A 275,662-nucleotide genomic window follows, 5' to 3' on the forward strand; every position below is an offset into this window, starting at 1 on the left:
CTATTTCAGACCTTTACCCCAGAAAGGCAGCTACCCAGCCCTTTCTGCCCTTTCAGTGAATTACTATGCCTCCAACCTCAAAGAAATAGAAGCTATCAGAAATTCTCTCAATTTGGGCCAGGCATGGTCGCTCAGGCCTGTAATCTCAGCAGTTTGGGAGGCCAAGGTGGGTGGATCACCTGAGGTCAGGAGTTCGAGATCAGGCTGTCCAACATGGTGAAACCTCGTCTCTACTAAAAATACAGCTACTTGGGAGGCTGAGGCAGGAGAATTGCCTGAACCCAGGAGGCAGAGCTTTCAGTGAGCCAAGATCACACCACTGCACTCCAGCCTGGGCAACACAGCAAGACTCTGTCTCAAAAAATAATAAAAAAAAAAAAAAAAGAAGAAGAAAGAAAGAAATTCTCTCAGCTTGCTCACTGTGGCAGAGACTGGATGCCAAATACCCATTCTCGTAAAAGAACCTGGTTTGATAAAATCAGACCACCTGGAATAAGGACTATTTCCCAGACACTCTTGCTGCTAGATGTGACCATGGATCTAACTTCTGGCAGTGAAAGTGTTGTGCAGAACTTTTAGGAAGGCATCTTTAAAAGGAGAGGCCATAGAAATCTCCCTCCACCCGCCCCCCTCTCTTTTCACCAGGTTAGAACAAGGAAAAGAAGGCTGGGCACAGTGGCTCATGTTTGTAATCCCAACACTTTGGGAGGCTGAAGCTGGTGGTTGCTTGAGCCCAGGAGTTTGAGACCAGCCTGGGCAATATGGTAAAACCTCATTTCTACTAAAAACACAAAAATTAGCTGGACGTGGTGGCGGGCACCTGTAATCCCAGCTACTCTGGAGGCTGAGGCACAAGAATTGCTTGAATCTGGGAGGCAGAGGTTGCAGTGAGTTATCGTGCCGCTTCACTCCAGCCTGGGCGACAGAGCTAGACTCAGTATCAAAAAAAAAATAAAAAACAAACAAAACACACACCAAAAACACACACACCCAAGGTGTAGAGAACATAAGCAGCCAACTACTAACCAGAGCAAACTTTAGACTGACAAGGACAGCAGAATTGAACCGATGAAGTGTGGGATGACTTTGTGGAGCTGCCATACCAGAAGTGGACATACATTATATGTCTAAGGTATGGATGTTTTGAGTTTTATGTGCAGCTGAGCTTAACCTAAATTAATACTCTTACCCTCCAACTTACAAACTTCTTTGCCTCACATCTGCCTTTTGGTTTTTGCCTCATGTCCCAATGAATGTGTATCTTCCTTTGTCTAAATCCAGTTCTTCCACTTGAACTTAAAGTTTTGAGTTGTTTTGCTTTTTAATCCCATTTTATGTTATATATTTGGATAGGCAATGCATTCACATGATGCAAAATCAAATGATATAAAGGGCTATATAGTGAGAAGTATTTCTACGATTCTTGTCACCCTACAAATCCAGTTTACCATTCCCAGAGGCAATCGAGGATACCAAATTCAGGGCCGGGCATGGTGGCTCACGCCACTAATCCCAGCACTTTGGTAGGCCCAGGCAGGTGGATCACCTAAGGTCAGGAGTTTGAGACCAGTCTGGCCAACATGGTGAAACCCCGTCTCTACTAAAAAATATAAAAATTAGCCAGGTGTGGTGGCGGACACTTGTAATCCCAGATACTCGGGAGGCTGAGGCGGGAGAATCACTTGAACCCAGGAGGCGGAGGTTGCAATGAGCCAAGATCACGCCATTGCACTCCAGCCTGGGCAACAAAGTGAGACTCTGTCTGAAAAAAAAAAAAAAAAAAAAACCAAAAGATACCAAATTCACTCATTACCTTTCAGATGTATTATTTTAGTATACACTCGACTGAAAGAAATGGTGGCCGAACATAAAAAAGAATGAGTTAATGTCCTTTGTAGGGACATGGATGAAGCTGGAAACCATCATTCTTAGTAAACTAACACAGGAACAGAAAACCAAACACCACATGTTCTCACTCACAAGTGGGAGTTGAACAATGAGAACATAGGGGCACAGGGAGGGGAACATCACACACCAGGGCCTGTCAGGGGGTGGGGGCTAGAGGAGGGATAGCATTAGAAGAAATACCTAATGTAGATGACAGGTTGATGGGTGCAGCAAATCACCATGGTACATGTATACCTATGTAACAAACCTGCACATTCTGCACATGTATCCCAGAACTTAAGTATAATTTTTAAAAAAAGGAAGAAAAAAAAAAAAAGAAATGGTAGCTGAAAAAAATCTTGCATTAACGAAAACCATTGCTCCACAGATTCAAGAAGCTCAATGAACCCCAAGCACAAGAAAAATAAAATGACACCAGACACATCATAATTAAATTGCTTAATATCGGCGATAGAAAACCCTTAAAAGTGAATATTGGTTCAAATATCACAGACTCTCAAACTCATACCAAATTTTAGTAGATTTTATTGAGTAATCTTCCCTCCCCTCCCCTCTCTTCCTCTCTCCTCACTTCTCCTGTCCTTTTGGAGTCTCTGTCTCCTAGGCTGGAGTGCAGTGGTGATCTCGGCTCACTGCAACCTCCACCTCCCAGATTCAAGTGATTCTCCTGCCTCAGCCTCCTGAGTAGCAGTGACTACAGGCATGCACCACCACACCTGCTAATTTTTGTATTTTTAGTAGACACAGGGTTTCACCAATGTGGCCAGCCTGATTTCAGACTCCTGACCTCAAGTGATCTGCCTACCTCAGCCTCCCAAAGTGCTGGGATTACAGGCGTGAGCCACCGTGACCAGCCTTACCTACATATTTGATTCATGATTCAGCCAAAGATTTGGGCCTTTCTCAGGCAAGATGTCATAAAAATGGAATACTTATCTAGTGCCATTCCTCTCTTCCAAGGATCAGCTCCCTTCCAGAATTTGCCTGGTCTTGTTCCATTCCAGTATCTTTAGGTAGTTGGGTTTTTACCCCCAGACTTTATCGTTGTTAGCTGTGATACAGTAAATCCATTAGGATCTGATTGGTTGTATTAGAAGCAGAATCTGGAATTATCTTTTAAGGTCATTTTGGTGACAGGTTGGATAATAAACTTAAGGTACCAGAATAAAGTAAAGACTCACGTTAGAAAATTATTACATTAATTCAGGCTGATGAGGACCTTAACCAAATTAGTTAACAACAAGAATAAAGATGATGAATTAGAGAAAAACCTAAGAGGTAAAATAACTGAATTTTATGGTTGAGTCCACAGGAGATGGTCAAAATACAAAATGACTTTGTTAAGTCATTCTGCAAATCAGATTATACACTAATACAAATTATATGCTGTATTACTTAAGGTATAGACTCAGCAGCAGTAACAAATGGATATATATTAGATATATAGATATAACTTTTCTCCCCCTCTCTCTCACATTCTGCAGTTGATCAGTTCAGACTGGAAAGATGACCCTGCTTCACACAATCTCTCAGGTAACCAGAATGTAATCATTTGGTTGGTTGATTCACCATCACTAGAGTGTTTCTCTTTTTTTTTTTTTGAGATGGAGTCTCGCTGTGTTGCCCAGGATGGAGTGCAGTAGCTCAATCTTGGCTCATTGCAACCTCCACCTCCCAGGTTCAAGTGATTCTCCTGCCTCAGCTTCTTGAGTAGCTGGGACTACAGGCGTGCGCCACTACGCCCAGCTAATTTTTGTATTTTTAGTAGAGACAGGTTTCACCACATTGGTTGGCCAGCATGGTCTCGATCTCTTGACCTCGTGATCCGCCCGCCTCGGCCTCCCAAAGTGCTGGAATTACAGGAGTGACCCACTGTGTCCAGCCACTAGAGTGTTTTTCTAATGTTCACGGTCAATATAAAATCACCACTTTGTACGTGTTCCATCCTGTGGGAAGAGGTAAAGAGCAAGTGGTGGGCAAACAATGTCAACTTTAATTATATGTATAATTTGCACATACCACGTCTGCTAATGTCCCAGTGACCAAAATCTAGTCATGTGCCCAAAACTAATTACAAGGAAATAGGAGAAACATGGACTCTACTGGGGTAGTCAAAACTTAGAAAGGGATATTGGCGGGGCCGGGCGCGGTGGCTCAAGCCTGTAATCCCAGCACTTTGGGAGGCCGAGACGGGCGGATCACGAGGTCAGGAGATTGAGACCATCCTGGCTAATACGGTGAAACCCTGTCTCTACTTAAAAATACAAAAAACTAGCCGGGCGACGAGGCGGGCGCCTGTAGTCCCAGCTACTCGGGAGGCTGAGGCAGGAGAATGGCGTAAACCCGGGAGGCGGAGCTTGCAGTGAGCTGAGATCTGGCCACTGCACTCCAGCCTGGGTGGCAGAGCAAGACTCCGTCTCAAAACAAAAACAAAAACAAAAACAAAAAAAAAAAAAAAACAAAGGGATATTGGCTCTATTAGTAAAAGGAAAAATGGGAGAGTGGATACTGGGGAGCAAGAGTGGCCTCTGTCATTTGTCAACCCCTCTGTGAGCTAGGTATTCATGAGAATCTTTTTTTTTCTCCTGCAGAACAAATTTAACCCTTCCTCAAGGGAAACAACCCAAAGTTCTATTCATAGCCTAAATCCAACAAAATGTTCAGAATCTCTGGGTAGCTCTGTTACTGAAAGAAAGGAGGAAAAACTGGACAATAACTGTTTGGCGACCTCCCTCTACTCTTCACATACACAAGCAGATGTGAGTGTGTGTGTGTGTGTGTGTGTGTGTGTGTGTAGCAAAGTATAGTCACAATTTTAAGTATACCAAATGTGGGCCCACAATGTAGTACAATAAACCATAGGAATAATGCAATTTGTGTCATCTGTACAATAGACTTATGTAGAACAAATACAAACTTACAAGGGAGTGCAAACAAGAGGATAAAAGAAAATATAATGATGGTAATGCTTAAAAAGAGGATGAAAAACAGTACTTGTTTTTCATCCATATAAAGCTGATATAAGATATAATATCAACATATATATTTTGACACAGTGGTTCAGGTCTGTAATCCCAATACTTTGAGAGGCAGAGGCGGGAGGATCGCTTGTGTACAGGAGTTTAAGATCAGACTGGGCAACTTAGCAAGATTTATAGATTTATAGAGATGGGCAACCCATCTCTATAAATATAAAAATAAAAAATTAGCCACGTATAGTGGCACACTCCTGTAGTCCTAGCTACTTGGGAGAAAAAGGCAGGAGGACAGCTTAAGCCCAGGTGTAAGTTAAAGAGAGCTTTGATCATGACACTGCACTCCAGCCTGGGTGACAGAGCAAGACCATCTCTAAGAAATAAAACAAACAAAAAGGATTATAAAGGAAAACAGATTAACCAACAATTTTACATCTTAAAAATTATATACCATAATCAAATGGTACTAAATGTAAAATTTAATCATTAAATTCTAAACCTGTAATCTAATGGAGGCCCTTAACAGGAAATACTGTACTTATATTGGACAAAATGAAAACATTAAAATGAAAACATGACATTTACATGATATTCAGTTTGCCTTAACCTAAGTACTATCATTAGTTATTTTAATTCCAAAGCATCAAAATTTTAATAACTTTCTCAGAGAATAAAAATATTTACATAAATTTTTGAATTAAAAAACAACATTGTTAAGTACTGTAAAAATTAGCTTTCCACACATATTGAAAGATTTGAATTTTTTTTATTATCCCAGCAAACATTACACTAGAGAAAATGATTGGGAAAATACAAATAAGTTCATTAAAAACACAGGCTGATTATTCGTATCTATTACATTCAGAATTATGCAAAACAATTAGTTATATTGCAAAGCTGTAATTCCTTTTCTAACAAAGCATGATTTTATAAAACTTTAGTGTTGCCACTGATTCAATTTTAATACAAAATACTTATATACACAATACAATATAAAAGTAAACTGTGTAGTGCCTTCCACAAAAGGATATATTAAGGCGCTTTACAAATATACCAATATTTTGACCCAAATTACTTTTTGCTTTAGATTAAAATGAACAGGCTAAATGTTCCACTTTAAATACCAAAGGAATTTTTGTTTATTAAATTTTTTGATCTAAAATACCTTGGGTAACAGCAGCAGCAATGTCTACAAATCCTCCCACTGTATTCTCTAATTTCTAACATATTAAGTCAGAATAAAACAATTCCACTCACAGTTTTGCACTTTGCAACAGCAGAAGGTAATAACTTTTTAAAAAAGTCAATCTCAAAGTGACTTTTTAGTCATACATTCTATAGTTTCTATTACAAATAAGAAGGTAGAAAAGATACAGCAGTAGGGCCTGCCTTATGATGTCACTGGACAATACATAACAGTATCTACAATTACATAATTATAGAACACATCTTATAAATACTATTGATATGCATAAAAAGGGTAAGTACAATAAAGACAGCAAGTTTTTATGAGAAAATTATTTTAAAAGAAAACATACAGAACCAACATTTTCACTCCATTTCAATGGAAAGTATCTACATTTTTAACATTGTTTTTCTCATCTTTTTGGTCAGGAAGCACCAGATTCTATACTGGAGGAAGTAGATGTAGTTTTGGAATAAGATAGCTGATAAGTATATCCAAACTGTTAAAATTGCTGATACCAAAGGCATGTATACTGCTTCAGATAAATGCAAAAGGCTTATAGTATCAGAGGAAATTTTAAAAGAATACATATTTGCGCCAGGCGCGGTGGCTCACGTCTGTAATCCCAGCACTTTGGGAGGCTGAGGTGGGCATGTAACTGGAGCCCAGGAGTTCCAGACCAACCTGGGCAACATGGCAAAACCTCATCTCTACTAAAGATACAAAAATTAGCTGGGCTTGGTGGCGTATGCCCAGCTACTTGGGAGGCTGAGGTGCGAGGACTGCGTGAGCCCCAAATGTCGAGGATGCAGTGAGCTGTGAAGCGCCATTGCACTCCAGCCTGGGTGACAGAGTGAGACCCTGTCTCAAAACAAAAAACAAAAAAAGAATACAAAATTTGTAGTGTCTGTTACATTTCAGCAATAGGGGGAATACAGATTTTGCGGGAAGGGAAGGGGGAGGAGACAGCACCTTAGATTTCCTACAACATAAATGTAACAAAGTTATTTTCTACTGTATTGCACCTTAGTCCAAAAGTAAAACAACTAAATGAAAATTTAAATAAATCAGATTGAAAAAGCCCAAAGAGCAAGAGGAATATCTTATAAATGTGAGTACTCACCTAAAAATTCTTGAACTACTTTGTTTTGCATAGGATTTTATGGGACTAACCAAATGTTCCATGAACCATGAGGTGAAGACTGCCATTTCATGAGAGTACATTTTCTTACAACTCCAATTAGAAATCCTTCAGAAATATTTCTGTATCAAGCTTGTAATGAGTCCAACATTTCCGTCCCCTCCAAATGATACATTTAAAACAACTTAATGTACCAGCAAGAGAGGCATTCATAAGGTCACCTTACATCACATGGTACAGACCTTTTCCATCACAAATTATCAGTTTATATAAGATGTGCTGAGTAGTGATTGGTAAGTTAAAAACAAAGTTCTTAGTTTAATATATCAATTTTCTCATGGGACAGAGGTCCATAACCTAGAGCCTGTGATAGGTTTCAATATGTCCAAAATCCCTTGAAATTGCATGCAACATTGTATGTGTTGATTTTTTTTTTTTTTTCTGGGAAGAGTCCACAGCTTCCTTCAGATTCTCAAAAGAACCACTAACCCCAAAAGACCCATGATAACATAGTAGTAGGTTTTCAAGCTGAGTTCTGAAGGGACCACCTGTAGAAAGGTAGGAAGTGTGGGCTAATACGTGTTCTTTGCCCTGACTCTCCAATTCAACTGCAACAGCTCTGCCTTTAATTTTACTACATATATGGTTTCAATTAGCTTTTATGTGAAGAAAGCTAAAAGTATGAAAATCATTAAAATTATGCCTCCAATCCCCAAATAGTAACTTTTGATAAAAACAATCCCTTATCAGTGGAGCTTAAGAAAAGGAAATAAAATACAAATTTTACTATGGTCAAAATAGAGCCTTTTTCCCCTTCCTAAAAGATAAGCTCATGTAATTTGGTATGAAACCTTAATCTTCCTTAGAACCTAAGCATTATACATAATAGGCATGTTGAACACATTATTTAACCTTAAATAAATTAGAAGGACTTGAATTTTCTACTAAGACCACTCTGTAAATTTTTCTAATTATTAATGGCCATCTTAAGAGTTAATTTTTTCACCAATTAATCTGCCCTTAGGTAAAATATTGCCAGATAGCCAGATTTTCCTTTGCCAATAACAATCTGTATATGCAGCACTGTTCTGAAAGAGGAAACAGGTAACATTGATGATATAATCAAAATAGTTACCATACAGGAAAAGTATATGAAAATGAAAATAATTCTTTGCTTAGGATGGTGAAAAAATTTTTAGCTTTCAGTACTAAAAATTTTTATTTATGGCAGCTTTGTTCCCTTTTAAAATTGGAAGCAGCATCAAAAATAACAATATGGAAAAAAAGCTAGTAGTGCTTTGGCTTCTTTTAAAGCCAGTAATTCTTGAGAAATAAATGCAAGAAGATTAAATATTCCATGGGGGCAGGGAGATAAATGCATTATTTTTCCTTCTGACAAACATATTAATATTTTTTCAACCCTGTATTCCTTAGTTTCAGGATGTGAATTATACAGATTAAGATTAGCCTAGGAACACTCACCAACACGATGGCTTAATTTCTCTAGCTTATTTTGTACCAAAAACAAGGTTATGAGGGGAAAAAAGAGCTCTGTAAATACGGGGTATGTTTCATATTTGGTTAAAGCAAGATAAAACTAAAACTGTCTTTCAAAAAAATTTCAAAAACTCTTGTCTTTTAAAATTATTTAGCATATATACTAATAGATACCAGATTTCTCCTTTTAAACAAAGCACTACTTATTTTAAGTACTTTAAGTACCAAGAACTGACTGTAATATTCAGTTCATAATTTACTTTCCTTATAACAATTTTTTTCTAAATACTGATTTAAACGGCTGGAATAAATTAACATTTTAAAAGGATTTTCCATAATTTAGGAAAATACAACATTGTACACAGAGCACACATATATAGCTCTGTCATATTTGCATAATTTTACTCTCAGAACCTCAAAACACCTCGCATTTCAGGCCCTTTTGCAAATTCTCATTACATTTATTTACTAGTGTGTTAAACATATACTAGATCGCGATTTTTAATCTCTGAGCCTGTGTTTTGATCATCTTCATCCGACTGCTGCTCTGAGCCTTGTGAATTAATGTATTCATATTCAATAGGCTTCGGATAATTATATGGGTAGCCATTGTCATCAAAAAACCTTCGGAAGGTAAATTCATAGAATGCATGTTCAGGATGCTTCCCATTTTTATACCATCCATTGAGAGTGTCATTTACATTTTCTTCCTCGTTATCATCACTCCATAACTTATCAGGATCAACAGGATCAAAATTTGATGTATCTGTTGGGTGTGTGATTTTAGGAATGTATGAAGCAGATTGCTGTCTCAGGTCACTGGAGAAATCAATTGTTTTAAAAAATGGATGAGCTTTTATTTCATCAGCACCATTCTTGCCTAAGCGATCTTCGGGTCCTCGGCAAAGTTTAATAATAAGATCAGAAGCTTCAGGACTGAGTTTAGCTTGTGGTGGAATGTGAAGAGATGTTTGCCAGTTGATAACCTTTAAAGATTTTTTAAAATTAGGGGGAAGAGCTAAATTAGAAAAATAAAATTTCCTTCAAGTTTTATACCAAAAGTCTCACTGGGCTATTTTTGTATTTTAAATAAATTACATGACATTTTGCTGGAAAATAATTTTTTCTCCTATCCCATCCTCTCCAGGCAACTTCTACTCACATTATAAGACTCAGTGTCAGTTTTAATCTCCCCTAATAAACCTTTTTGCCTACGGTAGAAATGACTACTTCTACTCTGCCTCCCCTGTACCATATATTTATTTCTATCATATTTCTCATACCTTGTGGTACCTATTTATGTTTACGTCCTACTGAAATATAAAATTCCATTAAGGCTAGGGATCATGTTTTAGTGGTCTTTGTATCTCCTAGTGCTCAGTAAATTGCCTGGCACATACTTAATACATGTTTGATAAAACTTTTTCTGGTGCCAAGCGTGGTGGCTTTTGCCTGTAATTCCAGCACCCTGGGAGGCAGAGGTGAGAGGACTGCTTGAAGCTGGGAAGGTTCAAGACAAACCTGGGCAACAAAGCGAGACCCCTTCTCTACCAAAAAACCTTTAAAACTTAGCCAGGTATGGTGGCATGCATCTGTAGTCCTAGCTACTCAGGAGGTTGAAGCAGAAGGATTCCTGGAGCCCAGGAGTTTGAGGCTGCAGTGAGCCATGACTGCACCACTGCACTCCAGCCTGTGTGACACAGTGAGACACTGTCTCAAAAAAAAAAAAAAAAAAAAGCTCTGGTTATGAATAAAATGAAATGAGGAAGAAAGGAATGCCAAGTGAAGTCAGACTACCTAGTCTCTCCCGCTGAACTCTTGGAGGCAGGGGAATTGGTATACAACTCCAAGTACAATATTAAATGGATTTGGGGCAAACTCTGTTAAGTGGTAGAATTGTCATTTAACAAAGTTAAGATACCTTCAACTTGGGCAGGCGCTGTGGCTCATACCTGTAATCCTAGCACTTTGGGAGGCCAAGGTAGGTGAATTGCTTGAGCCCAGAAGTTCAAGACCAGCCTGGGCAACACGGTGAAACCCCATCTCTACAAAAAATACAAAAGTTACCCAGGTTGGTGGTGTACATCTGTGGTCCCAGCTACTTGAGAGGCTGAGGTGGGAGGATCACCTGAGCCCAGGGAAGCCGAGGCCGCAGTGAGCCGTGATTGTGCCACTGCACTCCAGCCTGGGCGACAGAGCAAGACCCTGTCTCAAAAGTGGAAAAAAAAATCTTCAACTTGTTGCATGGTAGGTAGTCAATAAATATGTATTAAAAAGCTGAATAAATGAACACTATAATCTTCCTTATTCATAGAGGAGCTAGTCAGCTACTACAGAGGGAAGAAAATATACTCCCTCTTCTATTATTTGTTCATTTTAAAGTCTTACCCCAGATTAGAAAATTGAGATGCTTCAATAATATAATATTTTAAAAACCTTTTTGGAAAAAAAAAAGATACAGTTAATAATAGTTATTTATGCTTCCAGGTCCATCACTTATTTCAAACAGGAGAAATAAAAAAAAAATACAATGAGATGAACAATTTTTTTTTTTTTTTAAACAGAGTCTCACTCTGTCGCCCAGGATGGAGTGCAGTGGCGTGATCTCGGCTCGCTGCAACCTCTGCCTCCTGGGTTCAAGTGGTTCTCCTGCCTCAGCCTCCTGAGTAGCTGGGATTACAGGTGCCTGCCACCTCGCACAGCTAATTTTTTTTTTTTTTTTTGAGATGGAGTCTCACTCTGTTGCCCAGGCTAGAGTATAGTGGCGCGATCTCGGCTCACTGCAAGCTCTGCCTCCCGGGTTCATACCATTCTCCTGCCTCAGCCTCCTGAGTAGCTGGGACTACAGGCGCCCGCCACCACGCCCGGCTAATTTTTTGTATTTTTTTTAGTAGAGACGGGGTTTCACCGTGTTAGCCAGGATGGTCTCGATCTCCCGACCTTGTGATCTGCCCGCCTCGGCCTCCCAAAGTGCTAGGACTACCAGCATGAGCCACTGCGCCCGGCATTTTTTTGTATTTTTAGTAGAGACAGGGTTTCACCATGTTGGCCAGGCTGGTTTCGAACTCCTGACCGCAAGTGATCGATCCACCTTGGCCTCCCAAAGTGCTAGAATTACAGGCGTGAGCCACTGTGCCTGGCCAAGTTCGACATTTTTTATTTTAATGTGTATTTAGGATTTTTTAGTTTAAGGGCAAAAAAAAAAAAAAAAAAAAAGACTAAGCACAGCAAAATATTCAGATAATTCAAAGATGGATGAATAAAATTATATAAATTGAAGCACAGAGAGAAAACATGTAGAAGAAAGAATAAAGCATAAGAGAAATGGAGGACAATATCAAAGGAATAGCATATGTATAATCATTAGAGTCTCAAAGGGTGAGAAGGAAGCAAAATAAATCTTTGAAGAGATGACAGAGAATTTCCCCAAATCGATGAAAGTCATTAATGTACATTTCAAGAAACTGAGTGAATCTCAACCAAGAAAAATACAAAGAAAACTACACATAGGCACACCGTGGTCAAACCAAAGAAAACCAAAGTTAAGGAGAAAAAAATCCTAAAAGCAACCAGAGAGGTCCCAGTTTTGAGGAGGTACTACGTATACTCTCCCGTCTCCCTCCCACAGAAGGCAGCTATAAAACCTGATCAGGATGCACGAAGCAGCTACTTCAAGACTCTGAAAAGTAAATAATAACAGGTAGATTTGGGGAGAAGATGTAAATTTGAAGTACCAATAAACCTGGTGACCATTTAAAAAAAATATTCTGTAAGAGACAGGATTCTCACTATGTTGTCCACGCTGGTCTTGAACTCCTAGCCTCAAGCAATCCTCCCACCTCAGCCTCCCGAGTAACTGGGGCTACAGGCCTGTGCCAGCATACCCAGATCCATTTTTTTCACTCTAGTTGTCTGTAGTCTGGACTCAAGGTAGCCCAAAACTTGGAAGGAGCTGAGCACAGAGAGCTAGAGGAGAAGTCCCTGTAGTTCAGGCTCAGGGAGTAGAAAAGGAGTTTCCTGGTAGCAATGCAGGTGACAATAAGAGCCAATATGCCCCTAAAACTGACAGATGAACCCTCCTCTCCAATTGGAAATAAAATAACAAAGCATGAGCTGGGCTCGGTGGTTCACGCCTGTAATCCCAACACTTTGGGAGGCCGAGGTGGGTGGATCACTTGGGGTCAGGAGTGCAAGATCAGCTTGGCCAAAACGGTGAAGCCCTGTCTCTATTAAAATACAAAAATTAGTGGGGTGTGGTGGTGCATAGCTGTAATCCCAGCTACTCGGGAGGCTGAGGCAGGAGAATCACTTGAACCCAGGAAGCAGAGGTTGCCATGAGCCAAGATTGTGCCACTGCACTCCAGCCTGGGTGACAGAGTGAGACTCCATCTCATAAATATATAAATAAATAAAATGATAATAAAGCATAGGGTCCCAATAAGATGGGTTGAATCTCTGTTGCTTGTTTTCTCTCTGTATCCTTTTGCCACCTTGTCCTGGATTCAGGTGCAGTTATGAGATATTGGTACAGTTGGGTAAGTAAAGCCTCACTTTCTGGTCAGAGAACTAAAATAGGGAGCCCCAGGGAACAGGAAGGTACTGGGGACATCACAGAGAGGGAGGAGATTGGGCAAGTGACCCCATTAAGTTGCTTATGAACTGCTGGGCTCCCCCTCCAAACTGTATCTACGTGAATCGAATCCTAAGAAGCATAACAAAGACTTTGAGAACTGAACTAAGGAAAAGACCATAGCCTACAAAGAGATCTGCCTAGAAAGGAAAAAAGGCTTTGAAACTGACATTGAAATCAAAAAAGACTGGTTGGAACTTGTGGCCTGAACCCAACCAGGTTTAATGCTTGTCAAAACAAGGTCAAAATTATCCACAAGATCCAGAGTCTCGGCTGGGCCCTGTGGCTCACGCCTGTAATCCCAGCACTTTGGGAGGCCAAGGTAGGCAGATCACCTGAGGTCAGGAGTTCGAGACCAGCCTGGTCAACATAGTGAAACCCTGTCTCTACTAAAAATACAAAAATTAGTCGGGCGTGGTACCACGTGCCTATAGTCCTAGCTACCTGAGAGGCTGAGGCAGGACAATCGCTTGAACCTAGGTGGTGTAGTGAGCCGAGATCGCACCACTGTACTCACTCCAGCCTGGGTGACAGAGCAAGACTCCGTCTCAAAAAAAAAAAAAAAAAAAAAAAAAAAAAAAAAAAAAAAAAAAAAAAAAAATCCAGAGTCTCATAATGTGTGTTATTTAAAATGTCCAGGATACAATCCAAAATTACTTAGTATAAACAAAAACACACACAAAAAAACAAAAAAACCGGAAAATTTCAACTAACATAGAAAAAGTCAGTCAGTATTGATATGACATAGATGCTAGAATTTTCTGACAAAAACTTGAAAGTAACCATTATAAAAATGCTCCAGGTCAGGCGCGGTGGCTCACGCCTGTAATCCCAGCACTCTGGGAGGCTGAGGCGGGCAGATCACGAGGTCAGGAGATCGAGACCATCCTGGCTAACACGGTGAAACCCTGTCTCTACCAAAAATAAAAAATTAACCAGGTGTGGCGTCTCTACTAAAAATAAAGAAAATTAGCCGGGTGTGGTGGCGGGCGCCTGTAGTCCCAGCTACTCGGGAGGCTGAGGCAGGAGAATGGCGTGAACCTGGGAGGCAGAGGTTGCAGTGAGCCAAGATTGCACTACTGCACTCCAGCCTGGGCGACAGAGCGAGACTCTGTCTCAAAAAAAAAAAAAAAAAAAAAAAAAAAAAAAAGCTCCAAATAAGGATCAACACTTATGAAATGAAAGATAGGTCTCAAGCAAAGAAATTGAAGATATAAAGTATCAAAAAGAAATTTTATAACGGAAAAATAACCAAAATAAAATACTCAGTGGATAGTCTCAATAGCAGAGTGAAGACGTCAGAGGAAAAAAATCAGTGAACTTGAAGATAGGTTGATACTGGCCGTGCACAGTGGTGTCACTCCTGTAATCCCAGCACTTTGGGAGGCCGAGGCAGGTGGATTACTTGAAGCCAGAAGTTGGAGACCAGCCTGGCCAACATGGTGAGAACCCTGTCTTACCAAAAATACAGAAAATCAGCTGGGTGTCGTGGTGCGCCTATAGTCCCAGTGACTCGGGAGGCTGAGGTGGAAGGATCGCTTGAACAAGGAGCTTGAGATGGAGCTTGCAGTGAGCTGAGATCATGCCACTGCACTCCAGCCTGGGCAACAAAACAACATTGTGTCTCAAAAAAAAAAAAAAAAAAAAGAGGTTGTTACTAATTACGCAATTCAATCAACTGCTCATTCTGAAAAGCAGAAAAAACAAAACCTTAAAATGTAAGTAGAATTTCAGGAATCTGTGGGACCACACCAAAAGGTCTAACATTCCTGTGATTAACATCACAAAAGAAAATGTGTGGTACAGATAAATATTTGAAGACATGATGGCTGAACACACCCCAAATTTGATCAAAGACATAAACCTACAGATTTGAGATGCTTGGTGAATATCAAACAGAATAAACCCTGAGAAATCCACACCCAGACATATCATAATTACAATACAGAAGAAAAATTATTGAAAGCAGCTACAGAAACATAATGCATTATTTGAGGGATCTGAATAATTGCAGATATCTTATCAAATTATGAATGACAGAAGGAAGTAGACATTTGAAAGTGCTGTAAGAACTAAAACCCAGAATTTTGTATCAAGTGATAATATATATATTTTTTGAGATGGAGTCTTGCTCTATCACCCAGGCTGGAGTGCAGCGGTGCGATCTTGTCTCCCTGCAACCTCTGACTCCTGGGTTCAAGCAATTCTCCTGCCTCAGCTTCCCAAGTAGCTGGGATTACAGGTGTACGCCACCAGCCCAGCTAATTTTTGTATTTTAGTAGAGACGGGGTTTCAACATGTTGGCCAGGCTGGTCTCAAACTCCTGACCTCAGGTGATCCACCCGCCTTGGCCTCCCGAAGTGCTGGGATTACAGGCATAAGCCACTGTGCTCAGCCTCAAGTGATAATATTCTAAGGAAGGCAAAATAAAGACATTCTCATATGGAGAGAAATTAAGACACTCTGTTATCAAGACACTTGCTCTAAAGTATCTGCTTAAGGAAGTTGTTCAGATGGAAGATATATGATATAGAAGGAATCTTGAAACAGCAGGAAAGCAGGAAGAGCAAGGAAAACACTAAATATCCAGGTAAACATAAATGACTATTCTTCTCATCTTTTTTTTAATTATTATTATTATTTTTTAGAGACAGGGTCTCATTCTGTTGCTCAGGCTGCAGTGTAGCAGTATGATTATAGCTCACGGTAGCCTCAAACTCCTGGGCTCAAGTGATCCTCCTGTCTGGAGTAGCTGGGACCACAGGCACGTGCCACCATCCACCATGCACAGCTATTTTTTTTTTTTTTTTTTGGTAGAGACATGGTCTATGATTTGTTACTCACGCTGATCTTGAACTCCTGGCTTCAAGCAATCCTCTTGCGTCAGCCTCCCAAAGTGCTGGGATTGCAGGCATGAGCCACTGCATTCAGCCTCTCACCTTGAGTTATTTAAAGAACTTGATGGTTGAAAGCAAAATTGTTACATTGTTGGATGAAGCAGGTTGTGAGACAGGGTCACACTTTGTTGCCCAGGCTGGTGTGCCCAGGCTGGTGTGCTTATTAGCTCTTACTGCAGCCTCGACCTCCTGGACTTAAGGGATCCTCCCACTTACCGGTGCCCCTGCCCCAAGTAGCTGGGACTGTAGGCATGTACTACCACATACCAGCATGCGAGGTTAATTAAAAAAATTTTTTGTAGAGACAGGGTCTTACTATATTGCCCAGACTGATCTCAAACTCCTGTGTTCCAGTGATCTTCCTGCTGTGGCCTTCCAAAGCACTGGGATTACAGGTATGAGCCACCACATCTGGCTGGATGAGGTTTTATTTATTTATTTATTTGTTTGTTTGTTTATTTATTTATTTATTGAGGCGGAGTCTCCCTCTGTCGCCCAGGCTGGAGTGCAGTGGCGCCATCTCGGCTCACTTCAAGCTCTGCCTCCCGGGTTCATGCCATTCTCCTGCCTCAGTCTCACGAGTAGCTGGGACTACAGGCGCCCGCCACCACACCCGGCTAATTTTTTTTATTTTTAGTAGAGATGGGGTTTCACCCTGTTAGTCAGGATGGTCTCGATCTCCTAACCTCATGACCCACCTGCCTCCTCCCAAAGTGCTGGGATTACAGGGTGAACCACCGTGCTGGCTGGATGAGGTTTTAAGCGTATGTAGATGTAATGTATAAAATAACTACAAGCCAGGTGTAGGCTCATGCTTGTAATCCCAACATTTTGGGAGGCTGATGTGGGAGGATTACTTGAGCCCAAAAGTTCAAGACCAGCCTGGACAACATAGTGACTAGTCTTGATTACAAAATAATAATAAAATTAGCCAAAGGTGGTGGCATGTGCCTGTAATCCAGCCTACTTGGGAGGATGACACAGGAGAATCTTGAACCCGGGAGGCAGTGGTTGCAGTGAGCTGAAATCATGACCCTGCACTCCAGTGTGGGCAGCAGAGCAAGACCTTGTCTCAAAAAAAAAAAAAAAAAAAAGAAGAAGAAGAAAAATAAAATAACTACAATATAAATAATAGAGAATAAAGGGACCTATATGGCATATGGTTCTACATTGAACTTGAAGTGGTAAAGTATAAATTCTAGGTAGATAGTGAAAACTTAGGCTGGGCGCGGTGGCTCACGCCTGTAATCCCAACGCTTTGGGAGGCTGAGGTGGGTGGATTGCTTGAGGCAGGAGTTTGAGACCAGCCTGGCCAACATAGTGAAACCCTGTCTCTACTAAAAACACAAAAATTAGCCAGGTGTGGTGGAGGGCACCTGTAATCCCAGCTACTCAGGAGGCTGAGGCAGGAAAATCACTTGAACCTGGGAGACAGAGGTTGGAGTGAGATGAGGTTGCACCACTACACTCCAGCCTAGGCAACAGAGTGAAACTGCATCTCAAAAAAAAAAAGAAAAGGAAACAATATATATTTTGTAGTCACTAGAGCAATCACAAACAAAACTATATAAAGAGATAATAGTAAAAAACCACAGTAGAAAGAGATAGCACAGAAAATAGCAGAGTAGGAAGCATCAGGGGTCTACCCTTCCCTAAAATCAATCATTAAACTGGAACAAGACTATCAGAATAAACTATTTTGGAACTTTGGAACCTTACAGCAGCCAGGAGAGTGCTTCATGAAGGGAGAGGCTGCTAAAATTTGGTTCAGACAGCAGCGTGTGTGAGCCCACTACCATCTACCATTCCTCAGTCCTGTGGCAGTCAGGAAAACCACAGCTTGCCTTCCTGAAGCAGCTGTTTAGTGCCAAGGTGGGCAGTAAGAACTCTGCCCTCTAAAAATTTGAGGCTGTCCATCTTGGTTGGTGTTAGTGATTCCCTGAGGGAACAGCACAGATGCCTGTCTTTCTCTGATCTGCTCTGGCAGATTTAAAGAGACAGAGATCCATTTCTTCTTTTGACCTAGACATTTAAAGAAATATGTCAGGTCACTGGATTGGGTTACTTTTTGCCTTACTGTTGAGTTTTAAGGGTTCTTTATATATGGTAGATTAAAAAAACCTTTCGTAGCTATGTGATTTGTAAATATTTTCTCCCAGCCTGTAGCTTGTCTTTTCTCTTGACTATTATCTGTGGTAGAGGGAAAGTTCTTAGTTTTGATGAACTTTTTTCTTTTATGGGTCATGATTCTGGGGTCATTTCTAGGAACTCTTTACCTAACCCAGGCCCACAAAGATTTTCTCCTATGTTTTCTTCTAAAAGTACTATACCTTTAAGTTTTATCTATATATATGTGACTCAATTTGAGTTAATCTTTGTAAAGGTGTGAGGCTCAGTTTTTTTTTTTTTTTTTTTGAGACAGAGTCTTGCTCTGTCATCCCAGGCTGGAATGCAGTGGCACGATCTTGGCTCAATGCAAGCTCTGCCTCCTGGGTTCAAGTGATTCTCCTGCCTCAGCCTCCCAAGGACCTGGGATTACAGGCATGCACCAACCACACTTGGCTAATTTTTGTAGTTTTAGTAGAGACAGGGTTTCACCATGTTGACTAGGCTGGTCTCAAACCCCTAACCTCAGGTTATCCATCCGCCTCGGCCTCCCAAAGTGCTAGGATTATAGGTGTGAGCCACTGCACCTGGCCTGATGTTCATTTTTTTTGTATATGGCTGACCAGTTTTTTCAATACCATTTGTTGGTGATCTGTCTGCTGCAACCTTGCAAAGTGTTGGGATTACAGGTGTGAGCCACTGCACCCATTCCAGCACTTTGGGAGGCTGAGGTGGGTGGATCACTTGAGCCCAGGAGTTTGAGACTAGCCTGGGCAACATGGCAAAACCCTATATCTACAAAAAATACAAAAAAAAAAAAAAAAAAAAAAAAAAAAAAAAAAAAAAGCACCTGTGGTCCCATCTACCAGGAGGCTAAGATAGGTTGCTTGAGCCAGGAGACAGAGGTTGCATGAGACAACATCATGCCACTGCATTCCACCCTTGGTGAAATGTTTTGATCCTATCTCAAAATAAATAAAGTGCTGGGATTACAGACATGAGCCATCATGTCTGGCCCTCAAAGAATAATTAAGAATGATCAGGAGCCTGGGTGCAGTGGCTCATTGGGAGGCTGAGGCGGGTGGATCATAAGTTCAGGAGATTGAGACCATCCTGGCCAACATGGTGAAACCCCGTCTCTACTAAAAATACAAAAACTAGCTGGGTGTGATGGCACGTGCCTGTAATCCCAGCTACTCGGGAAGCTGAGGCATGAGAATCACTTGAACCCAGGAGGCAGAAGTTGCAGTGAGCTGAGATTACGCCACTGCACTCTAGCCTGATGATAGAGCAAGACTCTGTATTAAAAAAAAAAAAGAGGCCGGGCGCGGTGGCTCAAGCCTGTAATCCCAGCACTTTGGGAGGCCGAGACGGGCGGATCACGAGGTCAGGAGATCGAGACCATCCTGGCTAACACGGTGAAACCCCGTCTCTACTAAAAAATACAAAAAACTAGCCGGGCGAGGTGGCGGGCGCCTGTAGTCCCAGCTACCCGGGAGGCTGAGGCAGGAGAATGGCGTAAACCCGGGAGGCGGAGCTTGCAGTGAGCTGAGATCCGGCCACTGCACTCCAGCCCGGGAGATAGAGCGAGACTCCGTCTCAAAAAAAAAAAAAAAAAAAAAAAAAAAAAAAAAAAAAAAAAAAAAAAAAAAAAGAGAGAGAGAGAGAGAATGACCAGGAGTTAATTAAACTTCAGAAAGGAGGAAGGGTTATAGAAGAAAGAGATGGAAGTAGGGCATTCCAGACAGACGGAATGGTATGAACAGAGGGCAAATTCCAACTTTAACCCATGGACAAAGGAATCACCAAAGGGTATTAAATCAGACAGTGTATGGTCAAAATTGTGGGTAGCTTCTCATGTAAGTACCAGAGGTATTTTCAAATGGGGATATAAACATTTGTTTGTACTTTGCATAGAAGGAGACAAAGCCAGGAGGCAGTAGGTGACAAGGAGTGAACTAAAATAAATCTTCAAAATGGACTAAAGGCCTGTTTTGTTTTGTTTGAGAAGGAGTGTCACTCTTTCACCCAGGGTGGAGTGCAATGGTGAGATCTTGGCTCACTGCAATCTCTGCCATCAGAGTTCAAAGGATTCTCCTGCCTCAGCCTCCCAAGTAGCTGGGATTACAGGTGTAACCATACCCAGCTAATTTTTGTATTTTTAGTAGAGACAGGGTTTTGCCATGTTGGCCAGGCTGATCCCAAACTCCTGACCTCAGGTGATCCACCCGCCTACACCTCCCAAAGTGGTAGGATTACAGGCATGAGTCACCGTGCCTGGCCTAAAGACCTTTTTGAGAATGATATATGAGTATGGTGTATGAGTGAGGGGGGATACAAGATTATGGGGATATGGCATCATGGAGACTGGAGTTCACACATGCAATTTTAGTGAGTTCATATACCCTTACAAGTTCATTCTTTTCCTTCTATAAATTAAACATTTTTTTTTTGTAGAGATGGGGTCTCACATTGTTGTCAGGCTGATCTTGAACTCCTAGGTTCAAGCAATCCTCCTGCCTCAACCTCCCAAAGCACTGGCATTATGGGTATGAGCCACTGCACCCGGCCCAAGCTCATTCTTTAACTCCAGACTAAAATGCTCTAAGTACTAATAAATAAAGGTCAATGATGTAGCAACTTTGTGAGAATTCTTTTAATATAGATGCCATACCTTACCTTCATTTGTGTTTCTAATGGTGTTTGTGCCAAGAAAGGAGGTTGTCCCACCAACATTTCAAAAAGAATAACACCAACACTCCACCAATCACACAACTGTGTGTATCCTAAAATAAGATACCAAAGTTAGTTATTTACAAGCACTTTAAAAATGCTCAGAATACAATAAAAATTAACATTAAATCACCAATTTATATTGCAAAATTAATACTTTTATTATAAGCCTGAAAAATAAGGCGTATTCTAGTGTTGTTTTGGCTGGTCTAAAGGCCTACTGAGATTTTATATGAAAGAAGTGCTTTACCTGTTCGTAGCAATACTTCAGGTGCAATATAATTGGGAGTCCCAACCAAAGAATGTGCTAAACATCGCTGGTGCTGGCGTGCAGCTCTCCGCTCTAATGGCTTCAGTCTGTCTCCACATCGACAGCTTGAGGGATCCCCCCATTCATTACTGAAATCCATGCTATCTTGCCGTGGATGGTCACCTGCACAACAAAAGAATAAATAAATAAAATCAACAAGGACAACAGTAAACCTGAAGTCTATTTAATCTTCTGACATCATGGTTTACGGTTAACAACATTCTCCCTTGTGACAAAATAAGACACAATGTATGCCAAATCATGGATGGTGTTTATTACCAATTAGAGCCTGCTTTCTGAGATGTCAATAGGAATGATTTTACACTTGAAAAAAAAAAAAGCCTAAGATTTAGCAATTTATTCAATGTTAAATAACAACAATATGAGTCATGGGGAGATTAAGAGTTTGTTATTTAGCCCACTCCCTGGTACTACTCTGGACAAACTTTCAAACAAATTAGATCAGTGTTTCATTCAATAAATGACAGTGATAAGACAAAGCTCTGGTTACATTCTAGTAGGAAAAGAAACAAAACAAACAATTACACATATAAGGAACAGTGACATACCCTACACAGAGAATCAACACAGGGTGATGTGACAAATGTGACTGGATAGCTACATAAGACTGAATGGCTAGGAAAGACCAATTGAGAAGGTGACATCAGCTAAATCATAAAAAAACAAGAAGGACTCAACCATTTAAAAATCAGGTTTAGGTATTCTACACAGAAATAACAGCAACAGAGAGAAGGACAGTGCAGCTGATACAGGGGAGAACTGTAGGAAATGGGGCAAGAACTGTAAAAAATGCAGCAGGAACAAATACACATGGGTTTTGCAAGCAATAGAAATGGTCTGCCTTTTACTTCAAGTAAAGGGAAAAGATATTGGAGAGTTTGAAGCAAGAAGATAACAATATCTGATTTATGCTTAAAAAAAAGAGTTCTTTATGAGCCATGTGAAGTTTGAAAGGTCTATTTGAAATCCATGTGAAGACAGACAGGAAGCAGTTGGATAGAGAAATTATGAATTTCAGAGAAAGGCCATTTCTGGAGACAGAGATTTGGAAGTCATTAACATATAGATGGCATGAAGTCACCTAGAATATAAGAAATTAATATTTATTATACTTATATAATATAATATTTATCTGGGATGTTTGATTAAAATATGATTTCCCTTTGGGAGGCCGAGGCGGGTGGATAACGAGGTCAAGAGATTGAGACTATCCTGGCCAACATGGTGAAACCCCATCTCTACTAAAAATACAAAAATTAGCTGGGTGTGGTGGCGTGTGTCTGTAATTCCAGCTACTCAGGAGGCTGAGGCAGGAGAATCGCTTGAACCCAGGAGATGGAGGTTGCAGTAAGCCGAGATTGCGCCATGGCACTCCAGCCTGGCAACAGACCAAGACTCTGTCTCAAAACAAACAAACAAAAAAAACAACAAGAACAAAAAGATTTCTATGCCCCAGTGAAGACTTTTGATCAAAAGACGGGAATAAAGCCTAGGAATCATGTTTTTAAGAAGCTTTCCAGGTAATAATTCAGTCGAATCTGGGGAGACACTAAATTCCACTATGTCAAACATTAAAGTAGGTTCAATTGTCTCAGTTCTACCCATTTTAATGTCAATCTACTTGTCTTCACAGAAGCACAGGAGGCCAATACTTACCCAGAGAATTGTTGTGAGCATATTAGAATATATTGTTAAGCACCTAGTACATAGTATTTAACAAATGTTAGATTGACTTACACTTCCATTAGCACTTGGAGGGATCTTGGTGAGGCAGTGTGGTGTAGTAGAAATAACATGAGCCCTGAAATCAGACAAACCTGCGTTCAAAGCCTAGCCCTTACACTTGATTTCTGTCTGACCTTGGGCAAGTTACTTCATCTAACTAGGCCTCAGTTTCTTCATCCTGCCTCACAGTGACATTGTGAGGATAAAATAGGATCAAGGATCATAAAGTGTTTAGGGTTATATAAGTTGTGTAATAGTCACGTTATGGAATCCTAAATAGCAGTGAAAATAAATGTTACATGTAATAACATGGAGGAACCTCAAACAAGTCAACACAAAGAATATATATAGATTAAATTTAAATAAAGGTTAAAGAGTAGGCAAAATGAAATAATATATTATTTAGAGATATATACATTTGTAATAAAAGTATCAATAAAAGTAAAGAACCTATTATAAAGTTCTGAAATAATAATTATCTCTGTGGAGGAGAAAAGGGGAAGTGATTGTTTAGGGGCTTCTAAAGTACTGATAGTCTAGTTCTTTAACTGAATGATGGATATGAGGATTCGTTAAAAAATTATTTTTAAAATGGTATTTGGCCAGGCGCAGGGGCTCACACCTGTAATCTCAGCACTTTGGGAGGCTGAGGCAGGTGGATCACCTGAGGTCAGGAGTTTGAGATCAGCCTGGCCAACATGGTGAAACCCCATCTCTATTAAAAATACAAAAATTAACCGGGCATGGTGGCGGGTGCTTGTAATCCCAGCTACTCGGGAGGCTGAGGCAGGAGAATCACTTGAACCCAGGACGGGGAGGTTGCAGTGAGCCGAGATCGCGCCACTGCACTCCAGCTTGTGTGACAGAGCAATACACCATCAAAAAAAAAAAAAAAAAAAAGTTATTTGTCTGTCATATTTACAAATAAAATGTAAAAGGTGTGACTCAAAAAATGTTAATGATATTTAGAAAGAATCAAGTCTAGCACATTCTTTCATTTTATAAGTCTAAGTGCCTAAAGGATTCACCCAAGTTTATCCAACAGAATCAAGACCTGACCCACATCTTCTGGCTCTCATCCAGTGATGATATCATCTTATAATTACTACATCAATAAATTACATTAGTATGAACAAACTAAAATAAATTTGATGAGTTTACTTACCACTCTGATAGTACTTAGAATCGTGTGTCCATCTGAAGCCAGTGCAGAGGCCAAAGTCAGTCAATTTAATATGACCATCACGATCAATCAAAATATTATCAGGTTTAATATCTCTATGAATAAAACCCATTTTATGAACACTTTCAACTGCACAGGTTAGTTCTGCTATGTAGAATCGTGCCAGATTTTCTGGAAAGATGCCCATTCTAATTAATAGGCTCATCATATCACCCCCAGGAATGTAGTCCATTACAAAGTATAAATTGTCCTTATCTTGGAATGAATAATACAGACGAACTACCCATTCATTGTCAGCTTCAGCCAGGATATCTCTCTCAGCTTTAACATGAGCAACTTGATTTCGAAGAAGAACATCTTTCTTGCGAAGAGTTTTTGTTGCATACAAAGCCTTGGTATCTACTTTTCTTGCTAGGCAGACTTCACCAAATGCTCCTATTCCTAGTGTCTTTATCTTCACAAACATAGATTTGTCCATTTTAGCCCTTTTAAGACGGATGTAATTAGATTCTTTTTGGCAAAGCATCTTTCTCATTTGATCCTGGGCATCTTGAGATAATCCAACCTAGGCAAATAAACTAAATGTTAAATAAGAATTATCTTCTTCAATATTGAATATTAAGAAATAGCTTGGAAAAACTTCAGGCATATATTTAAAGGTTAAATACATAATTTTTAATAAAGCATGTTAGAAATCTAGAAAACATTTCAAAGGAAATTAATGATCAAAAGTGCAGCCTAAGGGGTAGTTAAAAGGATATTCAAAGTGAATACATATGCAAATTCAGCTGTGGAGCGCAAGAAGAGGGTACCAGATGAGTAAGCTTTCTACCCTTCTCTAATGCACTCCAAAAAAAAAAAAAAAAAAAGGTTCTTAATGTGCAACAAACACCTGTTAACATGCATCTTCATTTATCTCTCTGTTATATGCTTCTCTTGGTGGAATTCCTAGGCCTCAAATATTCTTCCTCCTATTTTGTCCTTCATGAAAAAAAAAAAAATTCTTCCACTCCAGGTTCATTTATTCTAAAAAATTAATGTACCAAAGAACAACAAAACAATACCTTTTCTAACCCACCAATCCTTTCCCCATTCTCAATAAATACATAATAGTCATTAATAATCTTTCCTTTTCTCTTTTTCAGGGCATTAGAGTAAAGGTGCGACTCACAGCCAACCACTAACACAAATTGCAAAGGGTTTCTCCTACTTTGAAAAGAACAACTGGTTGTTCACAAGATATCCTTTGGATATTTAGGAATACTTCAAAGAATAGTCAGTGTGACTCATGAATATATCAAAAAATAGATTAAAAACAAAAACTAACTTCTAAGTATTATAGATATGGAATGCCTGGATTTAAAAGGGAGAAACATTTTTGGCTAACTAATAAAGAATTAATTAAAGGGTTTAAATAGAAAAGAAATTCAATTGGAAAAGTGGGGTCTAATTCTAGAAATACAAGACTAAAATAGAGCAACCACATGCTTCTGTTAGGATTCATATTTGCATGCAAAATCTTTTAAGGGTGGCATGCCAGACTTAGTTCAGAACTGTTTCTCTTAAAATCTTACTTGCCTACACAGTAATGGAGACTACAGAAGTCAGCAAAGCTTCCAACACCATAAAAGTTTAAATCAGCTATTAGTGAAAGTGAAGAGGAAAAAGGAAAAATAAACTAAGAAAATACACATAGACAGACTTTAGTAAGAAATCCTAAGAACTAAAATATGAATAAGTCATAGAAATTATTATGGTATTTCTCATTTAATAAAATATAAAATGGAAACAACAATACTATAAAATCAGATTTGGAAAAATCATTTTATAAGAATGGTTCTCTCAAGTATATATAAAGGAGTTTAATCACAAGGTTAAGCCTCTTGGATTGTGAGTAACAGATGTAAGATTAGGAGTCAAATCTTTGAACTGTAAGCATATGATAAAAACAATAATAGCCGGGTGCGGTGGCTCACGCCTGTAATCCCAGCACTTTGGGAGGCAGACGTGGGTGGGTCATGGGGTCAAGACATCAAGAGCAGCCTGGCCAACATGGTGAAACCCCGCTTCTACTAAAAATAAAAAATTAGATCGGTGTGGTGATGGGCACCTGTAGTCCCAGCTACTGGGGAGGCTGAGGAAGGAGAACTGCTTGAACCTGGGAGGTGGAGGTTGCAGTGAGCCGAGATGGCGGCACTGCACTCCAGCCTGGCGACAGAGCAAGACTCCGTCTCAAAAAAAAAAAAAAAAAAAAAAGATGATGATCGTACTACCTTAATATCTAGTGAAGAGATCTATGTGAAATGACAACACAGATTAAAGTGTGTTTACTTATTAGTCTGATCTCCCTTTTAGTGCAGTTTGACTAAATAATTTCAGCACATTTTTCTCTAGTATATTATAAAAATGAAATGAGAAGGAAGAAATAACTGAAGGGAATTTCTTTTACACTTTCTAATAAGATCTATGTGATGAATAAACCCATAAACTCCAAATTTTCTTTTTCTTTTTTTGTTTTTTTTGAGACGGAGTCTCGCTCTGTCGCCCAGGCTGGAGTGCAGTGGCTGGATCTCAGCTCACTGCAAGCTCCGCCTCCCGGGTTCACGCCATTCTCCTGCCTCAGCCTCCCGAGTAGCTGGGACTACAGGCGCCCGCCACCTTGCCCGGCTAGTTTTTTGTATTTTTTAGTAGAGACGGGGTTTCACCGTGTTAGCCAAGATGGTCTCGATCTCCTGACCTCGTGATCCGCCCATCTCGGCCTCCCAAAGTGCTGGGATTACAGGCTTGAGCCACCGCGCCCGGCCTAAACTCCAAATTTTCTACAAGTAAAAGGAATTGTTTCATAAGTATATCAAGAGATGAGACCCACATATTTCTTTCTTTCTTTTTTTTTTTTTTTTTGAGACGGAGTCTCTCTCTGTCGCCCAGGCTGGAGTACAATGGTGCGATCTCGGCTCACTGCAACTGCCACCTCCCAGGTTCACGACATTCTCCTGACTCAGCCTCCCCAGTAGTTGGGACTACAGGCGCCTGCCACCACGCCCAGCTGATTTTTTTCGTACTTTTAGTAGAGACGAGGTTTCACCGTGTTAGGCAGGATGGTCTCAATCTCCTGACCTCATGATCTGCCCGCCTCGGCCTTCCAAAGTGCTGGGATTACAGGAGTGAGCCACCGCGCCCGGCTTGAGACCCACAAATTTCTAGTTTATGTTTAAATGTTGTAAGATAATGTATAAAACCTAGAAAACAACCCTTCCTCCAATTTTCATATAAAGGTATTATGTATACCTAAACTATATACTGCAAATTATATTTTTCTTAATTTACACAAGATTTTATTAGAGGAAATTCTGAGTAAATCTTGAAATACTAAAAAAAGATGCTACAATCAAAAGCACTTTAATATTTATTCACTTTTAAATTCTGTAACTGATAATATATTGTATTTAGCTATAAAAACAGAAAAATACTGGAGCACAATATTTTAAAATAAACACCAAGCAAATAGATTTTAAGTATAAAAATGGACATTTTAAAAGGTTTTACCCGCATCATTTCATTCTCTAATTGTTTTTTACGATGTAGACGCTGCTGATGAGATTTGAGTACATTTTCTACATGTTGCTCCATAAAGAATTTAAATGCTTGAGGAGAATAACTTTGAATACGAGATTCCCTTCGCTCTTCATCTTTCTTGTTTTTCCTAACAGTAATGGGTGAAGTTGTAATCTGTTTCTTTTCTTTATCCCCACTATCAACATTTTCATAACTCTTTTCACTCTCATCTTCCTTGGGCAAGCTTGGCTGATCCTCTTTGCTAGGCTTACTGATTGATTCATATGGAGGAACAGATGGGTTTTGGTGCAGCAGATGTTTTGGGTATGGTGGTGGTGGTCCCTGATAGTTTGGAGCTTCAGCAACAGGTGGCATCACAGTCACATTTGAAGCGGTTCCCTCAGGAAAAGGACTGGGTTGAACAGTTTGAATTGGCTGTGGTATCCAAGAAGGGTGTGTAGGTGCTAAAGCAGTCTGTAGCTCTGGTTTTAATACACGCATGCTTTTCACAGGCTGTTGAATAGGAGCTGGTGTAATTGCAGTGACTGTTGTAGCGGAAGGCTGAGAATTAGCAGAGTGACTTGCTCTATTTCCTAATGGGTTATTAAAAGAATTTGACCTCACTGGTATGTTAGGTTGCCATGTAGGGATTTCATGCCCACTGCTCGGGGATGACTGGGCTGGAGCAGAAGATGACTGAGGCCAATTTGTTTGCAGTCCAGGTACATTAATGTTATACAGTTCCATGTTATGACTATTTCTGTTTGGCACCATCATAGACTGAGGAATATTTCCATTTGTATATGACGAAGGAGCAGCAGATCCCCCTGTTTGTAAAGCAGAAGGGCTTTGTCCATTAGTTGCGGTCAGAGGATATGGAGGTGGTGGCTGCCGATTCACACTGCCAGCAGGGACAACATTTTGGTGTATCATGAAATCAGTTTGTCCAGTACCATTCTGCATTCCAGGTCTCCCTGATGGAAAGTTAAATTTGCTAGAACTCTGCATGATGATTGGTTGTCTGCCAACAGGAACAGAACTAATGCCTCTCTGTCCCTGATTAGAAGGATTCATGGGGGAAGTACTGAGAGGTGGTGGAGGATAGCCCTCTTGCCATGCCCCAGGTGGGACAGGAGAGATTCGGGAGATTACGTATTCCATGTTTCCAGAATAGCGTTTTGTTTGAGAGTTTGGTTCCCATGAAGGGGGAGGTGGAGTTGTACCTCTTGGAGGGGGAGTCTGGCCTCTTGGAGGTGGTGGAGGAGTAACACTCCTTACTTGAGGTGGAGGTGGGGGGTTCACTCTCTGTCCATTGCTGGGGTGAGCTTGAGCAAATGCTGTTATACCAGATCCAGACAAAGGTCTTCCTACATCTGTCTGTGAGTTGGGACTCTCAGAATGATAGGCCACACTTTCTCCTAGTGGTTGGCCATGCCTCTGAGGAACTAAGGATTCTTTAGAACCTTTCCAGCTCTGTTTGCGGTTAACTGATTGTTGCACATTTCCTATGGTTATAAGAGAGATAAAGAGGAAAAAAAATCATGTTTTCAACCTCTTATTTTTGAAAAGTTTGCAATTCTGATACTACAAATGATACTCAATTCTCTTTCAAGAATTATAAAAATATAAAAAAGTTCAAGTGATCTCTTGTACAAAATGGTGACTGTAGTTAATAACGTATTGTACTCCTGAAAACTGCTAAGAGAGTAGATTTTAAGTGTTCTCACTACAAAAAAATGATATGTGAGGTAATAATACATGTTATTTAGCTCAATTTAGCAGAAAAAGAAAAAAGAGTTATAAAAATAAAATTTCAGTAAGTGGTTTCCTTTCACCTTTTAAAATTTTATTTATTTTTGACCAGGCACGGTGGCTCACACCTGTAATCCCAGCACTTTGGGAGGCTGAGGTGGGTGGATTGCTTGAGCCCAGGAGTTTCAGACCAGCCTGGGCAACATGGTGAAGTCCCATCTCTACTGAAAACACAAAAATGAGCCAGGTGTGGTGGCACGTGCCTGTAGTCCCAGCTACCAGGGAGGCTGAGGTTGAAGGACTGCTTGAACCTGGGTGGTAGAGGTTGCAATGAGCCGAGATAATGCCACTGTACTCCAGCCTGGGAGATAGAGTGAGACCTTGTATCAAAAAAAAAAAAAAAAGTATTCTTGACTGATGGCTCAAAATTCACAAAGTACAATATCATACTTCTGTCCTTTAGCCGACCGATCTTTAATAAGGTACTTCAGGGATATACATAGACAAGTAGTACTATACATCCCATATGTACTACTACTATGCCTAGCTTTTTTCATTAAACAAAATGAAGATTCTGTATCAGTATAGAAAGTATTTCCTCACTTTAAAAAAATGTTACCATTGTTTTTCACCTTACGGATATACCCTAATTTATTTAATCAGTTCCTTCACTGATGGACATTTAGGTTATTCTCAGTATTTTGCTTTATACATTAAAAAAAAAATGCAGCAATGAAAAATTTTGAACAGGCCAAGTGTTGTGGCTCAGGCCTATAATCCCAGCACTTTGGGAGACTGAGGTAGGCGGATCACTTGAGGCCAGGAGTTTGAGACCAGCCTGGCCAACACGGCGAAACCCCATCTCTACTGAAAATACAAAAAAATTAGCCAGGCGTGGTAGTGTGCACCTACAGTCCCAGCCACTCGGGAGGCTGAGGCAGGAGAATTGCTTGAACCCAGGAGGCCAACGCAGCAGTGAACTGAGATTGTGCCACTGCACTCCAGCCTGGGTGACAGTGCAAGACTCCATCTCAAAAAAAAATAAATAAATTTTTTTTGAACAGGTATAGTTTCATATATATGCATGCATATTTGTAGATAAATTATTAGAGGTGGCATTATTAAGCCAAAGGGTGTATCTATTTGTAATATTCATAGCTAGTACTGATTTTAAATATATTTAAATATATATATATTTAAATATATATATATTTTTAAATTGAAACAGAGTCTCCCTTTGTCACCCAGGTTAGCGTGCAGTGGCACAGACTCACTGCAACCTCCACCTCCCGGGTTCAAGTGATTCTCCTTCCTCAGCCTCCCGAGCAGCTGGGACTACAGGCACACGCCAACACGTCCAGCTAATTTTTGTAATTTTAGTACAGATGGGGCTTCGCCATGTTGGCCAGACTGGTCTTAAACTCCCGACCTCAAGTGATCTGCCCACCTCAGCCTTCCGAAGTGCTGGGATTATAGGTGTGACCCACTGTGCCTGGCCTTTTAATATGGTTTTTAAAACAGAAAAAGGTAGTAGGCTATAATTAGCTGAACATTAAATAAGGTATAGATTTTACAGAAACTGTCTTTAATGGAATTTCCAATCAATAAAACAAGCAAAAAAAAAATAAACAATACCAAAAAAAAAAGAGAAGTATTTAAAATAGAATAGTCCAGCCACTTAGGAAAAATATACAAGATACATTGGTATAAAGACAATACACATATACATTCCAGAAGGACTAAAGGTTTAAATATTAAAGATGAAATCATGTAAGCACTAGAAAAAAAGAAAAGACCATTCAATAATATTGGGGTACCTCCAGCAAATGTCTTCCCAGGCATGACAAAAGTAGAGATCTAAATACAAACACTCATTACCATTAAAAAACAAAACAAGGCCGGGCGCAGTGGCGCAAGCCTGTAATCCCAGCACTTTGGGAGGCCGAGACAGGCGGATCACGAGGTCAGGAGATCGAGACCATTCTGGCTAACACGGTGAAACCCCGTCTCTACTAAAAAATACAAAAAACTAGCCGGGCGAGGTGGCGGGCGCCTGTAGTCCCAGCTACTCGGGAGGCTGAGGCAGGAGAATGGCGTAAACCCAGGAGGCGGAGCTTGCAGTGAGCTGAGATCCAGCCACTGCACTCCAGCCTGGGCGACAGAGCGAGACTCCATCTCCAAAAAAAACAAAAAACAAAAAACAAAAAAAAACAAAAAAGAATACTAACAAATTTGAAAGCTCAACATTATCCTGGGCAAAAATATATCTAACAACACATCTGAGAAAAAAACTGGTAAAATGTGGTGAATGTTCATAATGCTCAGTTTAACACTCCCTTTCATCTAGGCAGGGCAGCTTTTGGGGTCTATATTCTCAAAGGAGGAGCCAGACGAAAAGCAGGTAAGTAAATCATGTTTGGGGAACATATCATTCTGGATAAACCGGATAAGTCCTCTGGCCATTAGGCTCTTTCTCACTTTCCTCAGACGGCCAGCTGAAGTCAAATACACCATGTCACTCATTCAGCTTTTAGAGTATACAGTCACCCCTGTTGTTCTGCACCTCCTACAGAGCTCTCCATATTCTTCCACTTCCCAAACCTTTCCACTATGTGCTCTGAATCCACTTGGCTCCACAGCCAGCAAATGTGCCTTATCGGTAACCTCTCCTCCAAGCTTTCCTGCCACCTTCTTGAAGCTGGTTTTCTTCTGCTGATATTACTTTCCTTTCTGCCCTTTGAAATTAAGGTTTCTTTAAAAATAACCTGGCGAAAAGATGGGGTTCTAACATTTGTTCTTACAGGTTTGATATTATTCCTTTAAAAAAGCCAGCTCTTTTGAAGTTCATGCTATGTGGGAGGCCACACTCATTAATTCCTCTCACCTAATGAGCTCCTACCTATTTGCTCTGCTTCATTCAGCCACAGCTTCAGCATTCAGTCTACCCTAAGCCCCGCCTTCATCCTGTAACCTCAATATCCACGAGAATAAACCGTCTATTGCCCTCATATCTCAGCTTCTTGACGTCCCCTCTTCCACTCCACATCAAGTATCATTCTCATGACTGTATTTCAAATTTTGGTATCACTCATATCTGCTAGTTTCAGAATCACTTCTTTAAGGTTTATATGTTTATACTCCCAGACCACAACTTCTTCTCTTTTGTTTACTCCTACTGCAAAAGTTTTTAAACTTTATTAAGTAGCAACCTTACCAAGATCTCCAAGATTTTTTTTTTTTTTTTTTTTTGAGACAGAGTCTCGCTCTGTTGCCCAGACTGGAGTGCGTTGGCATGATCTCGACTCAATGAAACCTCTGCCTCCCGGGTTTAAGCGATTCTTCTGCCTCAGTCCCGTGTGGCTGGGATTATAGGCAGATGCCACCACACCCAGCTAATTTTTGTATTCAAAATTACAGAAATGGGGTTTCACCATGTTGGTCAGGCTGGTCTTGAACTCCTGACCTTAGGTGATCCACTCACCTTGGCATCCCAAAGTGTTGGGGTTACAGGCGTGAGCTACCGCATCCGGCCAACATCTCCAAGGTTAATCCCCCACTTTATCAGTCCTGCTTTTTCTTATTTTTATTCTTTTGAGACAGTCTTGAAATCACTCAAGCTGGAGAGCAGTGGCATGATCATGAATCACTGCAGCCTTGAACCCCTGGGCTCAAGCAATCCTCTCACCTCAGCCTTCCAAATAGTTGGGACTACAGGCATGTATCACCATGCCCAGCTAATTATCTTATTTATTTATTTTTGTAGAGATGGTGTCTAAGTTGCCCAGGCTGGTCTCAAACTCCTGGGCTCAAGTGATCCTCCTGCCTCAGCCTCCCAAAATGCTAGGATTACAGGCAGGAGATACTAAGCCTAGCCTATTTTTAAAACTTTTTGTAGAGACAGGGTCTCCCTAATATACCCAGACTGGTCTCAAACTCCTGGCTTCAAGCAATCCTCCCACCTTGGCCTCCAAAGTGCTGGGATTACAGGCGTGAGCCAGTGCACTTGGTCTTCCCCTTTCTTTATGACACATTTTATCCAACTTAAATCCATGGTCTATCACTTTGTTCTTCCCTCTCTTTTTCTCCGAGATCACCTCCTTTTTATTCGTTCATTAAATATTTGGGGGTTTGTTTGTTTGTTTGTTTTGACATGGAGTCTTCACTTTGTCACCTAGGCTGGAGTGCAATGGCGCAATCTCGGCTCACTGCAACCTCCACCTCCCAGGTTCAAGCGATTCTCCTGCCTTAGCCTCCCAAGTAGCTGGGATTACAGAAGCCCACTACCCCATCTGGCTAATTTTTTGTATTTTTAGTAGAGACGGGGTTTCACTATGTTGGCCAGGCTGGTCTTGAACTCCTGACTTCATGACCTGCCCACCTGGGCCTCCTAAAGTGCTGGGATTACAGGCATGAGCCACTGCACCCGGCCCATTCATTAAATATTTATAGAGCATCAACTATATGCCAGGCACTGCTCTAAGCATTCCAATGACATTGGTAAACAGAACATCCCTGGACCATGGGATCTACATTCTCAAAGGAGGAGCCAGACACAAAGCAGGTGAATAAATAAACGAGGTAACTTCAGGGAATGATAAATGCTCTGTGAATGAAACATAAATGGCATCAAATGATAGAGAGTAACGAGAGGATAGAAAGGGATAAGGGCTCCTCTGAGGGATAATATATGAGTCCAAACTGCACAGGCCAGGCGCGGTGGCTCACGCCTGTAATCCTAGCACTTTAGGAGGCTGAGGTGGGCGGATCACCCGATGTCAGGAGTTCAAGACCAGCCTGGCCAACATGGTGAAACCCCGTCTCTACTAAAAATACAAAAATTAGCTGGGTGTGGTGGCACATGCCTGTAATCCCAGCTACCCGGCAGGCTGAGACAGGAGAATCACTGGAACCCGGGAGGCAGAGGTTGCAGTGAGCCGAGATAGCGCCACGGCACTCCAGTCTGGGCTACAGAGCAAAACTTTGTCTCAAAAAAAAAAAAAAAAAAGACTGCATAAAGGTCCTGAAGTGGGAGCTTGGTATTTTCCAAGAACAAAATTAACCCAGTATGGCTGTAGAACAGTAAACGAGGAGGAAAAAGTAGTATTGGATGGGATCTAAGAGGTAGCCAGGTCATGGACAAGGAATTTGGAAGAATAAGAAGCCAATAAAGGCAGAGGAGGAGTATGCTCTGATTAAGGATTTGAATTAACCTTTCAGGCTGGGCACGGTGGCTCACGCCTCTCTCAAAGAAAAAAAATTACCCTTTTAGCAATATTATCGATCTTATTTTGTACTTGTTTAGTGAAACTCCAGTCAGGGATAATTCCAGCTATCTTTTTTTGTTGTTGCTTTTAACACTTACAAGAAAAAGTGATGCAATGGGCAAACTGATTCTACTATAATTTAGGATCAGCATCCTTGGATGGCCTCAGCACCACCAGGAAACTCTTTCTATAGTCTCCACTATTGCCAGTCCTCAGTCTCCTCAAATTGCCTGCCCCATTCCTCACTCATTACTCTAAGAAAATAACTAGGTTTTCTATTTCAGAGAAAACAGCAGGCATCAGAAAGGACTCCCTTAGCTTCCCTACCTAACCCAGGCCCATTTGTTGCTGTTAGAGAAAAATGCCTGTTCCTCTATCTAAGGCTAATATTCCCTCATGCTATGCTTTGGATCCTATTCCTCCTACTTGATCCTCAAGTATCTCTTGAATATTTAATTTCATCCTCTTAACTGGAGTCTTCCAATTATCTTTTAAACATGTTTAAGTCTTTACTTAAAAAAATAATAAGAAGACGACTCTCCTTCCACTCCCATATATAGAGCTCTACCTCAAAGTGTTATCTGGTCCACAAACTGACATAAGATATATCACAAACTGACATGAGATTAAGTATGGAAACGGAGAGTGAGGACTGAGAAATATTTATAGAAATTTGACAGAATAAACTTATTCTGTTAAATAAAATGATAAACTATTTAAACATATATATATATATTCCTTTTCTTTTCTTTTTTTTTTTTTGAGATGGAGTTTTGCTCTTGTTGCCCAGGCTGGAGTGCAATGGCTCACTGCAATCTCCGCCTCCCAAGTTTAACTGATTCTTCTGCCTCCGCCTCCCCAGTAGCTGCGATTACAGGCATGCGCCACCATGCCCAGCTAATTTTGTAGCTCATGCCCAGCTAATTTTGTATTTTTAGTAGGTTTTAGTAGAGACAGGGTTTCTCCACGTTGGTCAGGCTGGTCTCAAACTCCTCAGGTGATCCACCCGCCCCAGCCTCCCAAAGTGCTGGGATTACAGGTGTAAGCCACTGTGCCCAGCCTAAACTTATTACTATTATTATTATATTCTGAGACAGAATCTCGCTCTGTCACCCAGGCTGGAGCGCAGTGGCCGGATCTCAGCTCACTGCAAGCTCCGCCTCCTGGGTTCACGCCATTCTCCTGCCTCAGTCTCCCGAGCAGCTGGGACTACAGGCGTTCGCCACCATGTCTGGCTAATTTTTTGTATTTTTAGTAGAGACGGGGTTTCACCGTGTTAGCCAGGACGGTCTCAATCTCCTCACCTCGTGATCCGCCCGCCTCGGCTTCCCAAAGTGCTGGGATTACAGGCGTGAGCCACCGTGTCCAGCCCTAAACTTAACTTATATTTTTATGTCACTTAAAATTTTAACTTTCTTTTTTTTTTTTTGAGAAAGGGACTCACTCTATTGCCCAGGCTGGAGTGCAGTGGTGCTATCACAGCTCACTGCAGCCTTAACCTTCTGGGCACTAGCAATCCTCCCACCTCAGCCTCCTGAGTAGGTGGGACTACAGGCACATGCCACCATACCTGGATAATTTTTTGTAGAGCTGGGGTTTCACCACGATGCCCAGGCTGGTCTCAAACTCCTGAGCTCAAGCGATCCTCCCGCCTCAGCCTCCCAAAGTGCTGTGATTACAAGTGTGAGCCACCATGCCTGGCATTAAATTTTCATTTTCTAATAATTTATTGTACTTATAAAATTATGAATTGAATTCATGATGAATTGGAAATTTGAAAAGTCAAAGGTCTTCACCATAGATGGTTTGAGAAGCACTACTCTTGCTAATGTCCTCACTCTCTCCTCCAGAAATACTTCTTGAAGGTATACCTTGTTTTTCTTTTACTACTACATATCCTGTTTAGTCCTCAACCCACTCCAATCTGAATTATGCTCCCATGACATGACAAGTTACCTCATTTGCTGAACCCCCAATCCATATGCTGAAGTCATAACCACCAGTACTATAAGATGTGACTGTATTTGGTAATTAAGATTAAATTAGGTCACTAGGGTGCGTCCTAATGCAGTATGACCTGTATCCCTGTAAGAGAAAATTTGGACATGGAGACGGAGACTCAAGACACATGCACATGCAGAGGGACAAACATATGAGGACACAGCAAGGCAGCGGCCATCTGCAAGCCAAGGAGAGCAGCCTCAGAAGAAACTAGACCTGCCAGTAACTAATCGTGGACTTTTAGTCTCCAGCACTCAAATAAATCTTAATTGTTTAAGCCACCCAGTCTGTGTTATTTTGTTATGGCAGCCCTAGCAAACTAAAACACGTCACTAAAGTCAACAAGATTATTTTTTAGTTCTCATCTTGGTCAATATCTCTTTCTTAACAGTATTTGGCATTTTCACCATTCCCTCCCCTTCTTAAAACATTCTCTTTCTGTGGCTCCCAAAACACTGAAAACCTTACTGGTTTTCTTCCTTTTCACCTATTTCTTCTCTGTCCCCTTTGCAGGTTTACCCCTTCCTACTAGCTATTAAATAATAAGCTTGGTTGCAGGCCATATTATTATTTTGATCTATGTAACATCCCTTAGGTGACCTATTTCATATGCCCGGCTCATGCATACATACCCAGCTCCCTACTTGACATCTCCACTTGGAAAACTACAGCCAGATTTACGATCCTTCCCACCCAAATTCTATCCTCTCTTAACATTCCTTTTTTTTTTTTTTTTTTTTTTGAGACGGAGTCTCGCTGTGTCGCCCAGGCTGGAGTGCAGTGGCTGGATCTCAGCTCACTGCAAGCTCCGCCTCCCGGGTTTACGCCATTCTCCTGCCTCAGCCTCCCTAGTAGCTGGGACTACACGCGCCCGCCACCACGCCCGGCTAGTTTTTTGTATTTTTTTAGTAGAGACGGGGTTTCACCGTGTTAGCCAGGATGGTCTCGATCTTCTGACCTCATGATCCGCCCGTCTCGGCCTCCCAAAGTGCTGGGATTACAGGCTTGAGCCACCGCGCCCGGCCAACATTCCCTTTCTTAATGTCAGGTATTATCATCCATTTATTTTTCTAAGCCAAAAACCTAAGAGTTATCCCCTTCTATCATCACGCACCATATGTAATCTATTACCAAGTCCTTGTCAATTTTACCACTCCCATCCCTCTTAATTCATTCATTTTCTTCACTGCTATTGCCCAAGTCCAAATTAGCCTCACAAACTACTGTGTTTCCCATCACACCTGTCCTCATATCTATCCTCGCTCCTCTCGAACCCATTCTCATCCACTGCAGCCATCTTTCTGAAATACAAATCTAATAATGTTATTACCCTGCCTTAAACACTTCTACACCTTTCTGCTGCTCTTAGGATAAAATTAATAAACAGAGTCAGGCCCCTATGCAGAGTCAGTCCCCTATGGACTTTTCCAGTCACATGTCACAATCCTGTTTTCAGTGCTCCAAGCATTTTCATTTTTTTTTTGTAGCATCAAAATCTGCCAAAGCAGCCATGCATAGGGACACTCACTAATCCCATTCCCATTAACTCTGTACTTTTTCAGATATCAGCTTTATTACCAGTTTGTTAGGAAGGGCTTTTCTGATCTTCTTGATGCGGTTAAAAAAAAAAAAAAAAGAAAAAAATCCCACTATTATATAACTCCACAGTACCACGTAACTCTCCTCTCTTCATTCACACCATATATAGCTGTAATTCTACAGTTATCTGGGTGATTATTTGATCTCCCTTACTAGGTAAGGTCCACAAAAGGGCAAGAACTTACCCAATGCAGAGCAAAGAGCGTGAAACAGTGGATGATCAATAAAAATGTGTTGAATAGGAAGAATGACTATAGCCCTCTTATAAATCAATTCTTTTTCTTTTCTTTTTTTTTTTTGAGATGGAGTTTCGCTCTTTTTGCCCAGGCTGGAGTGCAGTGGTGCGATCTCAGCTCACTGCAACCTCTGCTTCCCAGATTCAAGCAATTCTCTTGCCTCAGCCTCTCGAGTAGCTGAGATTAGAGACATGTGCCACCACGCCCAGCTAATTTTGTATTTTTAGTAGGGTTTCTCCATGTTGGTCAGGTTGGTCTCTAACTCCTGACCTCAGGTGATCCGCCCGCCTTGGCCTCCCAAAGTGCTGGGATTACAGGCGTAAGCCACTGTGCCGGGTATCAATTTTTAAAAGACAAAGACAGGCCGGGTGCAGTGGCTCACACCTATAATCCCAGCACTTCGGGAGGCTGAGGTGGGCAGATAACAAGGTCAGGAGTTTGAGACCACCCTGACCAACATGGTGAAATCCCGTCTCTACTAAAAATACAAAAATCAGACAGGCATGGCGGTGTGCACCTGTAACCCTAGCTACTCTGGAGGCTGAGGCAGAAGAATTGCTTGAACCTGGGAGGCGGAGGTTGTAGTGAGCCAAGATCGCACCACTTCACTCCAGTCTGGGTGACAAGACTCTGTCTCAAAGAAAAAAAAAAAAAGACAAAATTAAAAGAGGTAAAATGGCAATTAAAAAATAACTAATAGGCCAGGAGTGGTGGCTCACACCTGTAATCCCAGCACTTCGGGAGGCCAAGGCAGGTAGATCACGAGGTCAGGAGTTCAAGACCAGCATGGCCAAGATGCTGAAACCCCATCTCTACTAAAAATACAAAAACTAGCTGGGCATGGTGGCAGGTGCCTGTAATCCCAGCTACTCGGGAGGCTGCAGCAGGAGAATCACTCAGACCCAGGGGGTGGAAGTTGCAGTGAGCCAAGATCGCGCCACTGCACTCTGGCCTGGGTGAGAGTGAGTCTCAAAAACAAATAAACACCAAAACAAACCAATAAACATATGCAGTGATCAAAGAAATGCAAATATAATATAAGACAGTGTTTCCATAACCATTAAACAGACAAAAATAATAATACCGAGGCTTTACAAACATAGGCATTTTCATAGGAAACTGATAGGGAGAATATAAATTGGTACTACTGGTTGGGCGCGGTGGCTCACGCCTGTAATCCCAGCACTTTGGGAGGCTAAGGCAGGCGGATCACGTGAGATCAGGAGTTTGTGACCAGCAAAGCCAACATGGAAACCCCGTCTCTACCAAAAATACAAAAAATTAGCCAGGTATGGTGGCAGGCACCTGTAATCATAGCTACTTGGGAGGCTGAGGCAGGAGAACTGCTTGAACTTGGGATGCAGAGGTTACAGTGAGCTCAGATCATGTCACTGTATTCCAGCCTGGGCAACAGAGTGAAACCCCATCTCAAAAAAATAAAAAATAAAATAATAAATTGGTACTACCTTTCTAGACAGCAATATCTATGAAAAGCCTTAACGTTTTTTAAGTTTTCTAAAACTTACTTTTAGGAAATCATTAGGTATACACAAAGATCTAGCTATAAGGATAATTACTACAGTGCTGTCTACAATGGCAAATAAAAAAGGAAACAAAGCTGATATCCAAAAATGGGAGATTAGTTAAATAAAGTATATGATACATCTTTTTTGTTTGTTCGTTTGTTTTGAGACAGGGTCTAGCTCTGTTCTCCAGGCTGGAGTGCAGTGGCAGGATCACCCGGGCTTAGGCAATCCTCCCGCATCAGTCTCTCAGAGTATTGAGATTATAGGTGTGAGCCACTGCAGTCAGCAAATAAGTCTATTTTAATGTAGCTATTAAAATTATTCTGTAGAAAACTTAATAACAAGTAAAATTGTACATGGTATATTAAGTGCAAAAAGTAGGTTTTAGTATGATCCCATTTTTTGCTTAAACAACAAGAATCAAAATACGCATAGATAAACCTATTCCAGTTTCCCATAGGAAAAAAGACTGGGAAACAAAATACTGCAAAATACTGTTATTAACAACAATATTTTTATTTGTTTTCTAAATATTCTATGTTGATCATATTTTACTCTCACAACATGAAAAAAATGTATAAAAAGAAAAAAGAGTAGTCTGAATGATAGGATTTGGAGGGAAAACAGATGTATTTCAGCTGCAGTATTACCAATCAAATAGATCTCAATCTAGACTGCTGCTTACCAGAATTATCTTTTAACTTTTAAATGTGAGGACCCCATCCTTAAATTCATTTTGGGATAACATTATAACATTATTTTAATTTGAGACTTTCATTTACTGGGATGCTTTTATAATTTCTAAGAAGAAAGATTTGATAGACTTCAGTATTTTTACACTACACAGTAAAAGAAGAGATGAGACAATAAAATATTTGATTAATCACCTGGTTTCATGCTGGCATTAATAGGTCTGGCAGCTGCTGCAGCCATCTGCTCTCGTCGAGCATCTTGGTAACTCATTTTACTAATGAATTCAATTGCTGCTTCTATACTTCTGTTGTTAGTTTTCTGAAGAGCTTGTATAACCATATCCTGATATGAAATTTAAAAAAAAAAGAAACAAAATTTCAATCTTATAATAATGCAAGGGAAAGAACACTATGAGTTCCACTAGAGAAATCCATAATTATGAAGAACAGGGCCCCAAACCATGGTATTAATGTTCTGTTTGTAGCTACTAAAAACCCCACACAAAATCTCAACTTAAACAGGCCAGACACAGTGGCTCAAGCCACTATGGGAGGCAGACTTGGGCAGATCACTTAAGACCAGAAGTTCGAGACCAGCCTGACCAACGTGGTGAAACGCAGTCTCTGCAAAAAAACACAAAAATTAGCCAGGCGTGCTGGCACATGCTTGTAATTCCAGCTACTCAGGAGGCTGAGACATGAGAATTGTTTGAGTTGTTTGAACCCGGGAGGTGGAGGTTGCAGTGAGCTGAGATGACCACTGTATTCCAGCCTGGGCAACAGAGCGAGATGCTGTCTTGAAAAGAAAAAAGAAAGAAAGAAAGAAAACAAAACCCTCTAATCTTCCAAATGTTTCTTTAGCATTTTCATCTTTAAGTAACATATTTCTATTTCCTCCTAGGATTAACGTCTTTCTTAAAAGTGTTCTTAAATTTTTATTTTTTCAATACACCATTGTTGGCTTGAATTAGGATTAACAACTTCTTTGGGTACAATCATAGCAACATGATTCTGATTATTTCTAATTCTTTTTTTTCTTTTCTGAGATGGAGTTTCGCTCTTGTTGCCCAAGCGGGAGTGCAATGGTGTGATCTTGGCTCACTACAACCTCCACCTCCCGGGCTCAAGCGATTCTCCTGTCTCAGCCTCCCGAGTAGCTGGGATTACAGGCGCACGCCACCGTGCCCGGTTTATTTTTTGTATTTTTAGTAGAGACAGTGTTTCACCATGTTGGCCAGGATGGTCTCAAACTCACCACGTTGGCCAGGCCAGGCTGGTCTGACCTCAGGTGATCTGCCCACCTCAGCCTCCCAAAGTACTGGGATTACAGGCGTGAGCCACCGCTCCCAGCCTTCTAATTCTTATATAAACAATCAGAAACTATCAGATTGTTAAAAAGGTAGTAATAAAAATATCAGAAACAACTCTTTTGGGCTTAGTGTGGTGGCTCACACCTGTAATCCCAGCACTTTGGGAGGCTGAGGGGGATAGATCACCTGAGGTCACGAGCTCCAGACCAGCCTGACCAACATGGTAAAACCCCGTCTCTACTAAAAATAGAAAATTGTCTGGGTGGTACATGTCTATAATCACAGCTATTTGGGAGGCTGAGGCAGGAGAACCCGGGAGGTGGAGGTTGCAGTGAGTACAAATCATGCCACTGCACTCTAGCCTGGGCAACAAGAGTAAAACTCCATCCAAAAACAAAAACAAACAAACAAACAAACAAAAAAACCCACTTTTTATATGAGTATTTTATTAAGCACACTGCCATTGTGTATAATAGTTCTGTCTCTTTTCCTCTTAGAGATTACGTTTTCAGAGAACTATATTACAGGAATGCAAATATAAGACAAAAGAAGATACTTAGACTATATATGATTATGTGACGAAGACTTCAGGAGGCCATATAGTAAGATGAAAAAAACTGGATTTGGAATCAGACAGATGTGGGTTTGAGTTCCAGCAGCTCTGTAAAGTAGAGTGACACCTGGCAAGTTATTTCACATTTCAGAGGCTCAGTTTCTTTGCCTGTAATAGGCTCACAGGGTTGATGTGTGGTTTAAATAAGAAAACACGTAAAGTACCAAGCACAGTGCCTGGAGCTAAAATGTTGGCTGCTCTCTTCCACTCCTTGTACTTTATGTTTCATGTAAACATAAATCACTCAGTATCATGCAGAAAGTATGCTGACATGCATTTTTCAAGAGGGAGGCAACTACTTACTTGTCCTAGAGGATTCAGCATTTCAAATGATATTTTTAAACAAGAAATGGCTTAGTAAGACTAACGGGTGAACAGGCTACTGACAGATGATCCTCCTATGTGAAATGATAAAAGAAGAATGTGAAACCAACCAAAGAAAGGATGTGGTAAGAACTTATTGACTACACAAAGTCATTTCTCCTTTTCTTGGAAAAAGTTACTGATTTTGTTGGAAGCAGCAAGGGTTGCCATACAAATTTTGCCATGCCTGCCTGATTTAGGTACTGGCCTTCCTTGACCCCATTTCCTAGGCAACAGATATGACACCTGTGCCACCAAGAAGTAAAATTCAAGACATTCAAAAGAGTCCTAGGCTCTGAAATCTTTAAGACGTTGAGCTAATCATAATTATATAAACTGAATCACTATCTTGCTAAAAGCATTATTATTTAGATTTTTGTTAAAACCAAATATGTGCAAATGTAAAATAATAGAAATCACCCAAGTTAAAATTCATCAGAGAATGTTCAATTTTAAAACTGGTTAAGTCAAGTGAACTCTATATGTATTTATGCTATTTTTTTTTTTTTTTTTTTTTTGAGACGGAGTCTTGCTCTGTCACCCAGGCTGGAGTGCAGTGGCCGGATCTCAGCTCACTGCAAGCTCCACCTCCCGGGTTTAAGCCATTCTCCTGCCTCAGCCTCCTGAGTAGCTGGGACTACAGGCTCCCGCCACCTCGCCCAGCTAGTTTTTTATATTTTTTTTAGTAGAGACGGGGTTTCACCGTGTTAGCCAGGATGGTCTTGATCTCCTGACCTTGTGATCCGCCCGTCTCGGCCTCCCAAAGTGCTGGGATTACAGGCTTGAGCCACCGCGCCCGGCCTTATTTATGCTATTATTACACAGCAGTAACACCTCTGTTGGTAAGAAAATTATCACCCACTACCCTTTTCCAATATTGTGGGAATCATTTTTCTTTCTCTTTTTTTTTTTCAGACGGAGCCTTGCTCTCGCCCAGGGTTGGAGTGCAATGACGTGATCTCAGGTCACTGCAATCTCCGCCTCCCGGGTTCAAGCTCCTGCTTCAGCCTCCAGAGAAGCTGCCATTTACAGGAGCCCACCACCATGCCTGGCTAATTTATATATTTTTAGCTAATATATAAAAGGTTTTGCCTTGTTGGCCAGGTTGGTCTCAAACTCCCGACCTCAAGTGATCTACCCACCTTGGCCTCCTGAAGTGCTGGGAGTACAGGTGTGAGCCACCGCGCCTGGCCCATATTCTTACTAAATGCACTAGAATTTCAGCCTTGTGATTTTGGTGATTACTATGCTAACCTTTATATTTTAGTATTTATTGCTATGTTTTAAAATATTTTTTACATCTATAAAAACATCAAGCGCCGGGCGCGGTGGCTCACGCCTGTAATCCCAGCACTTTGGGAGGCCGAGACAGGCGGATCACAAGGTCAGGAGATCGAGACCATGGTGAAACCCCGTCTCTACTAAAAATACAAAAAATTAGCCGGGCGCAGTGGCGGGCGCCTGTAGTCCCAGCTACTCGGGAGGCTGAGGCAGGAGAATGGCGTGAACCCGGGAGGCGGAGCTTGCAGTGAGCCGAGATCGCGCCACTGCACTCCAGCCTGGGCGACAGAGCGAGACTCCGTCTCAAAAAAAAAAAAAAAAAAAAAAAAAATCAAGCATTCATTAAGTGGAGGTGTTAGTGCCAGTGTGAAAAAAAGCACGCTCAAATCAGTAACTCTGGAATGGGAGTCTTTTTTTTTTTCCACTAGGGACAGGGTCTTGCTCTGTTGCCCAGGCTGCAGTGCAGTGGTGTAACCAACCATAACTCATTGCAGTCCCAATCTCCTGGGTTTGAGTGATCCTCCCACCTCAGCCTCCTAAGTAGTTGGGGACTACAAGCACATGCCAACACATCTGGTTGATTTTTAATTTTTAATTTTTTTGTAGAGACAGAGTCTCACTGTGTTGCCCAGGCTGGACTTGAACTCCTGGCCTCAGGCAATCCTCCTGGCTTTGGCATCCCAGAGCACCGGAATTACAAGTGTGAACCATCACACCCAGCCAGAAGTTTTTTTTTTTTTTTAAAGGCAGAGTCTTGCTGCGTCGCCCAGGCTGGAGTGCAATGGTGTGATCTCAGCTCACTGCAACCTCTGCCTCCCAGGTTCAAGTGATGATTCTCCTACCTCAGTCACCCAAGTAGCTGGAACCACAGGAATGCACCACCAGGCACAGCTAATTTTTTTTTGTATTTTTTGTAGACTTGGGGTTTCACCATGTTGACCAGGCTGGTCTCGAATGCCTGGCCTCAAGTGATCCACACGCCTTGGCCTCCCAAAGTGCTAGGATACAGGCGTGAGGCACCACGCCTGGCCGGAAGTCTTATGTGATAAGAAAATATGACCACATAATTATGCTTTTGTTTTTCATGCTTATAAGCAAAAATATACCCCAGTGATTGTATTATGTGCTCCAAGAATGCATCAATCCTATTTAACATTTATTCCTGTGAGAAAATCAATGTTGAAATATTTGAGCTTTTAATTGTACAGGGTCACCAGAAACATATTCTCAAAAAAAAGGCACTATCTTGAACTTGGCCTAGCTAATAAAAGGAGTAGGTTAGGGTTTCTGAAATGATAAAAAGAATGAAGTGAAAACTAGATAATAGGCCGGGCGCGGTGGCTCAAGCCTGTAATCCTGGCACTTTGGGAGGCCGAGACGGGCGGATCACGAGGTCGGGAGATCGAGATCATCCTGGCTAACATGGTGAAACCCCATCTCTACTAAAAAATACAAAAAACTAGCCGGGCGCGGTGGTTGGCGCCTGTAGTCCCAGCTACTCGGGAGGCTGAGGCAGGAGAATGGCATAAACCCGGGAGGCAGAGCTTGCAGTGAGCTGAGATCCGGCCACTGCACTCCAGTCTGGGGGCAGAGCGAGACTCCGTCTCAAAAAAAAAAAAAAGAAAGAAAACTAGATAATAATTTTGAAATACCAAGTTAGGATCTTGAACAAGATAAACTCTACAATATAATGGGATGCTACCAGAATGAGTGATTCAAGGAAGTAGAAGTAGACTGTCAGATTCTTTATATCACCATTGGTATAAACAACAACAAACTTCCGCAGTGTCTGGGAAGTGAGGAACACTTCTGCCCAGCTGCTTCACAGTGTGGGAAGTGAGGAGTCCTCCATCCGGCTGCCCCACTGTCTGGGAAGTGAGGAGCGCCTCTGCCCGGCCGATGTGCAACCCTCCAAGTGTGAAGGGACAGCCTTGTGTGTGATCTTTCTGCCCTCCCCACGTTTGCATTTTTGACATTCAAGTTTACTTTTTAATTAAAAAATAAAATAAATAAAAAATACCATACTTCATTATTTGGACAAATGAGCTATGATAAATGTCTAAATACTTTGAGTAAAGCAATCTTGTGACAATTTGAAATGTGTAATTACAATAAAGCTATCATTTGTGCAGTAGCATTTCAATGAAAAAAAGCACAAACATATATTTGTAATATAAACCAGTTATTGTTATTATTACCAATAATGAATAGAGCAATGACTAATGCCTTAGATTTCTTAAAACTGTCTTTATTAGAAAGAACTTTATTAGAAAGAACTTTTAATTACCTTAAAGGTATATAGCCCATGTCTGGTATGATTCACTATCCTGACTGATGGGTGGGGTGCACACACAGTAAGAGCTCCATAAATAAGTATTACTGGGTGACTTATCTGACATAACACATTACCACTCGGGGCTTTTATAGCTATGTGATTTCATAACTTCTCTTTGCTTAGCAATATGTAAAAGGAAAGAATAAGATCAATAATTATTCTTCGCCTTTTGGCTAATGGATTAGGAAGAAAGTGCTTGGGACAATCTCCACTCAAGCCATTTCTTTAATCCTCCAAATACTAACCAGAAAAACATTATCCCAGGTTCTTCCCTCCTCCTCCTCTCTCTATTTCCTGGTCCAAATCCAGTATTTTTAGAACACTTAAGTATAAAAATGATAGAAAATAATATTAATCAAAAAAGTAAATAGAATGTGCCAGAAATTTTTTTTTTTTCGGCTGGGTGTGGAGGCTCACGCCTGTAATCCCAGCACTTTGAAAGGCCAAGGCGGGCGGATCACGAGGTCAGGAGTTCGAGACCAGCCTGGCTAATATGGTGAAACCCCATCTCTACTAAAAATACAAAAATTAGCCGGGCGTGGTGGCGGGCACCTGTAGTCCCAGCTACCCAGGAGGCTGAGGCAGGAGAATCGCTTGAACCCGGGAGGCAGAGGTTGCAGCGAGCTGAGATCGCGCCACTGCATTCCAGCCTGAGCAAGGCTCTGTCTCAAAAAAAATAAAAAATAAAAATTTTTTTCCTTCTAGTGTAGTTGTAAATCTCTCTTTTCAAATCCTTTACTATAATGCATACTTAGGTTCTCATTTTTCAAATTAAACAGAGATATTTATGGAAATTCAGTCACCAAAAAAATACAAAAAAAAAAACAGTGAAAGAATTTTAAGGGTCGTTACCTTTATACAGTGAAGCTAAATATAATTTTCAGCTTCTTCTTTACACTTTTAAATTGTTAACAGAGAATAGGTAATATTTTTGCAATCAGAAAAAAATTACTGTAATTTTGAAAAATGTAATTAACTCTTTTTTTGAGATGGAGTTTCCCTCTTGTTGCCCAGGCTGGAGTGCAATGGCACGATCTCGGCTCACTGCAACCTCTGCCTCCTGGGTTCAAGAGATTATCCTGCCTCAGCTTCCCAAGTAGCTAGGATTACAAACATGCACAACCATGCCCAGCTAATTTTGTATTTTTAGTAGAGACAGAGTTTCACCATGTTGGTCAGGCTGGTCTGGAACTCCTGACCTCAGGTGATCCACCCACCTCCGCCTCCCAAAGGGGTGGGATTACAGGCGTGAGCCACCGCGCCAGGCCTAATTTGTGATTATTCACATTTAGTTACATTTTACATTGCCAATACGTATCTGAAATGACTCCTGACACCTAAAATATTCATGCTTACAAGGTATGTTATCATAAGAAGCAAATTTTATTAATAACCTAAATGAAAGGGTTAAATATATGGGTTATGAAAAAACTTCAAAATGAATTCCGAAGAGAAATATTAAAGACTTGGCATAGTTAGCTGGAAGTGAAATTTTGTTAGTTTTTTTGAATTTAAGATTTGGGCCTGAGAACACAACTGCTTACACAAACTCATAACTATAATTCTTTCTCCCTACTATAAAGTTAAATCTCATATCCTTGGAACTATCATTTCCCCAACAGCCACTTAGTTCACCAAGCTTGTTTTTCACACAAACAGACGTCCTTCCCCTACCCTCACCTGTGGCTTTCTTCAACTGCACTTCCATTCTGACTTCATGACCTGGCCTTTTAAATTCCAGAAACTCCAGAATTTAGTGATACATATCACAGAAGAAATTAAAGAAATAACAATTATTTTGTTATAGTAATTAATGGAATCATAAACATAACACTCTTTGCTGATAGAATACATAAATGTGTATACGCAGTTAAATTCTCCTAAAGGAAACATTTTGGCATGTTATCACCCAAAAAGTGTTATGTAGTATAAGGTAAGAAGAATTCTTTCTTTTGTCTTTAAACATTCTTACCTCATCAAATCCAGCAGCTTGCAAGTCTTGAAGCATCTGTGGATTAACTTCTGAAGTACTACGAGAAGAATTTGTTTCATTTGCAAACGGAAGCAGAGAGTTTCGAATTTCCTGCAAGGCTTTATGATGCGTCCCAAATTTGGGTGGATTTCTGACTTGTCGAGGATCTTCAGTTGACATTTTACTCATGTTATGTTCACCCTTAGCAGCATCAGATGGTTTAGATAAATTCCTAAGGGATTCCCGAATTTCTTGCAACATTTGCCGGCTACTGCCAGTATAGTTACTGGCAGGAAAGGTCTTAGGCCTCATTTGTCTATATCCTTCTGGCTTTTCACTCCTCTTCATGAAAACATCTATATACGTAGCCCACACGAAGGACTTCTTTATTTGATAGATCCAGAGCTTCTTCTGAGCAAAAGTGAAAATGATCCTTCAAGGAAGTCCCCAGAACTGTTAAAATTCTTTGCAATATAAATAATTAACTCTATAAAAGAAAGAAAGAAAGGAAAGCTATAAAGTGGTTAATAAAGCAGTACCATGTATTAGAGGAAAAGTCCATTGATACAGGGGTTAAGAGATTCAGGTTATAGTTCTGACTCCATTAAGGATTACTCCGGGTTCAGGACAAGCTACTTAATCTCTCCATGCCTACTTCCTAGCCTATAACCTAAATTTATCTCAAGTAGTAGCTATGACGATTTAAAAAAAAAAAAAAAAAGTTCTTTAGTAAGCATATAAAGCATATATACAAATACTAGGGATTATTAAGTGAACAATAAAACAGGTAACCTCTCATTAACAACTTTACCTAGTGGATCAAATTTTAAATTTTACAAATCAGACTTCAATATTTCTTTAGAAGGGTATTGCTGCTTTAATTGTTTTTTTTTGAGATGGAGTCTCACTCTGTCACCCAGAGTGCAGTGCAGTGGCGTGATCTTGGCTCACTGTAAATTCTGCCTCAGCCTCCCCAATAGCTGGGATTACAGGCACCCGTCACTACACCCAGCTAACTTCTTTTTTATTTTTAGTAGAGATGGGGTTTCGTGATGTTGGCCAGGCTGGTCTTGAATTCCTGACCTCACGATCTGCCCGCCTCGGCCTCCCAAAGTGCTGGGATTACAGGAGTGAGCCACCACACGCCCAGCCTTTTCTTTTTTTTTGAAACAGACTCTTGCCCTATCATCTAGGCTGGAGTGCAGGAGTGCAGTGGTACGACCTTGGCTCACTGCAACCTCTGCCTCTCAGGTTCAAGTGATTCTCATGCCTCAGCATCCCAAGTAGCTGTGATTACAGGTGTCTGCCACCAAGCCTAGCTAATTTTTGTATTGTTTAACAGAGATGGGGATTTCACTGTGTTGGCCAGCCTGGTCTTGAACTCCTAGCCTCAAGTGATTTGCCTGCCTTGGCCTCCCAAAGTGCTGGGATTACAGGCTTGAGCCACTGCACTCCTCTGCTTTAAAGCACTATTTCAGAAGGTCCCTTTATGCTTTAAGAACAGATGCCTGAGTTTATTTTCCAAGCTATGAACTGGGACTCTGATATGGTTTGAATCTGTGTCCCCACCAAATCTCATGTCGAACTTTAGTCCCCACTGCTGAAGGTGGGGTCTGGCGGGAGGTGGTTGGATCTTGTGGATGAATCTCATGAACGGCTTAGCTGGATTTACAGTACTCCTGTGAGTACTAGAAAAGCACAGCACTTGTAATGGAAAGCAACAACAAAAAATGAGATTGAAGTACTTGTTCAGGGGCCGGGCATGGTGGCCCAGGCCTATAATCACAGCACTTGGGAGGCCAAGGAGGTAGGACTGCTTGAGTGCAGGTGTTTGAGACCAGTCTGGGCAACATAGGGAGACCCTATCTATATTTAAAAAAACAAAAAAAAAATTACTTGTTCTGCTAATTAGTAGCAATGTGGACTTGGGCATTTAATTCTCTGAAACTGACTCCTGAGACATAAAGTGGTTATCAACATCTACCTTATAAATTGAACTAGGATTAAGAGGAACAATGCCGCACAAGTAAAGGAATATACACACAAGTATGTGAAGATGTAGGCTGTTCTTTGCAACATCATTTATAACAGCAAAAGTTGACACCAGTCTAGATGTTCATCAGTGGAGGACTGTTTAAGTAATTCATAGTACATTTATATAATATACATCTAAGTCAAAAAGAATGATGTAGTTCTTTTTTTTCACTCTTATTCCCCAGGCTGGAGTGCGATGGCGCCATCTTGGCTCACTGCAACCTCTGCCTCCCAGGTTCAAGCGATTCTCCTGCCTCAGCCTCCTGAATAGCTGGGATTACAGGCATGCGCCACCACGCCTGGCTAATTTTGTATTTTAAGTAGATACGGGATTTATCCATGTTGGTCATGCTGGTCTCAGACTCCCGACCTCAGGTGATTCGCCCACTTCAGCCTCCCGAAGTGCTGGGATTACAGGTGTGAGTCACTGTGGTCGGCAGAATGATGTAGTTCTATATAATACACAGACATAAACAGATACCCAAATGTAACCTAAGCAAAAAAAGAAAATTCACCATACTGTATATAAAACTAACCTATTTTCTGCTCTAAAATTAAATTACAATGTATTGCTGTGTAAATACACTAAAAAACACTTTAAATGGGTAAACTGAGGGTTGTTTTTTTTTTGAGACAGGGTCTCATTCTGTTGCCCAGGCTGGAGTACAGTGGTGTGATCACAGCTCACTGCAGCTTCAACCTCTTGTGCTCATGTGATCCTCCTGCCTAAGCCTCCCAAGTAGCCGGGAATGCAGGCACACGCCACCCTGCCCGGCTAATTTGTTAATTTTTTGTAAAACAAAGTCTCCCTATGTTGCTCAGGCTGGTCTTGAACTCCTGGATTCAAGTGTTCAGGTAAGCCTCCTGCCTCAGCCTGCCAAAGTGGTGGGGATTACAGGCATGAGCCACCACACCCAGCCTGAGTGAACTTTATAGTATATAAACTATATGTTAATAGAGCTGTTAAAAATATACCCATTTTTAATTTTTAAAAATTTATATTTATAGAAATTATATACAGCCTCAGTTTACCTTTACACATACACACATATATTTGCAGCAGGTCTGAGACAGGACAAAGCCCTGCAGCAGCCACTAGAGGTAGTTTCCTGATGACTTCACCTCATAAATCAGTACTCTCATGGCACAATTGCTAAATTAGCTATGAATCAATCAAACTCTATGACAAGCAGCTCATATTTCTCCACTTTGAAAAAAAAAGATGAACCTTTTCATTGTCTGAAAATTACACATATGCTATCTATAACACAGTAATACATGAATAATATAATTATTTTGTAAATGAAATTAGGATGGACATACCATGTGCTTTTTATGAAGGAAGCTGGTCCCTAAAACATTTTCTTTTCTAAGCTTTCCCAAAATATTAATTTAATAGCTTACTAACGAGTTTTTCTAAGCTTAACATTTAGCTCACCAGTCTAAAGTTTGCAGAATTCGCCTCTGGCCCTTTCTAAAAGTGAAGATACTTTCTATATTAGGTCTTCTGAAACCTACCATTTCTCAAGAATTGACACTGCTGCGGAATCTCACATGTCAGTTCTTTTAGTATCTGGGTTGCAATTCATTTATAGAATGTAGGTATTCTTTTAATATCTATTTTGAGTTTCAACTGTAAGTTAATCATCACTTTATTATTATTGTTATTTTACCATTTCCAAGATCATTCAGAGAGAGAGAGAGAGAGAGAGAGAGAGAGAGAAGAAACATAGTTTTGCTTCTGTCAAAATACTTGCTTCCATTTCCCTATAATGGGACCTGGTCACCAGTAGGTAGTGCAAAAATATTTGAATTATTTGAACTTACAAATGCAGGTAACTTGTCTCTTCTTTCTGCTGTTAAAAAAATATAGTATGCATCTTTTTTGAAAAATTCAAGTGTTTATGTTTATATAAATATATACAGTAGAAAAAAGTAGAAGTCCCTCATAATTCACCTTCCTCAAGAGTGAGAATCACTGTAGTGTGCTGAATAATGGCCTCTTAAAAGATTCCTGAGCCGGGCATAGTGGCTCATGTCTGTAATCCCAGCACTTTGGGAGGCCAAGGCAGGCGGATCACCTGAGGTCAGGAGTTCGAGACCAGCCTGACCAACATGGAGAAACCCCGTCTCTACTAAAAATACAAAATTAGCCAGGTGTGGTGGCACATGCCTGTAATCTCAGCTACTCGGGAGGCTGAGACAGGAGAATCGCTTGAACCTGGGAGGCGGAGGTTGTGGTGAGCCGAGATCGCGCCATTGCACTCCAGCCTGGGCAATAAGAGCGAAACTCCATCTCAAAAAAAAAAAAAAAAAAGATATTCCTGGCTTACACCTATAATCTCAACACTTTGGGAGGCCAAAGTGGGAGGATCACTTGAGTTCAAGAGTTCAAGACCAGCCTGGGTGGGCAACATGGCAAAATCCCATCTCCACAAATACTACAAAAAATGAGCCAAGTGTGGCAGTGTGCGTGGCTGTAGCCCCAGCTGCTCAGGAGACTGAGGTGGGAGGATCACTTGAGCCCAGGAGGTGGAGGCTGCAGTAAGCCATGACTGTACCACAGCACTCCAGCCTAGGAGACGGAGTGAGACCCTGTCTTTAAAAAAAAAAAAAGATATTCCCCCTCCTAATCTTCTCTGGAACTTGTAAATGTTATCTTATTTGGAAAAAGGGATGTTGCAGATGTGATTAAGGATTGTGAGATTAAGCGATTGTCATGGATTAACAGGGTAAGTCCCACATGCAATTACAAGTGTCCTTTTGAGAGAGAGAAGGAGGTCTGATTCACACAGAAAAAGGGAGGCAATGTGATGATGAAGTCAGAAGCCAAGGATGTAAGCAGCCAACAGAAGCTGGAAGTGGCAAGGGACAGCTTCTCTCCTAGAGCCTCTGGAGGAAAATTGGCCTTGCTAATGCCTTGATTTTAGACTTCTGGCCTCCAGAACTCTAAGAGGATAAATTTATGTTGTTTTAAGCCATCAGGTTTGCAGTGATTTGTTACATAAGACACAGGAAACTAATAATAATCACAATTAATACTGAATATTCTAACATATACTACTATTAACCAAAATGGGATCATAATACACAAAATTGGACATCTCATTTTTTTTTGAAGACAGAGTCTCGCTCTGTCACCCAGGCTAGAGTGCAGTGGGGCAATCTTGGCTCACTGCAACCTCTGCCTCTCTGGTTCAAGCAATTCTCCTGCCTCAGCCTCCTGAGTAGCTGGGATCACAGGCACACACCACCATGCCCGGCTAATTTTTGTATTTTTCGTAGAGATGGAGTTTCATCATGTAGGTCAGGCTGGTCCCGAACTCCTGACCTCGTGATCCGCCCGCCTCGGCCTCCCAAAGTGCTGGGATTACAGGTGTGAGCCACTGCGCCTGGCCGGACAGCTCATTCTTTTATGTCATCATGGGGAATTATGAGAAGACAATGGGGGCCTGGGGGTTTACGCCTGTAATCCCAACACTTTGGGAGGCCCAGGTGGAAGGATCACTTGAGGTAAGGAGTTCAAGATAAGAACTCCCCCCATAATATTTCATGAGATTCACATTCCATGCAGTATACTTTAGAAAACGCTGGACCAGAAAAATTCATTCTCTAGTCCTATACTCTGATGTAACTCCTAACACTGACTGCACAAAGGTCAGAGAAAGGACTGAGTTCTGGTATATGTGTGACAATGTGTTTTAGGTTTAAATAACTGAAAACTTACTTTAAGCATATTTCTATCATCTACATGTTGAAAATACCTGTGGATAAAATAAATAATGTCTGGAATTTATTTTAAAATAATTTGGTTGTGTGCTGAAGGGGTTGGGGATATAAATGAGACAAAAGTTGTCATTTGTTGAAAACTGTTGTAGCTGAGTAATGGGTATATGAGGGTTCACTGTACTAGTCTCTTTCTTCTTCTTACTTATTTTGTAGAGACAGGGGCTCACCATGTTGCCGAGGCTGGTCTTGAACTCCTGGCATCAAGCAATCCTACTGCCTTGACCTTTCTCTCTACTTTTTTGTATTCTTGAAGTTTTCCAAAATAGAGAGTTAAAAAAGAAAAAAAAAAGGAAAGGAAATGACTGGATCCCAGAATGGTTCTGCTACAAATTCTTATTTAAATATATGCAATAAAAACACACAGGATTTATTTTGAAGAAACTATTATTTCCATCAAACAATATCACTTCATTTATCAGGGGAAATAACAGAAGCATTATATTTGAATATTCATTTCAAGTTTAATTGTACGAGACCAGCCTGGTCAATATGGTGAAATCCCGTCTCTACTAAAAATACAAAAATTAGCCGGGCATGGTGGCAGGCACCTGTAGTCCCAGCTACTAGGAAGGCTGAGGCAGGAGATCGCTTAAACCACGGAGGCAGAGGTTGCCCGAGACTGCACCACTGCACTCCAGCCTGGGCGACAGAGTGAGACTCAGTCTCAAAAAAAAAAAAAATTTCAATTGTATGATAACCTACATCTTCTGATTTCAAAAACGCTGAAATGGAGGAACTGTGTATATCTTTAGCCAATTGCTTTTGGTAAATATATTGTGGCAGAGACTATATTCACATACAGTACTCAACTCCATTTCCCAGATTCTGCCAAAGCTGGATGAACAGACGTAACATATCTCAATTCTGGACTGAGGCAGTTAAAAGTCACTTTGCTTCAGTTTTCCTGCTTTAATGACAATGTAGGTTACACTTTGAGATGGTGGCTTGACAATATGGAAGGAAGGTGGGTCCCTAAGCCACTGGATAGAGAGCCCTACTGACTCCCACTGAACTCTGAGCAAGAGAAACATTTCTGTTGTATTAAGTCATTGATATTTGGGGATTTGTTACCATAAAACTGTCTAATAATATTGTGAAAATAGACAAAGACTGCCCAAATGGAAACAAGCAGAGGCTATTTAATCAGATCTTACTATACAGGTAGGGAGTCAGCCACTGTCAACTTTGCTTGGCAAAGATTCAAAGGCAAGCAGGGGAGTGGGAAATCTTTACGCTAAAAAAGGGGGTAAGACTTCAGGTATGCTGATTGTAGGTTGCTGACATGGGAAACTGGAGGTGGGCGAACTAGTGTAAACCAAAAATAAAATTCTAAGTCCCTCAACCTTCTGAATGAACCCCTCCTCTCAGCCAAGAGCATTTGAAAGTTAACCTGAAAAACTAGTTCCAGCCATGATGGAAAGTGGAGTTTGGCTATGCCTCATTATTCCCCCTTCCTTTTGGAATTCAGGCAAAGCTGACTAGCATTAACATTAAAACAAATCTTAAGACTGACAAAACAGACTCTCTGTAGCAGTAAGATACCCAATTCCAGCCTGACTCTAGCATAGTATCACATGACAGATGGCAGGCCCTGAAAGAAATCCAAGTATTTGACCCTAAATTATGTTTCTTTTGCCATATCTTCAAACAGTACTGCAAAGCTGTCTCTTGTGGGGAAAATCTACATTCTGAAGATAATTCCCTTCCTTTCTCAGGCCTTTTGCCTGATCCCAGAGAGAATCAACACTGATAAGAAACATTTACAATGTATTATCTCTGAAGCCTGCCACCTGGAGGCTTCCTTTACATAATGGGAACCTTGGTCTCCACAACCCCTTACCTTAACTCAGACATTCCTTCCTATTGATTCTATCTACATAATGGGAATGCTGGGCTCCACAACCCCTTATCCTTTTTTTTTTTTTTTTTTTTTCAGACGGAGTCTCACTCTGTTGCCCAGGCTGGAATGCAGTGGCTTGATCTTGGCTCACCACAATCTCCGCCTCCCAGGTTCAAGTGAGTCTCCTGCCTCAGCCTCCCGAGTAGCTGGGATCATAGGTGCACGCTACCATGCCTAGCTAATTTTTGTATCTTTAGTAGAGATGGGTTTCACTATGTTAGTCAGGCTGGTCTTGAACTCCTGACCACGTGATCCACCTGCCTTGGCCTCCCAAAGTGTTGGGATTACAGGCGTGAGCCACTGTGCCTGGCCACAACTGCTTATCTTAACCTAGATACTCCCTTCTATTGATTCTAGGTCTTTAGACAGTAACAACTCTTTCAACCAACTGCCAATCAGAAAATCTGTGAATCTACCTATGACCTGGAAGCCATCTGCTTCAAGTTGTCTTCCTTTCTGTACCTAACCAATGTACATCTTACATATACTGATTGATGTCTTACGTCTCCCTAAAATGTATAAAACCAAGATGTAGTCTGATCACCTCGGGCACATGTTCTCAGGAGCTCCTGAGGGCTGTGTCATGGGGCGATGGCCACTCATATTTGGCTTAGAATAGATCTCTTAAAATATTTTACAGAGTTTGACTCTTCGTCGACACTGGAAGTGGGGTATCTTATGTGGTTGGTTTGGGAAGCATATTTGGCTTTCTCTGAGTTGTCCCAAATTGGAAGTAGGCACAAAAATTAGGGAAGCTGGTAATTACTGACCAAGTCCTGACTGTTTGGGCCTACTGCTACATAGGTCATGGGTCAGAGTTCTAGTTTCATACATGATCTGGCCATTGTCCATCTGTATATTCAGTGTTTCATTATCCTAATACAGCAAACTGGTACCTGGAAGTGAGGTGCTGCTACAATAAAAACCTATGCAGTCCTACCTTAGTGATACTGCCTTAGTGGTCAGGCTGAGGGCTGAGAGGAAACAGATACCAGAGGCCGGAAAGATGGAGGATCATGTTTCATAGTGGCAAAATATCTGGTAAAGCTGTTGCCTATAATAACTTTTCATACAACTATAAGGTCAGTGAGCATACAAAGAGGCTACTGACCTTGTAGTCTTATAAAAGAGTTTGGTAAAGAGGATTTTGGAACTGAGTATTAGCTGCTATTAGATATTTGGCAAGTATTATAAGTAAATGATAAGTTCAAGAAGGAAGTAGCAGATTTGAAAGCAAAAACAGAAGAGAATAGAAAAAGTTCAGAAATTTAAAGCCTTGAAGGACTGGAAAAGGAGTTTGCACCTAGACCCCTACAGGCAGGATTAAAAGACTGAACACAGATGCCTACTGAAACCCGTTAGCTAACTAGTGCTTCTGTGGTTAAGACCATATTAAAGATGTAGCCTTCCCGTCAAACCTAATAGCCTCAAATAACCAAATGAGAGGCAGAATAGACGCTCTTAAATCTTTGGATGAGTTTACCAATATATGCGAACTTTGGTTGTGGTTACTGATACATAGAATTGATGGAAACCAAACAGATCAGAAGAGGCTTACTAACTTAAAGAAACTGTTTTGTTAAAAAAATATATTCGGCCGGGCGTGGTGGCTCAAGCCTGTAATCCCAGCACTTTGGGAGGCCGAGACGGGTGGATCACGAGGTCAGGAGATCGAGACCATCCTGGCTAACACGGTGAAACCCCGTCTCTACTAAAAAATACAAAAAAAAAACTAGCCGGGCAAGGTGGCAGGCGCCTGTGGTCCCAGCTACACGGGAGGCTGAGGCAGGAGAATGGCGTAAACCCGGGAGGCGGAGCTTGCAGTGAGCTGAGATCTGGCCACTGCACTCCAGCCTGGGCGACTGAGCGAGACTCCGTCTCAAAAAAAAAAAAAAAAAAAAAAAAAAAAAAAAATATATATATATATATATATATATATATATATTTTGACCGGGCACGGTGCCTCACATCTCTAATTCCAGCACTCTGGGAGGCCGAGGCGGGTGGATCACGAGGTCAGGAGTTCGAGACCAGCCTGGCCAATATGGTGAAACCTCGTCTCTACTAAAAAATACAAAAATTAGCTGGGCATGGTGATGTGTGCCTGTAGTTCCAGCTACTCAGGAGGCTGAGGCAGAAGAATCACTTGAAACTGGGAGGCGGAGGTTGCAGTGAGCCGAGATTGTGCCACTGCACTCCAGCCTGGGTGACAGGGTGACACTCCGTCTCAAAAAACAAAAAGAAATTTTTTTTTTCTTAAATCATCCTCAAGTTCATACTAAAAAACTCTTTTTGTCTGTTCAAAATTTAAAAGCTTTGGGCCCCCAACTTCTATGAGCAATAAGCTAGTTGAGAAAGATCTGTACGTTCCAAAGGGAAGGTATAACACACACTTCGCAGGTGGCCAAGGATGATAATTAAAACAATGGATGAGAGAGTTCCTTCCAAATAAATCAAGGTCCAATCTCCCCTACCTCCAGGGCTGGTTGCTTACACAGAATCTGACTAGGAGATTTCAGATTACAGATCAGCATTTGCTGCTTATCTTCCATGATTCTCTTTTTCTAGGAAGAGCGCTTACTGTGGCCCTTGTGTACTGCGGTGAGTGAGTGAGGGGAAGAGAAAAGGAAGGGAGATAGAAACAGACACAGTGAGTGACAGACAGACAGAGTGCGCACACACGCAGCACACAGGACACATTACTTCACCATATCTGGACCCGATTAAGAGATTACTGGGCATGTGGACCATAGGATCCAAGAATCTTGCCTCTATCACTAATCAGGGCCCAATTTGTTAGCAAAGGAATAACGTAACACCATGAACATCTTTCCACAGTAATAGGTGTCATTTATTTATTTATTTATTTAGAGACGGAGTTTCACTCTTGTCACCCAGGCTGGAGTGCAATGGTGTGATCTTGGCTCACCGCAACCTTCACCCCCCGGGTTCAAGCAATTCTCCTGCCTCAGCCTCCCAAGTAGCTGGGATTACAGGCATGTGCCACTATACCCAGTTAATTTTCTATTTTTAGTAGAGACAGAGTTTCTCCATGCTGGTCAGGCTGGTCTCGGACTCCTGACCTCAGGAGACCGCCCTTGTTGGCCTCCCAAAGTGCTGGGACTACAGGTGTGAGCCACTGCGCCCAGCCACATTTTATCTTTTATTCTCTCTTTTCTTTTTTAATAGAGATGAGGGTCTCACTATGTTGACGAGGCTGGTCTCAAACTCCTGGCCTCAAGCGATCCTCCCATCTCGGCATCCCAAAGTGCTGGGATTACAGGCGTGAGCCACCATGCCCAGCCAGTGTCATGTTTGTTTGATTCTAAGCATGCTTTTCTACATTTTAATATTTCTAAAATTTAGGGCCAGGTGCAGTGGCTCATGCCTGTAATCTCAAAACTTTTGGAGGCTGAAGTGGGCGGATCTCTTGAGCCCAGGTGTTTGAGACTAGCCTGGGCAACAAAGTGAGACCCTATCTCTAGAAAAAATAAAAAAAAATCAGCTAAGTATGTTGGTGTGCACCTGCAGTCCCAGCTACTGGAGAGACTGAGATGGGAGGATCAATTGAGGTGGGAGGATCAATAGAGCCCAGGAGGTCAAGGCTGTAGTGAGCCGTGATTTTGCCACTACACTCCAGCCTGGGCTGAAGTCAGAGCAAAACTCTGTCCCAGAAAAAAATAAATAAATAAATAAATAGAGTATATCTTAAGATCAACCCTTGGGCCCCCAACTTCTATGAGCAATAAGCTAGTTGAGAAAGATTTGTACCTTCCAAAGAGAGAATACTCACCCAACACACACTTCACAGGTGGCCAGGGATGATAATTAAAACAATGGCTGAGAGTTCCTTCCAAATAAATCAAGGTCCAATCTCCCCTCCAAAGCAGAGAAGTTCTAGAGTAGCAGTCATTGCACATGCCTAACTTAACCACAAAATAAAAGTAGAAATCTCTTTGTTACCTTAATTGTATTATTTTCTTTTTTTGTTTTCTTGAGACAGAGTCTCGCTCTGTTGCCCAGGCTGGAGTGCAATGGCACCATCTTGGCTCACTGCAACCTCCACCTCCCAGGTTCAAGCAATTCTCCTGCCTCAGCTTCCCAAGTAACTGGGATTACAGGCGTCCACCACCACACCCAGCTAATTTTTAGTACTTTTAGTAGAGATGGGGTTTCACCATGTTGCCCAGGCTGGTCTCAAACACCTGACCTCAGGTGATTCAACCGCCTTGGCCTCCCAAAGTACTGCAGTTACAGGCATGAGCCACCATACCCGGCCAATTGTAATATTTTCATTGGCAGCACCATATATGATGCTCAAAATGTTTTTTCTTTTTTTCTGTTTTGTTTTTGTTTGTTTTTTTTGAGAAGCAGTTTCTCTCTTGTTGCCCAGGTTGGAGTGCAATGGCACAATCTCAGTTCACTGCAACCTCTGCCTCCCGGGTTCAAGTGATTCTCCTGCCTTAGCCTCCCAAGTAGCTGGAATTACAGGCATGTGCCATCATGTGTGGCTAATTTTTGTATTTTTAGTAGAGACAGGGTTTCACCATGTTGGCCAGGGTAGTCTTGAACTCCTGATCTCAGGTGATCCACTTGCCTCAACCTCCCAAAGTGCTGGGATTATAGGCATGAGTCTCACTCTGTTGCCCAGGCTGGAGTGTAGTGCCATATTCTGGCTCACTGCAACCTCTACTTCCCAAGTTCAAGTGATTCTCATGCCTCAGCCTCCGGAGTAGCTGGGACTACAGGTACCCACCACCACACACAGCTAATTTTTGTATTTTTAGTAGAGACAGGGGTGCGCCATGTTGGCCAGGTTGGTCTTGAGCTCCTGACCTCATGTGATCCATCCATCTCAGTCTCCCAAAGTGCTGGGATTACAAACATGAGCTACCCGCCTGGCTATTACTACTTTTGTAAATGGAGATGGAGAGCTTGCTAGGTTGCCCAGGCTGGTCTCAAACTCCTGAATTCAAGTGTTCCTCCTGCCTCAGCTTCCCAAAATACTGGGATTACACCATGCCTGGCCCACAAAATGTTTTGAAAAGATTCCATTGTGATATAGTATTGTGCACTCAAACTGTCATTCAATAGACAATGCAATTAAAGGCATAATTATTAAATTCAAGCAAGATCACAGAATTTTCAAAGGTAAGACAGACTCAAAATCTGTCAAAACTTTTGCAGTTATCTTCAGAGGAAGCTGTTTAATTTCCAGCAATAAGTAATTCAATTAAGAAGAAGAAGAAAAAAAAAACTAAGCAAAAAGGAAAGCAAAATCCCAGTATTCTTCAATATACCTTAAAATTATACACACAATCATAAAGACAACATAGGTTAAGATAATTAACTAGCATTACGAAAAGCAGCCTGTTATCATGATGTTGCATTAACTACCCAAAGTAATTCAGAAGAATCCTAGATTCTGAATGTGAATAAGGCTGAGACTCAAACTTTATTGTGACGAAAATAGTAAACAATTGAACGAATAAATGTATGCTACTGATTATTAATAAAAGCTTTATGTTTACTTTCTTCCCGCTAAAAAATTGCTACTAAATAGACGGCTTATCTTAGAGTTAGTGGTATTTCAGAACTGAGAAAATATGATAGTTCAACCTCATTCCTTTAAATACCTTGATATTGAACTTCATCATGTATATGTACTATTTTTATTTTATTTATTTATTTATTTATTTTTGAGACGGAGCCTCGCTCTGTTGCAGGCTAGAGTGCAGTGGTGCTATCTTGGCTCACTGCAACCTCTGTCTCCCGGGTTCAAGTGATTCTCCTGCCTCAGCCTTATAAGTAGCTGGGACTACAGGCGTGCGCCACCACACCCAGATAATTTTTGTATTTTTAGTAGACATGGGGTTTCACCATGTTGGCCAGGCTGGTCTCGAACTCCTAGACCTCAGGTAATCCACCCACCTTGGCCTCCCAAAGAGCTGGTTACAGGCGTGAGCCACCACGTCTGGCCAGATGTACTATTATTTATAAATCCCTGACTGATGGACATTTAGGTTGTTCCTCATTTTTTTGCTAATGTAAAATAATACTGCAAACTGATAACTTCAATTATACTGGTAATGTTCTAGTTCTGAGGACAGGTGGTAAGTTCATGGATATTCATTTTATTATGCTTCATAGTTTAATAAAATGAACATATATATAATATATATAGCATATTCCTTGCACATAACAAAAATTGTGAACAAAAAAAAATTGCTGCAATAAAAATTCTTGTGCACACATTGCTGAGCATTTTCCTTAAAATAAATTCTCAGAAGTGGAATTGCTGGATCAAAGAGAATACATATTTAAAATTCTAATACTTATTGTCAGACTGCCTTCTAGAAAGTTATACTAATTTTATAATCCCCACAACAAGGTATGGTTAATACTGGCATTACTAAATCTTAATAATCTTTGCTGCTATGACATGTGAAAATTCAAATTATTACTAGGCAAAGAGAATTTTTAAAATAATTCTTCAAAGCAAAACTGCTTACCTTTTTAACCCACACTACAATGGGGCCAGATTCATCTTAATAAACAATTCTGATCATGTCACCTACCTACTCCATAACTTTCAACGACTTTTAACCTCATGGTTAAAGTAAGAGCTCTGGAATCAAACTGCCTTGGTATGACAAATCGCCTTTTTAAAAAAAGTTCAGACCCTCATCAAAAATACAAACATCAACAAACAAGTATCACTGATTAGTTTGTCCAACTTAGGGGGAAAAAAATGGTACCATTACATAAGATTTCAAAGTGTTAACTTGGGTTGAATTAAGTTTATCAGAAAAGTACCCTGGCTGGGTGCAGTAGTGCACCTGTAGTCCCAGCTACTTGAGAGGCTGTGGTGGGAGGATTGCTGGAGCCCAGGAGTTGGAATCCGGCACAGGCAAGATGGCGAGTTCCCATCTTTAAAGGAAACTGCATACTGATATTTTCTTCAGTTCACTTTCTAATAATTGTCGGATCAAAAGTGAAAGCAACACTGTATCTTCATGCTGAAAAATGATTGCTGTTTCTACTTGGCGAAAATGTTATTCAATGACTAAATAACTTTTGTGATGTATAACAATCTCCCATTAATATAAATACAACATATAAATAACTAAACAACCAGGGTTAGAACCGTTCCAAGACTATTTATACAGAACAAGGACTTGCAATAAAAACAAAACAAAAATAAAAACGACCTATACAATGAAAGCCAGATATTATACATTAAAAATGTAGTAGAAGTATTTTTTGGTGAGCAGCAAGGCATTTTTAATCAATATTTAGGCACAGAATGTGCCATTCCAAGCATGGACCATGATCTAGTTTCTTGCAGTAGCAGCCAACTGGACTAACACAGTGCTACTTCTTTTACTGTTCAATCAAATTCCTCCACTGCCTTAGGGAATCAACTACCCTACTTTACAGAGATAAGCTTTGTTTTCGTAGCAGAGAACATTCATTCCAATTATAATGTCCTAGCTTTTCTTCCTCATGGAGGAAATTTGATAAAAAATTTTAACCTTCAATAAATAATTCATAAAGGTCTGACAAGTTTCATGATCGCTAACATTCAAATCCATTTCCAAAACTGGAGTTATACAATATACTTCTGTGCATGAGATTATACTTATTGTTCACTAGATTTATGAATAACTTCTGGAGGGCGATACATGTTTTAAAAGTCGTATTAACATATAAGTTGGCAAACATTAAATTTTGTTCCCTTAGAAATTGACAGTCAGAACAGTGATAAATCAAGTCATCTGAGAGTCACTGTTCCCTTAATTGTCGTTCTTTCATTTGCTGTATTTATATACACACTGCTACTCCATAAAGACCTCTCCATCTTTCCCACCACTTCCAGCTAAGAACAGTAACCTAAAATCACACTGAACTAGACATAAGAGACTCCAAGGATTTCTCCAAGGTATACCCAGGATCACGGCCCTCTGGGATTCAAAGAACTGTAGCCCTTTTACTGCAATTTTCCTTCAGAACCACCTTTCCCATTCCTTCCCTCCTGGACACCGCCGACTCGCGTGTTGGGGGTGGGGTGGGAGATCCTCGGCGCAAGGCCGCCAGCAAGACAGGCTCTACCCAGCCAAACCTGCACCTCCGAGGCCGAAAAGCCCGGGGCTCTTCCTGCAGCACCGGGCGCGGCCAACCCTCGCTTCCCCAGGGCAGGGCTCAGCTCGGGTCAATGCAACCAGCCAAGTCAGGCCCGAGCGGGCCAGCTCTGCCCGCCAGTCCACAGCAACCTCTGGACCCTCGCCAGAGGGGATGGGCGTGGGCCCCGGCGGCCACCGCCCCGCCAACTCGAGCAAGGGAGGAGAGCACCCGCTACGCCGGCCCCGGACCTACCTGGAGGGGAGAGCAGAGCTCCTGGACAGCGGCCACGGGCCTGAGGGCGGACGCCGAGGCGGCCGGAGCCCGTCCCAGCAACCCCAAGTATCCCTGGTGGGGCAGAGCGGGGAGAGGAGCGGGCCGGCTGCCGCGGGCCAGCGCGACCCGTCGCGGGGGTCGCGAGGACCTGGCTCTCCCCTTAACACCACGACACCGCCGCCGCCGCCATTTTGCCTTCCACTCAGTGTCGCCGCCGCCGCACTCCGCTGCAGGTTTCCCGGATGTGGGCATTTCCCGGCGTCGCTTGCGCGGGGGCAGAGGACTGGGGGCTTCTGCCCGCCCGGCTGCTGCGAGGGAGTGCACAGCCAGCGGCCTTCGGGCCTCTTTGCGTCGCCCGCCGCTCTGATCGTTCGTGAGCGTCGCCCCACGTCGCTCCCGCCTGCCCATGCCCAGACGACTCGCCCGCGGCCGTGGGTTAAGGCTCTCTCCCGTTGATTCAATCCTTTTTCCCATTGATCTATTTCTCTGGACCGAGTAGGGATGCGCATATCACGGAGCTACGTTCTCACAAGGGAACAACTGTGAGTCGCTCTGGGAAACCTTGCTGTGGACTTCAGAATTCGAGATTTTTGGCGCTTTGAAATAAAATTTTATTCTTGCTTAGCGTTCTTTCCCTGAACAAGCCTGTGAGCTTCCAGCATCTGTATTTTCTGAATCAGGCAGATAAGAAATTCTTGAGCCAGGACCGATTGATTAGCAGTTTAGAGATCTTATCTGTCAACCGCATCCGTAGAAGGAGGTCGTTATTGCCGTAATTGGAGTAACGGTGACGGTGTGACAAGAGGTTTTACTTACGGTTAAGCTGAATGTAAAGTGTGGGACGGGATCGTTGGGTTTGATGTATAAGGTACCGTCTACCCTTTGTGAAGAGCGCCTTTGCCAGTTTTTCCTCTAGGAAATATACAGCTGGTGTTTTTAAGTACCTTCTTTCGTAATTTTTCTACTACAGACTATTAAAAAATTAAAGACATCTTTTTCTGACGTTAAAGTAGTAACTGGCTACTTACTGTATCCAGAAATCCAAATGTGAAAACCTGGTAAAATATTATGTTCCAGCCGGGCGCGGTGGCTCACGCCTGTAATCCCAGCACTTTGGGAGGCCAAGGCGGGCGGATCACGAGGTCAGGAGATCGAGACCATCCTGGCTAACACGGTGAAACCCCGTCTGTACTAAAAAAATCCAAAAAAAATGGCCGGGCAAGGTGGCATGCGCCTGAAGTCCCAACTACTTGGGAGGCTGAGGCAGGAGAATGGCGTGAACCCGGGAGGTGGAGCTTGCAGTGAGCCGAAATCGCGCCACTGCACTCCAACCTGGGCAACACAGCGAGACTCCGTCTCAAAAAAAAAAAAAAAAAAAAGATTATGTTCCAAGAATATTTGGTTGAAAGCCTATTTTCTACAAGCACAGAGTTTGTAGAAGGTAGACAATGTGACCCAAGGTGGGTCACTAAAGAGCTTACTTTCTTCAACGGAAGGGTGACCCATGAAAACGTTTTCAGCCCTAAAATTATATGAATTATAGGAATCTAATATGTCCACAGGTCTACTTGCCCTATCCAAAAGGATTCTGCATCTGGAAGAATAGACTGCTCCCATAATCCTGTCACCTCTGTCATCAACCAATGGTACTCAATGCTCTCTAAACCTAAAGGAAAGTATCTCCACAAACTCTCGTCTTTGGGGAAATTCCTAGATAATTCAGGGAGCTGAGTAAATTGCTCTGTGTAGGACTAGGAGGCTTACTCCTGTGAAGTAGGGCGAGAGATGAAAGAGCAGGGAAAGGAGAGGTGCAATGATCAGGAAGAGAACAAACCGACCAAATGAAAAGCAGCGGGGACTGTAGGTGCCGAGAGTGCTGATGGTTGGGGAAATACTTACTGTGGGTGCTGGATGTGTGTGTGGGAATGGCGATACCTGCCATCGCATTTGCAGGTTTTTATATTATTGTGATGGAAGATCTTGGTCCAGTTTCAGCCTACTCAACTCTTCAGTGCTTCATGGAAATGGGGCTTGTTTTTAGCAATAGATGTAGAGTCCGATTTCATGCTTGGGTGACCTTAGAAAGGAAGGAGGGGGCAGTGTACATGGAAGAAGTCTGGAGACCAGTGTGGCCCTGAGAACATAAACCCTACCAGAAATTCATGCAATCTTAGGGTAAGACATCAGACTATGTGCCACCCACTCTTAAGGAATAGGGAGTTGTGCTCCATCATCTTGACTCTGTCTCAAATAAATAAAAGTGGAGAATTCAAATACATTATTTGAAATTCTGCAGATTTATCCCTTCTCCTTCATTTATTTATTCAAACATTTATTGGCCGGGCGTGGTAGTTCACACCTATAATCCTAGCACTTTGGGAGACGGAGGTGGGCGGATCACTTAAGTCAGGAGCTCGAGACTAGCCTGGCCAACATGGTGAAACCTTGTCTCTACTAAAAATACAAAAAATCGGCCGTGGTGGGCGCATGCCTGTAGTCTAGCTACTTGGGAGGCTGAGGCAGGAGAATCGCTTGAACTCGGGAGGTGGAGGTTGCAGTGAGCTGAGATTGTACCACTGCACTCCAGTCTGGGTGACAAAGCAAGGGTCCATCTTACATAAAAATAGATAAACAAATAAAAGAAAAACCCTTTATGTCAGTATGGCCTCATGGATATTTATTTTATGCTTTGGGTATTTATTTTGTTGCTCAAGTTGTTTCAGTTTTGGCCACTGGAGCTCTTTCAGTTGGCTTGTCATATGTGTGTGTGTGTTTTAAAGAACTTTCTGCCCAGTTTGGTGGCTCACCCCTTTAATCGCAGCACTTCTGGAGGCTGAGACAGGAGAATCACTTGAGCCCAAGAGTTCGAGACCAGCCTGGGTAACATAGCAAGACCTCATCTCTATAAATCAGCCAGGTGTGGTGGTACACAACTGTAGTCCCAGCTACTTAGGAGGCTGAGGCAGAAGGATCGCCTGAGCCCAGGAGGCCAATGCTGCAGTGAGCCGAGATCTAGCCACTGCACTTCAGCCTGGGTGACAAAGCAAGACCTTACCTTTAAAAAAAAAAAAAAGAACTTTCATATTTTCAGGCAGCACAAGGTGCTCCAAAATCTCTTTTTTTTTTTTTAGATGGGGTCTCACTCTGTCACCCAAGTTGAAGTGCAGTGATATAATTATGGCTCACTGCAGCTTCAACCCCCACGACTCAGGTGATCCTCCTGCCTCAGCATCCGAGTAGCTTGGGATTACAGGCGCAGGCCACCACGACTGACTAATTTTTTTTTTTTCTTTGAGACCAAGTTTTGTTCTTGTTGCCCAGGCTGGAATGCAGCAGTGCCATCTCGGCTCACCGCAACCTCCGCCTGCTGGGTTCAAGCAATTCTCCTGCCTCAGTGTTACCGAGTAGCTGGGATTACAGGCATGCACCACCATGCCCAGCTAATTTTGTAGTTTTAGTAGAGAAGGGGTTTCTCCATGTTGGTCAGGCTGGTCTTGAACTCCCGACCTCAGATGATCTGCCCGCCTCAGCCTCCCAAAGTGCTGGGATTACAGGCGTGAGCCACCATGCCTGGCATGCCTAATTTTTGTATTTTTTTTAGAGACCACCTCTCCCTATGTCTCCCAGGCTGGCCTCGAACTCCTGAGCTCAAGTGATCCGCCCGCTTTGGCCTCCCAAAGTGCGGGATTACAAGCATGAGCCACCACACCCAGTTCTCCAAGTTATCTTGTATATTTCTTGCCCGGGTTCAGGGATCATCATTCCTCCAAGGCGCCTTGGTTCCTTTTATTGGAATATGGTATAAGAAACCAAATCTGGGTGCTAGATGTATGCCTTGCTACTGGTGTATCATGGATTCTAAGACCTCTCTGGCTAAGATTTTTAAAAGTTTATTCTACTCTATAGAGGGTAAAAACTCTTCTGATTTTTTTGCAGCTACATTTTAAAAAATATTTTAATTAAATTTAAATTTAATTTAGTTTTGAGTCATGCTGCCACCCAGGCTAGAATGCAATGGTTCACTCACTGCAACCTCCACCTCCCAAGCTCAAGCAATCCTCCTGGCTCAGCCTCCCAAAGTGCTGGGATTACAGGCATGAGCCACCTTGCCCGGCTGAACCTTATTTTAAATTAACATTATCTGATCAGCCAGCTTCCAGTCATTCTACTTCTCCTGCACCCCCTGGAGTTTTCTGCCCTTTTTGTACACATTGAATGTAGGGAAATGTTGGGAACTGGCTCAATGCTAAGATGACTGTGGCCCAGGACCTCGCTGTTAATTGTTTTACATTGCCGTTTAACATTAATGGTGGGTCAGAATGATACCAATAAGGGTTCAAATAAAATAGTTGCATATCATATATTGGGTCTCCCCAAGCTTCATATCTGTAAAACAAGAGCACGACTACTGTTCAGACCTTTATTTTTTTTTGAAACAGTTTCGCTGGTTTCCCAGACTGGAGTACAATAGAACGATCTCCGCTCATCGCAACCTCCGCCTCCCGGGTTCAAGCGATTCTCCTGCCTCAGCCTCCAGAGTAGCTGGGATTACAGGCATGCGCCAATATGCCTGGCTAATATTCTTTTTTTTTTTTTTTTAAGTAGAGATGGGGTTTCACCGTGTTGGTGTTGGTCAGGCTGGCCTGGAACTACCGACCTCTGGTGATCCGCCTGCCTCGGCCTCCCAAAGTGCTGGGATTACAGGTGTGAGCCACTGTGCCCGGCCCAATTTTTTCTTTCTTTTTTTTTTTTTTGAGATGGAGTCTTGCTCTGTTGCCAGGCTGGAGTGCAGTGGCACAATCTCAGCTCACTGCAACCTCTGCCTCCTGGGTTCAAGGGATTCTCCTGCCTCAGCCTCCCGAGTAGCTGGGACTACAGGCGCCTGTCACCACGCCAGGCTAATTTTTGTTTTTAGTAGAGACAGGGGTTTCACCATGTTGGTCTTCAACACCTGACCTCAGGTGATCCACCCCCCTCGGCCTCCCAAAGTGCTGGGATTACAGGCGTGAGGCACCACACCTGGCCAGACCTTCTGTTAGTCTGAGCTAGATACTATTGATACCATAAGCTTAACTAAAGGCTCGATATAAACTATATACTGTTGAATTTAGTATGCTTCTTGGACAAGAGTCTAGAGTGGATTATTAAAAGGATGTTTCCATAATACAATTAAATAGAAGTACTATTCACAAAGGACCAAGAATTTTTCAATTATGCCAAATTTTTGATAGTATAACTATAGCACATTTTCTCACAATAACCTTGTAAATAAGATAAATGGAATGAAATGTCAATAATGAGACTGTTTTATAAATATTTCAGTAACTGTAGCCAAATAGCAAAGATTCATGTTTCATTGATAATTGAGAAGACTCCAGCAGTGGGCCTAAGACTTTCATTTCATTTAACATCTTTCTGGCTGGGCATGGTGGCTCTTGTCTGTAATCCTAGCACTTTGGGAGGCCAAGGCAAGCAGATTGCTTTAGCCCAGGAGTTCAAGACCAGCCTGGGCAATATAGTGAAACCTCATCTCAATAAAAATTGCAAAAATTAGTCAGGCTTGATGGTACATGCTTGCAGTCTCAGATTGGGAGACTGAGGTGGGAGGATTGCTTGGGCCCAGGTCGAGGCTGCAGTGAGCCAGGGATCACACCACTGCACTCCAGCCTGGGTGACAGAGTGAAATCCTGTCTCAAACATCTTTCCTAATCAATGGGATGAAAGTGGAGAGAGCATGCTGGGCTAATTATGTAGAAAATAATAGCTTCTACAAAAGATTCAAAGAAAATTGTTATTCCTTTCCTATACTGAAATGAAATTTTTCTTAGAACAAGAAAAATAGGCCCATATTAAGGATTAAAAACCATTTGTATTAACTCCCAAATATAGGAAGTGTGGCTTAGGAGTATCACATGTGAACACTTCAGAAGCTGAGACAGCATTACAAAGGAATATCATTCCTATTAACAGGATGGCAAGCTTTCTGTCATAATCAGCAAGGCAGACAATATATGAAAAAGTGTTTATCTTAGAAGTCACACTTAAAAGAGGGCCTCTGGCCGAGCACAGTGGCTCATGCCTATAATCCCAGCACTTTGGGAGGCTGAGGAGGGTGGTTCACTTGAGGTCAGGAGTTCAAGACCAGCCTGGCCAACATGGTGAAACCCCGTCTCTACCCCATCTCTACTAAAAATACAAAAAATTAGCTGGGCGCACACCTGTAATCCCTGCTACTCGGGAGGCTGAGACAGGAGAATTGCTTGAACCTGGGAGGTGGAGGTTGCAGTGAGCTGAGATCATTCCATTGCGCTCCTGCCTGGGCGACAGAGCAAGACTTAAGTCTCAAAAAAAAAAAAAAAGGCCTTTGACAAAGAGGAGTAATTTTTAAAGGGAAAACAAGGTTGTGAAAACTAGGTCAATTAACAGTGACTCATTGCTTACTATGGTTCAGATACTGTTAAACATTGTTACACTAAGGGACCAGCAGGGGGAGACAGGCTTCTTAACACACTGCTTTGCGCACAATTTAAGTTCTGCACAGTGGGCCTTTGAAACAGAGTGCAATTTAGTCCGGATTGCTAGAGGCCAGTAAAAGCTGTCTGGAGAAAATGACAACTAGAAGGAGTCTTAAAGGATAAGAATGATTTAGCCAAAAATGGCAAGAAAGAGTGAGAAGGAAACCTTCACTGGAGAGACTATAATAATCAATTTTGAATATTTGAATATGTGATGAGAGGAATTTTGTGTGTGTGGCTCCTGAGATAAGACAGATGGAAGCAAATTTCAGTTCAGTATATGAAAATTCATTTATTTAGTGAAACCCTACATTAAAGTATCCCAACACAAAGCAGATTCGAATATAACATAATTGGTAATTGGCTCATCTCATAGGTTTACATCATCAGTGTGTTAATGTACAACAGGACTGTACCCTTTTATAGGATTGAGTGTTCTGGATCCCACTCACATGCTACAACTCTGCCATAAAGCTGTATCAATTAGAGTTGTTCAAATGTGAAGCTGCATTGGAAAATGGGAAACTTTATCACCATCTATATGTGTATTTTTTGAGATGGAGTTTTGCTCTTTTGCCCAGGCCAGAGTGAAGTGCACGATCTTGGGTCACTGCAACTTCTGCCTGCCGGGTTCAAGCAATTCTCCTGCCTCAGCCTCCCGAGTAGCTGGGATTATAGATGCCTGCCACCACACCGGGTTAATTTTTTTTCCCATTTTTAGTAGAGATGGGGTTTCGCCATGTTGGCCAGGCTGATCTCGAACTCCTGACCTCAGGTGCTCCACCCACCTCTGCCTCCCAAAGTGCTAGCATTACAGGTGTGAGCCACCGTGCCTGGCCACTATATGTTTTTAAGTATAGGTCTGATGATACTTTGTTGGGAATACCGTAGAAGGGATGATGAAATTTAGGCTGGAGATGATCACCAAGGTACTTTCTACCTCTAAGATCCTGCAACCCTTGAAAGACACTCTATTTGATGGTTACATAAATAAAGGCAGTGACAATGAACAAATTCATAAATTATGGTATTGTATGACATAAAGCTTAGTTTCATATTAAAATTGGCAGAACTTGTCAATTGGCATGAAATGTAATGCTGTTAAAATATACTTTCTCTTACGGTTACAAATACTCAGTGGCTCGCGCCTGTAATCCCAGCACTTTGGGAGGCCAAGGCAGGCGGATCATCTGAGGTCCAGAGTTCGAGACCAGCCTGACCAACATGGAGAAACCCCATCTCTACTAAAAATACAAAATTAGTTGGGCATGGTGGACAGGACAACATGATGTGGTCTTAATAGTGCAACTACAGGACAATATGTTGTCATTTAACATGTTCTTTCGTCTCCTGTAGTGTCTGTAAAGACAGGTAAATCAGGTTCACTTTTGTTGCTAGGAGATGGGGAAGGACAGCTAGGCTGAAAACAGTCCTTGAAATGATATTTAGGGTAACAGCAATTATCCAAATTACCTGGTTTACTTTTCAGTGCTGGGAAAAAACCTACCCTGAGCTGAATAAGTGTATGGTTTTTACTTACTCCTGAAATGCCACAAAATAAAAGACAAGTAGTTTCTTCTGGGCAAGAATATTTCATAGGTGGTGTTATTTGCTCCTTTTATATTACATCAGGAAGCACATAATATCTACTTGTCTACTTTTGTGATACTAAGATTGACAAGAGGCCAGGCACAGTGGTTCAGGTCTGTAATCCAAGCACTTTGGAAAACCAAGGCAGGAGGATTGCTTGAGGCTAGGAGTTCAAGACCAGCCTGGGCAATATAGTGAGACCCTATCTCTACAAAAAAGTTAAAAAAATTAGCTGGATGTGGTGGCACACACTTGTAGTCCCAGCTACTTAGGATGCTGAGGTGAGAGGATTGCTTGAGCTTGGGAGGCTGAGGCTGCAGTAAGCTGTGATCATGCCATTGCACTTCAGCCTGGGTCACAGAGCGAGACCCTGTCTCCCCTACCAACCCCCCACCAAAAAAAGTGTGTGTGTGTGTCTCATCCTTCAGAGATGTACAGTGAAGAATTATGATTGAAATGACATCTGGAATTTGCTTTACAGTGATCCAGAGCAGGGGTGGGGAATGAACAGCAGCAGAGGTAAGACTGGCTGTGTGTTGTTAATTGATGAAGCTGGGCAACGAGTACACAGGTTAATAAAACCATCCTTTTCATATGTTTGGAATTATCCATACTAAAAAGAAAAAAACTTCAGACACATTAAATAATTACATTCCAAATGCAATCATTACATGCAAAATACAAAACCACAAAATAAAAGGAATTACAGGTTAACATTTATATAAACCTAGGACAGGACAGCATGATGCCAGGGGACAGAAAGTATTAAGAAATAAATCAAATGATTTGGCTGGCACGGTGGCTCATGCCTGTAATCCCAGCACTTTGGGAGGCTGAGGTGGGTGGATCACCTGACGTAAGGAGTTCGAGACCAGGCTGGCTAACATAGTGAAACCCCCTCTCTACTAAAAATACAAAAAATTAGCCGGGTGTTGTGGCGCATGCCTGTAATCCCAGCTACTCAGGAGGCTGAGGCAGGAGAATCGCTTGAACCTGGGAGGTGGAGGTTGCAGTGAGTTGAGATCACTGCACTCCAGTCTGGTTACAGAGCGAGACTCCGTCTAAAAATAAAAAAAAATAAAAAACAAAAAACCACCAAGAATAAAAGCCAAGTTTTAAAAGAAATGCAAATTAAATCAAATAGGCATTATAGCACTAATCATAATAGTGAGAAGCTGGAAACATGAAATAATCAATAATAGGCAACCAATTGAAATAAATTATGGTACACACACCTATACCTTAGAATATTATGTAGCAGTTCAAAATGATAATAGAAAAAAATGTGTTTACTGCTAGGGAACGTGCATCCACAAAGATAGTATATATATTTCATTTTATTAAAAAATTATATACATTGATGGATAGAAACGGATATGAAAAGAATACTGTGTGCTTGAAATTCTAAGTACTTAGAATTTTCTTTTGACTTTGCTTTTTCTGTAATTATTTAGTAGTAACAAAAATTCTTTAAAAAATTAGTCCCAGCAATAATACTATAGACAGATCAAAAATCCAAAACCCCTGAAGTAAAGTGGCATTAAAAGAATTGCAAATAGGTAGGGCGCAGTGGCTCACGCCTGTAATCCCAGCACTTTTGGAGGCCAAGGCGGGCTGATTACCCATGGTCAGGAGTTCGAGACCAGCCCTGGCCAACATGGTGAAACCCTGTCTCTACTATTAATACAAAAATCAGCCAGAAGCGGTGGCTCACGCCTGTAATCCCAGCATTTTGGGAGGCTGAGGCAGGTGGATCACGAGGTCAGGAGTTCAAGACCAGCCTGGCCAACACAGTGAAACTCCATCTCTACTAAAAATACAAAAATTAGCTGGGCGTGGTGGCGAGCACCTGTAAGTAATTCTAGCTACTCAGGAGGCTGAGGCAGGAGAATCACTTGAAACCAGAAGGTGGACATTGCAGTGAGCCGAGAGTAGTGCCTCTGCACTCCAGCCTGGGCGAAAGAGCAAAACTTCATCTCAAAAAAAAGAAAAAAAAAAAAAAAATCATCAGGGTGTGGTGGCGCATGCCTGTAATCCCAGCTACTTGGAAGGCTGAGGCAGGAGAACTGCTTGAACCTAAGAGACGGAGGTTGCAGTGACCTGAAATCGTGCCATTTCACTCCAGCCTCGGCAACAAGAGCGAAACCCCGTCTCAAAAAATATATATATTTATAGGACAGAAAAGCAAAACCTTACCATAATTCCATAACTATGATTATTGGAATTACAAAGTAAATGAACACTTCAATTGTCTTATAGCAGTGATTTGTCATTAAGGTCTCAGCTCAATAATACATTTAAAATCTAACAAACTTTGGAAAGATAGTATCATTAAATTATCTTAAAACACTACATTAGGTTATTATTATCCCTGCAGACAAGGATAAAGATGGTTGGTAAGACTACAGGTGGCTAAAACAAAAGACTTAAAATTAAGGCAAAATTATTTACTCTGATCATATCATTTGATTAATCACACTTTTATCTATCAAATTTTAGTTTGGAAATCAGTTCGCTTATCAATATAGAATTCTACTTTATTGCACAATGTTCAGTTTGGCAACTTTCAGCTATGCTGTGAAGCTAAACAAAAGCTAAATTCCTTAGGAAAAATGTTGTATTTTTTCCTTTTCAACAAAAATAAAGTTGGGTCTAAGGAGCTGAAAGAGTTCTGCTCAAAAACCTATTCTGAAAAAGGAACTTGTCAAAACATTTTCACCTTAAAAAAATTTTAGCATGAGCACAGTGGCTCACACCTGTAATCCCAGCACTCTGGGAGGTTGAGGCGGGTGGATCATGATGAAGTCAAGAGATCGAGACCATCCTGGCCAACATGGTGAAACTCCGTCTCTATTAAAAATACAAAAATTAGCTGGGCGTGGTGATGCACCCCTGTAGTTCCAGCTACTCAGGAGGCTGAGGCAGGAGAATCGCTTGAACCTGGAAGGAGGCAGAGGTTGCAGTGAGCCGAAATTGCACCATTGCACTGCAGCAGAGCAAGACTCTGCCTCAAAAAAAAAAAAGAAAGAAAAAAAATCGAACACAGCTATACATCTTTGTCATTTTTGCTCTACTCAATTCTTTCTGAAAAAGTTTATTATTATTATTATTAAGGAAATAAAGTGTGGAAGGATCACAGGAAATACTTGCAATAAAAAGAATAATCGTTAACATTGGCAACTGCCACTAGGAAGGCATATACTCCACATACTACTGATAAAAACTGTAGGAACCTGTTGGTGGTTCCCATAACCACCACTGATGTGTTAATTCCCACAACATCAAAAATAAAGAACTAGTTCCATGAGCTGTCAATAATACTCTGAAGGTAACCTATTCATCAGCACCAGAATCCCACTGATTTTCTTCCACATGTTCACAATATTTTGCCATCAGTCATCTATCGGATCCTACAACTGTGTGGGAGTGTCAGGCTAACAAAAACCAAATCGGGGCATTGACATTAATGGTAGTTTACTGATGTTTCCCCTGCAAATCTTGCATTTTCTGATAATAAAATTTTGCACAGAAGTTGGATCTCAAAAGGCTAATTGTATATTCTATCTGAAATCTTATAATTACAGTACGTCTATGAAAAAAGATGTCTAGTAACATAAATTGCTTCTGCATCGGTTCCACAAACAAGACAAGGACCTAAAATATCCAAACTATTCACAGACAGAGACCTACTGGGAAGCAAGCTTGTGATTTCAATTCGGTCTTTTGCAGGATCAGTGCTGAGCCAGGAGCTAATGACAGACTGGTGAACGTTAGCTTGGTTACTAATGCTGTGAGACAAAAAAGTACTGCTTCTTCCTCCTGGGAGAAAAAAAGAAAAGGAAGAAATCTTTCAAGATGATTTTTATATTAGTAAACATCCAAACTTCTACTGATATTTAGAAAGGCGATGATATCAATGTGTTTAATTCTCAGAATAATAGGCTAATAATTCCATTATTATATATCACCACTTTTGACCAAAGGCTTATTCAGTGATATTAAATACTGAAATTTCCATGGTATACTCTGGATACCAAACTTGAAGTCTTCAGGCAAAGCAGATGATTTCAACTGACTCTCTTTCTGTTCATCTTTTAATGGAAAGTCTCAGAAACGTAGCAAAATGGCCAGCAGACAAGTTGAATAAAGAAAGACATTATTTCCAACTTACTTTCCTCTCAACTTGGTTTCATATCAAATAAGTACAAATTTAATTCACTCAACAAATGACTGAGTACCTACTATGCACCAGGCTCTGTGCTAAATGCTCTGTGCCAAGTCCTTATGTCTTGAAGCTTAAAGATTAGTACATTTAAAATCTTGCTGATCCTTTAAAATATGGCTGAACTTCCTTTTCTAAGAAAACTTTGAAGACAACCTCTACTTCACGTTTTTCTCTTTCCTCGAACCCTCAGCACTTGTATGTACCATTAATTTACTACCTTATAACAATTCTTATATCCTAATTGAACTTTCCATGCCTCTGTCCATGACTAAGAATGTCTTAAGAGCAGGACGCACATTTTATATCTGTTTTACTTTTTCACAGTGTTTAATACTGTGCCTTGCAATAGTAGACACAGAATAAAGTTTTATTTCCAGTCTAACCAAGGTTCCTTAAAAGTAAATTTGCAAGTTCAAGACTGTGCGGTTAGGGGAGGAAGGAAGTAAAAACCAAGTACATAATTAATCCTTAGATGAAACTGTTTGTTTCTCTGTAGATGAAGTTAGCATAGACATGCATGCATGCTCCACACATGCTCTTCACTCCAGAATTTTTCTGGAGAATTTTTAGAATTTTTTTCCCCTTAGTTTTTCTGTTTATCTTTTACTGCCCCTACATTTTACATTGTTCTTGCACACTGTAAAGATTAACACATTATTCAAGCCACTGTGATAAGACTCCTTCCTCATCTCCTTGTTTCTACTTTTCTCCCCCCTCTTCCATAAAGTCCTTATCATGGGCTACAAAGTCCCAGGGCTCCTCAGCCACCAGTCCTTATCTCCCACCACTCTACCCTGCTGGCTGAGCTGCAACCGTGGTATCCTTGCTGTACTCTGCCTGTCTCAGGTCCTCAGCATTTGCTGTTTCCTCTGCCTGGAATGCTTTCATGTCACTTACACCTTCACTTCTCTTAAGTCTCTGCTCAAATGTTCCTTCTGCCAAGTGGCTTCTTCTTACGACTCTCTAACTAGAGTAGCTCCCGTCACCCCTGTCTTTATTGTTTTTCCTCCTACTCTTATGTATTCTTCTTCATGGTAATTAGCAGTGTATTTGGCCACATTATTTTCCTTTTTCTTTTCTTTTTTTTGAGACAGTGTCTCACTCTGTTGCCCAGGCTGGAGTGCAGTGGCACGATCTTGGCTCATTGCAACGTCTAACTCCCAGATTCAAGCGATTCACCTGCCTCAGCCTCCCAAGTAGCTGGGACTACAGGCATCCACCACCACACCCAGCTAATTTTTGTATTTTTAGTAGAGACAGGGTTTCACCACGTTGGACCAGGCTGGTCTCGAACTCCTGGCCTCAGGTGATCTGCCCACCTTGGCCTCCCAAATTGCTGGGATTATAGGCGTTAGCCACTGGGCCCGGCCTCCTTTTTCTTTTCAGTCTCCTTTCTACTTTTCTGTGCTCTGCTATATACTGTAGGGGGTGAAGTCGGCAAACTCCACTTTCCAGGCTGCTTTGGCATCTGCCATCCAGATGGGCCTTGCCAATAGCAGGTATTCATGGTGGGTGACTGGAAGACAAGAGGGGAGAAGCAGCTCCTTCCTGCTCCAGATTTCTGGCAACAACACTGGTGGTAGTTCCAGCCTGGCTGAGGGAGTGCCTTTTCTGCTGATTCAGAACAAACTTTTACAGCATTTTCAACAATGCAGTAGCAGGGGTACTAACAATTATTATTTCTGGGTACTCCCTTTTTTTCCTATTTGTTCTCCCAACTCCCCTCCTATTACCTTTTGTTTTCCCAGCCCTTCTAACACATGTGAGACCAATTCCCTCTACATGGAAGGTAGTTTCTGACATTCTGATTGGACTCTTACTGATACATTATCTATTTTTCAACTGTCTACTAGAATATTTGCTCTATGCATGTTGACATTTCGTTCTGCTCATTGTTATATGCCCTAACACCTAGAAGAATGCCTACATGATAGGCATTCAGTAAATATTTCTGAGTGAATGAATAAGCAAAAGAACTATGGAACCACAGACAAACCCTCAAAAACAGGAAACTTGGAAAATGCAAAAACTGGTTTTTGGCTGACCATAACCTACCACTGACTATAATGAGGAAAAGCAGGCCTTTTTTTTTTTTTTTTTTTTTTTTTTGAGACGGAGTTTTACTCTTGCTATCCAGGCAGGAGTGCAATGGTACAATCTCGGCTCACTGCAACCTCCATCTCCCAGGTAAAAGTGATTCTCCTGCCTCAGCCTCCTGACTAGCTAGGATTACAGCTATGCGCCACCACACCCAGCTAATTTTGTATTTTTAGTAGAGACGAGGTTTCTCCATGTTGGTTAGGCTGGTCTCGAACTCCCGACCTCAGATGACTCACCCGCCTCGGCCTCCCAAAGTGTTGGAATTACAGGCGTGAGCCACCACACCCGGCCCAACTTGGGAAAAAACCAGTACCCTCAGTTACATCAAATATCAACTTTTTTCTTGCCATTCACATAAACTTGGCAATGCAATATAAAAGATTTGCCTGTGTCTATGCTATGGCATAAGGGTCTAGGTTAATGGCATTCACAAAGAAGAACCTTGGCTGTCTCAAGTGAGCCAGCTTACAGCATTTCTAGCCATCAGCCATACAGTAGTAAGTAACTTGACAGTCAGATTTCAAGCCCTGTGATACTCAAATTTACTCTGAGGCAAGAAAATAAAAATGTTTTGCCATTAAGTAAAAACTACAAGGATGTCTAATTTGGTATTTAAAAGTATAATAAGGCTGGGTACAGCAGCTCATGCTTATAACAGCAGCACCTTGGGAGGCCCAGGCAGGAGGATCGCTTGAGCTCAGGAGTTCAAGACACGCCTGGGCAGAATAGTGAGAGCTCGTCTGTACAAAAAAATTTTTTTTTAAATTAGCTGGTTGTGGTTGTAAGAACCTCTGCTCTCAGTTATTTGGGAGGCTGGGGCAGGAGGATTGCTTGAGTCCAGGAGGGCGAGGATGTAGCAAGCTGTGATCATGCCACTGCAGTCCAGCCTGCATGTCAGAGTGAGACCCTGTCTCAAACAAAACAAAACAAAACAAAATTAAAGTATGATAAAATTACACATAACAGGCTGGGCACAGTGGCTCACGCCTGTAATCCCAGCACTTTGGGGAGGCTGAGGTGGCAGATCACTTAAGGCCAGGAGTTCGAAACCACCCTGGCCAACACGGCAAAACCTCATCTCTACTAAAAATACAAAAAAATTAGCCAGGTGTGGTGGCACACACCTGTAATCCCAGCTACTAGGGAAGCTGAGGCACAAGAAAAGCTTGAACCCGAGAGGCAGAGGTTGCACTGAGCCAAGATTGCACCATTGCACTCCAGCCTGGATGACTAAGACTCTGTATCCAAAAAAAAGAAAAGAAAAAAAAAGAAAGAAAAAGGCCAAACATGCTGGCTCACTCCTGTAATCCCAGCACTTTGGGAGGTTGAGGCAGGTGGATCATTTGAGATCAGGAGTTCGAGACCAGCCTGGCCAACATGGTGAAACCCCATCTATACTAAAAATACAAAAAAAAATTAGCCAGGCATGGTGGTGCATGACTGTAGTCCCCACTCCTCTCGAGGCACAAGAATCACTTGAACCCCAGAGGCGGAGGTTGCAGTGAACTGAGATCGTGCCACTGCATTCCAGCCTGGGTGACAGAGTGAGACTCTGTCTTAAAAAAAAAAAAAAGAGAGATTACACGTAAGAGTATTCATTAAAAAATTTTACCTTGGTGAAAGAGTGACGACTTTTCAGGTACATCTGTGGAAGCATCCCAGTGCCAGAGGGATCCATCTTCAGAGCAGGTAAACAGATGATCTGGGTTGGATGGGTGAAAGTGAACTTCCCACACTAAGAGACAAGAATCAAGAAGCTCATTCCTGTGCAGATTCGCTGAACAAACAACATTAAACCCCCATCTCTAGGTACCATCTTCCATTATCCTCCATCGCATACCTTCAAGCCTCAAGTCTATCATAAAAATTAAAGGTTTCAGAATTAAAGAAAAGACATCACATAACTTTCCAATGGCTATAACATGTAGAAAGGAAAAAGAACACTTTGGGAGGCTAAGGCGGGTGGATCAGCTAAGGTCAAGACCAGCCTGGGCAACATGGTGAAATACCATCTGTACTAAAAATACAAAAGTTAGCTAGGCGTGGTGGTGCATGCTTGTAGTCCCAGCTACTTAGGAGGCTGAGACAGGAAAATCACTTGAACCTGGGAGGCGGAGGTTGCACGAGCTTGCACCACTGCACTCCAGCCTCGGTGACAAAGTGAGACTGAGAAAAAAAAAAAAAAGGAAAAAGAAGCCAAATAAATTTGTGTACTGGGCAAGGAAATAAATGAAAATAGTAGCTGGGCACGGTGGCTCATGCCTGTAACCCCAACACTTTGGGAGGCCAAGGTGGGTGGATCACCTGAGGTCTGGAGTTCGAGACCAGCTGACCAACATGGTGAAACCCCATCTCTACCAAAAATACAAAAAATTAGCCCGGTGTGGTAGCAGGTGCCTGTAATCCCAGCTACTTGGGAGGCTGAGGTAGGAGAATTGCTTAAACCCGGGAGGTGAGGTTGCAGTGAGCCGAGATTGCGCCATTGCACTCCAGCCTGGGCAAAAAGAGCAAAACTACATCTCAAAAAAAAAAAAAAAAAAAAGAAAAAGAAAAAAAGAAAAAAAAAGAATTGCTAAAACATTTAACCCTATTACTTTATGAAAAGCTTTTTTTAAAATTTTAAAAATAGAGACAGGGTTTTGCTATGTTATCTACCTTGGTCTTCTACTCCTGGCCTCAAGCAATCCTCCTGCCTCAGCCTCCCAAAGTGCTGGGATTACAGGTGTGTGCCCAGCTAGGAATGACTGTTTTTTATGGAAATTTTTTTTTAAATTGGTAAGCTGTCTTATTTTTCAATTCCTGTGTCATTAATATATGAAGATTATATTATTGGAAAAACTGAGAAAGACCCTAATAGAAACACAAAAATGAATTTCTAAGAGGCAATATCCAATATTGGTTAATGCCAAGATTCTGAATACTTCTGGCCTTTATCAGAGAAATAGCAACTGACTTCTAGCAAACCAAAATTTGGAAATGTTCCAAGAATTTGGATCCAGTTTCAGATGGAGGGCTTTTTATTTTTTATTTGTTGATTATTTATCAAGAGAAACTATTTCTTAGCCCACATATTTATGCATCATACTTTGGGAACATAGGTCAGTGACAAACTTCTACACAATTCAACCCAAAGAAATTCTCTCTCTTTTTGAAACAGGGTCTTGCTCTGGCATCCAGGCTGGAGTGCAGAATGGCATGGTCATGGCTCACTGCAGCCTTGACCTTCCAGGCTTAAGCAATCCGCCTATCTCAGCCTCCCCAGTAGCGAGGACTACAGGCATGCATACCTGGCTACTTTTTGTATTTTTAATAGAGACAGGGTTTCTCCATGTTGCCCAGGCTGGTCTCAAACTCCTGAGCTCAAGCAATCTGCTTGCCTAGGACTCCCAAAGTGCTAGAATTACAGACATGAACTACCATGCTCAGCCCCAAAGAAATTCTATATATTCCAAAATCACATTCAATTCTGAAAGATACCAGTCTTCTTCATTTCCTCAAAATCTTTTATGGCATCATAATTTCTATAGAAATCTAACAATAAAAAAAATTAGCTAGGTGTAGTGGCACATACCTGTAGTCCCAGCTACTCAGAAGGGCAAGGCAAGAGGATCACTTGACCCCAGGAGGTTAAGGCTTAAGTGAGGTACCATGACACTGCACTCCAGCCTGGGCAACATAGTGAGACCTTGTCTCTACAAAAAATAAAAAATTAGCCAGGTATAGTGGTGCATGCCTGTAGCCTCAGCTACTCAGGAGGCTGAGGTGGGAGGATTGATTGAGCCAGGGAGGCAAGGCTGAGGCTGCAGTGGGCTGTGATCACACCACTGCACTCAAACCTGGGTGACAGAGACCCTGTTTTAAAAATATATATATAGTGCCGGGCGCGGTGGCTCACGCCTGTAATCCCAGCACTTTGGGATGCCAAGGCAGGCGGATCACCTGAGGTAAGGAGTTTGAGACCAGCCTGGCCAACATGGTGAAACCCCATTTCTACTAAAAATACAAAAATTAGCCAGGCATGATGGCGCATGCCTTTAGTCCCAGCTACTAGGGAGGCTGAGGCAGAAGAATGGCTTGAACCCGGGAGGCAAAGGTTTCAGTGAGCCACGATCGTGCCACTGCACTCCAGCCTGGGCGACAGAGCAAGACTCTGTCTCAAAAACAAACAAACAAACAAACAAAAAACAGTATAATCCATTCTGGCATGACATCAAAGCCAGAGTGAGAAAATGAAAAATTTCTGTCCAGCTAAATCATCTCCACCAGAATCAAAAGAAAAAAAAAAAAAAAGCTTATAAATCTATCATTCATGTTAAAAAAATGATGCAACAATAAATTGAGGAGCACATTTATTAGCAAATATGACAAAGAGCCTGCATTTGCATGGGAAAAGGGCATTCTGGCACACTTCACTATGGCATATAAAATGGTATGATTTTTATTACCTTTCTTCGGGGAGCGGAGTCTCACTATATTGTCCAGGCTAGAGTGCAGAGGTGCAATCATAATGCACTGCAGCCTTGAATTCCCGGACTCAAGCAATCCTCCTACCTCAGCCTCCCAAGAAGCTGGTGCATGTCACCCACCTGCCTTAAACTAGTATTATTAACTTTTTAAAGAGGTTATGTTGCCTAAGCTGGCCTAAACTCTCGGGCTCAAGCAATCTTCCCACCTCATGCTCCTGAGTAGCTGGAACTACAGGCAAGTGCCAATGTGCCTGGCTTAAACTGGTATTATTTTTGTGTAGAAAAATCTGTCAGTGCATTATGCAAAAGGTCTGGCCTAGCAATTCTACTTCTAAAAAATTATCCTAAGAAAAAAAGTACATAAGGCTGGGCATGGGAATAATGGCTCATGCAATCCTAGCACTTTGGGAGAATTGTGTTAAGTCCAGGAGTTCGAGGCTGCAATGAGCTATGATCACACCACTACTGCACTCCGGCCTAGGCAAGAGACCCTATCTCAAAAAAAGTACATATAGATAAATATCTAAGGATTCCACTACAGTTTTGGATATAAGAATGAAACCTGTGGCTGCTGTGGTGGCTCACAACTCACACCTGTAAACTCAGCATTTCCTGAGGATCACTTGAGCCCAGGAGTTTGAGACCAGCCTGGGCAATAAAGTGAAACCCCATATCTACAAAAAAACAAACAACAACAAAAAATCAGCTAGGCGTGGTGGCATACACCTATAGTCCTATTTACTTGGGAGGCTAATGCAGGAGGATCACCTAAGCCCTGGAAGTCAAGGCTGTAGTGAGCCGTGACTGCACCACTGCACTCCAGCCTGGGCGAGAGCCAGACCCTGTCTTTTAAAAAGCCGGGCACGGTGGCTCATGCCTGTAATCCCAGCACTTTGGGAGGCTGAGGCGGGCAGATCACCTGAGGACGGGAGTTCAAGACCAGCCTGACCAACAATGGAGAAACCCAGTCTCTACTAAAAATATAAAATTAGCCGGGTGTGGTGGTGTATGCCTGTAATCCCAGCTACTTGGGAGGCTGAGGCAAGAGAATCGCTTGAACTAGGGAAGCGGAGGTTGTAGTGAGCCAAGATAGCGCCACTGCACTCCAGCCCGGGCAACAAGGGTGAAACTCCATCTCCAAAAAAAAAAAAAAAAAAAAAAAGTTAAAGAACATAAATGTCAAGTAAAAAGAAATTAGATAATTATTTAAATTTATACAATTCAGTCATTAAAAGCTACAATGTAAAATGATCCACATGCATCATTATGGAAAGGTGCTTATTATATGTCATATAACTCACCCAATACAAACTTTTTGTATCTCCACAATACTTACTTTCAGCTTCATGTGCCTTCAGCAGAGACACAGGCATAGTACCTTGTCTAACATCCCAAATACTCAACATTCCATCTTGGCCACCAGTAGCTACAACATGCTGTTGGTTGGGATGTCTATCAACGCAGTGGAGTGGCACTCGGTCACCAGTCCTTTTGTGGGAGATAACAATGACATCAAAATCAAATAAAGTATAATTTATCTTTGTGTAACACAGGAAACACGTTTTTTTTGGTTGTTGTTGTTGTCTGTTTTGAGACAAGGCCTCACTTACCCAGGCTGGAGTGCAGTGCTGCAATCATTGCTCACTGAAGACTCAAACTCCCTGGGCTCAGGTGATCCTCCCACCTCAGCCTCCTGAGTTGCTAGGAGTACATGTGTGTACCATCATGCCTGGTTAACTTTTTGTATTTTTGTAGAGATGGGGTTTCTCCTTGTTGCCCAGGTTGGTCTCAAACTCCCAGGCTCAAATGATCTAGCCACCTTAGCCTCCCAAAGTGCTGGGATGACTGGTAACTATACCCAGCCTGTTTTTTTGTTTTTTTAAGAGACAGGGTCTTGACCAGGCTTAGTGGTTCACGTCTATAATCCCAGCATTTTGGGAGGCCAAGGCAGGTGGATGACTTGAGGACAGGAGTTCAAGACCAACCAGGCCAACTGGCGAAACCCCATCTCTACTAAAAATACAAAAACTAGCCAGGCATGGTGGCACATGCCTGTAGTCCCAGCTACTTGGGAGGCTGAGGCATGAGAATTGCTTGAACCTGGTAGGCAGAAGTTGCAGTGAGCCAAGATCATGCCACTGCACTCCAGCCTGAGCAACAGAGTGAAACTCTGTCTCAAAAAATAAAAAAAATAAAAAAAAGACAGGGTCTTGTTTTGTCACCGAGGCTAGAGTGCAGTGGTGTTATCTACAGCTTGCTGCAATCTGGGCTCAAAAGAGCCTTTTGCCTCAGCCTCCCAAGTAGCTAGGACTACACGCACATGCTACGGTGCCTGGCTATTTTAAGAAATTTTTGTAGAGATGGAGTCTCACTGTGTTGCCCCACCTGGTCTCAAACTTCTCACTGCAGATAATCCTTCCAAAGTGTTGGGATTACAGGCGTGAGCCACCATGCTAAGTCAAGAAACATGTTTTATATGGTAACTAAGTGACAACTTAGTGGCTGGAGCTACTGGCTGAATCTTTTCTTTATTTGAGACGGAGTTTTGTTCTCGTTGCCCAGGCTGGAATGCAATGGCTTGATCTTGGTTCACTGCAAACTCTGCCTCCTGGGTTCAAATGATCCTCCTGCCTCAGCCTCCCGAGTAGCTGGGTCTACAGGCACATGCCACCATGCCTGGCTAGTTTTTGTTTTTTTAGTAGAGATGGGGTTTCACCATGTTGGCCAGGCTGGTATCGAACTCCTGACCTCAAGTGATCCACCTGCTTTGGCCTCCCAAAGTGCTGGGATTACAAGCATGAGCAACCATGCCCGGCCTGGCTGAATCTTAATGATACCAAAAAAATGAACTAAATTAGATATATTTCTAAATAGTACAATTTGGAAACAATTCAAGGCCACAATTATTTATTTTCACTTCAGTCTGGAGACATGGAATGAAAGATAATCCGATGGTAAGATGTACAAATCACATTTCCACTTATTGGATTATTTAAAAATTCATACATCAAGTATACTAAGTATGATTTATCATCTTATTTAATGCTTAGTTTATGTAACTATTTTTTCAGTGTGATACATTCTATTTTCTTATGAGAGAAGGCTGTACACCTAAAAAGGGGGATTTCTGCTCGGAAAAATTATCTGGAATTATATTTTCCCCCCAATCATTACATCTGGAGTATATTTTATCCATTAAACAATCACTGAAAAAGCAGAAATAAGTTCTCCATGAAATAATACAAACTTCAAAGAGTAAAGGCTCTGAATCACTCTAACAAATAATTACTAAACGAAACACAGTAGTATCAGCCCCATGCTTGCTCTACCAAATTTTAATCAGGGATCTCCCTCTTAAAACGCAATTAAATACAATATGGCTTAAAGCCAGTAACTATAAACAACCTAACACATTAATTTTTGGATTACATTACTGAAATTACAAGTCAACACTTACAGTGACAATATCTGAGAAGGTTCATTTCCTTGTTGTCTGAAATCCCATATTTTCAACTGTCCAATTGAATTTACAGTAAGAATCTCAGGAGTTCGAAGAAAGGTTACAGCATGGAGGGTACTACTATCTGCATTGTCTAAAAATTTAAAAAATGGTAATATGTGTTAATGAGTCCCCTTTTTTTCCAAGAAAATCTTAAATCGCACTCCTTTCATGGATTGATATATTACAATTTCCAGTAACTTACAATTTAAATTTCTATAGAAAAATGCATGGTAATGTATATGTTTAAATGGATTCTCTTTGGATGGAAAAATATTACTCACAGGATGTCTGAACTGTTTTCTGTTTCTTTTTTTTTTGAGACGGAGTTTCACTCTTGTTGCCCAGGCTGGAGTGCAATGGCACGATCTCGGCTTACCGCAATCACTGCCTCTCGGATTTAAGCAATTCTCCTGCCTCAGCCTCCCAAGTAGCTGGGATGACAGGCATATGCCACCACACCCGGCTAATTTTGTATTTTTAGTAGAAATGGGGTTTCTCCAAGTTGGTCAGGCTGGTCCAGAACTCCTGACCTCAGCTGATCCACCAGCCTCAGCCTCCCAAAATGCTGGGATTACAGGTGTGAGCCACCACGCCTGGCCTACTGTTTTCTTTCTCTTTTTTGAGATTGATCTCGCTCAGGCTAGAGGGCAGTGGCGCCCTCTTGGCTCACTGTAACTTACGCCTCCCAGGTTCAAGCGATTCTCTTGCCTCAGCCTCTCTAGTAGCTGGGATTACAAGTACATGCCAACCTGCCTGGCTAATTTTTGTATTTTTAGTAGAGACGGAGTTTCACCATGTTGGCCAGGCTGGTCTCAAACTCCTGAGCTCAGGTGATCCGTCTGCCTCAGCCTCCCAAAGTGCTGGGATTACAGGCGTGAGCCACCAGGCCTGGCCTTGAAGTGTTTTCTAAATGGAAGGCTGAGTTTTCATACATTCCTTTTTAACTCTTAAGATTGTTAACCTGCATTTCTGAGACAGTTGTTCAAGCTCCTCTAAATCCAATCTTACTTCCCAGTAGTCCCTGACCTAGAACTTCCATTCTATTGAGCCAAACCCCAGTGCTTCCTACAGAGCTCATTCTAACTTTCTATTATTCTACAGACTCATCCCAAATCTACTCATTTTCACCCTCATCAACTCTCGCCCTCTCCATGAAGTCATTCCTGATTGTCATAATGGTCCTTTTTGTTGATTTCCTGGTGTTTAGAACTTACGCCTCATAATTTAACATATACTTTATGGACTTTAGTTTGTGCCACTCCTCTACACTGCCACCAGGCAATGGTCATGAATTAACAAATAAGTGAACTCGCCCAGTGCAGTGGGTCACATCTGTAATCTCAGCACTTTGGGAGGCCGAGGTGGGCAGACCACTTGAGCCCAGGAGTTTGAGACCAGCCTGGGCAACATGGTGAAACCTCATTTCTACAAAAATTAGCTGGGCATGCTGGTATGCATCTGTAGTCCCAGACACCTGGGAGGCTGAGGTGGGAGGATCACTTGAACCTGGGAGGCAGAGGTTGCAGTGAGCTGGGATCATGCCACTGCACTCCAGGCTGGGTGACAGAGCAAGACCCTGTCTCAAAAAAAAAAAAAAAAAAAAAAAAAAAAAGTAATGCAACTTAACTCAAAACTGAAAATCATAATAAACAACACAAAAGACCAGGTACAGTGGCTCACGCCTGTAATTCCAGCATTTGGGAAGCCAAGGCTGGCGAAAGACAAGGTCAAGAGATCAAGACCATCCTGCCCAACATGTTGAAAGCCCGTCTCTACTAAAAATACAAAAAGTAGCTCAGCGTGGTGGCGTGTGCCTATAGTCCTAGCTACTTGGGAGGCTGAAGCTGCAGAATCGCGTGAACCCGGGAGGTGGAGGTTGCAGTGAGCTGAGGTCATGCCACTGTACTCCAGCTTGGTGACAGAGTGAGATTGCATCTTAAAAAAAAAAAAAAAAAACCACCCACAAAATGGATTCATGGGCTCAATTCCTAGAGATTCTGATTTAAGAGGTCTAGAGTGGTGGACAGTTAAAAAATTACCTCAGAGAAGTCTGACTGAAGCATAGTTGAGAACCATTACACTTAGTTTTCCACCTAAAAGATGAAACCTCTGTGATTTTGCATTAGACTCTGTAATCTGGCCCCAGTTTACCCCTCTCTTGCTTCATCTTTCATCTCTCCTACATAGATATCTAAAGTCAGGTCAAACCATACTTTTTGTCATTCTCTGAATGTCTTTATCCTGCCTCTGGCCTATTCCCTTTGTCTAGCACACCATCTTTTAGTCTTACTTATGGTCTAGAACCCAGAAAAACTATTAATTACTACCTACTCCCAGATGCTTTATCTGATAATGCCCTCTCGCCAAAAAAACAAACAAACAAAAAAATGGTTTCTGTTTCTTCTAGTCAGTCATCCGTACCAGCCTCGTCAACCTACTCTCTTGACAAAGGGATCCTGCCATGCGTGCATGTGTACATGTATTTTTTTGAGACTGAGTCTTGCTCTGTCACCCAGGCTGGAGTGCAGTGGCGTGATCTTGGCTCACTGCAGCCTCTCAGTCTCTCACGTTCAAGCAATTCTCATGACTTAGCCTCCCAAGCAGCTGGGATTATAGGCGTGTGCCACCATGCCCAGCTAACGTTTGTAATTTCAGTAGAGACAGGGTTCTGCCACGTTGGCCAGGCTGGTCTCAAACTCTTGGCCTCAAATGATCTGCTTGCCTGGTCTCCTAATGTGCTGGGATTATAGGCATGAGCCACTGCTACCAGCCATATATTTTTATATCCCTCAATCACTTAACATTGTGTTTACTTTTTTTTTCTTGAGATGGAGTCTCATTCTGTCACCCAGGCTGGAGTGCAGTGGTGCGATCTTGACTCACTGCAAGCTCCGCCTCCCAGGTTCATGCCATTCTCCTGCCTCAGCCTCCAAAGTAGCTGTGACTACAGACGACTGTCGACACTACGCCAGGGTAATTTTTTGTATTTTTAGTAGACACAAGGTTTCACCATGTTAGCCAGGATGGTCTCAATCTCCTGACCTTGTGATCCGCCTGCCTCGGCCTCCCAAAGTGTTGCGATTTACAGGCGTGAGCCACCGTGTCCGGCTCATTGTGTTTACTTTTTTTTTGAGATGGAGTCTCGCTCCGTCGCCAGGCTAGCGTGCAGTGGTGTAATCTTGGCTCACTGCAACCTCTACCTCCCAGGTTCAAGCGATTCTCCTGCCTCAGCCTCCTGAGTAGCTGGGACTACAGGCACATGCCACCCCACCCAGCTAATTTTTGTTATGTTTAGTAGAGACGGACTTTCACCATGTTGGCCAAGATGATCACGATCTCTCGACCTCGTGATCCGCCCGCCTTGGCCTCCCAAAGTGCTGGGGTAACAGGCATGAGCCATCATGCCCGGCAGTGTTTACTTAGTATACGGTAAGCACTCAATTACTCTGTGATGAATGAAAGGAATACAATGATTTTTCTTTTTTTGAGACGGAGTCTCCCTCTGTTGCCCAGGTGGGAGTACAGAGTGCCATCACAGCTCACCGCAACTTCTGCCTCTCGGGTTCAAGTGATTCTCCTGCCTCAGCCTCCTGAGTAGCTGGGATTACAAACATGCGCCACCATGCCTGGCTCACTTTTCTTTTCTTTTTTTTTTTGAGACAGAGTTTCACTCTTATTGCCCAGGCTGGAGTGCAATGGCACAATCTGCTCACTGCAACCTCCGCCTCTCGGGTTCAAGTGATTCTCCTGCCTCAGCCTCCCGAGTAGCTGGGATTACAGGCATGTGCCACCATTCCCGGCTAATTTTGTATTTTTAATAGAGAGAGTGTTTCTCCATGTTGGTCAGGCTGCTCTCGGACTCCCAACCTCAGGTGATCCGCCTCCGCCTCCCAAAGTGCTGCGATTGCCGGGGTAAGCCACCACACCCAGCCTAACTTTTGTATTTTTAATAGAGACAAGGTTTCGCCATGTTGGCCAGGCTGGGATTTTTCTTACCTATGGTTCTTACAGCTTCCTTGTGATCAGCTCTGAAGAGATTTATTCGACCATCCTCTCCAACTGTAACGATTTCTGGGTTGTTGCACACAACACCTGTACATGGTGCACTGCTATAGGAAGGACTGCCAGGGCCTGCGTGGTAGTGAGCTGTAGTCCACTGCTGGTTGACTGACAGAGTCTAGGCATCAGAAATGAGGATGCTATTAAAGAAAAGTACTAAGGAACTAGCACTTCTTACCAACAAGAGTATCTTTAAATTCTGACTCACATCCTTCTACAAGAATAAATCTCTCTTTTTTCCTTTAGAATAATGAAATCTAGAAACTACTTGCATCAAAGTTCTGTACACACAGAATTAGATTCGAAAGAAATACTGTTTAATAATGCCTCACATTTATCTCAAACTACAGTAATGACTTTTAGGGATCAAGCAGTTGGATGTTCAAAAGCAACTCTTTGTATTCTTATGGGAATTAAGCTACATCTAAAATATACATCTCTGGCCCATGGCTGTGGCTCATGCCTGTAATCCTAGCACTTTGGGAGGCCAAGGCAGGCAGATCATCTGAGGTCAGGAGTTTGAGACCAGCCTGGTCAATATGGTGAAATCCCATCTCTACTAAAAATACAAAAATTAGCCAGGTATGGTGGCACACACCTGTAATCCCAGCTACTTGGGAAGCTAAGGTGGGAGAATTGCTTGAACCAGGGAGGTGCAGGCTGCAGTGAGTAGAGATCGTGCCACTGCACTCTAGCCTGGGTAACAGAAAGAGACTCTGTCTCAAAATAAATAAATAAATAAATAAATAAATAAATAAATAAATAAATAAATAAATAAAACATTAATCTCTGTAGCTTTTTCTAAATGACTCAAAAAAACTTTCAACATGAACTGGGTCTTATATTTACTAGGCATGTCTATTAGAAACGTTACCTTTGGCCGGGAGCGGTGGCTCACACCTGTAATCCCAGCACTTTGGGAGGGTGAAGAGGGCTGATCACCTGAGGTCAGGAGTTCGAGATCAGCCTGACCAACATGGAGAAACCCCGTCTCTACGAAAAATATAAAATTAGCCGGGCGTGGTGTCACATGCCTGTAATCCCAGCTACTTGGGAGGCTGAGGCAGGAGAATCACTTGAAGCTGGAAGGCGGAGCTTGTGATGAGCCGAGATTGCGCCACTGCACTCCAGTGCCTGGGCAAAAAGAGCAAAACTCCATCTCAAAAAAAAAAAAAATCACTTTTCAAACTGAAGTTCTTTACCTGGTTATTCGGATGGTGAAGGAAAACTGTTACACATCCTGTTGATGAAGCAGTGACAATTCTTTCCTGGTCAAAAAACTAAAGAGAAAATTTCTGCTTGTTAAAGATTCAGAAATATTAGCAGGGAGGAAATCTATTCGTTTATTTAACTCAATTAGTAGCAAATGGTAACAATTTTAAAAAGCAAAGCGCCTATGAGTGCTAAATAAATAACGTGTTAACGGAGCTGAAAGTCCAAACTGCCATACAAAGTATTTTCATGAATAAACAGTATTTTTTTCCTAGACACATTCACCCACCATTGACTTAATTTGAGACTAACACAATAAAACATTAGAAAAATATCATTCCTGGCTGGGTGCGGTGGCTCACGCCTGTAATCCCAGCACTTTGGGAGGCCTAGGCGGACAGATCGCTTGAGTTCAGGAGTTCAGGACCACCCTGGGCAACGTGGCGAGACCTCGTCTCTACAAAAATACAAAAATGAGTCGGGGTTGTAGGGAAGCGGAGCTTGCAGCGAGCCAAGCTGGAGCCCCTGCATTCCAGCCTGGTTGATAGAGCAAGACTCAGCTTCAAAAAAAGAACAAAAATTTTTAAAAAGAAAAGCCAGGCGCGGTGGCTCACGCCTGTAATCCCAGCACTTTGGGAGGCTGAAGCAGGCAGATCACGAGGTCAGGAGTTCGAGACTAGCCTGGCCAATATGTTGAAACCCCGTCTCTACTAAAAATACAAAAATTAGCTGGGCGTGGTGGCAGGCGCCTGTACTCCCAGCTACTCAGCAGGCTGAGGCAGAAGAATCGCTTGAACCCAGGAGGCAGGGTTGCAGTGAGCCGAGATCGTGCCACTGCACTCCAGCTTGGGCGACAGAGTGAGACTCCATCTCAAAAAAAAGAAAAAGAAAAAAGAAAAAGAAAAAAAGAAAGGAAAAATATTGTCCAGGTACGGTGGCTCACGCTTGTAATCCCAGCACTTCGGGAGGCCAAGCCGGGTGAACCACGAGGTCAGGAGTTCAAGACCAGCCTAGCCAACATGGTGAAACCCCATCTCTACTAAAAACACAAAAATTAGCCAGGCATGGAGGCATGTGCCAATCGTCCCAGCTACTCAGGACGCTGAGGCAGAAGAACTGCATGAACCCAGGAGGCAGAGGTTGCAGTGAGCTGAGATCGTGCCACTGCACTCCAGTTCAAGTGACAGTATGAGACTCCGTTTCAAAAAAAAAAAAAAAATCTTTCCTAGGGCTAGATAGCTGTCTTTCTTCTCTCTGTCTCTCTTTCTCTTTCTTTTTTTTTTGGGACAGCGTTTCGCTCTTGTTGCCCAGACTGGCACACTCTCAGCTTATTGTAACCTCTGCGCCCAGGTTCAAGAGATTCTCCTGCCTCAGCTTCCCGAGTAGCTGGGATTACAGGCGTACACCAGGGCTGGGTAGCTTTCTACAGAATAAAACGCAGGGGCTCTCCACACCAGGATTTGAAAACTTAATTTCGGCCAGGCACAGTGGCTCACTCCTGCAATCCCAGCATTTTGGGAGGCCGAGATCAGGAGTTCAAGACCATCCTGGTTAATATGGTGAAACCTCGTCTCTACTAAAAATAAAAAAAATTAGCCGGGTGTGGTGGCCTGCGCCTGTAGTCCCAGCTACCTGGGAGGCTGAGGCAGGAGAACTGCTTGAATCCGGGAAGTGGAGGCTGTAGTGAGCCGAGATCATGCCACTGTACTCCAGCTGGGGAGACAGAGTGAGACAACAACTCAAAAAAAAAAAAAAAAAAAAAGAAAAAGAAAAAAAGAAAGCTCAATTTCATCCCCACCACTCACTACTGGTTTCGAGACTTTGGCCAAGTTAAGTTCACTAAATCGTGGTAAATCTTTAAAACGGGAGCACTAATCTCTGCTTAGGGAGTTGTTATGAGAATTCAAAAAACAAAATGATGTTAATCCCCCTGCACAGTATCTGTCACATAGTACATGCTCAAGATATATTAGTCTCAATTTTCTCATTAATAAAACAAAGTAACAATACTTGATTTACTGGCAAGCAACAATAATTAATTTTTGTAAAGCTCCCCAAACGGTACTTAGCACATAGTCGACGGTCAATAAATAAAAAAGTATGATTAAATCTACATCCCCTTTCCCAGTCCTTTTTCTGCCACTAAATGGCTAAATGATGTCAGGCAAATCATAACTTACAGAGCACTCAGTTTTTTGCAAACGAGGGGTGACACAAGACAACTTTTATGATGCTCTGCTTGTTTAAATGTATTACTCAAGACTTTCAAAGTTAGCTTTTGGATGCTACACAGATTTACCTGTAAATCCATGACATCACCATGGTGTCTGATATCACACAATAACTGATGGTCTCCTTCAAACCCTCCATCAGAGTCCAAGTTTCCAAAATCTCCAATAGACCACAGTGAAACATAATTTTCCTGTAAAACAAAGAGTTGTGTCTTGAGATGACATAAACGTCAACTCTCGGAAAATAAAAGTTGTGCTTCCGTCCAGAAAGCTTGCTCCAAAACTTCTCAGACAAATAGTATGGTGAGTTTAAAACGTAACGAGGTATGAGGCTCAGGCACACCATCACGGGCTCTGAGCTATGGAGCAACCGCGCCTGAGACAGGGTCCGAGGGACCTAGAAGTGCGAGAAAAACCAGAAGGTGGGAGTTGGCGCGCGCGCGGCCAGGGGTCAACTCAACCGGAGGGAGGGAAGAAGCAGGGGCTCGTCCCTATCAGCGGGGATACCTCATTGTCCCAAGATCCTGTAGCGAACGTCTCCGCGGTCTGCAAACTTCCGGGAGGCAGCGGTCGCCAGCGGGTTTTGCTGATTTTCTGAGACACAAACTTCGCATAAATTTCCTCCATGCCGAAAGCAGTCGCAGCAGGTACCTGCAAAAAGCAAGCACAGTGCGCGCCTCTCAGCCCCGCCTCTTCCCGCGGAACCCTGATTGGACGGGACTTTAGGAGGCAGACGGTGGCTGCAGAGAGTCAATTCTCTTCGGTAGCCAGTGTGGGCACGGTCAGTATACAAACTGGGAGAACCTACACTGAGAGGCCCATCTCGTAGAGCGACTCTGAGCAAAGGCAAGAGCGCTTTGGCCTTTGAGCAGTAGGACTTGCTCCTAATCTACAATATCAGTATTTTCCTGTGTTCAATAATTGTGCAGTGTAAAATTTAAGATCAAAAATAGAACAAAATCAATACCGTAGAAACCACCTTGAAACCACACCTAAGCAGTTGCAGGTCACTGCGCATAGAAAACAATTCAAAAATCCTTAAATACTCACGGAAGTACCTCGAATACAGTGCCAACCTACTATCCTAAACCTCTCCCTCTTGTCCCCCAAACAAATACTTTGCTTGAAAGTTAATACACACTGTCAGAGCCTGGAATTAGAATTCTGAAAGACTCCAGTTTTAGTTTTGATCCCAATTGCCTAGCTTTGGTCAATTTAATTATGTGCATGATTAAGAATGAGGTTTGTGATATCTATTGTCAATAGCCCAGGAATCAGTTTTCTAGGTTCCTTCTGTGCTTTTGGTTACACCTATAATATTCTTCCCTTCCTCTTTACTCCTCGGAATCCTGCCTATCCTTCAAGGATCTGTTCTTTCCTTAACGATTTCCTGATGACCCCAGCCAATGTTGATCTAAATCAACATCGCTTTTTTTCTTTTTGAAGACAGGGTCTTACTCTGTAGCCCAGGTTGGAGTGCAGTGGCACAATCTCAGCTCACTGCAACCTCCGCCTCCCAGATTAAAGTGATTCTCTCACCTCAGCTTCCAGGGTAGCTGGGACTACAGGTGCGTGTCACCATGCCTGGCTAATTTTTTTTTTTTTTTAATAAAGACGGGATTTTACCATATTTGCCAGGCTGGTCTCGAACTCCTGACTTCAGGTGATCCGCCTGCCTTGTCCTCCCAAACTGCTGGGATTACAGGCGTGAGCTTGCATTTGATATCTAGACCACTAATTACATATATTTTGGATATATTTTATTGTTAGTTTTCTTAAGATGCATATTCCTCTCTAATTAGAATGTAAATCCTACTGAATACAAGAGGTTGTTTCTTTAAAAAGGGCCATTATGCTACTGTTGTTTTTATGTGATATTGGTAGTCCTACTTCACAGGGACAGTTTACGGAAGCACTGCATGTAAATGCAATCCGTCTGGCTCAGCTTTAGAGTTATCAGGTTCCTATCAAGGATTTGACTTTTTTCTTTTCACCAAATGGAAGATCAAGAAACTGTAGAAAAAATAAAACGGAAAATATTAAGTGGGTTACAGTCCCAAATCAACAATTTATTCACGTTTAAAATTTAAGTAAAGAACACTGTTTTGGCTGGGCACGGTGGCTCACGCCTGTAATTCCAGCACTTTGGGAGACCGAGGCAGGCAGATCACGAGGTCAGGAGTTCGAGACCAGCCTGGCCAATATGGTGAAACTCTACTACTAAAAATACAAAAAAATTAGCCGGGCATGGTGGTCGTGCCTGTAATTCCAGCTACTGGGGAGGCTGCGGCAGAATTTCTTGAACCCGGGCCTGGGAGGCGGAGGTTGCAGTGAGCCGAGATCCTGCCACTGCATTCCAGCCTGGGCTACTGAGCGAGACTCCGTCTCAAAAAACAAAAACAAAAACAAAAACAAAAAACTCAGTTTTGTCAGTACTTTCCTTTATGGTCACAGAATCCCAGAAAATAGGTAATGTTGATTTTGGATTGGAAACAGGCCAGCGTCACATTTTACAAAATCGGATAAGAACTAGAATTTGAAAATTGTGCTGACATAGTAGAACAAAGGTCTTAGCCTTGTTTCCTTTTCCAAAAGATTACTGGAGGCCGGGCGCAATGGCTTACGCCTGTAATCCCAGCACTTGGGGAGGCAGAGGAGGGCAGATCCCGAGGTCAGGAGATCGAGACCATCCTGGCTAACACGGTGAAACCCTGCCTCTACTAAAAATACAAAAAATTAGCCGGGCGTGGTGGCGGGCGCCTGTAGTCCCAGCTGCTCAGGAGGCTGAACCCGGAAGGCGGAGCTTGCAGTGAGCCGAGATCGCGCCACTGCACTCCAGCCTGGGCGACACAGCGAGACTCCGTCTCAAAAAAAAAAAAAAAAAAAAAATTACTGGACTAAGTGATGGCTGGATTCTGTCAGTCTCAGGTCAAACTACGAGTCAGCGATTTGGACGCGACAAGCAATGTTCTCAGTGAACTTCTCACTCATGGTCTTGCAGAGCTGATAGCAATAAAGCCATGGTGGAATTTGTGAGGCTTAATTAGGTGGAAATGCACACTTTTGTCGGGAGAATAACACGTTCACCAGAGGACACAGTGGTATTTTTTAACCCATAGCAACTCTTTACGTTCGTATTATTCTAAGGGAGCAAAGCTTTGCCCCAACCCCCACCCCTATGTCCTGGTATTCTTCCACTCCCTGACAGCTTTAGAACCAGGGTTCCAAAGTCTTTGCTTAGCCTAACGGTGACATGTTTGTCACAAAGGCAGAGGCCGGTGTACTTGGGTTAGAGAAGGCCTTTGTCGTTGGGTTTTATTCTTATTGTACTATTCAGGCTCCACCGACCCAAATATTAGTTAACTGGGTTGGGTGAGGTAGGAACGGATGAAGCCCACCGTCTAACAATCTGGACATTTCGAGCAGATCCGCCGCTCGAAACAGCTGACCCAGCCGCGACTGCGGAACCACCAGCAGCGTCTGCAAAGATCGACCCCGCCATCCCGCCGTCCCGCTGGGTGACCGGAGACGCAGCCGGGAACGCGACTGATCAGGCTACCGAGCCCGGCCGCAGAGCGAAGTCGGTGCGGTTCGAGGCCTCAGAAAGGGACATGCAGCAGCGGCGGTGGCGCTGACTCAGCCCGGCCTCCCTGCAGTCCCCCTGGCAGCCGCAGCAGCCACAGCAGCCACACGCGCGGGCGGCTGGGCCACACGCCTCCCCCGCCCTCGGCCCCACCCGGCCGCACCCTAAGCCGCGCGGCGTCACAGAGCGCATGCGTGCCGCGGGGGATGCCGGGAGCGCGCAGTGGCGGCAGCAGCGGCGACGGCAGTAACAGCGGCAGCTACAGCGGGGACGCGAGCGGGGCGGTGACGGTGTGGGAGGTGGTCTCACTCTTGGGAAAACTGCTGGGCACCGTCGCCGCGCTGAAGGTGGTTCTGTACCTGCTCCGAGTGTGCTTAGCGATGGCCTGGAAATCCGGCGGCGCCAGCCACTCGGAGCTAATCCACAACCTCCGCAGTAAGTGCCACCTCCGCCCGTTGTAGGGCAGCTGGGGCAGGCTGGGCCTGGACCGGGTCCCCCTGGGCCGTCTGGAACGTTCTGTCTGCCCCCGCGCGCCTGTTGGAGGGCTTCGGCGCAGAGTTGCCCCAGTAGTCCCGAACGGCGTGCGCTTGCAATTGCCTCCCTCGGGACCTGTCACTTGTCGACGACATGGACTGGAAGGGGAGAGAAAGAGCCAGGGGCCGCTGCTGGTGGGGGCAGGGGCAGTCGTCTCCCTGCAGGCCCTGGGGGAGGGAGGGCAGTACAGGTGGTGCTGCTGTCACTCGGGTCCGCGTCCGGGTCCGGCTTGTGAGGGGCGTGCCTTCGGGGTGGGAGCGTGTGGACTAGGCCTTGTAGAGAGAGTGGGCTGGCGCTCAGGAGACCCCACGCTCGTCCCCTGCATTTTTCTCACCTTCCTCCTCCATAATCAACCTCGCTGCGAGCTTTCCCTCTTATGCAGCCTCCCCCGCCCTCCGTTTTTTCCCCTGGAGGGAGATGCCACTGTCTGATACAGGCGAGGGGAGGAAGATGAGAGTATTGCCATTGCAGATGCTGGGAGAAATTTCTCGGGCGGCTGTCCAGTGGAAAGCTCCGTAGGGGGCGGAGAAAGAACAGAGGATGCTGTTCTTGAGAGACTTGTGTTTCAGGAGCATTTACAGGTCCTGGATCAACAAAAGGTTGCGTGTCTAATGTTCCAACTTTTTTCAGGGCTACCATAGGCTTTAAAAACCTTGTGTGGAGTTTCTTTATATCACTCTCTTATTGTATTCCTTCTTCTGATGATAATTTTAGGGTAGGATGATTGCTGTGTCACTTTCTTTTTTTAAATCGAAATATAGCATCCCCGTTTTGTTGGGAGACTACAAGGGCCACAGTCTATAATAATCTCACTGGTCAGAATTTATAACACTCTTTGCTAGTAACTTTGCAGTAATCATATCTTGCCACATGGTATTTTTAATTGTCCTGTGTTACTTAGCTTTTCATGTGTTTGTCTCATCTCCCAGCTCGATTTGTAATTTCCTTAAGGGCTGGCACCATTAAATTTTTTTTTTGGCCGGGCTCGTTGGCTCACGCCTGTAATCCAGCACTTTGGGAGGCCCAGGCGGGTGGATTACCTGAGTTCAGGAGTTCGAGACCAGCCAGGCCAACACGGTGAAACCCCGTCTCTACTAAAAATACAAAATTAGCCAGACATGATGGTGCATGCCTGTAATCTCAGCTACTTGGGAGGCTGAGGCAGGAGAATCGCGTGAACCTGGGAGGCAGAGGTTGCAGTGTGAGCCAAGATCTTACCACTGCACTCCAGCCTGGGCAACAAGGGCAGAAACTCCATCTCAAAAAAAGAAAATTTTTTTTTAAACTTCTCTAAGAATTTAATAGTCATCCCTTTTTTTCATAAATGCCCATTAAGTGTCCGTTATATGCCTAAATCTGTGCTAGACAGACCAAGGTGGCTGAGAGAAATTAGGAGTACTGTTTGGCACATGGTTGGTACTTTTTTTTTCTTTTTTGAGACGGAGTCTCGGTCTGTAGCCCAGACTGGAGTGCAATGGCACGGTGTTTGCTCACGCAACCTCTGCCTCCTAGGTTCAAACAATTGTTTTGTCTCAGCCTCCCGAGTAGCTGGGACTACAGGCACCTGCCAGCACACCTGGCTAATTTTTGTATTTTTAGTAGAAAAGGGGTTTCACTATGTTGGCCAGGCTGGTGTCGAACTCCTGACCTCGTGATCCGCCCACCTTGGGCTCCCAAAGTGCTGGGATTATAGGCATGAGCCACCGTGCCTGGCCAGTATTTAATATATTAGTCATTTTCAATTTTTTTTGGTGGGGGGGACAATACTTAATGTGGAAACTGACTCTTTAGTGTTTGGTAACAGAGAATGTTTGTTTGTTTATTTTTTTTGACAGGGTTTCACTGTCACCCAGGTTGGAGTGCAGTGGCCTGAGCTCGGCTCACTGCAACCCCTCTTTTCGTGCTCTGCTCAAGTGATTTTCCCACTGCAGCCTCCTGAGTACAGGGGTACCACCGTGCCAGGCCAATTTTTGTAGGTATTTTCTTTTTCTGATAGTTTATGAGATTGGGTCTTGCTATGTTGCCCAGGCTGGTCTTTAACTCCTGGACTCAAGCGATTCGTTGGACTCAGACTCCCAAAATTTTGGGATTACAGGGGTGAGCCACTACATCTGGCCATGGTGAATGTTTAGATGTTAACTTTTTTTTTTTCTTTTTCTTGAGATGGAGTTGTGCTCTTGTTGCCCAAGTGGAGTGGAGTGCAATGGTGCAATCTTGGCTCACTGCAACCTCTGCCTCCTGAGTTCAAGCAATTATTCTGCCTCAGCCTCCCGAGTAGCTGGGATTACAGGCGCGTGCCACCACGCCCGGCTAATTTTTTGTATTTTTAGTAGAAACAGGGTTTCACCGTGTTAGCCAGGCTGGTATCAAACTCTTGACCTAAGGTGATCTGTCTGCTTTGCCCTGTCAAAGTGCTTGAATTACAGGCATGAGCCACTGCGCCCAGCCTCGATGTCAATGTTTTGTCAAGCATTGTCAGGTTCATTTTATGGAATGATGCTTGATTGGAAATGGACATTTATGTGGTACAACAGTAGTATGAAGTATGATTTGGGTTCTCGTGGATGGCACATAAGCTTAATATGTTGTAAATATTTTTATGAAATCCCTTAACATAATCTCCGTACCTTCCATTGCAGTATATGTACCTGAAACATTTTGTACACAAATTGTGATTAAGTAATTTTCCACCAGTAGATTATCATACTAGGCACTTGCCTGTGGCAGAAATTTGTGATCAATCAGGCTCTTAAAGTCTCTCCTTTTTGGGCCAAATTTGTGGTAAGCCGAGACTAGATAGATCTTTTCCCAGTGGTTTTATAATCACTTTAATGTATTTCATTTCTGTTCTTAGCTGAAATTTCTAAGGATGTTTTTCTGTCAGAAAATTTAATAAGGAATATTTAGCATTCATAGATGTTGATTTTGCAAATAGTTTTATACTAGATTTATGAGGAAATTAGAGTAGTATAGTTGTTTAGCTTCTTTTGTAACACTTGTGCAACTTTAGTTTCAACTTCTTGCTGAGGTAATTCTAGCTAATAGATTTCTTTTTATTAGCTTATTATAAAAGTAATATTCGCTCATGTGAAAATTGCAATTGACATAAAATTTGAAAATACTGCCTTCCTCATTATTCTACTGTGTATATTCTTTCTAAGTTAAAGGATTTTAATTGAAATCTTAGAAAAATATAAAAATGTGATTATGTTGATGTTGAAATGAAAAGGGGCCTGCTTACTAGAAGAGGAAGGAAATTACAGTTTTAATTTTTTTTTTTTTTGAGACAGAGTTTCGCTCTTGTTGCTCAGGCTGGAGTGCAAAGGTGCGATCTTGGCTCACCACAACCTCCACCTCCTGGGTTCAAGCAGTTGTCCCGCCTCAGCCTCCCAAGTAGCTGGGATTACAGGCATGTGCCACCACACCCAGCTAGTTTTGCATTTTTAGTAGAGATGAGGTTTCTCCATGTTGGTCAGGCTGGTCTTGAACTCCCAACCTTAGATGATTCACCTGCCTCAGCCTCCCAAAGTGCTAGGATTAAAGGTGTGAGCCACCGCGCCTGGCCATTGTTTTTTTTTGTTTGTTTTTTTTGTTTATTTTTAAGAAGTGAAGCTTAATATAATTTGTTAAGAATATTTTGTTTTCCTTTTGTATTAGAATCCATCTTAACAGCAATATGGTTGTCTAATTTCATAGTTGATGCATCATTTATAGAATATTTCAGATTGTAATGGTTGATTTTTTATGTCATGGCTTGTATCATAACCACTCTTAAGTAACTTAGAACAGTGACTAAAACTTGAGCATGTTTCAAAATCTCCTGGATCACCTGGAGAGCTTGTGAAAACACAGATTGTTGGAGCTTGAGAATTTGTATTTCTAACAGATTTGTAAGTGGTGCCATTGCTGGTCCAGGGACTACATTTTCAGAACCAGTGACATGTAGAATTGAAAATTATAAGGTTGAATTCTGCCAGCATTTCAGCTAAATCAGTTTTATGCTTTAGAATAATGTTGTAGAAAAAGCCTATAGCAGTCTTGCCCTATAGAGTGCTTTGTGATGTTCTCTATATTGTCCAGTGTGGTAGCCCTACTACTAGCTCCGTGTGGCATTTAACATCTGAAATGCGGACAACTGAAGAACTGAAATTCGATTCAGAGTCTCGCTCTGTCCCCCAGGCTGGAGTGCAGTGGCGCGATCTTGGCTCACTGCAAGCTCCGCCTCCCGGGTTCACGCCATTCTCCTGCCTCAGCCTCCGAGTAGCTGGGACTACAGGCGCCCGCCACCACGCCCGGCTAGTTTTTTTTTTTTTTGTATTTTTAGTAGAGACGGGGTTTCACCATGTTAGCCAGGATGGTCTCGATATCCTGACCTCGTGATCCACCCGCCTCGGCCTCCCAAAGTGCTGGGATTACAGGCTTGAGCCACCGCACCCGGCCTCGATTCTTTTTTTAAATTAACTTAATGAAATAATCACATGTATCTAGTAGTTACCATATTGGACAGCACAGGTCTCTAGAAATGAAAAATACAATTATTTTATGATTATGGACTGGTAATGTGTTCATGAAACAAATTAGCTTAATTTAAAACAACTGTGAGCCTGTTTAATCCAGGGAATGTGACTATTTAAATAATGTTTATATTAAAGTTTACTTCCTACTTGTATTGAGATAATTTCAAGCCATGGTAAAATTTAGGAAGAGAGCCGGAGTAGTTGAGGTGATGTTCTGGAGCAGGGGTATTTAAACCAGAGGGTTTGTGGGAGGTTAACTTAATGGATAGGCTTCAAATGCTATACAATAGTCCCTCCCTTATCCCATGGTTTTGCTTTCTGAAGTTTCAGTTACCCCAAGTCAACTGAGGTCTGAAAATATTGAATGGAAAATTCCTGAAATAAGCAATTCATGAGTTTTAAATTGTGTGCCATTCTGAGTAGCATGAGGAACTCTCTGGATGTCCCACTTCATCCTGCCCGTGACATGAATCATCCCTTTGTTCAGCATATCCATGCTGTCTACACTACCTGCCCATTTGTCACTTAGTAGCCTATTTGGTTAGCAGTGACTGTCACAGTATCACAGGGCTTGCGTCCAAAAAATCCTTGTTTTATTTAATAATGGACCCAAAGTGCAAGAATAATGGTGCTGGCATGTAATTATACTTGTTCTATTTTATTATTCATTATTTTTGTTAATTTCTTAATTGTGCCTAATTTATAAACTAAACTTTATTATAGGTATGTTATATATAGGAAGCAAACAACATACAGATGTCAGATCCCTGACTTAACAGTAGTTTGACTTAAAAGTTTTTTACTTTACTGGATGTAAACCTGTCATAAGGGACATAAACCTGTTATAAGTTAAGGAGGGCTGAGTGCGATGGCTCACACCTGTAATCTCAGAACTTTGGGAGTCTGAGGCAGGAGGATTGCTTCAATCCAGGAGTTCGAGACCAGCCTAGGCAACATAGTGAGAATAACATTTGTCATTTTCTCTACAAAAAATAAACAAAAGTAGCTGGGCGTTGTGGTGCATGCCTATACTCTCAGCTACATGGGAGGCTGAGATGGGAGGATCATTTGAGCCCGAGAGATTGAGGGTACAGTGAGCCAAGATCATGTCACTGCACTCAAGCCTGGGTGGTGGAGCAATACCTTGTCTCCAAAAATAATAGTAATTACAAAAAAATGTTGAGCATCTGTATGGGCTGTATGGGCTTTGGTACTGTATACGGTTTTAAGCATCTATTAAGGGTCTTGGACTGTATTCCCTGTGGATAAAGGGAAACTACTGTACTGAACACTGAAAGCAATTGTTCTTTTATCTATTTTTATTTGTAAAAATAATTCAGTCCATTCCCCAATACATCAATTATTTCTACTTATGTTTCTTTTGCATTCTTGACTTTGTCACTTTACATATATAATGTTTATAGAATTTGTCATTCAGTCAGCTGATATTTGAGTGCTTTCTATATGACAGGCACTGAGGATATAGCAATGAACAAAACAAACATCCACTCCCTCTTGTAGCTTCTAATGGGAGCAGCCAAGTATAGTATGTCACATGATAAGTGACAAAGTAGGGAGGGAGGACAGAGTGTGTGGGGCAGTAGGTTTATAGTTGTAGGGAAGGCCTCAGTAAGGTATCATTTGACCAGAGACTTGCTGGAGGAGTAGACAGAGATCATGCAGGTAGACTTGTGATAAGCATTCCAGGCAGAAGAAATAGCAAATTCCAGATTTGGATTTAGGGTGTGGGAGAAAGATTGGAGGCAAGGATCCAACACCAAGGTTTTAGGTCTCGGCAACTGGAATGATTTGCCATATTCTAAATTGGAAATGGTGAGTGAGTGAGCAGCCATGTTTATTCTGTGAGGAGGGGACTGTGAGAGATCAGGAGATTATTTTGAGGAATGCTTTTCTTATAAGACATTTAAGTCAAGATCTTTAGTAGGCATTTGAACATCCAAGAATTATGATGATTTGTAGTTTTTATATCCTAAAAGCATTTACTTTTGTAAATAAGGAAATTATTTTCTAATTCTATCTACACCACCAGTTCTTAGCCACTAGTAGGTGTTGCTACTAGAAAAGAGCACTTATTGTTTCCTTTTTTTTTTTTTTGAGACAGAGCCTCTCTCTGTCGCCCAAGCCTCCAGCTGCAGTGGTGTGATCTTGGCTCACTGCAACCTCTGTTTCCCGGGTTCAAGCGATCCCCCCACCTCAGCCTCCCGAGTAACTGGGACTACAGGTGCACACCACCATGCCTGGCTATTTTTTTTTTTTTTTTTTTTGGTAGAGATGGGGTTTCGCCATGTTGCCTAGACTGTTCTCGAACCCCTGGGCTCAAATGATCCACCCGGCTCTGTCTCCAATAATGCTGGGATTACAGGCATGAGCCACTGCGCCCAGCCAGCATTTAGTCTTTATATTCCATCACTTTTGTATGTACATGGGAAAAATATAACCAGCTAGTAAAATCCTAAGAAATTGGGGCCTCAGAGTTCAGAATATACCTTCTCATTTTGACTTATTTTAAGCCAGTCTTATGGATAGGTACTAGTAAGTAAACTTAAAATCCTGTGTGTATGTTTAAATTTAAATTATATAAAAATAAATAAAATTGGCTGGGTGTGGTGGCTCATGCCTGTAATCCTAGCACTTTGGGAGGCTAAGGTGGGTGGATCACCTGAGGTCAGGAGTACGAGATCAGCCTGGCCAACAACGCGAAACCCCATCTCTACTAAAAATACAAAAATTAGCTAGGCATGGTGGCAGGAGTCTGTAATCCCAGCTACTCGGAGGCTGAGGCAGGAGAATCGCTTGAACCCAGGGGACGGAGGTTGCAGTGACCCGAGATCACTCCATTGCACTGCAGCCTGGGTGAAAGAGTGAAACTGTCTCAAATAATTAAATAAATAAAATTAAAAATTTTTATCTTTAGTCATACTAGCCACATTTCAAGAGCTCAGTAGCCACATGGAGTTAGTGACCACCCTATTGGACAGTGCAGATAGAGAACAGATCTGCCATCACTGAAGGTGCTTTCGGATTGCAGTAGATCTTGATGCTTGGCTGTATTACATTCTAGTTAACAAGATCTTAGGCTGTAGGAGGGGAAAGATTCAATTGTGCTGTTACAAAAATATTTTTATTAATACTATATTTAGCTTTGGTTAAATGCTTTCAGGGTGGCAGTGTAAAACTAAAGATTATCGGATAAGGGCGATGAAGATAACAAGAGGATCAGCATCTTACATGGTGCTTTGAAGGGATTGAGGTGGTTTGGTTTAGCAAAGGCTTTATGGAGCAGTGGTGTTTAAATGTGAAGAAATGTCATGTAGTGGAGGGTCAAGCCAGGACGAATGGGAGGCAGATTTTGGCTCATTATAATTAAGTATTCAGAAGGCTATCCTAACAATCAAAGAGTTGGCTTTGAAAAAGTGTTTTCTGTCACCGAATATGTTGAAGCAAAGAATGGTTGACCATTTCACTGTAAGGGATCTTGTAGAAGGGATTTTGTCATCAGATTTGAATGTACACTAGATCTCTAAGAACCCTTCCAAATCTAAGATTCTGTGATTCCCTCTCCTCATCCCCCCCGCGCCAAGTGGTCCTTTGTACCTAGATTTTATGATTTTAAAAAATGTTTTATTTTATTTTTTGAGACAGAGTCTCACTCTGTTGCCCAAGCTGGTGTGTAGTGGCGTGATCTCGGCTCACTGCAACCTTTGCCTCTCTGGTTCAAGTGATGCCTCAGCCTCCCGAGTAGCTGGGACTACAGGCATGTGCCACCATACCCAGCTAATTTCTGTACTTTTTGTAGAGATGGGGTTTCACCATGTTGGCCAGGATGGCCTCGAACTCCTGACCTCAAGTGATCCGCCCGACTCGGCCTCCCAAAGTGCTAGGATTACAGGAATGAGACACTGTGCCCGACCAATTTTTTTTTCTATCTTTTTTTTTTTTTTTCCTGAGACGGAGTCTTGCTGTGTTGCCCAGGCTGGAGTACAGTGGTACAGTCTCAGCTCACTGCAACCTCCACCTCCCCGGTTGAAGCAATACTCCTACCTCAGCCTCCTGAGTAGCTAGGATTACAGGCATATGCCCCACCACACCTGACTAATTTCTGTATCTTGAGTAGACAGGGGGTTTCACCATGTTGACCAGGCTGGTCTCAAACTCCTGACTTGGTGATCTGCCCGCCTTGGCCTCCCAAAAGTGCTGGGATTACAGGCTACTGCGCCTGGCCCAAGGTTTTTTTTAAAAATAGGGTGTGGATTGCATGAAATTACTTCTGAAGTGTATGTGTTTTAGTAGCCAGCTACAGAACTTTAACTTCTTTTTTTTTTTTTTTGAGACGGAGTCTCGCTCTGTTGCCCAGGCTGGAGTGCAGTGGCGTGATCTCGGCTCACTGCAAGCTCCGCCTCCCGGGTTCACGCCATTCTTCTGCCTCAGCCTCCCGAGTAGCTGGGACTACAGGCGCCCGCCACCGCGCCGGGCTAATTTTTTGTATTTTTGGTAGAGACAGGGTTTCACCATGGTCTCGATCTCCTGACCTTGTGATCTGCCCGCCTCGGCCTCCCAAAGTGCTGGGATTACAGGCGTGAGCCACTGCGCCCGGCAGAAGTTTAACTTCTAATGTTACCTGCATTTTAAGTTTTGTATAACATTGTAGTTTGTTAGTGATGTAAAGGCATCCAAGGAACATATCCTCCTTTGAGAAATAACATTTAAATACTATGTAAATTAAAAGTTATTAAGGTATAGTGAGAGAACCATATTTTCCCCCATTGGTTGGCAGAGAAAAGTACATATTTTAAAATAATCTCTGGTACTTAGAGAATATGCTTTACCATAACTTGCCATCACATAAAATTCTTCCTTAATTATATTGTGAATTTTTTGTTTTCTTTTTTGAGACAGAGTTTTGCTCTTGTTGCCCAGGCTAGAGTACAGTGGTGCCATCTTGGCTCACCACAACCTTCGCCTCCCGGGTTCAAGTGATTCTCCTACCTCAGCCTCCCGAATAGCTGGGATTACAGGCATGCGCCACCATGCCCAGTTAGTTCTTGTATTTTTAGTAGAGACGGGGTTTCACCAAGTTGGCCAGGATGGTCTCAATCTCTTGACCTCGTGATCTGCCTGCCTCGGCCACCCAAAATGCTGGGATTACAGGCGTGAGCCACCGTGCCCAGCCATATTGTGAATTTAAAACTAATTCCTTTCAGACTTTTTCAGTACAGAAAGTACTTTGGGAGTGTCTCAGCTTCTACTTAGTATCTGTCATGCCTAATCATTCTGAATGGGAAGAAAAAGGTGAAAGTTTTGTTAATTTCTTACTGTTTTTCCAGACATGTTGATAGCAGAGAAGAAATGTAGGGTAGATGATTAACAGCTATCCAAGTCTTATAAAGTAATATAATAAGGTAATATTTCTTTTATTGAGATGTAACCTTGTAACAAGCTTAGAAAGTTTCTATATGACTTAAAATCCATCTGCAGCTTATTTTCTTTCTTTCTTTCTCTCTTTCTCTTTCTCTCTTTCTCTCTCTCTCTCTTTCTTTCTTTCTTCTTTCTTTCTTTCTTTCCTTCCTTTCTTTCCTTTCCTTTCTTTCCTTTCCTTTTTTTTTTTTAGATGGAGTTTTGTTCTTGTTGCCCAGGCTGGAGTGCAATGGCGGGATCTCAATTCACTGCAACCTCTGCCTCCCTTGTTCAAGCAATTCTCCTGTTTCAACCTCCCGAGTAGCAGAGATTACGGGCACCCGCCACCACATCTGGCTAATTTTTATATTTTTAGTAGAGACAGGGTTTAACCATGTTGACCAGGCTGGTCTCAAACTCCTGACCTCAGGTAATCCATCCACCTCGGCCTCCCAAAGTGTTGGGATTATAGGCGTGAGCCACCGCACCAGGCCTGTTTTCTTACCTGTATTTTCGGTGCTTCATACCAACACAGGCCCTCTTTATTTTTTTATTTCTGCCAGAGTTTTCAGCATTTTTCTATTCCCCCAGATCGTATATCTTAGAATAATCACTGATTCTTTCAGACTGTCATCAGATTAACTCAGCAATTCCTACAAATGCCTTTCATAGCCATCCGTTTCACCATATTTTCATTGATACCATCCCAGCCCAAGTTCGTAGTTGAAACTTAAGAGTAACATACCTGGTATCTGATTGGTTGTCATACTTTTCAGTTTCCGTCCCTTTAGATCCAATCCATTCTACACATTATACTGATTTTCCTAGTGTACCGATTTCTGTGTTGTCACTTTGCTGCTTAGGTTTCTTAATGCTTACTGTATCAGGTGTAAACACCTTTTGCTTAGCTTTACAGGCCTTTTTAGAGTCTTACATAGCTTACTCCCATGCTCCAACTCCAATCCTGTTCTTCAGGCTGGTCTTATTTACCTCTTCATATGCTTTGTGCATGAGGGTACATTGTTCAGTTGCTATAACAAAGACCAAACAATACTTTAAACAAAATAAAAGTTTCTCTCTCCCATATCAATCCAAACAGTTCAAGGCTAATACGGTGGTTCTATGGTGCTGAAGACCTAGACTCCTCTCTTGTTGCTCTGCTCTTTCCCTCATCTGCAAGGTTAAAGATAGTTTACCTTCACCATTTCCTTCTTCCAGCCAATGGGGAGGCAAGCAGGAGAAAAAGGAAAACACCCATTCCTTTTAAGAGCATGATCTGGGCCGGGCACAGTGAGCGCCTGTAATCCCAGCACTTTTGGAGGCTGAGGTGGGCGGATCATGAGGTCAGGAGATCAAGACCATCCTGGCCAACATGGTGAAACCCTGTCTCTACTAAAAATACAAAAAATATCTGGGCATGGTGGCGCATGCCTGTAGTCCCAGCTGCTCGGGAGGCTGAGGTAGGACAATCGCTTGAACCAGGGTGTCGGAGGTTGCAGTGAGCTGAGATCGTGCCATTGCACTCCAGCCTGGCAACAGAGCAAGACTCCATCTCAAAAAACAAACAAACAAACAAAAAACAAAAAGAGCATGATCTGGAAGTTGTATCCATAATTTTTACATATGTTCCATTGACAAGAACTTAATTGTAAGGATTCACATAATCACAGGGAGACTAATTGGGAATGCACCCAAAATAATTCTGTTGCTATGTACTGGATTATAGAGGATGCAGGTAAAAAGAAAATTGTGTGTGTGTGTGTGTGTGTGTATATATATATATATATATATATACACACACATATATAAAACTATGATATAATTATATGAAGGAAGGGGATAGGTTTGTATTGTGTAAATATCCATCTTGGTGTGAGGTCAGCAGATGATGTCTAAAGTAGATAAAATGCAAAATATATGTGTACACACACACACATACATACATACATAAAATAAAATTCTATCACTATGAAAGTAAAGGAGTCCTTGCTGTATCTTGCTAATTGTAAGGGTGGGGTGTGTGTGTGTGTATACATATATATACACACATACATACTATCTATGATAGGTTAGGATAATGGAGAATATTAATTTTTAATCAAGTAATATATGTATATATTTAAAAGATACAGAATAAGATGAGCTTATAATGAAAAACAACATTCTTCCCCATTCCCCAACTCATTGCTTAGAGTGCACCACTTTTAACTGTTTTTGGTTCTTGTGATTGCCTTCATATCTCTAAATCATATGCTTAAATTGATGTTTCGTGGGTTTATTTTTTTTTGTGAGCCAAAGATTTATCTATTCATTTCTTGCATTTATCTACTTTAGACGTCATCTGCTGACCTCCTGCCAAGATGGATGAGTATTTACACAATACAAACTTGTCTCCTTCCTTCATATAGTTATATCATAGGTTTTGGTTCCTCTTTTGTGGTTACCTTTGTAACTTTGAGTAATAGACTTTAACCTCTATTTCTTGTTCCATAATTTATAAACTGACTCTACCTCTTAACCCATCTACTTGGTAAGAAAGGGTATTAGGGAGTTCCCACTCTCATTTCCTAATTGATAGACAGTTCTTTTACATTGTCAGAGTTGATAACATTTACATTTTGTTTTCAGCAGTAAATAAATCTTATGCACTTTATTGTTGATTTCAAAAGTTGAAAGTCAGTAGCCATCATTCATATTTATGACTATATCCATACTTTGCTGAACTATGTAGTGTATTGAGTTTGTTCCCTGCCCTTTGTTCCCTGCATTACAGGCTTTTCTACTATTGAAGACTTTCTACTATTGAAGAATGTTTTTCCTTTTTTTTTTAACGCTTCATTAGTTGCTTGAAATCTTGCCACATTTTAGTTTTCTTCATATGTAAATCATAACTCTTGTATAGTGTTTTTGTGTTTTTCCTGGAATTTGATTTATCCTGTGTGCCCGTTTTCACCCATGCTTCAATTTGGGAAAAGAAACATTTTTCTTAACATGACCCTAATTTTTTCAAGGTTTTTATTATTTGGCTGATAGCTTGGATTCTATTGCATTATCCTTTTTGAATCCTGTTTTCACTTGAATCATTGCATATTTGGACCAACATTAACCATTATTATAATCATTTAGTTACGATCTTTAGACCCTAGGTTGGCAAGCAGATTGGGTATGGGTGGCCCTCAAGTTGTTCTCTATTTCAAAAAAGCCTAATGGTAATTGCACGTTTACCCCTAATTAGCCTGTGCATGCAAACTAAAACGTCAAATTACTTTTCTGTTTGTTAGAAATATTTTAGGGTGCTGGCAGTTGTATGTATCATAGATTACCAGTTATAGAAAAATAGTTTAATAACTTAGTAAATATATAATAGTTTGGTTTAAGCATCTTTTAAAACATGGGATCCTGGACAAAAATAAATAATAAGGAAGTTGTGAAAATTTTTGGAAACCACCCAGTAATGCCTAAAAAAGTTTTATTCTGAGCCTTGATGGGTTCAGCTTTTTAATAAATGACTGATGGCATGCTATTAATAACAATTCCGAGTTTTTAGTAAATTCCATATGCCTTCATATCTATAGAGCCAAAGAAGCTCACATAAATTTGATAGAAGTATCTTATCGAGCTTGAAGGAAATGATTTCTTTAATTTACTTTGATTTTTAGAATGTACCTCAAGTACAGTCTTTAAGATGTCACACTTAAGTGTCCATCTAGAGAGGAATGAATACAGTGAATATGATGATGGTTTCAAAAATTGATGAATATTTGGCAGTGTTGAATGAAGCTGCCTAACCTGAAAAAAATAAGGCTTGAGGTAGTCATGATTTATCTTTATGTAAAAAATAGTTGACCAGATAGAAATTCAATATATTCTTTGTGGCTTCAGAGAATAACACTAAGAGTTTCATGTGAGTGAATTATAAAAAGAGAGATTCATCTTACTACAGAGAAATTGTCTAATAATCGGAATGGTCTGAATGAGTTAGTAAGAACCACAATAATGGAACTCTTTTAGAAGAGAATATGGTACCAATTTATGAAGTTAGACTTGATGGCTCCTAAAACCTCTTGTGACCTTGAGAGTCTATGAATCACCCTCTGGAATTTAAATTAATTTCAGGGAAATGAACCACTCAAGAACTATTTTGGGAAATAGTAGAACTCACTAAGCTATTTGAATATGTTAGTAGCAGTATAGTGAAGTGATCATAGAAATCTAACATCTTAATTTGAATAACCCTACCTCTTATTTGCTCTGTTATCTTGGACTACTTAACTACTCTTTCTAACCTCAATGTTATGATCTGTCAAATGACATAATAATAGTACCTACTTTATAGGCTTGAGAAAACATAAGATTCTGTTTATTAGAACTGTATCTTTCACATGGTAAACACTCAGCAAATATCACTGCTATTATTACTCTGCTTTTAAAACTTAAAAAAAAAAATGCTTTCAGGCTAGGGACAGGGGCTCACGCCTGTAATCTAAGCTGAGGTGGGAGGATCACTTGACGCCAGGAATTTGAGACCAGCCTGAGCAACATTGCAAGACCCACTCTCTAAAAAAAAAAAACTTTTTTTTTTTTTTTTTTTTTTGAGACGGAGTCTCACTCTGTCCACCAGGCTGGAGTGCAGTGGCGCGATCTCGGTTCACTGCAAGCTCTGCCTCCTGGGTTCACGCCATTCTCCTGCCTCAGCCTCCCTAGTAGTTGGGACTACAGGCGCCCGCCACCGCGTCCGGCTAATTTTTTGTATTTTTAGTAGAGACGGGGTTTCACCGTGGTCTCGATCTCCTGACCTTGTGATCCGCCTGCCTCGGCCTCCCAAAGTGCTGGGATTACAGGCGTGAGCCACCACGCCCGGCCAAAAAAAACTTTTAAAAATTAGCCAAGTGTGGTGGCATGCACATGTAGGCCTATGTGTTGGGGTGGCTAAGGCGGGAAGAGCACTGGAACTCAGGAGGCTGAGGTTATAGTAAGCTATGATGGTGCCACTGCACTCCAGCCTGGGCAACAAAGCCAGAGCATGTCTCTAAAAATAAAAAAATGGGGCTGGGTGCCGTGGCTCACGCCTGTAATCCCAGCACTTTGGAAGGCCGAGGTGGGTGGATCAGAGTTTCACTCTTGTTGCCCAGGCTGGAGTGCAGTGGTGTGATCTCGGCTCACTGAAATCTCCACCTCCCGGGTTCAAGCGATTCTCCTGCCTCAGCCTCCTGAGTAGCTGGGATTACAGGCGCCCACCGCCATGCCTGGCTAATACTGTATTTTTAGTAGAGACGGAGTTTCACCTTGTTGGTCAGGCTGGTCTCAAACTCCTGACCTCAGGTGATCCATCTGCCTCGTCCTCCCAAAGTGCTCGTATTACAGGTGTGAGCCATCATGCTCAGCAAAAAAAAAAATAAAAATAAAAAATAAAAAAAAAATAAAAAAAAAAAAAATTTAAGGTCAATTAACGACACTGTAAGAGGTATAAATACAAACTTTCCAAGTAACAATGAATATTTTTTAAAAGCAGCAAAAAAGGCACATCAAATAGAGAAAACAACGTAAATAGTGATAAACTAGAAAAGACAAACTCATATGGTCTTTCCATTTTAAAATATAAATTTTGGATAAATTACCCAAATAGAAAACATTATTTCTACACAAAGAAGTGTAGGCAAGCTACCCAAAAGGTCATTAGACTAAAACATTGAAAGCATTTTTAAAATTTTTATTTATTTATTTTTTATTTTTTGAGACAGAGTCTCGCTCTGTCGCCCAGGTTGGAGTACTGTGGCGCCATCTTGGCTCACTGCAAGCTCTGTCTTCTGGGTTCAAAAACATGTTTTTTACTATCTGGTTTATCAGTATGAAATGGTATCCTTTGATTCCTTCTATTACCTATACAACAATCAGTGATCTAATTCTACTTTCCCTTTTTTCCTCCTCCCATTGTTTTTAGTTGTATTCTTTCTGCTTTGTCAGAGCATACAACATTTAAGTGCTATTATTTCACCCATGTTCCTATCCTTATTTTTGCCTTTGTTATACAATTGCATATGTGTCCTTTGCCAACATATCCCTGGTTATCTCTTGGTTAGATGAAACACATCCTCTAGAAGATTCCTCAGAAAGGGCTTGTGTGTGCAGCATTCTCTGAGTTCCTGCATATTCAAAATGTTTTTTTTCCTTCCTGTAGCCTTGATATTTGAAGGACAGCTTGGCTGGGTATAAAATCCTTGGCTAACACTTAAAAAAATCAGCTTTATTGAGGCATAAATTATATAAAAATTCACCAGTTATAAGAATACAGTTTGAAAAATGTGACAAACAGAATGTGTAACCACCAACTTCATTATGATGTAGAACATGGGTCAGCAAACTACAGGCCACAGATCAAATTTGGCCTGCTGCCTGGTTTTATAAATTTTTATTGGAACACAGCCACACTTTCATTTATATAGTGTTTCTGGCTGTTCTTGCACCACAGTGGCAGTGTTTAGTAGTTGTAACAGAGATTATATGGCTTGCAAATCCTAAAATATTTACTATTTGGACCTTTACAGTTGTTTGCTGATCTCAGGAATAGAATGCTTCTTTCACCCAAAAAGTTTTCTTGTGTCTCTTTGCAATTAATCTCCTCCCTTCTCCTATCCCCTAGCAACTACAGATGGGCCTTCTACCACTATGGTTTTGGCTTTTCTAGAATGTGTTAAAAATTGAATCATATGTAGTCTCCTCACCTGGCTTCTTTCACTTAAATGAGTGCTTTTGAGATTCATTCAAGCCAAGTGTGGTGGCTCACGCCTGTAATCCCAGCACTTTGGGAGGCTGAGGCAGGTGGATCATGAGGTCAGGAGTTTGAGACCAGCCTGGCCAACACAGTGAAACCCCATCTCTACTAAAAATACCAAACTTAGCTGGGCGTGGTGGCAGGCGCTTGTAATCCCAGCTACTTGGGAGGCTGGGGCAGGAGAATCACTTGAACCCAGGAGGCAGCTTGCTGTGAGCCAAGATCACGCCACTGCACTCCAGCCTGGGTGATAGAGCTAGACTCTGTCTCAAAAAAAAAAGAAAAAAAAGAGATTCATTCATGTTGGGTGTATCAGTAATTCACTCCTTTTTTTTTTTTTTTTTTTTTTTTTGGTAGAGACAGGTTCCCACTATGTTGCTCAGGCTGGTCTTTAATTCTTGGGCTCAAGTGATCCTCCTACCTTGGCCTCCCACAGTGCTGGGATTATAGGCATGAGTCACCTAGCCGTTCACTTCTTTTTATGGTTGACTTGCACTTTCTTTCCTTGAATTTCTTGAAAATGCTGCTTTATTCTTACTTTGCTTTGAATCTTGCTCTTAATTTTTATTTTTATTTATTGAGACAGGGTCTCACTCTTATCACCCAGGCTGGAGTGCAGGGCATGATCAGGGCATACTACATCCTTGACCTCCCAGGCTCAAGCAGTCCTCCCACCTCAGTCCCCTGAGTAGCTGGGTCTACGGGTATGCGTCACTACATCCGGCTAATTTTTTAAGTTTTTTTGTAGAGATGGGGTCTCTTCATGTTGCCCAGGGTGGTCTCGAACTCCTGGACTCAAGTGATCTACCCACCTTGGCCTTCTAAATTGCTGGGATTACAGACCTGAGACACTGCATCCGGCTTGTTTGTTGCTCTTAAGAAACCTGTGGTGACCTAATTTTTTGTTCGTTCGTTTGTTTGTTTTGAGACGAAGTCTCGCTCTGTCACCCAGACTGGAGTGCAGTGGCACTGTCTTGGCTCGCTGCGACCTCTGCCTCTCAGGTTCAAGCGATTCTCCTGTCTCAGCCTTCTGAGTAGCTGGGATTACAGGTGCGTGCCACCACACCTGGCTAATGTTTGTAATTTTAGTAGATACAGGGTTTCGCCATGTTGGCCAGGCTGGTCTTTGAACTCCTGACGTCAGGTGATCCACCCACCTTGGCCTCCCAAAGTGCTGGGATTACAGGCATGAGCCACCACACCCGACCTGTTTGTCTGTGTTTTGAGACAGGGTCTTACTCTGTTGCCCAGGCTGGAGTACAGTGGCATGATCACGGCTCACTGTAGCCTCAACTTACTGAGCTCAAGTGATCATGCCACCTCAACCTCCAGGTAGCTGGAACCACAGGCACATGGCACCACACCTGGCTAATTTTCAAATTTTTTTAAAGAAACAGGGTCTCCCTATGTTGGCCAGGCTGGTCTTGAGCTCCTAGGCTTAAGCAATCCTTTGGCCTTGACCTCCCAAAGTGCTCGGATTACAGGCGTGGGCCACCGTGCCTGGCCCCTAATTTTTGAAATTCTTATTATAATAGGTAATTCGATCTATTTGTCTTGATTTTTTTTTTTTTTTGGAGATGGAGTGTCACCCTGTCGCTCAGGCTGGAGTGCAGTGGCATGATCTTGACTCACTGCAACCTCCGCCTCCTAGGCTCAAATGATCCTCCCACCTTAGCCTCTGAGTAGCTGGGATCACAGAGATGCACCACCATGCTCGGATAATTTTTTTTTTTTCTTTTTTAATTTTTTTAAAGACAGAGCATTGCTCTGTTGCTTACGCTTGAGTGCAGTGGTGCGATTTCGGCTCACTGCAGCCTTCTCCTCCTGGGTTCAAGCAATTCTTGTGCTTCGGCCTCCTTAGGAACTGGGATTACAGGCATGTGCCACCATGCCCAGCTAATTTTTGTATTTTTAGTAGAGATGGGGTTTCGCCATGTTGGCCGTGCTGGTCTTGAACTCCTGACCTCAAGTGATCCGCCCGCCTCAGCCTCCCAAAGTGCTAGGCTAGGATTACAGACGTTAGCCACTGTGCCAGCCCAGCTAATTATTTTTGCCTTGATGTTCTGAGAATTTTTTTCCTTTCCTTTAAAATCTAATAGTTTCATTCGAATGTATTTTGAAGTTTTAATTTTTCCTGGTAATATGTTTACTTCCTGGCACATTTTCTTGGAATATAGTTTTAAATACAGGTTTTGTTTAATCAGCAGAAATGTATTTATTTGCATTTAGTTTTCTTTTTATATTAGTTTTGAATGGCATTGGTTTGAATTTTTGTTTTCTTTTTCCTACTTTTAGGTATTTTGTGGACAGAGTTCATGTGTACCCCCTCCTGTTAGTATAGCGCCCTGCACCTTCTTTAATGGAGAATGATATTGGTAGTGGGGAGGAAAACGGGAGTTAGGACATATTTGTGCAGGATTCTTTTTTTTTTTTTTTGACATGGAGTCTTACTCTATCGCTCAGGCTGGAATTCAGTGGCACGATCTCAGCTCTCTGCAACCTCTGCCTCCGGGTTCAAGCAATTCTCCTGTCTCAGCCTCTTGAGTAGCTGGGATTACAGGTGTGTGCCACCACACCTGGCTAATTTTTGTATTTTTATTAGAGATGGGGTTTCACCATGTTGGACAGGCTGGTCTCAAACTCCTAACCTTAAGTGATTTGCCTGCCTGGGCCTCCCAAAGTGCTGGAATTACAGTTGTGAGCTACTGTGCCCAGCCTTGAGACAGGGTATTACTTTCTCACCCAGGCTGGAGTGCAGTGGTATGATCGTACCTCACTATAACCTCAAACTCCTGGGTTCAATTAATTCTCCCACCTCAGCCTCCTGAGTATTTATGACTACACACTTGTGCCATGATGCCCAGCTGATTAAATTTTTTTTTTTTTTTTTTTGTAGAGACAGGGCTTTACTATGTTGCCTTGCCTGGGCTCAAGCTATCCTCCCTCACTAGCCTCCCCAAGCTTTGAGATTACAGGCATGGGCCACTGCATCCGGCCTTAAACTCAAATAACTAATTGTTGGGGAAGGCAAATATATATTATTGATCTTGCTTTCCTTCTTGAGAAATTCACTTCTCCTGGCTCTACAACAGTATGGTCTTATCTTCATCCTGCCTCTGTGACTGCTCCTCATCTTTGATGACTCTGTTTTCTTTGTATCTTTTAGATGTTGCCTTTGTTTGTCTTCTCTATTTATTCTCTGGCCACTTTGAATTCACTTTGGTTGTTTCAGTTGCCATCCATAATAAATAGAAATCTTAATATCTATTCTAGATCTCTTTCCTGAGCTCCGGATCCATGTGTCCAGCTGACTACAGAGTATCTCCAGTTGTATGATCTGAAGCCCCTAACTGAATAGATAACTTACCTTTTTACCCCTTAACTTTGATCCTTCTACAGGATTTCTTAAATTGGTAAATGGCATCAGCATCTCAACGATTACCCCCACTCCCACTCCCAAATCCAGTCAGTCAGGTATATGTTACCTACCAAATATAACTCATTATCCTTCTACTTTTCTGTGTCCTTGCTGTTACTAAAGACTAGGTTGGGCCGGGCGCTGTGGCTCATGCCTGTAGTACAGCTTTGGGAGGCTGAGGTGGGTGGATCATGAGGTCAGGAGATGAAGGCCAGCCTGGATAACACAGTGAAACCCCATCCCTACTGAAAATACAAAAAATTAGCTGGGCGTGGTGGCGGGTGCCTGTAGTCCCAGATACTGGGGAGACTGAGGCAGGAGAATGGCGGGAACCCAGGAGGTGGAGCTTGCAGTGAGCCGAGGTGGAGCCACTGCACTCCAGCCTGGGGGACAGAGCCAGATTCTGTCTCAAAAAAAAAAAAAGAGAAACCAGGTTGCTGTTACCTGGTCCATTGCAGCAACTTCCAATCATTCTCTCTTCCAGTTCAGTCTCTACAGCGTAACTGATGTAATTATTCTAAAATACGTCTGATCACGTCTCTCTCTTCTGAAAATATTTGCCTCATTTGTTTCAGAAAACGGAATCATCAAGACAGATAAAGTATTTGAAGTGATGCTGGCTACAGACCGCTCCCACTATGCAAAATGTAACCCTTACATGGATTCTCCACAATCAATAGGTAAGCTTTAGATTTCTGAAAACATCACATTTTTCATCATTTACTTTATGATTTTGGTAAGTAGAAAAAGCCTGGGACACAGATATTTATCTATTATTACCTTCTTAATTTGAATTTTATGACTCAGCAAGTTTCATAATCCCAAACATACCTATTTTAATAAAATTATGTATGGTTTTCTGTTTTCTCAAACAATATATACATAGTATAAAGAATTAAAAACATTTTTTGAAATAAAATATTTTAGTGAAAAAAAACTTTTTTTTTTTGGAGATGGAGTCTCACTCTGTCACCCAGGCTGGAGTGCAGTGGCGCAATCTCAGCTCACTGCAACCTCCGCCTCCTGGGTTCAAGCAATTCTCCTGCCTCAACCTCCCGAGTAGCTGGGATTACAGGCGCATGCCATCACACCCGGCTAATTTTTTGTATTTTAGTAGAGACGAGGTTTCAGCATGTTGCCCAGGCTGGTCTTGGAACTCCTGAACTCGAGCAATCCACCCACCTTGGCCTCCCAAAGCTCTAGGATTACAGGCATGAGCCACCACACCCTGCTGTAAAAAATAAAAACTTTTAATGAAAACTTACAGTATGAGCCGAGTTCTGAGTTTTCTTGAGGGGCCCTAGTGTTGACTAGAGATTAGTTTTCAGGTTAGGATTAATTTTTTAAATCAATATTTAAATCAGTAAGTGTGCTTAAGTTATTACTGACTTATCTGCTTTATTTGCCCTGCTTTTTTGGCTTGTGTTTGTTTTTAGAAAGTCCCGTATTTAACTGCTTCTCCTGAAGCAGGTTTTGCTGAACTGCTGAGCCTTGGCAGTGGGCGCCTTTGAGGCTTAGAAGTGCCTCAGGATTGTGTCAGTCGGCTGCCATGCTATCTTCTTTTGAAGCACTATAACAGTCAGCAGAGAAGATCCTGGGGAGCTTCTGAACCCCGAAGGCACCTGCTACCACCGCTCAGTGAAACTTGCTTCAGAGGCAGAAAGAAGCAGGTAAATAAGTTTTGAGAAAGCAACACCAGAAGAAAAGAAACTAAAAGTTAAGAACCATGAAAAGATTGTGTGAATTAACATTAGATGATAAGATAAAGAATAAAATGAAGTAGTTTATTGGTCTTTTAAGCTGCTTTTTCAGTTATTCTAGTTTTATTTTAAGTTGACAGAAATATGAAGCAATTTCATTTTGCACAGACTTTGTATACCTATTACACATGAAAGCTTATTTTTAAGAAACAATATGAAGGAAAAACAAGCCAAAAATATATCAACTCTCAACTTACTGAAATTCTTCCTTTCTTAGCTGACTCTACAGGAGAAGAAATTTTTAGCTGCCGTACTTTAGAGGGACTGTTTTACTACATGAGCACATTACCCTTTGGCATGATTATATTTTCTAGTTTTAACTGCTGGGTGGCAGTACTCTAATAGATGTAAGTTTTATTTTCTTGAGATCATAAAAACTAAAAAAGAATTATTGTGAAAAATAACATATGGATGGTAGAAAAGAAATTATGTGAAATAGTATATTTTTGCAGCTGACTGTATCAGTGGTTCTCTTCTTGTTTTGCAGGTTTCCAAGCAACAATCAGTGCTCCACACATGGTAAGTTAAGTTTGTTCACTTGGTTACAAATGGATCACATTTTTCTCTATAATCATTTTCTTTAGTAAAAAAGGTTTAAAGGAAGTTTTAAATTTTTAATTATATCAATTTATCATCTATGAGTTGTGTGAATTGGTAATGAACATCATTTTCTTTTTTGAATGTCATTCTTAATAGAGGGTCTGTAGAAGGAGCTTTTTAAGGTAGAAACTGGCATATTAAAGTTTTTGGTGGTTGTCAGTATCTGTGACATGTAAAAATTAAACATAAAAGGTTATTTAGTAGAGAGTTAATTAAAGGAGATAATATTTTAAATAGTATAATGGACCTTTTATAGAAATCTCAAGTTGAATATTTCACATTTTATGTTCAAAATTCATTAGGGAATGTTTAAGTATAAGAGCCATTAAGCTGCATAGCTCTTTGAGAAGGACTTAGTTTGAGTGATCTAGCAGTTTTAATTTGTTGGGAATTTTCTTGGGTTTTATTTTATTTTATTTTATTTTTTTGAGACCAGTTCTTACTTTGTTTCCCAGGCTGGAACGCAGTGGTATGATCATCACAGCTCACTGCAGCCTTGACTCCTGGGCTCAAGCAGTCCTCCCACTTCAACCTCCCAAAGTGCTAGGATTACAGGCATGAGCCACTGTGCCCAACCTTTTGGGGGGTTTAAATGTCAGTATTTGAATGAGTGCTCTTGTTTTATTTTGTAGGAAAGAACAGTAGCTGTTCTTTTCTTTTTCTTTTTTTTTTTTTTTTTTTGAGCTGGAGTCTCACACTGTCGCCCAAGCTCGTGTGCAGTGGCGTGATCTTGGCTTGCTGCAACCTCCGCCTCCTGGATTCAAGTGATTCTCCTGCCTCAGGCTCCCAAGTAGCTAGGATTACAGGTGCCTGCCACCACACTCAGCTAATTTTTTGTATTTTTAGTAGAGATGGGGCTTCACTATGTTGGCCCGGCTGTTCTCAAACTCCTGACCTCGTGATCCGCCCGCTTTAGCCTCCCAAAGTGCTGGGATTACAGGCGTGAGCCACTGCGCCCAGCCTTTTGTTTTTGGACAGAGTTTCGCTCTTGTTGCCCAGGCTAGAGTGCAATGGTGCGATCTCTGCTCACTGCAACCTCCACCTTCTAGGTTCAAACAGTTCTCCTGCCTCAGCCTCCCTAGTAGCTGGGATTACAGGCACCTGCCACCATCCGCGGCTTTTTATATTTTTAGGAGAGATGGGGTTGATTCACCATGTTGACCAGGCTGGTTTTGAACTCCTGACCTCTGGTGATCCACTCGCCTTTGCCTCCCAAAGTGCTGGGATTATAGGCGTGAGCCACTGCGCCTGGCCAGAACAGTAACTTTTCTGATTCTCTGCAAGTATTTGGGGTTGGAGAAGCTCTTATTTAAACTTAATACTAAAATAAATTCTATATGTATTTATAGTGAACTGGTAATTATACTAGAAGAAAAAAGCAGACATTTATAAACATTGAATGGAAATGTCTTTTTGAAACATGATAGAAAACACAGAAGCCATTAAAAAAAAGTGATACATTTTGAAACTTACATATCTAGGATTTTTGCAGAGAAAAAAATGTTACAAGCAAAAATTAAAGAGGAAAAATTGGCTGTGTGTGGTGGCTTACACGTATGTAATCTCAACACTTTGGGAGGCCAAGGCAGGAATATCACTTGAAGCCAGGAGTTTGAGACCAGCCTGGGCAACAAAGCAAGACTCTGTCTCTACAAAAAATTTTAAAAATTAGCTGGGTGTGGTGGCATGTTCCTGTAGTCCTAGCTACAAGGGAGGCCAAGGCAGAAGGATTGTCTGAGTCCAGGAATTTGAGGCTGCAGGGAGCCATGATTGTGCTACTGCACTCCAGCCTGGTTGACAGAGAGAGACCCTCATCTCAATAATAATAATTAATGATTGAGGGAAATACTGTAATACATTTGATAGCAAGGGAAATTTTCAATATGTAGACATGTATGCATATATTTGTGTTTGTGTGTATCCTGTTAATAAGTAAAAGACCAGTAAGCCCAAAATAAAATGGGTAAAGGACAGGATTGATAGTTCATCGTGGCCGGGTGTGGTGGCTCACATCTGTAATCCAAGCACTTTGGGAGGCCGAGGTGGGCGGATCACCTGAGGTCAGGAGTTCGAGATCAGCCTCACCAACATGGAGAAACCCTGTCTCTACTAAAAATACAAAATTAGCTGGGCGTGGTGGCACATGCCTGTAATCCCAGCTAGTTGAGAGGCTGAGGCAGCAGAATCGCTTGAACCCGGAAGGCGGAGGTTGTGTTGAGCTGAAATCGTGCCATTGCCCTCCAGCCTGGGCAGCAAGAGTGAAACTGTGTTTCCAAAAAAAAAAACAGAAGCTAAGATAGTTCATTGAACAGAAATACAAATGACAGTGACATTTAAACAAATGAAAAGATGCCATCTTCACGTATTAAAATTTTTTTTTTTTTTTTTTTTTGAGGTGGAGTCTTGCTCTGTGGCCCAGGCTGGAGTGCAGTGGCATGATCTCAGCTCACTGCAACCTCCGCCCCCTGGGTTCAAGCAATTCCCGTGCCTCACTCAGCCTCCCTCGCAGCTGGGATTATAGGCATGTGCTACCATGCCCGGCTAATTTTTATATTTTTAGTAGAGATGGGGTTTCGCCATGTTGGCCAGGCTTGTCTCAAACTCCTGACCTCAAGTGATCCATCTGCCTTGGCCTCCCAAAGTGCTGGGATTACAGGCGTGAGCCACTGTGCCTGGCCATTAAAAATTTTTTTTGTAGAAACAGGACCTCACCCTAAGTTGGTCTTGAACTCCTGGGCTCTAGTGATCCTCTTGCTTTGGCCTTCTAAAATGCTGGATTACAGGCATGAGCCACCATGCCCAGCCTCATCGTCACTTATACTTAGTAAATTGCAAATTAGCACTATAATGAGGTACCAGTTTTCAACTATCAGATTGTTAGAGATTAAAAACTTTGATACTCTGTATTGGAAATGGAAAACTGGCAGTCACGTACTTTTTTGTGTGGGAGAGTAAATTGAATGTTTTTGGAAGACAATTTGGCAGTATCTATCAAAATGTAAAATAAATATAACTTAGATTTCCCAGTTTTATTTCAAGATACTTATTCCATAATATAGTTACATGAGTGCAGAATGACTTAACTAAAGTTATTTATTGACATCTTATTTATTATAATTATAAAAAATAGCAATGTCCACAAATGGTGGATGGTTAATAAATTATAGTACAGATGCTCCTTGACTTACATGGAGTTATGTCCCTATAAATCCATCATAAGTTGAAAATACTGTAACTCTAAAATGCATTTAATATTCTTAGCCTACCAAACTTCATAGCTTAGCCTTGCTTACCTTAAATGTGCTTAGAACACTTACATTAGACTATAGTTGGGCAAAATCAACTAACACAAAGTCTATTTTATAATAAAATGGTAAATATCACATGTATTTTATTGAATACTTTACTGAAAGTGAAAAATAGAATGGATGTATGGGTACTCGAAGTACAATTTGTACAGAATGTGTATCATTTTTACATCATTGTAAAGTCGAGAAATCATGCGTTGAACCACTGTTAAGTCAGGGACCATCTTAACCTCCATGTTGTGGAGTATTGTGAGATGGTTAAATGAAGGATCTCTGCAAGTACAAATATGACAAAGTCTTCAAGAAATACAGTGTAATACTTACAGGTAGTTTTTTGGGTGGGAAAAATAAGAATGAAACAGTATAAAAGTTGAGTCCCAGAGGGTATTTAGAACATTCTGTAATGTGTGAAAATCACATGCACACATACATGTACACATATGTTTTTCTTTGGGAATGAAAACTAAAAATGATTTATTCTAAGATAGGGAATTAGCTTATTTGGGATATACAAGTGGAAGTGAGATCTGATTTTCACTGTATGTCCTTGATCTGTTATCAATTTCTTTCTTTCTTTTCCTTTCCTTCCCTTCCCTTCCCTTCCCTTCCCTTCCCTTCCCTTCCCTTCCCTTCCCTTTCTCCCTTTCTCCCTTTCTCCCTTTCTCCCTTTCTCCCTTTCTCCCTTTCTCTCTCTCTTTCTTTTCTTTTCTTTCTTTCTTTCTTCTTCCCTTTTTTTTTTTTTTTTTTTTTTGAGACACAGTCTCACTCTGTTGCCCAGGCTGGAGTGCAGTGGAGTGATCTTGGCTTACTGTAACCTCTGCCTCCCGGGTTCAAGCAATTCTCCTGCCTTAGCCTCTCAAATAGCTGGGATTACAGATGTACACCACCACGCCTGGCTAATTTTTGTATTTTTAGTAGAGACAGTGTTTCGTCACGTTGGCCAGGCTGGTCTTGAACTCCTGGCCCCAGGTGATCTGCCTGCCTCGGCCTTCCAAAGTGCTGGGATTACAAACTCGAGCCACTGTGCCTGACCTGTTATCAATTTCTTTATTCCTTTTTCTTAATTTTTTTTAACATTTTAATGTATTATTATTATTATTATTGAGATGGAGTCTCCCTCTGTCGCCCAGGCTGGAGTGCAGTGGCACAATCTCAGCTTAGTGAAACCTTCGCCTCCCAGGTTCAGGTGATTCTCCTGCCTTAGTTTCCTGAGTAGCTGGATTTATAGGCGCCTGCCACCACACCTGGCTAATTTTTGTATTTTTAGTAGAGACGGGATTTCACCATGTTGGCCAGGCTGGTCTCAAACTCCTGACCTCAAGTGATCCATCCTCCTTGGCCTCCCAAAGTGCTGGGATTACAGGCCTGAGCCGCTGCACCTAGCCCTTAAGTTTTTAGTTTTTGGTTTTTTTTTGAGACAGGGTCTTGCTGTGTTGCCCAGGCTGGAGTACAGAGGCATGATAATGGCGCACTGCAGCCTAGACCTGCTGGGCTTAAAAGATCCTCCCACCTTAGCCTCCTGAGTAGCTGGGACTATAGGCACATACCACCACCCCTAACTTTTTAAAAACATTTTCTGCAGAGATGAGGTCTCAATGTGTTGCTCAAGCTAGTTCTGAACCCTGGAGCTCAAGTGATCCTCCCACCTCAGTCTCCCAAAGTGTTAGGATTACAGGCGTGAGCCACTGGGTCTGGCTTTCTTTTTTCTTTAAACCATAGATTAGGAATGGCTTTTTTGTATATTACGTATTCAGTAAATGATTAAAAAGAAAAGTTACAGTCTTAAGATAATCTGCAAACAGTTTGAACTACTACTGAAGGGGGAATTAATGAATTTTGTAAGTATAATGGTTGAAAAATGTATTCTTTTTCTTGAAGGTAGAATGTAGTATAGCACCCCCGCTCTAGCAGGAGGCCAGGTTAAGAGAGAATATTAACTGCTTATCCCTCCTCTGTGCCCAGAGAGGCTTATCTGTGTTCCATCGTTTTACATTCCTTGAGGCACAGTGATTTCTTGCTTCCCTCCCTAGCTCGGCTGTAAAGTCACAAGGTTGATAAGCAATTGCTACAAAAGCATGTATTCCCAAGGATGTAAGACATGGTGTAACAAATGTAAAAGACTAATTGACTGCCTTTGTTCTTGCTTCTGCAAATACGCTTCCTGCAGCACGAAACTCCCGCCACAAACTGCTTGAAAGGTGATTGATCCCCTTGTTCAGGGATCAGACGTTCTGGACCCTAGTCCGACTGAGCCGGTGATCACCTTAATAATTAAACACTCTCCTGAACTGAGCTCAGTCTCTCCCATCTCTGATTTGTCCCACAACACTACCTAAATGAAAGATTTATATAGAAGCATGAATGTGACTGGGTGCAGTGGCTCACGCCTGTAACCCTAATACTTTGGGAGGCCGAGGCAAGTGGGTCACCTGAGGTCAGGAGTTCGAGACCAGCCTGGCCAACATGGCAATATCCTGTCTCTACTAAAAATACAAAAATTAGCCGGGTGTGGTGGCAGGTGCCTATAATCCCAGCTACTCAGGAGGCTGAGACAGGAGAATCACTTGGACCTGGCTTGGGGGTGCAGGTTGCTGTGAGCCAAAATCACGCCACTTCACTCCAGCCCGGGCAAAAGAGCAAAACTCTGACTCAAAAAAAAAAAAAAAAGAAGCACGAATGCTAAAAGTTATTTTGGAGAACCAGTATCTAGCATGGTTGGGAAATTCACTGGAGTGGTGTGCTTTCAGGTATTAAGGGAAATACTTAGTGATTTTTTTCATTCCCCTGAAGTTTGGTCTGGGTGTCCAGTTTATTGCTGAACAAAGCATAGCAATTACTTGAAGGCAAAGGATGCATTTTAAAACAACAATACAAAGCAGCTTTATTAAGATATAATTCTTGGCTTGGCACAGTGCCTTGAGCCGATAATCCCAGCACTTTGGGAGGCCGAGGCTGGAGGATCTCTTGAGCCCAGCAGTTTGAGACCAGCCTGGGCAACATGGTGAGATCCCATCTCTACAAAAAATAAAAAACATTTAGCTGGGCGTGATAGTACATGCCTGTGGTCCCAGCTATTCTGCAGACTGAGGTGGAAGAATTGCTTGAGCCTGGGAGATGGAGGCTGCAGTGAGTCATGATCACACCACTACACTCCTGCCTGGGTGACAGATCAAGACCCTGTCTCAGAAAAAAAAAAAAAAAAAGATACAATTCTTATACTACAGAGTTCATCCCTTTAAAGTGTAGAATTCTATGGTTTTTAGTTTATTCAGAGTTACACAAACATCACCACTATCTAATATGAGAAGGTTTTCATCACTGCAGAAAGAAACCTTCCTTATACCCATTAGTGGTCAGATCCCAACCCCTGCTCTGCTCAGATCCTGGCAACTACTAATCTATTATTTGTTTCTATAGATTTGCCTGTTCTGGACATTTCATATAAATAGAATCATATAATATGTTGCCTTTTATGACTGTCTTTTTAAATTTAGCATAATGTTTTCGAGATTTATCCCTGTTGTAGTGTGAATCAGTATTTCTCTCCTTTTTATGACTGACTAATATCCCTTTGTGTGGCTATACGACATTTATCTGTTAACTGCTGGTGGACATTTGGATTGTTTCCAGTGTTTGGCTATTCTAAATAATGCTGCCGTGAACATTTGTGTACAAACTTTTGTGTGTTTTCATTTCTCTCAAGTATTTACCTAGGGTTGGAATTACCAGATCATATATGAAAACTCTATGATTAACATTTTGAAGAATGGCCAAACCATTTTTCAAAGTAGCTGCACCATTTTACAGTCCCACTGGCAATGTATGAGGGTTCCAGTTTCTCTGCTTCCTTGTTAACATTTGTTATTTTCTTCTTTTAAAAAATTTTTATCTATCCTAGTGACTATGAAGTGGTATCTCATTGTGGTTTTGATTTGCATTTCCCTAATGATGAATGATGTTGAGCATCTTTTCATGTGCATATTGGCCATTTCTGTATCTTCTTTGGAGAAACATTTATTCAGTCTCTTACCCCTTTCTTGTTTGTTTGTTTGTTTTTAATAATTAAAACTTTTTTTTTTTTTTTTTTTCCTGAGACAGAGTCTCACTCTGTCACCCAGGCTGGAGTGCAGTAGTGCCATCTCAGCTGACTGCAACCTCCGCCTCCTAGGTTCAAGCAATTCTCCTGCCTCAGCCTCCTGAGTAGCTAGGATTATAGGCATGCAACCACACCTGGCTGATTTTTCTTTCTTTCTTTTTTTTTTTTTTTGAGATGGAGTCTCGCTCTGTCGCCCAGGCGGGAGTGCAGTGGCCGGATCTCAACTCACTGCAAGCTCCGCCTCCCGGGTTCACGCCATTCTCCTGCCTCAGCCTCCCGAGTAGCTGGGACTACAGGCGCCCGCCACCTCGCCTGGCTAGTTTTTTGTATTTTTTAGTAGAGATGGGGTTTCACTGTGTTAGCCAGGATGGTCTCAATCTCCTGACCTCGTGATCCGCCCATCTCGGCCTCCCAAAGTGCTGGGATTACAGGCTTGAGCCACCGCGCCCGGCCTTGATTTTTCTATTTTTAGTAGAGACAGGGTTTCACCATGTTGGCCAGGCTGGTCTTGAACTCCTGACCTCATGATCCGCCTGCCTCAGCCTCCCAAAGTGTTGGGATTACAGGTGTGAGCCACCACACCCAGCCAAAAAAATTTTTTTAAAGACAAGGTCTTGCTGTGTTGCCCAGGCTGGTCTTACTCCTGAGCTCAAGCAATCCTCCTGCCTGTGCCTCCCAAAGTGCTGGGATTACAAGCATAAGCCACCACACCTGGCCTCTTGACCATTTCTTAATTGGGTTATTTGTCTTTTTATTGTCAAAACTGTATTTTATATAAATGCATTGAAAATTTTAGTTGTGTTAAAATACACATAACATAAAATTTACCATCTTAACCATTTTAAGTGTACCATTTAGTAGTGTTAAGTACATTTACATTGTTATGCAATCAATCTTCAGAACACTTTACATCTTGCAAAACTAACACTCTATACTCATTCAATAACAATTTCCCAGTTTTCCCATTCTTTCTTTACCTCAGCCCCTGGCAACCACCATTCTATTTTCTGTTTCTATGAATTTGGCTCCTCTAGGTACGTCATATAAGTGGAATCATAAAGTGTTTGTCTTTTTGTGACTGGCTTATTTCACTTAGCATATGTCATAGCTTATGTCAGAATTTTCTCCCAAAATGGATGCATTTTTAATGACTTATATTTTCTGAGTAATCTGACTCTTAATAAGGAAAACTTTTGTATCTATGTGTATATATAGTTACATGGAACATCTATATGAATGTTTATATATAGGCACTTACAGACAGTAAGCATACAGTGCAAGATGTGAGTAGGGTAAAATATTTTTAATTGTATTATGTGAACAAGCAGTTGTGATCTTGAATCATTTATTGCATAAATCTTAGCAGTATTGTAAGAGAAGCAGAAAGTGAGAATGCAAAGAGAAATGACGTCTACATCTAATGAACCTTAAAATCACAAGCTTGGAAGTAACTATAATCCTGGAATATTTTCCAAACCTATAAAGAAAAATGTGATGTGTGCAGTGGTGAAGAGATTAAAAGCAACCTGTTAAAATGGTATCCTGGTAGCAGTGAGCACACCTGGCATCCAGGTTTGGGATCCTAAATACCACTGCTTACTAAAAGAGTCGAGTACCCTTTGGAGTAGTGACTGACATCTGTCAAGTGAGGAGGTACTCAAAGGCTGAGGAGGTAATGTCAGAAGGACATAGGAGCAGATTTGAAGAGGCTCCCAAAGGCCAAATTGGAGAGGATTTGAGAATCAACAAGAATAATGATGGTAACAGATTATAGCACAGTGAATTGAAAAAGAAAAATTTATGAGTCTGTGGAGACTTAGAAAAAAACAAAAAGAGCAAGACAGGGAAAAAAGTGAAAATGTTTTTTTTTTTTTCCAGAAAAACAGAAGAATGTTAACTAATAAATGTAGAAGGAGTAATGAAATTTTAAAAATCAGTATTTTAGCTGGGTGCAGTGGCTCATGCCTGTAATCTCAGCACTTCAGGAGGCCCAGCAGGCGGATCCCTTGAGCCCAGGAGTTCAAAACCACCCTGGGCAACAAAGCAAGACCCTGACTCTACAAAAATAAAAATAAAGATCATTATTTTGTAATCATCAATGTAATGAATTAGGCAAAGATTATTAATGAATCTAAAACCATTAGGAGGAAGATTGTTGAAGAACAAAAATACGTAGTCTCAAATTAGTACTCTACATATTATTATTATTTTTCAAGTCAGAGTCTTGCTCTGTTACCCAGGCTGGATGCAGTGGCAAGATCTTGGCTCACTGCAACCTCTGCCTTCTGGGTGCAACCTCCGCCTTCTGGGTTCAAGCAATTCTTCTGCCTTAGCCTCCCAAATAGCTGGGATTACAGGCATGCACCACCATGCGTGGATCATTTCTGTATTTTTAGTAGAGACAGGGTTTCACCATGTTAACCAGACTGGTCTCGAACTCCTGACCTCATGATCCAGCCACCTCAGCCTCCCAAAGTGCTGGGATTAGAGGCGTAAGCCACCACACCCGTCCCACATATTATCAGTTATAAAGAGAAAAATATGCCTTGAAAGTAGAGTGATCTATTGGTGACCACATCTACTGAGTGGTTGAGGTTGACATGTCCAGTGGTGAGGTGGTCCAATATTATATACTTCCTAATGTGATGCTCTGGGGAAGTTGCATAGCAAGACCTGTGTGTGTTCTTACTAGAAGTCTTTGATCTGAATCTAACCCTGAGGAAGTAGACACATCTAGAATGTGGTGCATTATGTGTGGGGACAACTGGACAGGACTCTTTTTTTTTTTTCCCCTGAGACAAGGTCTTGCTCTGTTGCCCAGGCTAGAGTGCAAAAGATCATAACTCACTATAACCTCAAACTCTTCAGCTCCAGTGATCTTCCCGCCTCTGCCTCCCAAGGAGCTAGGACTATAGGCATGTGCCATGACCCAGACGCAGATAATTTTTAACTTTTTTATAGACATACGATCTCAACTATGTTGTCCAGGCTGATTTCAAACTCCTGGCCTCAAGTTATCCCTCCACTTTGGCCCTTCAAAGCCCTCGGATTATAGGTATAAGTCACCATGCCTTGCCAGAACTCCTTAAATGAGTCAGTGTCTGAAGAACAGAGCAAAGTGGAGGAAGATAATTGGGGCAACATTCTAGATTGGCAAATGTAATGCATGAACCTTGAATATATTGGGGAAGAAAACAGCCATTTAACACCTATTTGTGTGTTACCCCTAAAAGGGTTCTGTGGAACATTAAGAACTTTCTGGTTTGAAAGTTTGAAATGTCTTGGATTATGTGAGGCTGTATCTATTAAAGGCCTTCTCTCGGCCGGGTGCGGTGGCTCAGGCCTGTAATCCCAGCACTTTGGGAGGCTGAGGTGGGCGGATCACAAGGTTGGGAGATCGAGACCACGGTGAAACCCTGTCTCTACTAAAAATACAAAAAATTAGACGGGCACGGTGGCGGACGCCTGTAGTCCCAGCTACTCAGGAGGCTGAGGCAGGAGAATGGCGTGAACCCAGGAGGCGGAGCTTGCAGTGAGCCGAGATCGCGCCACTGCACTCCAGCCTGGGGGACAGAGCAAGACTCCGTCTCCAAAAAAAAAAAAAAAAAAAAAAAAAAGGCCTTCTCTCTATATATTAGTTGGGGGAAAAGATAGCTTTAACTTTTTAAAAATTCTTTAAGCTCCCAAGTGCTTGGAAACCTTAGCTTTAAATAAAAACACAGCTTTTTATTATGGAAAATTATGGAAGGGTTCCAGTACAATGTATACAAATAAAATAGTGTAATGAACCTATAAATCACCCAGCTTTAATAATGACCAACAATTTACTAATCTTGTTTTATCTAACTCTCTCTCTCTTTTTTTATTTTTATTTTTTGAGGCAGAGCCATGCTCTGTGGCCCAGGCTGGATGCAGTAGCACAATCTCAGCTCACTGCAGCCTTCGCCTGCTGGGCTCAAACCCTCCTCTCACCTTGGCCTCTCGAGTAGCTGGGACTACAGGTGTGCACCACCACATCCACCTCATTTTTGTATTTTTGTAGAGATGGGGTATTGCTGTGTTGCCCAGGCTGGTCTTGAACTCCTGAACTCAAGCAATCTGCCCACCTCGGCCTCCCAAAGACTGGGATTACAGGCTGTGAACCACTGCTCCCGGTGTAACTCTCTCTTTTGCTGAAGTATTTTAAAGCAAATCCCAGACATACAGAATATTATTTTATCCCTGGATACTTTATTATAAATCTCAATGACTTTAAAAATAAAGTACAATGCCATTATCATACCTAACAATGTTCCTTAATATCTTATGTCTAGTCCATGTTCAAACTTTGCCAGGTGCTTAAGAATTTTCATAGTTAATTTGCTTAAATCAGTATACACACAGAGTCTATACGTTGCATCTTTTTGGTCTTGTTTCAGTTTTTTAAAGTCTCTTTTAATTTTTAAAGAAAGACCCCTTTCTTTTTTTAAATGCTATTTGTTTATTGACAAAACTATTTTTGTCAATTCTGTCTTTGTTATATAGAATTTCCCATATTCTGAATTTGGTTAATTGTTTCCTGGTGGTGGTTGACTTATTCTTTTTTTTTTTTTTTTTTTTTTTGAGACGGAGTCTCGCTCTGTTGCCCAGCCTGGAGTGCAGTGGCCGGATCTCAGCTCACTGCAAGCTCCACCTCCCGGGTTTACGCCATTCTCCTGCCTCAGCCTCCCGAGTAGCTGGGACTATGGGCGCCTGCCACCACACCTGGCTAGTTTTTTGTATTTTTTAGTAGAGACGGGGTTTCACCGTATTAGCCAGGATGGTCTCGATCTCCTGACCTCGTGATCCACCCGTCTTGGCCTCCCAAAGTGCTGGGATTACAGGCTTGAGCCACCACGCCCGGCCTGACTTATTCTTGAAACTTTTTTTTTTCCAGGAACACTTCCTAATGGTCCTTCCTGTTGCATCACATCAGGAGGTCCATAACGTCTGGTCATCCACTTTTAGTGACTGGAATAAGTAGTTGTCAATTTTTTTTTTTTAATTGTTACACAGTATAGTTCACACATCTTAAGTGTACAGCTTGGTGAATTTTAACACAGTATGCATGTATAACCACTACCCAGGACATTTTCAGCATCTCAGAAGGTTCTCTTGTGCCCTCCCTTAATTATCCCCCAACCCCAAGGTAACAAGTGTTTTGGCTTTTATCACCTGGATTCATTTTGTGGAATAGGGCATTTTCATTCCTTCTCTTTGGCATTGGCTATTTTTGTTGATATAATGTTTTTAATTTTTTTTTTTTTTTGAGACGGAATCTCGCTGTCACCCAGGCTGGAGTGCAGTGGTACGATCTTGGCTCACTGCAACATCAACCTACCTGGTTCAAGCGATTCTCCTGCCTCAGCTTCCCAAGTAGCTGCGATTACAGGCACCCGCCATCATACCCGGCTAATTTTTTGTATTTTTAGCTGAGACGGGGTTTCATCATGTTGGGCAGGCTGGTCTTGAACTCCTGACCTCAGGTGATCTTCCTGCCTCGGCCTCTCAAAGTGCTGGTGTGAGCCACCGCACCCGGCCCAAATGTTTTTAAATCTTTGACATAATTTCTGACTTACAGAAATATACAAATAGTACAGTTCCTGTATACCTTTGTCCACACAGTCTTACCATTGGTAAAGCAAATCTCACCATTTGCTTTATCATTTATTCTCTCTCCCTTTTATCCCCTCCTTCCTCTGTGTGTGGGTGTGTATGTGTGTGTGTGTATTATATTTCCTTTTTCCCAAGCTCTTTTAGAGTAAATTATAGGCATAATGTTCTTTACCTTTTTTTTTTTTTTTTTTTTGAGATGGAGTCTCGCTCTGTCGCCCAGGCTTGGGTGCAGTGGCACGTTCTCAGCTTACTGCAAGCTCCGCCTCCCGGGTTCACACCATTCTCCTGCCTCAGCCTCCCAAGTAGCTGGGACTACAGGCGCCCGCCACCACGCCTGGCTAATTTTTTATATTTTTAGTAGAGATGGGGTTTTACTGTGTTAGCCAGGATGGTCTTGATCTCCTGACCTCGTGACCTGCCCTCCTCGGCCTCCCAAAGTGCTGGGATTACAGGCGTGAGCCACCGCACCTGGCCAATGCTCTTCACCTTTAAAAATAAGGACATTCTCTTACATACCCGTAGTACAATTTTTGAAATCTGGAAGTCAGCATTGATATAACACTATTAGCCAATTTACAGACTTTATTCAGATTTCATCAATTGTTCTGATAATGTTCCTTATAGGAAAAGAAAATGGTAGAGTGTGAGTTTTATTTGATTGTCATGTCTTTTTAGTTTTCTTTAAAGAATGACTGAGAAATGGTTCCTTATTCTGTTACAGCCTCGAAAACCTTGAAAATTTTTATGAATATGGGCCACTTATTTTATATAATGTCCCTCAATTTGGGTTTGTTTGATGTTTCCTCATAATTCAATATGGGTTATGCATTTTTGCCTGGCATATCCCAGAAATGAAGTATCTTAGCAGAGGCATTTGATGTCAGTGTGTCCCATAATTGTGATGTTAACTTTGGTCATCTGATTAAGGTAGTGTTGACCAAGTTTTTCCACTGGAAAACTTTTTTCTGAACTCCATTGTAAAATTACTATTTTTCCTTGTTTGATTAATATTTATCTGAGGCAAACCCTTTGAGATTATGTAAATAATCCTGTTTTTCAAATGTTAGTCCACTAGTTTTAGCTTCCATTTATGATTTTTACCTGAATCAATCAGTTATTATTGAGATGGCTGCCCAAAGGATGATTTTCATCATTTTTTCTACATGTATTTATTATGTGTATATGTATTTGTTGGGAAGTTTCCCCTATTTTTCATTTATATATGTATAGAATGATGTATTAATTTATCACTATTGATTAATGGATGTGTATTTTTATCAACCAAGATCTGGTAGTAAATGTGTTTACTGCTATTGGATCTGATTTTTTTTTTTTTTTTTTTTTTTTGAGATGGAGTCTCGCTCTGTTTCCCAGGCTGGAGTGCAGTGGCGGGATCTCGGATTACTGCAATTTCCATCTCCCAGATTTGAGCAATTCTCTGCCTCAGCCTCCCAAGGAACTGGGATTACAGGCGCCTGCCACCGTGCCCAGCTAATTTTCTTGTATTTTTAGTAGAGTCGGGGTTTCACCATCTTGGCCAGACTGGTCTTAAACTCCCGACTTCGTGATCCACCCACCTCAGCCTCCCAAAGTGCTGGGATGACAGGCCTGGGCCACCATGCCCAGCCTGATCTGATTATTTTTAGTAATGAGAATACTGGCTGGGTGTGGTGGCTCATGCCTGTCACCCCAGCACTTTGGGAGGCCGAGGTGGGCGGATCACCTTAGGTCGAGAGTTCAAGACCAGCCTGACCAACATGGAGAAACCCCGTCTCTACTAAAAATAGAAAATTTACCTTTGTATTTTTGTATTTGCTTATATATGCAAAGAATGAATTCCTTCCTTTTTGGAAGGAGTCACAAGAAACTAGTAATATTGGTTATCTTTACAGAGTGAAACCTGGATGGTTGGAAATGGGAGTACGATGGAGACTTTTCACATATAAATCTTTTAATGTTTTTACTGAATTAATTAAAAGTTAAAAATTCACACACTGGAGGTCTAAAATTACTGAAACACGTGATCTGAATGTAAGAATTCTAATCAAACAGGTTTCTTAAGTAATACCTGGGCAGATATAAGGATATATGTTTTGGTTATCTTGGTAGATGACAGTAGTAGGAAAATTTGTAGAAAGTTGGCAACTTTCTTTATATGCCATGATATGTGTACTTTAGTCTTAATTAATATTTTGTTTTCTTTTGGCAGCATGCATATGCACTAGAACTTCTATTTGATCAGTTGCATGAAGGAGCGAAAGCTCTTGATGTAGGATCTGGAAGTGGAATCCTTACTGCATGTTTTGCACGTATGGTAAGAGTTTTATTTCTCATTCTGGCCCCAATGGAAGAATATAATATGATTTGTCTGTATTTTTTTTTCACTAGTGGTTTTCATGTTTGTTTGTTTGTTTGTTTATTCTATTAGGATAGTGGTTGGAATGAGCATCACTTAGGATTTTGTTGTTGTTGCAAGTGACAGAACATGCAACCCAAACTGGCAGAGCTAAAAGGGAGTTTATTTAGTTTATATAACAGAAAAGTCTGGGGGTATATACGATCTTTTGTGTGGCTGGATTTAGAAGAGCAGATGTTGTTATTGACAATAGGGTTCTCTCAGTTTCTTGGTTTGGCTTTACTTTCCTCCACATGTTGGTGTCATTATCTGGTAAGCTCTACCCTTGTAACCACAAGATGGTGGCCATTAGCTCCCAAACTACCTTCTTCCAAGTTCTCATTTGGCGGAAAAGAATAGAATGAGCCTGGTTTTCTTTTTTTTTTTCTTCTTAAAACAGGTTTTATTGCGTTTGGTCCACAGTTGGTATTTCACCTTATCTCATGGTTGCAGTGACCCTGGGTAGGGGAATCTGTGTAGTACTTGGTGGGGCATGTGGCCGGGGGAGACAGGGCAGTATAGATGGTCAGGCCCAGAACGGTTTGAGAAGGAGGGCTGGGGGCTCCTGAAAACCTACTGAGGGGCCAGGCGCGGTGGCTCACGCCTATAATCCCAGCACTTTGGGAGGCCTAGGCAGGTGGATCACATGAGGCCAGGAGTTCGAGACCAGCCTGGCCAACGTGGTAAAACCCCATCTCTACTAAAAATACAAAAATTAGCCAGGCGTGGTGGAGCACCTGCAGTCCCAGTTACTCAGGAGGATGAGGCAGGAGAATCCCTTCAACCCAGGAGGTGGAGGTGCAGTAAGCCGTGATTGTGCCACTACACTCCAGCCTGGGCAACAACAACAAAAACCTACTGAGGTACAGTGTTGGGGGTGGGGTTAGCATGGAGAGGGGGTCAGGCTTAGCCCCGATAACTCAGAATTCTACTTCCTTGTTTGGGCCTCAGTTTTCCCACCAGGCCCTGCAACATGTCTGAGAGTCCCAGGGAAATCCAGCCACTCAGGAGCCTGAGATATTTAGCATCATAGCCGGGCCCCCTCTCCCAGGGGACTCATCTCCCAGCACCCTCTCCACTGTCCCTGCCGAGAATGAGCCTGGTTTCTAAACATTCCTACAGGTTTACCAGGATGAAGGTAGAACTTTTGCATTAGAAAAAGTGCTCTTAGAAAAATAATGCCTTGTTGTTATACTTCTGCCTTTTCTCACCAGAGCCTTATCTGGTCAATGGCTATCCAGAGTATTAACTGGGGACCCACTGATGTATGTTGGAGTAAAGGTTGGTCTTTGCTTAGATCATCAAATCAGTGTGATTTGAGAAATATCATGCCTGGAGGCCAGATTGGAAGATTCTGATCTAGTTAAATTGGGAGTTGTGGATCCACCTTGGACTAGAATCCATGTAACTTGCTATAAATGTATAATCAGCAGACCTACTAGAATGTAAGCTCCAGGGAGTTGGGCATTTTCTCTGCTCTTTGTTTTCATTGATGGTATCCTAAACATCTAAAACAATGCCTGGCACATAATAAGGACTCATATTTTCTCAGATGTTTTGCTCATTTTGTAGAGGTTAAGTCCTTATTAATGGGTATCAGTGATTTTTTTTTTAAGGTTAGAAATACCATTTAATAAATGACTCATTCTCTATACTTGACATGTTTATAGTTTTAGAGGATGTATTCATTTTAAAAACTCATTTGGTTTCTGAGTTATTTTTCATAAAATGGCATTAATGTTTTTCACACATTTACCATGTGTGAAAGTGCTTTGTGTTTTAAACACTAGTGCCTGTGTTCTAAGTGCTACCCCATTTTTATGATGGGGTATATGCCTTTTTCTTCCCCATTTTGTACTGAGGAACCTGATCCATAGAAGGAATGATTGGCCGGGTGTGGTGGCTCACACCTGTAATCCCAGCACTTTGGGAGGCCGAGGCAGGTGGATCACCTGAGGTCCAGAGTTCGAGACCAGCCTGGCCAACATGGTGAAACCCCGTCTCCACTAAAAATACAAAAATTAGCCAGGTGTGGTGGCACATGCCTGTAATCCCAGCTATTTGGGAGGCTAAGGCAGGAGAATTGCTTGAGCCCGGGAGACAGAGCTTGCAGTGAGCTGAGATCGTGCCACTGTACTCCAGCCTGGCCGACAAAGCAAGATTTATCTCAAAGAAAAAAAAAAGGAGAAGGAATGGTTAACTTGCCAAGGTATGTATGTATGCAAGTGATGACACTTAGACAAGAACCCAGATAGTCTGACTTCAAAGGCTTTGTAAGGGTTACTTTTTAAATTTTTTATATATTTTTTTAAAACATTTATACTTAATATTTTAATTTACAAATAAATAAATATGCGAAGAAGGGATTTTTGTTGTTGTTGCTTTTTGTTTTTTGTTTTCTGAGACAGGGTCTCACTCTGTCATCTAGGCTGGAGTGCAGTGGCACGATCTCAGCTCACTGCAGCCTCTGCCTCCCAGGTTCAAGTGATCCTCGCACCATGTTAGCCTCCTGAGTAGGTGGGACCACAGGCATGTGACACCACACCTGGCTAGTTTTTGTATTCTTTTGTAGAGACGGGGTTTTGCCATGTTGCAGGCTGGTCTTGAACTCCTGGGCTCAAGTAGTCTACCTGCCTCTGCCTCCCAAAGTGCTGGGAATATAGGTGTGAGCTACTGTATATATTTTCTTGTTTTCTACTAACAGCAGTAGAATCAAGTGTAGAAATTTCTTCCATCAGGCGGGAGGCAGGGTGTGTGGTGGCTCACTCCTGTAATCCCAGCACTTTGGGAGGCCGAGGCAGGCGGATCATGAGGTCAGGAATTTGAGACCAGGCTGACCAACATGGTGAAACTCTGTCTCTACTAAAAATACAAAAAAAATTAGCCAGGCATGATGGTGCGCACCTGTAATCCCAGCTACTCAGGAGTCTGAGGCAGGGGAATCGCTTGAACCCGGGTGGCGGAGGTTGCAGGGAGCTGAGATTGCACCACTGGACTCCAGCCTGGGTGACAGAGCGAGACTCTGTCTCAAAAAAAAAAAAAAAAAAAAAAAATTCCTCCTTGTCAAATTCATTATGTAACATTTTAATATTTAAAGTTATACTTTAGATGGCATTTAAATAAAAAATTACTGTACTACTATTAAATATTGGTAATTTTCTTCAAAGTTCTGGATTTAATCTAAGAAAGTAATTGTTCTTAGTATTATAAGTTTTATTCAATGGGAGTGATAGTTGAGAAAGGTGTATATATGGTAAATAATGTATGATAAACTGAGTGTTTAGCAATCTATAGAAGGCTTAAGCTATTTTTGTTTTCTCTTTGCAGAATATGACTTTAGATAAGGAAAAACTTCAATAATACTTTAGAAAAACAAATTTAGCCCAATGAACTACTGAATTGTTTTCTCTTTTCAAGGTTGGATGTACCGGAAAAGTCATAGGAATTGATCACATTAAAGAGCTAGTAGATGACTCAATAAATAATGTCAGGAAGGATGATCCAACACTTCTGTCTTCAGGGAGAGTACAGCTTGTTGGTGAGTATCAGAAAACTTTAAAAATTTCTTCAGAGGAGTTTTATTTTCAGACGATCCAATGCAAGCTAAATAATACTCAGATATAATTATTGTATTTTTTTTACAATCACTTTTAAGTACTAAAAAATAAAAATGATTATTCTTTTTGCTCACCTAGTGAGTATTTTGCAGTCATCTCTTTGTGAGTTTAATTTTGTATTTTCCTATTAACCTATGAGATTGAATTTTTTGTAATGTGTTTGGCCATTTGGATTTTGTCTTTTGTGGAGTGCCTGTTCAGATATTGGATTGCTTGTATTTTTGACTTATAGGGCTTCTAGCCCTTTATATATATAAATACATTTCTTCTCCCATCTGGGGTGTGCCTTTTCATCTTACCCTTTTGGTAATAGAAATTCTTAATTTTAATGTACTCAGACTTACCAGTTTTTTTCAGTGCTTTTTAAGGATACCCTGAGACCATGAAGATACGTCTCTTATTATTTCTTAGAACCTTTATCATTTTTAGCTTTTCATGTTTAGGTCTTTGATCTTCCTGATGTTGGTTTTTGTGTATGTATGAGGTAAAGGTGGAGTTATATGTTTTTGTATAGGAATATCCAGTTGTCTTCCCCAGACACACTCAGTTCTATTTAAAAAATAAAATACCAGGAGCGGTGGCTCACACCTGTAATCCCAGCACTTTGGGAGGCTGAGGTGGGCAGATCAGGAGGTCAGGAGTTTGAGACCAGCCTGACCAACATGGTGAAACCCCGTCTCTACCAGAAATACAAAAATTAGGTGGGTGTGGTGGCACATGCCTGTAGTCCCAGCTACTCGGGAGGCTGAGGCAGGAGAATCACTTGAACCCGAGAGGCAGAGGTTGCAGTGAGCTGAGATCGCGCCACTGAACTCCAGCCTGGCGACAGAGCTAGAGTCCGTCTCAAATCAATAAAAAAATAAAATAAAATAAAATAAAATAATAAAATAACAAAAATAAAATAAAATAAAATAAAAATAGGCCGGGCGCGGTCCAGCACTTTGGGAGGCTGAGACGGGTGGATCACGAGGTCAGGAGATTGAGACCATCCTGGCTAACACGGTGAAACCCCGTCTCTACTAAAAAATACAAAAAAAAAAAACAACCAAAACTAGCCAGGTGAGGTGGCGGGCGCCTGTAGTCCCAGCTACTCGGGGGGCTGAGGCAGGAGAATGGCATGAACCCGGGAGGCAGAGCTTGCAGTGAGCTGAGATCCAGCCACTGCACTCCAGCCTGGGCGACAGAGTGAGACTCCGTCTCAAAAAAAATAAAAAATAAAAATAAATAAATAAAATTAAATTAAATTAAATTAAAAAATAGGCCTGGGAAGCTCTAGTAGCCACAGCCGCCTGAGTGGCAGCCTCCACAGCCACTTCTAGAGGGATGTGGCTGAGGAGGAAGTGGAGTTGTTGTTGGCCTTGGCCTTTGCCCTGATCCTCTGTGGACACTGAAAGGGGAATACAGGAGTAAACCACACCAAAATGAGTCTCATGTTGCCAGTGAGAGACATGAGAGATCAAGAGATAGATGAAGGTCAAGTGACAGATCATGGGATTCATCTCATGAAAGAACAGCGTCTCAACTCACTTCTTGTATTAGAAATGTTACTTCTCCGGCTGGACGCGGTGGCTCATGCCTGTAATCCCAGCACTTTGGGAGGCCGAGGCAGGCGGATTACCTGAGCACAGTTCCTCTTGTTCAAGCAGTCCTTGTTCTCCAAAAGCCTCCCCACATGGTTCCATTAGCAGTGCTGGGAACAGCATTAGAAACAGTAGTCAGTCAAGTTTAGATAATAGCTGTTAAGATATCTGGGGAGATGGTGTTTGTATTTGAGAATGCAAAAGAAGGAGCTCAGAATATAAGAACATCTGAACGAATAGCACCAATAGTGAGTAACACTAGGTTTGTTGTAGACCCATATGTTTCTACTGCAGAACCAAATACAGTGTTGGGCAGGATGTTTGTTTGGATCTGGCCAAGAACATAACTTTACACAACCCAATGAGAAAGGAGAGTACGGAGTAGCAGAGGGAATTGGTTCCACTGTGTTTCAATCTATTCTGGATTACTATAAAATAGGAATTACCTGTTGTCCTGATGGCATAACTGTTCCTGAATTGAGAGAAGCATGGGACTATCTTGTATCGCTTTTGAATGTAGTACTATTAAGGTACTATATATTAAGTTAACTTAAATAGGTGCTTCTGCCAAAGTATTCCTCCAGTAAAATTCATGTAGTTTGCTGCCCATAAGGAGTAAAAATTATTTATCTTGGGTTTATTTGAATGATTAGGATGAGATTTAAAACAGAACTTATAAGTTCCGTTATCTCCAGTGCGTTTCACCCTTTAGAGTGAGTCACGTGCAGGGAGTGTGAACGACAGAGGTAGTTTATTATCCAGTCTGCCTTATCCTTAATCTGTTCACAGATATATATTTACTAATGCTTTTGTTCTTAAGAGTTGTGGGATACAGGCTCATGCCTGTAAACCTAGCACTTTGGGAGGCTGAGGTGGGTGGATCACCTGAGGTTAGGAGTTCATAAAAAAGAGTTGCGAGATAGGAAAATGAAGTGCTTTTCGTTTACTAAATGATTGTAAACTCCAGTTTTTCATCAAAATCAAATTCCATTGTTTTAATGTTTCTGACCAAACAAAAAATAAAATGAGTTAAAAACAACAAAAAAGTGAATATCCAGTTGTCCCAGGATTATTTATTGAAAAATCTATCCTTTCTCCATTGTAAACCTCCTGTACTAGAATTCTTCACATTAAGTTTGATCTGAACAGGTTTTTAAAGCATAGCTGTTTTTCTTTCAGTGGGGGATGGAAGAATGGGATATGCTGAAGAAGCCCCTTATGACGCCATTCATGTAGGAGCTGCAGCCCCCGTTGTACCCCAGGCGGTGAGTCAGGATTTTTTTCTGTTTGTGTGTTTTATTCAACTAACACTTTACAAGACTTAACTAGAAAAGACTTCTAGATGATGTTTAAAATATAATTAGATTTTCATATCATACATTTTGGTTACAATTAGCTATTACTCTTTTCTTTTTTCATATGCAAACAATTGTATAAATGACATGAAAATTACTAAACCCCAGCTTGTGGCGCTCATATTTGATCCGGGTAAGAACTGGGACAACAGTAGAATTGGAAAAATCCCTTTGGAGTTTATGACCTGATAATCAGTTTGATTTTTTTTTTTTTTTTGAGGTGGAGATTTGCTCTTGTCGCCCAGGCTGGAGTGCAGTGGTGCAATTTCAGCTCACTGCAACCTCCACTTCCTGGGTTCAAGTGATTCTCCTGCCTCAGCCTCCCGAATAGCTGGGATTACAGGTGCCTGCCACCACGCCCAGCTAATTTTTGTATTCTTAGTAGAGACAGGGTTTCACCATGTTGGCCAGGCTGGTCTTGAACTCCTGACCTCGGGTGATCTGCCCACCTCAACCTCCCAAAGTGCTGGGATTACAGGCGTGAGCCACTGCGCCTGGCCAGTTTGATGTTTTTTAAATACCATAATATGTACGGCTGTATTTGGTGTATGGGAGAGATGAGAAAGTATTTGCCATACATTGTATTCTCACAAAGCTTGTATTCTAGAAGAGATATGTCATATATGTAACCAGGAAATTAGCGATATGATAGTATATAATTAACACATGATATCTATTGGAAGGAAAATAAAATATGCATATGAGGGAGAGAATTGTGCAGTGAGTGGTCAAGGAGACATCACATAGGGATGGAACTTGAACTGAATCTTAAAGAATAGTAGGATATATGGCCAGGCATGATGGCTTATGCCTGTAACCCCAGCACCTTGGGAGGCCAAGGTGGGAGGATTGCTTGAGCCTAGGAGTTTGAGACCAGTCTGAGTAACATGGCAAGACTCTGTTTAAAAAAAAAAAATTAGCCAGGCATAGTGGCGCATATGCCTGTAGCCCCAGTTACTCTGGAGGCTGAGGTGGGAAAATTGCTTGAGCCCAAGTGGTTGAGGCTGCATTGAGCCATGTTTGTGCCGTGGCACTCTAGCCTGTGGTCCTAGATTTCTGTTATATATGCCTCTTGCATAGTTCTTGACTAGATGACCAGGGGATGAAGGTGACACTGTTTCTTCTGCCTAGTCTCATCTGGTTTTTTTGTAGGCTTAGATCAGTTATGGGAAGCTGAAAGTTGGATAATTTGTTCTGGTCATTGACTTGCTGCTTATTGGCCGAGTGACTGGGAAAATCACTTAATTGCTTTGGCCCTGTTATCTGTTTTTTGTTTTGTTTTGTTGTTGTTTTTAAAATAGCTCACGCCTGTAATCCCAGCACTTTGGGAGGCTAAGGTAGATGAATCACTTGCGCTCAGAAGTTCGAAACCAGCCTTGGCAGCATGGCAAAACCCCATCTCTACAAAAAATACAAAATTTGATGTGGCAGGCACTTGTAGTCCCAGCTACTCAAGAGGCTGAGGTGGGAGGATAGCTTGGATTGCCTGAGCCTGAGAGGTTGAGGCTGCAGTGAGCCACGCTTGCACTACTACATTCCAGCCTGGGTGACAAAGTGAAACCCTATCTCGAAAAAAAAGAAAAGTAGATTGAACCAGTGGTTTTAACACATTTTAACTGAAGTATTAATATAATACAGAAAATTTTACAAGTCATAAACAAACAGCTCAATTGAATTTGAACACATGACCAATGAGTTTTTAACTTTTCAAAAAAAAATATATTGACAACCTAGAGTGAACAGTTAAAACCTGAAATAGAACTGTGCTTAAATGAGGGGGGTGGGTGCAGGGCCCATTTCTCCCTTCTGGGACCCTGAGGTGATCTTAAAAGATATTTCTAGATTTAATTAAATTGAATTTAAATATTGTAGTAATCCTTGCAGGTATTATAGGGGTATGTATACATCTGATTTAAGATAGATGTACTGAAGGGGCTTTCCAGTTTTAAGAGAGCAGAATGAAGAGGTTTATGCCTTCTCTTGGATATCACCCCAAGATAGCCGGAAAAACAGAAGCATAAACTCCATACTCAATTAACTAGGAGACTATACCTGCAATCCTGAACTCTACAGTGTGTGAAGATAGAAAGCAGATGGAATAATAGCTGACCCAGGAGGGTGGAGGAAATGGAAACTAAAGAGACTACATTAAAGAAGAAACCTTACTTCGGTTTTCTGTTGTAGTTTTTCGTTTTTTTGAGACTGAGTCTCGCTCTTGTCACCCAGGCTGGAGTACAGTGGCACGATCTCGGCTCACTGCAACCTCTGCCTCCTGGATTCAAGCAATTCTCATGCCTCAGCCTCCCAAGTAGCTGGGATTATTCTATGTTCTGCCTTTGGCCTGCCAAGAGGATAGTTCTATATTAGGTGGTTCAGTTCAAACATTTTGAGCACTGCAGTTGTACCAGGTACTGTGTTAGATGCTAAAGGCACAAAGATGAATAAGACACAGTCCCCATCCTCAAGAGCTTGTAGTTTAGTCGAGGAGGCTGATAGTTGAGTAATAATATAACAATCAAAGTATGTACAGGGTGAGTATCCCTTATCCAAAATGCTTGGGACCAGAAGTGTTTTAGATTTTGGATTTTTTCAGATTTTTTCATGTTTTGGAATATTTGCATATACATAATGAGATATCTTGGGGATGGGGCCAACTCTAAACAAAACTCATTTATGTTATAACTCTTATACACATAGCCTGAAGGTAATTTTATGTAATATTTCAAATAATTTTGTGCATGGAATAAAGTTGTGACTGCATTTTGACTGTAACTTGCCACATGTCAGGTGTGAAATTATCTACTTGTGGTGTCATGTTGATGTTCAGAGTTTTGGATTTTGGAGCATTTCCAGTTTTGGGTTTTCAGATTATTGATGCTCAATCTGTATATACTGTGTATTTATTTTTAAGACAGAGTTTCGCTGTGTCACCCAGGCTGGAGTGTGGTGGCATGATCTTGGCTAACTGCAGCCTCCGTCTTTAGGTTCAAGGAATTCTCCTGCCTCAGCCTCCTGAGTAGATAAGACTACAGGCATCCGACACCAAGCCTGGATAAATTTTGTACTTTTTTTTTTTTTTTTTTGAGACGGAGTCTCGCTCTTCGCCCAGGCTGGAGTGCAGTGGCCGGATCTCAGCTCACTGCAAGCTCCGCCTCCCGGGTTTACGCCATTCTCCTGCCTCAGCCTCCCAAGTAGCTGGGACTACAGGCGCCCGCCACCTCGCCCGGCTAGTTTTTTGTATTTTTTTAGTAGAGACGGGGTTTCACCATGTTAGCCAGGATGGTCTTGATCTCCTGATCTTGTGAGCTGCCCGTCTCGGCCTCCCAAAGTGCTGGGATTACAGGCTTGAGCCACCGCGCCCGGCCTAAATTTTGTACTTTTTTAGTAGAGTTGGGGTTTCACTGTGTTGGCCAGACCGGTCTTAAACTCCTGACCTCAAGTGATCTGCCCACTTTGGCCTCCCAAAGTGCTGGAATTACAGGCGTGAGCCACCATGTCCGGCCTCAACCTGTATATACTAAATGAAGAACATTTCTGCTTTCTGCCCATGGACACTAAAAGTTGTTTATAATGATGTCAAATGACTATTAATATAAAATCTGGGCCAGGCACGGTAGCTCACACCTGTAATCCAAGCACTTTGGGAGCCTGAGGTGGGTGGAGTACTTGAGGTCAGGAGTTTCAGACCAGTGTGGCCAATATGGTGAAACCCCGTCTTTGCTAAAAATACAAAAATTATCAGGGCATGGTGGCATGTGCCTGTAGTCCCAGCTGCTTGAGAGACTGAGGCAGGAGAATCGCTTGAACCCAGGAGGCAGAGGTTGTAGTGAGCTGAGATCATGTCACTGCACTCCAGCCTGAGTGACAGAGTGAGACCCTGTCTCATACATAAATAAATAAAATAAAATAAAATCTGTAACTTGGTGTGTATGTGCTTTTTTTTTTTTTTCTTTTAGCTAATAGACCAGTTAAAGCCTGGAGGAAGATTGATATTGCCAGTTGGTCCTGCAGGTGGAAACCAAATGTTGGAGCAGTATGACAAGCTACAAGATGGCAGCGTCAAAATGAAGCCTCTGATGGGGGTGATATACGTGCCTTTAACAGATAAAGAAAAGCAGTGGTCCAGGTGGAAGTGATTTTATCTTCTGCTCTTTCTTCTTCCACACATGCAAGGTGAAAGGGTGTGGATTTTAAGACATTAGATTACAAGAGCTGTTTTTGGTTGTCACCTTTATGCTCCTCCATTATAACATCAGAAATTCATTACATTAAAAATGTGAAAAATGTTGCATGGTCTGCCCTTATTTTGGTTTAACATATATATCTTTGGGAAAGGGAGGGTGAGACTTGGTTGGCACAAAGGCTTTTTTTTCTTTGTTTTTTTTTTAAGAGACTTTCAGCTACAATTCAGTACTTTGTAAGGATTTTTTATTCATTATCAGCCACTCTGTTTTTATATTTTTAAATTATTTTTATAGCACTGGATGGGCATGGAAACAATGAGTTTGGTCTGTAAAAGAGGCCAGGCGGAGTGGCTCACGCCTGTAATCCCAGCACTTTGGGAGGCCGAGGTGGGCAGATCACTTGAGGTCAGGAGTTTGAGACTAGCCTGGCCAACATGGTGAAACCCCGTCTCTATTAAAAATACAAAATCAGCTGGACGTTGGGGCGCAGGCCTGTAATCCCAGCTACTCATGAGGCTGAGCCAGGAGAATCGCTTAAGCCCTGGAGGCAGAGGTTGCAGTGGGCCGAGATTTTGACACTGCTCTCCAGCCTGGGACACGGAGCGAGGCTCTGTCTCAAAAAAAAACGAAAAACAAAAAACAAAACCAGGGGCCGTCATTTCCTGCCCTGTTTATTGTACCAACAAGGAGAAAGAAGGGGAAAGATAACAGTTGTCTCAATTTTCTAAAATGTCACAATACCAGAGAGGACATTCTACCTCTCAGCTTGGTTTATCTGTTTCAACCAAATCATAGATACCTGACAGCCCATATCTATTTTTCATTCAGCCTTGTTTAAGAGTCACCTTCTCCCCATTCTATAGAATAGGCCAACCACTGTTTAAGCTATTCTGGCTAAATTCCTAGGGACAGGCAAGGATTCTACAAGTTACCCAGTGAGTGCCCAGGTCTCACAAACCCACCCAGAGGGTCAGCAGCATGCAGCAACTTTCAGCATAGCATGGCTTATAAAGAATGTCCACTTTTGTTTTATGTCTCAGCATAATCTGAGTATTTTGTTTGAAGCCAAGATTTCTCTTCTCTTTTCCTGTGCTTCCCACTCCCTTCCATGAGAGAGAGTGACATCAGTACATAACAGTGCCATTAGCCCAAATTACTTGAAATTAAATGCCAAAACAAGAAAGGCTTTACAGTTTCCTTGTCTTAGAATCTATTTTTATTTGACATAAAGATTCTTATTTTAAAATATTTTCTTAATAATTAAAAGGGGTGATAATAAGTTTAATAGATCTCTCAATTTTGTTTGTATTCTTCACCAATAGCTATTTTCTGTGAATTATAGCCTGGAACACAGCCACTGAAAGAAAAAAAAAAAGCATTTTAGGCCAGGCATTTTATGCCTGTAATCCCAGCACTTTGGAAGGCTGAGGCGAGCCAATCATCTTAAGTCAGGAGTTTGAGACCAGCCTGGCCAACATGGTGAAACCGTGTCTCTACTAAAAACACAAAAATTAGCTGGGCATGGTGGCTTACACCTGTAGTCTCAGACACTCAGGAGGCTGAGGCAGGAGAATCGCTTGAACCCAGGAGGCGGAGGTTGCAGTGAGTCAAGATCACACTGCTGCATTCTAGCCTGGGCAACAGAGCAAGATTCTGTCTCAAAAAATTAATTAATTAATTAATTAATTAAAATTAAAATTAAAAAGGCATTTAAAAAATTACTGGTTTTTTTCAACTGGAATCAGATGTAGTTACTAATAACTAACTACAGCCTTCCTTCACTTTGCTTCTAGTATGGTTTATACAGTTACATAATTGTGAGATTATTACAGTATAAAAGGGGCAAATATGTTACTGAAATTTGATAAGAAGAGTTGATTTTCATTAGAAACTTTGAAATTTTTCTTTTTATATACAATAAATATTAGTGAACATCTTGCCTATAACTTAATTATGAAGGAATTATAAAAAGGGAATTTTGTTTTTATGACTAGAGGTAGATTTACTGTGAAGCTGACAAAGCTGAAGCTGCAGAGCCCTTGCTTGCGTAGGTTTTCTCTGACCCTGTTCTTAATTTAATTTAATTTAATTTAAAAAAATTTTTTTTAAGGCAGAGTCCTGCTCTGTTACCCAGGCTGTGTAGAGCAGTGGTGCAATCTCAGCTCACTACAACCTCCGTCTCCTAGGTTCAAGCGATTCTCCTGCCTCAGCTTCCCGAGTAGCTGGGAGTACAGGCGCACAGCTTATTTTTGTATTTTCAGTTGAGAAGGGGTTTTACCATGTTGACCAGGCTGGTCTTGAACTCCTGACCTCAGGTGATCTGCCCGCCTTGGCCTCCCAAAGTGCTGGGATTACAGGTGTCAGCCACCATGTCCGGCTCTGTTCTTAATTTTATATTAAGCATAGTCTTACTGTTTTTTTTTTTAACTTCATAAAAAGGTTCCCCTGCTCTCTAATTATATAAACCTTAGGCCGCCACAAAACCTGAATCCACCCTTGATAAAACCAAACTATTTGTATTAACAAATTTAAAATAGGACCAGGTACAGTGGCTTATGCCTGTAATCCCAATGCTTTGGGAGACTGAGGTGGGAGGATCACTTGAAGCCAGAAGTTCAAGACAAGCCTGTGAAACATAGTGAGACCTCATATCTACTAAAAATTTAAGAACTAGCCAGGCGTGGTGGTGTGCACCTCTAGTTCTGGCTACTTGGGAAGCTGAGATGAGAGGATCACTTAAGCCCAGAAGCAGCTGTGAGCTGTGATCACCACAGCATTCCAGGCTGGGCAACAGAGCAAGACCTTATCTCTAAAAAAAAATTTAGAATAATTTTTATATTTATGGACAATTATTCAGTCATCTGCTAAACATTAAATGTATACCTGCTTTTAGGCTGGGTGCAGTGGCTTATGCCTGTAATCCCAGCACTTTGGGAGGCGGCGGAGGTGTACTCAGACAGGATTTTGAAATGATTTTAATGAAAGGACTTTTCAGAGAAATATGGGAAAGGTTATGGAAACAAATAAAGGATGTTGTTGTACCCAGGGATCAGGGACACCCAGGGTAATAGCAAGAAGCTTTTACCATTATAGACCTAAAGGGGAAGTGGCAGGAAACAACTTTACTGAAACCCATTGAGAACAGGGACAGCCAGGGTCAGGGGTGGAGGTCATGGGAGCTTGGTTCCTGACAGGAGCGGTCGTGAGAGAGGGAAGTGGCTACTACTAGGTCTCTGAGTCACTTCAGCTTTCTCATCTCCCCTCTCTGCTCTCTTACTGGGGCATCACTTAGACCAGAAGTCAGAGGAAGGGGCCCTGTGGCAAACGTGGTTTGAAATCAGTTCTCACCACTACCTCCTTTCCCTTTCTCCCAAGTAGGTACCCACGCTTCTTTTAAAATTTTAAGTCTGGAATAGATTTGAGGGTCCTCTAGTTTTTGTGTGCACTATTTCTGTTCTCTTTAGGCCAATGTAAGCTTAAACTGTTCTTGACAGAAAAAAAAGTGTATTTTAAATTGCCTTTGAAAAAGAAACATCTAATGCTTTTCTTTGGCCATTTGTTCAGTTGTTAAATATTTTTCAGCATGAGGATCTTAATATTATTTGTGAATTTAACCAATATGCATATGCCAACTAGGCCAGTTACTGTACTAGGTGCCAGGAGTCGTCAGCTGTGAATTTGAAACTGACTGCTCTCATGGAGCTTACAGTAACGTAGGAGATGCAAAGACCAAGATGAATAGGCAGTTATAAGGTAGTGTTCAGACTCGCAGTAGAGAGCCAGGCGGTGAAGTGATCAGAATTACATTTCAGAAAGATAACTCCAGCTGTCGTGTAGAGAGTAGCTTGGGAAGGGACAAAAGTCGAGTCAGAAACAGGAAGTGGTTATAGCAATTCAGGAGTGAAATGATGATGGTCTGCATTAAGGCAGTGTTAGTAAGGATAGAGAGAAGTGAGTGGATAGCTACATCTAAAAACTGTCACTGTTTTCTGGGAATTATCATCTAAAAAGTTCCCTAGTCAACTTCTTGCCAGGCTACATGATTTCTGTTCTTTCAAACTTTCTGTTTTTGTTTTGTTTTATTTTGTTTTGTTTTGATACAGTCTCTGTCACCCAGGCTGGAGTGCAGTGGTATGATCTCTGCTCACTGCAGCCTCAACCTCCTGGGCTCAAGCGACCCCCCTGCCTCAGCCTCCTGAGTAACTGGGACCACAGGGCGTGTCACCATACTCAGCTGATTTTCTTGTTTTTTTTTTTGTAGACAAGGGGTTTTGCCATGTTGCCTAGGCTGGTCTCGGACTCCTGAGCTCAAGCATTCCACCCACCTTAGCCTCCCAAAGTGCTGGGATTATAGGCTTGAGCCACCAGCCTCAAACTTTCTTCAGGATTACTTTAACTCATTAAATATTTTCCTAGGAACCTTCTCTTGTGTCTCACCAGCTTTCCACCTTTCTTACTGAGGAATCCAGAGCTAATTGCAGTGCTCTGATGAGGATGAGATCCCATTTTTGCTGAGGAGATGTGACAGAAACTGTATTTTTAAAAATGAGAATTAGTGGACATGCGGAATTCTAGTACCAAGTAAAGGTCCAAACTTGAATGTAGACTTGAGTCTTTTTACACTTGGAAAGATGTCACTTGTAATTTTAGTGGATTAATAGAAGGGGAGACAATGCCAGATCTATAGGCCAGACACCTAGAATCTGTGGAATTGTGTTCATGACTATGGATATGTAATAGTTGTATTAGTTGCTACAGAAAGTTAATAGTTCTTAAGTATGTATTTTATTTTAAATAAATATATTTATATGTAAAAATATTTTGTTAATTTTCTGGTAAAAGCTTTATTTTTACTTTTATGTATTTATATATATATATATATATATTTTTTTTTTTTTTTTTTTTTTGAGGCGGAGTCTCGCTCTGTCGCCCGGACTGGAGTGCAGTGGCCCGATCTCAGCTCACTGCAAGCTCCGCCTCCCGGGTTTGCGCCATTCTCCCGCCTCAGCCTCCCGAGTAGCTGGGACTACAGGCGCCCGCCACCTCGCCCGGCTAGTTTTTGTATTTTTAGTAGAGACGGGGTTTCACTGTGTTAGCCAGGATGGTCTCGATCTCCTGACCTCGTGATCCGCCCGTCTCGGCCTCCCAAAGTGCTGGGATTACAGGCTTGAGCCACCGCGCCCGGCCTTATATATATTTTTGAGACAGAGTCTCACTGTCGCCCAGGCTGCAGTACAGTGGTGCGATCTCAGCTCACTGCAGCCTCCGCTTCCTGGGTTCAAGTGATGCTCCTGCCTCAGCTTCCCACATAGCTGGGACTACAGGCACACACCATGACACCTGGCTAATTTTTGTATTTTTAGTAAAGACAGGGTTTCACTGTGTTGACCAGGCTGGTCTCAAACTCCTGACATCAAGTGATCTGCCCGCCTCAGCCTCCCAAAGTGCTGGGATTACAGGTGTGAGCTATCACACCCAGACTATTTTTGTTTTTAATAGTCACAAGAGTTAGTGTAATTGGTCCATCTTGGGTTTGTGAAACTGAGGAATGTTCAAGTTTATTATTCCATAAGCTCTTTGTTTATTGATATCTTCTTAAAGTGCCTTGCATCTGTGAAAAAGATGTTAGGAATTGACTGCATTTCCAAGATTGACAGTATTGGTCCTGAGGGATCCAATTGATCCTGTGTTCCATATTCTATATTGTTCCTTTTTAATCTCTTTACATATGTTCCAGTATTGTGACATACATTGCATCCTTAAAAGAAGGGATATATTCTGTTACTTTTGGAATTCTTTTTGTCTCTCTTAATGCTTCATACAAAGCAAATTGTATAACACTTTTATTACCTTGGAAGATCCATGAAATTATTAGAAAACATTCATGGATTCTGATTATTGTTTCCTTATAGTATATCTTTTCATTTATTATTGGTAAAGAATGTATAAGACTAAATGTTAGTATCATAGAGTTATTAAAATGTAATAATTAAATTATGTATAATTATATACTAGTAGAAATATATAGTTATTAACCTAATGAATATATTTAGCATAGTATATAACAATTTTAAAGAGCCTTTCTAAAAATTTAGTACACGCTATTTTTTATTGCAAATGATCTTTGCATGTAAGTCAGATGAAGAAATGGTCATATAGAATTTTGAACATTGGGAAAAATTTAATAACTTGAAAGTTACATGGATTTAGAGTAATAGGCTTTTACAAGATTGTGCATGCGCTGGCAGCAAATTTTTGTTTTTCCCCTAGAACCCCTAATTTTAAAATTCAGGTCTATAAACCTAATTTCCTTTTTTAAAGTATTTTTTAGATGGAGAGGATAGTTGGGAAAATGGTACTATGTTGTTGAGGGGGCATGAATTTATTTACAGTATACTTAATGTCTTGCAGGAGGTAAATTGTATATTATTATTATTATTATTGTTTTCTGAGATGGAGTCTCGCTCTGTCACCCAGGCTGGAGTGCAGTGGCATGTTCTCAGCTCACTGCAACCTCCGCCTCCCTGGTTCAAGCAATTCTCCTGCTTCAGCCTCCCAAGTAGCTAGGATTACAGGTGCATGCCACCATGCCTGGCTAATTGTATTTTTAGTAGAGATGAAGTTTCACCATGTTAGCCAGGATGGTCTCAATCTCCTGACCTCATGATCCGCCTGCCTTGGCCTCCCAAAGTGCTGGGATTACAGGTGTGAGCCACCGCCCCCGGCCAAATTGTAGTAAATTATTTAAAAATAACAGTATCTTTGGCTTGGGTATGGTGGCGCACACCTGTAATCCCGCACTTTGGGAGGCTGAGGCAGGCGGATCACTTGAGGTCAGGAGTTTGAGACCAGCCTGGCCAACATGGTGAAACCCTGTCTCTACTAAAACTACAAAAAAAAAAAATTTAGCTGTGTGTGGTGGTGCCTGCCTGTAATCCCAGCTACTTCGGAGGCTGAGGCAGGAGAATTACTGGAACCAGGGAGGTGGAGGTTGCAGTGAGCTAAGATCGCACCACTGCACTCCTGCCTGGGCGACAGAGCGAGACTTCATCTCAGGAGAAAAAAAAAAAAAAAAGAAAGAAAAAGTCAAAACAAGAAAAACAATCTCTTCAATTCATATTCTAAAAAGCACGAGTGAATTTTAGTTTATGAATAGGGCACTTTGCAAGTAATTCTTTGTAGACGAAATATTTTAACGCCTGCATGAGTTTAAGTAAAAGCTGTTCTATGAGAATTATAATATTGTTATTTGGTAGAATATAGTAAGAGGAAGCAGACTTATAATTTGTCATTTAATAGATAATCCATTACTGTAGGATAAAGGCAGCTTATTGGAGAAATAATTTTTAAAATATTTTCTTGCACAATTTATAAAATTTAGTTTTAAAAAATTGTCCAGTAATTTACCCCCACTTGTGAAATATGAGCTCTTTATTTCTTCTTCCCTTCAAATTTATTTTAACAACTTTTTCAAAACTTTTAACTTTAATTTTTATTGCAGACAAGTTGCTAGGATAGTACAAATAACTCCTAAATCTCTTCATCCAGAGTCATCAATTATTATCATTTTTCTACATTTCTTTCCCCTCTTTCTATATATACATATATGTAATTTTTTTCCTTTTTCTTAAACCAGTTGAGACTTAATTATCAATATCTTGCTTCTTTACCCCTAAAGTTCTTGTTTTTTCACTCAGATTACCTTCAGCTGTGAGGCTTGTGGGCTTTTCTCGTAGTTTTATTCATTTTTTCACTTTTAACAGTTTTACTGAGGTATAATTGAGATACCATACAGTTTATTTTAGACTGCATTTTTATTCCTTCCTTCCTCTCACTGGCAGTTGCTGGTACAGTGCTGCACCTGGCTGAGCGAATGGTTTTTTTGGAGCTGATAAAGCTGCCTTATGAAATCAGCTGACAGGTATATTATACCTACAGATGATGCCTTTTCTCTCAGAGAGCTTAGGTTGAGATCGACCCACTCCACAATTGCTAATGGACATTCTGAGCAAAAGACCACATTTTTGTCCAATTTTATGAATGTAACTATTAACTCATTTGAACTCTAAAACACCTAAGTTGTCATTTTACTATAGTGTAAAGATGAACATAGGTCTAAAAGATAATTTTTCTGAATTTTCACATTGAAGGAAGATATCTATTTTTAGCAATAAAAAAGAACTCACGCCCTTGAGGTTGCATACTTCATTCTGGAGTGGCATGGAAGATGTTTGGAATGGCTGACCTTCTGTTGCTTTCACTTTGATTGTTTGCTTTTTTATCTTTTAAATATGTTGCTTGGTGATCAGTGCATTTTTATTGACTTAATAGTTGTATCTAAATTATTATAAAGTCAAATTGGGCAGTGTGTAACTCCTACTAATGTATTTCTCTCTTTTTTCCTCACAGGGATGAATTGTAAAAGCAACATCAGCTTGACCAGTATAAAATTACAGTGGATTGCTCATCTCAGTCCTCAAAGCTTTTTGAAAACCAACACCATCACAGCTTGTTTTGGACTTTGTTACACTGTTATTTTCAGCATGAAAATGTGTGTTTTTTTTTAGGGTTTCTGATTCTTCAAAGAGGCGCAGAGCCAAATTGGTAGAGGAAGGATACAGAGTATAAATTTGTGTAATATTACTTTAACATGCCTATATTTTACTTGGAAATATTAAAAGAAAGGGTTCTGCAAAATGGAAAACTTAGTTTGTCAATTGATTTTGAGGAGTGGTTTTTCTTTTCTTGGACACTTAATTCTGTTCTGATATTAATTTATCAGATTGCTTTTGTGCATTGGATAACACCACCATTCACAAGTTAAGATTCTTGGTATTTGGATGTCTGTTAGATGCTACTAAGAAAATAGAGATGAGCTTTCTTTTTAAAGCTTTTGATGTGGTGTCATAGAATAGCATGTTGTAGATACAATCAGCTGCTTTGTTACCTTAAAACTAGGCATTTGTAAATATTAAACCTTAAGATGGCAGGTGATGTCCTGTAAACACTCAGCTGTTCAGATTGGACATAACTGACTTAGTTCTTCCCTTCTCTCTCTCAAAATTATAGGAGACTTGTAGTTTAGTGTTGTTTTCTGTTTCTAATGTGCTGCTGATAATGTACATGAACTTAACATGCTGTGTAAGCTGTGTCCGAGTTCTTGAACAGTTTATGCAGTGCTGCTTTGCCAAATAAAGTTAAAAGCAAAAGAGGCATTGGTTGTTTTTGAATATAGAAGAAAGAACAGCAAATCCACCAGATAGGGAGTGTTTACGATCACAGGAAAAAACTATTTCTCTGGTTGTTTCCTTTTGCGAAGTCTGAGTAAGTAAATAGCATTAATCCAACTGTACATTGCAGAATGTGACTACACAGCTCCAGGGCCAGGACCGTACTTCAGTCGTCATTTCTCTTTAACTCCCTAGCCCAGGGCTTGTCTCGTAGTAGCTATACAATAAATGCTGATGAGTGAGTGGTGAATGAATTGACTTAAAGTCAGGAAAGAACAGGATTGAGGATGAACAGACCAAAACCCATCTCTCACCTATAAATACATTTATTAATACAATGACTGTAGCTGAATTTCTAAGAAGGCAGTAGCACTTTGGGATCTTATTTAAATGTTGTGATTTATAACTTTTATAATAAGATGTTAGTTTTTCTAGTTCTAGAACTGAAGAAATATAAGCTCCAGAATGAGCAGAATCAGCACTCCCAGCAAAGCCCTTCTACTGGGTGCATGTGTGTAATTCTGGCAAAGACCCTTTGTGGGCATGTGAGACACTCCCCCCAGCTCTTGAAAAAAGTCTTGTGTATTACTTCTTTACAAATGGCTTTTAGGCTGGGTGCAGTGGCTCACGCCTGTAATCCCAGCACTTTTGGGAGGCCGAGATGGGTGGATCACCTGAGGTCAGGAGTTCAAGACCAGCCTGGCTAACATGGTGAAACCCCCTCTCTATTAAAAATACTAAAATTAGCTGGGCATGGTGGCACACACCTGTAATCCCAGCTACTAGGGAGGCTGAGACAGGAGAATCACTTGAAGTGGGGAGGCGGAGTTTGCAGTGAGCCGAGATCATGCCATTGCACTCCAGCCTGGGTGACGAGTGAAACTCTGTCTCAATAAATAAATAAATAAATAAATAAAATGGCTTTTAAAAATTGTGCGTACATCTTTTCACAAGTGCCTCTTCTTGGGTAAGGTCTTAGACACAGGAAACTAGCATTATTTGGTGCCCATAACTTGAGAGTTTGTTTATGGTTGGCTTCAGTTTGCTGCTGTTTATTGCTTCCATACTCAGGCCGTGAACTCCTGTGGTCCAGGACTAGTCCATTTGAAATAGTTGTAAAGGTCTAATTTTCTTTACAACTTAAATTAATTCTTAAATGTATCCACTAATCTGCGTCTTTCATAGCCATTACCAACATTTTACTATATGTGAGTCTCTATGTTTGGTTTTGGGGATAGAAAAAGGCCCTTACTCTCAAGAGTGTGAAGGCTGTTTGAGGAGACAATTATGTAAATATGATAAGACAAACTTAAATGCCACCTGATTAGTACAGACAGTGCTATGCCTTCAGCATTGTTCAAGCACTGCTCTTGGACTTTACATGTTTATAAGTTAAAATTGTAGAATGTTGAGGGCCGGGCGCGGTGGCTCAAGCCTGTAATCCCAGCACTTTGGGAGGCCGAGACGGGTGGATCACGAGGTCAGGAGATCGAGACCATCCTGGCTAACACGGTGAAACCCCGTCTCTACTAAAAAATAAATTCAAAAAATTAGCCGGGCGAGGTGGCGGGCGCCTGTGGTCCCAGCTACTCGGGAGGCTGAGGCAGGAGAATGGCGTAAAACCCGGGAGGCGGAGCTTGCAGTGAGCTGAGATCCGGCCACAGCACCCCAGCCTGGGCGGCAGAGCGAGACTCCGTCTCAAAAAAAAAAAAAAAATTGTAGAATGTTGAATAAACAGGAATGGGCTTTAAGGAGCATGAATAAATGGGTAGAAGTGGAAATAATGGATTTTAGCTAGGCCTAAGAGTTTTTTTTTCTGTAAGATATATATGTGTGTGTGTGTGTATAGGTTAGAGTCAAGAAATGTCTCCTTTATCTTTAGTATTCATAATTTCTAAAACATTTCCTTATGTCATTTTCCTTAGTAGAAGTGATTCCTTTACATAATATGAAGGGCAACATTGAAAACATTTCAAAAAGTTTTGGTCTAGTGAGATCCTGTTGAAATGAGATTTTTTTCTACAGATTTGGTTTTATTAAAGGCCACATCAAACTCTCAAAATTTATGTAATCTTGTCCAAGCATGGTGGCTCAAACCTGTAATCTCAGCACTTTGGGAGGCCGAGGGAGGAGGATTGCTTGAGGCCAGGAGTTCAAGACAAGCTTGAGCAACAGAGTGAGATCTTGTCTCTACAAAAAATAAAAATTATCCAGGCATGGTGATGTGTTCCTGTAGTCCCAGTTACTTGGGAGGCTAATGCAGGAGAATTGCTCAAGCCCAGGAGTTCGAGGCTGTAGTGAGCAAAGCTATAGTGAGCTATGATCGTGCCACTGCACTCCAGCTTGGGCAACAGGGTAAGACTCAGTCTCTCCCTCTCTTTTTAAAAAAATATTTCCTACACCCTTCTAGTAGAAACCTAAGAACCCTATCTCTTAAAATAAAAACCACTAATAAAATCTAAGCCTGAATTATGAATATCAGCTTTTTATTAAGGGTTTCTTTCTTTTGAGTGGGATGATGCGATCTCAGCTTACTGCAACCTCCGCCTCCCGGGTTCAAGCAATTCTTAAATATATCCACTGCCTCCCAAGTAGCTGAGATTACAGGCATGCACCACCACACCCAGCTAATTTTGTGTTTTTTTAGTAGAGATGGGGGTTTCACCACATTGGTCAGGTTGGTATCGAACTCCTGATCTCAAGTGATCCACCTGCCTTGGCCTCCCAAAGTGCTGGGATTACAGGTGTGAGCCACCGCACCCGGCCGAGAGTTTGAACTCTTTTCTAGTCAATAACGTTAGAAGAAAATGACATTCTGGGGTGAAAATAATCCATAACATTGTTCATGCAAGTATTTTAAATTCCACTGCCCTAATTTTAAAAAGTGCCATTTTTCAAAAAAAGTTCACTGAACTTTTTTTTTTTTTTTTGGGGACAGATTCTCGCTCCATCGCCCAGGCTGGAGTGCAATGGTGCGATCTCAGCTCACTGCAACCTCTGCCTCCCGGGTTCAAGCGATTCTCCTGCCTCAGCCTCCCAAGTAGTTGGGACTACAGGCGTGTGTCACCACACCCAGCTAATTTTTTGTATTTTTAGTAGAGACAGGGTTTCACTGTGTTAGCCAAGATGGTCTCCATCTCCTGACCTTGGGATCTATCCGCCTTGGCCTCCCAAAGTGTTGAGATTACAGGTGTGAGCCACTGTGCCTGGCCCACTGAACTTTTAAAATTGGTGTATAATGTACCTGTATTAAAGCATCCTAAAAATTCAGTTGATCTAAAATAGAATAAAATTTTTGAGTGAAAATGCTCACGAATTATTTGAAGCTATTCTTAGTCATTGTCTGCCAGGAAACAAAGCTGCTTAATTTTGTTTCATTAGCCAGGTGGGTATTTTTGATTTTCAGTTAAATGTTAACAAATTTTCAATAGTTTGATACATTATTAAAATATATGAGTATGGTAACTGAACACTAATATTATAAATGAAATAAATGGATTATTTTTAGTGTTCTAAATGGGGTTCAGAGGCTAATACCTTATTTTAGGTAAGTGCTAAAATTCTTCTAGGTATAAATCATTTCCTACAACTTACTGTGTTCTTAAAGAACTGAACAGTAAAACAAATGGGTTCTGATTGGATTTCAGTTGGATCTCTGGATTCCTCTGACCATTTTCCGGAAAGATAAGTGTTGTGTTCTCACTGAACCTAGCACCTGGCTCAAATAGAGGGCTGCTGAAAGAATCCCACTTGAAGAAAACCAGCTGACCCAAGGAGCCAAATTACATATTGTGTATTGTAATATGATAAAAAGGAAATCAGGCCGGGTGCAGTGGCTCACCCCTTTAATCCCAGCAATTTGGGAGGCCGAGGTGGGTGGATCACCTGAGGTTAGGAGTTTGAGACCAGCCTGACCAACATGGCAAAACCCCATCTCTACTAAAAATACAAAATCAGCTGGGTGTGGTGGGGTGTGCCTGTAATCCCAGCTACTTGGGAGGTTGAGGCAGGAGAATGACTTGAACCCAGGAGGTGGAGGTTGCAGTGACCTGAGATCACGCCACTGCACTGCAGCCTGGGCGACACAGCCAGACTCCGTCTCAAACAAAAAGGGAATCAAGTCCAATAATTTCCTTATCCTTAATCCTTCTAATAGCGTTGCTACAATAATGGTTGTTGGTTCCCCACTTCTGGCTTCATCTTTTTGGCTTTTTCTTTCCTTCTTTTTTTTTCTTTTTTTTTTTTTTGAGACAGAGTCTCTCACTCTTTCTTTAGGCTGGAGTGCAGTGGTGCAATCTTGGCTCACTGCAACCTCCGCCTCCCAGGATCAAGTGATTCTCCTGCCTCGGCCTCCTGGGTAGCTGGGACTACAGGCGTGCGCCACCATGCCCAGCTAATGTTTGTATTTTTAGTAGAGACAAGGTTTCACCATGTTGGCCAGGATGGTCTTGATCTCTTGACCTCGTGATCCTCCTGCCTCAGCCTCCCAAAGTGCTGGGATTACAAGCGTGAGCCACCGCACCTGGCCATTTTTTTTTTTTTTTTTTTTTTTTTGAGATGGAGTCTTGCTCTGTTCCCCATGCTGGAGTGCAGTGGCATGATCTCAGCTCACTGCAACCTCCACCTCCTTGGTTCAAGTGATTCTCCCACCTCAGCCTCCTGAATAGCTGGGCTTTACGGGTGTGCCACCACGCCTGGCTAATTTTTGTATTTTTAGTAGAGACAGGGTTTCACCATGTCAGCCAGGCTGGTCTCAAACTCCTGACCTCAGGTGATCTGCCCACCTGGGCCTCTCCAAGTCTTGGGATTACAGGCATGAGCCACCGCACCTGGCCCAATTTCCCTAAGCTATTTTTGTAAATGTAACATTATTTTTCTATTAAAATATTTTGAGAAGTTTCCTAAATTTTGAAATAACTTCATAAAAGGATTTAAGCTGAATAGTAAGTTGATCTCTTTCCAATTTGAGAATTAAAATAATTAGGAAGATATGCTTAGGCCTAAATATGGGAAATATAGGGGAAGGCTCAGTTCTAACCCATCAATTCCCAAAAACATTCAGCTTTGGGATGTCTAACTTTATTTTTGTCCTTGGTGGTTTCCTATTTAGCTGGACAATCTGTGTTTATCCACTAAAGTAGCTATAACTTAAAATATTCATTTTATTTTTAGAATACTAGAATCCAGTAGGTTGGAAAATGGGGACAGGAACAGAAAAGTCTGCAACACAGATGCTTAAAAAGCATCTGTGAGACGAGAAATTTGTGAATGGCAAACTGCAAACTAAGCTTTTCCCTCTTTGTATTCAGCTTGGGCAGGTCTTTGTTAGAAATTCTCGTTCAATTTTAATCCAAAAAATTGTAGAAAACCTGGAGTCCAGAAAACAAAACATTAATTCTGCTAGGAATAAAGTGGCATAATCCACTTTGAGAAGGCAAACCAAAACATGAAATTGTTTTGAGACAATATGATTGAATTTAACAAGGAGCCCAAATTATGGAATCTCAGGCTCAGATGCTGTGTTAAGAGGCATCATCAACATGATGTTGAGCGAACATCTGACGGTAAGGATGGTGGCTTGTGTTCTGCAACACAGCACACCTGTTTGTTTACACAGGTGAAGTAATCAAGAGTGGGCCTTGAACAGCAAAATGGAAAGACAAATAGAAATATACATCTTGGCCGGGCGTGGTGGTTCACACCTGTAATCCCAGCATTTTGGGAGGCCGAGGCAGGTGGATCGTCTGAGGTCAGGAGTTTGAGACCAGCCTGGCCAACATGGCGAAATCCCATCTCTACTAAAAAAATACAAAAATTAGCTGAGCATGGTGGCACACACCTGTGGTCCCAGCTAATCGGGAGGCTGAGGCACGAGTATCACTCAGAACTCCTTCAATCAACTACAGGTAAGATCACTTTTAAAAGTCACATTCAGTCTACCTGGTAATATAAATATTTTGTAGACCTTGATTCTCCTTCCCTCGAGTATGCTTTATGTGGCCGTGGGCAAGTCACTTTCTGTAATACTCAATTTCCCCTGTTGTAAAATAGGATTGGTATGATTTAATCCAAAAAATGCAGTAACAGCTCAGTCAATAATAGCAACTTACATTAAAAGGAAAAAAAGACTTAATAATAAAATACAATTTATTAAAGGAATCATGTTTACATAGATACAGAACATCTTTTCTCAGATATTTCAACACCATAGCAACACAAAATTAATTTCTTCACGTATAAAAGATGTGCTGAAAGCTGCATGCCTCATCAGTTTTTATTTTATTGGTTATGGCTATAGGTGACATCTTTCCATACAAAAACAAACTGCACAGCATCACATATAGAGTACAGACATCTTAAGTTCATTCACAAAGTTAATTTTTCTAAACTGCCCTTGAAAAATTTAAATCTTTGCTCAATTCTAAACATTCAACAAAACTAGCTTCCCAAGAAACAAAAATGATACCCAATTTCTTTGCTTTTCTAGAAGTAACTTTCCATTTGTTCATGTATTTTGATATGTTATATTCCCCACCCAAATTAAACCCTTTGTTAAAAGAACAACCTACTTCAGGGTTAGTCTAAAAATAAAGTGTACTAGATTCTGGAGTGTTTTTCAAATATTTTTAAATATTTGCCACTTTTGGTTAAAACATATGTAAATAAGAACATCATGTGAGTGTAGATAGGCACCATACTATACATTCCTCTCAGAATCATTTCTAGGATGTGTATAATCCCGGCGTTAAGTGATGGTGGGAATAATTTGCCTTTAAAAGCCTACAAATTAAAAGGGGAAAGATGCTAAGCTAGATGCTGGTTTTCTATAAAGATGAATTTGTGAAAAACTGTTTTATGCCCTAGAAATACGTAAGCCTGGCATTAGCTGATGGCACATTCTAACATTTTATAACATTAAAAAAAATCAACTCACTCCACTGGATGAAAGCCATGATGATATTTTTACAAAAGCTGTACCCAGGAATCCACTCAATGTCCTCTCTTCAATTGGCATTTTTCTCTTTCATCAACAAAGGCTATACATATATAAATGAGTTGCTGTGATCTCACCATGGAGCAGTGTTGACTTGATGTAGCAAAGTATTAAACGTTCTCCTTGCTCTCTTTGCCCTCAACTAAGTTTCTGTTCATTTTTGGCATGGCAGATTCTCTGCTTTCATCTTGATTTCCTATCTCACTGCATGACCATCTTAGAGCTTTTCTAATTCAAAGTCTGGGTTTTTTTCTCCTGAAGGTCAGTCTAAGGAGGCAGCCACCTATATGACATGATGTCAGAGGACTGGGAAGGACCCACACTCATCTTCCCGAGGCTCACTGACCTGTACATAAGGTTTATAATTTAGGTATACCCGCCATAAGTAACATCTGATTGAAGGCATGAACTCACTTGAGATCCACTCTCAGAAACAGGTTTAGAGGGGAAAAGAAAAAGAACATTGGGAGCTTCAAAGAGGAAGAAAAGGGCCACAGAACAAGAGGAAGCTGGGCCTATAGCAGTCCAGCATGGTAAGGAGCCAACAGTTAGCTTCTAAAAAGTAAGGGGTTAACACAGTCATCCTAATACCACCTCCTGAAATGCTGAATTTTCTCTCAGCTAAGTACAAATTTCTATTTTCAGGGACAGCTTACATAAATCAGAATTATATTTTTAGAAATCTTTAATCATGAATTCCTCTCTAAATTGCAAAATATGTTACAACTTCCAAAGGAACTTTTTTTTTTACAATAAAGACAAAGATTTGGGATTTGCAGAATCTTCTGGCCCAATTAAAAACGAAAGAAGCTGTAAATATCCAGAACTTAATAGATGTATAAATTATAAACAAAACATGTCCTTGCCCCAAGCTATTTAAATTACATTCCTATAGATACATCCCATTTATGAGGTAGTCCGATTCCTCAGATGTAATGGGACGAGCTTTTTTCAGTTTCTGTTTCACCAGTCGTAGTCGGCACGCAACCATGAGAAGCAGCAGGGCAGTGATAGCCAAACCCAGCGCCAGGGGTAGCACCGCACCTTGAGAAGGTTAGACATGAAGAGGGCAAGCCAGTGATTAGTCACAGTGACAGCTACTGGTCACTATATGATAAGCGCTTTTCATGCACTATTTTATTTCATCCAAACAAATTGGTATTAGCATTACCACTGTTTTGCAGGTTAACTAAGGTGTACCGAGGTTCTGTAATTTGCTTATTTGCCTAGGAGGCTGTAAGTTATAGGTTCAGGTCCCAAACCTAGACTTTTTTTTTTTTTTTTTGAGATGAAATCTTGCTCTGCTGCTCAGGCTGGAGTGAAGTGGCTCAATCTCAGCTCACTGCAACCTCCACCTCCTAGGTTCAAGTGATTCTCCTGCCTCAGCCTCCCAAGTAGCTGGGATTACAGGTATCTGCCCCTCTACCCAGCTAATTTTTGTATTTTTAGTAGAGACAGGGTTTCACCATCTTGGCCAGGCTGGTCTCGAACTCCTCACTTCATGATCCACCAGCCTTGGCCTCCCAAAGTGCTGGGATTACAGGTGTGAGCACCGTGCCCGGCCAACACAGACCTCTTCAAAACCAAATTCTGTACCAGCTTCCTACAAAATTTGAATGGCATCAATGGGTACACATATTACCATCTGATCACTCTTACATCCAACTGAAATAGGCATTCTCATCATGAATTTTTTTTGTGTAGTCATCGACTATATTTATGGATTCATACATGATCATTCTTCAACTAAGTATGAACTAACTCCTGATTTCTTGTTCTGGTTAGGGCTTAAGAAATTTATTTCCTTTCTAAATCCAGGGAACTGACTCAGTCAGTAGAACCTTTGTTGAAAACTAACTTCCAAATATGCTGGTGTGATTTTGGACGTTAAAGGAAAACATCTCTTTAGTTTTTCCTGTGAGGCAGATCCTTGACACCAGACTAGAAGTAGCGAGGCTTCCAGGAGTCTGGAAGGACAGGGTGTGCCAAGATCAGTCTTTTTTATCTAGCTTAGCAGGCTCTATTTTTAGTCTGATCTACTCTGTGGCCAGGCCAGGTCTGGAGATGACATGGTGGAACTGTTTTTAGCTGTAGGGATCTTGCCGACTGGTGGAACTAGAGGAGAAACATCTCCCTTGTGTAGCTCATTCTATAACATTTGCTCTCATTTATTCATTCATTCTGCATTCATTAAAAGCCTTCTTCCAGGTGCCAGACACTGAACTAAATGCTGGTAATCCTTTTATTTGTAAATAAATACCACCCCCCGCAAGATAAGCTAATGCCAAGAATACCAGCTTTATAGGTTAAATCATTGATTTCTCACAACCACCACATAAATTGGTGCTATTATTATCCCCATTTTACAAATGAGGGAGGTAAGGTATCAAGAATGAAGTGAGGGCCAGGCACGGTGGCTCAGGCCTGTGATACCAGCACTTTGGAAGGCAAAGGTGGGCAAATTGCTTGATCCCAGGAGTTCGAGATCAGCCTGGGAAACGTGGCGAGATCTCGTCTCTACAAAAAATTATTAGCCAGTTGTGGCATGCACCTGCAGTCCCAGCTACTCGAGAGGCTGAAGGAGGACAATCACCTGAGCCCAGAAAGTTGAGGCTGTTATGAGCCATGATCAGGCTACTGCACTCCAGCCTGGGTGATAGAGTGAGAGCCTATCTCAAAAAAAAAAAAAAAAAAAAAGTGAAGCTGGGCACAGTGGCTCACATCTATAATCCCAATGCTTTGGGAGGCTAAAGCAGGAGGATCACTTGAGTCTGGGAGGTAGAGGCTTCAGTGAGCTCTTAAATTACACTCCAGCCTGGGTGACAGAGTAAGATTCTGTCTTAAAAAAAAAAAAAAAAAAAAAAAAAAAGAGAAAGACTGAAGTGACTTAGGTCTAAGATTGTTAAGTGGTAGAGCTAGTAAATAACCCCACACAGGACAGCCCCAGAGCCTGTGGTTCTAACCACTATGGTACTCTACTTCTGCAAAATGTAAATGAGACAGTTTTTGAACGACTAAGTCTGGGTAGACAGACATTTAAATGGGAAAAAATGCAACAAAGTGTTATAGTTACTATGATAAAATTATGTATGAAGCATAGATGTATCAATAAAATCGGTGGTCCATCTATCTGGTCTGTAGGATTTTTGCTTGAGTGATTTTGATGTATGATAGAGACTGTTGGGTGGTTGAAGGAGATAAGTTTATTTTTTGACATTTTCAGATTGAGATGCCTACATGCGGTCAGGTAGAATTTTCTCTTAGGTTTTTGGATTATCTGGGCCTAAATATGTGGGAGCCTTTCTGCATAAAGGTGGTAGCTGCAGTCACGATAGTGGGTAGGACAGCCAGAGAGAAAGGAAGAAGAAAGGTGAGCCAGGAACAAGGTCCTGGGAAACACCAGCATTTAGAGGGCAGACAAAAGAAGAGGACCAAAAAGAACAGAAAAAGACCAGTCAGAGAAATAGGAGGACGACCACTGTAGTAGGGAGTGGGTTTTTGGAAGCTGAGGAAAGAGACTAGTCCAAGAAGAAAGTCCTCAGCTGAATCAAATGCTAAGGAGAGGTCTAGTGAGGTAAAGCCTGGAGAGCCCACTGGATTTAGCAATTAGTAATTCATTTATGGGAGGATAGAAGAGGGAGGATGTTACTTTGTTTCTTTACATATTAAGAAATCTGAAGATGATTCCAGTCAGGGGAATGAGCCAGTAGAGAAACAGATGAAAAACGTGGGAGAGCTAGGAGATGATGAGAAATGCACCTGAGGAAATCAGGGGCTATATCCAGATCAGGGAGAGAGACCTTGGAAAGAGGGGACCCCTCTTCCTTTAGTACTGGAGGAGAGGAAGAGTAGTGAATGCAACCAAATGAGTTTTTACATTTGGGGGGCAGGTAGCTGAGGAAGTTCACTCCAGACAGTCTTGATTTACTGGGCTTAAATCTGGTCCCAGGTATAGGTGGCAGCCTCTTGAAGACAAAAGGACCTGGAGCTGATGACACACTCACGGCACTTCAACTCTGGTGTATTTTTAGAATCCCAGGTAAAACTCCTGAACAAGATTCTCAAGAACAGTTTGAAAGTGTCTGGGTGCCGGAGGAGGGGATGGGAAAGCTGCTTTAGAGACTGTCAGGTATCAAACAAAGTTCTGGAAGAGGCCAGCATTCCTCCAGAGAATTGTGAAAGACACAAATCGGTGATAAACCTATGGACTGGCATTGGATTCTACAGCTGTCTCATTCCACACACAGCAGCCCTGGAGGTGTCAAGATGGCTGCCTGGTCTCTCCATGTCAGCAGTTTGGGGCCTCAGTAGCTACTACTGCCTCCTAGTCTCCATCTGATGAAAGAAGTTCTGACAAGGCTAAGTGGCCCCAAGGTGTCATTCTCCCTCCACCTTCCTATAAGGTGCATATGTTACAAAGGAACGGGACAAAAAAAGAGACTTTGGTCAATACCCACAGAAACCCCAGGAACCCCAAATCATTTCTCACCAATTGGACTGCAACACCCAGCCCCAGTCTAGGGGACTTGCTTGAAGATAAGCACAAGCATTTAGGCTAAAGGGTTAGGAAGCTGTGGTTGAAGAGGCCAATCCCAATGCCAGGGCTCAGGTTTAGCTATGGTAACAATGAAACAGACAAGATCTGGGAAAATGTTCTATTTGCTAAGTCAGATACGAGGCTGCTGAATGGTCTGATCTGATTCCTGTTTAATGCTTTTATGACAAGGAAAATGAAATCTCCCAAAAGTACTTGCCAGAATATTGAAAACTATTCTTGACTTGTAATATTTAATTGGCTTAGTTTGGATAATTTGAGATTTACAACTTTCTAGCTCCTTCTAAAACACACCAAGATGGTATTCTCAGTAACCAGCTAGGGTGATGAATTATGTATTCCGTTCATATGAATGGGGGTGACATTTAAAATATGTAACAGGCTGGGCGTGGTGGTTCACACCTGTAATCCCAGCACTGTGGGAGGCTGAGGCAGGTGGATCACTTGAGGTCAGGAGTTTTGAGACCAGCCTGGCCAACATGGCGACACCCCATCTCTACTAAAAATACAAAAATTATCCGGGCGTGGTAGCATGCGCCTGTAATCCCAGCTACTAGGGAGGCTGAGGCAGGGGAATCGTTTGAACCCGGGAAGCAGAGGCTGCAGTGAGCTGAGATCGTGCCACTGTGCTCCAACCTGGACAACAGAGTGAAACTCTATCTCAACAACAAAATTTAAAAAAATATATATGTAACAACCAGAATAGGCAACAGTCAACTACAGCTGAGACTCTCTGGATACATATGGGTGGGGAGGCAAGAGGGGGGCTGGTTTCCCTCTTCCCTTGATAGGGCACAGGGCCCCTTTTATTCAAATATCTTGGGACAGGCTAAGTCTAGGAGGCCAGCAGACCAAGGGGGTCACCCACGTACTTGACATCTGGATTATTCTTAGCTATCTTTTGTTTAAACATTATATTTTCATATTGTCCTGATATTATTATTTTTGTTTGTTTGTTTGTTTTTTTGAGACGGAGTCTCGCTCTGTCGCCCAGGCTGGAGTGCTGTGGCCGGATCTCAGCTCACTGCAAGCTCCGCCTCCCGGGTTCATGCCATTCTCCTGCCTCAGCCTCCTGGGTAAGCTGGGAATACAGGCGCCGCCACCTCGCCCGGCTAGTTTTTTGTAGTTTTTAGTAGAGACGGGGTTTCACCGTGTTAGCCAGGATGGTCTCGATCTCCTGACCTCGTGATCCGCCCGTCTCGGCCTCCCAAAGTGCTGGGATTACAGGCTTGAGCCACCGCGCCCGGCCTGTCCTGATATTATAAATAGGGTAAAAAGAAAGTTTTCTCAATGTTTATAACTTAAGTTTGTATTTTATTCTCCTAAGGCTTCTTTCAGTCTGTGGGATTTAAGACGAAAGCCTGCCTTTCTACAGGATGGTGTCCGAAGTCTTTTCTTGCTAGTTAAAATCAACCAAAATTAATGACATTATTGTATTCTTCTTCCACTTAGTAAATATTCTACTTCCTATACCCTTCCCTATTCCTATTGTCTTCTGTCTTTGTCACTAGGGCACTTGGAAAGAGAACTAGGTACTCTAAGACCTTTACTCTTCTTTCATCATAACTCTGTAATAACTGCCATTATTTCTATATTTGGCTCATCATATAAGCCACACAGTGCATTAAATGCTTTAGATTAATTATCCCATATATTCTTCTTAGCAACCCTATGAGGCAGGTATTGTTACTATCCTCACCTTACCAATGAGAAAACTAAGATCCACGGAGATAAGACAGCCTGCTCAAGGTCACACAGTTTAGTGGGTAAGCGAGATTTTTTTTTTTTTTCTAAGACAGCCTTACTCTGTCACCCAGGCTGGAGTGCAGTGGCACAATCTTATCTCACTGCAGCCTCGACCTCCCAGGCTCAAGTGATCCTCCCACCTCAGCCTCCCTGGGACTACAGGCGAGTGTCACCACACTCGGCTAATTTTTGTACTTTTTTGTAGAGATGGGATTTTGCCATATTGCCCAGGCCGGTCTTGAACTCCTGAGCTCAAACTCCTCCTGCCTTGGCCTCCCAAAGTGCTGGGATTACAGGCGTGAGCCACTGTGCCCAGCTTTGAGCAAGGATTTGGATTGTGGCATCTGACTCTAAAGTTTGTGATCTCCCACCATGCCACAAGTATGACATTTTCCACAGGTGTCACACCTGGAAGGTGTGTTTAGAAAAGGCAGCTGAGGTCCAAAGATGGTAGGTTACTATCAGGAGCCCAAAGATGCAGTGCAATACAAGCAACAAGGAGCCAGTTCTTCCGGTCCACTGATGGACTGCTCCTGTCAGGAGCTCTCATGGCTTCAGGGAATATCCTCAGCCACAGGCCATGCAGTTCTGAGAAGACTACAGTCTGCAAAGAGTTTCCAAGGTGGACATTTACCTGCTTCTGGGGCTGGGTGTTCCCCGCCTCCTCCATCGCCCTTTGACTCAAAAATGTAATTTTCCTCTTTTCTGTCCTTCCCTGAGGAACTATTATCTGCAGAAAAGAAAGAATATATATTGAAGGTGTATGCATCAGAAACTTCAGGAAACACATGTGAAAACACAGCCTTTTTTTTTTTTTAAGGTGGCCTTAGAGAAGAATTGTTTATTTCTCTACTAAACAAAGGCCTATGTTTGATAGTTAAGCAGTAAATAACTAAGGTGAGCCATTGAATAAAGCAGAGTACGCAGCTAATACGAAACCACCCACAGAGAGAGCGGAAGACACGCCCTGCACCTGAATTACTACCACGCCTCTTGGAGAAGGGAGATCTCAGGCTATAAGAGTCACAGGGAGTCTCTGGATATCATGCCGTGAAAAGCACAAACCAGAAAGGTTTTTCTTTGAAGAACAAACAATGGTATATATAAGGCTCTTTCTCTTTCTCACCACAACTCTGGATAGCAGGTATAAATAGCTCAATTTTTTTCTGGTTATGCTCAGGATCAGGTTCCTACCCAGGTTCACACAGGGCTGGGATGCAAACTGGTTTCTTGGTAGAAACCAGTACTTCTAATTTAATGATGTATTCCTTAACTATTGCGTTATAATACTGAGGGGGAAATTATTATTATTATTTTACTTTTTTTTTTTTTTTCAGACAGAGTCTCTCTCTGTTGCCCAGGTTGGAGTGCAGTGGCATGATCTTGGCTCACTGCAACGTCCACCTCCTGGGTTCATGCAATTCTCCTGCTTCAGCCTCCCGAGTAGCTGGGATTACAGGTGCACACCATGCCTGGTTAATTTTTGTATTTTTAGTAGAGATGGGGTTTCACCATGTTGGCCAGGCTGGTCTTGAGCTCCTGACCTCAAGTGATCCACCTGCCTTCGCCTCCCAAAGTGCTAGGATAACAAGCGTGAGCCACCACACCCGGCCTATTTACTTTTGAGACAAGGTCTCTGTTGTCCAGGCCTGAGTGCAATGGCGCGATCATGGCTCACTGCAGCCTTGACCTCCTGGGCTCAAGCAATTTTCCCAAGTAGCTGGGACCACAGATGCATGCCACCATGCCTGGCTAATTTTTGTATTCTTAGTAGAGATGGGGTTTTGCCATGTTCCCTAGGTGGGCTCAAGTGATCCGCTCACCTCAGCCTGCCAAAGTGCTGGGATGACAGGTGTGAGCCACCACGCCCAACCTCAAGTGGGATTTTTGAATATTACAATGCTTAATGGCAATGAATTAGAAATAATCTAATGACAAATTTTATTGAGAAACAAGAAAATTTTTAAAGCTTCTTTACTCATATGGCATCAACATAAATGTTCCCAATTCCTGCAACTGAAATAAGACTAAAGTTGGTATATAAAATTCTTTGGTAACTTGCATTTTGCAAATTTACTAAGTCACAAAGTTGCAGCGTGCAGTGGCACCAGGTGCAGTGGCTCATGCCTATAATTCTGGCACTTTGGGGACAGTCTACTGTGTCTTGTTACTCTAGAAAGATCCATGTATGTTGGTCCTACATAGAGCCAATAATTTGGGCTTTCTCCATAAACTCTGAGCTCAGACAGAAGGAGAGAGATGAGGAAAACACAGCCACTGCTCATAGGCTGCAGGATCAGATTTCCCTGCAAATAGAGTTCTGTTAGCGTCCAACTCACTGCAATAGCCAGGACAGTGGTCACCAAGGGCCTCTCCAGCCACCTGGATTCTCTCATATCATACCTGATCCCAGGCCAGGTAGTTCTATAAGATATTATTATATAAGGGCCGCATGCAGTGTCCCATGCCTAGCCAACACGGCAAAACCCCACCTCTACTAAAAATACAAAAAAATTAGCCAGGCATCGGGGTGCATGCCTGTAATCTCAGCTACTTGGGAAGCTGAGGCAGGAGAATCACTTGAACTTGGGAGGCAGAGGTTGCAGTGAGCCAAGATCGTGCCACCGCACTCCTATCTGGGCAACAGAGTGAGACTCCTTTTCAAAAAAAAAAAAGAAAAGAAAAAAGATTTTATTATATATGATTCTGGCCTAGGAAGTTATACTACAAGTATTGCAAACAGCTGCTGACATAGGAAAACACTATTTAATACAGAAAAATAAGACCATGAAGCTTATTTATGTTATTATACTTCTACTGCTAGTAGACAGAGTGCAATTTTTTTGGCCAGTAATTTTTTACACTTTTTCTCAGGGTGAGGTAGTTAAAAGGTACATATTTAACCACTGCTTTTATGGTGCAAATCTCATGGTGTTGATATCCATATTGAAAATATGAGTATTTTTTTTTCCTTTTGAGACAGGGTCTCCCTTTGTTGCCCAGGTTGGAGTGCAGTGGTACAGTCTCAGCTCACTGCAGCCTCAACTTCCCAGGCTCAAGTGATCCTCCTACTTCAGCCTCCCAAGTAACTGGGACTACAGGTAAGCAACACTGTTTGGACGAACGGAGGCAATTTGGCGCAGTTCGGGATTCTTCACCGTCAACTTTCCCGCGCCCAGGAAAGACACGGGTCGACTGCGCAGGCGCAACCCGACCTCCGACGGAGAAGAACAGGAACCCGCCTAGCCACGCCTACCGCCCCGCCCCGACCCGCCTATGTTCCGCCCACTGCCCTCCCACTCCCGGGCCCAGGACATAAAAGCCGCTCCTGGCGGGTGCGCGGTGCGAACTTCCTTGGCCCCTCCTCGTTCGCGGGACCCAGGAACCTCGTCCGAGATCGCCGGAGCGAACTTCCTTGGCCCCTCCTCGTTTGCGGGACCCAGGAACCTCGCCCGAGAACGCCGGAGCGACTTCGTTGGCCTCCACCGCCGGAGGCCGGTGAACCTCGCCCCTCCCTCACATTGGTTTGTAAATAAAGTTTTTTTTTTGCCTTGCCTACTTGCCTTTTCTCTGGCATTTGCTCTGGGGGTCGCATTAAAGCAAATCAATCACCACACCTGAGTAATTTTTCTATTTTTTTGTAGAGACGGGGTTTTGCCATGTTGCCCAGGCTGGTCTTGAACTGCTGAGCTCAAGCGATCCTCCCACCTTGGCCTCCCAAAGTGCTGGAATTACAGGTGTGAGCACCTGACCTAAAAATATGAATTTTTTCAATAATATTTTGAAGGTTCAATGTAAGCCTTGTTTAGATTACTATAGACACTCAATTTCAGTGAATGTTCCTGAGTTTTTGCTTGGTAGAGATATAGAAAACATTACTGTGTTTTAAAGTTAATAATGCCTGATTTTTTCAAATGCCAGTTGCTCGTGGATCTCCAAAAGAAACACAAGATTTGTTCTGTAGAGATATAAATCACTGATATGCAAAAGAGTCCATCCAGCAGCCGCACACACAAAACTAGCAGCCCTGAAACAGCTTGGAAATCAAACTGCTAAATTACCTAAAAACCACTTGTGGCACTTTTCCCTTCATCCTTTTCTTCCTCCCTATGCCATAATGCCAGGTTAGCTTGCAAAGTGACTTCTATGCATTCTGCTTTATCTCTCTCTCCAATAATAAATTTGGAAGTGGGAAGATCACATGGTTGGAAACTCAAGTCCTACTTTTTAAGAATAATGAGCCAGGGTCTGGGCATGGTGGCTCACGCCTGTAATCCCAGTGCTTTAGGAGGCCAGGCGGGTGGATCACTTGAGGTCAGGAGTTCAAGACCAACCTGACCAACATGGTGAAACCCCATCTCTACTAAAAATACAAAAATTAGCTGGGCATGGTGGCACACGCTTGTGATCTCAGCTACTTGGGAGGCTGAGGCAGGTGAATCGCTTGAACTTGGGAGGTGGAGGTTGCAATTAGCCCAGACAGTACCATTGCACTCCAGCCTGGGTGACAGAATCAGACTCCATCTCAAAAAAAATAAAAAATAAATAAAAATAAAAATGAGTCAGGAATAAAAACAAAGTGCCAAAATTCACTAACTCTCGATTTTTTTCAGAGGATTAACTGGTTTGTCTTTCACCCAACAAAAAAACATAAAATAACTGCATTTACAGTGCTCACCCCACTCTGTTTCTTCTCAATGAAGATGAGAGCTTGCTCATCTTAATTCTTAAAGGAACTCGGTACTGGAAACACCACTGCACTATTTCTATTATTATTATTATTTTTTGAGATGGAGTCTCCCTCTGTCGCCCAGGCTGGAGTGCAGTGGCACAATCTCGGCTCACTGCAAGCTCTGCCTCTCGGGTTCACACCATTCTCCTGCCTCAGCCTCTGGAGTAGCTGGGACTACAGGCCCCTGCCACCACACCCGGCTAATTTTTTCTCTTTTTTTAGTAGAGACAGGGTTTTACCGTGTTAGCCAGGATGGTCTCGATCTCCTGACCTCATGATCCACCCGCCTTGGCCTCCCAAAGTGCTGGGATTATAGGCATGAGACACCGTGCCCAACCCACTATTTCTAATTTTTATTTGAATTAACTGCCTTATACACTTGGTGCTCTCTTACCCTGGCTTCCTAGTGAATACCACTGGACTTGAATGTTCTAGCAAAAATTCGTATCGCATTAACATTTACTGAGAGACATAAATTATGTTTACATATAATATCTCATGCAATCTTTGTAGTCATATTATGAGAGATTATTATCCTTTTTTTTTTTTTGAGATGGAATTTCGCTCTTGTTGCCCAGGCTGAAGTGCAATGGTGCGATCTGGGCTCACTGAAACCTCCGCCTCCTGGGTTCAAGTGATTCTCCTGCCCCAGCCTCCCGAGAAGCTGGGATTACAGGCATGCACCACCACACCTGGCTATTTTTTTTATTATTAGTAGAGATGGGGTTTCTCCATGTTGGTCAGGCTGGTCTCGAACTCCCTACCTCAGGTGATCCACCTGCCTTGGCCTCCCAAAGTGCTAGAATTACAGGCGTGAGTCACCACACCCGGCTGAGATCATTATTCTCTTACAGGTAAGGAAATGAAGTTTAGAGAAACTGATTACCTACTAGCTAGTAATTGGTGGTGCGAATTAGAACCCAGGACTGACCCAAGGCAGGAGTCTTCCATTGAACCATACTGCTCTCAAGGTCACAGCTAGCAAATATGAGTCTTTTACTCCAAGAACCAAGTTGATACTATATTTATTTACTCATACTCAGGCAAAATCACACACTTTTAAATTATTTTTGGGAAAGTCTTGGACAAAGCTTCATTAAGGATGCAGTAGAGAAACTGGCTAACTGTACTTGCAAAAGGGACCTAACCTCGAGGTGGGTTCATTTAAAAAACTATGCAAGTTCTTTCTGAATCTTCAGTTGTCAAAATTAAAGAGCACTTTATTTTTAATTTTTTTCTTTTTTTCTTTCTTTTTTTTTTTTTTTTAAAGAGCATTTTCTTAAATGCCCTTATTCTCTGGGGAGAGGAAGATGGTGGTGTAGGTGGTGGGAGGATCAGGTATCAGGCAGCGGGCAGTGTGCACAGGAGACTTCAGAAGGCGCAGTTGCCATGGACTCTGGGATTACCCAGGGACCTTGCCCTGCCTTCTGGGTATTTGAAATGTGAATTTCTGCGCTTTACATTCCATGAAGGAATTCACTATGATTTCCCAGACTGCCTGATTCATTTTTCCTAAATTTCAGCATAAGGAACGCCATAGAGAAATGCTTCACTTTCACACATCCAGTCACAGGCTCTAGCCAGTGTGGCGAATCAGAACAAAACAAAACAATGACATCACTTGCTTCTGGAAATAGTTACTTTTGGTAATGATCCTTCTGGAAGAGTTAATGTCTTAGGAACTATTTTTCCTCTCTTCTGAATGTATTATGTTTACTATGCATGGCGACACATTCACAGAGGGAGTTGGCAGCTGGAGGGAAACTGTTTCCATTTCATTTCCAGCTGCCACAGAGCATGCAGGATGATCCGGAAGAAATACTTTAACATGCCCAGGAACTCTCAAGTTTCACAAAATCAGATTCCACGTGAATGCGGATATAGCACCACTTTTCTAGCCCTTTGTAGGGCTGGAAACCAGATGTGTTTCCTTGGGGTAGCTTGCATACAAGAGGATGGAATTGTTAATAAATGACTTGGACCACACAGAGAACAGGCCCTAAGGCTGTGACCATGGTTAACAATCCAGCCATTGTGCCTTTACATGCTGAGCAAACACAGGCCACACTGGAGCTCTGTGCTCCTCCTGCCCGGGGGCTCAGAGTGTACTGAGCATGCATTTTCTGGTGTAACCGAATGTCTGCACAAACCTTCATTTTATCCTCAGTAACTTGTGTGGAATAAATCCCCCAAAGTGGGATAATTGAGTCAAGGCACACATAGTTTTGTTTTAGAGATGAGGTCTTACTCTGTCACCCAGGCTGGGGTGCAGTGGTGCGATTACAGCTCACTGCAGCCTCGACCTCCCAGGCTCAAGTGATTCTCCCACCTCAGCCTTCTAAGTAGCTGGGATTACAGGTAAACATGACCAGCTAATTTCTATAGTTTTTGTAGAGATGGGGTTTTGCCATGTTGCCAGGCTGGTCTAGAACTCCTGGCCTCAAGTGATCCACCTGCCTTGGCCTTCCAAAGTGCTGGGATTACAGGTGTGAGCCGCTGCGCCTGACCATATACAGTTTTAAGACTTCAGAACAGACTGCTGCTGCTGCTGTCGCGGCTAGGGGAACTGTCGTGGGGAAGGATGGTGTGCGAAAAATGTGAAAAGAAACTTGTTACTGTTATCACTCCAGATACATGGAAAGATGGTGCCAGGAATACCACAGAAAGTGGTGGGAGAAAGCTGAATGAAAATAAAGCTTTGACTTCAAAAAAAGCAAGATTTGATCCATATGGAAATAATAAGTTCTCCACTTGCAGAATTTTTTTTTTTGTTTGTTTGTTTGTTTTTTTGTTTTTGAGGCGGAGTCTTGCTCTGTCGTCCAGGCTGGAGTGCAGTGGCCGGATCTCAGCTCACTGCAAGCTCCGCCTCCCGGGTTCCCGCCATTCTCCTGCCTCAGCCTCCCAAGTAGCTGGGACTACAGGCGCCCGCCACCTCGCCCGGCTAGTTTTTTGTATTTTTAGTAGAGACGGGGTTTCACTGTGTTCGCCAGGATGGTCTCGATCTCCTGAGCTTGTGATCCGCCCGTCTCGGCCTCCCAAAGTGCTGGGATTACAGGCTTGAGCCACCGCGCCCGGCCTCCACTTGCAGAATTTGTAAAAGTTCTGTGCACCAACCAGGTTCTCATTACTGCCAGGGCTGTGCCTACAAAAAAGGCATCTGTGCGATGTGTGGAAAAAAGGTTTTGGATACCAAAAACTACAAGCAAACATCTGTCTAGATGTATTGATGGAATTTCTGACTTTCTAAATGATTTTACTTTCTGCCTTGAATTTTCAAGGCATAGATGTCAACTTACAGAATAACGTGTTTTAAGACAATTAAGTTTAAACCAGAGAATTTGATTGTTATTCATTTTGCTCTCATGCTCTAAACAGCAGCAGTGTAACTAGTCTTTTGCCGTAAATGGTTTTTTCCTTATGAGCATTTTATTGAACTAAGTGGCAAATTCCATGAAAAATTTCTCAGTTCTGTATGCACTTTTATTTAACATTATTCATGTAATTCTCCCCACCACACACTTTATTTATAGATACTGCAAAAGTGAGAAGGAGGTAATAGATATTTTGCTGTGAATTTGGCATCCAGAGTTAACAGTTCTCCCCTCACTCCCTTACTTGTGTCAGAGTTATTAGAATCAGTAGCCTCTTAACTAATTGCAGTTTCATAGGATGTATAAATGTTTCAAGCCGTTATTGCTGAATGGTTCTTTAGTTATTAACCTAGACCCAAATCAAAGACCAGTTTTTATTTGTTCTTGCCGCCAAAGTGCCAGTTCCTTTAATATGTGACCAGGAACACAAGGAATATCCATATGTCCAAATAAACACACTGAATTTTAGAAAAACATATTACTTTGAATTCAAATTGTCATGAAAACCAGAACAGTGTTTGTCCATGTTGCATGTAATGAAAATAAATCCCTACTCTTTGAGAAAAGCTCTTTGAAGCAAAAACCAAAAAAAAAAAAAAAAAAAAAAGAAGACTTCAGAAACTGGCCTCTGGAAGGACAGACTAACTGCCTTGCTACCAGCAGTGTGAGAGGTGTTTCTCTCTACTCTTAGAAACATTAATTATTATAATTCTTCATCATTGTCAATGTCATAGGTGAAAAACTACATCTCACTACTTTGCATGCTACACTGTTAGTATTAATTTTAGTATCTTGTTAACAAGTCTTCCATGAGCTTTTTTTTTTTTTTTTTTTTTTTTTTTTTGAGACGCAGTCTCACTCTATCACTTGGGCTGGAGTGCAGTGGCCCAATCTTGGATCACTGCAACCTCCGCCTCCCGGGTTCAAGCGATTCTCCTGCCTCAGCCTCCTGAGTAGCTGGGATTACAGGTGCCTGACACTATGCCCAGCTAATTTTTTGTATTTTTAGTAGAGATGGGGTTTCACCATGTTGGCCAGGCTGGTCTCGAACTCCTGACCTCATGATTTGCCTGCCTCGGCCTCCCAAAGTGCTGGGATTACAGGCATGAGCCACTGCGCCCAGCTGAGCTAAGTCTTATTTGTCCTCACCACGTCTGTGCAGGAAGGAGGCAGCAGTGAATTTAACTCATCCATATTTATTGTACTAGCTGATGGTCCTCCAGGCATGTGTCATGAACAATAATGCACTTTTTTTTTTTTAGACGGAGTCTCGCTCTGTCGCCCATGCTGGAGTACAGTGGCGCAATCTCAGCTCACTGCAAGCTCCGCCTCCTGGGTTCACACTATTCTCCTGCCTCAGCCTCCAGAGTAGCTGGGACTACAGGTGTCCACCACCACACCCAGCAAAGTTTTTGTATTTTTAGTAGAGATGGGGTTTCACTGTGTTAGCCAGGATAGTCTCTATCTCCTGACCTCATGATCTGCCCGCCTTGGCCTCTCAAAGTGCTGGGATTACAGGTGTGAGCCACCACACCTGGCCAATAATGCACTTTTAAATCTACTTATGGGTCTTTAACTTACATGAAATCAGAGGCTGGGGACTCTAGTCTGGTGGTCTTAGGGATAGCAGAGGGGGAGGGCAGGGACAGCTGCTGTCTGAACAGAAACTACAGGCTGTGAGGGCTCTTTCTAACATTTTCAAAGTTTTGCTATTTTCTTCCCACTTGCTTCACCCCAGGACTTTCAACAAGTGTGTTTTTGATGAAATAATACATGAAAACGCTCATGAGTAAGAAAAAAGTTTTATAAAAGCATTATCCTACTTTTGTTAAAAATGAATATGTATATGTGTATGAATAAAAGTAACAAGAAAATGTAACAAAATTTTAATGGTGAGTTTTTCTAGATGCTTTTAACTTTCTTTGTATTTTTCTGTATTTTCTACAGTAAATCTGTATTTTAATAATTTGAAAAAACCCTAATATGTTATAATAACTGGATATCTAATCTCTCTGCATCTGTGAAAGGCTGTTCTTTATATCTTCATAACCAAATCCAAAGGTTGGTTATCAAAAAAGCAAAAGGGGAGATCATAAATAGATTGGAAATTGGGTGCTGACTCCCATCAGCTGCAGGTGGCAGCCTGGAGCATTATTTTCTTTTTTTTCCTTCAGCTTTTAAGTTCTGGGGTACAAGTGCAGAATGTGCAGGTTTGTTAAACAGGTAAACATGTGTCATGGTGGTTTGCTGCACAGATCATCCCATCCCTACGTATTAAGCCCAGCATCCACTAGTTATTCATCCTGATGCTGTCCCTCACCCCACCTCCCACCCTCTGACAGGCCCCAGTGTGTGTTGTTTCCCTCCATATGTTCATGTGTTCTCATCATTCAGCTTCCACTTCTAAGTGAGGACAAGCAGTATTTGGTTTTCTGTTCCTGCGTTAGTTTGCTGAGAATAATGGCTTCTAGCTTGCAGCACTATTTTCAAAAGGATTCTGAGCTAAGTCCACATTCCCCATGGGACAGTGCTGGGATAGATGAGCAACACCTAGCATGGGTAAGGGCTGATGGGGTAAAGTATGAATGTCAGCCTATTTATCATTCCTCAGTGCTGGACAGCACCTTGGAAGACATCTGGTTGAAGTCCCTTATTAACAGATGAGGCAACTGAGGTCCAGAGATATGAAGGGACTTATTCAAGGTTCTAAAGGTAGAGCCAAGACAGGCTTTGGTCTCGACTCTACTTTCAGCTAATTTGTTCATGCTCACGCGGTTCTCTCCACCACAGTGATATGGTAGGGATTCATCCATCCTGGCCTCTGATAACACAGATCTCTCCATAAACTCTTCACCCCTTTGGCAGTCCTGCCAAAGACGCCTGGTCTCCCCTGACTCTGTTTCTTAGGTTGTGATGCTCTTCTCCATACAAACTGTCTTAAGCAGAGAAAACCCACTAAAACCACATCCGAAGGCTTGCCGATTTTGCCGATTTTACCAGTAGGTGGCAGTACCAACAAGGAATGGACCAAAAAAGCAGACACTTGCAGTGTACTTAACCAAAACTCAGAAAGAAAAGCCCCTTAGAATGCAATGTTTTGCAGACACATTTTTATGGAGGCACTTAAAATCTACAAGGCACATAAACAAAGGAGTGGAAGGAAATATAACAAATATTAAAAGCAGTTTTCAAAAGAGGTGGCATTTTAAGTTCACTTTCCTTAAATTATTTTGCATCTTCCATATCTTGTACAATGAACAAAAATTTTTCTTAATAAACCTACTAAAATCATGTCAGGTTATTTCAATACAATTTATGCAGAGTCTGAAAAGACATTACAAAAGCTTTTGGAAATGTGATAATCTCTATTTCTGTCTCATGTCACATAATCATGCAAATAATAAGTGTGAAAAAAATGATGGAATCCTGTAATACTTACTGATTGATTGATTGAGACAAAGTCTCACTATGTTGCCCAGGCTGGTCTCAAACTCTTGACCTCAAGCAATTCTTCTGCCTCAGCCTCCAGAGTAGCTGGGATTATAGGTGAGTCACTTCACCTGGCTAAATTCTGTAATGCTTTAGTCATGTGAATGTATTTTAGGCCAGGTGCAATGACTCACACCTATAATCCTAGCACTTTGGGAGGCCAGCTGAGGTGGGCAGATCGCTTGAACCCAGGAGTTCAAGACCAGCCTGCGCGACATGGCAAAACCTTGTCTCTATAAAAAATACAAAAATTAGCCAGGCATGATGGTCCCAGCTACTACACCTATAGTCCCAGCTACTCAGGAGGCTGAGGTGGGAGGATCATGTGAGTTTGGGAAGTTGAGGCTGCAGTGAGCTGTGATCGTGTCACTGTACTCCAGCCTGGGCAACAGGGTGAGACCCTGTCTCAAAAAGTAAAATAAAATAAAATAAAATAAAATAAAATAAAATAAAATAAAATAAAATATAAAATAAAATAAAATAAATCTTATTACCGTTACTTTTTTTAGTGATAGATTTAGTTAAATTGGAGGCATAACATTGAATTACTAGCACATGCATCTCTTTCAAGATGACTTTTTTAAATGTTCCCTTGCTTGGGTGAAGAGGATTTATACAAATACATAATTATTATGCTGTTTCATCTCAAAGCAACCTAAAATTTAACACTTTAGGGTATTGGTTTCTGTAAGCTAAATGTTAATGTATTTACAAATAAATGTATTGGTATCTCTGGAGTAGGTATATATGTATGAGTGTATTTAGTAAGTGTCCCTTACTATACATCAGTGCAAATGTCAAGGTTTTTTCCCCCCTTTCTGGCTAACTTCTTAATTTCAACTCTTATTTCAAGATACTTCCTTAATACTCTTCAAACATAAACTTAATTGTGAGCCAAGTTTGACTACAGAAAACAAGGTTCTTCGTTGAGAACCTGCCCTGAATCCTTACCTGGCATCACAGGAATGATTTGACTCTCTGGTCCCCAAAAGGCGGAATGATTCCTCTTCTCTGTGTTTGATAATGCAGGTGGCTTGTTTGGAGCCGTGGCTTTCTGAGACTTTTCCACCAAGGAATCAACCCCTGCATCTTCACTCGGCCCTGTGGTTCTTGGCAGGGCAGGACTAGCTGCCATGTGGGTTACCATCTTGCGGTCCAGGCCTACTGAAGTGTGGAAGAGCTACTGTTACTTGCTGGATTTCTTTTCTGAGCTTTAATACTGAAAGCACTACATCTGCAGCTCATTTAGAATCATGGATATTTGGATATAATAGCCCACTCATCTAAGGCATGTCAGAGGACCATAAAAATCTATTCTCTCTTGTTTTCAAATGGGTAATTTATTCTTTTTTCTCATAGTCAGCTTTCCAAATGTTACACATAAAGAAATTGACAGGGCCCAGCATGGTGGCTCATGCCTATAATCCTAGCACTTTGGGAGGCAGAGGTAGGAGATCACTTGAGCCCAGGAGTTCGTGACCAGCCTGGGCAACAAGGCAAAACCCCATCTCTACAATAAATTAACAAAAATTAGCTGGGCATGGTGGCACATGCCTGCAGTCCTGGCTACTGGGAAGGCTGAGGTGGGAGAAACACCTAAGCCTGGGGAGGTCGAGGCTGCAGTGAGCCATGATCATGCCACTGCACTCCAGCCTGGGTGACAGTGAGAACTGGTCTCAAAAAAAAAAAAAAAAAAAAAGAAATGGACAAATACTAAACGTAAACTTAAGGTTTTGTAACTCTTTGTCCTTCCTCAAATCCATACTTCATTAAACTTTTGTCAGTTTTTCTTCTTTCTTACAGGGCATTTCTATGTGTATGACATTATAAGACTGATTTACAGCTCTGGCTCTGACTTAGCCATACCCTGGTGTATTGTAAATTTTCTTTAAAAAAGTATCAAAACAAAACATCAAATCACGTCAGTTTTTAAGAAAGCACATGATATGCAGCATTTTTAGGAGAGAAAAAACCTGGAAAATTGAAAAAAATTAAAAACATAAGCAATATTGAAAATTTAGGCCGGGCGCAGTGGCTCAAGCCTGTAATCCCAGCACTGTGGGAGGCCGAGACGGGCGAATCACGAGGTCAGGAGATCAAGACCGCCCTGGCTAACACGGTGAAACCCCCGTCTCTACTAAAAAATACAAAAAACTAGCTGGGCGAGGTGGTGGGCGCCTGTAGTCCCAGCTACTCGGGAGGCTGAGGCAGAAGAATGGCGTAAACCCAGGAGGCAGAGCTTGCAGTAAGCTGAGATCGCGTCACTGCACTCCAGCCCGGGGGACAGAGCAAGACTCCGTCTCAAAAAAAAAAAAAAAAAAAAGAAGAAGAAAAAATTTGACATTTGTGACTTAGACTGGAGACATACTGAATTCTCATTTAAGGCATAGCTTTTACATGTAAAGTTATAACCAAAATCAAGCAGGGGAAGGACACTGCATTTGCGTTTTATTCTCAGAACACAGACCTCCCAACTCCATCCCTTCCAGCCACTGCCTGGCAATGTGACACAGCCAACTCACGATTCTGGCAGAAGTCTTCATCAGACCCGTCAGGACACTGCTGCACTCCATCGCAGGCGAGCGTGATGTCAATGCAGCAGCCATCGTCACAGAAGAAGTGGTAGCGCGAGCAAGTGTGCAAACATCCTGTTTGTAAACAAATCTCAAGTCACAGGAGTGCAGGAGAAGTTCAGATTCTCAAGATGTGGATGACAAAGGGGAGTCCGTGGGGATGATAAAATCAAGATGGGGATGACAAAGGGGAGTCTGTGGGGATGATAAAATGCATTTGGGGGAAGAGATGCAAATAATCAGGCAAACCTAACAGTTTGGGCAACAGGTTCTGAAGAGGCGGGAGGGCTCTTTTTGAGCCTCCCGACTTAATTCTTTGGACTCCTCAGGGGCTCTTGGTCTGAGGGCTGTTCTCCATGCTTGCCTTGCTCAGGAGGTGGCACAGAGAAGCAGCAGTACAGGTCTCTCTCCACCCTTGCTTCCCCGCCTCAGCTGTCTCCCTCTGCATTCATTCGTACACGCCATTGTTGGAACCACTTCTTTTGGCTGTTGATTGCTCTGCAGGAGGCCACCTAACACCGTCCCACTCAATGGATGGCAGTTGGCTATGTTTTAACAGAGGTACCATTTTATTTATTTATTTATTTACTTACTTACTTACTTAAGATGAGGTCTCACCTTGTTGCCCAGGCTGAAGTTGCAGTGGCGCAATCTCGGCTCACTGCAACCTCTACCTCCCGGGTTCAAGAGATTCTCCTGCCTCAGCTTCTGGAGTAGCTGGGACTACAGACATGCACCACCACACCTGGTTAATTTTTGTATTTTTTGGTAGAGATAGGGTTTCACCTTGTTGGCCAGGCCGGTCTCGAACTCCTGACCTCAACTGATCCACTTGCCTCGGCCTCCCAAAGTGCTGGGACTACAGGTGTGAGCCACCATCCCTGGCCCAGAGGTACTATTTTACATGTGCTATGTCTTACATTCTTGTTTCCTAAGTAATACTTTTCATTGAGATTAACTTTTTACTACTGAATCCTATTTGTTGATTATCATAACATCCCTGATACTGTAGAGAATAAACAAAATATTTAGTTATGGGCTGGCATGAATTTTGTTTCATGAAATAATGACATTGGCCGGGCGTGGTGGCTCACACCTGTAATCCCAGCGCTTTGGGAAGCTAAGGCGGGCGGATCACGAGGTCAGGAGATCGAGACCATCCTGGCTAACACAGTGAAACCCCATCTCTACTAAAAATACAAAAAATTAGCCAGGTGAGGTAGCATGCACCTGTAGTCCCAGCTACTCAGGAGGCTGAGGCAGGAGAATCACTTGAGTCTGGGAGGCAGAGGTTGCAGTGAGCCAAGATTGCGCCACTGCACTCCAGCTTGGGCGACAGAAGAAGACTCTGTCTCAAAAAAAAAAAAAAAAAAAGAAAAAAGAAAAAAAGACATTTTCTCCCTTCTGGAGTTCTTAGGAGCTTTTAATTTGCAGTGGAATTTATAGGAGTTACAAATATTTTCCTGAAATGCATTTTCCTCTCCCTTGATTAAGCCAACTTTATGACTTAGCTAGATGAGAACCAGGTGACTATCTGGTACTGGCAACATGGACTAAAGCATAAGGCTAGAAGCAGCTCACAGGAGCTCCACAGTTTTACAGGGACAGAATGGACTAGACAATTCTCTCAGGAACATGGGGGAGTGGCAGATTACATGACATTCCTTCAAAACCAAATGGCTGAGCAGAGTTCACAAACCCAAGTGAAATCTTGGACATACACTTGTTTGTTTGTTTGTTTTTTGTAGATATGGGGTGTCACTATATTGCCCAGGCTGGTCTTGAACTACCGGACTCAAGCAATCCTCCTGCCTCGGCCTCCCAAAGTGCTGAGATTACAGATGTAAGCCACCACGCCCAGCCTTGGACACATCTTTTACTGAGAAGTGGTTAAATCAAGAGGTTGGGAAAGGAGTCTATCTTGGTGTAAGGCAATTTGAAGATATACTGATCCAGGAGGAAGAGAGGTTAAAGAAAATAAATGCTGATAGAAGCTCCTGTGGAAGAAGAGGAAGCAAAGAGCCTGCAGTCATGACTGAGAATATGGGCCGGAAGGAGAGTCAGCTCTGGCCACTGGGAAGAAGCAGTGAGTGGAGGTGGGGGACACGCTGGATATCAAGTGGGATACAGTTCCTCGTCAGGTTTCTTAAATTCATGGCATGAAAATCCCAAATATCTCAAGGTTTTATTTATTCCTTGGTGGTTTTGGAGATGGATCCATATTTGTAAATTTTCTATTTTTGGATTAGCAGCCTCCAAACTTTTTTGATCATGCATCCTGATCAATAATATATTGTTGAACAAGCATCTCCAGTTTATTTATTTATCTATTTATTTGAGACGGAGTCTCGCCGTGTCGCCCAGGGTGGAGGGTGGTGGTACAATCTCAGCTCACTGCAGCCTCCAGCTCCCAGTCTCAAGCAATCCTCACATCTCAGCCTACTGAGTAGCTGGGATTACAGGCGTATCTCACAACATCCGGCTAGTCCAGTTTATTTATAAATAATATGTGCATACTACTATACTAACATGGGTGTATCTTATGAAATATACTGAAATTTTAAGGAAAAAAATTAAAAATCAACAAAAACATAAACTCTGCTATCTTCTTTCTCACCCTAAAAATGTCTTGAACAACTCAGGGGCATCCTGTTTGGAGACTGCTGAGCTAGATCATGTTGGAAGAGCTTGCTGGCTTGCTGTTTGAATAGATCATTTTTCTAAACATGAAAAATGTTCAAAATGTCAACTTATTAAAAATTGAACTAAGTTATATTCATATAAGCAGGGTACCTGCTCATCTGTCTACCTCAGCTGGTGTCACCCTTGGTTACCATAACATCTGGGTCATTCATTGCAAGACCAATACATACAGTGGACGGGAGGGAAACACTTGTCTCTTCTACCTCTATTTTCCAATGTCTCTCTGTGGTGTTTTATTAACTTTAATTCATAGCATGTTATTCCAATATAACCAGTAAGTGATTCTAGACAGCAGTTAGTACTACACCAATTCCTTTTTATTTTCCATATAAAGTTACCCACACAGGACATATACTCAAGCGGCCATTGAGTAAACAAAAATGATTCATGCATCACTCTCTGCCACTTCAAATACAGTTTATTACCATCTTGGAGAAGGGCCAGAAATTTACAGCTGGCAATTTACCTCTGGAGTCCGGAAAGCTGCCTGAGTAAATAAACCAGGGCAAACAAGTGGCTGGTGAGGTGCTGGCCATCTGCTCATATCAGCGCAGGCCCTTCCTCCCTCCCAGGCACCTCAGTTGTACAAGAGCTATCCTTTTCTGATTTCTGTGGGGATGACAGGGTATCTGTGTCTTCTTCCCAAGAGTCCTTTCCTCCCAGAGTCAGCACTTGACTCAGACCCTGTCCAGGTGAGTCCTCGTACCCAGGGGGCAAGCCCTCTAGAGGGCGCCCAGTTCTACAGAAGTGAGTCATCCCCACTGGAGCCAGAGTCATGTCTCCACTGGTCCTGGTGGCCAAGGGACCAATGATGTTTTGAGTAGCTGGCTGGCTCTCCTGTCCAGCTGCAATGAATCGGCAGGGCTGATGGAATCCAGGCTGGGCTGGACAGACTCTGTTTAGTCGCTATCACTGGTGACCTCACAGTGCTGGCATGGGCTGGAGTTTGGTGCCTGTCCTGTCTGTGAATGGTTACCCTCCTTCTGTAACTTACAGTAAGTTTAACCCCTGGCTGGGCAGGAAGTGATCAGCCAAACAAATTTTTAATGTCGCCTATGAAAATTACCAAAGTGGACAAGTCCTTAGGATTCTAAATTCTCTAACTCCTTGGAAAATTTCATTTCCAGTATGCATACTAACCTCTGTTTTTGATAGAGGTCTAGATCCAATATAGTACAAGTAAATCACAGTCCTGTTCCAACTCTTTTATCCTCATTCTGCACACTGCTGGCCTAATTACCATCTAGATCCTGAGTAGTGAAGACTGAGAATTCAACAACGTCAGAGACTTACTGCAAGTTTACCAGAGTGATGGCTAGTGACAGGAAGTCAGGGCCACCAGTGCACCACTCTATCCCCAGTGCCTGGCAAGGTCCCTGCACGCTGCATACACTAAGAAAATACATAATGACCGAGTAACAGGATATTTAAATATACAAGATCTTAGCACCTCTCCAGAAGTGAATCGTGTATGTGGTGAGGGGTTCCCTCTACAATACTACAATATCTTTAGTGTCGCTAAGTTCCATGCAATGGATATTTAAAAAAATTTGATGACCTAATCTTTCTTAGAAATGTAGCTGTTGGGCTGGGCGCAGTGGCTCATGCCTGTAGTCTAAGCACTTTGGGAGGCTGAGGCAGACAGATCACCTGAGGTCAGGAATCTGAGGCCAGGTTGGCCAACATGGTGAAACCCTGTCTCTACTAAAAATACAAAATTAGCAGGGCATGGTGGTACACACCTGTAGTCCCAGATACTTGGGAAGCTGAGGCGGGAGAATTGCTTGAACCCAGGAGGTGGAGGTTGTAGTGAGTTGAGATTACACCATCGCACTCCAGCCTGGGCAACAAGAGCAAAACTCCATCTCAAAAAAAAAAAAAAAAAAAAAAAAAAAAAAATGTAGATCTTTAGAAAAGTAAGAAACATAGATGAATGAAATAAGTTTTACATTGTTACATTGTACAACAGAATGTGACAACCACCAAATGTATTTAGAGTTATATTATTAATATAGCTATGCATCTGTGTAGTCTATGAAAATGTGTAGGCAGTACTTTCAAATTGACGTGTCCTTTGCATATTTCAATTAATTTTAACCGTACTCCTTAGCTGCACTCTTTCTCTTTCTAATATTTTTGAAGTGATTTATTATATCAGCAATTGATTACACCCAAGAGCCAAGTCTTTCTTCAATCCTGTGGTATGTCTTTTCCTTGTTTTTTTATATGTATTTTTAATTGACAGAAAAGGAGAGTATATATTTATGAGGCACAATGTGATGTTTTGATATATGTTTGCATTGTGGAATGATTAAATCAAGCTAACTGATACATCTATCATCTCCCCTACTTGTAATCTTTTTGTGATAACAACATTTAAAACCTACTCTTCTAGCAATTTTGAAACAGGTAATACATTATCATTAACTACAGTCACCATGGTGTGCAACAGATCACCAGAACCTGTTCCTCCAGTCTCAGTGACACTTTGTACCCTTTGACCAGCGTCTCTCCTTTCCCAGTCGGTCCCCCGCACAGCCTCCAGTAACCACCATTCCACTCTCTGCTTCCACGAGTTCAGCTGGTTTCACTAAACTCCTTAGCTTCCCTCTTGGAACAGATGCATCAAATGGAGCATCCATCTGTAAACAAAGTCCTCTCCCAGAATAGCCGGGCAGTTGTCTTTGATGAAGTCAAGAAAAGCGGGAGCATCTCTTCTCATCCCCTGGAGTGCTCCCTCCACCTCAACCCAGTAGCATCAGCTAAGCCCAAAACAGAAGAGAGCCTGCTTTTGTTATTGTATTTTTAGCAAAGACTCTCTCATTCAGCAATAACCAAAATAAAGTGAAAGAGCCCATGGAGTGCAGAGCCAGAAGACAAAGCACCAACCCGACGCCGCCTTCCATAAGCAGTGGGAAGCGAGGGAAGGGCTTTCTTCTCACCTCCTGTGGAGTAGGCCGCACGAAGCACCGTCACTGACACGTTGTCAGAGCTTCTCTGCCCGGCAGTATCCATCACGGTCAGCTGGAAGGTGTAGGTTCCCTCCTGTAGGTGGGACAGCTTCAGGGTTCCTGATTGAGGCACCTGCCACACAGATGCGACACATCACATTGAGCAGCAGTCCTGAGCTCTGAGTCCAACACCATCCTCGACTGAAAGTCCATGTCCTCAGAGCAGCCCCGGGACCTGCCTCTGCACTCCAGCCTGAGGCTGCTGAACTACATCACACGCTGCTGGCAGCTGGCCCACCTTGAACTCATCAGTTCTAGTTTATTTAGGTGGCCAAGACCTTGACTGACAATCCCTTCTCTTGTCTGCAGCAGTTGCTGCTCCAAACCTGCACCTCATCCCCAGCCTCACGCTCAGGATCCAGGCCCTTCCGTCTCAGCAGGGGGCCTCATCAGCTTCAGGGAGAAAATCAGGACCATGACTAGGGCTCCACCACCCACCTCCTCCTGGGGCCCTACCTGTACCCACTGTCACCTCCTTCTGAGAGCCAGCAGGGAGTAGCTATCCCTCCTGTGTTCCAGGCCAACCCCTCCTTCTAGTTCTTGCCCTCTTGCTAGGACTTTTAGAACACTGACACATAGACTCATTTCTCTTTCAAATGGCTCTGCTATTACAATGCCCAAGTGTCTCTCATCCTAAGAAACAAACAAACAAAACAAAAAATAAAAAAATTCCCTGAGCTCCAAGGGCTCGCCAATCACAGCCCCACTTCCTTCCCATCTCCACTTGGCTCACTGAAAGGCCTCTCTGTGCCGTGCTTGCCGTTTCTGTTGGTTCACTTCCCATTTAGTCTTCCCCCACCCGGTGGAGCTGCTTTCCTCACCGTCCCCCTGAAACAGTGCTGGCAAAAGTCACTCACTAACCTAGCAAAAGTCATCTAGGTGTCAAGACCAGCAATACTATTTTTTAAAAATCCATGTTTGGTTGGGCGCGGTGGCTCACGCCTGTAATCCCAGCACTTTGGGAGGCCGAGGCGGGCGGACGATGAGGTCAGGAGACGGAGACAATCCTGGCCAACATGGTGAAACCCCATCTCTACTAAAAATACAAAAATCAGCTGGGCATGGTGGCGTGTGCCTGCAGTCCCAGGTACTCGGGAGGCTGAGGCAGGAGAATCACTTGAAAACCTGGGAGACGGAGGCTGTAGTGTGCCAAGATCACCCACTGCACTCCAGCCTGGTGACAGAGTGAGACTCCATCTCAAAAAAAAAAAAAAAAAAAAAAAAAAAAAAATTCCATGTTTAACTGGCCCTTTTACTGTATCTGGCCACGCTGGCCACTTGGGCTATTTGAAAACCCCTGCTTCCTTGGCCTCCTTTTCTATCCAAGCTCCCCCACTCATTCCTTGCAGAGGCCCTCCTGGGCTTCAGTTCTGATCACTCCCTAACCCAGGGCTCCATGCTTGCCCTCTGCTCTCCCAACATTCACAGGCAGCTTGCTGAGCACGCTGGAGCAACAGCTTCTAAGGCTCAGCTCTGTGGTAGGATTTTGCTGGACATTCAGCCAAAAGACTGTTTCTTCAGCTTTCCTAATGATTCTATTACCCACTTAATATTCTACTTTAAAAAAGTCATTTCTGCTTAAATGAACTAGTCTGGATAGTGTCCTCTGCCAAATGCTGACCATTCGACATTCTATTACATTGATGCATTAATAATGGACTTTTGAAATTACAGAGGATTGCACTATTATAAGAACCATCTGCTTGTTTTTAATTAGGGAATCCTAGAATTTGGACTGACTTAGGCTTAGAGGATTTGTCAACACTACATATACACACCCACAGGATGCTTCACAATCATTTAGAGGTGATACAATGAGATACCGTGGTTGTCATATTTTATGCCACTTTAGCTAAGGTATGGATTTCCAGGTCCCAGCCTCAGAGAGTCAGAGTCAGTGGGTTGGTCAGGAGAGCGGGACCCAGGATTCTACACTTACCCAGCCCACCCAGGTGACCCATGATCCACACTGAAAGAAACACTGGTGCATGGTTAAGAGCACAGAAACCGGTGTCCAATAGACATGGGTTTGAATATCAGCCCTACCCTATACCAGCTGGGTGATGATGTACAAGTCACTTAATGTCTCTAAACCTCAGTTTTTTTTTTCATTTGTAAAATGGAAATAATAACAGTACCTACCTGATGAGGATCAAATAAGGTAACTCATGTAAAAGAGCTGGGCCTGGCCCATAGTAAGCGCTTAAATATATCCATTGTCTCCACTGGTTGATTCTTATCTCTAACTGAAGGACATTACACAATGACTCTTTACAGATTAAGAAATGAATCCCCATGGAGTGATTTTCATTCACTGAGACAGTGACAGAATTGAGACCTCGAGTTGTAAAACAGTCTACACTGGCCTACAAGCTGTCCATCACTTTCCCTGCAAAAGCCTTACTCTGGAGGGCTGGCAACGATGGCCACCTGCCCTTTGTTGTTTATTTCAAAGAGATGTTAAGCAGTGCTCACTGCCATGCTGTTACATTACCTTGAGGCCCAACTACACTGAGAGAATGCCAAACGGGTCATTTATGTGAGTGCTAAAATACTAAGGGCAGCAGAGAGTGCTCTAATGACAATAAGAGAATTTCCAAAGAGCCTGGAGTGGGCCACTGATGCTAGGAATCAGAACCCACTGAAATAAAAGTGGAAGTCAGTCTGAGACTCAGGACAAGACCGGATAAGGTCTTATTCTGATCGGATAAGACTTGGGGCTCAGGTCTTATCTGTCGGATAAGACCAGATCTTATCCGGTCAGATAAGATCAGAGAATCAGATAAATAAGACTGAAAACAAGACTAGAACTCTGGTTTGAGACCTCAAGATTGCATTTAATGATCCCTCTTTCATATCTCACCTCCAATCCATCGGGAAATCCCACGGGGTCTGCCTTAAAAACACATCCAGAATTTGACCATATATCACCCTGTCCACGGGTACCACCTTGCTCTGACCCCACCCTGTCTCTTGCCTGGGTCACTGCAGTGGACCAGAGCCTGGTGTCTCCTTTTTTCTGGAAACTTTCCCTCCCACCTCCATCTACAGTGAGAGGAGGGTCAGTTATGGCCTCTTCCTATGGGCACCAGGCTGAACCAAGGTGAGACAAAGACAGGGTAAGGTGCAGGTGGTGAAGCTCAGAGCTACCTAAGTGGAGGGGTGGGCGGGTATGTGGCAGGCTCTGGCTCTCTTTAAGCCTGGCTCAGAACCAGGCAGACCTTGCTGGCGGGCAGCAGTACAATAGCTTACGCCCTCATTTACTGTCTCTTGGGACTGAGGAACACAAGGGAGCATGGCTGCAAATGACAGGCATGCTGGAGAATGTCTAGGTGAGGCCCTGCAGCCTTCAGTCAAGTAAGGTGATACAAGAAAGCTGCTCTGTCCCAGCTGCTCGGCCTGAAAGCAGACAAGAAGCCCTGAGACTGCCAGGGACCAGCAAGTGCTGGCCCCCCGCCATGGTATGTGAGTGGAGGGCTGGGCTGCAGGATTGATTCAGAGCAGAGATTTAGAAGGTGGGTGTGACAGGGGGACGCCAAGTCATGACCAGATTCTGAGCGTGGCCATCGGAGTGGAGACAAAGTTAACAGAGATTTTAAAAAACACCAAGGGGCCGGGTATGGTGGCTCACGTCTATAATCCCACCACTTTGGGAGGCTGAGGTGGGTGGATCAGTTGAGGCCAGGAGTTTGAGACCGGCCTGGCCAACATGGTGAAACCCCATCTTTACTAACAATACAAAAATTAGCCAAGTGGTGCGTGCCTGTAGTCCCAGCTACTTGGGAGGCTGAGGCATGAGAAACTCTTGAACCCAGGAGGTGGAGGTTGCAGTGAGCCGAGATTGCACCACTGCACTCCAGCCTGGGCAACAGAGGGAGACCCTATCTCAAAATAAAATAAAATAAAAAATAAAATAAAATAAAATAAAATAAACCAAGGAAGCACTGAGGCCAAGGAGCTGGATGTGCCATCCATGAGGCTGCTGGCGTCACCGTGCCAGAGCTCCCTGCAAGTCAGTGAGTCACTGAGCTTCTGGGCATCAAAACTCAGAGTGCCAACGTCAGACTAAAACTCTGCAGGCCTGCAGTTCACTAGGAAGCCTCTTGTCAACACTGGGGCTGAAAGGACAGAGCATCCCTGGGTCAGGGGCCATCCCCACACCTGGCCTTGGCATGCTTCCCCACTGCCTGCCCAGGCACTGCCTCTCTGATGCAGCAACACTGGGTCCAGATGCAGATTATGATAATCACCTCAGCCTCCTGAGCACACTCCAATTTAGATCTATCCAGATTAAGTGTTCCTTCTCTGGCTCCTTTCATTTCTTTAGCTAACGAGAGCTGTCTCTCTTTGCACTCGGTTATTTAGAAGATGTAGAACTGTCACATGGATGCTTTCCCTTTAAGGGCCCAGGTGACCCTTCTATACATTTTCTCCCATTAAGATGACACTGGAGAGAGGGTTTAAAGTGTTTCACAGACATGTTTCAAGTTTCAGGATAAAAAACTAGCTACATAGGTACACACAACATATCCAATTTGTAACCTGGAAACAGACATGATCATGAAACCAGGAGCTTCCAATCTCTGCTCAAGATCCCCGTTCAACAGTAGCAGCCTTTGGTGGTTGGCTTCTGGCCAAATCAATGAATGACTCAGCCTGTTTTCTGACTCAACCCCATCTTCCTAGCTAGGAATTTAGTGGCTAGGAATACACGTTTGGGCTTCTCATATACGTATAGACTAAATTACACACACACACGCATGCGCACACACACACACATTGTATATACTTGGTTACAAAAACTTAGTAGTACCTATTTAAAAAAATTATGTACAGCAGGTAGGCCAGGATGCAGTTAGTTTTAATTTAATAATGAAGTTGTTGGTTTAAATAATGTCCATCCTTTAGCAAGCTTCCTTACGTGTGGTTTTCTGAAGTCACTGCTGTAGACTGAATGGCTGAGTGCCCTCCCAAGGTCACATGTTCAAACCTAATGCCCAGTGTGATGGCATTTGGAGATACGTGCTCATGAATGAAGGGCATGTTAGTGCCCTTATAAAAGAGGCCCCATATTATTAAAAAGTAAAAAACAAAACAAAAACCACTAGAGGCTGGTGGAATGCTTACACAGTGCTGGTGGGAGTGCAAATTAGTTCACCCATTGTGGAAAGTGGTGTACTGTGGAAAGTGGTGTGACAATTCCTCAAAGAACTAAAAACAGAAACAGCATTTGACCCAGCAATCCCATTACGAGGTATATACCCCCAAAAATACAAACTGTTCTACTGTAAAGACACATGCACGCATATGTTCACTGCAGTGCTATTCACAATAGCAAAGATATGGAATCAACCTAAATGCCCAACAATGGTAGACTGGATAAGGAATATGTGGTACATATACATCATGGAATACTATGCGGCCATAAAAAACAACAAGATCATGTCCTTTGCAGGAACATGGATGGAACTGGAGGTCCTCATTCTCAGCAAACTAACGCAAGAACAGAAAACCAAATACCACATGTTCTCACTTGTAAGTGGGAGCTAAATGAGAACACACAGACAGAGAAAGCAGGACAGCAGAACGCTGGGACCTACTTGAGGGTGGAGGATGGAAGGAGGGAGAGGTTTAGAGGAAAAAAAACCATTGGGTAATATGCTTAATACCCAGGTAAGGATACAATCTGTACACCAAGCCATTAAGTCATAAATTTATCTATATAACAAACCTGCACATGTACCCCTTAACCTAAAATAAAAGTTAAAATACATTTAAATATAAAATAAAAGAGACCCCAGAGGGCTGCCTTGCCTCTTTCGCCTTATGAGGACGCAGTGAGAAGACGGCTGGTCATAAACTAGGGAATGGGTCCTCACTAGACACCAAATCTGATTGTATCTTGATTTTGGACTTCTCAGCATCCAGAACTGAAAGAAATTCATTTCTGCTCTTTAGAAGCCACTGAGTTACAGTGTTTTATTACAGCAGACCAAATGGACTAAGATAATCATTTAGTTAGAAACTTTTAAGCAACTGATGAATGTAAGTCAATGTACTGATTTATGAATTCCAAATCTCCTTGAATATCCTACTTTGTATCATGTTCCTAAATGTCATATTTTACATTCTAACTTCAGATTTAAATGTACTATGTTTAATAATCATGAAAGTCAGTGTCATTTAATGGGCTGCCTGAAAAATATGTGTCATGTTGCATTTTGATGTATTATAAATATTCAGTTAAGTGGATATAAAATATCCTGTTCAAGGGCAGAAAATATGTAACTTTAAATCCAGTGGATAGCCTCTTGGTTCTGACCAATTATCTATTCTGTCTTCACAAATGAAAAACACAGATCAGGTGCTGTGGCTCATGCTTTTAATTTCAGCCCTTTGGGAGGCCAAGGAGGGAGGACTGCTTGAGCCCAGGAGTTTGAGATCAGCCTGGGCAGCATAGTGAGACCTCATCTCTACAAAAAGTTAAAAAAAAAATTAGCCATGACTGTAGTCCCAGCTATTCAGGAGGCCGAGGTGAGAGGACTGCTTGAGGCTACAGTGAGCTATGATTGTGCCACTGCACTCCAGCCTGGGCAACAGAGTGAGACCCTGTCAATGAATGAATGAATAAATAATGAATGAACGAGACAAGTCAGGAACATGAGCTTTCCTGTATGCTTAGCGTCTAGTACAGTACTGGACACATACCAGATGCTTAAAAATTCGCTATTAATTGTTTCTTAACTAATCTGACAGCATAATTCCTTGCAGGTTGAATACCCGTCTGGGTCACTTGGACATGCAAAGATGGGCCCTAGAGCCTGATCTTAAAGTATCGCGAGACAAAGGGAGAGATCACTACTCTGCCTGAGAAGAGAGAACAAGGGTAAGGAGCCCATGCAGATGGTGGAGAGCAGGGGAGATGAGAGGAGGGATGAATGGCTCAAGAAGAGGAGGAGGTGGGCACTCAAGGGAGAGCCCAATGAATGGATGCTCCTGGGTGCTAGGGACAGTCAAGGGACTTAGGAACAAGGGCATCCAACATCAGGTTTTAACTTAACTGTTTTGCTGTGTGACTGCCCTCCCTCCATTCCCAGCAACTTTCAAACTTAGCCCCATTTTGCAGCTTGAGGGTGGAGTGCATCAGTGTTCCAGTCAGCAGGAAGTCATTCTCAGAGAAAAAGGAATTTGATTTGAGAGGCCCAATTCTCCTGGCAGAAATGTTGGGGTGTGAAATCAGGCTGCTCAGGTTAAAGGGGTCAGAGGTATAGCTCCTGAAGGTTAAATACTGTTAAAGGAAAATTCTCAAAATGGTAAAGCTATGACTCTCACACAAATATAGCATGAATATTTTTCAAAGACATTAGTTAAAGAGGGAACCAATAAGGTGTTCAACTGATTTAAAGAATCTGAAGACTACATATATACAGTCAATCATGAATGCGAAGAAGAAGTTGCTAGGAGATGCAAAACTGAAATGGGTTTGCTAATCAGTACTGAAATGAATCTATTAATAGATTGGTTAGTATCTACATGTACTAAAATGTCATGTTTGAAATCTTATTTTCTCCAGGGTAAAAGTCAGTTACCCCTATATGCCAAATTTTTGTTTTTTTGCATTTCTATGGACAAGAATCATTTGGTTACTATCAGTTTTCTGCAACTTACAGATGTTAACCCTGAAGGATCCACTAACCAACCTCAGCATTCCATTGGAAGGTACTTGGTAATCTTTTGCCCACCTCAAAGTCTTCCACAGTGTTTCCTGACAGTCTTCATCCACCAAATGGGGATGTGCCTACAAGTGAGGGTGTCCCAGTGGATTACAGAGCTCTCTAAGCTGCCTGGCACTCAGTGGGTGCTCAACCCATGGGGGCTTTGATTGTGATGAAGTCTCAGCAGGATGAGTGTTAACTTTGGGGGACATTCATGAATGTATATCATTCTAAGACAGTTACAAATTGGTAACAGATGCTTCCCCTAGTGTAGGCTCTGTCATTTAGATGGCTTCATAACTTGAGGTCTACCTGCCGTCGCTGTTATACACGATTGAAAAAATGCAGCACAAACCTATTGTGTGATGTAGCTAGTTCATGTAATGAAGCTCATTAATAGAAGCAGAGGCAATATCTGGATCACAGGAGGTAATGGATGAGTCAGAAAACCAAAGTTTAAATATGGGGTTCAATTAGGGGTATTAGATGTTAAGAAGGGTATGGATTAATACGAGAAAATCCAGACAAGGCAGGATAGTGGTGGGCCTGAAAATCAATGCATATGAGGAACATCTGACAAATCATGGGGTGCTGAGTTCTGAGAACAGCATACCAAGTGGTGATGTTCTTTTTTTTTTTTCCCAAAGACCTCCAAAACTTTTACGCAGGGTAAAAAGATGAGTTCAGTGTTTTTCCAAAGGGAAGACCCAGCACCAATGCACAGAAGGAAGGGGAGGTGCAGCCTGCTTGCCCAATACACTGATGAGCAATGTCATGGACATGATGTGAAACAGTGAGCTTCTGCCCTTGGAAAAGTCAGGCAGACGGTAGATGAGCCTTGGAAGAGGTGTTGTGGAAGGCGCTCTTGTTTGGAGGAGAGGCTGGGAAGGATGCTGGATGTATTAGTCCATCCTCACACTGCTATAAAGAACTGCCCAAGACTGGGTAATTTACAAAGGAAAGAGGTTTAATTGACTCACAGTTCCGCATGGCTGGGGAGGCCTCAGGAAACTTACTAGAACAATGGTGGCAGAAGGCGAAGGGGAAGCAAGGCACCTTCTTCACAAGATGGCAGGAGAAATTACCAAACGCTTATAAAACCAGCAGATCTCGTGAGAACTCACTATCATGAGAACAGCATGGGGGAGACCACCCCCAGGATTCGATAACCTCCACCTGGTCTCTCCCTTGACAGATGGAGATTATGGGGATTACAATGCAAGATGAGATTTTTGGGTGGGGACAAAGGCAAACCATACTGGACAAGGGTGAGTCCAATTCTAACACAATATAATCGGGGAGTAAAATCACTCTTACTTAAATCAGTGGTGAGGGACTTCCTGATTTGTTTTTGTTTTGGTTCCAGTAGAATACAAATCAGTGCCTCCTTACCTCACCCTCTTTCTCCACTTCCCCTAACTGAAGTGGTTTGGATGCCGCTTATCTGCCTAAGTCAGGAAGTGCTTATTTGCCTAAGCCAGCAATTCACCCTGACAGGGTGAATAAAAACCCGCTTGTCTCACCACTCAAGACTTCCTGAGCATAGGCAGCCACCGGGCACATGGCTGATTTCCATCGGCGGCAATCCCAGGGGCCCCCGGCCGGAGCACCGCATGCTGGCCTCCCTCCCTCACAGGCCTGGTGCACCCCAGCAGACCTCGCTGCCAGGTAAGCTGTTTACTTTCTGGCTCGTGTGAAGGATAAGTTCATCCTATTGTTATTGTCCTCTTTAGACTCTTTCGTAGTTTTCAAATTTTCTACCTGGATCTTGAGCTAAGAAAAAGAAATAGAACTTTAAAAAAGTAATCTGAGTCATTAAAACAAAGTATGAGTCTTTTTCCTTGAAGTGTCTTTGTCCTCTAGACAAGTCATAAACATCAGCAAGAAGGAGGGTGGGCTCCAAGACAAATGATCGAGATTGCTGCTCACTCAGCAGAAAAGCACACTGAGATAATAAACCATTTTGGCACAATCCGTTTTACACATTCTTCATTTTATGCCTTCTGCTAGCGTACAGACATTTAGGGAGCATGAAGGGGCAGGACATTACAAAAGACCACTTCACTGAAATACCTGTTTTTGTTGGCAGTGACAACATGTGTTACCTTCATGTCCACTGACGGGTCCCCCTGCAGCAGCGCCCACTCATACTGGACGATGGCGTGGTCATCTGTGCTCTCGCGGCCGTCTAGAACCACCCCGTCTGTGGGCAGATGCAGAACCACATCCTGCCCAGCCTTGCTAAGTGGAGGCGCATCCTTTTCTAAGAAAGAAAATAAATAATTCATAAAAGATGATTTCTTATTTTTTCTAATTTATGGAGAGGTATCTTGTTTGCTGAATAGATATGATGCAGCAAAGAACTGCTAAGAGAATGCATATTAAATGGAAATGGTTTTTCTATTCATTTTAAGACTGTGGAATTTGCTATAATATGTGCAGGAGAGGCTGCGTGGAGTGCTGGCTGGTAGCAATTTTGGGGACAAGGCAGCATACTAGGTCCCACCAATGTATAAATATGGAGAAGCAGTTTTATTTTCTAGAGTGGATTTTTCACTTAATTTTAAAATCACTTAAGTTCAAAGTACTATTAAATAAATTTATTTAAAAAGATTATTATTATTTTGAGATGGAGTTTTGCTCTTATCCCCCAGGCTGGAGTGCAATGGCGCGACTTTGGCTCACTGCAGCCTCTGCCTCCCAGGTCCGAGTGGTTCTCCTGCCTCAAGTAGCTGGGATTACAAGTGTGTGCGACCACATCCTGCTAATTATTTTTTGTATTTTTAGTACAGACAGGGTTTTGCCATGTTGACCAGGCTGGTCTCGAACTCCTGGCCTCAGGTGATCCAACTGCCTCGGCCTCTCAAAGTGCTGGGATTACCGGCATGAGCTACTGCGCCTGGCCTTGAAAAGATTATTAAAACAAACCTGAAAAACACCAAATTCACCTCTAATGTGGATTTTCTTTTTTTCTTATCTTCAAGCTTTAAAAATAGGAGTGATATAAAGTATTCAATGAATGGAAAATATATTAAGTTTGAAAAGTTAAGGTAGATTCTCAGAGTCATACAAAATAAAGCCTGCATCAAAATTCTCTGGAATCCAATTTTTCATCTAGGAAAATTGAAGAGGTCCACCGCTTCTAATACCTAATTTATTTTTTATTTATTTATTTTTTTTGAGACGGAGTCTCACTCTGTCGCCCAGGCTGGAGTGCAGTGACGTTATCTCCGCTCACTGCAAGCTCTGCCTTCTGGGTTCACGCCATTCTCCTGCCTCAGCCTCCCAAGTAGCTGGGACTACAGACACCTGCCACCATGCCCAGATAATTTTTTTTTTTGTAATTTTTTTTTTTTTTTTTAAGCCAGGATGGTCTTATTACGTTAGCCAGGATGGTCTTGATCTCCTGACCTCGTGATCCACCTGCCTCGGCCTCCCAAAGTGCTGGGATTACAGGCGTGAGCCACCACACCTGGTCTCTAATAACTAGTTTTTATAACAGTAGCCAGCATGCTCAGATGACTACAACAGCAAAACAAATCTATATTTACCTTTGTTTTTGTTTTGTTTTGTTTTGCTTTTGAGACGGGGTCTCTATCACCCAGGCTGGTGCACAATCATAGCTTACTCATTGTAGCCTCCAACTCCTGGGCTCAAGTGATCCTCCTGCCTCAGCCTCCAGAGTAGTTAGGACTGCAGGTATGCGCCACCATGCCCAGCTATTTTCACTCTTTTGTAGTGAGAGTTGCTCAGGCTGGTCTTGAACTCCTGACCTCAAGTGACCCTCCCACCTCAGCCTGCGAAAGTGCTGGAATTACAAGTGTGAGCCACTGCACCCAGCCTATATTTACCTTTAACCTAGAATGGTACTAAATAATATAAGGTTAATTACGTTTATTTCAATATTAATACTTGACTGACAGCTGCTACAGGGATGACTGAAAGGATAAGCTACACAAAGAAAACACTTCTAAGAGCATAGTTACCAAAATTTTAATTGATGTAAACTTCTTAGTAAATTCACCCAAATGCACACATATTTTACAGCAGCAGCAACAGAACTGGAAAAACTCTACAGGTTTGCGTTAATACACCCTCTTTGGCATCCACTTCCCCATTCCTTCAGTGCCAAAGCTCTGGTTCAAGTGCTGGCTGGGCTTGCCCCTCTTTGGCTCACCCTGCACAGTGCTGCAAGGCACCGCCTCTCCTCCTGCTTTTGAGCCCATCACTTTCCTCCACAGGGGCCAATGTTGCTACCTAAACAAACTTCTAAAGGGCCGAGCCAGGCATCCCAGTGCTTGAGTTTTAGGGCTTACTGGAATCCCACCTCAGTTTCTCATTACAGAACAAAGGGTGACCACTCTTGATATATTGCAACTGAAATGACTCCTCTGGAATGCTAATCTGACTGGGTCATTCTGCCAGCAGGAAAAACCCTTCAGCAAGTTACCATTGCCTTTCAGATGTTTAGGACTTAACCCTCCAGGATTCTCTTCTCTTCTAGTGGTTCCCTCAATGCCCAGCACCAATGCCATTAGCAGCCAGAGCAGCCAGTTTCCACTAACCCTTTCCTATAATTCTGATGAATGTATAAGTTAAACACTCAAGCTGGAGAAACTGGTGCCTGAGTACAAGGCCTGGAATGTGAAAACAAATACATTAAGACCTCACCTGGGCTTTCTCAGACCCTAACATCTGATCGAAGGCATTCTTACACATACACCTTGTATCAGGGCCACTTACAATTAAAGAAATCTTTCCAAGGCTCTAGAGAAACTTTCCAGACCCCAGATCCTAAAGATTAGAGTGAATGAAACACTCCTGCTTGTAGGTGCACACTCTCACGCAGGCATAGAGATGGAATCGAATGTAAATAAACACTGAAGAAAAACTTGTAACTTTGAGGTCTGGTGAGTTACTCCAACCATCTTCCTGCCACCAGTTGCAGAAATAAACTCCCTTCTTTCCCAGTCCGTCTGCATTTCATTATCAGACTGTGAGAAAAAGCAGCCGGATCTTGTCCATCCAGGAACAAGGAGATTTATGTGAGGGGCCTGGGGCTCTTAGAGATGGGGCTTTTCTAAATGAGAATGCTGCTGCCAGTCACAAAGGGAAGATGCCTTTTTTTTTTTTCCTTTTTTTAAAGCACATTACAAGGAATTAAGCACAGTTGCTTTTTACATCCTATTATTAACTATGGAGAAGACATGTCCCATTTTTCCAGTCACTTAAGAGTGAGGACTAGTAACTGTGATTTAAATAAGCCAAGTAAACAACCCCCTGCCTAGGAAGAAACTTGTTCTTCTGCCTTTTTCCACCTCTGAGGAGACACGGGGTTTTGCATGTTGGCCAGGCTGGTCTCTAACTCTTGGCCTCAAGTGATTCACCCGCCTTGGCCTCCCAAAGTGCTGGGGTTAGTTAGGAGCCACCGTGCCCAGCCTCTTACAGTAATCTAAACTTCAATTTTTTTTTTCTATGGCATATTCTTTCCTTGTTTATTTTCCTTCTAAAAGGTTTCCTCTGGGTTTATAGGAAAGCTCAGGTAGGCAGTGTCAGTTTCTTCCAGGTAAGTAGTGAGAACATAGAGAAGAGACTTTGTTTCTTTGCTGCTGGGATATTTTGGTTCGTGTTTGAGCAGAGAGGATGTGTGTGGAACAGTCGTCGTGGGCCTCAGCGATGCTGGTGGGGGTCCAAGTGAAAGTGCCACCTGCCTCCACTTCAGCGGGAAAGTTACGGAGTCCTTCCCAGTGTTTGCCTCAAGGTCAAGCAGTCACAGGGTGACCCTTTAATACCTGCTCCCCTGACAAGGGTTCTGAGCCTCATCTAAGGTAGAGGTGGGGAGGGAGGCAGGATGTGATAGACATGATAGACACAGATTTCCCGACTCTCTTAATGGATCCACAGGTTTTGGAGAATGCACACTTTCAAAGGGGCTGAGCTCTGCCCCCATCTTGCTGATATCATTCGTGCTATTACAAATCAAACAGCAACAGAGCAAGATTAAACACACAGAGCATGACCACACGTGGGCACAATCAAGGTCTCTTATTCCCTCCATGACATTCATGTCCAACCACTACCATTTTTGTGCCTCCTGTATGTGTCCTGATTCTCTCCTTCAGAGCATCTACAAAGAGTCAAACCATCGAATCAGCATCATTTTTAGTCCTTAAGAAACATGCTTTAAAGTTTCCTATTTTCTTTTTCTTTCTTTTTTTTTTTTTAAGACGGAGTTTCCCTCTTGTGGCCCAGGCTGGAGTGCAATGGCCCAATCTCAGCTCACTGCAACCTCCGCCTCCTGAGTTCACGCGATTCTCCCGTCTCAGCCTCCCAAATAGCTGGGATTACAGGCGCATGCCACCAGGTCTGGCTAATTTTTGTATTTTTAGTAGGGATGGGGTTTCATCACATTGGTCAGGCTGGTCTCAAACTCCTGACCTCAGGTGATCCGCCCGCCTCGGCCTCCCAAAGTGCTGGGATTATAGGCATGAGCCACCACGCCTGGCCTTAAAGTTTCCTATTTTCAATGAAAATCAATTCCCTTCTTTTCACTTTTTACAAAAGGGAGCAGTAGTTTTCCTCCCATTTTTGTATGATGAAAGCCACCGCAAGCAAAGTCAGGAGAGCCACGTTAAGAAACAGGAGTGGGTGTTATGAGAACCCCGGCATCTAATTAGATTTTGCTCTTGCAATTACGTAACAGAAACCATGCCTTATACAACCCATGAGACTAAAACAAACTTTTTTCTCTGAGCTTTTCTCCTCTTTTAAATCATATTTCCACGAATCCTCTCAGATCAGCCTTCCTCTTCAAGCCTAGAAAAATTCCAGTAGCACCTCAACGCGCCCGCCCGCTTCTGCCAATCTACTGGGCTTCCTCTTAAGACAGAGAAACCCATGCCAGAAACTCCTCTGGGTGCCCGCAGCTAAAATAACTTGACACGAGTGTGTTTCGTTCCAACTTGGCGAGGGCGCTGCGGGACCCGAGCGCTCTCGCCAAGGCCAGCCCCTCAGTCGTGCGCTTACCCAGCCCGGGCGAGGCTCGCGCTGTGGCCAGGGCGGCGCCGTCCGGGGTGCGGCTGAGGCTGTAGCTGCTGTAGCCGCGGTGCAGCGCGAACTTGCAGACGTTGCGGCCACGCGCCGTGCAGTTGAAGAGATAGCAGCCGAGCACTGCGGCCGGGGGCGAGGGCCGCCGGGGCAGCTCCACCACGGCCACGGAGCAGCGCGGCTCGGAGCAACAGGCCGCCACGCATTGCCGCCAGCCCCGCACGGCTGCCGGCGCCAGCAGGAAGCTGGCACCCGCCGCCAGGGAGTCCTTGGTGCGGATGATGACGTCCGGCATGGCGCTGTAGCCGCCGCCGCCCGGACCCGGGCAGTCCTCTTGGGGGCTGCCGCCCGAACGCAGCTCCAGCTCCAGCTCCTCCTGCGGCCGCTCCTGCTGCAGCTGCCGGCGGAACTCCTCCAGCAGCTGCTCCACGCCCGACAGCTGCGCGTGCAGTTCGGACAGCGGCGCCGCGGGCGGCAAGGCCGCGCGGCCGCTCGCCAGCCACAGGCAGAGCAGCAGCAGCCCGCGCAGCGCCCCTTGACGCGGCGGTCGCCGGCGCCGCGAGCCCGCGCTCTCCCGGGCGGTGGAGGCCATGGCGGCCGGCAGCCGAGGGCAGCGAGCCGAGGCGGGGCCGAGCGCGGGAGGAAGGCGGGGACGCGGGCGCCGGCGGCCGCGGACCCTGTGCCCCTCCTGCGCGGCCGCGGCTGACTCTAGGCCCCGGCCTCACAGCGCGGCCCCCCAGGAACCTGGCTGCTTCCCCGAGGCCGCGGGCGCGCGGGCGCCGGCTAGAACCGCGGTAGCGGGAGGCATAGCCGGCCCAGCTGGGCACCGCTCCTTGCCTTCGCCGGAGGCTGCGCGGCGCTCTGAGCCTCTCCGTCCCCGCCCGCGGCGCTCTGGGTTGCAGCCAGTCGGCTGCGGTGCTGATCAGCACCAGGTGTGCGAACAGTGGCCGCGGCGAGGTGGAGCCTTGGTGAGCCCCGCCCCTCCGCGCGGCCCAGTCCCCGCGCGTCTCGCGCCGGCTCCTCCAGGGCTGGGGGAGCCGGCTCGGGGGAGGGCAGCCTCAGAACGGCTCTGCTCCCGCTCGGCTTCCCAGCCAGGGCAGGGTTCATGTCTGGGCCCAGCAGGCTTTAGCAACCAACTAGACCTGCCCAGGGCGCCTGTCCACAAGGGCCTGACACTCGGGAGAACCGGGGCAGTGGGAAGGGAAGGCCTCTCTTCAAATCCTCGTGACCCCAGGGACTACTCCAGAGAGGGGGCACGCGCACCTAGGACCGCCGTACAGCGTCATGAGCCCTTCACCTCCAGCGTCCCTGACTTTCCGCATCAGGTTCCCAAGATGTGCTTGGGTAGTACAAAGTGGGGCGGGGTTAGGGGTGACGGAGTCGGGGCCGGGTGGGGTGGGGATGGGAAGTACTGAAAGATATTCAGTCTATTTAAAAACACAAAAATCAAGCCTGGTGAGCTGGTGCTCGCCTGTAAGTCCTGAGGCTGAGCTGGGAGGATCGCTTGGGCCCAGGAGTTCGAGACTGCCATGAGCTGTGATCACACCACTGCACTCCAGCCTAGGGGACAGAACAAGACCCTGTCTTTAAAAATAAAAACAAAACCCATAAAAAGCAGTCGTTGTGTGTGACAACATGCACTCAGATTTCCACAAATATAACTAAAAATCTGAACAGAGCCAACATAGGGACCTGGGAGTAATCTCTACAACCTGTGACGGAGAGGCCTCTAGCTGTTAGGTCACGTAAAATCTCGGGAGTTATGCTTTAAATGACATAAGGAATAAGAAAATGTCCAACCCATTGGGGGCTTCACCTTGGAGTTCTAGACTTCTGTGAGCAGCGTCTGCCTCTTGTTTATTTCTGAATCAGTTTCTGTTGATTCATTTTTCTCCTGATTATGGATCACATCTTTATGGTTTTTAGCCTGTCGGGAAATTTTTGCGTGGATGCGCACTTTGTAAATAGAACATTGTTAAGTGTCTGTATATTTTAGGAGGGAAAGAATAAATAATTGGATGGGAAAATATCAGTCTCTGCTATGTTTTTATTATCTCCAGAGCTAACATTTAGGAACTCATTGCTTGCAGGTCCAGACCAGAGTAGGAGGTAAAATTAAAAGGCAGAAATAGAAAAGAAAGGAAAAAGCTCAATGTTACTCGCCATTCCATGAAAGGGAGAAATTACAAAGTTTTTGCAGGGCTATATTTGAGTGATTTCTGAGGCTGAAAGAAATGGTCTCTTAGCTCTAAAGGCTGTGTCTGGACTGTACCACTTTGACCTGGAGATTCTTCCGCATAGGGAATACTCATCCCATACAACTGCAGTCACTGTAAGATGACCTTGAAACAACATAATGCTTTTTATTTATTATTTTTATTTTTTGCCGTAACGTTTGGAGAGCTTGAGCAGGATTGTTATGAGGAGAAACTTTCACCAGTGATGAAAATGCTGACTGAGGGTATCATCAAACCCTCCAAGGACTAGTTGTTATATAAGTTATTAATATTAAAAATAACATATGATAATATGCAATATTAACTAAGAATTGTATATGATTTCAAAGTTTGCCAAACACTTTCACATACATGATTTTATGTGGACTTCACAGACTTTGACCACCTCACTCCTGCCTCTGGGACAGTGAAAGAGAAGTCAGTACAGAGTGAGCCCTAGCTCACATGCTGCGTGGTAGGGAAGTGGACAGGGGAGAGGCCAGCATTTCTCAGGTGCATTCATTTCTAAATCTCTCCAGCACCACCAAAGATTTTCCGGCATCTGCAACTTCACAGTAGGCCTTTTTGGGAGAAGTGAAAATTATTTAATGTTGTGTTTACTGTGAGCAGTGGTTATTTCTGGGCTGTAGGTTACAAGTACTGAAGGGGAAATATTGACTTTTATAATTTATAAAACTGTATATCTGTTCAATTTTTTATACAATGAGCTTGTTCTAAATTATTTTCTATTTTTTAAAAATAATTGTTGACATCTGCTTCAGCCAAGAGGGAGCAACAGGGACTGGACTTACTCTGTAGCCTGAAATGAAAAATATGGGAAAAAATGTATGAGACAGTGGTTTCAGACATTGGGCAGCAGGCAATGCAGGGCCCAAGAGAAGGGAGACAAAGGAAGTGAACATGCTGCTTGCTCCAGCTTGCTGCCTGGAGAGGGTTTCCAAGCTGCAATGCAGACAGGGGAACCGAAATAGCATCTGAGTTGGAAAATAGAGCTGAGAATTCAGGGAGGCCAGGGTGGCTAGAGTACCGGAGAGGAGAGAGTGCAACGGAAGGAGGGAGTTCTGGAGATCTGCGCAGGGTTCCTCTGAGTCTTCAGCAGAAGTTCGACCAGGTACATGCATGTGAGGAAACTTCCCAAGACACAGAGGCAACCGCTAGAAAAAAGCCCGCAGAAAAACTTCTGAGCTTGCACTGGCCAGGCAATATAGTTCATGTTCTCAACAGCCAGAGTGGAGAAACCTTGTGATAGAAGAGGCATGAGTTTGAGTAGGAAGGGAAGGGATTACAGAGAAGCACATGAAAACTTCTGCAGGTGATAGGTGTGTTTGTTATCTTGATTGTGGTGATGGTTTCACTGCTGAATACATAGATCAAAGTTAATCAAATTGTATATTTTAAGTGGATATAGTCAATTATATGTTAATAAGGCTATTTTTAAAAACCAAGTTTCATTGCATTGTGCGTTATGATTTATCTTCTTGTTCTCCTTTCAGTTTTTTTCAGAAATAAACTATCTTTGTTTTAAAAGCCTAAACATCAAAACCTTATCAATAGATAGAAGAATTTTTATGTGAGGATGAAAATGGCAGGAAGATATGTTTCTCTTTTATAAGATAGATCATTAAGAGTAAGAGTGGATCGGCCGGGCGCGGTGGCTCAAGCCTGTAATCCCAGCACTTTGGGAGGCCGAGACGGGCGGATCACGAGGTCAGGAGATCGAGACCATCCTGGCTAACATGGTGAAACCTCGTCTCTACTAAAAGAATACAAAAAACTAGCCGGGTGAGGTAGCGGGCGCCTGTAGTCCCAGCTACTTGGGAGGCTGAGGCAGGAGAATGGCGTAAACCCGGGAGGCGGAGCTTGCAGTGAGCTGAGATCCGGCCACTGCACTCCAGCCTGGGCAGCAGAGCGAGACTCCGTCTCAAAAAAAAAAAAAAAAAAAAAAGAGTAAGAGTGGATCAAATTGAGATTTGGACTTTGTAGGTCAGTTTGTTGAATGTTAGAATGAGATGACAGGTATATTAGCTGGGCTGCTGTAACAGAATACCACAGACTGGGAGGCTTATAAACAACAGAAATTTATTCCTCACAATTCTAGAGGTTGAGAAGTTCAAGATCATGGTGCTGGCAGACACTGATGACCACACTGGCAGACACCATCACCAGACGGTGAGGGCCCACTTCCTGGATCATAGACAGCCATCTTCTCACTGAGTCTTCACCTGGTGGGAGGGGTTAGGGAGCTCTCTGGGATTTTTTTTTTTTTTTTTTTTTTTTTTTTTTTTTTTGAGACAGAGTCTTGCTCTGTCGCCCTGGCTGGAGTTCAGAGGCACAATCTCTGCTCGCTGCAACCTCCGCCTCCTGGGTTCAAGCGATTCTCCTGCCTCACCCTCCTTAGTGGCTGGGATTACAGGCATGTGTGCCACCACACCCAGCTAATTTTTGTATTTTTAGTAGAGATAGGGTTTCACCATGTTGGTCAGGCTGGTCTTGAACTTGTGACCTTATGATCTGGCTGCCTTGGCCTCCCAGAGTGCTAGGATTTCAGGCGTGAGGCACCACACCCGGCCTGGGATCTTTTTTATAAGAACACTAATCCCATTTGTGAGGGCTCCACCTTCATGTCCTAATCATCTCCCAAAGTCTCCACCTCCAAATGTCATCACATTAGATTTCAACATAGGAATTTTGGGGGGTTACAAACACCCAATCTATAGCAACACCCTAGTGACCATCGTTTTTTGTTGCCCTCCCCTCCCCACTACTGCCCATCTTAAATACTTTTACAGGCATCGAATAAGTTAAATCAGTGCATGTGAAGTGCTTAGAAGGGCATCTGAAACATGGTAGAAGTTCAATAAATGCTAGTTGTTGTTGTTATTGCAACAGAAATGAAGGACCTTTCCTAAGATTAGAAGTCATGAAACCACTTGAAGCCTGAATCTCCTCTACAGCATCCCAACTGACTGGCCATTGCACTAAGATTCTTCCTTCTCCATATCCCTTTCACGGAGTACCCCTTTAATGGGATCTGCTCTGCTCACATCCCTGGAAGGGGCAGCTGCAACCCCCAGGTGACCACACCCCCTGTTCACTAGGGATGGAATCTATAATGAACACCTGGCCCAAGCAGAGCCAATCAGATATTCTCCCTAAAGAACGTAAAAACAGAATTGAGAAACAAACTGACTCAGCAAATTGACTCAAACTGAGTCAGGGAGGGAAGTGTAGCTGGGAAGCCAGGTGAGCTCCAGGGGACATGGAAGGGGACGATAGCAGAGAGAAACTGTTCAGCAGAGGGGGACAAATGGAACAGTGAAAAGAGGAAGTAGAGAACAGTGCAGACATGGCCCTGAGAAAGGGAGGGAGTGAAGACAGGAGTTGCCTGACACTTTCTGGTTTCAAATCTCTCCACTGAGTACCTACTTGTCCTTCTACCTGGAATTCCTCTCATGGAGTTCTTGCCTTGCAGCTCAGTGATCTAGGTTCATCCTAGTTAAATCTCTGTGGATTGCAAACAACAGAAACTCATTTTAGATTGGTTTAAAGAAAAAAATAGCTACCGTGTTTACACACATGCACTCACAGGCAGAGAGGAAATGAGGCTGGGCCTTAGGAGAGCCTGGACCAGACATGGCAGAACCCTCAGCAATCAGGCAGCTGATCTTCCAGTTGTCGCTTCTCTCTTCTGGGACCAAGTAGTCTGAGATCTCCACTTCTCTCTGCACATCTGATTCACGCTTCTCTGAGTCTGACGTTCTCTGCCCTCCATGTACAGAGCCTAAGTTTATCTCACCTCACCTGCAGCAATGAACAGAAACTCAGAACAGTGACCATCAGTACCAAGAGAGAGACTCTGATGAGTCCAGCTTGGTCCTGTGTCCACCCTAGACTGAGGTTAGTGTACAGAGACCATGAGGCACAAACAGGGCTACAAACATGGCCTTGCCTCTCCTCATTGAGGATGGAACGAGAGGCCATTCTTAGAGGAAGGACGTGGTAGTACCTGGGGGAAAATCCTGAAAAGTTGTCTTCTGCGTTGACTAAGGCAATGTCCCATGTCTGCTTGACATGTTCATTAATTTTCATTTTAAATTTAAGAAACACTTATAAAAAGTACTGTACTACGACTACCAGGAACCGTTCTGAGTTCTGCAAGTCACTTACTTACTTAAAACAACAATTATGCAGCACGTGCTACTATTACCCCCAGTTCACAGGTAGGGAATGCAATATTTTGTTACTGAAACACCAGGGGTTCAGTTTAGGTCCCGTCGCTTGCAACACAGAAAGCCAATCACTGGATCAAGTATTTTTGGGGAAGAAGGGTTTTTTGGTGCTGCCAAATAAAGATGAGTGGAGATAAGTCTCAAATCTTTGACCAACTTAAATTGGGTGTGTATATAGTGGGGAAGGGCTGTAGCTACCCACAGGAAAACAGGAAATAAGGAGGGGTAAGGAAGAACAATTGGTCTACAGGAAGCAGATGGTTGGTTAGGAAAACAGGAATTATGGAGGAGTAAGGAGAAGAGTCTGGTGTCTCATTATTTGGATATGGTGATTTGAGTTTCACTTCCTCCATATTATCTGGAAGTCAGAAGTTTTCCTGAAAAAGGAATTCAGATAAGACAAATGTAAGTTTTAAGCATTAAGAAAAGCAGGGTCCATTTCTAGGCTTAATAGGAAAAAAATGGCAAACATCAGTTCTCTGGGGAAATTGAGCTAGTTTCACCTTCACACACCAAAGCTCTTTCCATCTTTGGGCAACCCTTACTATTCATTAGAATGTTTTCCTTATGTTCAGTTACAATCTGTTTTGTAGCTACCAAGTATCTGTCCCAGTTCCTTCTCTTGGGACCACTCAGAGCAACCTATACCTACTCCCAAGTGATGGTCCTTTAAATAATTTTAAAATGCCGTTGAAGCTCAGGCAACTCAGCCTGCTTAGTATGGCACAGTGTTGAGAGTGGCTTATAACAGTGTCCAACACGTGCTGGCTGTGTGACTTTGGGCAAGTCACCTACCCTCTTCAAGCACCAGATCACCCCTCTGTAATATAGGAATAATTGCCTCACCTTGCTTCCCACAAGTGTGGTGAGGATTAAGTGAAACACAGCACGTAAAGCACTTGGCACAATGGCGAGTGTGTGCTAAAGGCTCCTAAGTGTTGGCTGGGATCGTCCTCTCTCAGCTCATCTATTCATCACATCATGAGGCTTACAGATCTCCATTCTGTCATCTCACCTGCTTTCTATCCCACCTGGCTTTGTTATTTTTGCGTTTTTCAGCATTACTGAGGTATAACTGACAAATAAAAATTGTAGGCTGGAGCGGTGGCTCACGCCTGTAATTCCAGCACTTTGGGAGGCTGAGGCAGGCAAATCACAAGGTCAGGAGTTCAAGACCAGCCTGGCCAACGTGGTGAAACCCCATCTCTACTAAAAATACAAAAAAAAAAAAAAAAAATTAGCTGGGCATAATGGCTGGCACCTGTGATCCCAGCTACTTGGGAGTCTGAGGCAGGAGAATCGCTTGAACCCGGGAGGCCCTGGTTGCAGTGAGCCAAGATGGTGCCACTGCACTCTAACTGGGCAACAGAGTGAGACTCCATCTCAAAAAAAAAAAAATTGTATGTATTCGACGTATATGACATGATCATTTTACGTACATATACATTGTATATGATTACCACGAGCACATTAATGAGCATATCCATCACCATACACAGTTATCATTGTGTGTGTTGTATGTGTGGTGGGGGTACTTAAGGTCTACTCTTTTAGCAAATTTCAAGTAAACAATACAGTACTATTGACTATAGTCACCATGCTGTACATTAGATCCAACTTACACATCTTATAACTGAAAGTTTGACCAACTTTAAAGTTTGACCCTTTGAGCAACATCTCCCCCAGCCCCTTACAATGACTGTTTTATTCTCTGCTTTTTTTTTTTTTTTTTGAGATGGAGTCTCACTCTGTCACCCAGGCTGGAGTACAGTGGCACAATCTCGGCTCACTGCAAGCTCAGCCTTCCGGGTTCACGCCATTCTCCTGCCTCAGCCTCCCAAGCAGCTGGGACTATAGGTGCCCGCCACCACGCCCAGCTAATTTTTTGTATTTTTGGTAGAGACGGGGTTTCACCATGTTAACCGGGATGGTCTCGATCTCCTGACTTTGTGATCCACCCGCCTTGGCCTCCCAAAGTGCTGGGATTACAGGTGTGAGCCACCGCGCCTGGCCTGTTCTCTGCTTCTTTAAGTTTGACTTTTTAGATTCCACGTGGAAGAAAACTCATATAATGTTTTATTTTGATGTCCAGCTTACTTAAGTAGCATAATGTCCTAATGTTCTCCTGATTCACCCATGTTGTGACAAATGGCAGGATTTCCTCCTTTTTGTGACTGAATAATACTCCATTGCATATCTATCTATATCTATATCTATCTTTGTATCTATATCACATTTTCTTAATTGGCCTGTCAATGAACACTTAGGTTGTTTCCATATCTTGGCTATTGTGAACATTGCTGCAATAAACATGGGTGTACAGATATCTCTTGGAGATACTGCTTTCATTTCCTTTGGATACATACCTAGACGTGGGATTGCTGGGTCATATGTTAGCTCTGTTTCTAATAGAACTTTTTTTGTGCTGTTTTCCATAATGGCTATACCAATTTACATTCCCACTAGTGTGCAAGGGTTCTCTTTTCTCCACACACTCACCAACACTTGTTATTTCTTGTGTGTGTGTGTTTTTTTTTAACATGATAACACCACTTTAACAGAGGCAAGGTGATGTCTCATTGTGATTTTGATTTGCATTTCCCTGATTATTAATAATGTGGAGTACCATTTTATGTATTTGTTGCCCACTTGTGTTTTCTTTGAATAAAATGTCTATTCGTGTCCTTTGACAGTTTTTAAAAATCAGATTTTGTTTTTGTTTTTGGTATTGAGTTGTATGAGTTCTTTCTGTGTTAAAGACCAACATTGGATATTAATTCTTTATCAGATATATGGTTTGCAAGTATTTTCTCCCATTCTGTGGGTTGCCTTTTCACTCTGTTGATTGTTTCCTTTGTTGTGCACAAGGTTTTTACAGTCCCAGTTGCTTATTTTTGCTTTTGTGTGCTTTTGGTGTCATATCAAGAAAATTATTACCAAGACCAATGTTAAGAAGCTTTTCCCCTATGTTTTCTTCTAGTAGTTTCAGTTTCAGGTCTTACATTTAAATCTGAATACATTTTGGGTTAACTTTTGTATAGGTTGTAAGTAAAAGGTCCAACTTCATTCTTTGAATATGGTTACCAAGTATTCCCAATACTATTGATTGAAGAGACTATCCTTTCCCTATTGCATATTCTTGACACCCTTGTCAAAGATTAGTTGACCATATATGTGTGGGGTTATTTCTGGGGTCTCTGTTCTGTTCCCATATTGGTCTATATGTTTGCTTTGATGCCACTACCATACTGTTTTGATTACTATAGTTTTGTAATATAATTTGAAATCAAGAATTGTGATGTCTCCAGTTTTGTTCTTCTTTCTCACATTGCTTTGGCTATTTGAGTTCTTTTGTGGTTCCATTTTTTTTTTTTTTTTTTTTTTTGAGATGGAATCGCACTGTATCACCTAGGCTGGAGTTCATGGTGTAATCTCAGGTCACTGCAACCTCTGCCTCCTGGGTTCAAGTGATCCTCCTGCCTCAGCCTCCTGAGTATCTGGGACTACAGGCGTGCACCACCACACCTGGCTAATTTTTGTATTTTAGTAAAGACAGGGTTTCACCATGTTGGCCAGGCTGGTCTTGAACTCCTGACCTCAGGTGACCAGCCCACCTCAGCCTCCCAAAGTGCTGGGATGAGCTACTCCGCCCAGCCTTGTGGTTCCATTTGAATTTTACGATTGTATTTTCTATTTCTGTGAAAAATGTCATTGGAATTTTGAGAGGGATTGTATTGAACCTGTAAAACATTTTGTGTAGTATGGACATTGTAAAAATATTAATTCTTCCAATCCATGAACACAGGATAGCTTTCCTTTTATTTGTGTCTACTTTAATTTCTTTCATCAATGTCTGTATTTTTCAGTGTACAGACCTTTTACTTCCTTGGTTAAATTTATTCCTAAATATTGTTTGCTTTTTGATGCAATTACAAATGTGTCTTAATTTATTTTTTAGATAATATATTATTAGTGTATTGAAATCCAACTGATTTTTGTATGTTTATTTTGTATTCTACAACTTTGCTGTATGAATTAACTTAACTTATTTATTTTTGAGACAGGGTCACTCTGTCACCCAGGCTGGAGTACAGTGGTACAATCATGGCTCACTGCAGCCTTGACTTCCTGGGCTCAAGTGATCCTCCCATTTTTAGCCTCCTGAGAATGAGGGTCTCACTATGTTGCCCAGGCTGGTCTCAAACTTCTAGCCTGAAGCAATCCTCTTGCCTCAGCCCTCCAAAGTACTGGGATTACAGTTGTGAGCCACCATGCCTGGCCTACTGAATTTATTTATTAGTTCTAATGGTTTGGGGGAGTAGTTTTTAGAGTTTTCTATATATAAGATCATGTCATATGCAAACAGAGACAATTTAACTTTTTCCTTTTTCATCTGAATATTTTCTTCTCTTGCCTAATTGCTCTGGCTAGGACTTCTAATACTTCCTTGAATAGAAGTACTAAGAGTGGGCATTCTTGTCTTTTTCCTGATTTTGGGGGAAAAGCTTTCAGCTTTTTGAGTATGATGTTAGCTGTAGGCTTGTTGTATATAGTCTTTATTATGTTGAAATACATTTCTTCTATATCTAATTTGTTGAGAGTTTTTATTATAAAAGGATGCTAAATTTTGTCAAATGCTTTTTCTGTGTCTGTTGAGATGATCGTATAATTTTTATCCTTCATTATATTTATATGGTATGTCACATTTACTGCTTTGCATGTTGAACCATCCTTGCATCCCAGGGATAAATCCCACTTGATCATGGTGTATGATATTTTTAATGTGCTGTTGAATTCAGTTTGCTGGTATTTTGTTGAGAATGTTTGCATCTGTGATTACTGGGGATATTGGCCTGTAATTTTCTTTTCCTATATTCTTCTTATCTGGCTTTGGTGTGAGGGTAATGCTGGCCTTGTAAAAGGAGTTTGGAAGTGCTGTCTGCCCTTCAATTTTCTTGGAAGAGTTTGAGAAAAATAGATGTTATTTCTTCTTTAAATGTCGTGTAGAATTTACTCACGAAGCTATCTGAGCATGGCCTTTTCTTCATGAGGAGATTTTTTATTGTTGATGCAATCTCCTTACTCACTAATGTTCTATTCTGATTTTCTGTCTTCATGATGCAGTCTTGATAGGTTATGTTTCTAGCAATTTATCCATTTCTTCTAGGTTATCCAATTTGTGGGTACACAATTGTTTATAGTAGTCTCTTATGATCTTGTCTTTGTGATACCAATTGTAGAGTCTTTCTTTCATTCATAATTTTATTTCATTTATAACTTTAATCATTTGAGTCTTCTCTGTTTTTTTTTTTTTTTTTTTTTTTTTGGCCATTAATCTAGTCTAGGTTTGTCAATTTTATCTTTCAAAAAACCAACTCTTCGTTTTGTTTATCTCTTCTATTGTTTTTCTAGTCTCAAATTCATTGATTTCTGCTTTAATTTTTATTTCCTTCCCTTTGCTGACTTTGGGCTTAGTTTGCTTCTTTTTTCTTTTCCTTGGGGTTTAAAGTTACATTATTTGAGATCTTCCTTTTTTCTTTTTTTAGTATTTAATTATTAGACTTAATGTTCTGCTGAATCTTTTTTAATCTAGGCATTTATTGCCATAAACATCTGTCTTAGTCTGTTTTGTGCTGCTATAACAAATACCTGCGATTGGGTCATTTATAAATACCATAAATTTATTTTCTCACAGTTCTGGAAACTGAGAAGTTTAAGATCAAGGCACTGGCATTTGGTGTCTGGTGAGGGCCTTCTTGCTGCATCCTCACATGGTGGAAGGCAGAAGGGCAAGCTAGCCAAATGGTACGTGAAACCTCTTTTATAAGAGTAGTAATTCTATCAAGGAAGGAGGAACCCTCATGACCTAATCAACTCTTAAAGGCCCACCTTTTAAGACTGTCACATTGGTGACACCTGAATTTTAGAGAGAACACATCCAGACAATAGCAACATCCAGACAATAGCAACATCCAGACAATAGCAACATCCATCTTAGAACTGCTTTTACTGCATCACATAAGTTTTGCCATATTGTGGTTCCATTTTGTTTGTCTCAAGATACTTTTTGCTCACCTGGCTTTGTATCCCCCATAAACTGATGATCCTGCCTTCTATGTCTTCATCCAAGAAATCTATGTAAAATATGGACTATGAGAAGGCCAAGGGGAGAGCCTTGAGACACTTCATTAAAAACTTATGCCAACATTGATATCAATTCGTTAATTTGAATCCTCTATGATTATTAGGTTATTTTATTTTATTTATTTATTTATTTATTTTTGAGATGGAGTTTCGCTCTTGTTACCTAAGCTGGAGTGCAATGGCGTAGTCTCATCTCACAGCAACCTCCGCCTCCCGGGTTCAAGCGATTCTCCTGCCTTAGCCTCCCCCAAGTAGCTGGGATTACAGGCATGCGCCACCATGCCTGGCTAATTTTGTATTTTTAGTAGAGACAGAGTTTCTCCATGTTGGTCAGGCTAGTCTCAAACTCCCGACCTCAGGTGATCCGCCCGCTTTGGCCTCCCAAAGTACTGAGATTACAGGCGTGAGCCACCGTGCCTGGCGATTATTAGTTTATTAATCCACCCAATTGCCCTTATCCAGCCCATATATTTCCATCTTCTCCACAAACATGTGCAAAATTGTCAAAAATCTTGGAGTTGAGGCTATTGTGTTCTCATACTTGCCAATTTATAACAGCAATTAAAAAATAAAAATATGCTGGGGAATTTAGTAAGCAATTTAAGGTTCTGATGAGAGTTTTTTTTTTTTTTTTTTTGTCAGAATTTTCCAAATAGGCCCTCAAAAACTGCTGCTAGAATTTTGTACAGGATTGATAGCGGACTGGTATAGTCTTTGCTGGTATAGTCTTTGCAAAACAAACTATACTCCCCTCTTGACGTTTGGAATAACTTTTGCCCGTTTCTGTAGTCTAGACACCTTTGATAATGTCCATCATCTCTCAAAGATCACAAACAATGGTGCAGTCCTCTCATTTGCAAATTGGTATCTGGGGCTGTCATTCATGTAGATTAGGAAACCTGGGCTCACCGAGAGCAGTTAGGATTCCCTGATGTTCGTTCCTCCCCTAACGAGTGTTTGTTCTCCCTGGTTAATCTGAATATCATCCCTCTTGCCAAAAAAGAAATACCCAATGCCCAAGCACCTAAGTTTCCATGGCACCTATAAAATACTGGAAGCTGACAGTATTTCTGATTGAATAGGTGATAGGAAAGGGGTAGGGACCAGACACTGGAGAGGACTGGAGAGAAAGACATAAAACTGTTTCTCTTTTCAGATGACATGAATGACTGTGTACGTAGTAAAGCTTTGTCTGCTAAATCCAACATCTGGATTAATTCGGAGTTTGTTTTTATTGACTGCTTTTTTTCCTTGAGTAACATTTTCCTGCTACTTTGCAGGTTGCACCGATTATTTTTGCTTTGTAAAATTAAACAAAACTAAACAACTACTCCAAAGCTTAATGGTTTAAAACAACAACCGTTTTATGGGTTCTCATAGATTCTGTGCGTCAGGAAATTTGGAGAGGGCACAATAAGTATTGTTTGTCTCTGTTCCGTGGCTGGGAAGACCAGAAAGTGGTGACTCGATTCTTAGTGGAATTACATGGACATTCCTTTACTAGCATGTCTGATGCCGGGGTTAGGATGATTTGACATCTAGGCCCACTGGCTTTACTACCAACATGTGACTTGGCTTTCTCACAGCATTGGCCTGAGTGGTCTGACTAAACATCTCCCAAAAGGTCTCACATCCCAACACTGGTGCACTGGGGATTAAGTTTCTGACATGTGAATTTTGGGGGACACATCGAGACTATAGCACTCACCGAGAGTCAAGGGGAAAAGACAGAGACTCTACCTCTTGATGGGAAGTGTGTCAAAGAATTGGCAGCCATTTTTCAAAACCACCATTTTTCAAAACCACCAGATTTTTCATTATTATATCTTGGCTATTATTGATGACACTTGTAGAAACTCTGTATTCTGTTATTTTCCTCTGAACTGTGTTGATTTTTGTTCCAGTAGGCAATTCAATGACCTGTTAACTATCCTGAACTTTAGAAGGCTAGGTTTTATGCTCTATTAGGTAGATCTGTGGATAGATCAGTTCCTATGACCTTCTAAATACAACCTCAAAACTCTGTCTCCCCTGCTCATCTTGATAGGGATTGATTTTAAGCTTTGTTGGGTAGGTCTCACTCTGGGACGTGACCCTTATTTCTAAGCAATGGCCTTAGGATGTTCATGGTGTTAATAAAGTATTAACATCTCTCCTCTCTCCTCCCCCAAAGTCCTACAACATTGCTCTGCCCCTACTGTCTCTGTTTCAACCCCATAGCAGTGGTTCTCTGGCAGGCTTTAGGAGGTCTCACTGAGCAAGCACCACTTGGCCAAGGACTCCCACACAGACTTCTACCCCTCCTCTCCACTTATCAGTTCCCTCTTCAGTGACCTGTCCTGCACATTCCAGCCACTTTAGCTGACCCAAGCTCTGATCTCTCCCTTCTACACCTAGTGAGAGTCCTGTGCTTTGCTTGGACTTCAGCTCATTGCACCATGGGGAACTGTCCCCAGGAAGACAGTTGTAGGGTTCACCATGGGAATTTCCCTTCTCTCAAGGATAGCAGTCTTGCACTCTCTGTTGTCCACTGCCTGACAATAGCTGCCTATTTTCTTTATTCCTGGGATGCAAGGTGGTTTAACATACGCATAGTAGTAAATATGATTCACCACATAAGCAGAATTAAAAGTAAAAACCATATGATCATCTCAATAGATGCAGAAAAAGCTTTCAATACAATACAACATACCTTCATGGCAAAAACTCTCAACAAACTAGTCACTGAAGGAGCATACCTCAAAATAGTAAGAGCCATCTATGACAAACCCACAGCCAACATCATACTGAATGGGCAAGAGCTGGAAACATTCCCCTTAAGAACAGGAACAAGACAAGGATGCCCACTCTCACCACTTCTGTTGAGCATAGCACTGGCAGTCCTAGCCAGAGCAATCAGGCAACAGAAACAAAGAAAAGACATCCAAATAGGAAAAGAAGTCAAGCTGTCTCTCTTCGCTGTCGATATGATAATAACTAGAAAACCTTCACGACTCTGCCACAAGTCTCCTAGAACTGGTAAATGATTTCAGTAAAGTTTCAGGATACAAAATCAATGTATGAAAATATAATGTTCAAGCTGAGAGCCAAATCAAGAATGCAATCCCATTTACAACACACACACACACACAGACACACACACACACACGCCTCTAGAAGTACATCTAACCAAGGAGATGAAAGATCTCTACAGGGATAACTACAAAATCCTGCTGAAAGAAATCATAGGTGACACAAGCAAAGGGAAGAACATTCCATGCTCATAAGTTGGAAGAATCGGTACCGTTAAAACGGCCATACTGCCCGAAGCAATCTACAGATTCAATGCTATTCCTATCAAACTTCCAATGTTATTTTTCACATAATTAGAAAAAAACTATTCTAATATTCATATGGAACTGCAAGGCAATCCTAAGCCCCCCCCCCCAAAAAAAGGAGAGGCATCCCCTGACTTCAAGCTATCCTATAAGGCTACAGTAACCAAAACAGCATGGTACTGGTATATAGTGAGAATATGCAGTATTTGGTTTTCTGTTCCTGCATAATTCACTTAGGATAATGGCTGGAACAGAATAGAGAACCCAGAAATAAAGCTGCGCATCTGCAACCATCTGATCTTTGACAAAATTGACACAAATAAGCAATGGGAAAATGTACTCCCTATTCAATAAATGGTGCTGGGATAGTTGGCTATTTATATGCAGAAAATGAAACTGGACCCTTAACTTTCACCATATACAAAAATCAACTCAAGATGGATTGAAGATTTACTTATTTTTTATTGTTTGCGAAGGAGTCTCGCTCTTGTCACCCAGGCTGGAGTGCAGTGGCACGATCTCAGCTCACTGCAACCTCTGCCTCCTGGGTTCAAGTGATTCTCCTGCCTCAGTCTCTCAAGTAGCTGGGATACAGGTTCCTGCCACCACACCCAACTAATTTTTGTATTTTTAGTAGAGACTGGGTTTCACTATGTTGCCCAGGCTGATCTCAAACACCTGACCTCAGGTTATCCACCTGCCTCAGCCTCCCAAAGTACTGGGATTACAGGTGAGGGTCACCACACCCAGCCAGATTGAAGATTTAAATATATGACCTCAAACTATAGGAATCCTAGAAGAGATTTTCAGAAATACCATTGTGGACATTGACCTTTGGAAATAATTTATAACAAGTCCTCAAAAGCAATTGTGACAAAACCAAAAGTTGAAAAGTGAAACCTAATTAAACTAAAGAGCTTCTGCAGGGCAAAAAAACAAAACAAAACAAAAAACTATCAACAGAGTAAACAGACAACCTACAGAATGGGAGAACATTTTTGCAAACTATACAGTCAACAAAGGTCTAATATCCAGAATCTGTAAGAAACTTAAACAATTCAACAAGCAAAAACCAAATAACCCTCATGAAAAAGTGGGCAAAGCATCAGAGAAATGCAAACCAAAATCACAATGAGATACCATCTCACACCAGTTAGAATGGCACTCATTAAAAAATCAGGAAACAACAGATGCTAGAGAGGATGTGGAGAAATAGGAACACTTTTACACTGTTGGTGGGACTATAAACTAGTTCAACCATTGTGGAAAACAGTGTGGCGATTCCTCAAGGATCTAGAACTAGAAATATCATTTGACCCAGCCATCCCATTACTGGGTATATACACAAAGGATTATAAATCATGCTGCTGTAAAGACACATGCACATGTATGTTTATTGCAGCACTATTCACAATAGCAAAGACTTGAAACCAACCCAAATGTCCATCAGTGACAGACTGGATTAAGAAAATGTGGCACATATACACCATGGAATACTATGCAGCCATAATAAAGGATGAGTTCATGTCCTTTGTAGGGACATGGATGCATCTGGAAACCATCATTCTCAGCAAACTATCACGAGAACAGAAAAACAAACACTGCATGTTCTCACTCATAGGTGGGAATTGAACAATGAGATCACTTGGACCCAGGAGGGGGAACATTGCACACAGGGGCCTATTGTGGGGAGGGGGGAGGGGGAAGGGATAACATTAGGAGATATACCTAATGTAAATGACGAGTTGATAGGTGCAGCACACCAACATAGCACATGTATACATATGTAACAAGCCTGCACATTGTGCACATGTACCCTAGAGCTTAAAGTGTAATAATAAAAAAATTAAAATAAAAAAAGAAAAAATGGGCAAAGAATAGGAACAGACACTTCTCAAAAGAAGACATACAAAGGGGCCAAAAAATGTGAAAAAATTCTCAGCATCACTAATCATCAGAGAAATGCAAATCAAAACTGTAGTGAGATACCATCTCACACCAGCCAGAATGGTGATTATTAAAAATTCAAAAATCTGGTGGGTTGCTGGGCGGACCTGTCACAGAGAAGAGAGGAGAGTAGTGGACCACTGAATAAGCTTCCAAAATGATGCCCACACTAATTATCCTGTTGAAAGAGGGGACTGATAGCTCCCAAGGCATCTCCCAGCTTGAGAATAAGATCAGTCCCTGCCAGGTGATTGCCAAGGCTGTAAGAGCCAACCTGGGTGCCTGTGGCATGGACAAGCTTATTGTGGATGGCAGAGCCAAAGCAACAATTTCTAACGATGTGGCCACAATTCTGAAACTTCATGTTGTCCATCCTGCAGCAAAGACTTTAGTGGACATTGCCAAATCCCAAGACACTGAGGTCAGTGATGACACCACCTCAGTGACCTTGCTGGCTGCAGAGTTTCTGAAGCAGGTGAAACTGTAGGTGAAGGAAGGTTTATACCCTCAGCTCACATTCGAGCTGTCTGCACAGTCACCCAGTTGGCAGTTAACATGATCAAAGAGATTGCTGTGACTGTGAAGAAGGCAGATAAAGTGGAGCAGAGAAGGCCGCTGGAGTAGTGTGCCAGGACCGCTCTGAGCTCCAACTGATCTCACAGCAGAAAGCTTTCTTTGCTAAGATGGTGATGGATGCAGTGATGATGTGTGATGATTTGCTGCAGATTAAAATGATTGGAATCAAGAAGGTACAGGGTGGAGCCCAGCTGGTGTTGCATTTAAGAAGACTTTCTCTTATGCTGGGTTTCAAATGCAACCCCCCCAAAAATACCAAAATCCCTAGATTGCCCTTTTGAATGTTGAGCTCGAGTTGAAAGCTGAGAAAGATAATGCTGAGATAAAAGTCCACACAGTTGAGGATTATCAGGTGATTGTTGATGCTGAGTAGAACATTCTCTATGACAAGTTAGAGAGGATCCATCATTCTGGAGCCAAAGTTGTCTTGTCCAACCTCCCCACTGGGGACGTGGCCACCCAGTACTTTGCTGACGGAAATGTTCTGTGCTGGCCGAGTACCTAAGGATAATCTGAAGAGGATGGTGATGGCCTGTGAAGTCTCAATCCAGACCAGTGCGAATGCTCTCTCAGCAGATGTGCTGGGTCGATGCCAGGTGTTTGAAGAGACCTAGATTAAAGGTGAGAGCTACAACTTCTTTACTGGCTGCCTCAAAGCCACAACATCCACCTTCATCCTCCGTGGCAGTAGTGAGCAGTTTATGGAGGAGACAGAGTGGTCCCTGCGTGATGTCATCATGATCATCAGGAGGGCCATCAGGAATGAGTCAGTGGTGGCTGGTGGCAGGGCTATTGAGAGGGCGCTCTCCAAGTGCCTCCAGGATTCCTCAAGGACTATTCCACGAAAGCAACAGCTGTTGATTGGGGCATATGCCAAGGCCTTGGAGACTGTCTCATTCCAGCTGTAGAACAATGCTGGCTTTGGGGCCACAGCGATTCTCAACAAGCTGCAAGCATGGCATACCCAGGGCCATGTGATAGGAGGTGGACATCAACAACGAGGACATTGTTGACAACTTTGAGGCCTTCGCGTGGGAGCCAGCTTTGGTATGGATCAATGCCCTGGCAGTGGCCTCTGAGACTGTGTGCCTGATTGTGTCTGTGGATGAAACCATCAAGAACCCTGATTGACTGTGGATGCTCCCCCAGCAGCTAGCTGGGGCCGTGGTCGCGGCTGCTCCCATTGAGAGGCACCCCACCTATCACATGACTGGCTGGCAGGCTGGCCGCAGGGTGCACTTACTCTCCTTGGTTTGGTTAATTGACTTTACAAGGAAGGGGTAGTCACTGACCCACTCTGTTCTCACTGGAGGCTATTTAAATAAAATTTGAGACTTTGGGGGGGAAAAGTCAAAAAAATAGCATATGGGTGATGAGGCTATAGAGAAAAGGGAACGTTTTACGCTGCTGGTGAAAATGTAAAATAGTTTAGCCACTGCAGAAAGCAGTTCAGGGGTTTCTCAAAGAACTTAAAACAGAACTGCCATTTGACCCAGCAGTTTCACTACTGGGCATGTACTGAAAGGAAAAGAAATCATTCTAGCGAAAAGACACATGCTTACATGTTCATTGCAGCACTATTCACAATAGCAGACACAGAATCAACTTAGGTGCCCATCAATTGTGGATTGGGTAAAGGAAATGTGGCACATATATACCATGGAATACTATGCAGCCATAGAAAAGAACAAAATTGTGTCCTTTGTATCAACATGGATGCAGCTGAAGGCCATTATCCTAAGTGAATTAATATAGGAACAGAAAACCAAGTACCACATGTTCTCATTCTTAAGTGGGAGCTGAGCTTTGGGTACACTGGGGACTATGAGAGGGGGAGAGAGGGGAGGACTGAAAAACTGCCATTGAGTACTGTGCTGCTGCTCACTACTTGGGATCATTCACATCACAAACCTCAGTGTCACACAATATATCCATGTAACAAACTGCACATGTACTCCCTGAATCTAAAATGTTAAAGTTATAAAAAAGAGAAAACCACAATTGCATTAATATGTTTCTCTTGTAATCCTTTTTTAAATATAACTAGAATTTTCTGTTACTGCATAGCTTTTTTCCTAGTTTGAAAAATAAAATAATAATAACAATAATAGGCCGGGCGCAGTGGCTCACGCTTGTAATCCCAGCACTTTTGGAGGCCGAGGCGGGTAGATCACGAGGTCAGGAGATAGAGACCATCCTGGCTAACAGGGTGAAACCCCATTTCTACTAAAAAAAAATACAAAAAATTAGCCGGGCGCAGTGGCGGGCGCCTGTAGTCCCAGCTACTCGGGAGGCTATGGCAAGAGAATGGTGTGAACCTGGGAGGTGGAGCTTGCAGTGAGCTGAGTGAGATTGTGCCACTGTACTCCAGCCTGGGTGACAGAGTAAATCTCTGTCTCAAAAATAATAATAATAATAATAAAGAGGCCAGGCACAGAGGCTCATGCCTGCAATCCTAGTAATTTGGGAGGCTGAGGCAGGGGCTCACTTGAGCCCAGGTGTTTGAGACCAGCTTGGGCAACATAGTAAAATGCCCACCTCTATAAAAAAATCTAAAAATTAGCTGGGTGGGATGGCTCACACCTGTGGACCCAGCAGTATGGGAGGCTGAGGCAGGAGGATCGTTTTGGCCCAGGTGTTCAAGGCTGCAGTGAGCTGTGTTCACACTTCTGTACTCCAGCCTGGACAACAGAGAAAGACTGTCTCAAAAAAAGAAACAAACAAACAAACAAACAAAAACCCCCACAAAAAAGCCCCCACCAAATCTATTGCAACATCAGTCAAAATTTTAGTTCTACTTATTAGATACAATTTTATTCTTATAGCAAGTATTTCAAAATTGTTATCTGTTTTTTTAAATAGGTAAAATAGCTTCTTGTTGAAGCGACAGGTGCTTTGAATTGTTACCTTTATGTTTGTTGAAACTATGAAGAAGAAATTAGGAAGACATTAGGTTTAAAATGGAAGACAGATTACATACATTATATTCTTGTAAAACTATGAAAATAAAAATAAAAGAACAAAACTCAATAAAAGCTGCCTATTTATTTCAGTTTCATGATTATAATAGAAGGGATAGTCTGAAAACAGAGTTGCAAATAAGCTTATAATTTGTAAAGATCTGATAAAAATTATCAGAAAGTAAGAATTTACAACCATATCCTCACTGAGAATGGAGGAGAAAAAGAAAGATTTCCATATTACATTTATTTAGAAACATGTTTGGTGTGTCTAGTTTAAAGTAAAATAGAAAAAAAAAGTAACACACACATTTTTTTTTTTTTTTTTTTTTTTTTTGGCATTCAGTGTTAAAGTGTTTATCAGAAAAGAACTACTTGTGGCTGGGCTCAGTGGCTCATGCTATAATCCCAGCACTTTGAGAGGCCAAGGAGGGCAGATCACCTGAGTTCCGTAGTTTGAGACCAGCCTGGCCAAGATGGTGAAACCCTGTCTCGACTAAAAATACAAAAATTAGCCAGGCGTTGTGGCACATACCTGTAATCCCAGCTACTCAGGAGGCTGAGGCAGGGGAATCGCTTGAGTCTGGGAAATCGAGGTTGCAGTGAGCGGAGATTGCGCCACTACGCTCCAGCCTGGAAGTTGAGTGAGACTCTGCAAAAAATAAAATAAAATAAAATAAAATAAAATAAAATAAAATAAATAAAATAATTACTTGCATTCTGCTCACATAATTTATGCAGTCAGTTCTGCTATACCAGCTTGTTTGAAAACCATACTTTATTCCAATGCAAATGATGTATTAGGGACGAATGTCAGTGTAATGTGAATGCACGTTTGCTTATGAGTGACTTAGTCTGTGAGAAATGGTGAATACGGAAAACTGCATTCACCCAGCTGACCCAAGCTACGTAGGAATACACAATACCTGCTGGCGGGTACCCCAGCCAGCTTCCAGATGCCTTAGTTCATCGTGTGTGTCACTCTCATCCACGTCTGGTTATACTACCTCCCAAATGGTTTCCAACAACCCTTCTTCCTCCACTGCATACTAATCCACAAGCTGCAACTCTTCCAACTCCCTTGGATCCATGCCCTCTCCTCTGTTTAATTTCCCCAATTTCCTCTTAATTCCATTTTTTCCTCTCTGTTCTTTGCTTATCTCTCTTTTCTCCCTCACTTTTCTTCTCTCCCTCTCACACATAGAGGAGGGGGTGTTGGAACCAGGTGAGCTGGTGGTAGAATCACAGGTCCACAATCTCAGGAGCAATGGCTCACTGCAGCTTCATATTCCTGGGCTCCAGTGATCTTCCTTCTTAGGCCTCCCCAAGTGTTGGGATTATAGATGTGAGCCACTGTGCCCAGCTCTATCTTTTAAAAAATATGCACTGATTTTTTTTTTTTTTTTTTTTTTTTTTTTTTTTTTTTTTTTTGAGACGGGGTCTCGCTCTGTCACCCAGGCTGGAGTGCAGTGGCGCGATCTCTGCTCACTGCAAGCTCCGCCTCCCAGGTTCACGCCATTCTCCTGCCTCAGCCTCCCGAGTAGCTGGGACTACAGGCGCCCGCTACCACGCCTGGCTAATTTTTTCTACTTTTTAGTAGAAATGGGGTTTCACCGTGTTAGCCAGGATGGTCTCGTGATCCGCCCGCCTCAGCCTCCCAAAGTGCTGGGATTACAGGCGTGAGCCACCGCGCCCGGTCTGAAAAATTTTTTGAGTGTTGTGCCTCTAACCTTGTTTTCCCACAAATTTTGTGGTTTTTATGGTACTATTTTGTACAGTGCTGGGAATGTTTTGGAACACATATGTCACATTACAGCAAAATTGACAGTGCTTGAACCTTTATTGCACAGATTATCTTAATAACTTCAGAGGTTATGAAGATAATCATGAAGGACTAAAACCCTTTGCTTCACATTTCCTTCATCAAGCCCATGAGAGGAACAATTTATGGAGCCTCTTCTAGCACCAGACACTTTATAACTCTCACTTCATCTTGTCAGCCATTCAGTGAGGGGTAGCCTACTTCTCTCTGTAAGTCACGATGGAACACCGAGGCCGAGAGATGGTGCAACGCATTAAATGTAATTTAAAGGTCACGCATTAAATTGGTTAAACAAAGGAGTAAGCCATGTCTAGTCAGCACCATCTAGTCTTGGAAGGGGGTTTGTAACTTCACTTGACTCAGGGAACACAGAGCAGTGGGAGCCAAGGCTGTCAGCGATCGAGGACCACAGGTGAACAACTCCGCGCCGCCGCCGTGGTATCACCTCCAGGTGGATCTTCCGTCTTCAGGAAGGAGAAAAAAGAATGCAGAAACCTAGTCAGATCAGCTCAGGACTGACCCCTCCATGATCTGTCAGGACTCAGATCCCACCTCTCTCTCAGGGAGAGATCAGCTGCTATTGTTCCCATCCTGCCTCTCTGTCATATAGTTTACGATTGTTCACTTTCCCCGTACTTCATCATTAGTTAGACCCAGACCCCAGCAGAGATTTTAGGGGTTCAGAACCGAGGAAGACAAATTATCAGTGGGAACACAGTGGGAAAGCCCACAGTGGGGGCAAGAGTCTTCCAGCTGTGGGCAAGGGTATCCCTGCGGCAGGTCCAGAGCACTGAGGGTGGGGCTTGGCACGAAGCCATTTGCCAGGATTCCTGTGTCCGGGTGAACCAGAAACCCAGGTGTCCAAGGAATACCACCTTCTAGTCCTTGCTGTCTTCAGGAGTGTCTGGGGTTCACCTTTGGCCTTCCCTTCTGCTCACAATCCCCTCTCCCACTGTCTGTGTGGCCCTGCCTCCAGCCTGCTTTGTTGGAGCTCAGGCAGCCTTCTTAGTTATTTCCTCTTAGGAATTAAACCTAGAGACCCCTCAACCTTTGGCATGTGATATACTTTCCCATGGTCAGATCATCAAGCTGCTGCCCCATCCAGCATGTGTCTTGCTCACCCTCTGTGTTTCTGTCCATCAGACCACACTCCCCTGGAGAGTGACCCTGGTTTAAATCAAGCCTGACTTTGCCAAACCACTGTGGATGCATTAATTTGGAAAGGTCCCTGTTAATCTCAGGGCCCACTTTCAAAGCAGAGACAGTCCCCGAGACTCATTCAGTCTTTGCCTTTCTCCTGTTGGCCAGGGACAGAGAGGGCTCAACTTGACCCAGAGCTAAGCCTCTCAGGTCATCAATGCCCAGGCGAGAAGTGAAATTCACCTCACCTTATTTCTACGGTGAGATGTGGCAGGGGTCTTGGGGAGACTTAGCAATCTGGTTTCTCCCTGTCCTCATACCAGGAAAAGCCCTGCCCCTAATCCAGAGGCCAATTGGCCCCATCTCATACTTTGCTTTGCTCACAGTATACCTGATGCCCTCCCTCCTGACCTGTGATTGGGATTGAGCTGAAGATAGTCACTGAGGTGATTCAAGGGATTAGCACTTGGTACAGGTAGGATGGTGGAGATGTGGTTGGGGACGCGGATGGTTGAGGTGAAATGGAACAGAAGAGTGCAGGTTCTTGTCCAACCTCCATACTCAGGAGATGACCCTTACTTCGGCTGCCACTCAAGTCCTCACATGTCCTGAGCTTCTACTATATAGCAGCCACAATAGATTCTCAGGTTACAAAAGTAATGTCCTCAAGTGAGTTCATCAGTTTACTGACATACACCCAATCATAAAACAATGTGATAACTTTTCTGTGGTCAGAATTTCTGAGCTATGAGTGGGGGTAGTTAATTCTATCCAGGAAGATTGGTGACTTCTTAGAAGAGGTGACAGTTAAATTGGACTTGGACAGCTGTCTGGAATTCGGTCAGGTAGGAAAGAAAATTCCAGGCAGAGAGATGAGCATGAACAAAAAATTTGGCCATAATGATGCACGGTGATTTAGAGATCAGAAAGTTCAGTGTGGATGCCTCTAAACATTCTCTTATCTGTGTCTGACAGATTTTGATATTTTGTGTTATCATTTTCATTCATTTCAAAATATTTTCTAGTTTTCCTTGTACTTTTTTATTTGATATATAGTTATTTGGAAGCATATTATTTGATATCCAAACATTTGAGGATTTTTCCAGATATCTTCCTGCTATTGATTTCTAGTTTATTTCCATTGCACTCAGACAAGATGCTTTGCATGATTTCAACCCTTTACATATGCTGAGATTTATTTATTTGTTTGTTTATTTATTTATTTATTTAGATGGAATCTCACTCTGTCATCTAGGCTGGAGTGCAATGGTGCAATATTGGCTCACTGCAAACTCCGCCTCCCGAGTTCAAGTGATTCTCCTGTCTTAGCCTCCCTAGTAGCTGGGATTACAGGCCCATGCCACCACGCCAGGCTAATTTTTGTATTTTTAGTAGAGACAGGGTTTCGCCATGTTGGCCAGGCTGGTCTTGAACTCCTGACCTCAAATGATCAGCCCATCTTGGCCTCCCAAAGTGCTGGGATTACAGGTGTGAGCTATCACGCCCAGCTGAGATTTATTTTATGATCCAAAAATGGTCCTTCTTGGTGAATATCCCTGTGTATTTGAAAAGACACTCCCGGTCAACCCCTTTGCTCTGACATTTAGCTTTGATCTGCTTTTTCTCTCTTTTGTCACATCAGCAGAAACAATGCCAAGAAATGCCAGAGACAACAAAATAGGAATGTGTCATGGGCACACAAAGCTCTTTTTCCCTGGGTGCTGCTCCTCCCTGTGACAGAGAAATCCATGCAACACAGGGGGGAGGCTGTCCCCAAAGGGTGGCAGATATACTTTTTTCCCCTTGAATTCCAACACACCCTTTCCCAGGCCCGCTGTGCCTCCCACTTCTGTTCAGCTCAGCTGTGGCACTGACCTCCACTGGTGCTTGAGCTCTACCTGCTCCTGCCCAGACAGGAAGCCCTTCAGCAGCAGACTCAGTTGCCAGGATGAGGCTGGGAGTCAGGAACCCCTAGGTGTCCATGGAGGTCCCACCTCCTTTAAATCCCTACTGTTCAGACCCAGCTTCTAAAACTGTTCTTCTGCCTCCCTTCCTACTCACCAATCCCCTTCACTACTGTCAATGCACTGAAGTCCCAGCCTGCTTGGTTGGGACAGTTAAGTCCTTCTCAGTCACCCTCCACCAGGGGTTAAGGTGGGACCCCTTTGGCTGCAGCTCTGTGGGTGGGACCCCTTCCCATCTGAGCATATTCACTCCCTGGGTTCCTGCTGCCATCATACCACCCACCACACGGGCCCCTTCTGGACCAGTGGCCCTTAACTGACTCAAGCCATATCTTGCCAAGCCTGTTGCAACACTGATCTTGGCAAACTCACTTTTCATGTCAGGGCCCCTGCAAAGCACAGATCTGAGTCATGGTATTCGTTTAAGCAATGACAAGGGTAGAATAATTTCTTACATTAGAAACATTTATCCTCAGTGAGTCATAGATGGAGTAGCCTATTTTTCTCCTTAGAGGGAACCTTAACTTTGAACTCCACAGAGAGAGCCCCAGGAACTGTGACTTGAACCAAAAAGCTCTACTTAACTTTTGCAAATTGCTATACTTGAAAATGTTGAGGTCTGCCTGGGTCAATCTGGAGACGACACTATGAGGACAAGGATAGCAATGGAAGAAAGAAATGAATTCTTCGTGTCAGAGCAGTGGCAGAGAAACAGGACCAAAGAGCAGAAGATGTCTGGCAATGTGTCTGGCATATAATAGTTCTCTCAGCCAGGTGTGATGGCTCACCCCTGTAATCCCAGCACTTTGGGAGACCTAAGTGGGCGGATCACCTGAGGTCGGGAGTTCAAGACCAGCCTGACCAACATGGAGAAACCCCATCTCTACTAAAAATGTAGGATATAGTTCAGCAATGTAATGTTTAGAGGGTGGTGAAAGGATTTCTTATGCCACAACCTTGTGTATTATCCAGAAGTAAATGCTGCAGCCACAAGCACCACCAGTGAGTTTTCTCAGGGCAAATGGGAAAAGGGGATAGAACCTTGCTGAGATAAATCATGCAAAACGCAGACAGCAAACAAACTTTCCATCAAAATGCTGGGGGAACTTCTGGGCCGGATGGCAAGGAGAAAACACCGCAGTCAGGTGTTCCAGATCTTAGACTTTGCCCCTTCTCAGGAAGAGATGTGTGCTTCGTCCCTCCTCTCACTGCACGTTTGTGCTGCCAGCCCTGCTGTGTAGTGTCGGGGCTCGAGACTAAGGCAGTGCACCATTTCTGTGGAGAGAGATGGATCAGGGAATGGGGGCTTGGGTGAGACCCATGGCTCACCTCTCTCAAGTCCTTACCAGACTAAGACATCCTCAATGGCCAGAGACCAGCCTGCCACTCACCTTTTTTGCCACCTGATATAGATGATGAGAAAAATTCCCATTAAAACTAACAAGATGAATGCCCCCAGGATGATCCATGTATCTGGTAGGCTAGAATAAGACCCGTGGATATCTGAAGCATTTACTGGTGACACTAAAAAAGAAAAAAAAAGCACAAGCCCTGTCACACCTAAAAATATGCTTTCCACAGCCCCTGCTTTCCCCAGGAACACATGGTGCCCCACATAATCACTGGCTCATGTGACAGCCACTCTACCAGACCCTGGGCCATGAAGATGAATGGGGTTGTGCCTTGTCCTTATGGAGCTCAGATTTCTACTGAGAGAGGTAGCAAATATCCACCTGATTACCACACAATTTCACATGATTACTGTGGTTAGAACTGTTTGGAGAATGACACAATGGGTGGTGCTTAATTCTGTGTGGGGAAGGTGGGGAAGGCTTCATGATTAAGAAGTGGCTTTAGAACTGGTAGAATGGTAATTATAATAGAGGAAGAGAAGGCCTGGATGTTTGCAATGACACAGATAGACTTGGGACCATTTAGTGGTGGGTCATTGGTGACTGGATCATTGGTTAATGGGAAGGGGTTTCTACACTGAGGAAGAAACAGTGGAAAATGGGATGGGAAAGGGAGGATGGTGGGAAATCCTTATGGCCATCACCGACTCTCCAGTCAGGAAGCCCACGGAGAAGTCAATCAAATTTTCTATTGCACACACACGCTGACACCCACACAGGGAAGGCTTTTGACCTTTAAAGGGAGCTGCCACATTCTCCCGCCCGGCTCAGTTACCTGTCGGTTCTGGCATCGCCTCCCAGTGCTCTGAGAATTCCCTGAGCCAGTGATTGCAGTCTCCCACTGAGAGCTTCCTGAAATATTTTTCCAGCCCGCTGTCTTTCTTCCATGTCTCCTTGATCTTACTGGCTTCATGATTAATTACCGTCCAGGTCATTTTCATCGCGTCTAAGATGAGGGATTTCTCTCCGTTGATGGCTAACTGCCAGGACGCACCAGTGCATCGTTCTGCTTTACGTTGACAAAACATCTCGACCTGCAGAGTGGAAGGACCTGCAATCCAGACACAAAGCCATCATCCTCCACTCTTGAGAGGTCCATCATCTTCCAATAGGTCAAGTGTTTCTCTGCACATTTAGGGGCCTGTATTCTTTCTGTCTGGACTTGCCCTTTCCTGCCCATTGGGTCCCCTGTGCCTCTATGGTTGGGCCAATGATCAATACACAAATACACCTAAAGCCCCTCCCCACCTGTGCTCTTCCCTCCCCTCTCTTGCTGCCTGCCTCTGTTTCCCCACCCCATTCCACACTTACCACTGGTCTTTATCTGGGGTTTGATGTCAAGAAGGAGCATCCTGAGGTCTCGGCCCACTTCTCCCAGCGTTTGGGTCAATTCTCCCCATGTGCTGGTGGCATTTACCTTCTTCCCCAGGAAGCCCAGAGGCTTGACCATGTTGCTGTCACTGTCATACTGAAGGAAAAGATTTTTATTCATGAAGACCTGCGCTTCACACCAGGGCTGTCCAGGTCTGGACCATGATTTTATAGTGAAGCTGAAGCAAAGAGAGTGAGCACCTGTGAGAGAAAGACACAGGTGAGGTCCAGGACAGGGGAAGAGGCCCATTAGAACCCGTGCTTCTGTGACCCAAGACTCCCTGGACCAGGCCAGGCTGGCAGAGGGGGCAGCTCCATCCCAGACTCCCTCGACCTTCTGGATGCCTGCTCCCATCTCCCCCTGACTGTCTGGGGTAAGATACTTGATGGTACCAGGGATCCTTGGGGTGCACTTAGTGTTAACAGGGTTAACAGGAGGATTCATGTCACAAATACTTTTAGCAACATCTACCAAGTTCCGAGGCACAAAACAGACAAACCTCTGTGTGACCTCCTGAGACTTAAAATCTAGCTGAACACACAGGACATTCAATAGAAAGGAAAAAGAGGCATTTATCATGGGACACAGGCTGAATTCCTCGGGGGTCCAGTATGTTCAGGAAAGTGTCCTGGAGTAGAAGGCGGGAGGTAGCATTGTAGAGCTGCCCCCTGTGAGCCCGTGCCTGGCCTAGGGCCTCCGGCTGGGGTCTCCCATGAACTGGGGTAACATCCCAGGGATCCTCTCCCTCACCTCATCCTTAAGAGCAGGTACCTGCTTGCCTGAAGCCTGCATGAGACCCCAGTCGCCTATCCCCCACCCTTCTCCCTCCTCCTTCTTGTTCTCAGCCAGGTCTTGAGATCTCAGGACACTCACTAACCATGATCTCCAAGGCTGTTAATAGCAAGAGTAGAAGCAAAAGAAGGTTCACCGGTCTACAAGTCAGGGGCATTCTTGGCACATTGTGGAGAGTAACAGGCAGGACGTTGGGCATGGACACAGACACCCTCACCGGTATGGTGAAGAAATGTTCAACAGCGTGGGTGTGGGCACTGCCCCAGTTCTTTACCCTGGAACAACTGAGGGCAGGCCTGTAGAGATCCAATTAAAGAACAATTTTGTGAAGGGAGTGTTTTCAAGTATTCAGAATATAATTATTTATTGAAAAATAAAAGAAGACATTTAAAAACAAAATTAACTTTGAATAAACACTCTCTCCTCTCCTGTCCCCATGGCCCCTGCAAAAAAAAACCCCTCTGGTATGAGCAGGATGGTTGGAGGTTATGTGAGCTCCTTCTCCCTTCATCCAATTTCCTCTTCCCTTGTCCTCCCTGCCTCTTTTGCTTTTCCCTTTCTTCCTGGTACCCCCTCCCCATTCCTGTATTTTCTCCCATCTCCATTCTCCCCTCTCACTATCCCTAATCCATTCAAACTCTTTTCTAAAACATGGTTGAGATTTTCTCTCACCAAGCACGCCCAAATATTAATTAAACTAGCTGCAAACAGGCAGCAAGCAGTCTACCATGACAGATGGGTTTTGTGTGTGTGTGTGTGTGTGTGTGTAATTGTAATAAAACATATTGAGTCACTCAATAAACACAGAGTGTCTACTACATGTATCAGGCACTATTGTAGATGCTCATTAACAAAACTGAAATGGCCAGGCCCTCAGAGTGGCTCATGCCTCTAATCCCAGCACTTTGGGAGGATGAGGCAGGAGGATCACTTGAGGCCAGGAGTTCAAGACCAGCCTGGGCAACATAGTAAGACTCCATCTCTACAAAAAAAATTTTTTTTAAATTATACTTTTAAGTTTTAGGTTACATGTGCAGAATGTGTAGTTTTGTTACATACGTATATACGTGCCCTGGTGGTTTGCTGCACCCATCAACCCGTCACCTACATTAGGTATTTCTCTTAATGTTATCCCTCTCCTAGTCCCCCACCCCCTGACAGGCCCTGGTGTGTGATGTTCCCCTCCCTATGTCCATGTGTTCTCATTGGTCAACTCCCACCTATGAGTGAGAACATGTGGTGTTTGGTTTTCTGATTTTGTGATAGCTTGCTGAGAATGATGATTTCCAGCTTCATCCATGTCCCTGCAAAGGACATGAACTCGTCCCTTTTTATGGCTGCATAGTATTCCATGGTGTATACGTGCCACATTTTCTTAATCCAATCTGTCATTGATGGACAAGTTTTGCTATTGTGAATAGTGCCGCAATAAACATATGTGTGCATGTGTCTTTATAGCAGCATGATTTATAATCCTTTGGGTATATATCCAGTAATGGGATTGCTGGGTCAAATGATATTTCTAGTTCTAGATCCTTGAGGAATTGCCACACTGTCTTCCACAATGGTTGAACTAATCTTCACTCCCACCAACAGTGTAAAAGCATTTCTATTTTTCCACAACCTCTCCACCACCTGTTGCTTCCTGACTTTTTAATGAACACCATTCTAACTGGAGCGAGATGGTGTCTCATTGTGGTTTTGATTTGCATTTCTCTAATGACCAGTGATGATGAGCATTTTTTCATATGTCCGTTGGCTGCATAAATGTCTTCTTTTGGGAAGGGTCTGTTCATATACTTTGCCCATTGTTTGATGGGGTTATTTGTTTTTTTCTTGTAAATTTGTTTAAGTTCTTTGTAGATTCTGGATATTAGCCCTTTGTCAGATGGATAGATTGCAAAAATCTTCTCCCATTCTGTAGGTTGTCTGTTCACTCTGATGGTAGTTTCTTTTGCTGTGCAAAAGCTCTTTAGTTTAATTAGATCCCATTTGTCAATTTTGGCCTTTGTTGCCAGTGCTTTTGGTGTTTTAGAAAAGAAGTCTTTGCCCATGCCTATGTCCTGAATGGTATTTTCATGCTGTTTTTTTTTTTTTTTTTTTTTTTTTAGCTCTATCAGGTCACTTATGTTCCTCTCTACATTGGTTATTCTAGTTAGCAATTCGACTAACCTTTTTTCAAGGTTCTTATCTTCCTAGCATTGGGTTAGAACATGCTTCTTTAGCTCAGAGTAGTTTGTTATTACTCACCTTCTGAAGCCTACTTCTGTCAGTTCATGAAACTCATTCTCTGTCCAGTTTTGTTCCCTTGTTGGTGAGGAGTTGTGATCATTTGGAGGAGGAGAGGTGTTCTTGTTTTTGAAATTTTCAGCTTTTTTGTGCTGTTTTTTTCCCATCTTTGTGGATTTATCTACCATTGGTCTTTGGTGTTGGTGACCTTCAGATGGAGTCTTTGAGAGGATGTGCTAATCCTTTCTATTTGTTTCTTTTCCTTCCAACAGTCAGGCCTCTGCTGCCAGTCTGCTGGAGTTTGCTGGCAGTCCACTCCTGACTCTGTTTGCCTGGATATCACCAGCGGAGGCAGCAGAGGAGCAAAGATTGCTGCCTGTTCCTTCCTCTGGAAGCTTCGACCCAGAGGGGCACCTGCCAGATGTCAGCCAGAGCTCTCCTGTATGAGGTGTCTGTCGGCCCCTACTGGGAGGTGTCTCCCAGTCAGTGTATATGGGAGTCAAGGACACACTTGAGGAGGCAGTCTGACCCTCAGCAGAGCTCGAATGCTGTGCTGGGAGGTCTGCTGCTCTCTTCAGAGCCATCAGGCAGGGACGTTTAAGTCTGCTATAAGCCCCTGATTGGGGCTGCTGCCTTCTTTACAGAGATACCCTGACCAGAGAGCAGAAATCTGGCAGTCTGGCCACAGCAGCCTTGCTGAGCTGCAGTGGGCTCCACCCAGTTCCAACTTCCCAGCAGTTTTGTTTACACTGGGACCTTAAAACCATTTACTAAGGCCTTAGCAATGGCGGAGGCCCTGCCAGATGAGTCTTATAATAGACTCCAGCAGTCCTACTGTGGCCAAGACCTCAAGGAAAACCAAGTCTATCATTGGGAAAAGTCTTGGGGCTCTAAGTTTTGAATTCTGAAAATTTGTCTTAGAACAAAATTTTGTGTCATTTTCAAATTTCTCAAGCACAAGGTTTCCTCATAAAACTTAGTATCTGTAGCCCCCCTTTCCACCTCACTTTTACAGCTGTCCCATTTCATCATCGGACCCCGCTAACTTAGCCAGTTCAGGCTGCTACAACAGAATACGTGGCTAAAACACCAAGTATTTATTTCTCACCGTCCTGGAGGCTGGGAAGTCCAAGATCAAGGTGTCGGCAGGTTGGGCATCTGGCGAGGGCCCTCTCTTCCTCACCAGATGGCTGTCTTCCTGTTGTATCCTCACACAGTGGGGAGCAGAGAGTGACAGCAAGCTCTCCTGTCACTTCTTTATCCCACAGGGCTCCATTCACATGACTTATGACTTCCTAAACAGCATCACCTTGAGAATTAGGATTTCTGCATATGAATTTGGAGGGCAGGCAAACATGCGGCGTGTAACACCACCCATATCCATTCCACATCTAGGTTCCCTCTGTGTGCCGGGCAGTATGCCAGTTAATTCAAGTGCATGTCAGACTCAGAGGGTGACATCCTGTGACTCAGACACTGGGGCTCTGGTGATGCCTGGTAAGTGGGTCTGTACCACTGTCCTTTCTTAACTAGATGGAACAGACTTCAAAGAAAGTAACCATGGACTATGGGCAGGGCTCTCTCTGGGGCTGGGGGGATAAGAGGTTGTCTGCTCAGAGGACAGTGGGTCAAGGGTTTGAAGGGGCCCAGGGATGCACATTTTTTACATGTCCCCTACCTGGTTCTCTGGCTGCTAAGGTTAAAGCACCCCAGTTTTGAGGGTGCACTTCCACCTCTTGGTCTGGAGAAGGGGTCTCAAATCTGTCCTGAGTGGAGCCTGTTCTGTACACACCCAGGCCCTGAGAGTGCAGGGAGGGGGACTCACTGCTACCGCCCTACCAACACTGCTGCTGTGGGGACACCAGCGGGGGTGGGCCAAGAACAGTGTGTGTGTATGTGTGTGTGTGTTTGTGCGTGCGCGCATGGGTGCATGTGCGTGTGTGCGTGCATACATATGTGTGATATGACCACTGAGTAGCTCCTTAGCAGGGCCAATATTTTCTGCAAGTCTGATGACTCCAGGGAAGGAGCACACCAGGCCTGTACTTGGTCCTGACATTTGGGATGCTGACCTAACACTGAAGAAAAAGAAAGAGGTGCAGACAGGCTGGGAAAAATATACGGAAAGTGGAAAGGGGCCCTTCTACCTTTGTTGCCCTCTGTGGTCCTGAATCCCAGCTTGGCGTGAGCCAACATGGAGATGGGAAGGAATAGCCATATTCCAACTGCAAAATGTCAGCTTCAGGCAGTGGTTTCAAAACTGAAATCATGGTTACATATGAAGTAGATTTTTGTTTGCTTTGTTTTTTGAGACCAGGTCTTGCTCTGTCACCCAGGTGGAGTGCAGTGGCATGAACATGGCTCACTGCAGCCTTGAACTCCCAGGCTCAATCAGTCCTCCCACTTCAGCCTCCAGAATAGCTGGGACTACAGGCGTGAGCCCCCACACCCAGCTAATTTTTAAATTTTGGTGTAGAGACGGGGTCTCATCATGTTGCCCAGGCTGATCTCGAAATCTGGGCTCAAGCAATCCTCCCCACAAAGCCTCCCAAAATGTTGGGATTACAAGAGTGAGCCACCACACCCTGCTGAAGTGGAGTTTTAATTGAAGTAAGAAGCAGATGATAAGGAAAGTGGAACTAATAATTTCATGTAGTCCCTGGAAGCCCATTGCTATAAAGAACTTTCAGTCTGAAGTCCAAAGAGAGATGAAAATTTTAAAATGAATTGGACTCCATTTTTCAATCCCTGAAAATGAGTCACAGGCTTTTTGTGGCAGTGTGCCCCGGGCTTCTAGCTATCCTCTCCCTGCCCAGCTGCCTTGAGATCCTGGCCAATGGTTTCAACACCCAGGCTGGGAACGCCAAGGCCTGGCAGAGCGAGGCTGTGGAAGCCTTGGCATAAGTGGAGAGGAGGATCTGAGGGAGAATGGGACAAGAGAAGTCGGAAGGAAGATGTTATGGCAGGAGAACAAGAAGAAATCCCTGTCCCCCAAATTGGAGAGAGGGACGATTGGGACTCCAGACTGGCGGGAGGCATGGATCCCTGAGTGCTTGGCGTGGAGTCAGAGGACCCGCAGAGCCACCCCTGTCCTCCCTGCCTCATCCAGCGTCCCCGCCCCCACACCCCCAGCAGCTCCCCCAACGCCACTTTTACTTCATTGCACCTGGTTCTCTCACCACCCCAGCCCCTGCTTTCCTCCTTCACTCCCAAACACACACACGTTCCCTCTGCACTGGTGTTTGGAACACCGGCCACCCTCCACCCCACTACCTTGTTCCAGCAGGAGACGTTTGTCCTTCTGCCTCCTCTAGGATGGAGAGGCCTGAGGTGACTGCTTTCTTCCTCAGAGTCTCTGGGCAAACTCTGAGGAGCAGAAACCAGTCCAGTCCCCCTGGGCGAGGAGAGGCCCGCCTAGCAGAACACCCGTCCAGCATGCAAATCAGGTGGGGCCACCTGTCAACTGTCACGTATGAATGATTCTAGGACAGGGCTCCTTGTCAGGAACTGGATCCAGTTCATTACTGGATTCATCATCAGTAAACGGACCAAGACCAGCCTCAAGTCCCAGCCACGAAATTCTAGAAAGGATTTAATGTAATTTTAGCAGTAGTTGGACACCAGCATGTAATGGCACACACATGTTTTCTTTAATATGTAGGTGGGGGGTCCCGCCTTTTTTCAGGGTTTAGGGCTCTGCAGGTCCTGGCCTGGCTGTGACAGTGGCCCTACCTCGTGTCTGGTGGGTGCTGGTGCCCTCTGTTGCCTGGTTTCTGTGCGAACACTGCATTATGGTCCTGCTCTCTCGAGGCCTGGAGCTCCTGCCCGCTGAGCTCCTGTTCCCACTGTGTGTCGCTCAACCTCGCTGTTTTCTTCTTGCAACTCCATTCCCTCTGCAACTGGAAGACCAGCTCTTCTCCTGAGTCATCCTTAAAAGGCACCCTGCACACTTCCTTACAAAGCCCCCACCAAAGTGACACCAGCTACTTGTGAATGTAGCCAACTTTACTGAAGGTTTAGAGGTTGTGTGGTAAGGCTGTGAAGAATTAAAAAAAGAAATTACCTATTAGCTGGATCTCTTTCTTATCTCTTCTTTGGACTAGAAATAAAATATCTATGATTTGACCACACTGTCATCTAGTACTCAACCCTGGTTCTAGGCCACTGTCCTCCTGGCCAGGGTGATTGTAGTCCTGCCCTCCTTGGTTCTCCATGCCTGTCCCCACCTCCCAAATGGCTACAGAGCAGCCAGAGTGATCCTTCAGAACCTCACCACTCATACCCATCCTCTGCTCCAAACCCCCCAAAAGTGCCCCTTTTCTCTCAGTAAAACCAAAGTCACTATAGATGCCTAGAGAACCCTGCACAGTCTGGTCAGCTGTCCTCTATGCCCCCTCACTTACTCAGTTCCGACCTCCACCCTCGGCCTCCTTGCTGGTCTTCAGAGCCCTGCAGATGTCCCCATGCCTTGGGACTTTGCGTTGCCCTCCCCTCAGCGTGGACTGCCCTTCAGGCATCTGCCCGGCTCACTCCCACTCCTGCTCCCACGTGGCACACCCTTCCACCCCTGGTTCTCCCTGCCCCTCCCATTTGGAATCCTCGTATTCATTTCTTTCTTTCTTTCTTTTTAAAAATTGTGGTATAATTCATGTAACGTGATTTTTCATCTTAACCATTGTTAAATGTAAAGTCCCCTATTTCATAATGCGAGACCTCTGCCTGCCCGGGCCATCCTGGACCTTCTTCACCTGAACTTGTTCCCCTAAAGCAATGACCACTTTAAAACATAACCTTAGTATGCCAGGCCTGGTGGCTCATGCCTGTAATCCCAGCACTTTGGGAGGCCAGGGCCACTAGATCACCTGAGGTCAAGAGTTTGAGACCAGCCTGGCCAACATGGTGAAAACCCATCTCTACTAAAAATACAAACATTAGCTGGGTGTGGTGGCCAGCACCTATAATCCCACCTACTCGGGATACTGAGGCAGGAGAATCACTTGAACCCAGGAGGCGGAGGTTGCAGTGAGCTGAGATCATGCCATGCCTTTGCAGCCTGGGTAACAGAATGAGACTCTATCCCAATAAATAAACAATCAAACAAACCTTATTAGCTTTTAATTGTGGCTGCAACAAATTACTGCAAACTTAGTGGCTTAAAACAACACACATTCATTCCTTTACCATTCTGGAGCTCAGAAGTCTGAACAGTCTCACGGGGCTAACATCACTGTGCTGTCAGGGCTGTGTTCCTTCGGGAGGCTCTTGGGGAGAAGCTGTCTCCTCCTCGCCTTTTCCAGCTGCTCCAGCTGCCCACACCCATGTCTCAGGGCCCCATTTCCTCATCTTCAAAGGCAGCTCCACCAGGCTGAGTCCTGGTTCACATGAGAACTCTACCCCTCCCTGGCTGGTTCTCCCAGGGCAGCTGATCGGCCACCTTAACTCCATCTGCAGCTTTCACCGCCCTTTCCATGTAACCCAACACAGAGGTTCCAGGGACTGGATCTGCCATCCTGGGGGTTGGAGAGGGAATTTTTCTGCCCAACACACATACCATATAATTTACATATCTATCCATTTAAAATTTCTGTCTCTTACTAGAATGCCATTTCTATGAAGACACAAGCCTCATACAAGGCATAGAAAACAGACACCTTGGGGTGAAGGGGCTCAGATGGGCCCCCTGGCTCAGAAAACAGGGAGAGGTGTGAGGGCAGCCTCCTTGGGTCTCCAGCCTTCACAGCCGGGGCCCCCCAGGTAGGTTCCAGCCATGGAGGCAGCAAAAGAGATGTGGTGGGCAGTGTCAGGCGTTGGCGAGATTCCTGACACAGTTCAGTAGAAAAGAAACTTCCTAAACCGAGCTCACCTCAAGGAAGCTGGAGATGTATGCCACCTTACCCAATGAAATACAAATTTAGTTGGGCAAAACTCCAATCAGGGCTCAGAGCACTTTCCTTTTGCAGGTTTTGTGCAGGTTACAAGGGACCCACTTCTGTATCTGGTCCCCTGCTCTGTCCTCTGACTTGACAGGGTGGGGCGCTCATCGGCCCCAGACTCCACCCACTTTTCTGGTCGCACCCAGTTTCCATCTCCAAGTCACACCTAAGATTGCTTCTTCTTTTGTTGTTATTTTCTCAGCCCAGCAGAAATTCTAACATTCACCAGGTTGTCCCTGCTCAGGCTACTGGAGAAGGAGACTCTGAGGAAAATCTTGGCGCACGGAGAAGATCTCCCACCTGGATTTCCAGCACACTCTGTTTTCTGAGCATTCCTGAGTTTCTTTGGCCATTGTCACAGTGGCTCTGCCACACAGCTACACCCTGGCTGCTGGCTCCTGACACCTCAGAGAGCTTTACTCTTCCAGGAAGCCCCTGACCAGGAAGAAGGTAGCAAATATTTTCTTATTGTTTATTGCCTACAATGCCTTGGATGTTGTGTTGATTGTGCCATTTTGATCCCAAGAAAGCTGACCCGGCAAAGAGTTAGGAAAGCGGGTGGTTTCTGGTAAATATGTAGGGCCTGTGAGATAAGAAAGTTGAGGAAGCAAGATCACGTAGGTTCTCTGTGAGAGAGGCCCCAGGCCCAGCAGGATGGAACATCCCTGGCTGACAAGGGCCATCCTCCCCTGTCCTCATCTCTGCCTGGGCTCCAGCTCCATCCTGCCTGACAGAGGCCATGGAGCGGAGCACTGGGCTGCTGGCCAATGCCCTGGTCTTTGGATAGACCAGTCTCCAGGTGGGGTCACAGTGGGAGAGCAGTGGGCCTGGGAGGTGCAGGGTTAGTGCAGGGCAGGGCTCCCTTGAATCTGCAGGTGTGGGGCCACCAGGCTGGACCTAGCTGTATGCTCAGCACAGGAGGTTGCAGTACTGCCTGCCCTCAACCTCCTTTTCCTATTTCTGCTTCTAGAGGGCACTGCGGACTGGGGTCAGGCTGGGGGTCTTGCCATCCCCTCCTGATCTCCTCCACTCCCTGTCCACAGTTCCTGATTTCCCTGCCTGGGCTGTCCCCACCAGAAGTCTCCTGGCCTAAAATCCAGTAGGAACAGGCAGCCTAGCCTGTCCCCAGGGGTTTCTGTAGCACTTGCAGGAGCCAATAAGGCTTCAGGTAGGAAGGCGTGAGTCACCCACAGAGGCCTAACAGGTGTTTCTGGAAATGCATCCTGTGGCAGCCAAAGACGCCAGACTTCTCAGTGTGTTCCCAAACAGCCAAACACAGGGCTCATGGGCTGGAGGAGCCAGATCAGCTGCTCTTTAATGTGCACTTGACAAGCCTTTGTACCGCAGGGGAGGAAAAATGATTTTCATGAGAAAAACAAACAGAAGTTTATTAATTCCTCTATCTATCTATCTATCTATCTATCTATCTATCTATCTATCTATCATCTCTTACATATACATGGGAAACACCAGGAGAAAACAAGTAATCCTTAAAGTGCTGGCTTAGAACTCCAGCATCTTCAAGAGAAAACAATAAATGTCTAGAGAAGTGGCAGATCGTGGGAAGGCCACTCTACGGCATCAGAGAAGCTTGTGGTGTCTCTGCTGCTGTCCCTAGGCTGACAAGAGTCTGAAATTGTCTTTGGTGATCAACATTTGTCCTTTCTGGAAGAGAGGGGAGGATCCAATCAAAAGTGGCTCAATAATAAATAGAAAACAAATGGAAAAGAAAGATGTTCATTTCATCCAGGTTCTCGAATTCATTGACATACAGTTGTACACAGTATCCCTTATAGTCCTTTTTGTTTCTGTAAGGTTGGTGGTGATGTTTCTTCTTTCCTTCCTTTTATTAGTAATTGGAGTTTTATCCCTCCACCATTTACCTAGTCATTGTAGGTTAACGTTTTCCAATTTGGTTGATCTTTTCAAAGAACCAACTTTTGGTTTTATTGAGTTCACCAATGTTTTTCTATTCTTTATTTCATTTATTTACACTCCAATTTTTATTTCCTTCTGTTTGCTTATCTGGGGCTTAGGTCATTTTGCTCTTTGAGCTTCTTAAAGTGAAATGTCAGGTTATTAATTTGAGATAATCCTTTCTTTATCCTTTCCTTTCTCAGTATACTGGCATTTACAGCAGTAAGTTTTCCTTCAAGCGCTGCTTTAGCTGCTTCTTCTAAGTCATAATATGCTGTGTATTTGTTTCCATTCACCTCAAAGTATTTTCTAATTTTCCTTGTGAGTTTCCCTTTCATCGATTGGTTTTTAGAGTGTTTAGAAAATTGCTTGTCTTAGAGATGACTTCGCCTGATGTTATTAATAGCAGTTTCAGTTGTCTTTGTTTACTATTGATGTGTTTTGTCTTTTCCATGTATTTACTTTTAAACCACTTGTATCTTTGGATCTACACTGTATCTTTAAATCGTGTTTAAAATTCATTCTGAGAATCTTTGCTTCTTCTTTTGAATGTTTATCACTTTGACATGTAAAGGAATTACTGCTAAGGTAAAATAGAATTTATGTCTGTCACCTTTTTTGTAGTTTTCTATATGCCCTATGTCGTTTTGTTCATTTGTTCATCTTTTCCACCACTATTGCCTTCTTTTGTGTTAAACAGATGCTTTCTTTTCTTTTCTTTTTTTTTTTTTTCTGAGACGGAGTCTCACCCTGTCACCCGGGCTGGAGTGCAGTGGTGCCATCTCGGCTCACCGCAAGCTCCGCCTCCCGGGTTTACACCACTCTCCTGCCTCAGCCTCCCGAGTAGCTGGGACTACAGGCGCCCGCCAGCACGCCCGGCTAATTTTTTGTTTTTTAGTAGAGATGGGGTTTCACTGTGTTAGCCAGGATGGTCTCGATCACCTGGCCTCGTGATCCACCCACCTTGGCCTCCCAAAGTGCTGGGATTACAGGCGTGAGCCACCGCACCTGGCCCAAACAGATTCTTTCTACTGCATCATTTTACTTCCTTTATTGTCTTTTTCCTTTTTTATTTAAAATAGTTATTTTCTTAGTCATTTCTGGGGATTCTAATTAATATCTTAATTTACCACAACCTAGATCATATTAAAACCAACTTAATTTTAGCAGGATGCAAAATCTCCGCTTGCAGGTTCAGCTGCTCTGTGTGGCTTTGCTACCAGAATGCAGAGCACTCAGGAGGAGGCTGGGAATTAGCGGGTAGGGCTGCAGATCAGACAATAATTACAAAAGACACTTACTAAAGCTTTCTATGCCACAGCAGCTGTAAAAAGCATTTACTGCTGTTATCTCAGTTAACTGACAGTGCTCTTATCAAGTAAGGATGACTTTAACCCCATTTTACATACAAATACATTGAATTGCAGAGAGGTTAGGGAGCTTCCTTTGGTCACACAGCAGTAAGCGGTAGACCCCACACACACAGCACTGTAGGAGAACCTGCCACATTGTTTCTCTAGACAATTGGACCTGCTGATGATGTCACCATCCTTGCAGCCTCTGCCTGATTCTCCCACACGCATGGGCTCTGCTGCTGGGGCTGAGGGTTTCGGGATTTCCCGTCTTCCTGTTATGCTAAAAGTGTGGGTTAGGGTGTTTCATTCTCCCTTTTGTTCATCTGTATAATTTTTGAAGATGGATGGAGAGATTTGTATTTGGGCTATTACTGTTGTTGTATCTCAACCCAAAGTCTTCATTCCTGTGTTTAAGGGATTAATTTTTTTCCATCTAGTATTTTGGCTGTTCCATTTTATTTCTGACAATGGATTAGATGATCTAGTCTCCAGGTTGTGAGAAACAGCAACCATCTGCTACCTTTATTATGTCTTCCTTTTGATGGATGTTTGAGTTATTGTTAATTTTTGGTACGACAACAACACTACAATAAACAGCCATCTACCCACATGCTATTTGGAGGCTGTCTGCAAGCCTGGAGCTCACATGACAGTGCCTGTGTACTGTGTAGTAGGATGAGCATGTGGTCAACTCCACTAGAAATTGTCAATTGTGTGTCAAAGGAGTGATTCCGTTTATCCTCCTGACAGCAATGATAGAGAATCCCCATTATTCCATTTCTTCTCCATTGCTTAATAATGATAGATCAAAATGTTCTCTATTGAGATTTCTTGTTCAAGCAGTTAGGAGAGTAAGTGCAGAAATCCATCAGTGAGTGGCAAGAGCACATAGCATAAAGTGTTAGTAACAACAGCCTGAAGGAGGATCACCAGATGGAAGCAAAGCAGGAGATCATCAGGATCCGCTAGAGGCCTCTGGATTTGCTCTCCTGTTAGAAACTCCTGGTGGTCAAGAGAAAGAAGCAGAAGTGGCAGTGGCAGCCAACTGGAAGGAGAGATGCTGAACTGGGCCTCACTCTCAGGGGCTTCCTAGGAGCATCCTCAGTCTTGACACAGGAAACAAGTGTGCGTCCAAGTGAATGAGGGAATCCTGGGTCAGTCTTCCCCGGGGCAACTTCTCTCCTGCCACTCCCCATCTCACAGCCGCCCTCACTAAGGGTCATGAGGATCATGTATTTCCCTTCACCACCTACCCTGGGGTGCTGCAGCCTGGACCAACCTCCTTCCTCCTTTATCATATCACAGTCAGGGCCTGCTACAGCCCATGGGAACTCAGGACTAAAGCTGGTAATGAAGGGTCTGCTCTTCCCATCATGGGAAGGTCTAGGGAACCTTGGGGGAACCCATCAGTGTTAGTCAATTTTCACACTGCTGATAAAGACATACCAGGGACTGGGCAATTTACAAAAGAAAGAGGTTTAATAGACTCAGTTCCACGTGGGTGGGGAGGCCTCACAATCATGGTGCAAGGTGAAAGGCACGTCTCACATGGTGGCAGACAAGAGAAGAGAGCTTGTTCAGGGAAACTCCCCTTTACAAAACCATCAGATTTTGTGAGACTTACTCACTATCACAAGAATAACATGGGAAAGACCCGCCCCCATGATTCAATTATCTCCCACCGGGTCCCTCCCAGCGCATGTGGGAATTGTGGGAGCTACAATTCAAGATGACATTTGGGTAAGGACACAGCCAAACCATATCATTCTGCCCCTGGCTCCTCCCAAATCTCATGTCCTCACATTTCAAAATCAATCATGCCTTCTCAACAGTCCCCCAAAGTCTTAACTCATCTCAGCATGAACTCAAAAGTCCACAATCCAAAGTCTCATCCGAGACAAGGCAAGTCCCATCCACCTATAAGCCTATAAAATCAAAGGCAAGTTAGTTACTTCCTGGATAAAATGCGGGTATAGGCATTGGATAAATACAGCCATTCCACATGGGAGAAATTGACCAAACAAAGGGGCTAACAACCCCATGCCAATCCAAAATCCAGCAGGGGTGCATGGGGCTGCTGCAGTGATGAGGCACTTGTTCTAGATATTTACCCAACTGTGTTGTCATGGGGGGATATTATAGGTGACTGCTGATTTCAACCACAGATGACTTTTGGGGAAAGCTCTCACCTGAGGGTTTCAGTTTCCACCACACTAAGTCCTCTCTGGGTTCTGCGCTCTCCTCTCAGCCTAAGTCATTGCCGACAAGTGACACAACAAGTGACATGAAGGTACAGCCTCCCTACTGGCTGCTGTCACAGGATGGCCTTGTAGAGACACGAGGTCTCACAGTTCGGGATATTCAAGACCAGAGCTGACTTCTTTCTCATGGGGTCAGACCACCTCGCTCTATAGGCCAGGATGTCTTGTGAGTGAGAAGCTGATGGACACAGCAGCAGATCTTGACAGAAGTTCCTCCTCTTTGACTCAAACAACAGAAAGTGGACAGTAGTTCATGCTGGAGCCAGGCAGATGAAGGAGAATTGGGAGAAGAATAGGGATGTGAGTATATGAACATGTTCTTCCAGAATATTTCGCTGGGAGGCTGCAAGAGCTGGCTAGAGGAATTCTTGATGCACAGGGAGAAAAGGCTGGAGCTGGCAGGTAACTGAGAACTGTCTTGAGATCTAGTTACCCCAGTGTGAGTGTGTCATTAGTGTGAATGTGTATGCGAGTGTGAGAGTCACTAGTGTGTGTGAATGTGTGTGAATGTGAGTGTCTGTGTGAAAATATGTGTGTGAGTGTGAGTGTGTGTCAGTGTGAGTGTGTGTGTGTGATTACCATGTGTGAATGTGTGTGTATGTGTGGGTGTGTGTAGATTTGTGTCTGGGGAGTGTGTGTGAGTGTGTGAGTGTATGTGTGAGTGAGTGAATGTGAACATGACCCCCTCATGCAGGGCTTCTCCTGGGCGTGCCTGTGCTCTCCCATCCTCCTCTCCCTTCTCCCTCCTGACTCCTCTTCCTCTGCTCCCCTCACTGTAGATTTCTCACCACCCTCGAAACTGTGGGCATCACTGTGTTTCCACCTTTCTCCTTAGTGTTACCTCCTCCTAGGGCCACTTTTCCTTTCCTATTTCTTTCTTTCTTTCTTTTTTTTTTTTTTTTGAGACGGAGTCTCACTCTGTCGCCAGGGCTGGAGTGCAGTGGCCGGATCTCAGCTCACTGCAAGCTCCGCCTCCCGGGTTCACGCCATTCTCCTGCCTCAGCCTCCCGAGTAGCTGGGACTACAGGCGCCCGCCACCTCGCCCGGCTAGTTTTTTGTATTTTTTAGTAGAGACGGGCTTTCACCGTGTTAGCCAGGATGGTCTCGATCTCCTGAGCTTGTGATCCGCCCGTCTCGGCCTCCCAAAGTGCTGGGATTACAGGCTTGAGCCACCGCGCCTGGCCGCTCCTTTCCTATTTCTTGGTCTGTATCTGGAAATCCATCAAAACCACCTCCAATGCCAGCCCTGAGGCCCTCCCCTCCCCAACCATGGGGCATCACCTCCTCTTCCCCCACAGTAGGAGTGTGGGCTGTGGTGTCCCCTTGCTACCCTCAGCAGCTGTGTGAGCTTCCTGAGGACAGGGGACACCCCTTCTCCCTTCCTACCCCAGGACCTGTCCCAGGGGCTGCCCTATAGTGTGGAAGAGGGGGAAAAACCTCTGCCTTCCAGGATGACCTGGGTCGGCAGGAGCTGAGGAGGCATCTCCTCAGATTTGGGGCCTGGACAAGTGCTGTCACTCTTGTGTTTCAATTTCAGCACCACCCACTGTGGCCCCAGGCACAGCTCAACCTAAAGCCATGGCCACCACCCTCAGTTCCTGAAGCCTCCTCGTTGTCCTCTGCTTCATTCTACTTGGCATCTGAGGAGAGTCCACTGTAGAGGGAGGGGAAACTGGCACAGGCTCCCTGAAGGACAGGGTGACAGGACTCATCAAGAGTCAAAAATATCCAAGTCTGAATGAAGAATATGTATTCATATTCGTTTGAAAGGACATAAAGACTCCCTGGAAAGGTGAGAAGAATCCAATCAAGTTTCGTCCCGGGCGTGTGGCAAATGAGAGTGGACGCAGGCAGGGACGGGGACAGCCTTTCACACATGACTTTTCATGGTTTCGATTCTGAAACACGTGAATATATGGAGGTGAAGTAGTAAGGAAGAGTGGGGCCGGGAGTCCCGGGGACGGTCACCGGGTGGGCTCGCCTGATCTGTTGGGGGCCCGGAGGGTCCGGGGATGCGGAACCCCGGGTAGGGGCGCACGGGGCTGCTGCAGTGACGAGGCACTGGTTCTAGATATTTACCCAACTGTGCTGTCATAAGGAGGATATTACAGGTAATGGCTTCAACCACAGATGACTTTCGGGAAAGTTTGCTCCTGTGGGTTTCAGTTTCCACCCCGCCGTGCGCTCTCCGGGTTCTGCACGCACCTCCCAGGGCGCCAGCTGCGCCCCAGCTCTGGACCCGGGTACTGCCCGGTGGAGACCGACGAGTGGGTACCCCGCCGCCGACCACAAGAGTTCTTTGTATATTCAGAATACCAGTCCCTTACCGGATACGTGATTTTCAAATATTTTCTCTCAGTCCGTAAGTTTTTTTTTTCTCTTTCTTTCTAAATGGAATCCTTTTTGAAGCACAAAAGTTTTACATTTGCATTAAATGAAATTAAACTACCTTTTATTTTGCCATCTGTGCTATTGGCATACAGTACTCAAGAAGCCTTTGCCATAGCCAGGGTCACAAAAATTTATTGCTTTATTTTCTTCTGAGACTTTCATAGTTTCATGTTTTAGGTGGGCATCTGCCATTCACCTAGAGCTAGTTTTTGTGTGTGCTGTAAGGAAGAGGTCCGCCTCATTCTTCTGCATGTACCATCCAGTTGTCCCAGCACCATTCACTGCAGTGTAGGATGCACCTGCCCAACCTCCTGTCCCTCCCCCCTGCACTTGGCATCAGAAGTGCATCCTGCTGAATGGTTCTCCCAGGGTTTCCACCAATGAAATCCCCTCATGTGAATCCCATGTAGGCATCTGCTTCTCAGAGGACCTGGACTAAGGAGCGGATTTACCAGAGGAAATTATATTTCATGAGAAGGAAGCTTCTGAGTATACGTATACTCAACATACCCCTTACTACAGCAAAAGTAAGAAATTGGCCTGGCGTGGTGGCTCATGCCTGTAATCCCAGCACTTTGGGAGGCCAAGGTGGCAGATCACTAGGTCAGGAGATTGAGACCACCCTGGTTAACACGGTGAAACCCCATCTCTGCTAAAAATACAAAAAATTAGCTGGACATGGTGGTACGCACCTGTAGACCCAGTTACTGGGGAGGCTGAGGCAGGAGAATTGCTTGAATCCAGGAGGCAGAGATTGCAGTGAGCCGAGATTGTACCACTGCACTCCAGCCTGGGTGACAGAGAGAGACTCCGTTTAAAAAAAAAACAAAAGTAAGAAATTGCATGATTTGGTCATTTGGGTCCCACAATTTTTTTTTTTTTTTTTTTTTTTTTTTTTTTTTTTTTTTTTGAGACGGAGTCTCGCTCTGTCGCCCGGGCTGGAGTGCAGTGGCCGGATCTCAGCTCACTGCAAGCTCCGCCTCCCGGGTTTACGCCATTCTCCTGCCTCAGCCTCCCGAGTAGCTGGGACTACAGGCGCCCGCCACCTCGCCCGGCTAGTTTTTTGTATTTTTTAGTAGAGACGGGGTTTCACCATGTTAGCCAGGATGGTCTCGATCTTCTGACCTCGTGATCCGCCCGTCTCGGCCTCCCAAAGCGCTGGGATTACAGGCTTGAGCCACCGCGCCCGGCCAGGGTCCCACAATTTTTATGTCAACTTAGCTTATTGGTGTTTACATATTTTTCTTATTTCTGTTGTTGTTTTCTTTGAGACAGGCTCTCACTCTGTCACCCAGTCTGGAGTGCAGTGGCACCACCTCAACTCCCTGCAACCACAAACTCCCAGGCTCAAGTGATTCTCCCACCTTAGCCTTCTGAGGAGCTGGGACTACAGTCATGTGTTACTACACTTGGTCAGTTTTTACAACTTTCTGTAGAGACAGAGTCTCACCATGTTGCCACAGCTGATCTCCAGCTCCTAGCCTCAAGTGATACTCTGGCATTGGCCTCCCAAAGTTCTGGGATTACAGGCATGAGCCACCACTCCTGGCTCAAAAAGTTATTGCTTTTTAGGTTTTACTTTTCAGATGGTTGTATGACATTATGTAGACTTTTAAAATTCTGTATAAATAATTTGGACAATGCTGTACTATGACAAGTTTTCTTCAGCCACAGCTTCCTGAAAATAGAAGTGGTATTAAAATGTTGTGCATTTGTCAAATCTTAAAGAAGTTTCAAATCTTTAGGGTGATTCTGAACTCTCATTTTGGCTAACACAATAATCCATAAGAACAAGTAAAGCGCCCACTCTGATCTGGAAGGGGTAGGGAGGTGAAAGCATTGATAAGCCAAAGTGACAGCCTCTTTTATAGACATGATCCTGCCTAAATTTCTCATGCCCCACAAAAGAGGGTCATGAACTCCCTGCTTCTCCAGAGCTCCATGCAGTCCTTGAAGCACTCTCTGGCTGTCTCTACAAGTGGCTGAACAGCTCCCTCTGGTCTTTGTAGGGCTGTGCAGGCTCCAGGTCCTCTAGGCCCAGGGTCTGTCATGCTCACCAGGTCTCACCAAGGGTGCACCCCACCATAGGTGGTGGAGGAGACCAGGTGTAGCTGCTCCTGTCCTTACCCCTCTCCTGACTGCCCAATCTTAACAGGAGGAAGGAGTAGGGATGAGTGGAGCCATGGAGGTTGGTGCTGGAAAGAATGGAAACAAAGACCTTTGTCCAATCCCCCAAATGATGGGGATCCCTTTCTGAATTCTAGCAGCCCTGGGGTAGTCTGATGATTGGATTCCTCTGATGTGTCTTAAATCGTATCGTATGGCAGGCACTGTGCTAGGTGCTGGGTTTACATGTGGGTGATGGATGTGTCCAGTCCTCCAGAAACTTAGAATCCAGGGACAGAAACAAATACCCATGTGGCTGCTGCTGCTGATGTGATGTCCCCGCAGTGGTTGGGGCTATCAGAGGACAGAAGAGGGGGTGACTCATTCTCCCTGGGGAGTTGCATGGAAGCTTCTTGGGAGGTGACATTTCAGACTGCTCTTGCAGGAATAGGAAGAATATAGCGTGGCCAGGTGGGAGGAGAAGAGAGGGCACCCAGAAGAGGGACAAGCATGAAGAGGAGGCCTGGGGGTGCAAATATCACAGAACTTTGGGGAGCTGTGAGAAGTCTGCAGTAATGAACCCTCAGTTACTGGGGTAGACTCTTTCCACAGGGAGGAGGGAATGTCAGGACACAAGATAAGGAAGGAGGCGTGGTCAGGAAGTCCCCTGGAGTCCCTGTCTCCCTTACAGCTAATCAACCAGGAAATCAGTTCACCATTCATACATGCATGTTATCACACACACAGATACAGACACACACACAGAGACACAGAGAGACAGGCACGCACAGTCTGTCTCACACACACTCACACCACACAGGTATATATACACTCACACAAACACACACAAATGCATGTAGAAATACAGACACAGACACGCACATGCACACACAAAGTCACACATAAACACAAGGGAGAAACTGGGTGTCATCTCCAGAGTTGTCATGTCTGGCCCATGCTGCCCACTCACCTGTCACCTCAGGGGCTGTCTCCCAGCTCATGAAGGAGTTCTGAAGTCATCAAGTAGGATGTCACTGTTTAATCTGAAACGCTCAGACAGCTCTTCACTCTGACCTTCCTTCCTGGTTTCCTTGGTTCTGGGATGAAACAGTGTCCTGCTAGTTTTCACTGAGGCAGAAGAAAAATCTCTCCCCTGAGGTAGAACTGCTGGGCCACCAGAGAGCACCCCTCTGCTCTTTGCCTTCAGGGCATCCTGATCTACAGGGTGGGAGGAACTCCCCCAATCCTCAGAAATGAACTCTTTATGGATTCCTCATTCGACATGATGTCAACGTCTCTTTTGGCCCTTGACTGTGGATCCCAAACTGTGTGCCAAGGAGCTCATGGCACAAACTCACTGTGAGCAAACCCTCTGGGCTTACTGAAATATTTGCAAGATAAGCACTGCCATCTGCTGGACAAAACTAGGAAGTACCAGTCCAAGATATTTTATAGTTTTAAGGTTAGACTATGCACCGTTACAGGTCATACGTGCGCGCCACCACACAGAGTAATTTTAGTATTTTTAGTAGAGACGGGGTTTCACCATGTTGGCCAGGCTGGTCTCAAACTCCTGAGCTCGTGATCTGCCCGCCTCGGCCTCCGAAAGAATATTTTTTCGTGTTTGTTGGCCACTTGCTGGTCTTCTTTTGAGAAGTGTTCACATTCTTTTCTTATTTTTTAATTGGGCTTTTTGTTCTTGCTTGTTGAGTTGTTTAAGTTCCTTGTAGATTCTGGACATTAGAGCTTTTCCAGATGCATAGTTTGCAGATATTTCTCCCATTCTATAGGCCGTTTACTGTTTGCTAGTTTCTTTTGCTCTGCAGAAACTCTTTAGTTTAAGGAAGTCCCTTTTGTCAATTTTTGGTTTTGGTTGCAATTGCCTTTGGTGTGTTCACCATGAAATCTTTTCCAGGCTGTATGTCTAGAGTGGTATTTCCTAAGTTATCTTCCAGGATTTCTATAGTTTTAGGACTTACATTTAAATCTTTAGTCCATGTCGAGTTATTTTACATACATGGTGAAAGGCAGGGCTTCAGTTTCATTCTTCCGCACATGGCTAGCCAGTTATCACAGCAGCATTTGTTGATTTTGTTGAAGGTTAGATGGCTGTAGGTGTGAAGTTTTCTTTCTGACTTCTCTGTTCTGTTCCACTGATCTAAGTGTCTATTTTTGTACCAGTACCATTCTGTTTTGATCATTATAGCCTTATATTATAGTTTGAAGTCTGGCAATGTGATGCCTCTGGCTTTGTTCTTCTTGCTTATGATTGTTTTGGCTATTTGGGCTCTTCTTAAATTCCAAATAACTTTTAGATTAGATTTTTCTAATTTTGTGAAAAATGGTGTTGGTATTGATAGGGATAGTATTGCATCTATAAATTACTTTTGAAGTATGGCCATTTTGGCTATATTGTATCTTCTAACTCATAAGCATAAATTATTTTTCCATGTATGTGTGTTGTCCCTGATTTTTTTCAGCCATGTTTTGTAGATTCTCTGTTTCCACACAAAATCTAGCAGAATCACTCATTTATTACTCCACATCATGGAGGAAAAATGAAATAACATTAATTCTCTACTGGGTAATACAAGAAAATTCTAAACTCAGTAGGTTTTTGGGAAATAGAACTCTCTGTTGAAATATTAGTACAGAGCAAGAAATTACTGAGGAAATAATCATTAATATAATTTTTTCTTATTAAATAAAGAATTATCCTTCAGGACACAGAAAGAAACCCTGGAGTTCTGAAGTCTAACCTGATTGTTTTACTGACTATATCATTTGGAAGAAAGAGGTCATCGTTCAAAAAGTACTCAATTTTCCAAACAAAAGCAGAAGAAAGAAAATGTTGACATATCTTGTTTAGTCAGCCAGAACTTTAATTGCAGGAATTCCATTAGGTAGCACCAATAAAAAATAACATAAGATGCTAGGAATAACCACTGGTAAAATTGTTGACAAAAGGAATCAAGGCAGTGAAGGAGCTATTGGGTCCATGGTGTCATCATGATCTGCTGGAGGCCTCTGGACATACACAGTAGGTGGTGGGCAGGCGGCCAGCCAGAAGAGCGAGTTTGATCGAGACCCTGCTCACAGGGGCTTTTTGGTATCATCTTTAACTTTCAAAAGGGACACAAATGTTGGTTTAAGAGATGAATGAGAACCCGGATCACTTTTCCAGGGCAATCTTTCCCTAGGCACTCCACGTCTCAGAGCCCCCTGCACTAAGGGACCTGTCTTTCCCTTGAGCCCCAACTCTGGCACCAGCAGCTTGGACCATCCTCTTTCTTCCTTTGTCAAATCACAGAGTCAGCCCAGGCCCTGCACCTGACCAGGGCATGGAGTGGAGGGTCCAACAGGACCGAAGCTGGTAGTGATAGGCCTGCTCCCTCACTCATGGCCCTCTCTACCATCTGATGAGAGGGCCTAAAACATGGAAAGGGGTGGGGGTAGCCCATCCAAAGAGAGGGCTCTGTTTTCCTCTGTCCTTGGCCTTGGGTGGGCCTGCAGGGAAGCATCCCTCCTTTCCCTTCTTCCTCAGCCTCTCCTCATACTGGGAGCAGCACCCATAGCTCTGAACGTGCTGTTCTACCTTATTCATTCCTGGTCCAGCCCAGTGGTGCCCAAGGACTTGAGCAGCAGCTCAGCTCCCCCGTGTCTGAGTCCACTCTGCTCCTGGCAGGGCCATCAGTCGGCTCAGGATCTAGGGTTTGCAGGAGGGTGATGGCAGGGGAGCTGCCTTAAGGTCTGGACTCAAACCCCATGGGGCCATGGTACTGACTTTTTAAAAAACCTTTTCATGAGCAGCCTCTACTCTTCACCTTCCACCTTAATTCCTGGAATCCAAACCACTTTCTGTGGGAGGGCAGCTCTGCACCCCCTCCTTTTCAGTTAGGTATACCAAGGCTCTCCCAGCCCCTTCCTCCTGGGATTACACCCATATCTGTAGGGACCAGCCCTACAGGGCCTGTGGGTTTTTCTCTTCGTGTGCGGAGATGAGAGATCGTAGAAATAAAGACACAAGACAAGGAGATCAAAAAGACAGCTGGGCCCAGGGGACCACTACCACCAGGATGTGGAGACCGGTAGTGGCCCCGAATGCCTGGCCGCGCTGTTATCTATTGCATACAAGGCAAGAGGGCAGGGTAAGGAGTGTGAGTCGTCTCCAATGACAGGTAAGGTCACGCGAGTCATGTGTCCACCGGACAAGGGGCCCTTCCCTATTTGGTAGCTGGGGTGGAGAGAGAGAGAGGACAGTTTATGTCATTATTTCTTCTATGTATTTCTTGGACTTTAACACTTTTACTAATTCTGCTCCTACTATCTAGAAGGCGGAGCCAGGTGTACAGGGTGGATCATGAAAGCGGACTAGGAGCATGACCGCATGACCCTGAAGCGCAGCATCACAGGGAGACATTTAGGCCTCCGGATGGCTGTGGGCAGGCTTGACTGATGTTTGACCTTCCACAAGAGGTGGTGGAGCAGAGTGCTCTCTAACTCCCCCAGGGAAAGAGAGACTCCCTTTCCTGGTCTGCTAAGTAACAGGTGCCTTCCCAGGCACTGGCGCTACCACTAGACCAAGGTCTGCTAAGTAACAAGTGACTTCCCAGGCACTGGCATTACCGCTAGACCAAGGAGCTGTCTACTGGCCCTGTCCGGGCATGACAGAGGGCTCACACTCTTGTCTTCTGGTCACTTCTCACCGTGTTCCTTCAGCTCCTATCTCTGTTTGCCCTGGTTTTTCCTAGGTTATAATTGTGGAACAGAGATTATTATAACATTGGAAAAAAGAGTAATGCTACAAACTAATGATTTATAATATTCATATATAATCATGTGTATATTCTATGTCTAATACAACTATTCTTATTTTAAGTATTTTCTTTATTATACTGGAACAGCTTGTGCCTTCAGTCTCTTGCCTCAGCACCTGGGTGACTTGCCGCCCACATATATCTCTCTTAACCTCAGAGATGAAATCCCCCTTCTCTTGTCACACCTCATGTAAAGCTACCATGATGCACCTAACCCAATTAAGAGGACTGCCCATGTCTGAATTCCTGCTGCCTGCAGGCCACACATCCTTCCTGAGTAGGAACCTGCTCTGAATCAGGCCTGAATTTGCTAAGCCCTCTCAAGCTCAACAGACCCTGAGCCTTGGTATGGCACCACCCTGCCTTTCCCTCTGGCCTCTGATGGTGAGAATCCATCAGAACTCAGGGCAGAGCTGCCCAGGTCATTTCCAACAAGTAACACAGGGTCTCATTCACCTGTCTTATGTCAGGATGAGAAGGTCCCAGACATGGGGAGGGGCGGGACTCAGGGAATTCTCCATCCCCGTCCTCCCTCCTCACCCACCTGCCCCTTGCTCCACTCCCAATTCTGCCCCCATACCTGTCACTCCAAAGCACTCTCCTCAGCAGCCAGGGAGGATGAAGCAGGGGAGGCTGAGGAGGAGGCTCCAGGGACTGAGGGTGGTGGCCATGGCTGTGGGTTGGGCTGTGCCTGGGGCACATGAGGAGGCACATGATGAGGAGGCAGCAAAGGATGAGGGTGGTGGCCATGGCCCTGAGTTGGGCTGCACCTGAGGACACGGTGGGTGGTGCTGAAATGGAAACACAAGAGTGACAACCCTTGTCCAGGCCCCAAATCTGAGGAGATGCCTCCTCAGCTCCTGCTGACCCAGGTCGTCCTGGAAGGCAGAGGTTTTGTGCCCTCCTGCTATGGGGAAGCTGCTGGGACAGTTCCTGGGGTAGGAAGGGAGAGGGTGTCCCTGTCCTCAGGGAGCTCACACAGCTGCTGAGGGAAGCAAGGTGGCAGCGCAGCCCACCCTCATGCTGTGGTGGAAGAGAAGATGATGCTCCAGGGTTGGGGAGGGGAGGGTCCCTGGGCTGGCCTTGGAGGCAGTTTTGATGGATTTCCAGAAACAGACCAGAGAAAGGAAAGGAAAAGTCATTCTCAAGAGGGAACACTAAGGAGAAAGGTCTGAAAACAGTGACACCCGCAGCTTCGAGATTGGTGAGAAATCCACAGCACAGGGAGCAGAAGCAAGTGCAGTGAGAAAGAGGAGTCAGGAGGGAGAAGGGAGAGGAGGGTGGGAGAACACAGGCACGCCAGCACCCCCAGGAGGAGTGCCCCATGAGGGGGTTATTTTAACATAAACTTGTACACTGGGATGACTGAAGCTGAACTCAAGAACTAGTGTCTCGAGATCACCATTTCTGATCTCATTCCAGATCCCCGTTTCTTTCTTCTGTTACCTCCTGCACTTGGCTCCAGGGTGCTGCCCATGCCCGTCAAGAAGTCCTTAAGCCATCTTGTGCAGTCTCCCATTGAGATGTAATGGAAGGACATGGTCACATCCTTGTCATTCTCCCACTTTTCTTTCATCTTTCTGGCTCCAGGATGAACCATTGTCCACACTCTCCTCTCTGAGTCAAAGAGGAGGAAGACCTGTCCATCAAAACTGAACTGCCAAGATCCGCTGCTGTGTCCTTCAGCTTTCTGCTCACAAGACATCCGGGCCTGCAGGGTGAGGGGTTCTGCCCCCATCAGAGAGAGATCAGCTCTGGTCTTGACACATGTTGAGCCCCCATCCTGTCCGCCTTACAATTTCCTGGTCTTACTCTCTCTGCCACATCCTGGCCTTGCCTCTAGATCTCTTAAGGGGTGATAGAACCTTCCTATTTGTATTTTTACATGAAAACTATAAATGTCTCTAACCTGCCACTGTATCTGCTCCCTCCTGTCCTGGGCCATCTGAAACTTACCCCTGGGTATGTAATTCTCCAGCTCAATGTCAAGCAGCTGCTGGATGAGCATGTCCACCACTTCTCTCAGTACTGGGTTCTGTGCTTTCCAGGCCTTTGTGACATTTAGTTTCTTCCCCAGGTGACTGACGGGTAGGACTTTCTTGTTGCCACAGTCATAGTGAAGAAAAGTCTTTTTATCCACCTGGCCTTCAACCGCACACCACCGTGGCCCAGGTCTGAACTTAGGAATGATGGTGATGTCATAGCAAAGAGAGTGAAGGTCTGTAGAGAAAGGCAGGTGAGGGGTGGGTGGGGAGAAAAATACCCCTAGGTACCCCTCCTCCACACCGTGACAATAAGAGGATGCCTCTGGAGGTCTGGGCTGGCCCAGCAAAGAATGCCCCCTCCAGAACTGTGGTGTCCACAAGATTAAGCCAAGTGCTCCCCACTTCCATGATGACAAGGAGGAGGAGGAGGAGGTCTCTGCCTGTTGAGAAACCACATGTCCCCAGACATGTCCCACTGCCCCTCTGTCCACATCGGTCAACACATGAGAGGTGCCAGGACTGCTAGAGGAGGAAGGGCCTGGATGGCAGAGGATCTTCAGCAGCAGCCCATGTGGACTGCAGGAGGTAGAAGAGGATGTGGGGGCTGCCCCTGAGGGTGCTGGTGCACGGTAGGATGGACTGAGGATGGAAACCAGTTGAATAAAGAAGAGTTAATTGTCATGGTCACAGGATTTAACATGTTGGCAAAGCCCCTGCTGATGGTGCTCATCTGCTATGAGGATGCCTTCCTGAAACCTTGGACAAAGAGCTGGTCCATGCAGCAAGAAATAGAAAATCTGAAAATCTAAGGCAGGTATTAGAGGGAGGGATCACAGGCTCAGAGAAAGGCCCATGCTGGAATGCTCTGAGTGTGAAAATCCAGAACAATTTCCATCCGCTGTGCTCATGGGAAGCCTGGAGGACTCCTGTTTACCTGGCATGTAAAGAAGGCCCCATAAGAAGACACCAGAATGGGATGAAGCGGAGGGATGCCTATTGCTGAAGGCCATGGATGGGTGTAGGAGATGCTGTTCCTGAAATGGGCTCCAGTAGTAACAGGACGAAAAATCCTGAAATACCAGATTCCAGGTGGAGGCTATTAACTGTCAGGAACAAGGAGGGTTAAATGATGGAAATGATTAGAGAAGTTGCAATGCCAGCTGTGACCTCAGCCATACAAAGCTTTGCCCATGGCTCATAGAACAAAGGGGTCCAAGATCCAGAAGAGATGGAAACCCAACCTGAATACTGCTGGATTTAAATAATCACAACAAACAGCGATAAAACAAATGATGGGTGACCAGGAGGCTGAAAGCAGCCAGTCCATCAAGAACAAGGCTGCTTTGCCCAATTTGCAGAATTAAGCCACTTCGCAGAGCCTGAACTTATAACTCGAAGAAGACACCAGTTTCCAGTGAGGACAGACCCTTTAACTCTGCAGCAAGTGCAATGATTCTTTGTGCGCTTCTCCAAACATATTTATGGCCACTAGAGTTTGCCGTGAAGGGCAATTTTGTAAATATATAAAGGTGTATAGGGAATATATTCTCCATTCCAACTACTCAACTCTGCTGTTGAAGCTCAAAAGCAGCCATAGATAATCCATGAATGATGAGCGAGGCTGGACCTGCCTTAAGTGCCCAATGACCCAAGACGCCCTAAGTTCCATGTGCTGGACATGTAAGGACATGTAAGGTACATGTGCTTACAATATCTAATTGGAGAATCACAACGTAGATTCCGTGTGAATGTTCAGAGACAAAGCGGTGCCACTCACAGGAAAGAAATCTCAACATTAAAAAGTGTCTCCTGTAGAGTTCTGGGCCTTGGCAGAGATGGGGCCTTTAGCCACGGAAGGGCCGTGACCATGCAGCCTCAGAGCTGCCCATTACAGGTGGGCTCCTCACCCTCTAGGTCATTAGGAAGATAGGCACGGCAGTGAGAAGATGCAGGTGTTTCTCCTGGGATGGGCAGGAGCAGGCTCACCGGGAACTAAGAAGTTGCACTAACAGTTGGCCCCAATCCCCAGGACACAACATGGCTGCACCCCCTCACCCTCAGATCACACCTCAGGTTTCAGGGAAGGTCGCTGATGGCCCTGGTGGACCATAGATGCCACTAAGCAGCAAAGGAGGGGAAAGTAGACCCTGAACCATGGGACCCTCACTCCCATCACATCCACACCACCCAGAAGCCACAGGCAGAGTAGGACCGCTTTCTACTCTCCAACTGACACCTGAGACACCACTTGGAGATGACACCCTAGGGGATAGGGCACTATTCACTGGGACACTGTAATCCCTTCATCTAGGGTCAGTAAACTAGGACAGGGTCCGAATCTGGTCCCCCTTATTTGCAGGTTGCCATTACCTGCTGTTGCTCTACAAAGAGACAGGGCATGACACAGAGAACCCAAGGCCTGCAAAGATCACAGGGCATCCTTCCTCCCTTTCTAGAAAGGTTTTGCTGATCCCTGTCTACACAGTGACTATTCTCTATGACGCTGGCTCCCCAGTAGGAAGAAAAGGCAGGTCTGGGCCCCAAGGGCAGAAGTGGGCGCCTCTATTCACCAGAGCTCCCAGGGTCTCTTGGAGGGAATGGTGCTTCACATCCCCTCTGCACAGGTTCTGTGGGGAGCTTGGGGTGTGTTTGCTGGGGTGTGTCCTCAGGCCAGAGGGAGAAGGTGCCACGTGGTGCAGGAGGTAATGAGGGCCCCTTCATGGATGGGGAGACCTCTGGGGTGACCAGCTGGGTTGAGGTGGGGAGTAAGAGGATGTGACCTGGGTGGTGGCAGTGGATGGTGAGGGGAGGGTGGGAAGTGTCTGCTGAGCCCCTGGGTGCAGATGAGTGTCTGCAGGGAAGTGCAGGGAAAAATTCCAGGGCATGCATCCCTGGGGGTGCTGGAGGTTTGTGTGGTGGAGAGTGGGGGAGAGCAGAGCGGGCTGGTGACTGGTGGGGGTGTCTGTGATTGCGTCCCTGTGGAACACCCTGTCCTGACCCCAGCTCGAGTTCCGGGGGCTCTGGTTTCTCCTTCCCGAGGGCGGGTGGGACTGCCAGGCTGCACTAGGGATCCCCGCCCCACCTCGCCCTCTGCGGCTCTCTGGCCCCTCCACTCTCCGGGGCGGGAAAAGGATTCCAGCCTCCTCTCTGACCGGCTCCTCCCCTCGGAGGATAAGTAGCCTCCGGGAGCGGATCCGGCGGGAAGGAAACGCGAAGGGGAACTGAGTTGGGGCGCAGTCCGGGGAGATCGCACGGGTCCTTCCAGAAACCTCCCCTCCTCTGGAGCCCACAGCCCACAGCCCCCTACATTTGGCCCCCGCTCCGCTTGGGCTCCATCCCCGAGCTCACCGGCCCGCCCTGTCCCGCACCAGACGGACAGCAGGAACAGAAGCGGGAGGCGTAGAAGGAACGCGGGGCTGGCGGCCGCTGCCATTGGGAAATTGGATCACAGAGGACTGCAGACTCGGAGCCCAGCCCTTGGATCACCTGGCGGCTCTCAGGCTGTCTGAATGCAGCATTAGACACTCGCCAGTCTAACACCCGTTTTGCCCTGCCCCCTCGGAGGAAACACGCCCCATCGTCGCGCGTCTCCCAATCAGGTGTCGCTCCACTAAGACTACCCCACTTCCTACTGCAGCACTTGGGCTCTTACCCCTGCGCCAGCCAGTCACACTCAGCTCTGCCTTTCACGGACCAGTCCCGTCAAAGGCTTCTTTCCATGACACCCTCATGTAATCATCACTTCATTTTGTATTAACCCAATGTGGATACCGATGCACAGAAAGGTGAAGAAAACGCACAGAAGTGTTCAGCCGCGACAGGGTCTTCCTGTCCTCGCCTGGACCTGCGACACCCGCTTTCCCTCTCCCTGCGTTGCAGAATGCCCCCCTCCCCGTCCTGTGCGCAGACCCAAGCCCAGTCCCATCCCCGCGGCCCCATCCCAAATCCCGAGTGGACGTCGTTATAGCCTGGGCTAGGTTTGTTTGTTTGTTTGGTTTTTCTTTCTTTTCTTTTCTTTTTTTTCTTCGTTACAGTCTCACTCTGCTGCCCAGGCTGGAGTGCAGCGGCGCGATCTTGGTTCACTGCAACCTCTGCCTCGCGAATTCAAACGATTATCTTGCTTCAGCCTTGCAAGTAGCTGGGACCACAGGTGCGCGCCACCAAGCCCGGTTAAGTTTCGTATTTTAGTGGAGACGGGGTTTCACTGTGTTGCCCAGGCTGGTTTTGGACTCCTGGGCTCATGTGATCAGCCCGACTCGGCCTCTCAAAGTGCTGGGATAACAGGGGTGAGCCACCGCGCCTGGCCCGGGGCTAGATTGTATTACAGAAGCACCAGGTTTTCAGAGGCTTCAAAGGACGTATTGTACACTAAACAATTGGTTAAGATAGTAAATTTTATGTTCTACGTTTTTAGCAAACTTAAACAGCTTTAAAAACTATCTTAAAAATATATGTCTTGCTGGGATCTACCCAATGCGGATTGACAAAACGACTCTGCTCATTAAAATCGAGGACAGCATTGAAAACCTTGTCTCTAAAATCACAACCTCTGAGACACCTTGCTGATTTAGAAAGCACATCAGAGAGATGGGCCCTCAGCTCCCCTTAGAACAGCGCCTGGCCAGGTGTGGGGATGGCTCAGGAGACTCAGCAGAGCAGGTTCAAGTGAAAGCTCCCCATGGCTCCCAACTGCCAGCGCTTGCTTTGGGCCTGTTCCCCCTGGGCAAGGACCAGCCATCCTTCAAAGCTGGGCACAAATACCCCCTCCCATGTGTGTCCCTCGTCTTCTCACAAGAAAGAGCACCCTCCTGCTCCCTGAGGCCCGGATCCACAGTGATGGAGCATATCCGGATCTCCCCGTGTGACAATTGCTCACACATTTCTTTGCTTCTCTACTAGATGCATGAGGTCTTTGAGAATATACTAGATCCGTTTACAACTTTTGAGGGAAAAAAGCCCTAGTGGCCCACTGTTGCTCAATCAGAATGTGATCAATTGTGTTTCCCTTGGGAGCAGGAGGTGAAGGAGGGGTCTATGCATGCATAGGGCTCACTTTGCAGCACACCTATCTGTGGTCAACCACACTCAAATCCATGGCTGCACCCACACCTCTGCTCAGTCCCTGGCTGGTCCCTGCAGCCATCCTCAAAAAGAAACCCCAATTGTATCCTTGTCTTAATCATCATGAGGGCATCTGGAAGTGGTGGCAGAAGCCAGAAAGAGGTGAGGGTCCCAGTGGCCCCTGGCAGCTGGGGAGGGCTTAGCTTAGGGTGACGACTGGACAGAGCCCCTGAGTCCCACTCTGCCCCAGCCACTCAGGCAACATCCTCCTTTCCCCTTCTCTCTCAGCCTCTTCCCACCCTGGGAACTGCACCCAAAGCTCTTTATGGGACTGTCCCTGCCCCACGCCATCCACTCCTGGTCCAGTTCGGCAGTGACCTTGGAACTCCAGGAGCAGCTCAGCACCCCTGTCTCTGAGTCAGCTCTGCTCCAGGCAGGGCCAAGATCTGGAGTGTGCAGGAGGCCGGATGGCAGGGGCATTGCCCCAGGATTGAGCTATATTCCCAGGGGGTTCCCAGAGACCTGTCCTCCTACTGGTAGACAGTCTCTTCAGTCAGCCTCTGCCTTAAAGGCTGTGACCCAGGCACCGTTCCTGGGAATTAACTCCAGCATTTTCCCCTGAGTAGTCACAGTCCTTGGCAGCCTCTCCTTCCTGGGCTACACCCAGTTCCTTTGCTCTTCTCCAGTAGATGGAATCTTCTTCTCCTTGACACACAGCATCTGGAGCCACCAATCTGCTGCCCCACTCAAATGTCAGGACCGCACGTGCCTGAGCTCCTGCTGTCTGCACACCATGCACCGTGGGGGTTCCTTATGACCAGAGACATAGTCTGAAACAGACCTGAATTTGCTAAACCCTGTAGAGCTCGACAGGACCTCAGCCTTGGTAAAGTTCTGTGCGCTCCTCCCAGGGCGCCCGCTGTCCCGGAGCTCCGGGCCTGAGTCCTGGCTGTCGGAGATCGCACAGTAGGTGCCCGGCTGCCGGACGATGCCCCTGGGCTTTCAGGTCCAGAGCCTCGGGACGAAACTGTTTTAGGAAGACCCGGTAGGACTTGCCGGTGGCGGCAAGGGACAGGCGGTTCCTGAGTCAGGAGGAGCCAGGAAATGCGGGGCCTGGTGGGGTGAAGAGCATGAAATTCCTCCTTCATCCTCGCGGGGACTTTGCCACCGGTTCAGTGTGGAGACGTCACCGTCCCGCTCGGATCCGTGGGGGCTCCGACAGTGTGGCCCCTGGGAGGACCCCCATTCTCCTTGCCCTGGGGCTGCTGCGGGAGGGCGCCCGGGACGCACTAGGTCCTGAGTGTCCAGGGTCGGGCAGGGGCTTCCGGTTGTCGCCTCCCCGAACCGGCTGTTCGTGGTCCAGGGCTGCTGGTTTCTCCACTGGGCTGGGGGGCCCTAGTATGACGTCGTGAGGCGGAGAAAACCTTAGGATGGGTGGAAAATAAGGATTGGAGGGAGGGCGGGAGAAAGGGAGAGGAAGGAAGCAGGTAGGGCCGGAGAATAATGAGAAACCTCCACCACGAAAATGGGGAGAGGATAACACGCGCACAGTCCCCACACTCCACCGACTCTCTCTCTCCTGCTCTCTGCCCTGTAAGGAACGCAGGCCCCAACCATTCCACCCTCACCGTGTTTTGGGTCAGCCATTTCAGCCGGATGAGGCGTCCCCTTGTGGGTGCGATTGGCATTTCCCTGAGGGCTGTGAACACTGAACACCTTTTCCTGGGCTCACTGCCATTTGTATTCTTCTTCTGATGCCAGTGGGCAAGGGAAGGTCCCCAAACGCTGCTGGGACCTCGACTCCAGCCGATGTCCAGACTCTTAACACTGCCGGGGAAATGAATTCAAGGACCAGTAGGAAATAGAGAAAGGACGGAGATTTATTGTAAAAGGAAAAGTACACACTCAAGTAAAGGAGTGCAGGAGGACTCAAGAGACAGGCAGGTGCAAGGGGGTTTGGGGCTGCCACCTTTCTGGATTTCTTTAACCAAGGAGTGGAATATTCATGAAAATTCCTGGAAGAAGGTTGAGATTTCTCAGAACTGTGGTGCCCCGCATTTTTACACCAAATATAAGTGTTCTCAGAACTGCTCGGGAGCTGGCTGGTGTGTGTTTAGTATGTTAATCAGCACGTAATGAGGTCCTGGGTGAAATCTGGGTCAAATGCAGGGCCATGTTGGGTCCACTCATTCTCAGTCAGCTTGATCCACACACCGGTTTTCAGCATCTTATCAGCCCAGAGCCTCTGCAGATGTTTCAACAGATTTCTTGTGCTAGTTACCTGAAACTGCTGCCTAAAGTTTTCTACTTTTGTGACCACCGTGTAGTATACCTGTCTTACTTTGGAGAAATGTCTATTCAAATTCATTGCATATATTTAAATTGGGTTATTTCGCTTTATAATGTTGAGTTGCAACATTACATATAATATATATAATTGCAATTATATTGCATTGCGATACTATATATTCGGAATACCAGTTCCTTACCCGATATATGATTTTTATTTTTAAAAATTTGTTTATTTTTAATTTTTAAATAATTTTAAAAAATTATACTTTAAGTTCTAGGGTACATGTGCACAACGTGCAGGTTTGTTACATAAGTATACATGTGCCGTGTTGGTTTGCTGCACCCATCAACTCATCATTTACATTAGGTATTTCTCCTAATGCTGTCCCTTCCCCGGCTCCTCACCCCACAACAGGCCCCAGCGTATGATGTTCCCCGCTCTGTGTTCATGTGTCCTCATTGTTCAACTCCCACCTACGAGTGAGAACATACAGTGTTTGGTTTTCTGTCCCTCTGAAAGTTTGCTTAGAATGATCATTTCCAGCTTCATCCATGTCCCTACATCCTTTTTTTATGGCTCTGTAGTATTCTGTGTTGTATATGTGCCGTATTTTCTTAATCTCCAGTCTATCATTGATGGACAACTTTTTGCTATTGTGAATAGTGCCACAATAAACATACATGTGCATGTGTCTTTACAGTAGCATGATTTATAACCCTTTGGGTATATACCCAGTAATGGGATTGCTGGATCAAATGGTATTTCTAGTTCTAGATCCTTGAGGAATCACCACATCCACACTGTCTTCCACAATGGTTGAACTAATTTACACTTCCACCAACAGTGTGAAAGCATTCCTCTTTCTCCATATCCTCTCCAGCATCTGTTATTTCCTGACTTTTTAATGATTGCCATTCTAAGTAGTGTGAGATGGTATCTCATTGTGTTTTCATTTGCATTTCTCTGATGACCAGTGATGATGAGCATTTTTTCGTATGTCTGTTGGCTGCATAAATGTCTTCTTTTGAGAAGTGTCTGTTTATATCCTTTGCCCACTTTTTGATGGGGTTCTTTTTTTTTTTCTTGTAAATTTGTTTAAGTTCTTTGTAGATTCTGGATATTAGCCCTTTGTCAGATGGGCAGATTGCAAAGATTTTCTCCCATTCTATAGGTTGCCTGTTCACTCTGATGATAGTTTCTTTTGCTGTGCAGAAGCTCTTTAGTTTAATTAGATCACATTTGTCTATTTTGGCTTTTATCCCCATTGCTTTTAGTGTTTTAGTCATGAAGTCTTTGCCCATGCCTATGTCCTGAATGGTATCGCCTAGACTTTCTTCTAGGGTTTTTATGGTGTTAAGTCTAACATTTAAGTCTTTAATCCATCTTGAGTTAAATTTTGTATATGGTGTAAGGAAGGGATCCAGTTTCAGCTTTCTACATATGACTAGCCAGTTTTCTCAGCACCATTTATTAAATAGGGAATCCTTTCCCCATTTCTTGTTTTTGTCAGATCAAAGATCAGATGGTTGTAGTTGTGAAGTGTTATTTCTGAGGCCTCTGTTCTGTTGAATTGGTCTATATATCTGTTTTGGTACCAGTACCATGCTGTTTTGGTTACTGTAGCCTTGTAGTATAGTTTGAAGTCAGGTAGCATGATGCCTCCAGCTTTGTTCTTTTTGCTTAGGATTGTCTTGGCTCTGAGGGCTCTTTTCTGGTTCCATATGAAGTTTAAAGTAGTTTTTTCCAATTCTGTGAAGAAAGTCAGTGGTAGCTTGATGGGGACAGCATTGAATCTATAAATTACCTTGGGCAGTATGGCCATTTTCACGATTTCCTATCCATGAGTATGGAATGCTCTTCCATTTGTTTGTGTCCTCTTTTATTTAGTTGAGCAGTGGTTTGTAGTTCTCCTTGAAGAGGTCCTTCACATCCCTTGTAAGTTGGATTCCTAGGTATTTTATTCTCTTTGTAGCAATTGTGAATGGGAGTTCACTCATGATTTGGCTCTCTGTCTATTACTGGTGTAAGGAATGCTTGTGATTTTTGCACATTAATTTTGTATCCTGAGACTTTGCTGAAGTTGCTTATCAGCTTAAGGAGATTTTGGGCTGAGACGATAGGGTTTTCTAAATATACAATCATGTCATCTGCAAACAGGGACAATTTGACTTCTTCTTTTCCTAATTGGATACCTTTTATTTCTTTCTCTTGCCTGTTTTCCCTAGCCAGAACTCCCAACACTAAGTTGAGTAGGAGTGGTGAGAGAGGGCATCCTTGTTTTGTTCTGGTTTTCAAAGGGAATGCTTCCAGTTTTTGCCCATTCAGTATATTGGCTGTGGGTTTGTCATAAATAGCTCTTATTGTTTTGAGATACGTTCCATCAATACCTAGTTTATTGAGAGTTTTTAGCATGAAGGGCTGTTGAATTTTGTCAAAGATCTTTCTGCATATATTGAGAAATCATGTGGTTTTTGTCGTCGTTTCTGTTTATGTGATGGATTACAGTTATTGATTTGCATATGTTGAACCAGCCTTGCATCCCAGGGATGAAGCCAACTTGATCGAGTTGGATGAGCTTTTTGATGTGCTGCTGGTTCGGTTTGTCAGCATTTTATTGAGGATTTTTGCGTCGATGTTCATCAGGGATATTGGCCTAAATTTCTTTTTTGTTGTTGTTGTGTCTGTACCAGGCTTTGGTATCAGGACGATGCTAGCCTCATCAAATGAGTTAGGAAGGATTCCCTCTTTTTCTATTGATTGTAATAGTTTCAGAACTATTACAGTCAGCTCTTCTTTGTACCTCTGGTAGAATTCAGCCGTGAATCTGTCTGGTCCTGGACCTTTTTTTTGGTTGGTAGACTAGTAATTATTGCCTCAATTTCAGAGTCTGTTTTCAGAGATTCAACTTCTGCCTGGTTTAGTCTTGGAAGGGTGTATGTGTCCAGGAATTTATCCATTTCTTCTAGATTTTCTAGTTTATTTGCATAGAGGTATTTATAGTATTCTCTGATGGTAGTTTGTATTTCTGTGGGATCGGTGGTGATATCTCCTTTTTAATTTTTTATTGTGTCTATTTGATTCTTCTCCCTTTTCTTCTTTATTAGTCTTGCTAGCAATCTATCTATTTTGTTGATCTTTTCAAAAAACCAGCTCCTGGATTCATTGATTTTTTGAAGGATTTTTTATGTCTCTATCTCCTTCATTTCTGTTCTGATCTTAGTTATTTCTTGCATTCTGCTCTTTTGAATTTGTTTGTTCTTGCTTCTCTAGTTCTTTTAATTGTGATGTTAGGGTGTCGATTTTAGATCTTTCCTACTTTCTCTTGTGGGCATTTAGTGCTATAAATTTCCCTCTACACACTGCTTTAAATGTGTCCCAGAGATTCTGGTACGTTGTGTCTTTGTTCTCATTAGTTTCAAAGAACATCTTTATTATGCCTTCATTTCGTTATTTACCCAGTAGTCATTCGGGAGTAGGTTGTTCAGTTTCTACATAGCTGTGTGGTTTTGAGTGAGCTTATTAATCCTGAGTTCTAATTTGATTGTACTGTGGTCTGAGAGATAGTTTGTTGTGATATCTGTTCTTTTGCATTTGCTGAGGAGTGTTTTATTTCCAATTATGTGGTCAATTTTAGAATAAGTGTGTTGTGGTACTGAGAAGAATGTATATTCTGTTGATTTGGGGTGGAGAGTTCTGTAGATGTTTACTAGGTTCACTTGGTGCAGAGCTGAGTTCAATTCCTGGATATCCGTATTAATTTTCTGTCTTGTTGCTCTGTCTAATGTTGACAGTGGGGTGTTAAAGTCTCCCACTATTATTGTGTGGGAGTCTAAGTCTCTTTGTAGGTCTCTGAGAACTTGCTTTATGAATCTGGGTGCTCCTGTATTGGGCACATATATATTTAGGTTAGTTAGCTCTTCTTGATGAATTGATCCCCTTACCATTATGTAGTGGCTTTCTTTGTCTCTTTTGATCTTTGTTGGTTTAAAGTCTGTTTTATCAGAGAGTAGGATTGCAACCCCTGCCTTTTTTTGCTTTCCATTTGCTTGGTAGATCTTCCTCCATCCCTTTATTTTGAGCCTATGTACGTCTTTGCATGTGAGATGGATCTCCTAAATACAGCACACCAATGGGTCTTGACTCTTTATCCAATTTGCCAGTCTGTGTCTTTTATTTGGGGGCATTTAGCCCATTTACATTTAAGGTTAATATTGTTATGTGTGAACTTGATCCTGTCATTATGATGTTAGCTGGTTATTTTGCCTGTTAATTGGTGCAGTTTCTTCCTAGCATCAATGGTCTTTACATTTTGGCATGTTTTTGCAGTGGCTTATACCAGTTTTTCATTTCCATGTTTAGTGCTTCCTTCAGGAGCTCTTGTAAGGCAGGCCTGGTAGTGACAAAATTTCTCAACATTTACTTGTCTGTAAAGGATTTTATTTCTCCTTCACTTATGAAACTTAGTTTGACTGGATATGAGATTCTAGGTTGGAAATTCTTTTCTTTAAGAATGTTGAATATTGGCTCCCACTCTTTTCTGGCTTGTAGGGTTTCTGCCAAGAGATCCGCTGTTAATCTGATGGGCTTCCCTTTGTGGGTAACCTGACTTTTCTCTCTGGCTGCCCTTAGCATTTTTTTCCTTCATTTCAACCTTGGTAAATCTGACAATTATGTGTCTTGGGATTGCTCCTCTTTTTTTTTTTTTTTTGAGACGGAGTCTCGCTCTGCCACCAGGCTGGAGTGCAGTGGCCGGATCTCAGCTCACTGCAAGCTCCGCCTCCCGGGTTTATGCCATTCTCCTGCCTCAGCCTCCCGAGTAGCTGGGACTACAGGCGCCCTCCTCATCGCCCGGCTAGTTTTTTTTGTATTTTTAAGTAGAGACAGGGTTTCACCGTATTAGCCAGGATGGTCTCGATCTCCTGACCTCGTGATCCGCCCGTCTCGGCCTCCCAAAGTGCTGGGATTACAGGCTTGAGCCACCGCGCCCGGCCAGGGGTTGCTCCTCTTGAGGAGTATCTTTGTGGTGTTCTCTGTATTTCCTGAATTTGAATGTTGGCCTGCTTTGCTAGGTTAGGGAAGTTCTCCTGGATAATATCCTGAAGAATGTTTTCCAAACTGGTTCCATTCTCCCTGTCACTTTCTGGTACACCAATCAAACGTATATTTGGTCTTTTCACATAGTCCCATATTTCTTGGAAGCTTTGTTTGTTTCTTTTCACTCTTTTTTCTCTAATCTTGTCTTCTTGCTTTATATCATTAATTTGATCTTCAATCACTGATATCCTTCCTTCCACTTGATCGAATGGGCTATTGAAGCTTGTGCGTGTGTCACGAAGTTCTCGTGCTGTGGTTTTCAGCTCCATCAGGTCATTTAAGGTCTTCTCTACACTGTTTATTCTAGTTAGCCATTCGTCCAATCTTTTTTCAAGGTTTTTAGCTTCCTTGCGATGTGTTAGAAAATGCTCCTTTCGCTTGGAGAAGTTTGTTATTACCGAACTTCTGAAGCCTACTCCTGTCAGCTCATCAAACTCATTCTCCATCCAGCTTTGTTCCCTTGTTGGTGAGGAGCTGTGATCCTTTGGAGAGAAAAAGCCCTCTTTTTTTTTGAATTTTCAGCTTTTCTGCTCTGGTTTCTCCCCACGTTTGTGGTTTTATCTACCTTTGATCTTTGATGTTGGTGACCTACAAATGCGGTTTTGGTGTAGATGTCCTTTTTGTTGATGTTGATGCTATTCCTTTTTGTTAGTTTTGTTTCTAACAGTCAGACCCCTCAGCTGCAGATCTGTTGGAGTTTGCTGGAGGTCACTCAAGACCCTGTTTGCCTGAGTATCACTAGTGGAGGCTGAAGAACAGTAAATATTGCTGCCTGATCCTTCCTCTGGAAGCTTCCTCCCAGAGGGGCACCCGCCTGTTTGAGGTGTCTGTCAGCCCCTAATGGGAGGTGTTTCCCAGTCAGGCCAAATGGGTGTTAGGAACCCCCTTGAGAAGGCAATCTGTCTGTTCTCAGAGCTCAAACGCCATGCTGAGAGAATCACTGCTCTCTTCAGAGCTATCAGACAGGGATGTTTAAGTCTGTAGAAGCTGTCTGCTGCCCTTTGTTCTATTATGCCCTGGCCCCAGAGGTGGAATCTATAGAGGTAGTAGGCCTTGCTGAGCTGTGGTGGGCTTCGCCCAGTTCGTGCATCCTGGCCTGTTTGTTTACACTGTGCTCAAGCCTCAGCAATGGTGGACACCCCTCTCCACCGTCAGGCTGCAGTGTCACAGGTTGATCTCACACTGCTGCGGTAGCAGTGAGCAAGTGGGTGTGGGACCTGCCAAGCCAGGCATGGGAGGGTATCTCCTTGTCTGCTGGTTGCTAAGACTGTGGGAAAAGCACAGTATTTGGTCAGTAGTATACCATTTCTCCAGGTACAGTCTGTCATGTCTTCCCTTGGCTAGGTAAGGGAAATCCCGCGACCCCTTGTGCTTCCCAGGTGAGGCGACACCCTGCCCTGGTTCAGTTTGCCCTCTGTGGGTTGCACCCACTGTCCAACCAGTCCCAGTGAAATGAACCAGGCACCTCAGTTGGAAATGCAGAAATCACCCGTCTTCTGTGTCGATCTTGCCTGGGGCTGTAGACTGGAGCTGTTCCTATTCGATCATCTTGGAAGCACCCTCCTATATGATTTTTAAATATTTTCTCTCATTCTGTAAGTTTTCTTATCTTCTAAATGGAGTCCTTTTTGAAGCACAAAAGTTTATATTTGCATGAAATGAAATTAAACTACTTTTTATTTTCCGTTTGTGCTATTGACATACAGTACTTAAGAAGCCTTTGCCAAACCCAGAGTCACAAAAATTTACTCCTCTATTTTCTTCTGAGGCTCTCATAGTTTCATGTCTTAGGTGGACGTCTTCCATTCATCTAGAGCTAGTTTTTGTGTGTGCTGTAAGGAAGGGGTCTGCCTCATTCTTCTGCATGTGCCATCCAGTTGTCCCAGCACCATTCACTGTAGTGTAGGATGCACCTTTCCAACCTCCTGTCCCTCCCCCCTGCACTTGGCATCAGAAGTGCATCCTGCTAAATGGTTCTCCCAGGGTTTCCACCAATGAAATCCCCTCATGTGAATCCCATGTAGACATCTGCTTCTCATAGGACCTGGACTAAGGAGTGGATTTACCAGAGGAAATTATATTTCATGAGCTGGAAGCTTCTGAGAATACTGACACTCAGCATACCCCTGAATACCTCAAAAGTAAGAAATTGCATGAATTGGCCATTTGGATCCCAGAAGTCTTCTGTCAACTTAGCTTACTGGTGTTAAAATATTATTTTTCTTATTTCTGTTGTTTGTTGTTGTTGCTGTTGTTTTTGAGACAGGCTTTGTGTTGCCCAGGATGGAATGCAGTGGCACCACCACGACTCCCTGCAACCTCAAACACTCAGGCTCAAGTGATCCTCCCACTTTGCCTCCCGAGGAGCTGGGTCTACAGGCACATGCTACTACGCTTGGTCAATTTTTAAAATTTTCTGTAGAGACAGGGTCTCACCATGTTGCCGCAGCTGATCTCCAACTCCTAGCCTCAAGCGACCCCCCCACATGGGCCTCCCAAAGTTCTGAGATTACAGGCATGAGCCACTACTCCTGCCCCAAAAAGTTGTTGCTTTTTATTTTTTACTTTTCACATGGTTGTATGACATTACATAGATTTTTAAAATTCTGGGGAAGTCATTTGGGTAATACTATACAATAAAATATTTTCTTCAGCCATAGCTTCCTAAAAATAGAAGTGGCATTACAATGTTGTGCATTTGTCAAATCTTAAAGAAGTTTCAAATCTTTAGGGTGGTTCTGAACTCTCATTTTGGTTGACACGATAATCCGTAAAAACAAGTAAAGCGCCCACTCTGATCTGGAAGGGGTAGGGAGGTGAAAGCATTGATAAGCCAAAGTGACAGCCTCTTTTGTAGACATGATCCTGCCTAAATTTCTCATGCCCCACAAAAGAGGGTCCTGAACTCCCCGCTTCTCCAGAGCTCCATGCAGTCCTTGAAGCACTCTGGCTGTCTCTACAAGTGGCTGAACAGCTCCTCCTGGTCTCTGTGGGACTGCAGAGGCTCCAGATCCTCTAGGCCCAGGGTCTGTCATGCTCACCAGGTCCCACCAAGGGTGCACTCCACCGTGGGAGGTGGAGGAGACCAAGTGTAGCTGCTCCTGCCCCTACCCTCTCCTAACTGGCCAATCTTAACAGGAGGAAGGAGTAGGGATGAGTGGAGCCATGGAGGTTGGTGCTGGAAAGAACAGAAGTGAAGACCTTTGTCCAATTCTCCCAAGTTATCCAAGTTATGGGGATCCCAATCTGAGTTCCAGCAGCCCTGGGGTAGTCTGATGATTGGATTCTTCCCATGTGACTTAAATCCTATTGTAAGGCAGCCACTGTGCTAGGTGCTGGGTTTACAGGTGGGTGGCTGATGTGTCCGGTCCTGCAGGCTCTTAGAATCCAGGGACAGAAACAAACATCCACGTGGCAGCTGCTGCTGATGTGTTGTCCTCAAGTGGTTGGGGCTGAGAAGACAGAAGAGGGAGTGACTCATTCTGCCTGGGGAATTGCATGGAGGCTTCTTGGGAGGTGGCATTTCAGACTGTTCTTGTAGGA

The 275,662-nt window shown here is 43.2% G+C and overlaps 7 protein-coding genes, 1 long non-coding RNA gene and 1 pseudogene across 11 annotated transcripts; 4 read left to right on the forward strand and 5 right to left on the reverse strand.

Moving 5' to 3' along the window:
• Positions 1–5,629: 5,629 nt before the first annotated feature.
• Positions 5,630–65,315, reverse strand: LATS1 (large tumor suppressor kinase 1). 2 transcript variants are annotated; one of them, XM_010381039.2, is made up of 8 exons: positions 64,911–65,315; positions 48,812–49,298; positions 41,133–41,280; positions 27,859–29,372; positions 24,295–24,877; positions 21,324–21,506; positions 21,020–21,126; positions 5,630–9,693 (listed from the first exon to the last, which is right to left on the reverse strand). In XM_010381039.2, exons 2-8 carry the CDS (start codon positions 49,157–49,159, stop codon positions 9,184–9,186), a joined length of 3,393 nt encoding a protein of 1,130 aa, XP_010379341.1. In that variant the 5' UTR covers positions 49,160–49,298; positions 64,911–65,315; the 3' UTR covers positions 5,630–9,183. The 2 variants fall into 2 exon arrangements, with proteins under 2 accessions (XP_010379341.1, XP_030785016.1); XM_030929156.1 differs by lacking the exons at positions 48,812–49,298; positions 64,911–65,315 and adding an exon at positions 48,520–48,542.
• LOC104676262 lies at positions 64,688–65,940 on the forward strand. Its single transcript, XM_010381038.2, has one exon. It carries the CDS (start codon positions 64,750–64,752, stop codon positions 65,296–65,298), a length of 549 nt encoding a protein of 182 aa, XP_010379340.1. The 5' UTR covers positions 64,688–64,749; the 3' UTR covers positions 65,299–65,940.
• A 10,480-nt stretch (positions 65,941–76,420) lies between these two features.
• Positions 76,421–95,530, reverse strand: NUP43 (nucleoporin 43). The gene is made up of 8 exons (XM_010381040.2): positions 95,339–95,530; positions 94,900–95,022; positions 92,591–92,668; positions 91,326–91,506; positions 87,285–87,420; positions 85,164–85,315; positions 80,974–81,096; positions 76,421–76,855 (listed from the first exon to the last, which is right to left on the reverse strand). Exons 1-8 carry the CDS (start codon positions 95,456–95,458, stop codon positions 76,626–76,628), a joined length of 1,143 nt encoding a protein of 380 aa, XP_010379342.1. The 5' UTR covers positions 95,459–95,530; the 3' UTR covers positions 76,421–76,625.
• Positions 95,531–98,592: 3,062 nt separating this feature from the next.
• Positions 98,593–156,814, forward strand: PCMT1 (protein-L-isoaspartate (D-aspartate) O-methyltransferase). 2 transcript variants are annotated; one of them, XM_010381042.2, is made up of 8 exons: positions 98,593–98,849; positions 119,646–119,750; positions 121,318–121,349; positions 136,678–136,782; positions 140,281–140,401; positions 143,240–143,325; positions 147,372–147,588; positions 156,009–156,814. In XM_010381042.2, the coding sequence occupies exons 1-7, from the start codon at positions 98,621–98,623 to the stop codon at positions 147,549–147,551; spliced, it is 858 nt and encodes a 285-aa protein (XP_010379344.1). In that variant the 5' UTR covers positions 98,593–98,620; the 3' UTR covers positions 147,552–147,588; positions 156,009–156,814. The 2 variants fall into 2 exon arrangements, with proteins under 2 accessions (XP_010379344.1, XP_010379343.1); XM_010381041.2 differs by having other exon boundaries at positions 147,372–147,541.
• Positions 156,815–162,958: 6,144 nt separating this feature from the next.
• On the reverse strand, positions 162,959–205,753 carry LRP11 (LDL receptor related protein 11). 2 transcript variants are annotated; one of them, XM_030929187.1, is made up of 7 exons: positions 204,745–205,753; positions 199,824–199,981; positions 189,935–190,076; positions 184,239–184,364; positions 182,668–182,877; positions 170,759–170,854; positions 162,959–164,867 (listed from the first exon to the last, which is right to left on the reverse strand). In XM_030929187.1, the coding sequence occupies exons 1-7, from the start codon at positions 205,355–205,357 to the stop codon at positions 164,713–164,715; spliced, it is 1,500 nt and encodes a 499-aa protein (XP_030785047.1). In that variant the 5' UTR covers positions 205,358–205,753; the 3' UTR covers positions 162,959–164,712. The 2 variants fall into 2 exon arrangements, with proteins under 2 accessions (XP_030785047.1, XP_030785045.1); XM_030929185.1 differs by having other exon boundaries at positions 182,668–182,880.
• On the forward strand, positions 199,249–200,015 carry LOC115896954. Its single transcript, XR_004056903.1, has 2 exons — positions 199,249–199,386; positions 199,808–200,015. It is a non-coding gene; the product is annotated as an uncharacterized LOC115896954 (long non-coding RNA).
• Positions 205,754–222,796: 17,043 nt separating the features above from the next.
• On the forward strand, positions 222,797–224,402 carry LOC104676277 (annotated as a pseudogene).
• Positions 224,403–228,011: 3,609 nt separating this feature from the next.
• On the reverse strand, positions 228,012–242,415 carry RAET1E (retinoic acid early transcript 1E). Its single transcript, XM_030929608.1, has 7 exons — positions 242,341–242,415; positions 240,180–240,272; positions 238,015–238,201; positions 233,825–234,085; positions 233,289–233,564; positions 232,493–232,625; positions 228,012–228,461 (listed from the first exon to the last, which is right to left on the reverse strand). Exons 1-7 carry the CDS (start codon positions 242,413–242,415, stop codon positions 228,308–228,310), a joined length of 1,179 nt encoding a protein of 392 aa, XP_030785468.1. The 3' UTR covers positions 228,012–228,307.
• Positions 242,416–256,908: 14,493 nt separating this feature from the next.
• On the reverse strand, positions 256,909–263,187 carry RAET1G (retinoic acid early transcript 1G). Its single transcript, XM_010381044.2, has 5 exons — positions 263,020–263,187; positions 259,643–259,906; positions 259,133–259,414; positions 258,267–258,477; positions 256,909–257,103 (listed from the first exon to the last, which is right to left on the reverse strand). Exons 1-5 carry the CDS (start codon positions 263,102–263,104, stop codon positions 256,935–256,937), a joined length of 1,011 nt encoding a protein of 336 aa, XP_010379346.1. The 5' UTR covers positions 263,105–263,187; the 3' UTR covers positions 256,909–256,934.
• Between the last annotated feature and the right edge of the window lie 12,475 nt (positions 263,188–275,662).

The sequence above is a fragment of the Rhinopithecus roxellana genome, chromosome 4 (genome assembly GCF_007565055.1).
Source record: "Rhinopithecus roxellana isolate Shanxi Qingling chromosome 4, ASM756505v1, whole genome shotgun sequence".
Lineage (NCBI taxonomy): Eukaryota > Metazoa > Chordata > Mammalia > Primates > Cercopithecidae > Rhinopithecus > Rhinopithecus roxellana.

Coding starts and splice junctions, on each gene's coding strand:
- LATS1 (XM_010381039.2), bottom strand. CDS start 49,159: ATGAAGAGGAGTGAAAAGCCAGAAGGATATAGACAAATGAGGCCTAAG. Junction 41,281..48,811: donor AAGCTGCTGGATTTGATGAG/GTAAGAATGTTT, acceptor ATTTCATATCAG/GATATGGTTATACAAGCTCT. Junction 29,373..41,132: donor TAATGCCAGCATGAAACCAG/GTGATTAATCAA, acceptor TTATAACCATAG/GAAATGTGCAACAATCAGTT.
- LOC104676262 (XM_010381038.2), top strand. CDS start 64,750: ATGCAACCAGCCAAGTCAGGCCCGAGCGGGCCAGCTCTGCCCGCCAGT.
- NUP43 (XM_010381040.2), bottom strand. CDS start 95,458: ATGGAGGAAATTTATGCGAAGTTTGTGTCTCAGAAAATCAGCAAAACC. Junction 92,669..94,899: donor GTGATGTCATGGATTTACAG/GTAAATCTGTGT, acceptor TTTTCTCTTTAG/TTTTTTGACCAGGAAAGAAT. Junction 85,316..87,284: donor CCTTCTCAGATATTGTCACT/GTAAGTGTTGAC, acceptor CTCCCACAAAAG/GACTGGTGACCGAGTGCCAC.
- PCMT1 (XM_010381041.2), top strand. CDS start 98,621: ATGCCGGGAGCGCGCAGTGGCGGCAGCAGCGGCGACGGCAGTAACAGC. Junction 119,751..121,317: donor GGATTCTCCACAATCAATAG/GTAAGCTTTAGA, acceptor CTTGTTTTGCAG/GTTTCCAAGCAACAATCAGT. Junction 143,326..147,371: donor CCCCCGTTGTACCCCAGGCG/GTGAGTCAGGAT, acceptor TTTTTCTTTTAG/CTAATAGACCAGTTAAAGCC.
- LRP11 (XM_030929185.1), bottom strand. CDS start 205,357: ATGGCCTCCACCGCCCGGGAGAGCGCGGGCTCGCGGCGCCGGCGACCG. Junction 184,365..189,934: donor TGCGGCCTACTCCACAGGAG/GTGAGAAGAAAG, acceptor GTTTACAAACAG/GATGTTTGCACACTTGCTCG. Junction 170,855..182,667: donor AATCATTCCTGTGATGCCAG/GTAAGGATTCAG, acceptor TCTTTTCTGCAG/ATAATAGTTCCTCAGGGAAG.
- RAET1E (XM_030929608.1), bottom strand. CDS start 242,415: ATGGCAGATCCAGTCCCTGGAACCTCTGTGTTGGGTTACATGGAAAGG. Junction 234,086..238,014: donor ACTTCCCAGCCTCCAGGACG/GTGAGAAATAAA, acceptor TTTCTCTCACAG/GTGCTCACTCTCTTTGCTTC. Junction 232,626..233,288: donor GGCGATGCCAGAACCGACAG/GTAACTGAGCCG, acceptor TTTCTTTTTTAG/TGTCACCAGTAAATGCTTCA.
- RAET1G (XM_010381044.2), bottom strand. CDS start 263,104: ATGGCAGCGGCCGCCAGCCCCGCGTTCCTTCTACGCCTCCCGCTTCTG. Junction 259,907..263,019: donor GTGCGGGACAGGGCGGGCCG/GTGAGCTCGGGG, acceptor CTTTCTCTACAG/ACCTTCACTCTCTTTGCTAT. Junction 258,478..259,132: donor CCTGGAGCCAAGTGCAGGAG/GTAACAGAAGAA, acceptor TTTCCATTTCAG/CACCACCCACCGTGTCCTCA.